This window comes from Cavia porcellus, unplaced genomic scaffold (genome assembly GCF_034190915.1).
Source record: "Cavia porcellus strain 051 isolate PalLab524CR breed Dunkin Hartley unplaced genomic scaffold, mCavPor4.1 scaffold_20, whole genome shotgun sequence".
Lineage (NCBI taxonomy): Eukaryota > Metazoa > Chordata > Mammalia > Rodentia > Caviidae > Cavia > Cavia porcellus.
Window position 1 is genome coordinate 64,673,049 of NW_026947503.1, and position 286,279 is coordinate 64,959,327.

The window sequence follows — 286,279 nt, forward strand, 5'->3', positions numbered from 1 at the left end:
CTAGGCAGGTGCTTATGCTGCTTAGCTTTATGCCTAAAACCTGCTTTTTTTTTTTTTTTTTTTTTTTTTTGGTCTTTTTGAGACAGGGTCTCACTATGCAGTCCAGACTGGCCTTGAGTTCACTTTAGCCCAGGCTGGTCTCGAACTCGCAACGTTCCTCTTGCTCAGCCTCGTGAGTGCTGGAATTATGGGTGTGCACCACCCGTGCCTGACTTTCAGAACTCTTTCTTTAGAGATGGTAAACATTTTGCTTCGTTGCCCCAGCAACCCACAGACGCTGGCTTGACCCCTGCTGTACTATTCCCAAAGTACTGTGGGCTCCTTTTACCATGGGTTAGCACCGCAGGCTCCTGGAGGTGCTGGGTTTCCGGGGAAGTGGTGTCCCAGATTGCAGGGCTCTTAGCTCTGACACCTATAAAGGTAACTCTCTCCTGCCAAGATGAATTCCCAAGGACACCTTAGTGTCATGGCAAGGACTTCCTGTGTCTGGATTTGGGGTGCTGTAGAGTAGATAATCTAACTTGATCTTTATTATAGCTTGACTTGCCCTGTGGTTGTTTTTCCACTTTTAACCTTTTTTTACTTGTTCGAATTCCCACTTCATGATGAGTAAAATCCCCACATGGGTAGGGCCTGTTCCTGGGGCTTGGAGTTTGAAAACAGCAGGGATTAGCTTTCTCTCATGGAAAGTGGCATCAGTTTCCCTTGTCCCCTAGGAAAGGGCTACAGCTGCCCCTTATGCAACATCTCACTTGGACTTTTCTCCTTATGTTTTGCCGTGACGCAGAATAATTGTTCTAAGTGTCTGCACTTTGCATTGCTCTCATCTGGAATGGAGTTTGCATTATGTCAAATGATCACCCAGCATCTACTAAAGTGAATGGATTCAACTGCAGATTCAAGCCCTGCAGATCAAAAATATTTTTTAACTTGTATCTGCACTGTGTACGCACAGACTTTTCTCTTTGCCCTTATTCCCTGCATGGTACAGTAGAATGAATAGCAGCTGACGTAGGGCTTACCTTGTATCCTAAGTCCTCTAGAGATGATGCAGAGTATTTTGAGGATGCAGGTAGTTTGTACGCAAATGAACGGCATTTTCTAGAAGGTCCTGAGTATTCAGACCTGTAGGGTCCAAGGAGTTCCAGGAGCCCCTTCCCCTGCAGATACTGGGGTGACCATGTGAACCCCAGCTTCTAATCGTCCTGCCTCAGGGCACAAGAGCCTACATGGGCAGCCTGGTTGGCCCTCTTTGTTTTCACCATGCGACTTTCCTGCTCCAGCAGGCGAGTGCTGCCTTGTTTACCCTGTTTCGTTTCGACCCCTGATGACTCTACGTCTCGGTGCCCCCACTTGGTTTGCAACCCTCCCATAATTTGAATGGACCTCTGGGTTCATTTAATTTGTACATATTTCTAATCTATGGTGACTCCATACTCCAGTTCCTCATGATCTTTTGTGCTGGTTTGTATCAAATATCTGAAATGTCAATGGGATTTCCAGCTCCAGCCAGAGTGCTCTTTCTTGGGTCCTGTGCCTTTGTCAGTCCTCTCTGTCGTCCTGGAGGTCCAGATCGAGTTCAAACACTTCATCTTTAGCAACCTTCTGGGCCGCCCTTCTCCGTCTACATCATTTCCCCATAGCACAGCATGTGTCACGGAACTCAGCTCTGAATACTAGGCTGTGAGCCTTTTAATAACATGCCATAAATGCGCTTCCCTTCTCCTCTTTGGAAGTAACTCAAGAGTAGGGATGAAAGCTCCAACTTCTGCCTCACAGTAATTTCTGTTTCACAGTGCTGCTCATCTGCAGAGGCAATGGACTGCAGGCCAGTGATGGCCGCCGAGCCGACACTCGCACTTCACAGCCTAAGAAATTCTCAGTCTGTAGGTTGTCGTATCCTGAACCTTGAGAGAAGTACTTGCTAAATCAGTTCAGCATCTCTGGATTCTCAGAAAAGTCCTCTCTTCCACAGTAAATGAAGCATGTCTTTGTGGGTGTTATGGTTTCTGTCTAGTTGTCCCACAAAGCCTCTGGCGGTCATAGTGCTTTTTCAGAGGTGGCTGAATCTACACTGTGTGTTTGATTCATAACACAATACTGGGATTATGAGTGCTGGGATTAAGGATAGGCTATGCAGGGTCAGTTCACTCACTGGATTGACATCACCCCTAACCCTGGGAGACTGGATACAATGTAAGACACAGAAAGAAGCTGTCTCTTTCTCTCTCTCTCACTCTCTCTCTCTCATGGCTTTTACCATTGTCTGCCTCCATGAACGGTTGCCCCTCTGCTATGTGCCACCCTGCCTTGGAGCCAGCTGATTATGGACTGAACTTCCACAAACTGTGAGCTAAATAAATCTTTCCTCCTTTAACTTTGGGCTTTGGGTATTTTGTCTCAGCAATGAAACAAAAGTAACTAAAACAGAAAACTTAAGGGAGCCACTGAAAAACGGTTCACATCTTTTGAAGAATTTTCATGCATGGGTGTGTCTATTACCATAACAAAATTTTTAGGTGAGAAGTGTAGAAGGAGAAAGGAGGATAGGATTATTCTGGCTCACAGTTTAGGAGGTCTGGGCCCTGGTGACTGGGTTGGCCATGTTGTTCTGGAGCCAGGGTATCACAGTGGAACGCAAGATAGGGCAGGCTGCTCACCTCAGGGCAATAGGAAACAAAGAAAATAGGAATCATTGGTGAGGGGTCCCAGTGCACCCTCCACGGACACAGCCCAACAAGATACATCTCCCTTGGGCCCCATGCTTAATCGTTCCACCAACTCCAGTAGCACCAAACTTCTAGTCTATGCCTGAGGGATCACACACAGGGTCTGGAGGTCATTTCAGATTGGGGCTATGACCTTGGGGAATCTTGATCCTCCAGCGTCAGCAGAGCTATGAAAAGTCCAGCTGAGCTGACCATGAGCAATGTGGCCCCAGCACTGTTTGTTTCTTCTTCCTCTCATTGCAGTATTTGCCTGTCCACGTATCATCACTGGCTATCTATTTATGCTGTTTAATCAGTTAAAGGAGCATCATCTCCTTTGAAGTAAAATAGGAATAAAGAGAACATGAGGCTCTAAATTTGAGACTCCCTTAATGCAATTTGTAGCACAGGGTAAAAGATATGTCATGAAGCAGGTGTTCAGTGATTGCTAAATCAATATGAGAATAAAAGAAACCACAGCAAGCACTAAAGGGGAAATGAACAGATTTAATATGTGAACAGCATATAAAAGATTCTTGATAGGATCATAGATTTCTTCATCACACCTATTCACAGACAAATCCCACATTAAAGTTGGTGGAATTTACCTGTAAAAATTTTGGTGTGATTTCTGTGTAAATTTTTTTTTAACTGGCATTCATCCAGAGTCACGCACAGAACTCTCCCCAGAAATGCTCGGCTGCTGATACAAGTGCAGAACGTTCAGTGCGTGGGCAGGATTCCATAGAGGAGACTTGAAAAATAATTAAGAGAGGGAACTAAATTAGGAAAGATTATTTTTGTTCATTGTTATCACTCAGCACTTTGTACTGAGGGACGATGGTAATGTTGATATAATTAAGACGATCTACATCAAGCTTAACAACTGATACACTTATCAGGTTATATATCAAGCAGTGTAATTTGTACAACTTAGCAAATGAATACCAAAAAATATTTAAGCACTGATGGATCCTGATGGAGCTCCCTTTGGAGAACCCTTGGTGAGCTGTCCAAGTCTAAACTGAATGCAGAAACAGAGGAAATCAACACAGGCCACCTGTGAAATTAAGAAACAGGTTTCTTATGAACAGAACCCATGCATGCTGTACTGGAAGTCAGACTGCATGCTGGTAACTCTGTGCTCGCCTCCTCTTGCTTGGCAGTCTATACTTGAGGCCATCTCGGACATCCCGGTCCACGCCAACGGCGCTTCAGAGTCCAGACAGACGGTTCCAAGCCCACTGAGTGGTGAGTGCAGTGCCATCAGCTTGAGACTGAGCTGTGTCCCCTGGGTGCTGTCCTGGGACCCAACATGGTGTCTTTTATATTGTGTATTTTAAGGTATTTTAAGCTGATGCACAAACACATCAACTTACACACATGCGTGTGGTACACGTGTGTGGGCACGACACCGGCAGACACTGTGTGATGCTCACATCAGCTTAGACCTCTCTGTCCTGTGTGTCACTGCTTCACGGCAAGGCCTGTCACACCTTTTCCCCACATCTGAATTATATTGTCCATTATCGTTGTCATGGAAACCCTGCTGTGCAGTAGGACCCCAGACTTGCTTCCTCCTGTCTAAATGGGATTTAGGACACCCAACCACCACCCGTGACCACCCTTCTGACTTCCAGGAGTCAGCTTCTAAAAGTTACCCATAAGTGTGTTTTTTTCCCCATCATGATGCTGTGGTGTCCAGCACTCATTTTTGTCATTCACGCGGACACCTGAGTGTGTCACACGAGAACGTTAATGAAGCCAGACTGAAAGGCGTCCCTGCCCTCCATCCCGGTCCTGCACAAGGGAGAAGCTGTCAGCTGCTGGCTCTGCTCCCAGCAGCTTACAAGGGACAGGCCAGCAAGGGCCAGCCCCTTGCTGGACAGGTGGAGGGCCCAGAAAGGGGTCTCACCTGCACTGTGAGAGAGAGAGAGATCCTGGAAGCCACACTTCTGTGTTTGGGCACTCACCTGTGCACCCATCTTCAATGTCCCTGCAGTCAGCACCTGCTTCAGACACCAGAGGTCAGGCCGGTGGAGAGTCCCTGAGCTCCATGATGGTCTCAGTGTCAGCCAGCTCAAGTCAACCAAAAGCACTGATTTGTATACTTCAGATTAAACAGTAAATAGCATAGTGTACGAATTGTATCTCAAAGGAGTTGCCACCAGGAAATAGGAAAGCAGAGAGGAGACTTGCCGGAAGTTATCCCCTGTCACGTACATGCTGCTCTAACGCGATGCGGCCCCAGTCGTGCCCTGTGCGCTGGCCCTGTGGTTTCGAGCCCAACCTGTGCAGTCTCTGGTCTACAAAGAAGGTCTCTAGGTCCCTTAGGCGTTAGACAGTGCTGCTTAGGAATGCCCGTTCATCTCTTAGGGCAGCTCTCTGTGCAACAAGAAGTACACCTCTGCTTTTGCCATTGTATGAATTCTTCCTTGTCCACTTACTGCATTTTCAGTTAGTTCAGACCTCTTAAATCTGTTGTCTTCTTAATTTGTTCACCCAACTTTTAATGTAAAATGAATTAAATCTTTTAATTTTTCTATTTGTTCCTTTTTTCCTATTTCCTCATATAGTTTTCATAGGAGGGGCAAAAGAGAAGGAGTTCTTTCTGTAATCAAATATGAAAAATTTTTAGGGTTTTTTGAGTAATACAGAAAAGGTGATGTATAAACACAATGGAGTACTGCTCAGCCATAAAGAAGGGTAAATCTGAGCCATTTATAGGAAAATGGAGGCACCTTGAGAACAGAATGTTAAGTGAAATAATCAGACACACAAACTTAAATACTGAATGGTTTCTCTAATATCAGAAACCTAACATATAAATAATGTAAAGAGGAAAATGAAAGCTAGATAATAAAAAATAAGGGGCTAGCACTTTTGCAAATGAGAAGAGGATCTCGAGATGGAGGAGGGAGAGGAGGGAGAGCAGACATAAAAGGAACTGAGAGTGCTCTGTACCTGCACAAGCTTCCTGCAGTACGTGTAATCATTGTGTGCTGCAAACGTGTACTAGTGAAACCTGAAAATAGGAGTAATTATTTATCCTGCATGAGCAGTTTTGCCCCACAGTAGAACAAAATACCAACCAAAGTCAGAAGCAGAGGATGGGGCTCCTTTGCTTTGGGTCAGAGGTGTCCTCTGCTGAGTTAACTTTTGGACTGGCTGGAGAGAAGCCCTGCTGGGGGCATGACGGGTCCTGCTCGCTTCTCCTGATGTGTATCCTGAGGAATATTTAGTTACAGCTCTTCCCACGGGCTCACCTGGAAAACTCAGAGGGGTGTCTAAGTCGAATTTATGGGATTTTGAGAGGCAAATATTCCATAGTTGTGGGGAAGAAACACAAGAGAATTAAAGCAGAGAGCAATGTTAGCGGGAACCTCCCCTCCCTTTCTCTTGGCCCCCAAGAGCAATGTCACCGAGTCTAATGGAGTTTAATTAATAATATAAGAATATATAGAAGACCTGGTTAGGGGCTTTGGCTCTAAACAGTTCTCAGCGGCAAACTTTCCAAGACATAAAAAGCTAACATTTAAAAACTCAGAGTGAATGGAAGATTGGTTTGGATAATGATAGATTGGAAATCCACGTCAAGTTGGATTTCACTGCGTCCTTCTTCACTGCATGCCTGGGGGAGCAGATGCTTTTATTTGATGTAAACATCTTTTGTGTTGGGGGTCACCTTGTGGTCTTCTGTGGCTGTTTTGTGATAAGTGGTGTTGGTTGAGTGGCATATTAGATACCCTGCATCTTTGTTTTTTGAGGCAATGACTGTCCAGAAAAGAACATTTCAACAGAGGCTGAAGAGCTGTCCTTTGAAGTGTCGTACTCAGAAATGGTTACAGAGGCTCCAAAAAGAAATAAATTGAAGAAATCAGAAATTAAGAAAGAAGACTATGCTTTAACTGTAAGTGAAACCCTTTGTGGTTATTCCAGTAACTTTCTGGAACTTCTCCATGGGCCAAACTGAGGACTTAAACACTCAAAAACAGAAACTGTCAGCACCAAAGGGGTAGGAGGCTGGGTGTGAGCACTGCCAGCTGCCATTGTGGGTGCTATAGGGTGGGTGCACCCACTTAGCTGAGATGGGTTCATGAACAACAATATAGGAATCCAAGCAGCCAAACTGATAAATTTGAAATTTATTGTCTGAGCTCAGGACCACTGGTTTACACACACACACACACACCTCCCAGTTCAGGGTCCAAACAAGTGGCCCCCAACTGGAAAGTTACAGAGTTTTTGAAAGAGAGAATCACAAAAGACATCCTGTTGGAAACAATTTAGCTAGGATCTTACATTAATTTTTGGTTGACACCTGTATACTGCTTCTTTTGTTGAGCAGGTTAATTTTTCTCCTGTGGATACAGCTCATTCTGCTTTTCTCATGGGACTTGCACCCTGTAATTCTCCATTTTCCTGAGTCAAATACAGGGCATTAGGTAAATGCAGGGCTCAGGATGGCATCAGTTATGCCAAGCCACAACAACAAGCTGTACCTAGCAGACCTGTGTTGAGAAGCTGTGAACTGAAATTATTGAATCTTCTTTCACAGACTGGATCTGTGAAAGTCAGTTTTCCATTGCTTTGGAAAACTCCTGAGATAAATCAGCCCAGTAAGAGGAAAGATGTATTTTGGCTCACACTTAGTGAGGTTGCAGCGTGGTCAGCTGACCTGCAATGTTTGGGCAGGAGCCTCTCATGGCAGAGCACATGTGGAACAAGCCGCTTGCTGCATGGTGGGCAGGGAGTGAAATGCGAAGCTGGAAAGGCCTGCATCCTAGCGTCTCCAGCAAGGTCACGCCCCCAGTTACCTCACTTCCTTTCACTAAGCATCACCTCCTAAAGGTCCCACCAGCTCTCCATAGCTCCACAGACTAGGGAGCAGCCTTCAAGACGTGGGCCATGTAGTTCCTCACCATAGCATAGAGGTGGGGTTTCAGCCTGTTGGTGAGTGTTCTTACACTCACTCGTGGGTCGGTGCAGGCACTGATTGTGTGTATCTCATAGTCCTAGAATCAAGCATTCAGAGAACAGATGTTAAAAACTCAGGAGAACCAAGAGCTGGTGTCACCAAAAGACAGGCACCCTGTTATCCTGAAAACCTCTTTCTGTTTGTCTGAATATTGTGTCCCAGAAGCCTGACCCAGGATGAGGTGACACCCATCCATTTGCTGCTCATTGAATAAACACATATTTGCAGAATTCCTGACCTGGAGATCTGTGCATTCTCTGCTGATCAGAGCTGCAGGCTGCATGCACAGGGCTCGGGTTATTTCAGAGCTAAAAGAGTGATTCCTCAGGAAAGGTCTATTGACAGCCCAGCCTATTCCCACTCAGCCACTCTGATATGGGGGAGAGAGAGAGAGATTAAGGAAGACTCATTGAGCATTGTGCTCCCACCTGATGTGGAACCAGAATCTCTAGCTGCAGGGGGACCCTGGTGATTACTCCCTTTTACAGATGAGAAAAACTGAGGACCTGAGAGGCTTAGTCATGTGTCTGGTCCCCAAGAAGCCCCCACATTGGATGGCAGAGTGGTGTTCTAGGACAGAGAGGGAAGCCCTAGAGACTGGTGTCAGGAGCAGCCCCTCTTATAGATCTCTTTAGAGAGCTGTGCAGGAAAGTTATCTCATCAAAGCTGCCTCCTCCTGAGGCCTGACCACAGGAGTGCTGGTCCACCTCGTGGAAAGGACTCAGCCAGGCTTAGCATGCAACACCTGCGCAATGGGTGAAACGGTTCTTACGGTCTCAGGAGCATTGGAAGGTAATGAAGAGCGTGGAATAGTACAAGCTGCACTGTGCTGTCTTCCTTTTAAGCCCTTGAGCTTCCAAGCATTGGCAGAAGGTGTGGGGTCCCCAGGTCATCTCCAACTTAGGGAACCCTCGTGGAGGATGTGTTTTAAAGCTATGAGTGTTTTCGATTGCTTCAGCATACCTTTCAATGTTCAGTTCTCTGAGAAGAAAAAGCCTTCTGGATGTTATGAGAATCATCTTTTACTGGCCCCTTAGATTATCCTCAATGCTTCTAGATTATTTTCATGAGTCTTTTAGTACATTTGATTTCTTTGTGTGGAAATGGAAGAAGATATTATAGTATTGTTGTCTTCAGAAGGTTAATAAGATTATTTGTGGTTTGAATATATTTTGCTTTTTTAAGAATTTGGAATCTAGTCTAGTTTTTAAGGTAGACTAAGTGCTGTCTCAGTGAGCATGGGTAATCCAGACCATGGGAGGTTACTAAAAGTCTTGTAAAGTATGTAGTTGTGGAATGTGCAAACCCTGATTTAAGGGGAGGAACCACCTTTACTAAGACCGCCCACAGCTCCTGTAGGCAAGACCTAGGCATGTCATCTCATAGGTGTGCCCGTGTGTCACCCAGATTGGGAACTTGTGCCAAATCCCCATGATGCTCAGCCCTTCTGCTCTTTGACGGGGCAGGATATCCCTTCTGAGAAAGCAGTTTCCACAACTGTGATGGTGAAGTCAGCAGGCAATTCCAAGGCACCAATAGTATCTCTGTGACCCAGCATGATTCTTGAGTGTTTTTGCAAATATCATGTTTTGCCATTGTCTTAGTTACTTTCTTCATTGTTGGGACAGTTTGCCTGACACTCACAAATTAAAAGAGGAGAGGTTTATTTTGACTCCCAGTTTGTAGATTCTAATCCATAATGAGCTGACCCAAAGGCAAGGCAGCTTGGCAGTGGAGAAACAGCCCCATGGCATGGAAGCAGGAAGCAGAGAGATCAAGGGAGGAGGTGACAGACCTTTCCAGGCCATTGCCCCAATGGCCTTCCTCCTCCCACCATGCTTCCCAGGGTCACAGTTAGCTGTAAACTCATCAGTCTACTAATCCATGGTGAGTGCCACACTCCTATGATCCGATTGCTTCCCAAAGCCCCACCTAAATGCACATGAGACTGGGGGAGCATCTAGACATAAACTGTAACAGTTCTGTAGATGTAAAATGTCCCGCTGGCACTGAATGAAGATACAACAATTTTCCTTGGCCATCAAACCCCAATATCTTCCTTTTGTGTTTTAGAAATTTATTGTCCAGAAGACCAGATTTGGGCTCACCGAAGCGGGAGACCTGTCCCCTGAGGACATGAAGAAGATCCGCCATCTCTCTCTGATCGAATTGACCGCCTTTTTTGATGCCTTTGGAATTCAGCTGAAAAGAAGCAAAACAGAGAAAGTCAAAGGACGAGGTAACTGAGAGGACTGATCGTTTCCCGCTTTGACCCTGGCACACTGGCATGAAAGAGTCACTTTTCTGATTCTTTTCTCTTTCTCCCTTGATTCTCCCAAATGAAGACACTGGGATCTTCGGAGTCCCGCTTACTGTGCTCCTGGACAACGACCATAAGAAAGACCCTGCAGTCAAAGTCCCCCTTGTGCTACAGAAAGTGAGTAGACCACAACAAATGGGGAGCCCCTAGCACCGCTGCGTGGACTCGGTACCTTGCGTGGACTCGGTACACAGATGAATTTGCCTTTCCATTTGAATGTGCTGTAGTCCCGTTCAGATCCAGGCCAAGGGTGAGTTTCAGCTTCACCCTCTGCATCTGCACAATAGTCACAAGTACTTAGGCCGCTTGGATTTCTTTTTAGTCTGCCTGGCATGACTGTAACAGAATCCCCGAAGCTGACTCTTTGTAAGAAAACAAATTTATTTCAATCACAATTTTGGAGGCTGAGTATCCAAAAAGCATGGCACTAGCTCTGACAGAGTCACTGAACTGGGTCACCCTGGGGCAGTGACAGGGCTCTGATGGGCATAAGTGCCACAGGAAGGAACCAAGTGACCAGACAGGAGTGACCAGACAGAAGAGGTGGAGGACCACTGGCTTCTTTGTTCTTCCAGTACTTTTTCAGACTCATCTGTGCTTGAGTGTTGTGTTTTTCCATGCGTTCACCATTGGTTTGGCTAAAGACAGACCTTAACTGTTAACGATGTATTTATGGATTGTGTATTTGTTGACTTATATCCTAGACTAAATTTTTTTAAAATGGCTATGTAATTATTTCCTGAGTTTTCCAGGCAAAGGTAAATAAAATCTAAAACTCTGCTTGTCCTGGTTATTTTTCGGTTATGACAGGCAGATAGAGGTTAGAGCTAGAACTTTGGTGGAACAGAGCTTTTCAGTGATGTGTCTGGAGTGTCCCTTATGATGGTCTCTGTGGCTTTGGGGGCTGGGCAGCTGGTTTCCTGTTAGGCTATGTTTTCATGACGCAGGCCCAGGAAGAAGAGAAAATGTGCTCTGGGCGCAGAGCAGGCCACCACAAAGACAAGACAGCGGCCAAAAGGTCAGTGGCCAGTGTGCTTTATGCCCTTCCTTTGTGACAGACCCCAAGGGTCCTGCACAGGGCTCCAAAGCTGTGCTGCATGTGCATCTGGCATGACTGACAGCTGTCTGAGATTGACAGGGCACACACAATTTCCCAGCCACGCTGCTTAACCTGATCTGTGCCTTATAACTGTGTGCACTTTCCAGTAGAGCCATCCCGGGGTGGCTCAAGTTAGCAACCCAAACGGATCTCACTAAAATCCAGCACGAGTTTTTACATGCTCTATAAAAATACAAATGGAGAAAACATACAGCAGCTTTACTCCCACCAACCCCTATTCTGTGTTCCTGTATTCTGCTGGCAGTAAACACCTCGAGCTAAGCTGTCCCTCAGATCTGGTGACGAGAGCAGCAGGGTGAAAACCAGACAGCCAGAGGATATGGTGGCAGCCCTGTAACCAGGGCCACCCTGGGCTTGCTGAACCACCCCCCCCACTGCCCTCTCACATGATAAATATCCCATCTCTTCAGCCAGGGCGCCCCAGGTCAGGGCCATCCCCTTCCTCCTTCTGAAGAGCCGGGGTAGGCAGAGGATGCTGGGCATGTGTCCAGGTCCTCAACCCACACAGCTCTGAGACTTTCTTCCCTTCTTTGGATTAAAACCAGAATTTTACCTTTGGTCCCCGTCATAAAGTCAATTTTGAGAAAATCTATGAAAATCTAAGGTTCAGTGCACAGAGGTAAGCTGCTTTGTAGGTGTAAGAATGCAACAGGGAACTCAGCCAGTGGAAGCAGACGGGGTGCTCGGAGAGCACTAAAGTAAATCTTCATGGATTCATGTCACGTCCCTCGCTCCGCCCGTGTGAGCTGTCATCACTGGCAATGGGAGTGCTCCTTAAGACCATAGCAATGTGGAAGTCACGCCAGTGTTTAGTCTTACTGTGCCTCAGTGTGCCCAGCAGTAGAGTGGGGATAATAACAGGACCTATTTATAGGGTTATTGCCAGGATGAAACGAGCTCATCGGTCACCACCATCCAGAGGGGGCGCAGCTCATGGTGGTAGATTCAGACTCCTCCCCGCTGGTCAGTCTGCACAGAGGTGTCGAGGTTGACAATTAACATGGTTACGAGGCAGCATGTTAACCTGGCACAGGGTGGATCTCGGGGAAGCTAAGTCTCTTGTGCTCATTTGCATGTGGGCGGATACTGCTGACCTTGTAGGGCATCCGTGAGCATTTAACAAGACATTCGAATCCTGGCAGGAAAGCAGGCTTGGGATTTTGCCTCGATGTTATTCCGGGCGTCTGTGATCGGGCAGAGGTACTTACTTTGTCCTTATTGCCTTGTTTTGCAGTTTTTTGAGAAAGTTGAAGAGTCTGGTCTGGAATCTGAAGGAATTTTTCGACTTTCCGGATGTACAGCCAAAGTCAAGGTATCCCGTGTTTTCTCTCCTCATCAGCGATCCAAGCTGTCTAGACTCAGCTCAAATGAGACCAGGAATCCAGGCTTTGTCGTTCATGTTATTTACGTATTTGATGCTGGCACTGATCTCTGCCTAGTAGTCTACATTTGTTCCATGAACTTTGTAAATTAAAACAATTCATAAGCAACCTACAACAAAACAAAGAGCCAATGCACTGTCTTCAGTCTCAAAGTGCCCGTCACTGCCTTGGGGGCTGAGTGTCTCAATTCTTCGTCTCAGAGAAGCCACTAAGCCCTTGTCTCATGACCCGCTGCTGTAAGCTCAGAAACACTCTGCGTCTCCCCTTTCACTAGACCGTGTATAAGGCTCGGTTCTGAAGCCCGGCTCCACTGAAGGTGTCACTGCTCTCCACACTGGAAACCTGTCCCTCCTCACGGCAGTGAAGGCCACAGCATGGTAGAGAAAAGGGGCACGGAACAGAAGAGCTTTCCTCCCCAGTCTCCAGTGAGAACTCTCCCTGTGTCACCTGGGGGCAGGGAGGTGGGCAAAGGAGACCGCTCAGCCCTGGCTGGTGGGTGCTAGATGGCAAAGCCTGAGGGGAGGGAAAGAAGGGAGGAAGCTGAGCTTGGTTGTCTTGAGAACTATTCAGAGGCCAGGCACCTCGGGGGAAGGCGCCGCTTCATCTGTCCGTCTCCGTCTCCTTATGTGCGCTGGGAAATGCTGTTTGTATCAGAAGTCTCAGGGCTTTTCTACAGAAGTGTGACTAGAGGTTTTTGAAGTGGAAATGGAGAATAAATAGGTCGTGTCTTTTCCTCCAGAGGCCTAACGCTGAGGCAGATTTGCTGCAGAAGAGAGCTCTGGGGACCAATGCCTTTGAAAGCTAAAAGGGGCCAAACGGGGAGGCCCATCATGCAGGCTGGCCCAATGCTCCCCCAGGGAGTCCTGCGCCCTGCTCAGCTCTGTTCTGCCTGGGCTTCCTTCAAAGGACATGGCCAAGGTGAACCCAGAGGGGAAACAGCTGCCCAGGCCAGGTCAGCAGCCTGCAGCTCTGCATGTGAATGGAGCAAGTTCTCTTTTGAAGGGAGAGCTGAGTGGGGACCCCGTGTGTCCCCAGTGAGCCCAGAAATCAGGGTGTGGAGGGAGATGTGGGCTCCCAGAGAGCAGAGCTGGATGATGCTAACTGTAGGCAACACTTCCCTTGAAAGGCAGCTCAGCTGAAGCAGGAGGATCACTGCGAGTTCAAGGCCGGCCTGGGCTACCATAAATGAGTTCAAGGCTAGCCTAAAATACACAGTGAGACTCCATCTCAAAAAAGAAAAAGAATGAAAAAAGGAAAGGCAACTCGGCTCTTGTTAAAGTTCACGCTTGCTACACTGAGCTGCTCTTTGCCCTGGTTCCTCAGGAGTTTGTTCCTTAGATACAATTAGGAGACTGAAAGCTACCGCTAGCTGTGGTCAGTTTCGCTATCAGCAGCATCAAAGACATGAAAGGAAGTCAAAGAAACCGATTTCCTAAAACAGCCCTCCACCCCGCCCTCTGTAGTATATTTACACAAATTCTCATGGGTTCCTGCATTTGTGTATGCGTGTGTGTGTGTGTGTGTGCACGTGTGTGTGTGAAAAGTATAGCAGATATGACCTAAGTCACCTTTTGCTAAATAATCAACTTGAAAACATGACAGGACATTTCCCATGGGCTCAGGTTCCCACACCAGCAGAGGTTACTTTTCTCAAGTGCCTCTTGGGCTGCGAAGCACTTGTCCGGGCTGGCAAGTCCGTGAACCGTGATGATGTCAAGGTCCCTCTTGTCAAGGGTTTTGTGTAGCATCAGCCTCTTCATTCCACCTCCCATTAGTCTGGAAACTTCCAATGTTCCTAGGCCTAGAGTTCCAAAAAGCCTATGTGCAAGAAATCTGGACTGCAGACCAGAGACAGGTGCGGGTGAGCCAAGGGGCCCGGTGTCTTTAAGGGACCCTCATGGCTTTCCTCTGTTCCAACCTGAACTTCTCTTTTTCTTTTTTAAAATCTCCTTGGCCGGACTACTTTGTGTCAGAATGTCCTTGCACAAAGGCAGTTTCTTTTCTGAACTCCATTAGGACTGTCCCTACATATGCCAAGTAAATGGCACCAGCTATTTGGGGCTCTGCTGGGGAGCAATCTGGTCTGGCTTTGTGCCAGAAACACGGCAAGACCCACAGAGAAGCAGCCCTGAGCGGAAGCTGCTAAGCTGGAGCCCAGCTGGGACCTGGCTGCGGAGCTGATCCCATACTGGCGGCCTCAGATCATTGGGAGCTAATTTGATCCTTTGGATGCTCCATGATTTTCTCTGCAAAACATGGCAGAAATGCCTGCACTGGGGGAGATGTTGCATGAAGATGGGACTGGCATAACTGTTCTCTGTGTTGCCTCTGTGCCTTCTTCAGGGATAGCTGTCAGTGCAGGACAGTGCGGGCGAGTGCAGGCCCTTGCTTTGAATGGTGGCCACAGGCTTAGCTGTCTCTAATCGGTTGATTAACGCTCAGAGGAGACTTCAGGAAGCAGCTTCCGCCCTGGCCTCTGCTCACACCGGCAGTGGGTGGAAAATCAGCTTCTTTGCTCTCCAGTGCTGCCCGTCCTGGCCAGGACCATTTACACCTGACCTGCGTGGCCTTGCATTTGGGGCCATGCTGAGAAACCAGCACTGCTCCTATGCTGTAGCTGCATTGGCCGGAACTGGAAGAGCCATTTTCTCTCTCTCAGTGCTGTCTTGTCCCAGCCTCCCTGACAGGAAGATGTGGCACTGCTCCCCAGCCGGCCACCTGGGCCCTGGCCTCAGGGGCAGAATCACAGGGATGGCCCCGCTGAGAGTTTTCATTTACATGATCCATTTTCATCTCAGCAAGGTCATTGTTTAAAAATGCATTTTTAATGGATACCTAAAATCACAGAAACTTTCTGTACTTGTGGGAGTTTCCGTCTGTGGGTGTGCTGCACAATGTTTAAATGGGGCTGCATGCCTGTCTGTGACACTTAGTGTATCTTTATGATGAAAACTTCAGACTCCTTTCTTCTAGTTGTCCAAAATGAACAAAACAGTGCCATTATGTGTAGTCACCCTACTGTGCAGTAATGCAGAAATTCATGGTCCTGAGGCACAGTTGTGGTCAGGTGAGCGTCACTAGGTGCCTGCCACAGCATTGTCCGCAGTTTTTGGTCACCAGTATTCCACTCTGCTTCCCTGAGGGCAGCTTTCCCCGATTCCACTTAGGAGTGGGGTCATGTGAAACTTGTCTTCCTCTGCCTGGTTTCCTTTACCTGCCACAGTGATCAAGTTCCATGTCCATTGTCATGAGCGCCAGGGTTTCGCCTGTCACGGCTGTGTAGCATTCCGTCCTGTGTGCATACCATGTGTCCTTCCTGAAGTTCCCAGCTGGTGGACACATCAGTCAGTTTTCTATTTCTTGGCTACTGTGAACAGAGCGTCTATCCATTTGAGAGTGTAGCTGTGTCTTTGAGGTGCTGATTTCATTTCCGTCAGATGTGCACCCACGAGGTGGGATTGCTGGATATACCAGAAGCATGCTTGCAATCTTTTGAGGATCCTCCATACTGTTTTCCACCATGGCTGTACTAATTTACATTCCTGCCAACAGCTGACAAGGGCTCCTTTTTTTCCACCCTTCATGTTCACCAGCGTTTCTTACCTTTGATCTTTTTGATCATCGTGTTTCTGAAGTAGTCATTATGGTTTGGATCTAAGATTTCCCTCAGAATTCTTTTGCGTTCACACATGGGACATTTGCAAGGCGCTTGGGTCATGAAAGCTGTGACTTCTGGTAGGTGAGTTCCATGGACTCACGATGGGATTATTGGGAGGTGACAGTCACTGAAGACATGGGCCCAAATAGAAAGGAGTGAATCGTGGTGGGTGTGACCGTGAGGACTGAATCTCATCTCTGGCTCTGCTTTTGTCTTCTTCTTTCTGCTTCCTGACTAAGGTAAGTAGCTCTCCTCTGCCCCCACGGTGCTTCTGCTTTGCAGGACAGACTCACCACTCACCCCTCCTGCGGCTTTAGCAACACCTCCCCAGGCCAAAAAGCACTGGGCCCAGTTGACCGTGCACTGAAACCTCAGAAACCATGTGCCAAAAGAAACCTTTCCTCCTTGAAGACCTTATCTTCAGGTATTTTGTCACAGTGACAGAAGGTTGACTGATGCAGAGGTGATGCTAAGCTGTGGTTTTGATTTGTATTTCCCTGATGATTAACATGGTGGTACTAGCCATCTGTGTAATCCTCTTTTGAAAAATGTCTGTTTAGGTCTATTTACCTACATTTTAATCAAGTCAGTTCTCGCTGCTGATTTCTCTTGTTATGAGTTTCTTAATATTTTGGATATTAACTATTGTCAGAAGTATAGTTTGCAAATACCTTCTCCCAGTATGTAAGTTATCTCTTCCCTCTGCTGATTTGTCTCCTTTGCTGAGCAGGAGATCTTTAATAGAATTCCCTTTGTCTATTTTTGCTTCTGTTTCCTGTGCTTTGGTGGACTTTGCCCCAAAATCCTTGTCCATTCCAATGTCTTCAAGCATTTCCCTTATGCTTTCTTTGAGTAGTTTCATGGTTTCAGGTCTCAAGTTGAGTCTTTAATCCATTTTGAATTGAATTTTTCTGCCGGTGAGAGACAGGGGTCCAACTTAAGTCCTCTGCATGTGGGTGCCCAGTTGTCCTGGTACTGTTCATTGAAAACACTGCCCTGTGAGCAGTCCCAGCTCCTTTGTGGAGTACCGCTTAGCTGTAGCTCTGTGGTTTACTCCAGGCTCTCTGTTCTGTTCCGCTGGTTTAGGTGTGGATTTTTAGCGGGTCCCAGGTGTTTTACCATTGTACCTTTGGAGGATGTTTAAAGTGAGTGTGATGTCTCCTGCTTTACTCTTTTTGCTCAAGATGGTTTTGGCTATCCAGGGTAGAACTGTTTCTAATATCCCTGTCGTACAAGGAGAACTGTGAGGCACAGGCCAGGCAGCCTGTGAGTTGTGGAGTCGGGATTGAAGCCTCCACACCCTGACTGTAGCACCAGCCCCTGGCCTGGCACCGTGCTGTCTCTTGGGTAACTGGACATCACTCCCAGTCATGGTTCACATGCTTCCTTTGGCCATGGCGCATGAGAAATAAGGTTAATTCTGCTTTTGCAGATGCTTCCTCTCTCCTTGAAGAACCATTTCTCCATAGCAGGAGGACCAGGGAATTGTGTGCATTGCTCACCCGTCCTCCTGTGTTTTCTGTTAGCCACCCCTCCACGTACCCATCCCAGCCAGGAAGTCATCCCGGACCCCGCTGTGGGTCTCACATTCAGCCCATGGTGGTCCTTAGGCATGGTGCCTCTTCGGCAATTCTTAGATCCCCCTCCTTTCCATTCTACAGCTGTGTACCCAGGTCAGTCCTTGGTTGTCCATCAGCAGACAAGGTGTCATTGCTGGTAACTGGGCTCCTGCCCTTCCCTGGCCCTGGCCCGCACCAAGCTCCACACTCACCCGGTCATCACCCAGCTGTCAGAGAGGATGACTAACCTGCCGGCCTCTCGCTTAGAAATGGTCCAAGTTTCCTCACTGCCTGCAGGACACATCCCTGTCCCCTTGGAGCTGGGAGCCTGATCATGCTGGACCTCGGTGCACTATGGTTCCTCTGTGCAGCTGCCCCTCCTGGCCAGGGTGCCTTCCCATGGCCTCTCCCTGCAAGCTCCTCAGCAGCCTTGGCCCCAGCAGCCAGCTTTCAGGGCTGCTCAATGGCCATGTGTGGCCTCTCCACAGCATTCACACCCTAGAGTTAGCGCCACTCCTAAAAGAGCCCTGTAGCTGGCCTGGAAGGCGCCTGCGGGCACAAACAGGTCCCACGTAGCCTCCTCTTCCCAGAGCCCCCGGGGCATGATCTCCAGGATGAGATTAACATGTGTGGAAGGCTTTATCAAATGCATCTCTGCAGAGCACTGTTGACTAGCTGTCCTATTCCTATTCGATTCCTGGACCAGAAGAAAAGTCCCAAATTCATCAGCAGAGGTAGACAGACAGTAGATCTAGATTGGAGGTGTCTCTGTAGAAACTGGTCTGCAGAGGATCGGTCCCCCTTCTGCAGGCTCTGGGAGCCAAGCGCTGTCATCAGGGAGCTCATCCAGGTAGAAATAGGTGTGATGAGTGAGCTGCCTGGCTGCACATGCTCGAGGCCAGAAGAATCTCAGGATTCTCATGAGAGCAAAGCAGAAGGTTACAAAACAGGGTGTCCAGGAGTCAAGGAGTCCAGGAGTCCCTACTTCCTAGCATCGCAGATGAACCTTGTAGGGAGCATGAAAAAAAAATATGAGTCTGATTTTGGAAAAGAAACATGGAGAAGGTTGGACCTGATAATGAAATGGATAATGTAAAATGTGCAAGACAGAGCCTAAGGAGTTATTTAAAAAATCAAAGAGCAATTGCCCAGTGCTGTCAGCCCTGCAAAGCCGAAACGTCCCAGGTGAAAGCCACGCGTTTGCAGTTGCCGCTCCAGGAAGGTGTCATTGGTCTGCCTGCTACAGCGAGGTCACTGTGGCTCTACTGAGACTTTCCTGGCTCTGTTTGTGGCCCCAGGAGAGCTGTGCCATCCTGGTCTAATTTAGAAATAGAAGCGAGGGTGGCAGAAGGGATTGTGCAAAAGAAGAGGGCAGGGACTTGGTCAGCAGCCAGCTGTGCATCCGCATGTGGAGGGTGGGGGAGCTTCCCAAAGCCGCACAAATGAAACGAGGATCTAAGTAAAGATCTTTAGGCTTGTGTGGATTTGGTAATTATTTCAAGATCAACATTAGTTTTAAAATATATTTGAGCCAGGAATGGTGATGCAGGTCTATAATCCCAGCACTCTCGAAGGCTGCGGAAGGAAAGTCACAAATTCAAGGCCAGCCTGAACAATTTAGTGACATGGCAAGACTGTCTCAAAATAAAGAATAAAAAAAGTGTTGAGAATGTAGCTCAGTGTTGAGGTCTTGAGTTTGAACCCTGATAGCACACAAAAAAATTATTTTTTTCAAAAACCTTGTTTAGAAATTCATTCACAAATACCTGTTTCGGTTCTCTAATCACACAGAAAAGCAGGCTCAGACACATTTGCATTACCAATGTCTTTGCAAAAGAAGCTTATTAACCACAGTTTGCAGAGGGACACGGGCGGCCCAGGGTAAGAACCCAGAGTGCTGACCGCCTTCCTTGGTTTGCAGCAATACCGTGAAGAGCTGGATGCCAAGTTCAATGCCGATAAATTTAAATGGGACAAGATGTGCCACAGAGAAGCTGCCGTGATGCTGAAAGCCTTTTTCCGAGAGCTGCCCACCTCCCTCTTCCCTGTGGAATACATCCCTGCCTTCGTCGCACTGATGGAAAGTAGGTGAACGCCGCCCCTTGGGCCTGGGCTCAGATACCAATAAGACCCAGCACGCAGCAGCGGGGTTGGGGGAGGTGCAGAGTGAAATGTGGTGCTGGTGGGGAGATTTGCGGTTTCCTGATCTGAGTGGGCAAAATGCTGAGCGTGACAGTCAGCATTCACCTGCCTACAACCTGGGGGGTAGACGGGGTGCAGGGGGTTATGCCTACTCCACGACACAGCTATGGAGGTGGGTTCCTGTGCAGTCAAGGTTCTTTTCTTTAACCGCTGCCCCTGTAATGACAGATAACCAGGACTCATCAGGGCTTTCATGGGTGCTGACTGAAGCCATCTAGAACAGTGGCTCAGTGTCACAGTCCACTGAAGACTGTGAAGTCCCTCCCGGCCCTCCCTCTGAGGTCCGGGGCTGGAGATGCCGGTTGCCACACACTCAGCATGTTCTATCCCGGAGAATCACAATGTCACATCATGTTTCTGAAAAGTCACCAGATCTGCCCACCAGCTTGGCCTTAGGTGACATCTTGGACAGCACAGTCGTGGGGACCTGTGCTGTACTGGACAGGGAAGAATCTGACTGCCATGCTTGGACCACAGAGGTTGAATAGTGTACAGAAGAAGAGCGGGGCTTTGGTGACAACCCAAGGAGCTCAGGGCTCCCAGGCTCGGTGCAGACAGGCGCATTAGCAGGTGGCAGTACTGTGTGGACAGAGAAGGACCGTGGCCAGCCTGACAGGGTGATCCTGGCCATGCACAGCTCTAGATGACAATCGGTTGCTGCGCAGGGCTGAGAGCCAAGTCCAGGCTTACGCTTGATTTTAAAACATAAGCCTCAATTCCACGTTTTGAACCCAGTGTGAGCTTAGCAAGTGACATCTGTGGCTGCCGGTTTGCCACCTTCTGTGGGAGGACAAGAACTGCAAACCCCTAGTGAAAGTAAAGGGTGATAGATCCGATCTGCGTGGCCAGATCTGACCTGAGGATGAAGTGCTCCCAGTCTTTACAAGTTTTCACTAAACCAGATCCACCAAATAATTTCTTCCCTTCAATAAGAGACCGTGACAGGGAAGGCAGCCTTTGTCTGAGCTTTTATTCCCATGCCACCAGGGACAGGCATCACTTTTCCTTGTAAGGTCTCATGCTTTTATTTTCTGAGAAAAAATTGCTGAGAAACAAAAGCTCACCCCCTTCTTTGATTTTAATTTTGGCTATTATATATTTTTTCAGCTCTAGAGTTTCCGGTTGATGCTGTACAGGTGTTTCTGTTTATCCGCTGCAGGGCCCTTCCTTTTTCATTCTGCATTTTTTATCCCTAAGCTTATTTTTTTTTCACACCCTCGAGGACAGTCTGATAACCAGCTTCAGAACCCTCGTCTGTAGCTGCAGTTCCAGAGTCCTCTCAGCGCTGTCCTCCTATGGCAGGGAGGTGTGACCTTATGTGAGCCTTGTTCACTGTCGCTGGTCCTCTGCTTGGCTGGCCTTGAGTTGTCTGCAGTCCTCAGGCCAGCAGCTGGGCGAGTGTCCCTGCTGTGATTTCATCCTTTGCTGCCCCCTCGTGGCACCCTTGAGGTTCTGCGAGAGAGTCCAGGGAAGCTCTTTCCAGAACTATCAGGGCTTTCCTCCTTCTAGCCTCTCCTTTCTGGCACTTTCCAGTGCTTGGGGCTGCCTTGAACTCTTGTATTCAGAGCAAGATTTAGGGTAATTTAGACCAGAACTTTTGGGTAATTTATTATTGAGCTTTGGCCATGCTGGGCAGTCCTGGCCATGGCAGCATCTCAAACCAAAGACCAGGAGAAAAGAGGATCTCAAGACCCTGTGCATCCCCATGTCCTGGGTGCTCAGAGCTATCCAGGACCCGCCTACCTCATTCACTCTCTTCTGTCCCTGGAAGTTATGGGGGACATTTTCCAGAGATGATTGGCACCTTCAGGATGGTTGATTTTGTAGGACCTTACTCAGCTACTCCAAGAGCCGATTCCTTACTTCTCAGAAAAAAAGAAAAAGGAACAGGATTTTCCATGGTGTTTGCCTTCTTGGAAAATAAGCTGCAAATTATGAGTTTCCCCTTGCTCTGTGGTTTGTGTGCTAAAAAATGCATTGAGGCAGACTGGTGCTGTAGAGGAATTTGGGTTGGTGTTATCCAAGGAGGACTCAGACTTCCCATGCCAGAGCTGCCAGGGTAACTGCATTAACAAAAGGCAAGTGACTCAGTGCATTTCCCTGGGGCCATCCCCCTCCCCGAGTGCCCAGGTGGCCAGCACACCTCCCTGCAGCGGGCAATATGACCTTCTCCAAGAAGGGTCACCAAAGAGCCTGCGTCCTCGTGGGACTTTCTAAGTGAAAAACACTAGATTGCAGGTGATTGATTTGATTTCTGCCAACCCTACAGAAAGCCCAGAGTTACAGCCTGTGACTCCCAGGAAGTAATGGGGCTTTTTCGTCACCCGAAGCAAGCTGTAGCCAAGCGGAGATATTCCTAAAGCAGAAGGGCACTGCAGACTGCAGGGGGAGCTGCTCTTGGGACACTCAGATCCCTTCCTCATTTGGTTAATTACTTTTGCTTTTCAATCTCAGCCTCCAAATTCGCTGCACCATTAATAAGCTAATAGTTCATGAATCAACCTCAGCTGCTTTCAGGAAAAAGTACAGTCACTCTCTGGGAAAACAACGGCTTCGCGATAAAGCAAGCTTTCTACCAGGATGCACTGAATATATTAATTACAGAAGAATTAACCACAAAGCCGTGTAGGGCCAGGTTTCCGAAGGAAAAGGGGGATGGGTTATTTGCCAAGTTAGATTTTAATTACACAGGCAGCGGCCCCCTTCTCTAAAGGCAGCAGATAGGGAGCTATGGGGCCTGCAGCTGCCCCTACTGGGTCTCCCCCTCCCTTGTGGTGTTTTGGGGTTGCACTGGGAGGTGAGGGACAGTGTGACCCCAAGTGCCCTGTCTTGAGACGCTCTCCTGACAGGTCCTGTTCCCAGGCAGGTGCACCTCACTGTGCAATCACTGCTTTCAGGGCCAGGTTTGTTTACACATTTGACACAGGCACTTACATCTCCCACAAGGATGGCACTAGTACAGCATGACAGGGTCCTGTAAACGCCTCCCACTTTTCTGGGTGCAGTGTCTGCAGACCCTGGCAGTTCCTCCCCACCACACAAATAACCCCAGTTCTCAGCCTGGCTGGGGACCGTGGTCCCGGAAGCAAAGGACTTGGCCAGTAACTGCCAGCCGTCTGGCGCCACCTTGTGTCACAAAGCAATGAAACGCTCAACAGTCACCATAGATCAAAGGACAGCCACCTGCTCTCGGTGACCCAGTAAGTTCCGGAATCAGCAGCTTGGTCCTAAAAACAAGAGCACACACGCGGAAGCATGACCAATGGGTGCTGGTTTGAATGCTGTTCCCGGTAACTCCTTGAGTCCCCAGCTCAGCCTGTGCAGTAGACATGGTCACTCCCATTTTACAGAGGAGTGGCAGGGCTCAGGGACCCGGCCAGGCTCACACAGGGACAGAGGGGACACACAGGATGCAAACCTGGTTCCTAGCAATTATGCATTGATGCCTGTGTATGTGAAAGCCAGGTTTCTCTCTTCTTGAATGGTGCAGTGACCTAGGTCAGTGCAGATGCCTTGACAAGGGAAATACCAGGCCAGTTCTGCGTTTTTCTGAGGCTGTCAGCATCTGTCATTGCAGGAGGGAAGGGGAGTTGACAGAGCAGGCGGGCTCCTGTCTGAACGGGCACGATTACCACATCAAGCACCAAACCCGAATCTGTGCCACTGGGACTGGTAGGAGCCCTCCTGTGCCATCGGGTGTCAGCGTGAGAGGCTGGCACAAGGTTTCCCATCACTGTGTGCAGCAGCTGTCTGTGTTTCCTTGTAGGAGGCTCTCACATCAGATTGCAGCTTCAGGCCTTGCACCTCATGGTCATGGCGCTGCCGGACGCCAACAGGGACACAGCCCAGGTAAGTCCCCGCAGCCCCTTCTGCCGTGGGTGCCTGCAGTGCCAACGGCGGGCTATGTGTGGAAAGGCAGACCGTGTGGCAGCTCACAGGGTGGTCCGTACGGCTGCACACCCCTGTCATGTGCTGAGCAAGGCAGCAGAGGCGCACATCTTCGGACGCTGATGTTTCTCATCTTCAGCTCATTCAGGAGATCCTCGGTGTCTAAGTGTGTGCCTGGCCCTAGCCCAAATGTCGGAAGTCGGGAGAGAAGGAAAAAACGGGGCATGGTGCTGCACACCGGTAATCCCCGCACCCTGAGAGGCTGAGACAGGAGAATCCCAAGATCAAGTCCCACCTTGGAAATTAACCAACTTAGAACTAATCACAAAATCTAAAAATTGAAAAAGGGCTTGATATGTGGTTCTGTCCAAAGGCCTGGGCTCAGTTCCTTACATCGTCTCTCCCCCTCCCCACAATGGGCAGCTTCAGTAGAACAATGTCAGAAGCAAATGGGACCAGGCTGTGATTTGAAAAATATAAGACTACAGTTGTGGACCCTGAGCTGATCACTGTAGTGGTTTTGAAATGCAGTAAGTAAAATTTTTGATTTTTAAAAATTTTTCATGTTGTATAAAGATAGCACAACTTAAGTAACACTAGAATTTGAGGCATCACCTGGTAGAATCTGGTCAGTTCACCCTGAAGAACAGAAGCTCCAGGAAATGATTTGCTAGTTAGTGTAGAACATCTGGTAGAGTCATCGCCATAGTGCTTCCTCCCAAATGTCTCCTCCTCTGTTTCAAGTTCATTTCTCTACTGCATATTAGTAAAGATTTCTCTTGCCATTCTATTTTTTTAAATTTATTTTTATTTTTTGGTACCAGGGATCGAACTTAAAACCTCATGCTTGCCAGGCAGGCGCTTACACCACCACTGAGCTAAATTCCCGGCCCCATCTCTTGCCGTTTAAATAACGATTCTCTGTAAATAGGAAATCTGTTTAAGTACAACAAATATTCAGAATCATAAAATGCAATTGAGATGAGGATGAGTGGGAAATAACTTAGTTATTTTTCTCACTGCTAAGACAAAGTACCCTACACTCAAAGTTAGAGGAGGGAAATTTATTTAGCTCGCAGTCTGTAGAGGATTCGGGTCATAGTTGACTGACTCCAGGGCAGGGTGACGTGGCAGGGGCATCACAGAAGAACAGTCCATGGCAGTAGAAGGCAGCAAAGCACCCAAGTGGCAAGCAGCACCCCCTTTCTGACCCTTATATTCTGCTACATGGTCTTGGTGCAGGAAGACCCAGGGCGGCCTCCTCATTTCCACTCCCCAAACCACGCCAAACCAAACAGCGGACCCCAGCCTCGCACCCTGCATGCAGCCACTTCTGACAAGCTCCATGCATGACCACATGGGGCTTTGGGAGGACATCTGGACACAGACTATTACAATAACCTATGGTTTTGAGCTTAATTTTGAGAGCAAGGTGATTGATTCATGGTGCTGCCCCTGATCGGACATCTCAGCATTGCAAGGATCTTTCCCCTCATAATGAAAATCTTTATATCACTTGTGTGTGCCATTTATATTAGATCTTCACCATAAAGGTGGGGATTGGCACAGCATTAAAACGTTTGCTTCTAATATAATTTGTTAATATTTTTTCAAAAGCTAGAGATTTATGAGCTTGAATCCTTCTGGTTTCATCAAAACAATACCAAGTTATTTTACTTTTTTAAAATCCACCTGGTATCAGTGGGTCAAAGTGTCATCTACTCTTCCAAATAACTGAGAGTGCAGCAGTTGTCAAATAATTTAGTACATTTCTTTAAAAACAAAAAAAGACCCCTCCAAAGGTACCAGGGGACTAGTGAAGATGTCAGATACGTGCACATGACACTCGCATAGGCACGCACAGCACACACACGCACAAATGTGATGTTAGCATCCACACCTGCCATGCATGGGACTGAGATCGGAGCAGGTGGGGTGCCCACAGCCAGAACAGCTGAGGGCCTTGTTCTTCTGGGTTCAGGTCCTGGCTCTGCCGATACTGGGCAGTGCTGCTCTGGTCTCTCTGCTTCTGTTTCCTTGTTGTAAAAGAGTGCAGTGGCAGTCCCCACCAGCCAGGATTTGAGAAGCGGGTGATAGGTGAAGATGCGTATCTCACCCAGAAGAATGTATGCCCTGTAGTAAACTGGAACCTTAACTGCTCTTACCGTGATGTGCTCTGCAATTTCCTACTGTGAATTCTGTGGTGGATTTCAGACTTCACAACTAAAGAGCACCTCCTTTAGGGATGTCTGTCCTGATGAATTTCCAAAGGTTCAGATAAATATCTATATTCTGGTGCTTCGGAAAACTTTTTAAGCCTTCTCAAGTCTTTCTTCTTTCTTTCTTTTATGTTTGGAACAGCTCCACATAAGCATGTGTCTAAGGCTAGTTGAAAATCTCAAAATTGAATAACAGAATAGAAAACTGGCTCCCCAAAGTCATCTTTAAAATGTTTTCAACTGCCTGTATTGTATATTTTGGGCTGAGGAATGAGAGACTCATGTTGTTTAAATGAGTTCTTTTTCTCAGAAATGGTAAACCATTTTCAGCAGTCGCACTATAAATTAAAGGTGTTTTTTTTTAAGATTATTTTGTTCCTTCATAACAGAACTTCATTTCATGTTTATTTGAGCAGCAGTGTTTTCTCTCTGGCTTATGCTTAATAGTTGCCAAACTTGCTTAGGCGAAGAGAAGAAATGTGAACCATTATTTACAGCAGCTCCATGATGATAAACTGCATAAAAGCAGAGTCAGTCTACTGTGCAGCAGAGCTACTCGTATGCTGCCTTTCTCCTCCGTGCTTTCTAAGCAGTTTGAGGGGGGCTCTGCGCCTGATGCTCCCCCCACGCAGGCAGTGGGGACGGCCACAGAGCCGCTGGTCTGGACCGCAGGGTGACCCCGTGCTGTCTCCTGTCAGGCCCTCATGACGTTCTTCAACAAAGTGATTGCCAACGAGTCCAAGAACCGCATGAGCGTGTGGAACATCTCCACCGTGATGGCGCCGAACCTCTTCTTCAGCAGAGGCAGGCACTCGGACCGCGAGCAGCTGCTGCTGGCCAACACCGCGGCCCACGTCCTCCGCCTGATGCTGAAGTACCAGAAGATCCTGTGGAAGGTGGGTGGCCGTGTGGCGGCTCTCGGGGTCCCCTGGAAGCCCACCAGCACCGGGAGCGTGAAGGAAGTTCTCTTAGCAGGTGGAAACCCGAGGCCAGGGCCCTGGTGGCCTGGGATCCAGGTGGCGCAGGTGCCTGTGATCTCCTCCTGTAGCAGCCTCCACTCAGCAGGTTCTTCTTCTCCAGTCAGCCAAGCACAGAGGAAAAAGGTCCTCAGAAGTATTTTGTCTGACATGAACACGTACAAGCCTCTTTCTCCACCGTTATTGTCTAATCAGTACAGCCTCACTGCTCCCTCAGCAGTCACACTGTAGTGGGCATAGTGGGTGCTGCAGTGGGCATTGTGGGTGCTGAGGTGGACATTGTAGGTACTGTGGTGGGCATTGTGGATGCTGAGGTGGACATTGTGGGTACTGCAGTGGGCATTGTGGGCACTAGGGTGGGTACTGTGGGTGCTGTGGTGGGTACTGTGGGTGCTGTGGTAGGTACTGTGGGTGCTACGGCAGGTATTGTGGGTACTGTGGTGGGTATTGTAGGTACTGCGGTGGGTATTGTGGATGCTGCAGTGGACATTGTGGGCACTGCGGTGGGTACTGTGGGCACTGCGGTGGATATTGTGGGTACTGCAGTGGGTACTATTGGTGCTGAGATGGGTACTGTGGGTGCTGCAGTGGGCATTGTGGGCACTGTTGTGGGTATTGTGGGTACTGCGGTGGGTATTGTGGATGCTGCAGTGGGTCCTGTGGATGCTGCAGTGGGTATTGTGAGTCACCAGGAAGGATTTGGAGTCCAGGCAGGATGTATGTGGCTCATGTCCAAACACTGCCATTTTGTTGTCAGGAACTTGGGCACCCTGTAAGCCAAGCCCACTTGGGTACCGTGACATGGTGGGACATTTGTTAGGAGCCCTTCTTTAACATGCTTTCCCCATTAAGCGGAAACCCGCACAGAGTTGTCCGAGCTTGATAACGATAAATCCCCCTACCTCAGGGCGCTGGGTGGCAGGAGAGGTGAGCGCACGGCAGACTCCACCTTCCAAGGAGGCCTCAGCGGGTTTTCCGTGCACTCAGGCTGCTTTTCTCCTCCAGGTTCCGTCTTTCCTGATCACCCAAGTCCGCAGGATGAATGAGGCCGCAATGTTGCTGAAGAAGCAGCTCCCGAGCGTAAAGAAGCTTCTCAGGAGGAAGACCATGGAGCGGGAGGTGAGTGCGGAGGCTGCCTAGCCTGCCTGGCTTCCTTCCTCTGGGGAGGCCACTCGAAGTTTAAAACCAAGTGAACTTGGTCCATCCTGCGCCCTTTAGCACCTTGAAAGGCGTGTCCATCACAGGGCTTCCTGTGTTGCTGAGTTCTGTGCCTTTGGGTTCCAGTGCTTAGGACAATGACCTCATGAAGGTTGTAGGAGTCTGAGAAGGACTCAGTGAGACAGCTAAGAGAGTTTCCACAAAAGCTAAAAGTCAGCACTTGAGTGCTTGCGAGCTAGGCTTTAGGGCAATCTAGTTCTAGGTGTGTCAAATGCATAGGGAGAGAATTCTTTACTCCTTTTGTGATAGAAGATAGTAACCCTGCCATTGGTGAAAATTCACTGCACTCCGAAGAACCTTTACTTTGGTGCGGGTATTCATATGCGGGTGGATGAAAGTGGGTTTTAGAAAAGCCAGATTTAGTACTTTCATACTCTGAACACCAAGCACTGACTATACCCAGTCTCAAGGACAGGGTGGATACGTACTTGAAGCTCATCTCCGTTTATGAGAACTGAAGGCTGACTTGGGGGACAGATGTGGCCGAGGTGCCACAGGCTGGGGGAGCACAGGGCAGCTGTGCAGATGCAGTTCGGGCCCCATCCTCCGGGGTCCTGGTGTGGAGAGCCGTGGGTTACTGCTTGGAAAAGTGACATTTGAGCTACACATCTTTTTTTTTTTTTTTTTTTTTTTTTTTTTTTTTTTTTTAATTTAAGGAGAAAAAGAAAAAAAAAACAGAAAAAGTGTACAAGTTATACAGAATTTCAGAAAAAAAAATAAACAGTAGAAAATCACTAGTTAATGGATTACATATTGTCATCTTAGAAATATTTGTTCAAGTTACAAATTAAAGCTTATATAGTGGACATTCAAACAGTGAGACCAAACAGTTCTGTTCAATGATCCAACAAAACTCCATAATATCATTGTCTATCTTATACACTTAAATATACATGCAGTTATATCATTTAGAGCACTTTCTTTTCCTCTCTTTTGTACAATGACTATTACACATTTTGGGTTTTATTGCTCCCACAGTTCTTATTACTTTTTTTGGAAGAGAGTAAAACCAAATGTGACATAACAGAACAGAGTCAGTCAAATCAAAAGGGTGGACATAATAGATAATGTAAAAACATAATACAAGGTGATCAACAATGGTTACCATAATGCCTCCCACTATCTCTAATAGAATTGCCTATATGATCAGTTATAATAAAATTGAACAAAACAGTAAAGAACGAAACCAATAAAACCGAAACATTGGAGACATTACAGGTCTTCAAAAGTAGATAATAGTCAACCAGAATGGGCGTCACAATGAATCCCACTATCTTCACAGCTGTTGCCTAAATTTTCGAACCTGGTACTATCAAGCAAAACAGAATAGAGGAACATCAGTCAAAACAAGATGGTGAGAGCAATACAGGGCTTCAAATCAAGTTAATAGTAAATCAAAGTGGGTTACTATAATATATCCTACTATTTTTTATTTATTTTTCCCTTAATTAAAAGGATAAAAATAAAAAAGTAAATATTAAAATGGAGATTGAAATAAAAGAGGGCATAACAACAAAACAGTGCAGACCAAAACATAACCGTTTAAGCAAAATAGTGTTTCACCACAAGATAATCCCGACATAAAAGTAGTTACCATATTGTCTCTTTCCTTGAAATATTTGAGTATAAATTCGTATACTGTAGCATCAAATATATCAAAACAATGTAAAACCATTCAAGAGAATGACAGTATTACAGGGTATTTAGAATCAACTAACAGAAAATGAACAATGGTTTCTGTATAATCTCCTTGTCTATAAAACTTTTTGTTTAAACTATCACATATAATAAATTCCAATAGGATACAACATGCTAAGACCAATGGAGACAGAAGAGCAAAAGCTTGATGAGACTTCATAACAAGATGATACTAAATCAGCATTACCTATTATGACGTCATTTTCTCCAAAATAGCTGTTCCTATCATCCAATCTTCTCTGCCTCATTTCTGTTGAGCTCTTTTTCTGTCATTAGTTATCAGTTTGTCTTCTTCATTTTGTTTTCTGCTCCATTCATTGTGGCCTCTCTGCCACTATTTCTGGATTCTTCTTATTTTTCTTTTTTCAAATATCCTGCAGTATTCTCTGTAGAGTTGAACTGGTAGTTGCATATTCCCCTAGTTCCTCTTTATCTTAGAAGCACCTTGTTTTTCCATCAATTTCCAGGGATAGCTGTGCAGGATATATCAATCTTGGCTGGATGTTATTATCTTTCAAAGCTTGAATTATTTCCCCCCACGCTTTTCATGATTTGATGGTTTGTGCCGAGAAGTCTGCTGTAATTTTGATGGGTGTTCCCTTGTAAGTGATCTGTTTCTTGTCTCTGACAGCTTTTAATATTCTGTTCTTATATTGGATTTCTGGAATTTTGATTATTATATGCCTGGGTGTAGCTCTGTTTGGGTTGTAGGTGGCTGGGGTCCTGAATGCTTCATACATCTGAGTATCTTTACCTTTTGCTAATTTAGGAAAATTCTCCTGGATTATTTCTTCAAGTAGCTTTTGTAGTTCATTTGTTTGTGTCCCTACCTCTTCTTTTATGTTCTTAATTCTTAAGTTATAGATCCTCATCATCTTCTAGTCTTTGTATTATTGCTGTTTGTTTCTTTGTTATTTTTAAGAAGTTTTTCATTTCATGCTCCCACATTACAAATCTGGCCTCCAGTTCAGATAATCTATCCTTAGTTTCTTTCAAGCTGTTATGCTAGCTTTCGATAGAGTTTTTAGTTTCCTGGTAATCTCTTTGAACCTGCTTCACGTATTCTATGCTTTCTCTATTTTCTCCATCAAACAATTCTCCCCTCTTTTTCTGTTCTTCCATTCCACCATCTGTTTTTTCTTGGGTGGTGCTTAGCATTTCTCTAACTATTCTGCTTATGCTAGCTTCAGGTCATTAATAACTTCATTCCTGAACTCATCTATGAGGCTCTGGAGATAGCGCTTTATGTCTATTGGTACGGTGTCTGCTATTGCCTGTTTCTCAGAATTGGGGGCTGAGGGGCCTTTCTTGTTGCTCCCTCTTCCCATATTCTTTATTCCTTATATATGCAAGCGTATATAGGAGGCCCAGCTTCCTTCCCTGTTGGCCACAGTCTGATTGAATTGCGCCGGCTAGGTGTTCCCACCCACTGCAGCGCACCAGGGAGTTAAGAACTGGGCAGCCTATGCGGGGCCCGCCCCTCCAGGTCACCTTCAGGCGCTGGGACCTGGGCTGTGCTAGCTACTGGGTCTCAGCCAGCAGCATCATGTAAGCTAGGCACTGCTCACCAATCCCACTTGAGAGGGGGATATGTGACCGAAGTCACTACAGCACTCTGTTCTGGCCAGTCTGCCCGGTCCCAGAATGTCCTCTGTTGGAGCCTCCTAGATTGTGGAAGAGTCCCAGTTTCTCTCACTCACCGCAGGTCGATGCACTGCTCCCCACCCATTCTGCTGTCAACTCCCTTCACCGATTCCCGTTCTCAGACCTTTCGCACTTCTCTCTCCCTGACAAGCCAATTCAGACACAGCCGCGGCGGCAGGAAACCCAAATCTTGGTTTCCAATGGCGTGGGCTCCAGCTTCCATGCTGAGGCTTTATCTGTTCCTGTTATAGCACCAGGATTGCATTCCCAGTTGGTTTCTCTCAACCCCAGTTCGTTCTTGGGTCAGCAGGGCATATCTCCTCTCTTGCTTAGGATTCCTCACTCCGCACCATTCCTGGATTCTAAGCTGCGTCTTTCAGAGAGCCTCCGTAGCTGCTGCTATCTGTCCGCCATGTTCTCCCAGAAGTCGAGCTACACATCTTTGTAGTGAGGGAGAAAGGAGGGGACCGTCATCCAGAGAAGGGGATGGTGACCGCCAAGGCAGAGGGGCAGAGGGCGTCTGCTACCTGACTTCTCATGGTCACCATCGGTAGCTGTGCCCTTTATTCATTATGCAAAGTGCTTCATACCAAGAACCAACACGTTCACTAGGAAAAAGGTATTCTAATTTAGAAAAGTTCTTCACAATATAAAAGTCACTAAGGTAAGCCATTAAAATGTATGCCTCCATGGTTTTGAGAGAGGCACCATGCAGTACCCTAAAATGGCTCATCTGATGGATGTTTAGGGTTCATGCTGTCTGGACTCGCTCAGTGACACTCTCCAAACTGGCCTCTAGTAGTTCCAGTGTGTCTGGTTATGTTTTCTTACCTTTTTGACAAATTAACTTTATGATGAAAAGCGGATGCTTTGCTTATTACAGTGGCCACCTGGAAATCAGGCTTCCCCTCTCTGGAGTGCTCTGCCACTGGTCACTGTACCTCACCCGTCAGCAGCTTCGGGGCTGAACCGCGTCAGTGGTGTCTGTATTCTTGGGTGTGACCACTGAGGTCTGCTCTGCCCGCTTACTGACAGGGCAAGTGACCACACAGCCCTGTCCCCCAGTGCCTGGAACCAGAGCCTCTGCCATCCTTGGGGATGAGCTCTGGGTGCGTGCTGGGCCCAGCGGCCCAGGGCTCTGCGCCTCCTGCTCGCCAGAGGCTGGAAGGCAGGCGGAAGCGTTAAGTTCTCGCTCTTTCAGGTCTTTTCTGTGCTCAACCGTGATTCTGGGAAACCCATCCCAAGCTTTTCAAAGCCTAGCACTCCGTGCCCCTCAGCCTCGGGCCTTGTCTCCCAGCTGCCCCAGCCAAGCCACCCCAGCAGGCAGTCGGGGCCCTGGGAGCAGAGGGGCTGGAAGCGGAGAGAAATGCAGCAAAGCCTCGCTGTCGCAGCGGGTTTCGCCAGGCCTCCCTTCCTCCCTCACTGAAGAAGCTGACAGTGACAGTTTTTGCCCTTGCTTTTGTGAAGGGACCGACTTTCACTTTCTCCCCCTCTACCATTTCCATCTGGGAAGCTGTAATGACACCGGTGGTGTGTGTGTGGCACAGACAGAGATCGGGTTGCCAGTCCTGGGAGCCGGGCAGGCTCGAGCATTCTCCGAGCCTCCGTGTTCTGCCTTACAAATGGAAAGAAAAGTCCCGACCCTAGTGTCGCCAAGCTGCTCTGGGTCAGGCTCACATAATGCAATGGGTGAGAGCATCTGCCTCTGTGATGTGCTGGCTGTAAATGGAGCCAAGATGGGACACAGAGGTTACGAGCGCCACTGGGAGCTGATGCATAATAATGGTCTTCCTGTGTCTTAATTCTTCATTTTGTATTTTATATACGAAGTCATAAATTTTAAAACCTGCAAAGACCACAGAATAGAAATTAGCCACCCTGGTTTCCACTCTTTGAAAGCAGGCGCATGTGACACAGGATGTGCAGAGGTGCCTCCCTCCGTGGAGGTCTGTGTGTGTAGGTCCCACTGTGGCTGAAAACTGTACACAGAAAAAAAGATTCCATCTGTACTGAACCTGTGCAAACGTTTTCTCCTGCCATCATTCCCTAAAATATACACTGCAATGTTCCAGTAGCATTCACGTTATAGTAAGGTTCATATATAATCTAGAAATGATGTACTGTTTTCCAGAGGATGTGCAAAGGTTATATGCAAATACGATGTCATTTTGCATGAGGGAACTGAGCCTCTGTGGGTTTGCTACCGGGGGAGCTTTGGAACACATCCCCGGTGTATCTCTAGGAACCACTGAGTGCATCCTTCCCCATTTTACACAGGAAGCACTGCCCTGTATCTCGCCTTCCTGAATGAAATCATAGCAGTGGTTCTTTATCAATCCACAAAACAGGCTCCTTTGTACTTTGGCAACATTTCTACAGGCACACAGTAATTGGTTTAATTAACTCCGGACTGCGGAACAGGTAGACGGTCTCCTGTTCTGCCACTACAGTATCTGCTTCAGCAAACAGACATATGTGTGTGTCACTTTTCACAGTGAAATCCATTTGTAGGATAAGCTTGTAGATGTGGGATTGTGGAGTCAAAGTGAATGCATACATCTTATAATTTATGTTCTGAAGATTTTTCATGAAGGCTTATGCAATTAGCTTTGCTTTCCCAACATGAACCCTAAACACAAAACATGCTTTCTTTAGGTTGCAAGCCCCAAGGCCTCAAAGGTACTGCAAAAGTCGCCTTCCGCAAGAAGAATGGTAAGCAAACCACTCCCTCTGCCGCTGAGCAGTGGCTCCTTGTTACATAGGGAGGGAGGGATTCACTAGCACACATTCAGAGTTAACTGAGCCACGGCACGCGGCCAGCGTCTGCCCTCCCAGCTTAGTACTGTAAGTCTTGACCACAGAGCAGTGTTCCAGGGCTTGGCTAACGCTTCTGAGTGCATGGTCAGGCATCCTGGAGACAGTGTGTCAGCCACCTGCAGGAGCAGGGGAGGTGGAATTGCCATCCTCCTAGCCCAGGAAGGTAAGGGTAAGGCTTATCTTACCGAGGCGTCCGGGGAGCCTTGAGGATGTGTTCCAGGAGTGCAGTCCAGGCTCTGCCCCCACCCACGTCCAAATCCCTCAGTCCACTCCCTCAATCCACTTCCTGGCTCGCCCTCTACATTCTTACTCGGAATGTTAGAGGAACACTGGAGAGCTGACCCTTTAAGCTGACATTAAAGATGTGTTGGTTTAATCTCCTAGAGCAGCCATAAAACGTTACCACAAGCAGGGTGGCTGAAGGCAGTAGGAATACCTGCCCTGCGTGGCTGGGTGTGTCCACGAACCCAGAACAGAGCTCGGGTGCCCACAAAGAGTCCCATGGGGGGCCATCCCATCGCCCACTGAAGAGTGGCAGTGTTCTGGCAGCTGTGTTTCCCCCTGATCCCTAAAGCTTTCTCTCTCTCTTTTTTTTTTTTTTTTTTTGTACTGTGGATTGAACTCACGACTGCGAGTTTGCAAGGCAGACACTAAGACCACTGAGCTAAATCCCCAGCCCCTGATCCCTAAAGCTTTCAAAAGATGTTCTTCTTAAAATTTATTTAAGCATTGTGATTAAAGCGGGCTTATTCATGGCATTGTTTCCTAAAGACGTAAACTGGGTGTGGGGCATGCCTGTAATCCCACGGCCTGAGAGGCTGAGGCAGGAGGAATGCTGGGAGTTCAAAGCCAGCCTGGGCTATAAAGTGAGCTCAAGGCCTAGCCTGAAAGGCATAGAGACCTTGACTCAAAGACAAAAATAAAATAAAATAAAATAAAATAAAATAAAATAAAATAAAGGCATTCGATTTTTATCCCAGCCCAGTTTTATAGCTCTCTGATTGAAAGCTTCCAGGGTAGTGCAGTAAACGCCCTGGGCTGACTTCAGTCACTGTCAGTCTCCTGGTGGGAAGGAAGGCAGTGCGCCGGGGGTTAAATGCCAGTGCTGTGGATGCCTTGTCCTGATTCCCGTGAGCTGACCTCATGCAGCCCACGCAGGCTCAGTGAGCTGCGATCACACTCGCCTGACCGCATGCCCTGATTTTTCCTCCCTGTTGTCCGCAGTCCGATGTGCCGGAGGGAGTCATACGGGTCCACGCCCCACTGTTCTCCAAGGTGTCCATGGCCATTCAGCTGAACAGTCACACCAGAGCCAGGGACATACTGGCCAAGTTCCAGGTCGAGAACAGGTGAGTGCAGGCAAGCGAAGGTCACTGCCCACAGAGGTACACTTCCATCAGCCAATCCCCACCCACGCTCTCCAAAGGCTGCCTCCTGATAAAATAGATTTGTTACTTTGGGGACCTGCCAGTAGCCGACAAGGCTGAAAGATAAATTAGACAACGGAACTGTCGGTAACAAAAGCTATTCTTTAAAGGACTGTCTGCAGATGGGCTTCCTCCTAGGTGTCAACTTGGTAGCTTCATTTACTCCATCATGAGTTTTACAATGAAAAATACGACCAGTTAGCTTTGTGGTTATCTTGGTAGGTTTTTTCAGGAGTAGTGTTAATTCAGGTTCCTTTGTGGATACTGTAGCTGTAATTTTCCTTAAAATATACTGTGAATAGTCCTTAGGATCAGAAGTGCAATTGTTTATGCACGCCTGCCTTAAATAACAATAAAAGACATACATCACAGTATATTTTTTTGACTAGAAATGCTTATCCAAGGATAAATATTTGCCCTGGGGATTTCAGTGTTGAAAAATGTTCATTAAACTTATCAGTCTGAAAGTAGGTAGAGTTTGAGGAAATTTAGTAAAACTCATGGATATCCTTAAAAAGCTTCCAGTCATTTTTTTAAAAAGTAACCTTATTGACCAAAAGGAGCCCAGCTACAAAGGGATGCATATGTATGCTTCCTTTATACAGTGCTCATATAACAGTTTTAAAATGACAGAAGTTTATGAATGGAGAAAAAGCGGTGTTTGCCAGAGGTTGAGAAGGAACAATGGAACGGTTGTAGGGGGAACCAGGCTTAGTTACAGAAGGGCAGGATGCAGGGTGTGCGTGGCACTGGAGCTGTGGACCCCTGGAATACCATGTAAACTTGGTGCCCACCCCACGGGGTAAAAGTCTGACTGGGAGACTGGGATGTGACGGGTCAGTCTGACCGGTGTCAACGACCTGACCTGACTTCATACTGTGGGTTTGCTGCCAGGTGCCATTGGTGAACCCTGGGCACAGAGCACAAAGAACCTTTCTGCACCATTAAGATGATTTCAGTAACAGTTTCAGGGTTTAAATGAATTGATTCATCATGTAAAACACTAGAAGCCAGAGTGAGGTTTTGGGTTAGTGAATTCCAGAAAGTTCTTTCTTTAGCTATGGGAATCAGCCACCTGGGGTACTCACTTTGCAAATTCCTGGGATCCTGTGTTTGAGATCTGTGTGCTTTGTGTATGTAAATGTATGCAGATGTATGTGAATATATTTGCATTTAAAGGGAAAGGAAGATTAGCCAGTGGCAACAGGAGCCCAAACCTGAGCAGCTACTCCTCTCTGCTACTGGCCACACTCAGTGAAATACTGCAGAGGTGCAGAGAGGCAGTCACTCAAGGGCTGGAAAACCATTCACGGGTCTGGGGGTCCAGTGCAGCCCTGACTTCATATATTACCAAGCTAAAGTAATCTCAAATAGGCCTTCTGTAGAAAGAAAAGACTTCTAATAAGAACCAATTAGAACCATTGACCACTTCCTCAAATCCTCTGAAGCAGCTTCTTCACGAGAACCTGCCGAGGGGTCCCTTCTCTGGTTAAACCGCTGGCTTGTCTCAGTTTAAACACTCACCTGACTTGACAGAGCCTGGTTTCTGACTGTCGACCCCTGGACCTTGGTCTAAGTCACAGAGGTGGGGAGAAACCCCTCCCTACCAGGTCCTGCCTCTTGGGCCTAACCCAGCACAAGCAGAGGAGAGCACTGGAGGCTGGAAAGAAGCCTCTGGAACAGGACCACAAGGTTTCAGAAGCTTCCTAGCTGCCTCCGAGCTTCGTATCCGGCACACATGAAAAGAGGCTCCAAGGAATGCCTGTGCCCCCGGAAAGGTCTAGCCTGGGCACAGAGAACCGGCACCTCGGCTCACACACGGAGAAAAGAGACTGCACACCACCTCAGTGTCACTGGGGCCCCCAAAAGATCCAGGAGAGGATCTACTCCCAGTCCTGGTGGCATCCCCAGGCAGCTGAGCCATGACACCCCCTAGCAGGCACCACACTGGAAAAGGCCCAGAGCAAGGTGCACAGGCAGGTGATGAGGGTGACCATAAAATACAGAGACTTTCACTTTTTAAAAATTCACTGCAGTAAAAGAGCACTGTGATTTACCCTCAAAACTACACCCCCTCCAACACACTCATCCTATTCTTTTTGGCGCCTTCTGAAGCAGTTCTGGAGCCCTCTCTGCTGAGCATCTTTAGTTCCGCTGTCTTTGCCGCCTTGATGTTTTGAATCAACTCCTGGGCTTCCTTTCCCTGGTCATTCTGACTTTGGGGAGGAGCCTCTAGTCACACAGGGCCAGATTCCGCAACCAAGTTTTGGCTTCACCTTTTCTTCATGGCCTCAGCAGCTGCATTTTCCTGAGTGTGAGCGGTAGTGACAATGTCTCTTCTCCTGTGATTGTTGTTTTCATCTTACTTAAATACCCACTTATGTTTCTTGTGCAGTCCTGGCTCTGCTCCCTCCCTCCGTGTCAGCAAGGGCCATGGGAAGCTGGGCGCCCAGCCCCACCCTATCCTCCAGGTGGACCGGGGCAGGTGGAAGCAAAGCTAATCAGCATCCAGTTCCAGTGGACCCCACTGTCACCCGCCAGGCCATGGGGAGTGGAGTCTTCACAGGCCCTGGTGGAGGACATGGCAGGCGTGGGAAAAGCTAGCACCCTGCTTGGGTTCCTTCCCTTCCGTGTCCCTGGGTTTGGTGAGAAGCTGAGCCAGCACCCTAGCAGTGTGACCGGGCCTCTGCTCCCCCTCACACATCCCTACAGAGCCTGACAGACAGTGACTGGTGCCCCCCACTGCATGTACCAAGGCAGTGCCATCCGGGGTGCAGCGAGCAGCTGAACATGCCTGCCACCTAGCTTTCTGCTACCTGAAAAATGGAGACTAAATAAGACCTGGAGTCTCATGGTGTCACACCGAGAATGTCCCCAGTACAACAGCAGATAATTCATCCCAGGCAGAGCATACAACATGCAGGAGAAAACACACCAACAGATGCCAGCATTGACTGGATTGTGTCATCATTGCCTGGCAAACCTTTACACCAGCTGTCGGAATTTAACACGCTAACATGCCATTAAGAGTTCTTTTGAAACAAAATGAAAAATAGAAAATGTACTCAGGTGTGGTGGTGCAACCTGTAATTCTAGCGCTCTGGAAGGCTGAGGCAGGAATGCTAAAAGCCCTAGTCTACTTGGGAAACTCAGCAAGACTGTTTCAAAATAAAGGAGGATTGGAGATTTTTAAATCATAAGGGCCTTGGATTTTTTTTTTTAAAGCAGAAAAATAAATGTTATAAAAGAGAATCACATGAAAATTATAGAACTGAAAAATACAATAACTGAAATTTTTTTAAACTTGCCTAATGGTCTCAATAGTACAGTGAAGCCAACAGGCAGGAATTAGCAATGCAGAGGCATCCAGAAAGTGCATTTGTTTTCAACAACACAGAGAGAAAAGTGTCTGGAGAAAAGACATGAGCACTGCCCCGGGCAGCAGGACTGTGATGAGAGAGTGAAGATTCCTCTCTCAGGCTCCCAGCGGGAGAGGACGGCGCAGGACTGAAAAGGAGTTGAGTAATAAGGCTTTGACTGGAAGTTTCTTCAGTTTAACAAAAGACATGCATCTACACATCCAAGGGGCTCCATGCACCGAAATGGGTGAACGAAGAAATCCATGGCAAAAAATACTGTTAAATCTGTAAAAATTAAAGGCAAAGCGTTAGACACCTTGAAAGCAGCCAGGGAGAAGGGATGTGTTTCTCACAGGGAGACGCCAAGGCGCATTGCAGTGAGTTTCTGTCTGGAAGCACAAAACCAGAACAATGCAACATAATGGTTTTCAAGGGCTGAAAGAAAAGAACCATCAGCCATGAATTCTGTGTTCAGCAAAGTGTCCTTCGAGAAATGAAGACCTTCTTGGTTGGAGGAAAACTTACCCCTACTTAATGGCCAAGGAGTTTTCTAAACATGAAAGGATTAGGGTGAAACAGGCTTGCAACATCAGAACAAAGAAAGACAGAGCCAAACAGCATAAAATACGCCACTTCTCGTGCATTTCTTAAACCGTCTTTGATGACAGAAGCAGACGTGCCCCTCCGTGCTCAGGGCATGTGGGAGATGAACTTAGCTATATCTTTATACAGTGGCGAGGGTCTCACCCCTTGAATGGTCCATGCAATGACCAAGGAGCACAATAGGTAAAAAGGAAAAAATAATTTTACAGTTGAAACACCTGACCTGTGCCAGGCAATCATACTAAGAGCCCTATGTATGGTGTCAGAGAGGCCCCTTGCAAAGATGGGGTGACACTGGCCCTATTTCTTCCTCCCGAGAACACGTAACTCCCCTCTAAATAGGAGGAAGACATCAGGCAAGTCTCAGGTGAGGAGTAAGCTACCAAATACCTGGACATTGCACCTGGAAACTGTCAAGGGTAGCTGTGAGAAACCCAGGTAAGAAACTGCGAAACTGTGTGAGCCAAGAGCAGGCCAGAGATGTGACCCTCCGTGTCCCGACCTGGAAGGTGCAGAGCAGCAGCGATGGCTCCTGTTCCGCAGCCCACACACTGGAGGCTGAACCTGAAGTCGGAACCGGGTGGAAGCACGGCTGTTCCTTCACCCAGAAGTTCTGAGGGTGACTCTCCTGCGACTCTCTCAAGTGGATCAGGATGCATCCTCTAACAGTCTTTAACTCATTGCATCTGCAGATACCGGATTGCCAAATAAAAAGGTTATAGGGGCCCTGGCCAAGATTCCCAACCGCCTGTATGAGGGGTAGGCACAAGGGTGAAATAGGGAACAGAGATAAATTTAGTAATGCATGAAGGGGCTGGGAGGTCAGGGCCCAGGGCTGCAGACAAAGCCCCTCTGGCAGCCACGCGTACGGGGCATACGGTGACAGGAGGGGCTGTAAAAGATTCAAGGCCACCAGAAGGCTCAGAGGTCAGTGATTCAGCGGGCGCCCCGTAACCCTGGGGTGGCTCAAGAGGGCCGAGATGATCTGATGCTAAGAAGGATCTGGCCTCTGAGTGCTTTTCACTCTGACTGGTTTTAGGTTGGTTTTAAGGTGAGAGAGGATGGCCCACCCCAAAGAGTTCATCTCAAAGGGGTTCATGAACCTGAGGGGGGTTCATGAACAACAGTGTAGGAATCCAAGCAGCCAAATTGATAAATTTGGAAATTATTATCTGAGCTCAGGCCCACTATATACAGACCCCCCTGGGTCAGGGTCCAAACAACAAGTGGCCCCAACTGGAAAGTTACAGAGTTTTTGAAAGAGAGAATCACAAAAAGATATCCTGTTGGAAACAGTTTAGCTAGAATCTTACACATTAATTTTGGCTGACACCTGTATCCTGCTTCTTTGTTGAGCAGGTTAATTTTTCTCCTGTGGATACAACTCTTTCTGCTTTTCTCATGGGACTTGTGCCCTGAGTGATTTTCCATTTTCCTGGGTCAAATGCAGGGTGCTAGTGAAATGCCAGGCTCAGGATGACGTCAGTTATGCCAAGCCACAACAATAGCAATGATCCCAAACCTCCATTTATTCCTCAGGGAAGTGTGCAAATTAACAGTGTCAATTTGTGGTCCCCAAGAGACTGTCCTGGACATCCTGGTGGGCAGGGGTTTGCAGGGAATGCCATTAACCCACCGCACTTATTAGAGTGGATCCATAGACTAGAAAGCAGATATCAGGGAAGAATGAAGATATGTGAATAAAATGTTGCCTTAATTAATACAAATGTGGAGGGCTGGCGATTTAGCTCAGTCGCATAAGCACCTGCGTGGCAAGCACGAAGTTTTAGATTTGATCTCTGATACCAAAAAAATAAATAAAAATAAATAAATAAATGAAAGATTAATACAATGTGGCCTGGAGTGGTGGCCCTGTAATTCCAGTCTGTTATTCCAGCACTTGGGAGGCTGAGGCAGGAGGATCACCCTGAGTTTGAGGCCAGTCTGGGCTACATAGTGAGACCATGTCTGAGAAAACAACAACAAAATTAATACAAATGCATTGGCACTGGTTTATGAATTGTGACAAATGTGTCATATTAATATTGAGTGTGGGTAACAGCACAAGCAGGATGTGGGCTGTACAGAAACTGCCTGTACTATATATTTCTGTAAATCTAAAATACTTCTAATATTAAAACTTCATTTAACTTTTCCCACTATCCTACCAATTTAAAACAAAAAAACCTAATTTTTAGTGGTAAAGTAACAATTCCAGAATAAACTAAATGAGTCTCTCTTATACTAAAAAGGCAAAATTACCTGTTTTTAACATGAAATCTTTGCATGGGTCAGCGTTCCTCCTCCATTTACTAATTCAAAGAACTAAGAGTAAATAAAATTGTCAGACCTGCTGGGTTAGCTACTGTTAAAAACAAAACAAAAACAAAACAGAAAATATCCAGTGTTGGTGAAGATGTGGAGAAATCAGAAGCCTGTGGGATATCAATGGGATTGGGAAACGGTGCTGCCACTGTGGAAAGTAGTACAGAGTCCCTTAGCAAATTCAACGAGGTAATTCTGCTTTGCACACTGAAGCAGGGTCTCACGTGGATGTTTGTGCCTCTAAGCCCATTATTTTCAATAACTAAAGCCAGGAGCAAGGTAAGGCTCCATCAGCTGATGAACGAATGAGGAAGGGTGCTCTCTATATATAACTGGGGGCAACGCAGCCTGGAGAGGGAGCAGGTTTTAACACGGGCTACAACATGGGTGACCCCTGAGGACAACAATCTAAGCTTCCTGAGCCAGTCACGGAAAGACAGTTACCGTGCACTCCCACTTTTCTGACAGAGGTCAACAGTGAAACAGACAGAGCTGTGGTGGCTTCCAAGTCACGGTGGAGGGGAAACTGGGAAGATCCTGTGCAGTGCTCCTGGGTCTCCAGTTTTGCAAGGTGTAATGTATCCTGGATCTGGAGGCTGGTGGGCATTACACGTAATGAATGTATTTAATACACTGAACTGTATGCTTAAAAATCATTAAGATACATTTTTATTATGTATATTTATTAAAATAAAAAATTATTTACAAAATACACAGAATTACATTTTAAAGTATTAACGTAAAGATAACTCACGGAAGTAAGGTTTCTGTACCTAATGCAGTGATGAAGCATCCATACCAGCAGACCGTGATACATGACGTATGAATATCATAAAACCCATCGAGACCACAGAGAAAGCCATGCAGAGAAACGTCTTCAGAAACACTCTGAATCAAGATAAAACCCCGAGGCAGGCTGTATCCTGGCTCAGCATACAAACCTCAAAAAAGCTGACATAACAGGAAGATAGCATAAAGATCTCCAAGCATTTAAAACTAAACCAAACACCTTTATGGCACAAAGAGAAAGGCTTAAAGGAACTTTTTTTAAATATACATAGAAGCAAAATAGAACTACAGCACACCAAGTTACATGCAATCAAGTAAAGTATGTGGACACAAACTGTCGCAGTAAGTGGTTATACTAGAAAAGAAAGACCTCGTTTAACTTTTAGAAAAAAATTAATAGCAAAATAAGCTCAAGGCAAGTAAAGAAAGGAATCAAGATAGCAGAAATCAGTGAAATCAGGGAGAGGATAATAATATAGAAGAGAAGTGGAACAAGAAGCTTATTTTTTAAAAAAGGACGATAAAATGCACTGATTTTTAAAATCCTGATAAACGTAAAACACTACCAATATCACAAAATAAAACATGATTACCACTTAGTGCTATCTTTAAAAGGGTAGTGAGGATGTACTATGAATAATTTTACACTCATAAATGAAAACACTTAAGACGAAATGAACCAACTCTCAAAAATAAATTACCAAGATACATCCAAGATGAGCCTGAGAGCCTGGGAGTCCTGTAGCAACTGGAGAAGCTGAATCTGTAATTTTAGGGTTTCTAAAAAATCAACTCACCGTGCCAATATGATTTCACTGTGGGATTCTAACACACGTTTAAGAAGTAGCAGTTACTGTCCCAGCTAATTTCGTGAAGTTAGTGTCATTGTCTTCTCACAAAGAAAATACAAAAAAAGTGAAATGCAATTAAAAACTTACAGACCCTGATATTCAATGTGAAATCCTCAATAAAAATAGCAAATCTAATCCAATGCACATTATTAAAAGAATTATGCAAAATGATGAATTGAGATTTATTTTAGGTGTGTAAGGCTGACTCAGTACAAAAAAATTATAATTCAGTAACAGGAAAAAAGATGACATATTCGTATTAATCAATACAGAAACAAAAGCCTTTAATAATATCCAGTGCGAACTCATGGGCCAAACTCCCAGTAAATTGGAAAAAAGAGGAGGCCTTCCTCCATTTGACAAAGATTGGCTGCCAGCACCCACAGTTAATATTATACTCAGCGATGAGAGATTGGGTGTTTTCCCCTGGAAGACCAAGAACAAGATAGCCACTTCCATCACTCTTGTTAAATGCACTACTGGAAAATTAAGCCACTGCAATACACCAAGAGTAAGAAATAAAAGATATAGAGCTTGTAAATGAAAAAGTGAAACACTATTTACAGATAGCTTGATTGACTACATAAAAATTTCATAAAGGAAAATAAAGATCTAGTTCAGCAGGTCATAATCTTACAATATTAGCACATGAAAATCAATCACATTGAACATTTGAAAACTGAATTTAAAACCAACAATAAACAATAATATTGTGTATGGCCAGTGTAAAATAAGTAGATACAAATTTAAATAAACAGGTAAAGGATCTGTATGCTAAAAATGACAAAATACTGATGAAAGAAATCAAAGAAGACCTAAAGAAATGGACAGATAAACCGTTTTCACAGAATGGAAGACAACAATTGAGTTATTGATTATACCAATTTGATCTGTAAGTTTAATAGAATTCCAATTAAAATCCTAGCAAGATCATTTGAAACATACACTGATTTATCCTAAAGCAATTTTCTGTGGAAAAGTACAGGCTATTGAGGAGCTAAAACACTCTGAAAAAGGAAGTAGGAGGAATCACTTTGTTATTGGAAAGCTAACTTTATCTTCTCTAGAAAAAGACAGTGTCATATTAGGGGAGCATGGACTTTAGAACAATGGAGCAGAGCAGAGAACCCAAACAGTAACCCACACCAGCACGCCCGAGTGTGCTTTTACAGAATTTGTATAGAACAGTGTACATACCATAAAGCCTTGGCCTTTTAAGGACAAGGCTCAGAGGTGCCAGGGACGTTGACACTGTTGTGTAGCAGCAACACCCTTCATCTCCAGAAGGTTTTTACCATCCTGTTCCCCGGGCCAGGACCGCTGGTTACTGCTCGTCTACACATTGTCTCTCTGAGTCTGTTCTAGGAACTTATCTTTGACAGAAGTACAGAAAGAATTCAGTGGAGGAAGGATGGCCTTTTCAACAAATGGTGCTATAGCAACTGGAATCCACAGGCCAAGAAGGGAAAAACAAAAAACTAAGAAATGAGCCTTAATGTAAAACTCGCACTTTATACAAAAGTGAACTCAAGCAGGGTCACAGATTTTTAAATGTGTAATGTAAAACTATGAAACTCGCCGGGGATTTAGCTCAGTGGCATAAGTGCCTGCCTGGAAGTGTGAGGTCATGAGTTGGATCCCTGGTACCGCAAAAAAAAAAAAAAAAAAAAACCAACTATGAAACTCTTTGGAGTAACCCTGGAGAACATCTTTATAGACTAGCACTGATGAAGAATTCTTAGATTTGACACCAAAAACATGATACAGGATAAATAAAACTTGTAAAGTAGATCTTGTCAAAATTGAAAATACATTCTCCAAAAGACCCTATGAGTAGGATGAACACACTGAGAAAAAGTACATATTCCATAATTACTTATATCTAGGATGTATAAATAAAACACTCAAACAGTAAAAAAGAAAACCCAATTTGAAAATTGACAAGAGACATGAACAGATGTTTTACAGAAAGATTCTGAGTCAGCTTCCTGTCACTGTAACAAACACCTGAGACAATCAGCTTATAAAGAGAAAAGGTTTCTTTTGGCACATAGTTTTGGAGGCTCCAGCCCCACATCATGATGGGCATGTGGCGGAACAGACTGCTCCCTGCTTAGCCCGGGAGTGAAAAGAAGAAAAGGAAGACGAGGTTGTCATCACCCCTTCAAGGGGTACCACACTGACCTGAAGCTTGCCCGCCAGGCATCATGTTTTAAGCATTCCACCACCTCGCAAAAGTGTCAAGAGCCAGACCCTAGCAGAAATGTGCGGGTGACATCTCACCAGAGACCTATGATGGCAGACACACATGAAGTGATACACAGCACCAGCCAAGAAGGAGGTGCAAATTAAGAGCTTGATGATGTGGCATCTCACACCTAGGAGGATGCTGATATAAAATACAGTGACAACACCGAGCACAGAGGTGACAAGGCCGAGCTACCCACCCACTGCTGGTGGGAATACAAAATAGTAACTCTGTAAAATGGTTCCACAGTTGCTTACAAAGCTAAACATCCAACTGCCGTGTAATTCAATGTTGCTACTCCAGAGCTCTTGTCCCACAGAAAGGAAGACTGTGCCCACGAAAAAGCCTTCACACAAACTCGCAGCAGCTTCATCAGACAATCAAAGTGGATGAAACCCGGTGTCCCGCAATGGGTAGATGACTAAACAAACTGATAAAAGCTGTGATCCAGGGCGTAGCTCTCAGCAGCGCAGACAACCTGGGGCGTCACTGAGGACAGGCTGAGTGAGCGGAGGAAGCCATGCAGAAGGTTCTACAGTGTGTGTGCATTCGCAGGCATCTATCGAAGACACACGTATAGAGATGCAGACTGGGGCCCTGGCTGCCCAAGGTCAGGGTGAGAGGTGAGGGAGGGAGGCCATGGGACGGTTCCTCAGTCCTTGTGGTGGGAATCTTCTGCATCTTCACTGAGTCTCGATTGGCGCTCTGGTCTTGGTCATTGCCCAACAGTTTTGCAAGCTTTTCTTATGGGGAGAAACTGGGTAAAAGGCTCACAGACCCTGTTTGTGTTATCTTACTACTACATGCAAATCTAGAAACAGCAAACAAGACAGAGCATGCATCCCACTGAGGCCCAACCAAAGACCAGGACTGTCTGTCCACCCAAGGCAGATGGAGACCATCCCTGGTCTCTCAGATCCTTCTACCCTGACATTCTAGTGTTGGATGGAAAAAAATGGACAGGAAAGTTACTTTCTATTGGTTGCTTTTTTTATTTTTTATTTTTCTTAGATAAAGCAGAGTTTTACAGAGATGTTACCTAGACAGCTTCAAAGCACTAGGCAGCCTTGAAAACCTGCAGGTTGGAAGCAAGGCTGCCATTCGACATTTGGCAAGTGCAGAAGTGAAGCCTGACTTCTCTTGAAGGTGAAGAACCGTGTCCAGGGGTGAGGCAGCCTGCTGGCACCCAAGTGCCCCTCCAGCCTGATGCATACAGCTGGAGCACCCAGCCTCCTTGGGTTCCAGCTTCTTGTCCAAGTCAAACAGGAAAAATAAAGGTTGCTAACTGCAGTCGTGCTGGGATCTCGTGGCATATATTTCTTTTTTTAAAATTAATTGGTACTGGGGATTGAACTCAGGGCTGCACACTTGCAAGGCAGATGCTTATGCCGCTGAGCTAAATCCCCAGCTCATGGCATATATTCCATCAGGACAGAATGAGTTACTTGCCGCGTAGTTTCCCTTTGGATCATGAAATGGGATTAAGATGATGCTGCCTTCTTGTCTTTCTAGTCATGGTTCATCGGAGCGTATTAAGATTCAGAACCAAAGGTTGTATGAAGTTGGAGGAAATATAGGTAAGCACTTATTCATCCACTTTACTTCTTCTTTTTTTTTTTGTCTTTTTCATTTTTTATCGGTACCAGGGATTGAACTCATGACCACACATTTGCAAGGCAGGCGCTTATGCTACTGAGCTAAATCCCCAGCCCTCATCTGCTCTATCTCTAAAGTTCCAGGTTAGTCTAAGAGAAATATGTCACTATTGTTGTAAAGGTATACTTTACAAGTTTCTTACATTAAAAGCCAGGAGGATATTTCTTTAATGTTCTTCTGTCAACCTTACTTTGCATTATTTGCTATTTGGGCACCTTTGGGCACGTCCGTGGCTGGCAGATGCCCAGGGTACATGTGGATAGCTGTCCTGCCGATAGGTGTCCCCATGGTCCTGCAGTATGAACGTTCCTAAAATGCTCTCGAGTCTGCTCCGGCCCTGCTCCAGTGACTGTCTGTAAAGCTGTTAGAGGACACATGTCAGCATATAAATCAGTTTATACCCAAAACAAACTTGGGTCATATTTCTCTATCTGATGTGCAGAGCTAAGGTGCAGTTGCAAGCAGAAACATCAGAACGGCACCCAAGATTTGAGGGCAGATTTATTTACGTTGACGGGCCCTGATTGGGATCATTCCCAGCACATTAGACCCTGATCTCTAGGGCTTATGTGAGATAAGCAAGCAGGAAGTGCAGAGGCAGAATGGCTTGTCAACTGGTGACTGGCTTATACGGTGTGCATCACAGTGACCAGCTGTGAATCACAGAGACCAGCTGTTTCTAGGAGAACAGGAGCAACCAGAACTGGAACAAGAACTGTTTCCTGGACAACCAAGAAACTGAAGAAAACAGGCTGGAGGGGCCATTTTCTGTTACAAGGGAATGATTGTCCTGTGATTGGTGTGACTTTTTTCCCACAAGTTCTTTCTCCCCCCCCCCCCCTCTCTCTCTCTCTCTCTCTCTCTCTCTCTCTCTCTTTCTTTCTTTCTTTCTTTCTTTCTATCAGACAGGGCCTCACTATGTCGTTTAGGCTGCTCCATGAGGCTCCTGAGTGCTGGGATTACAGGCATGCACCACCACATCTGACTGGCTTTTTTCCACAATTTCATGAGATTTATTTGAATTACTTTGCAGTAAGAAAGACAGAGGTTTTGTTAAGAAATTTTAAAATATATACACTTCCCTTTAGTGGGGAAACCTATTGGCCTCCCTGAACCTTCACACACATGAACCGTGCCTGGCGAGGTCTGGAGGACATTCTGTGATTCTTCTCTCTCTTTTAGGACAGCACTGCTTGGATCCAGATGCATACATATTGGATGTATATCGTGTAAATCCACATGCAGAATGGGTGATTAAGCCACAACCACACCCTTGAAGTACCCCCAAAGCGGCCGTCCTGCATATTGTAGCCCAAGAAGGTCCAACTCATGATGGGGAATGCTAGACTGCCTGGACACACCTGTCCCCATAGCTGTCTGGGTGTCCCTCGTCCCGAGGGGCGGTGTCTCCAGCTCTCTCCTTGTGAACTCTGCAGAAGGAGATGGTTCGGTACTTAAGCTGAACATTCTCCACGTTTCCCTGATGAAAGGAAGAAGACGGGACCCTTCCAGAAGGCAGGCACTGTGGAACTAACTCAGGGCTCAGTCCTGTCTGGTGTCTGATTCTGCAACAGACATGAGTGTGACCTCATACCTGGGGATGGGCAGCCCTTCCTTTCATAGCCAATGCTACCAACAAGTGGGAGAGACTTTTTTTATACTTATGTTATATGCATATATTGACTTTTTTTTAGCAAGAGTGTCAGAAATAGCCTTAATCTCTACCCTGCAAAATACTCCACATCTACTTTCCAAAGGGAATCGGTTTCTAAAGTGAAACAGACAATATTTATGTTCTCCGTGGCTCCTGGGTTGGAGGAGGAACTTCCGCCTAGAGAAAACCGTCGTGGCAGATGTGATGACCTTTGCTGTGTCACCGAGTACTAAAAATGATGTTTTGTCACCCATCGCCTTACATGTACACTGCCTGTGTGGAGGACATTGCGACACAGCTCTCAGCCTTCCAGACCCTGCGCTCTGCGCCCAGGAGTCTCTGTTCCCTTCACGGTCCTGCTCAGGAATACCCTTCCCTGTGCCACACAGATGTGCTTCTCTGATCACACGCATTGTTTCTGTACATTTACTGCTGTAGGTAGTGCTTGCTTTCTGCAGCCCCCACCTAAAGTTACAGAACTGCGTCTATCCCAAGAGTGCTGAAAGGTCCCCTTCCCTCCGGCTTTTACAAGCTGTGCACACAGACTTTCTTTTGTTCATGGCACATATGTGAGAATGGCTGAGGCCCGTGGAGGAGCATCGGGCCGCGGGATGAGATGCATGTCGGGAAGCCTCGGCAGCCACCTCACCGTCAAGCTTCTGCCCTGGGTCGCAGCGCCGACCAAATCTAAAACACGCTCTGTCCTCTCTCTTAGCATCGCAGATCCTGGCTCTCTAGGACCAAGCCAAGATGGCACAGCGCTCTCTTCCCCCTGGGCATAGACTTCAATGTGATTTTGATCAGTTTTAATAACGATTAAGGGCCTGGTGCCTCTCACTTGCAGTTCAGTGTGGAATCACAAACCCGGGAAACGTTTTTATTTTACCAAGTGCCAACATACTGTGATGATACCTGTAAGCGCGGTTAGAGAAGCAGGGCTGTGCACGCTGCCTCGCGCCTTGATGTCTGTACAAAGCACTATTTATGCTCCACATGCAGATAATTGTGTTTCTGGCCTTTGGGATTTTGTTATGCTTTTATAAGAAATGCAAAGATGCATTCATTTGTTTGAGAATCTTTCTTTTGCCAGGTGACCAGTGAGAAAGGAAGCAGGTTTATACTTCTGCACACATTTCATTGGTTTTCAAAGTGTGCTAATGTGAGTTTACACAGTGAATTTCCAGAGTATGGAAAAAAAAACTTCTACCGCCTTGGCGGCAGCAGTGAACCTGCTCATTCTGTGGCAGCCGAGTCCGGAACCCTTACGTGGCAGTGACCCAGGCCCATGCGTGGAAGGCAGCTTCCCAGGAGCGGCCTTACATTTCTGTCTGTGTCTAACTCTGGTGTTTGTCACTACATCTTACTGGATTCTCCTGCAATTATACATAAAATTCGTAACTGTATTCATTCATTATTTTTATTTCTGAGTTTCCATTTCTTTTGACTGACAACACATTAGAACCTGTTCTGAGTTCTGAAGATTTTCAGGTTTACCCCCTCTTGTCACCAACCCCCCAAATGGTAGGTAAAATACAATGAGTCTCTGGATTTCTTACCCATTTTGTGATTTTAGACATCAAAGACTTCACTTGGACCATTCCCCACACTAATTGCTGCATCCAAGCCATGTAGCAGCTTGTAAGTAGCTGTGCCCGTGTAGGGCTGAGTCAGAATCACAGAATCAGAGTCATTAATGTAACTTTTATTCTTGATAACAAAGTTATCTAGTTGGGTACTTGTATTACTAAAAAAGTTCTTTAGCCTAATGTTATTTTTTTCTCTTTCTTTCTTTCTTCTTTCTGTCTGTCTGTCTGTCTTTCTTTCTTTTTTTTTTGTACCAGGCATCAAACTCACAACCTTGCACTTGGCAGGCAGGTGCTTATGCCACAGAGCTAAATCCCCGGCTCCCCGCTAATGTTATTCTTCAAGAATATCCACTATGATTAAGCCCTAAACTGCCAGCCACCTAAGAATTGGGAGGATTAAAAAACAGCCACTTAGGGGCTGGAGGTTTAGCTCAGCGGCATAAGCACCTGCCTTGCAAGCAGGCGGTTGTGAGTTCGATCCCCAGTACCGATAAAAAATGAAAAAGACCAAAAAAAAAAAAAAATCTTAAAAAACAGCCACTTGTTGTTTTAAAAACTTCAGTACCAGAAAGCAAATGATATCTGTACAAACAAGAGGAAGGTCATATACACAGCTCATAAATAGTATCTTTTTGTTGTTGTTGTTGTTTGTGACAGGTCTCACTATGTAGTTCAGGCGGGCCTTGAACTCACTATGTAGTGCAAACTGACCACAAACTTGTGGTAATCCCCCTGCCTCGGCCTCCCCAGTGCTGGGATCATAGGTGTGCGCCACTACACCCAGCTATAAACTTTAATTCTTAACGGCTTCTCACTCTCACCCCATTTCAAGTTGCTGTTGGTACATATTTGGGAAAGTATCAGAGGACATTAACACTTTAAAACACTATTCAGGAAAGTTCCTGGACCTGGTTCCTTGTTTCCTGCATTCTGCCAAGGAGGCGGTGCCCTTGGGGACACTGCGTGTGCATTGGAGTCAGCGGCTTCTGAACAACTGGGGTGCAGGTCTTCACGACGCGCCGTAGTATAAGCTACCTCCCGTGCCTTTCTTGGAAAACAACCGAAGGACTATGACAGCGTCTGCAGCCAGCCCCGTGTCATATTGAAGCTGCCTCGGTTCACTTCCAGTGTACATTTGGTAATAGAATTCATGGTGTGAGATGTTTGTAAGCTTTATAGCTTTAAAGCCACAAAGGCCTCTGTCATGGAACCAGGGTGGCTGCCTGGTGCCTCGGCCGGTGGTAACGGTCTCAGCTTCCCGCTGTGTGCACAGGTGGTTTCCAAAGGTAGGAGCTACTGTTCCTCTCTCCCTTCGGGCCTCTTCTACTGCCGTCCATGCATTTCAGGACTGAAAAGTAACATGAAATTGAAATACAGAGGCCCAGCAAGCATATTTCACCTATTTTTCATATATGTGTTACTTGCCTAAAAAGATTGGGTAGGACGGGACTGAATAGTTCCTGACTCACATTTATCAACTGTTCCCATAAATATGTCACCTAATAAAAAATGATAGGACATGGGATTAAAATGCCCAAGTATTTCAACAGTTTTTACACACAGGCTGAATTTTGAAATAGCATCTTTTCTTTGTCCTTTTCAAGATTCCTTGATGCTCTTAATTTGTAAATCATGTGTCACTGGGAAATGCCTGCACTGTACATCTGCTTCCTCCGAAGTTGATGCTGACTCTTATCCTGTCAGCTTCCAAGGTTAAGGAGAATGTGTATGTTGCATTTTATCCATAAGAATAAAAAGCAAAAACTATGGTTGTAAGAATTGTTCTGTTGGACATGTTTGAGGAGACAGTGGCACAGGTGAGGGACCCGGAGCTCTGCGCCACTCGGTTTGTGTCTGAGCCCATCTCTGTCACTGGGGAGCCAGGTGGGGGCCAGGCCAAACCAATGGGCACCCTAATAGCAGCAGGAGGTGGAGATGGAGGAGGGGTTGAATTGAGTAAGCAATAGCTGTTTCCTACGGTAGGTAGTCAGAGTAACTGCTTTATCCAGGAGGATTCCTGGTATGTTGTACGCATATGTGTGCCCACCCTCTTTTCCATAGATACAGGAAAGGTGTTTGACAAAACAATATTCATGTACTTTTTAAAAAATTGAGCATTTTAATGTGTTTTCCAAATAATGGAAATAAAATGCATAAGAACTAAAAGAGAAGTAACATGATCTCAGCTGAGATTGGTGGTATGCTTTTGTAATCCCAGCCACTCAGAAGGCAACTCATTTTGCAGTATGCTTAAAAGCAAGATATAGCTGGGGATTTAGCTCAGCAGCATAAGTGCCTGCCTGGAAAACAGGAGGTTGTGAGTTTGATCCCGAGTACCAAAAAATATTTAAAAAATAAAAGCAAGATACTTGGATAACTGCACAGAAGGATAGGTAGGTCCAGACAGAAGATGATACAGAGATAGTTCGAGCCATCAATTAATAGATGACAGACACACAGACAAACAGATGGATATACACTTGGCTGAATCTACTCAGACATTTACGGTTCGTGCTGGTGGATATGCCAGTGTGTGATTTCCTATGCTTGAAGTTTTCTGTAATAGAATTTTGCCTTCCTAACTAGCAAGCACTTTTTGCACTTACTGTTTATGAACTTATAGCTGGCAGAAATTCATTCCAAGCCATCTCCCTGTCACCTGGCAACGTCTTCCAGCCTCCTGGAGCGCGAGGTCTGTCCGTGGATAACAGAGGCCTTTACTGTCATCGGTGAGCCTTTGGCCCTCTGTCCCTCCATGTCACCCAGGGCCTTCAGCCAGTCACAAAGCAGCATCTGTGTAAGTCCAAAGCCTGTGAGACTGCGCACTGTCAGCGGTGAAGCCGCCAATCTGGATGTCTGTCTACTGCCACACTGAAACAGGTGCTATTTTTCAGTTTTGTGACTCTTCTGGTGCTTTGTGTCAAAGGAGCAGCCTTACCAGCTCAAAAACAGATCTCGACGTCCTCATGGCTCGATTCAGTTCGCCCCAGTAGCTCAGGGATTCTGTTTTCAATTCTGTGTCAGTTACGTTGTCTCTGGTCCTGCAGCTCTTGATTCAGCAACAAAATAGAGCAAAAAGCGTGCTAATGAATATGCCATCACAGAAAACCAGCCTCCTGCCCATCTTTGGCGAGCTCACGTCCACCACAGACCATTGCATCCATGGCTGAAGGCAGAAGCTCCCGAACTTCTCGGCCTGCTCCCTCCACCTGAGCACAGGCTCCCTGCTCACAGGGTCACGGGCTGCGCTCTGCTCATTTTCAGACACCACATTGTCGAGAAGCACAGATGCCCGCCCAGCAGTGAGGTGGAGCTAAGGGGAGCTGTCAAGGCAGGGAGCGTAGACGAGATGGACCCCAGCAAGTCACCCTGAGGATGAGCTTGGGAAGGATCCACATTTCTCCTTCAATACCTGCTGGAGCCAGAAGCCTGCATCTGTGTGCCACACTGCCCACAGCGAGGGAGAGATTTTCTCTCCCAAGGATGCAAACATCATAGGTGATTTTACACCATCACCAGATCCACCAAGATGGTCTCCAGCCAAATGGGTCCCTAGGAGAAAGGAGCTGGAGCATTATCCCTGAGTCAGATTCCTACGCAGAGAAGGAAGGTTATGCTAATCCTTTGTTTCTGTCCTTCCGATGCTTGATGGATTTGCTTAACACACCAATATATACATGCAACATATACACCTGAACACAAAGATTTGACGTTTTCAGTGAGATAATAGTTTTCTTCCCTTTCATCTCTAGACCTACCCAGTTAAATGTGTCCAGTTCATCCTAATAATACTCCTTTTGTGTGTGGGTGTGAGAGATAGGGTCTCACTTTGCAATCCAGGCTGACCTTGAACTTGTTGATGTAGCCCAAGCTGGCCTTGAACTCACGGCAATCCTCCTGCCTCAGCCTCCCAAGTGCTGGGATTACAGGCATACGCTACCACACCCAGTTCATACTCCCATATTTTTATCCTGGGAATTATAGGCATATTTATATTAAGTCACAGTACATGACAATGTTTAACATCAAATCACAGTGTGACATAATTTTTATCCAGTTAGATAAAAGTGTCCGATTGTCAACATTATAAATTTAGCACACTGGAAAAAAGAAACCCAGTTATGATTAGCAACTTCCTCAAACTCAAAACCTGTTTTTTTCAGTGCTGAGGATTGAACCCAGGGCCTACACACTAAGCTACATCCTCATTGTTTTATTTTAAGATAGTGACTTATCCTCCTGCCTCAGCTTCCCAGAGTGCTGAGGTTACAAGTGTGTACCAGCATTCTCAAATCTCAAGCCTAAAGCCCTGGAACTCTTGCCCACTTCCCTCGCCCATTGGTAAGTCTCAGAACAGTCAAGATTGAAAGCACAGCTCAGCCATTCCCCAGAGGACGCTGACAGGCCCAGGTTCCCTGGCTCACACCTTTCTGGACTTCATTTTATTCTTGATTGACACATAATAAAGGTACATATTTATGGGCTGCAACTCCATGTTTCAATACATACAACCACTGGTGATGACCGAATCAGGGTGATTAGCACATCTGTCGCTTTGAATATCATTTCTCTTCAGTATTCCAAGTCTTCAAGCTATTTTGAAATATACAGTGCATAACTTTTAACTGTAATTGGCAAAAAAAAAAAAAACCTGACCCACCCGGGTGACCACGATCCTGCCCTCGAAGCCTCTCGGCCTTACTGTGAGTGAGCTCACACGCCCTCACAGTGCAGCCCCTGGCCTTTCTGCCTGAGCTTTAACACTCCACCTTTCAGGCCCATATGCGACTTTTCTGTTTTCCGGTGTTGGTCACTAGACTGCAGCCAAGGACTCTGATGTGGTGCCAGAGCCTGCAGAGGTCATCAGAGCCTCACAGGGCTGGCCATGGCTGTGTCCTGAGGCCTGGCTGTGTCTGGACTTCCCGTGGGGCTGCCACACAGCCCTGGTCTGCTCAGCCTCCAGGGTGCTGTGCGCTGTCAGTTCTCACCTCGTAGACTGCCCCACGAAGGACTCTGTGGCTTCTGGGCCACCTCTGTCCCCTATGGCCCCCAGGTCCTTCCGGGCCTCAGCAGAGCCCTAACCCAGTAGATGCGCCCTCTCATCCGCTGTCTTTCTGGGCATCCGTTGGAAAGGTGATGAAAGTCGTCCGGGTGATACAATTCCTGCCTGATACTTGGGTTTTCTTCCCGCTCTGGGAATTTGCCTCACCCAGGCCCAGTTCTCTGATGATTTCAGGCCATTTGAAGGCTAGCTGTCCCTGCGTTCTTGGCCAGGAACTGCAGCTTTCCCTTCTACTAGCCTGGGAGGTTCTAACTTTGAGCCTGGTGAAAGATTCTTCCGGAAGGTCAACTTGGGAACTGGTCTGCTGTCCTGATGCAGAGGACATTATCTGCATTCCAAAGATCCTTGGCAGCAAAGAAGCAGAACAGCCAGAATAAGATCTGGGGTTCTGGGGCCACTTGACCAAGCAAGTGACTTTTCATCAATAGATGACACCCTGACCTCTCTGAAGCTAGAAAGCGCTGGAACCAATTGATAGTAACAACCATTGGCATATTCCTATAGAGAATGCCATCGCGTTTACAAACTTTTCTGTTAAAAAAAAAAAAAAAAGCATGCTTAGCGGCTCTGTGCACCTCTCTGACATTTTTCTCACTGCAGAGCCACTGTTGGCTTTTACTCCTTAGCTGCAGGTCCTCGGATGATGGCTGATCGACAGTGTCACAATACCAGACAGCTGAGCCTCAGTTACTGAAGGGAGTCACTAATAAACTGCATCCATACCATTTAAAATATCTGCTCACCATGTGAGCTCTGCATGGAAAGACAAGCTACTCATTAGCAGAAAACAAATGTGTGCGGACATGTGTGCAACACAAAACAAGTAGAGAGCAGCTCACTAGGAAAGACAACTCCCCTTCCAGACACGTGGAAAAGGTTTCCACACTTCATAAAAATAGTCAGTGTGCACATCATCAGCCAACGGAAATGCTGATTCAACCAAAAGAATCCTCAAAATTAAAGAGACAGTACAAATACGAACCAGGATAGAAGAAACCGTCACCCTCCTCCAGAGCTGGTGGGACCCCGAAACACTGGCATCACTTTGGGAAACTGGTAAAACATCTTTTTTAAAAGCAGCATCTATGCTATCTAGAAATTGAACTCCTAAGTATTTACCCAAAAGAAAGTAAAGCTCACATGTCCACTCACTTGTTCATGGGTTCATTCATGATACACAAAACTTGGGAGAAGGGTCAGACACCCGTGGTTAGTCCTACCCAGCAGTAAGAAGGGACTGGTTTAAAGCATATGCAACAGTCTGCTTTTTTCTTTTTGGTACCAGGAATCGAACTCATGACCTCACGTTAGCCAGGCAGGCTCTGTGCTGCTGAGCTAAATCCCAGCCAGCATCTCGTTCCAGTGAACGTGCCTCCCCATGGTGCCCAGGGTAGCATTTACACGCTTGATCACAAGTACACACTCAGGAAAGGGAACTTTCAGAGCCGCTTCAGCAAGTGTCAAGAGCAACTTGATGTGAAGCAAGGAGGATGATTTTGAGGGGGCTAGTGCTGATGTGCCTTTTAGGGTCACGTACATTTAAACACACAAATTCACTGTAAATTTTGAAGGCCCATGGTCATGGAGCTTGATCCTTACTGTGGGGGAGGGCCTTCTTTGCAGTAGGCATCAGGACATTTGGGGCCTCTCAAGGGAGTGTTTCTCAGGCCAGCCCTTGATGGATCCCACATGAGAGTTGTCACACAGCCTGAGCCGGGCCCCATGCAGCTCTCTGGCTTCCCATTTGGGGAGGGGCTTGCTCCTGGACTGTGTCCCTAGCGTCCACATGCCCCACTGTTGCACAGCTAGGGGGGCCTTGGAGGAGCTGAGGCAGCAGGCACTGTACCCTGGAGCTCCTGAGCGATGTGCTTAGGGTATCACTTGGCTTCCTAAGTCACCTGCCTCAGGGGCTCCTTTACAGTGACAGCACTGCAACCAACATGCTTCCCATCCGTGTAGGGCAGGGGCCCTGTGCTCATATGACACCCCACCCCCTTCATCTCCAGCAGCACTGTCAAGGTGGGAGCACTTTGCACACACAGCTGTTATTCTCAGGGTGCCCCTCACATTTGTGCCAAGTCATGTGATAGCGTGAGTCTCCCCATGGGCTTCTGTGTTATCACCAGGGCTTTAGGATAAAAGCCCTGGCACCTGTACTCTCCAGAAATCAGGCTTGGGCACCTAAGAGGAGCAGTGGAGGAGGGTGGGAAAGGCGCTGTGCGTAGCCACAAGGAGAGGACAGAGGGTCCCAGAGCTGCAAGGGGCTGACGGGCTTCCTGGGATTTCACAGCAAAGGGGAACAAGGGCCGGGGTTGGGAGTGCGTGCAGCTGGCAGGGCAGGCGTGGGCTGGCTGGTGGTCTGGATTCTGGAGGCTCCGGGAAAGCCATTCTCTGAGAGGACATTCTGCTTTCCTCTGTGAGATGACCGAGTAGCAGTCCCTACCCTGGGGTAGCTGCTTTTGCTTGGGAATGCCCCATCTGGGGTGAGCTGTTCCCTGGGGCTCACAAGTGCCTGGGCAGCTTTGGTCCCTCATTACAGTACAGGAGACAAAGGGATCAGAGGGAGACAATACAGAGCCCATCAGTCAGTGACTATGACCCTCAGTGTTACACTTAAGCCTGTTTGGGATCTTAACGAGTGTGTGAAAATGCACACACACGAGCACGCACGCGCGTGCACACGCGCGCACACACACACACATACACGCGCCTCTTGGCTTATCTACTTTAATTCACCATTTTAACTTCAACATCCAATCCTGGTGCTAGGCTGGCACCCAAGTGACAAGTACTTGACAAATGGGTCTTCTACATGAAATCAAGTTTCATTCCTAATCCTCACCCACTGTGAGGTTTGGGACAGCTGTGTGGAGGATACGAAGCAGATAAGAGCACCCGATAAGAGCACCCCATAAGAGCACCCGAGTGTCAGTCCTCCTCCTCCAGGCTTGGCTTTGTCTTTCTGATCAGCTTTGCCCGGGGTGAGCCACACTTGGTTTCCCCATGCTAGGGCTCTGAGCCCATTCTAAGGGCTGGGAAAATGGCAAGTGAAGGCCACTTTTGCTTTGAAATGCAGCACGTCTCCCGACTAGCACCTTTTCTTTACCCAGAGCACATCTTCTGGCAGGAGGTCAGGAGCAAACAGCCTGCTTGCAATGCCAGGAGGAAATGAGAAAAATCAACCAATTTACAGTTACAGGTAAGTTGGAAGGAAACCTAGACAAAGGTTTAGAGAAAAAATGTAACACTGCGGAGAACCACAGTCTATGGGGTGGTCATACATTTTCATTTGTCTTTTGCGTAATTGCTGAATCAGCCATTGGAGGAGGATTTTCACATCTAGGTTCAGAAGGAAAGTCACTCAATAACTGTGTGACAGTCAAGGTCACACCACCCCAGTTCCTTGGCTGGGGTGCTTTTTGACTTTCGTCTGCTTTGGATCCAGTGTGTTAGGTAGTGAAAGCGGAAAGCGAAGAGACCCTTCGCCACAAGGCCGTTTCCTGGGGACAGGCAAGCTGGCGGCTGGCAGGGCGTGACAATAGCAGAAGGTACTTGCACACTCCGTGTGCAGTTTGCTGGAGGCCAATTACACCTCTACTGAGCTGCTTTTCAAAAGCCCGTGCGTGGCTTGTGCCTGAGCTCTGCCATACAGTGGCAGTGTCCTGGGTCCCCTGCTAACAGACCCTGAGGACACAACCAAGGGCACCGTTCATCTTAGGACCACAGAAAGGAAGTGGTTGGAAAAAACAGGAAGGTCTGTAACCTGCCACGGAGGACAGTCAAAAACACCAACCTCTAGAAGCATGCCTGGGGGGAGACTGACGCTCCCTGAACCTAGAGCTTCCCTCCCTGGAGACCTCACAGTTGTCTGCTTCTGTCCGAAAGGGAAGCTGGCTTCTGCCCCAGCTCTCCCACAGGGCAGCGTGACGACTGTCGGGTTACAAGTCCTAGATTACAATTCCACCAGACAGCAGAGACCAGGAAAATTATTACAGGGGGCTGGTGGGTCCCTAGGGCCTTGGACACACAATCCATCAGGATATTTGGGGGTGCGAAGAGGGCTTTACTTTAGCCATCTGTCCCCAGGATCCAGATTCCTAGTGTGGCCAATGTCCCTCTTGCGACCTCTGAGATCTGAAAATCACCCCTTCAAGGAGGAAGCAAGGAAGCCAGCAGTCTCAGCCATTTAAGGCGGGAATGAAACTTGAAGCAATAGGAGGTCCTTGTCTCCTCTACTCTGCAACTAGTGGCAAGCGGAAGGACAGGAAGTTCCTATCACATCGGCCAGCTAGGCAGAAGATCTGGACTATTGCTGCAAGTGTCATTCTCGAGAAGTTTCCAGGAAATACCCTTCCCTTTCCCCTCCTGTACAAGTCCTGCAGAGAAAGCACCATCGAGGTCCTTCCCATGCGTCGCAGAGCTCCACGCGGCTGCGCCCAAAGCGCCTGCGCACTGCCACAAGCACGCAGGTCAGGAAGTCAGGCTGGGCTGCACGGCCTCTCGGAATGCGCCTCCCAGAAACCTAAGTCTTGAAATTGCTTCCCTGGGGGAGAAATCACAAAAGAAATCAGTTTTTTTTTAAAGTCCCAACATTAGGTGTAAAGGAAGCATTTTCCAGCTTTGTGTTCTCCTACATCTCTGCTTGGGCAGTGTGGTTAGGAAGAGACTGTGGCCTTCGTGTGGCAAAGGACAACACTGCCCAGAGGACTCTGATGTCTGCAGGGGCCTGCAGGGACGCTCACCTGCGGCACAACACAGCCTGGGGCTGCACCGGCTCGCTCAGCCTCCAACTGGTGAGAGTCATAGAATTCTCCACGGAGGTAGACATGGTTGCTGCCTCCTCTCATGGAAGTTCTGTCCATCTCAGGAGAAAAACGATTTGAAAAAGTCAACAGAAGCAGACATACCAGGCACAAAGGCGCGAAGCTAAGCTCTCAGGAGCCCCACTGTAAGAGGCTCCTTCCTCACCAGAGTGTCCCACCCCTAACAGGGCCTTTCCACCAGCGCAAGAGCCAGGCTGGCTTCTCAGAGCCATGGTCTCCTCATGGGCGCAGCTAAGACCGCAGTGATGCAGTCTCAGGAGGAAGAACTGTGTGGGACTCAGTGCGCCTGCACACGGAAAGCCTCTTCTTCCCCCGGGAAGCGAGGAACCCCCAATTGCTACTTCTCACCCGGCTGCTGCCAAGAGCACTTTCCCTGGTGGGAATTCCAAACTTCTGTACTGCATAGTGACTACTGTTAATTTCCTATATCCTTTCTGCTGTTTTTATTTTGTTCTCTTTTAATCTCTTTAAAATAGAAAAACGACAAAGTACTGTACTGTGATGCTCAGTATTTGTTTGAAATTACAGTACATTAGTCATTTTGTTATGTTTTAAACTTCCCTATACATTTACAAATGATGATAAAAGTGTTTTTAATATTTGGAGAAAGCTTTTCAAGGTCATGGAACAATTACAGCTTTTCTCATAAATTATTAAAATCTCTGCACGGTCAAAAAAAATCCAACCTCCTCTACGATTTCTGAGATAGCAGGGGACGTCATCTGTATTAAGAAATAAAGGCATCAGGCTCAGAGAATTAAATGACCTACTTCCGAATCTGTGCTCTCTGCACCCGGCCTCCCCGGAGGACGGACGGCTGCTCAGCCCTGCAGCCCTGTGGCAGAGGGAGTGGGGCTCACCACCCCTCTGGTGACTGGGATCTTTTGCTCTGGTCAGGCCTTGGGACTCCCCTTGCCGGCACAGGCCTCTCACATGTCTGCCATACTCTGAAGCACAAGAAAGAAAGTGGGGTGATATCCTTAAACCCTGAAACCAGGAGTGTGCCAGGGCAACAACCCCAGCTGTGCCCCCACAACTACAAACGACCCAGAGAAGAGCCCAGACGTGATTCTCTTTCCTGCCCATATTTCCCAGTCTCAGAGCTGCTGCCCTGCAACTCCAGTCTTTCCCGAAGCTTCGCCCCCCTTTCCAGCTGGACCCCTCTTCCAGAGGCCCTGCCTAGTCCAGGATGGCCCCACCCAATCCAGTGTGGTCCCGCCCTTCCGTGCAGGGACCTTCTATGGGTTCCTCTCTGGGGATGGGCTTCCTCAGGGCTTCCCACCCCATCCAGGCTCTCCCCCTGCCCAGGGACCCACACACTTCATGGGTCTGGGCTCTCTCCAGAATCCCCTTCTCGAGGGGTCCCACCTCTTCAGGAGTCACCCGCTGTCGCTCCTGCCCCTTTTCAGGGTGCCCCTCTCCGGCCTCCCGTTCCTCTAGGGGTCCTTCCCTGCCCTCTCCCGGTCCCCGCCCCGCTGCACCACACATGCTGTGCTCCGGAGCTGAGTGGGCCGAGGGCCTCACCGGCGCCCTCTCCTGCTCCGCAGAGGCCGCTTCTCCCGCCTGGAAGAGCCCGAGGAGCTGCAGCTCACCAGGACGTGGACTGCTTTGTTCTCCTGATGCCGCCGCTGTGCCCTGCGCATCCCAGCTGCCAAGCGCGAGGCCACGCCTACTGTCCCCAACGGCCCAACCGCCCAACCTCCCAACGGCCCAACCGCCCAACCGCCGCAGGCCCCGCCCACCTCTGGGTCTCTCCGCCCCGCCCCCGGCCCTATCTAGGACCAGTTTTCTGCTGTTCCTACACTACATTCACCTCACTCTTAGCCACGCCCGCCTCCAAGCGGACCCTGCCCTTGCCAAGCCCTCTCCTGAATCGCAGGTCGACTCTGCCAACTCCACCAATCTTCAGGCCCTAGCCGCTAGGCCCCGCCCCTTCCATGGCCCTGCCCCTTCCGTGGCCCCGCCCGTTCCACAAGCCCACCCGGGTTTTGGGTACCAGGGCGCCTGCCTAGCCAAGGCACTGCTAACCTCTTGGTAGTGGGAAGTGAGGAGAAAGGGCTGGCAACCATATTGGGTCTCTGGGGTCACAACCCAAGGACCTACTCACTTCCACAAGGCCCTATCTCCTATTTCCATGACCTCCCAAGGATGCCTTCCAGTTATGATGTTATCCTTCCAATGAGTTGGGGCGCATTTCAAAGTCAAGCCACAATGGCAGTTATGTCTTGAGGTTCGGAATGAGGAAGTCTGCAATTTTTTTTTTTAAGAGAACAAAACCAAACAAATAGGGTAAAGCCAAAAAAAAAAAAAAAACCAGCGAAAGCAATACAGGACTTCAAAACAAGATCACAAGAAATCAGCAATGAGCGATGACTGCCATAATGTCTCTGTTATCTTCCAAATAGCTGCCCATACCATCAGACATAATAAATCAAGCCAAATAAAACAGTAGAAAACCTATCAAAACAAAACTGTGAAAGTGAAAGGGGAGGAAATGTCTAAAAAGGAACGGTGCCAGCCATTCTTAATTCTCTATTATTTTGTTTTAAAATCCTATATAATTTTATTGTTTTGTTTTGATTGGCCTTATTCTGTTTGGTTTGGTTTGGTTTTATTATATCTGATGGCATGAACAGCTATTTCAAAGATAACAAGATCTATAATAGTAGCCATTGTTGCTTTTTTATTGTTTTGAAGTCTTGTTTTGATTGGTTTTATTCTGTTCTATTTGATTTTATTAGGTTTGATGGAATGGGCAGCTATTTTGAAGATGCCTCCAATTTTGTTCTTGTTGTTCAAGACTGCTTTGACTCCTTGGGATGTTCTGTGCCTCCACATAGTTTTTAGGTTTTATTTTCTCCAGTTCTGTGAGGATTGTCATGGGCATTTTGATGGGCTTTGCATTGACTCTGTAAATTGCTTTGTATAGTATGGAATTTTAATAATACTATTCCTTACAATCCATGGTCATGGGAAATCTTTTCCATGCATGTACATGTATGTCTTCAATTTATTTCATCAGTGTTTTGTGATTTTCATTGTATTTCAGGTATTTTACTTCCATCATTGTATTTATTTCTCTGGGCTTTGTTTTTTGTAATACCAGAATGGCATTTTTTTTTTTTTTTTGGTACCAGGAATCAATTTTTCAGTAATTTTAATAGTGTATAAAATGCTACTAATTTTTGTATGTTGATTTTGCATTCTGCAACATTACTGAATTTTTCTATCATTATCTAACCCTTTTGGTCGAGTCCTTAAATGGTCTACATCTTAGACTCATACAATCGCTAAGCAGGGATAATTTGGCTTTACCTTCCGTTTCTATGCCTTGTCTTTCTTTCTCTTGCCTGACTGAATAAGGGTTAAGAGTGGATACCCCGGCCTTGCTCAGATGTATGAGTACATGCTTTCGGCTGTTTCTCGTTTTGGATGGCATCGGTTGTGGGTTTGTCAATGTAGCCTTGATTCCACTAAGTTACGGTCTTTCTACATCCCCATCTCAGTAGACTGGATAATTTTCCTCGGGTTTACTGACCCTTCATCTCCACTCTGCTACCGAATTCACCCGTGATTTTTTTCACTTTAATATATTTTCAGTTTACTAACTTTTGTTTGGCTCCTCAGTTTTTCATTCTTCTGTTGAAAACTTCTATCATTTCATTCACTCGACTATTTCAAGTGTTTCTCTCAATGTTACTATGCATAGATAAAACAGCTGCTTTAAGGACTTTAATAATTGCCTGTTGACACTGGCATTTGTTCATTTTTTTCTCCACCTTGGGAACTGCTCTCATTTCCCTAGCTGTCTGAATTGTATCCTGGACAATGTGAATATTATCTATTGTAGGCTCTGGTTCCTATAACAGCTGTCTGAAGACAGTTGGTATCTTCTGTTCTAGACAGGGAAATTGAAAATTTCCATAAGAATCAGTGGTGGGGGGCTGGGGATTTAGCTCAGCGGCATAAGCGCCTGCCTTGCAAGCAGGCAGTCATGAGTTCGATCCCTGGTACCGATAAAAAGGAAAAAGACCAAAAAAAAAAAAAAAACATGGGGGCTGGGGATTTAGCTCAGCAGCATAAGCGCCTGCCTTGCAAGCAGGCAGTCATGAGTTCGATCCCCGGTACCAATAAAAAGGAAAAAGACAAAAAAAAAAAAAAAAAAAGAAAACAACAACAAAAAAACCAGTGGTAATTCCCTGATTTATCAAGTCCTTTTATCAGTTTAGGAGTCATTTCCTTCTTTCCTTCCAGTGTAGCATGTAATAAAAGGAGGAAAGTCCTCCTTCAGCCTGGCCTGCTGGCACACACTTCTGAGAGTCCACACCTGACTAGTTTACATCAAGGCTCGCTCGTGTTCTCAGCTGAATTCCATGTTTATTTTAATCATTCCTCAAGGACCCACAGTGACGTTTCCATCCCCCGTGTGAATCACACTCACTGGCCCCCTCTCCCTGCCTGCCCTGCCACCTCTCCTCTGGGCAGCGAATTGCTGCTGGCCACTCTGAGCCTCCCGTCCACTCCTGCAACTGACGTCCTTTCCTTGATTGTTCTTTCTCATCACCTCACAGAGACACAATTTAGCTTTTTTCAAGTTTTATAAAAGTTTTAGTTTCTTTTTAAATAATAGAGGATATTTTGGTTTTTGAACACCTGTGAAAAGTTAAATTGTTGAGCCAGAGGTGGTGGTGTACACATGTAATCCCAGCACTTAGCAGGCTGAGGCAGAAGGATTGTTTCAAGTCTGAGACCACCCTCAGGGCCTGTCCAAACTGCTTAGTCAGACCCCATCTCAAAAAGATTTTTTAAAAAATTAAATTGTTGGCTGGATGTGCTGGCGCACACCTGGTAATCCCAGCATTTGTGAGGCTGAGGCAGAAGGATCGTTGCAAGTTTAAGACCAGCCTGAGCTACAAAGTGAGCTCAAGTCTAGCCTGGACTGCATAGTAAGACTCTGTCTCAAAAAAGAAAAAAAATTAAATTATTGATGAAATTATTGATGCTGTGCTTGATGCACACAGTGATTTAGAGTGAATCACTGTAAACTTTTCATGACCATGATCTTCTAATCTTGCAAACTGAGCCCACAGCTCTTCGGTATTCACACTGAAATTTGTGTCTTAATACTATGTAATTAAGCATTATGCATTACATATACAGTGAGAAAACGATATTTTAAAATTGTGTTACTCAGAAAAATGAAATTATGTTTTCATTTATGCTCCTGCTTCAGACAGCTGCTGTGGTCCATTGCTGGAGTTTGAGAGAAATGTGAGTTTACACCCTTGGCATCCTTTGAAAAAAATCCTGATCATAGTGAAATTTCAGAGAGTATTACTGAAGTTTTACTGCATAGTAAGAAAACTATTAGGCGTATAGAACTTCCTTCGGGAACATCTTGCAAAAGCAGCTTATTCTGCATTTGTTTTATGCTTATTAGATGACCCAGAGGGGTTATATTTTGAAGCAACTTGTGAAATTTATAAGCAAAGCTACATTGCTGAGGCATTTTTAGGAAAAGATGATAAACTAATAATATTCAACTGAACGATTACTAATTACCTCCCTGAGGTCCTCATTATGTTAGCTCTGGGAGAAATGCCAAAGAAATATTCAGTATGATGCAGACTTTCAAGGAGCCAGGAAAGAAACAGAGGATATTTAAGAACCAAGATGAGCCCAGAGCCATCGAGGACTGGGAAGGGTCCCTTGCAGAGCAGTCACAGTGGCATGCAGTGTCCAGGCAGGAAGGATATGTAATCACACTTAGCAAAACAGAGATACAAGCCAAATATACGGATAATTAATGAAGTGTTTCTGAGCACTCACCAATTAGATATGCTGCAGTTGGAATGTGGTTTTTCTCCTCTGAAACTTACATGGGGATTTGTGTGCTATGGTCAAGATTTTTGGTGGGGGCCCTTGAAAGGGGATTTATTAGACTAGTTTGTAGGACCAGACACTGGGTAATGCCACTGGCCATCTGCAGGCTGGGGGTCCAGAGGACCAAGTAGCTTCTAAGAATAAGAGGGTTCAAGGACACAGACCCAGTCCAAGGTTAAGGCCTGGAAACACCCTGGGGAGTCATTGGTGTGGGTCTGTCTCAAAAGAATGCTGGAGGTGAGTGTGCACAGCTACACTCCGAGCACTAGGAGGCTGAGGCAGGAAGACCATCCTTAAATGTGAGGGCAGCCCAGTCTACATAGTGAGTTCAAAGTCAGCCTAAATACACAGCAAGATCTTGTGTCAAAAATAAATAAATAAAACATTTTAAAAGGGAGCAAAAAGGAAGACATGAAACAAAAAAACTGGAGTTTGATGTCAAGAATCAAGTTTGCTAGTGCATACTGACTTCCTCCTCCTTTCACTTTTCATACCATTTGGGCTGCCTATTGGATAGCATCACCCATAGTCATGGCACCCCTTAATTGATTGGCGCACAAGCCAGTCATCTTTGGAAACGCCCCCACCAACACACACACAAGTCTGCTTTACCAATCTGCTAGGCCTCTCTCAGTCCAATCGAGATAACAGTCAGAATTAGCCATCACAGTAACAGATGTCATTTGCAGAATACAAAAGAAAGACGATGTCTATCAGTGTCTTTCAGGACCACGTGACCATGCAGTACCAAGAAAACAATGGGGCTCCCCTCTGCTCAGCGAGCTCTCCTGCCAGTTCGGCCTCAGCTGTAAGCACGTAAGGTCTCACTGTGTCCTCAGGGCCAGTGTGATCTGCTACCCCGTGGAGAGAGTCAGCAGTGCCCACGTCATCTGTTTCTCAGCTAGCAACGTGGCTGGTCTGACCGGTCCCCAGCTGCCACTAGGACATCACCTTCGCTATTCCCACCGCGATCTCAAAGGCAGCGCGTTCAAAGTGGAGCCCCTGCGCATCGCCACCATCACCATCACCGCGCGCTCTGCGCTCACAGCACTGTTTCCTGTGGTCCCTCCTCTTGGTCCCGGCTCCTAGCCACCACTTCCCCCAGTCTCGCTCAGCCAGCCCACTTGGGCCACGCTCTCCACGCGATGTATGACTCGGAACGCCTCATGCCATCCCAGCTCACCGCTGGAAATCCAGTCCCTTCCTTCCTATGCGCTCAGCTATGCTGCCCTCTCGGCCGCCAGGCTGCGCAAACTCTGCACGACTCTCTCTCCTCCCAACAGTACCCCGCTCTGAGCGGGCTGCGGGGACCCCGTCTTGCCCTGCCCATGGTGAGGCCCCTATGCAATCTGCGCTTCGGCCCACGGATGCCCGCTGCCCATCCTGCAGCCCCAAGCCGACGCTTTTAAGACTCTGTGGTGCCGCAGTTTGCTGGGCGCTGCTGCACTAGGGATTCTGACAAGAGTACGTTATCCACTATTTCCCAGTGTCTGAGTTAGGCCCTAAATCAGCATCTGATTCATGAGCCCGTGTTAGATAAATGTCCTCCACTCAGTCATGCATGTGTCCTCACTAAATACAACACACTATTTTGGAGATGACTTGGTAAACAAGACAGAAAGCAGAAAAATCAATTATATATATATATATATATATATATATATATATATATATCTGCAGATCAAGTCTCCTCCTGTCCTTTCCTCCTCCTAGTAAGCCCTGAAACGTATTTGCTCCCAGACTAAAACAGCATCGAGGGTCCATCATAATTTTAACTGTCATCTGCAGATCAAAAAAATAGCAGGACTTGATTTTTGTTTATTGTGCCTTTTAAAAACTGAAGCACAACATATAGTTCTGGTAACAAAAGGTCAGCGTGACGCATTGGCACTATTAAATAAGAGAATGGGTGAATCAGTATTCAGACGATATTTGCATGAGTATCAGAAAATGTGTGCATTCTCAAATTATATGCAAACTTAGGTGATTTATGCACTTTTCTAGGAAAAAGGGTTTTGAAGTCCCCCCCCCCACCAAGTGCTGAATCGAGGCCTAGGATAAGAATGGCTCCAGCCTGGCCTGGTCTCACTTGCTTGTGGAGTCTTTCCCCAGTCTTACTGAGACAATAATCGAGAAATAAAGACTGTGCACATTTAAGGTACACAGCATGATGGTTTGACACCTGTGCCCACCGTGAAGCATGCACCACAATCAAGCTAATTAGCATGTCCTCTGCCTCAATGATTACCTGCTGGGTGTGTGAGGAGTGTGTGTATAAGAATCTTAGCATTTGCCCGACAGCAAGTCTCAAACATGCAATGCACTACTAGCTCCAAAGTGACCATGCAGTCCATTATTGGCCCCCCACAACTGACCGCCCTGTAGAACTGCAGCAGTATGCCTGCACCTGCAGCCCCAGGTGCCCATCTCCAGCTTTTGGGAACCACTAGAACATCCTGGTTTCAGGGCCTTTGCCAGGTCATAAAATTACGATGGGCCCTCGATGGTATCTTGGTCTGGGAGCAGATGTTTCAGGGCTTACTAAGAGGAGGAAAGGACAGGAGGAGACTTGAAGCAAACTCTGGCTTGCTTCCACTGTTCCCTTCTGTGAATCCTGTATGACCATCAACCCATGGCCATTCTTTCCTCTCCGGGGACAAGTTTTATCACCAGTGAACTAAGCTGAAAGCACCCAGCCCACTGAGGAAAGTGAGAATATCAACCCAAGTTACAATGTCAGAGAAAAGGCAGGAACTGAAAAGACACACAAAGCACCACAAAAACTGACCCCATGCCTCGGAGCCAAAAATAACACCGGGGAAAGGCAACTGCGGGGTAGAAAGAAATATTTACAAAGCGTCTGTCCAATAAGGTATGAGTATTCAAAAATATGTGCAAACTCCTGCAGCGTAACAGCAATAAAAACAATCCAATCAGAACATGGGCGAAGATCTCATTTCTGTGAAGAAGACATACAAATGGCCAAGAAAAATACAAAAAGGTGCTCGACATCACTAATCATTAGAGAAATGCAAATGAAATCCTGGGAACGTCAGCTCATAGCTGCCAAGATGGTTATTACTGTAAAAAGCTAACAAGGGATGGGGAGGAGACAGAGAAATCAGAACTCTACACTGGGCAAAAATGGTTGGTGTCACCATTGGGGAAAACTGTATAAAGGTTCCTCAGCATTTAAAGATAAACCATTGAAAGATCCAGCAAGCCTCCTTGGGAATATTTGTACAAAATAATCGACATTAAGAACTTGAAGAGATGTCGGTACTCACATGCTCAGTGCAGCACTGGGCCACTCAGAATGGCCAAGATGAGTAGCAGCCAGACACAACCAAATGTCCACTCACATGAGAACAGATGAAGTGTGATATAAGCACTGAATGGAATATTATGCTGTCTTTAAGAAGGAGGAGGTCCTGCCATCTGTGACAACATGGGGAAGTGTGGGAGACACTGTGCTGTCAGTCAGCTGCAAAAGGACACACACCAGGCCACGAATTTGGCTCAGTGGCACAATGTGTGCCTGATAAGTATGAGGTTGTGAGTTCGATCCCTAACGCAAAAACCAAAACAAAGGGACACATACCCTGCAATCCCACTGATACACAGCATCTGAAATACCCATAGCAAGCAGATGGCTGCAGTGGGGTAAGTTGGAGAGTTACTGTTTAACTGTCATGAAGTTACAATTATGCAAGAGACATTATAGAGATCTGCTGGACAACAGCGGGTACAGTCTGCAAAATACTGTGCATTTTTAAAACCTGTGAAAGCAGACCTGCATGCAGTAGCTTGTGCCTAAGATTGCAGGTTCTCGGGAGACAGAGGCTTGAGAATTACCTGAGCATGGATCTGAGAACAGTGGCCAACAGGGAGACCTGTCTCTTGGAGAAAAATAAACAAACAAAATATTAAAGAGGACAAATCTCATGTTACGTGTTTTACTACAACAATCTACCACATTCACAGAATTTATGGGTTTGCAAATGCGGTTTTTTTTCCCCAGACTGAATTTATCAGTCTTTTACAAAAGATACTTACATTTAAGTCCATAAACTGTCTGATTGTTTTATATTTGTCTTGTTCTGTGTAAAGTTGACACCAGTTTGATGGAATGTGCTGATTAGTTTTCTTTCTGTTTATCAAAGCCCGCCCAAATCTACCTGGCTACAGGGCTTTTTGTGGTTACATGTAACTGAAGATTACATTTCACATAAAGCTGATGTTACTAGTTTTGTTCATGGGTTCCCCTTCTCTTTAAAGTTAAATACTGCTAGGCCAGGGATATAGCTCAGTGGCATGAACACCCGCCTGGCTAGCACAAGGTCCTGAGCTTAATTCCTGGTATCAGAAAAATACTGTTGGATGTGCTGTTTGGAAAGTGCCTCAAATGTTAGAAGCAGATTTCCTGTGTGATCCTGGGCACACATCGGAAGACCTGAGAGCAGAGACACCTATCAGACTTTTGCAGAGCAGCAGGAAGTGACCTGCCCAGCAGGGAGGGAACAGAAAGGAAAGTGCACCTGTGGGCCAGAAGTGCAGTGCAGATTTCAAGAGAAAAGAAAGTCCGAGGCCTGGGCAATGCAGAGGAACCACAAAACACACTGTGCCTTGGAGTTCTAGGAGGGAGACACGGTTTCAAACACCAGGGTTCAGGGCAGGTGGGGCAGGTGAACGTCCTTCTCACCAGCTGGAAGTCTCCTCACCGGGCCTCTGTCCGAGAGCACTGGAGGATTGAAACGGTTTTCAGCCGGGCCATGAACAGAACAGCGAACAGACCCACAGTAAGTTTAGGGACCACCAAACAGGACTATGAGAATCTGGGTCTATGGCCACTTAGGACATTCGGAAACTCTGTCAGATTACACTCGTCCTCTCAGAAAGAACATGTCCAGGCAAACTGTCACAGACTACTCTCTTTTTTCCTGTCCTGAGGAGAGACTTCGAGGTCAGACTCTGAGTCAGCAAGGACATGGCAGCAGGGCTTCAGATCCCTCAACAGAGAACCAGAAATTCTACTGGACCTAGCCATTCTCCCCAAAGTGTCTTGCTGAAGGGCTAAAAGACCATGTTATAGGGATCCGTGTGCATCCATGTTCACAGCAGCAGCTCATACCATGTACGTCTTCAACCAGCTACGTGTCCATCAGCAGAGGAATGGACAAGGAAGTGTAGTATTTATACACATGGAGTACTACTCTGCTATAAAGAAAGATAAGCTTGAGTTATTGTAGGAAATGAAAGCATCTCCTGACCATAATGTTAAATGAACTAATCAGATATCCAAGTTTAAATATCACATTTTCCGTGCTATGAGAAGTCCAAAATACAAATTAAAGAGTAAAATATGAGAAAGACAATGGGAAACAGAAAAATTCTTTTGTAAAGAAGAGGACCAAGAGATGGAGGACAGGTGAGGGACATAAAAGAATTAACATATGTGATGTCCACATGTGTGAACTCCTATAATGAATGTAATCATTACATACTACAAACATGCACCAATAAAAATATTTACAAATTCATAAAGAAATGAGAATGGCCGCAGTCTGTGCCAATCTTTTACAGTCAGGGGTAACATTTTATTTTTTTAAGAGCTCAGAATACAAAAACATAATACTGTAGAGTACTCAATGTTCACAAAAATTCATTTTAAAAACACTTTTAAAAAATGCCAATGAAGTCCATGTACATTTAAGAGGTATCTGTTGTAGACATGGTTTGAGTTTATCGTAGAGTAGACATGCTTCTGGAAACACTTGACCTGAGTTGGAAATGAGACAGGACCAGAAGAGATTGTAATCCACAGAAATAGTTCTCCACCTAGTAGCGCTGATTCCCACTGAGGCCAGGTCTGGGGTGTCAGGGCGCCGGCCTGGAGCCGGGGCAGGAGTTCGGGGAGACCCCGTGCAGCTCGAAGGCCTGGCTGAAGTCCAGGGCCTGCACATGGGGACCCCGGGTCAGGGTGAGCCCCCTCAAACACCCCCGGAACGGGACCCGGCTGGTCAGGCAGTTCTGCTTGACGTCCGCTGTGGGCAAGAGGAGAAGAGAACGTGTCAAGGGCTTGGAGGCGGGAAGCAAAACCACCCCAGGTGGCTTCTCCATCAGATCTGGGATCCCCACACAGTGGGGCGGGGGCCATAAAAACAGAGGCCAAGGCTGAGGTCCTGAAAAGGCACGGGGCAGGTGCCATAACGGTGACAGCTTCCCGGAACACCCGGAATGCACATTCTGGTCCAAAACCCAGGGGACGGCTCACATGTGTGCCCCTGTGTGAATCTTAGCTTGAGGGTCCCCCAGGGTGAGCGAGCAAGCTCCTCAACATCTCCCAGCTCACGGCACCAGGCCCAGAACCGCCCACACTTACCTCGAAGTTCCCTTCCCTTCCCCAGGAATTTTTAGGAGGGCTGCTCTGCCACGTGAAGGACTTGGCACCAAAGGACAACTTGGCCCCATTCCCACCCCTCAGGCCCCAGAGCTGAGCCCCCTGCTCTGTGACCCAGCCCACGCGTGGACAAGCCGAGCAGGGGTCCCCACGTACCCGGGAAGCCCCCCACATAGATGGGGTCGTTGGTGTCGGCTGAGGTGGACTGCCTGTGCGGACTCTCCGCGCTGACCGAGCGGCCGTCCACGCTGAGGACCAGGCGGTGTCGGCTCTTGCTGGCATGGAGCGTGTGCCACTTCCCATCACAGAGCCTGCTGCCGCCACCAGGCCGGAACGTGGCCGTTATCCTGCCTGCACCATTGTTGACATGGAACAGGACCTGGGCGAGCAGAGAGCGCAAGGAGGAGGGTGAGTCACAACTCGGAGGGAGCAGGGGACCCAGTGCCCTCCCCGTCCCTTCACCCAGGAAGGACACACAGTGCCCCTCACGGCAACGAGCTGGGCCACACTGGTTCTCCCAATGGGTCTCTCCTTTTTGGGACATCTGGGGAGGTAACGGACACCATGGCTGCAGGGACTATGGTTGGCGGGGGGGGGGGGGGACACACACACACACTCCTACATGGGAGTCTCCACAAACTTCTTCTGACAAACAGGAGCAGCTCTGCCACCACAGGCGGGAGCGGTGACAACCTGAGTTCTGCAGAGATCAAAGCGTCACAGGCTGAGGGCTGAGGACAACCTGCCGCCCTTCAGCAGGTGTGAAGCCCAGCAGGTGTGAAGCCCTCCCACTGTGTGGGAGGGGGCCCAAGTGGAGCTCAGGACCTGGGCCACGCTGAGCTCTGTTCTGCCCAAGCCACACCCCAGCCACCTCCAAACTGTGTACCCAGAGAGGGAATGTAAAAAATATTAAGCTGTGTCACACACAGGCACTGATGCCCCCAAGGAGTGTGATCAGCACGTACTGCATTGCGCACAATGATAAGAAAAACCAATGTACAAGAGACCCTTTTGTGGACTCCACTCTAGAGGGGCCAGTTTGAGTCTAGGAGCTGCTGCTGCGTTACACTGCTGCATCTGAATGAGGGGCCCAGTGGGGCCCACCCTCACCTGGCCACTGACGATTTCCAGGCCAATGGCATCCACCTTGGCACTGCTGATCCCCAGGAGGACGCCATTCTCTGAGGAAGTTCGGAATTCGAGCGTGATGTTTAGGTCCGATCCCACCCTGTAGCCTTCTCTGACTGAAAAGTAGCACAAAGGCTGAGTTGGGGGGGAGCCCTGCAGGCCAGGGGACACAGTATGGAGCGCTGAGGGCTGAGGGTGGCCTCAGGGCAGCCAGGGCTGCGGTGTGGACCACACTGTGCAGCCCTGCCCCTACAGCATGCCAAGCCCTGCCCCGCAGGGTTCTCTGAGTGGGGACTGCATGGAACACTTTTCTATTCAGGTGGCAGAGACACTGAGCTACCGGATGGGGTCTGAGCAGCAGCTGGTGTCTAGGGCTGAGGCCAGAGGCGGAGGTGGTGTCTCAGAGCACAGTAGCTGGGCTCCAGGGAGCTGAGGCCATGAAGGGTACCTGGTCCCCATCCCTGCTGTCTCTGACTACAGCCCGCTGCTCTAACATTCATACCACTGGCTGGTGGTACCGTCCAGCTCTGGATGTCCCCAAAGGCCTGGTGCTCGCAAGCTGGGCCTTACAGCTGACTCAAGGTAGGAGGCGGGGTCTGGCCAGAGGAGGTGGGGTCTGGGTGTGTCTACAAAGTCCCCCCACCTCTGTGCCGCTCTGAGCAGCCTCCACTGGGCCCTGGTACCATACTTTCCTCGCACCAAGCCCAAATAAACCGGACCTTTAAGCTCAGGTGTCCAGTATTTCGTCCCAGCAATGAGAACAAGACCAAGACACCAGATCAACTTGCCGGTAAAATGTCTTACACACGTGGGGAAAACACAGGTGAAGCCAGGGCCTCGTGTCCCCCTTCTGCCACGGTCACAGCAGCCCTGGCGTGAGAAGCCCTCCACTCAGGTCTCCTGGACAGCACAGGACCAGAAGGGGCTTTCATACCTCATGACCAGACTGGACATCGTGGACAAACCTGCGCCCAACTGGGCCCCATCTTCCCGCCCACTTCCTGGGTCCAGGTCACCTCAGAACCCCACAAGCCCGAAGGTTTCTCAGCGCTGGGCAGTACACACCAACAGCTGCATGGCCGCTTCCTTCAAAGAACGTCCCTTCCTCAGCCACCACGTGGCATCTACCCACTGCCACGGCAGAGGCCAGGTTGTCCATGTTCAGGGGCCGGTTGTTCACCATCACCTCCCTGATGCAGGCGGGAATGCTGTGTGTGATCTAAACCAAGCAGACAGAGGTCATGATGACTCGGCCCCACACGCCATCAAGTCTGTCCCAATGATGGGCATCGAAGCAGGGCCTTCAGGTTTTTAAAATGTGACTATCAGGGGCCTACCATGCGTGTCTGACTTGGGGAGGTTTTGCTGCGTAGCCAAGCAGTGACACTGTTTGCTATTATTTTGGTGAAATGTCAAACACACTCGCCAGGCTTTCAGGGGCAGCCCCAGCATGGGACTGCTGAACCTGCTTTGAAAAATCCGCCTCTGGCAGGTGGGTAGCAGAATCAGGACAGGTGAGGAACAATGTGCCCTGCCAGACAGAGGCAACCACAACCACGGCCACGGCCCACCCAGAGTCCCCGTCCCTGCTCACATTCCCAATGCTTCGGGGCCTGTAGTCTTGGGGGAGGCCCCCCAGGTACAGCTTTCCCTCCACATCCAGGGAGGTCCCTTCGCCCACAGCGGTCACTGCAGGGGCTTCCTGGCCGTCAACAGCCAGAGAGCCTTTTCTTTTAGAGTACTCGGCCTTTACCTAGAGAGAGAGAAAAACAGCTATCACACTTGTGGGGTGTGGTCCTGGGGTCTGACACCCAGGGCTCTGCACTGAGTCTCTATTTTATTCTTTGAAATGGGCTCCTACTGAGTCATCAAGTTGCCAGGCTGGGCCTGAATCCTTGATTCTCTTGCCTCAGCCTCCCCAAGTCCTGCAATGACAGAGGCGCCCACACCACTGGTTAAAACACATCCCTGACTTTCAAGGCAGGTAAGGAGCCCTCCGGAGATGGGGTTTGCAGTGCCTGTCCATACAGCTGGGGTGCCTGATGGGGAACCCCGTAGGATGCCCTGCTGCTTAGGATTGAGCGAGGAAGAGGCTGAGCTGGCGAAGAGGGAAACACAGTGTGGACGGCAATGTCCCCAACGCCCACGGGGAGACTTGCCACACACGTGGCTGGGGGCCAGGGCAGGCTTCCCTTCCGGGAGACAGGGAGTGAGGAGCTCAGCGGCACAGAGGTGGAGCAGGCCGACTCGGGGACATACCAAATGCCACCTGCCGTCATCAATCGGCGTGGGGTGGGAGACACGGGTGCGGCCCCTGCCGAGGTCGAAGGTGAAGACCAGGTGGCCGCCGTGGAGCTGCAGCACAGCGTGGTCCACCTGGTTCTGATGGGCCGCATAGAAGACGAGCCCACTGGAGGCAAAGGTCCGCATGCTGAGCTGGACCAGGAGCCTGGGGAGAACGAGAGCTTGGTACCACGGCGACAGGCTGCGCTCACCAGGTGTACCGTGACCACTCAGGTCAGGGCACACCATGTTCCCAGCAGGCCAGGAGGCCGAGGCAGGAGGATGGCAAGTTCAAACCCAGAATGGGAACATGATCTCTCAAAATAAGAACAGGACAAGAAGAGGGTGGCTATGGTGTCCCTGTCTGCAGGATCTGTTCTAGGATAAAGCCTGGGCTTACAAGGAGGAAGAAGAGGATCCCTGCCGCAAAGGTAACGCCAGGGAGATGGCAGAGTCACAGCGCAGGTGTGTGTGTGTGTGTGTGTGTGTGTGTGTGTGTGTGTGTGTGTGTGAGTGTGTGTGTCTCAGGCCACCAGGCAGATGCTCTGCCCCATTTCTGCTAAGCTGCAAAGGAGCCAGGCCTCGAACACCTAAGCAGGAAAAGCCTTTGCCTGCTTTGGGACAGGAGTGAGGAGCTTAAAATAAAGGGTCTGGCTTAAGGTTTAAGGCAGCCACCATGCAGGAGCCAGGAGACCGTGGGTGTGGCAAAAGCTGCATCTGACAGGCAACTCCAGGGAAGGTCAGCGTCCCCAACCCTCTCTGGCCTCTAGCTGACCATGCACACTCAGGGACTTGCAAGCAGCACCCACCTCTTCCTGACCTCCGACTGGTCAAAGGGCAGCACGAAGTGGCTGTTCTTGGAGAGCCCGAACTGGTGAGCGCCAGAAATAAACTGCAGAGATGTGTCCACTGCACATTGGCCCTGTGAAAGATCACACATGGGGGGACCCTCAGCCACTGCCCGGGACCCAAGGAGGGGACCTCGCAGCCCCATCCCTTGTCTGCCAGCCCTACAAGTCTGCCCGCCAGCAGCCTTGGTGTAGAGGATGTGCCTGCTGCTGATCCATTCTCTCTGAGCAGAGGCAGTGTCCTCCATCCCAGACCGTTGGAGGTCTCTGACTTGCTGAGGACACAGTGTCCCCTTTGTGAGTCTTCATTGGGCTGTCCTGCACCCGTGTTGGGCCCCTGGAGACAGAAGCATCCGCAGGTGACAGGTCTTGCTAGAACCCAGGGGGAGGGGAGAGAGTACAGCACGACCCCCAGGTGGCTCTGGCTATCTCATGGGCTCCACACCCTGAGATCTCAGGGTGCAGAGTGCAGCTGCCACCAAGAAAGCCGCTGGGATTTGAGACTAGCGCAGTGTGGAAGAGAGTTGCTTGTAGACAAGGGGCCTCCTGGCGGATCAAAGTGTCCACTTCCGGCCAGGACAATGGAACCAACTGGGAGGAAGCAAATCAGACAAGGCCTGGTTTCTCCAAAGGTGTCTGACCTTTCTGCTCAGGCAGCGATCACATGCTCAAGGGCTGATGCTTAAGTGCTTACCTTTGTGTTTCTCCAACTAAATCTAAAGCAAGAACGAGGCTCACATTACAGAGACGGGACAGGGCCCAGCCTGTCACCTACAGCTTGGCAGGCAAAGCTTTGCCCCCGTCCTGCTCCACACAGGTGGCCTCTCTGCCCCTTGGCTCTCCTGGGTCCCTGGGCTTGGCCCTCTGACTGGCTTCATGCTGGCTCCAGGCCCAGCTTCCCTGGTCCTCAGCCTACGCACGGTCACCTGCTGTGCCATACACTGTCCCTCTAAGTGTCCAGCTCAGAGCCCTGAGAAAGCCACACTCACCGGCCGTGGGACAGCCCGGGGCTGAGATGGCAGCTCGCTGCCATCCTCCCCCTTCTCCTCCTCCTCCTGCTCTTGAGGGGCCGGCTGGGGCCTTTCCGCCAGCTGGCAGCTGTCAAGGTCCACCTGCTCTGAAGCCACCGCGCTGGTAAAATCCAGAAGACTGCAAATAAACAAGGAAGCATCTTCAATGGAAGGACTCAGGGTTCTCACACCCGGATGTGCGTGGGCTCCGGGGCACAGACTGCCTGCTTTGTATGAAAAGGAAGATGAAAAAATACAAAATGTGTACAGAAGAAATGGCTCCATTCCTTGGCGTGACTTACAGGGAGACGAATCGGTATCTTTACGTGAGGATTCTGGGACGCTATGCAAGGTCCGATCCTAGGATTGTGAACTGGAGGGGAGAGGCAGCGGCACCTCTCCAGCTCACAAATTTAATTCTCCCCACAATTCTGGCTGCAAACTGAGTTGGATGAGAACTGAATTTGATTACTGAGCAATTTAATACCCATTAAAAGCCACTCTTGGAGTTCTGAGACTGGCCATCTTCCACAGTAACCAAGAGTCCGCCGGGCAGAGTCCCCACAGTGGTGGCCAGGCCATCCCTGAGCATTGCAAGCATGGACTCAACAGGGGCTGCAGGACACGGTCTGTGTTTGGCTGCCACAGCCTGCAAAGCAGCCCCACTGACTTCTGGTTAATAGGTTTCCCTGGCCAGGTCCTGGGTTACACCTGTCCCGGTCCCTTCCTGTCCCCCATCCTTCCTGCTGCAGCTCTAGCAGTGTGTCCTGAGCCCGCATTGATGCCCCTGGTGCTCCCCTGGGCCTGGATATGAGCAGCATAGCCTCATGGCCTTTGGAAGCAGAAAGAGCCCAGTGAAGGGTGGAACACGGGACCACATAGCCGGCAGGGTGAACCGACTCTGCTTGGAACTCACACCCAACTTGAGGCACCCACATTCTAACCAGGTTGGGGCCAATGGTATGGTCTATTCTTGCCAATTCTAGGGACTCCTAAAATTTCACAGAGAAAGACACTGTGACCATCACAGATCCAGGTCCTCAGTCAAGGTCCAAAACAGGTCAGCAGCCCCATCAGGTGGGAGCCCAGCTTCCTCCCCATGCACTGAACAAGGCAGAAGGAGGAGAGGAGCAAACACAGGGCACTGGACAATCCTCTCCCTCCCCATGGGCTCCCTGGAGGGGGGGTGCCAGTGCTTAGCTGTGCGGTGACTGCTTCTGTGGAACCCTGACACTGCCAGCAGCGCAGTCATAAAACTATCCTCCATGGAAACACTGAAGACAGTAAGAAAGCAGCCACCTGAAATCGCTGTTCTAAATCAGCGGTGGCGAACCTGCGGCACGCGCATGTGCAGGTGTGCAGAGCCCTCTCCGTTAGCACTCAAGCCGAGCTGCGCAGCAGATGGGCACTGGGCACCCGAGTTTAGCCACGGTGCCGGCGTTCTGCCATGAATAAGTAGGTCTGGGCTGCAGTTGTGCACTTGGGCTCTGAAGCGTTCACCATCACTGTCTTTTCCAAAATCTGTGCTAACCTCAACAACTTATTGACAAACCCATGCTGTTCAATGACTTAAACACACAGTGTGCTGACCAGATCTATCACTCTAATAAAGCCCCTTTGGTGGGCTTTCATGATGCAATGTGAAGGTCACTTGCTCTTCCTCTTCTGTTCAGGCAATCAGCCACAAGAGCCTGCAGATTCCTGCCGGCACACACTGGGAGAGAGTGTCACAGGCAGCTGAGTTAGAGGAAATATGATAGTCAGACAGGGCTGGGCGCTGGAGGGGCCAGTGCAGAAGGCCAGATACCTTGTGGTCTTGGAGGAGACCCAGGCACCTCCCGTTGTGGGTCAGCTCTCAAGGCAAAAGGCAAAGCAAGTACACCCAGACCCTAAGGATAAACATCAAGGCCTGATAGTCTAAATAGTTCTCTATCAGCCTGAAGAAGCCAGGAGTCACCATCCCAACTCTTACAGGAAGAGTCACTGCTCCGTAACCGCGCCTGCTTGCTGTGTGACTGGCTTCCCCACTTGTCCCTGATTTGGTCAATTTTACCTGAACAATTAGTCTCACTGGCTGACCATAGTTCTGTCCCACCTCATGCTCACTTTGTGAGTTCCCATGTTTTCCCCACCTCAGACCCACCTCACCTGGTGATTTTGCTCTATAAAAGTCCCTAAAAAAGACAGAGTCCTTGGCAACCTGCTCGGGACCCCTTCTACCTCTCTCTCAGACAGAGTTTCTTCCTCCCAATAAATGTATTCTGCTCTTCCTCTGCTTCCTCTAAATTATCTGCTCTGCTGTTTCTAAAATTCATTCTTTGATTTTAGAGAACACAAACTCGTACTGGACACCTTGCAGGCTGGGGTCTCCTTCCCCTATTTCAAGAGCAGCAAGGAGACTGCGCAGGAGCCGGGACACTCACTCCATGTTGAAGACGAGGTTCCTGATGCAGCCGTGGAATGGTCCCCTCATCCTGAGCATCGAGGTCCTCTCCCCCTCGGGGACACCCCCTACATACAGGGCGGATGTGTTGATGGTCCTGCCTTCTGCAGACGGGCCCAGCCTCATCTCCACAGGACTCCACTCGTCCAGCTGCACGGTGATAATTCTAGGAGGAGAACACAACTTTATCTCCTAAAGGTGATGAAACACCGGCCCCATTTTAATGCATAATTCCAGCAAGTTGGGGTGGGTGTGGTGGTGTACTCTTGTAATCCCAGCACTAGGGAGGCTGAGGCAGGAGGATCACCATGAGTTCAAGACCAGCCTGGGCTACAAAATGAGTTTCAAGGGCAGCCTGAACTGCATAACAACCCCCTCCTCTTTCTCCCCCCACAAAAAAAATCCAGCAAGTTTTTTAATCATTATTTTAAATTTTTTATTAATGCAGCTTCCCCCTTCTCTCTCTCCCCTCCCCCATCTCCCCATCCCCTGCCCTTTTGAACAAAATCTATCTCTTCACCCTCGACTATCCACCTTCAGTTTTCTCTATTTATATTTTAGGTTTCTCACTTAACATTTAAGTCCATGTGTCTGATTTATTTCATTTAGCATACACTTCAGTCATTCCTAGCGAGTTCTTAATAATACGTTTCTTTGATGGTAAGACTTAGCATCGAATGACATCGCATGATGTCAGCAAACTGACCCCAAGGATGTTTCTACAAGTGCTTTAGAAATGATAAAACTCAGGGGTCATCGCAATCACCAAAGGGCACGCTGTGCCTTATGGAGGGCCCTGCTCAAAACCTTCATCACATGCGTCTCACGGGCAACCGTACCTCTGAGTCCTCACCACGGAGACCGAATGCTCCTGGCCGTCGCCATAGGTGCCCGAGGGGGCATGCACCAGGGCCCTCCGCAGGCTGGTCCCGTCCCCAAAGCTGATGTGCACTTCCACGTGGCCATCGACCAGCAGGATGGCGAAGAAGGGCTGTGGGCGCAGAGAGAGTTCCCGCACAAACACATCACCAGGCAGCTTTCATTCTATTTGCTTGGGATTTTTTGAGCTAATGTCTCACTATGTAGCCCACGCTGGCCTTAAACTCAGGGCAATCCTCCTGCCTCAGCCTCCCAAGGCTGGGATTACAGGCATGTGCACCACCACACCCGGCTGACGTGACTGTTTCCACCTTCATCCACAGATCATGTAGGAAGAGGAACACAAAGGGAGCCGGCACACAAAGGGAGCCGGCACATCCTCTACACCAAGGCTGCTGGCGGGCAGACTTGTAGGGCTGGCAGACAAGGGATGGGGCTGCGAGGTCCCCTCCTTGGGTCCCGGGCAGTGGCTGAGGGTCCCCCCATGTACTTAAGAGTCTCACTAGTGATTTCCGAGTTTGCATCACTTTGCAATCCTTCTTCTCACTTATATGGTGCATGCATTCTTTATTCTGACCACATCACAGATTCCTATTTCCACCAAACCTCACCTCTTCTCTTTGTGCTAAGTGATGGGCCAGCAGGTGGAACTAATTTATCTTTTTATTAGTGACATTTAAATTGTTTCTCTTTTTATTACCACACAGTATAGCAGGACATTTACGTAAGTCTTACACTGGCCTGTGGAGTTTCTTCCCACATTTTTAAAAGTGGCGTTAAGAAACTGGCAGGCTTGAAAATGTCTGAAGGTCTTTAAAGTTTGGGCCTCATTGTGAAAAAGTGTAGCAGTATGTAAATCTAGAGGCAGAAATGGATGGCCACCTCCGACCCATGCCACTCCTCTCTGCTGCCTTGGTAAGCAACCCTGTGCAAGCAGCCCTATCAAGATTGGAGGCGGAAGCCAGGCCTGGTGCCTCATGCCTGGAATCTCAGGTGCTGAGGAAGACTGAGGCAGGAGGCTTGTTAAGTTTGAGGGCATCCTGGGAAACTTTCTGGGAGCCTGTTTCAAACTAAAAATAAAAGCCACTGAGGACACAGTACAGTGGTAGTCTCCGTGGGTTGAATCCCCACTAACACACACACACACACACACACACACACACACACACACACACACTCAGTCAAGGCTGGCAAAAGGGGTTTGGCAGTTCCAGTGGCTGGTTGATAACTATGGGCAACTTTTAACAACAAGCTGAACTCCGTCAGCCGTGCTGAGTGTGGATGGCCCAGTGAAGACTGCTGCCCTGATAAAAAGGGGAACTGGAGAGGAAAAATGAGGGTGTTATTGGTTCTCTTGGAGGAGCTTGTCGGGCGTCTTTCCTGATATGTACTCCACTGTTCTCATCCTCAGAGGAGCTCAGGATCTCATTGTCAGTAAGGATGGCTGTGGTACTTTTCCAGGGAGCCCTGGTTCTTAATTTGAGCCTCAATTCCCAGATCCAGGGCAGAACCCTCAGCCTGCTGGCACAGATCCTTCAACCCACTGGCCCAGGCTTTCTAGCTTCCACCACCTTTGGGCCTTCCCCTCGCAGATTCGTGAAACGGACTTGCAGGAGTCATTGCTGTGGGCTCTGAGCCTCCAGTCGAACTCATGAGAGGCATCATCATGGACTCTAGGTCTTCAGTTGGCCTCATGCAGGATATTGCCATGGGATCCAGGCCTCAGCTGGATTCTTTGGGTCTCAGTGTGTGGACAGATCTCCTATACTCTTTCTTTGTATTTGACACCATTATAAAATGCTGTATGTGTCCTGTGGCTAATTTGTGTTCCTTTTAAACCCTGCCTACGACAGTTCCCTTGAAGTTAAACCCAGAATTACCGAACAGCAGCAATTCTGCTCCTAGGAACTGGTCCTGAAGAACTGAGAAGAGAGACTCATCAAACGCTAGTAGCCATGGTGCTCATTGCAGCAGAAACAACCCGCCGGACACCTGAGGATTGCTGAGGAGCTAACGAGAACTGAGGAGCTAAAACAGGCGATGCTGGTCAGACTCTGGACACACGCCAAGTGTAACACAAGGAGGTCACGCGGATGCGGCCCAGTCCTCAGACTGTGTCCGGGATACGTTAAATCCAGCCACAGAACACAAGACTGCTAACTGTCTGAGGTAGGAGAGGAGGTGGCCGGTGAACCCTCACTTCCTGCGGTTCAGGCTGTGGATTTGGGTGGTGCAAACATGTGGAGCTAGGTGGCAAAAGTGGCTTCACAACATCACAAGTGCACCAAATGCTACGGAAATGCTCACTTTAAAACGGTTAACTTTAGAGCCAGGTGTGGTGGCGCAGTCTGTAATCCCAGCACTGGGGAGGCTGAGGCAAGAGAATCGCTGTGAGTTCAAGATCAGCTTGTCTCACACACACACACACACACACACACACACACACCACATGGATCCCGCCGCAGGTGGCGTCTCTGAGTGGTCCTTCCGCCTAGCTCTGACCCTAACAGCCGTGTGACCCCGGGCTCTCCAAATCCATCTCTTGCTCAGCAATAAAACAGAAGAGGCTGCGCCTGCCTCGCAGGCGGTGATAACCAAGCAGCAGGGTCTTCGCAGCTCTCGCAGCAGAGCACAGCACTGAATAACCTGCAGGTGCAGCGGCCGCTTTCAATAGGAGGACAAGGGACAATCCTGTGTCCCCTCCAGCGAGGAGGAAGAGGCTGCCTGCCACCGTGCCCCTCGTGGTTCAACTCCTGCCTGCCTCTTTCAAGCTGGACACAGAGACGCAACCATGACCCGAGCGGAACGGAAGGACTTGCTGTTTCAGCTTAGAGTGAGGAGTAACCACGACTCGTCACTCACAACACACAGCTCGCCTGCCGTAGCTTAACTCCAAGGAGGTGGCAGTGACCTTCTTCCCAGTTGCTAGACACGAAGGACTAATGAAGCAGCAGCACGAGGAATCACCGCCCCACAGCAGCCATCACTCCCGTCCGCCTCGGAGGCACTCACCACGTGCGTGGGTCGCCGGCCCTGCCTTTCTGTGTCTTGGCCGATGGCAGCCAGAATGATGCCACTGCTGTTCTTGGTGGCAAATGTGGCCAGAAGTTCTGATTCCAGCAACAGAGGCTTGGGCGGCAGCTCCACGAAGCCACCTCTCAGGAAGCTGACACTGCGGATGGGCTGGGACAGGTGGGGGAGGTGAGCCCGGCTGCAGGCGGGGGCCACCCGCTCCATCGGCCTCTTCCCCACCAGCCCCATAACCAGCTGACTTCCGGTCACCCCGGCACTGAGGAAAGCATCCACACCTCCAGGATGCAGCCCTTGCCCACGCCGTAGGAGTTCCGGAGCAAGTCGAAAGTGGACCTGGATATCTCCAGGTTCTTGATGCAGCCCACGTAGCTTTTGCTGGTCACTCCTTTCCTGCAGGGAAGGACGAGAGAACAGTGGCAGTGAAACCTGGAGTTTATAATGCTGCTTCTGGAGCACCAGTGGAAAACCTTGGCCCATGTGTCACGCTGCAGGAAGTATTGAGGACCTCGAGAGAATGACATGAGGGGAGACCGGCAAGTGGAACGATGGCCTCAGGACCAGGCTGCTTGATGACCACCCACACCAAAGAGGTCTATTAGCCAGGCACGATTGCACCTGCCTGTAATCCCTGCTGCGCAGGAGGCTGAAGCAGGAGGATCACACATTCGAGGCTAGTATAGGTGACACAGCAAGTCACTGTCTCAAAATAGGGTAAAGAAAAGGACTGGGCATGGATCTCAACCCCTGGGTTCAATCCTCAGTTAAATAAATGAAAAAATAAAAAGCATCTTTTAAGGTGAGCTTTTATGCTCTTAATGAGCACAGGCCAGGGACCCAGCTCAGGTCTGCGAGGCAGCAGCCAGCCCTGGCCCTGTGAGCACGCCAGATGCCATCTGGGACATTTCCTGCCGCCAGTCGCCAGTGCAGGCTGGGAAAAGCAGCAGCCAGCCCTGCACCAGCAATGGCCACCATTGGATACCTGTAGCCAGGACTGGGCAGGAGAACCAAACACGCATGCTTGGGAGAAATTGTAACCAATGCAGGAAGTGCCCATGACCCCACTACCCACTTGTCTGGAAGAACTCAGGAAAATGTCAAGACAAAGAAGCAAAAGGCGGTCCCTGGCCTCCAACCCAAGCAGAGCAAGTCCAGGAGATGTAAACACGGAAGAGATCGGGAGTCACACACCTGACCTTTCTGAAGTGATGGCAATGAGAGTAAAGAAACAGGAAATTAGGACAGAAATATTACTCAGGGAAAAGAAGTGAAAACCATAGTAAAGAATTGCTGAACAACTCTAAAGACACAGATAAAAAAATAGAGGAGCCCAGGAAGGAAAATGGGGGAAACCTTGAGTGAACAACGTAAGAAGCATTCAGAATGCATGACATAAGAAAGATAACCCGGAAATTAAAAACTCCACTGAAAGCTGGCAAAACCTCTTGAAAGAAACTTAAGATAGACTTTCGGACCTTGAAGACAGGTTTGCAGCTAATGATTGCAAAAGGAAAGATCTCTTAAAAATAACAAGGTAGGTAAATGGCTACGACCATGCTGACGGGTGAAATGGTTCAGTCACAGGGGTGAGCACCATGTTGGCCGCCTAGTATAAAAGACTGAAGGAGTCAGTGGGATCCAAAATGTAAAACTGGGAAACTGAAAGTGGAGGAAACGTCTAAACAGGGAAAGCAGTGGACACTGTTAATCTATTATCATGTTTTGAAACCCTGCATTGTTTTCATTGTTCTGTTTAGTTTGGTTTTATTCTGCTTGATTTTATTATAGCTGATGGCATAGGCAGCTATTTCAAAGATAGCAAAGAATATCATGGTAGCCATCAATGGTTTCCTATTATCTTGTTTCGAAGCCCTGTATTGCTTTCATTGTTTTGTTTAGATTGGTTTTATTATGTCCGAGGCCATGTGCAGCGATTCTGAAGACAACAAGAGGCATTATGGTAGCTATTGTGGATTCCTTTAATCTTGTTTTGGTCCTGTATCATATTCATGGTTTTGTTTTGACTGACTCTATTCTGTTTTACTTCACTTGGTTTTATCCTCTTCAAAATTAAAAAAAAAAAATTAAAACTAAGCACCGGCTGGTTATAAGAAAGGCGGTGCACTGCTGGGAGGCACCGGAAGCCAAGATGGCAATGTGGTGTCCACCTGGGGCAGAATGCACGTCCCTTGCAGGGCAGCAAGGGCGGGGCTACCTCCCAGCACAGAGCGGGGCAGCCCCTGGCTTCTGTTAGGGTGCAGGCTCATTCACAAAGTACCCTCCGCCTCCAATCAGTACCGGGTCCTTTTTATCAGAGGCTGCCGCTCCTGCAGGCGGCCAGGACTCACTTCCTACACACAGGGCCTTCATACTGTTATTGGGCCCCCAGCTACACCTCAGGTGTCAGCTGTCACAGGAGCAGCAGTCATGGGGTTCGGGAGTGGCCACCCTTTCAGTGTTTGCTGCACTGAGCAAGGAGTGGGGACCCTTTGGCAGCAGTGTGGTTCGGGGCCATCTGAGTCTTGTTCAGCCTGTTCCAGTGTGAGCAAAGAAGTCAGCCCCCCTTTACACCAGAGTCTACATTGCGTGCAGAAAACCTGCGACTCAGCTATGATTCCAGGAAAGCTCAGGGCAGGGAATGTACTGGAAATAGGCCCTGGGAGAGGGCTTCCGGCCCTAGCTCTGTCTTGGCAGTGAGGTCAGATGGCAAGTGACCGACTGGGCAGAGGCCTACACACATTCATTTCAAAGACCAGGCAGGAACCATGGTTGCGATCTATGTTTCTTGGCGAATGTAGGAATTTGGGGCCCAGCGGAAAGGAGTGGGAAGTAGACGACTTACCAGCTGCAACCAAGATGGTCACATTCCAATGCCACATATTAGGGTTCTGTGAAAAAGTGAGCCTAGGGATAGGTGGTGTGATTTGCATCCGAAATGCCCCCTCAAAAAGCCTGTAGCAACATCAGCAGGCCGTGGAACCTTTTGGAGGCGGGGCCTACTGCAGGAGGCGAGGTTATTGTAGGTGTGACCTTGCAGGGGATATGGGGACCCAGGCCAGTGAAACCCAAATCATTGAAGTCAGAAAGTGCTGCATGGCTCAGTGTCATAAAAGGGTCCACAATCTGCTGCTCTGTCATCTGTCATTCAGCTTCCTGGTGCTGGTCTTTTGGTTGTCACACACCCTGCCCACTAATTGCACAAAGGAAAATCCACAAAGTCTGCAGAAAGCATAATTTGATTTTGTTTTTGAACTTAAAGAGATTCTACTACTCTAAAAGGTCTACAGAGGGTGAAGTCGCAAAGAGAACAGGTAGGTGGAGCCTTTACACACAGTAAAATTTGTGTACGTTCTAAAGGCAATAAATACCAAATCTGCTCAAGTTGTGCTTTATTTCCCAGTTAATGTGGCATGTATACTCTGAATAAACACAGCTGTCATGGGTTCATCTGTGTTCCCCCAAAATGTTGCAGTCTTAGTTCTCAGTACCTAGGAACATGACCAAATTTCCAACAGGGTCTTTGCAGAAGATGAAGTCATTAGAGTGAACCCTAACTCCAGGTGACTGGTGTCCTTATCTACAGGGAACTGGACAGAGAGAGGCACAGAAGCAGAGAGCACAGGGCAGGCCACAGGGAGATGGCTTCGACCACCACCAGCACCCTTGAGAGTGGTGGAGATGCACTGTCACGGTCCTTCCAAGGAGGCCACCTGGTCCCCCTCAGTTGTGGCCCTGTAACCCCCAGGACTGCAGGAGAACACACTTTTGGTTGTTTGGGGGCTTTGTACGGCGCCTCTAGGAAACACCACCCTACCTGGGAATTCTCCACAGAGGCAGCCCGCCCACATATATTGGATCCTTGTCCAGCCGGTTGAGGTCGGAAGCAGCCCCTGGTGCTTCGCCTTGCTTGGTCTCTTTGTCACTGGTGTTGTAGACATCGATAACAGCCAGGAGCCCTGCGAGGAGCCAGAGAGGAAGACCCAAAGGAACAGTCGCTTTCTACACTGGAGCAAACCCAATTAGTTTCTGCTAATGAGGTTCACTTTACAAGGCCAGGTTATTTTAAAGTCTACATATCCGAGCAGCTAATGTTCTGAACTATTCCACAAAACTCAGTAAATTCAGAATGCATGTTGCTAAGTGGAGGGCAGCAGGCGTGTGGAAGAAAACAGAAAAGATGAACTCAGAGACAGAGCTGCAATATCCCTCTAGCGAGATGCAGTCCAAAGCCAACAGGGGCTTTTAATGGCTATGGCATTTGAGGGTCTCACTACTGTGTCCCGCGGTGAGGGGGATGGGCTAGACTATTGGGATCACCCGGAAGTGGGAACAGAACGAGACTGCTGATTTTGGAAAGATGTCTCACCTCACCAGGGCAACCAGCTTCGGGAATCCCCCGTGCCCCTACCTTGCTTCCTGTTTCTCTGGAAGGCGATTTTGTACCAGGTTCCATTGTTATATCGCCTGTCCGTGGTGAGAATGAGTGGTCCTGAGCCCAGGTCCACCATCACTCTAACTCTGCCATGGACCAGCTCGATGGATAAAAAGTCTTTCTGTAAAGAAGAGATTGGTTTCCATCTCCGTCTCCTCGCCCCAAGACTCCCTCACCCTTGCAGCCAGGGATGGCAGAAACCTGAGGTCAGACTGGGGTAACAGTGCCGAGCCCCATAGCTAAGGATCTATGCTACGATGCTAACAATGCCCACCACCGCTTTCTAGAGCACCTAGTAAACCTCTCACTGGCACCAAGCCCACGGGTCACTCAGACAACTAAACTCCTCTGTCCTGCTCAATTCGCCCGACACACAGGCAAATCCTGATAATGAGACTTCCAGATGGAAAGAGGAACAGCCCCAGTGCATGCGATGCAAAGGGAATGGGGGTTCCCGGGTATGGGGTCCCAGCATGGCACTGTGGTCCCTGTGAGTTCAGAGGAGGGAGGCCGTGTAGGCCAACTAAGAGTTCACAGCTCGGGCTTCCCTGCCACCATGCTGGAAGGTGTGGCTTTACTGCTATTTTTCTGCACCTCCCCAGAGGTCCTTCATGAATTCATTAGGAGAGGAGACGAAACCAGACGGCACACGACTGTTCACCACACTCATGGGCTCATGAAACTGCACAGCATCACATGCACACGGAGCACCAGCCAATCTCTCCCCTCAAACACGAGCCACTTTGTGGCCATCCAGACAGCCCTCGAGGAGGGCTCAGGGCCCCAGAAAGGCTCTTACAGTGCCGTTCGAAGCCAGATAGAGGAGCAGCCCATGAGGGGAGAAGGTGTTAAAGAGCATGATGATCTGCGTCACGGTGGCCCGCATGGTCTTCTCCACCACCGAGTACCCGCTCCCATCAAAACGGAAGGACGAGTCTTCATTCTGGGGGCTGCAAAGTGGAAGCAATGAAATCCTGTCCCCTCTTGGGGGGCCACGCGGCACAGGTGGATTGCTTAGTGACCAAGACACGAGGGCCATTATTGCCAGCATTTGACAGCAAGTGGAAACCACAGCAGAAGTTGAACAAACCTAATCTGAAACCTGCAACCCAAAACACTCTAAAATTTAAAATTTTTGAGCACTGACATGATGCCTCAAGTGGGAAATTCCACGCCATGACATTGTTTCTTACACAAAATTATGCAAGATAGTGTTGAAAATTACCGTCAGGCTGTATGGCAAGGCGGTACATGAATCATGAATGAATTCCACAGTTAGACTTGGACACCCTCCCTAATACACCTCATTACATATATGAAAACCTCCCACCTCTGCCCGACGAAATCCAAATCTGAACAGTCTAGCCCCAAGCATTTCAAACAAGGGATATTCAACTTGCGTCTGCAAATGTACTTATCATGAAACTCTGCAAGACCAGGGCCCAGCTGCTTCATAAAGAAAAGAAAGTGAACAGTGAACGTAGGCAGAGGTCACAGTGACAGAGGAAGCACCTCCCAGGAAGCCAGCCACTGTGGATACTCTGCCTCCCTTTGATGTACCTGTCCTATCTTGCTGCTAGTGCCCTTAGAACGACCTGCACATTGGCCTTCACCCCTTACAGCTGGCTTTAACTGTGTCACAGGAAAATGGGTTAGGAGGAGCTGGTGTGCCCATGGGCACAAAGGACCGCTGTCCCCTAACATACTAGAAACAATCCTCTGCTCCTATGATGTTTCAGCTCCGAGTCTGAACACCAAGCTGGAGCAGCAGCATGACTTCCCAAAGTCCCAGCATTTCTGACACCCACCCAGGACCAAAACTGGCTGTGCAACAGGACCTCAAAACCAGACAACAGGAAATAAACAATGGCCACCATGATGTCTCTTATTTTCATTGAAATAGCTGCCTATACCTTCACACACAATATAATCACACAAAACAGAACAAAACAAAGCCAATCAAAACAGAAGAATCAAAGCATCAGTCAACTGGGGATCTTCCTGCCTCAGCCTCCACAGTGCTGAGATTATAGGTATGTGCCACCATACCAGCAAGAATAAAAACCTTTACCTAGGCTCCATGTGGCTCTCTGAAACAGCCATTTGAGAAGTGAAGTTTCTGGATGCTAACATTAAAAATAACCTGGCTGCCATCAGCGTCAGGTCCCGTGCAGTAAGGTGACTGACACTATAAGCCCTGTCCCTCCTGCATGCAGGGGCAAATTCCTCCCGCAGTCCTCAGGGGCCAGCAGAACAACATGTGACGTGTGACCTCACAGGGACAGCTCACCTCCCGAAGCAGCCGCGGCACCGGCCCTCCCTCTCCACGTAGTTCCACAGGCCCACGGAGTGGCCGTTCAGGAAGGCCTCCCCCATGCAGCCTTTGAAGTATGTGACCTTCACGGCAGGAGATTTCTGCAGCAGACAAACAAACAGAACCTGAAATTCTCCACGTGCTCCTGGCTGCTCCTCCCTGGACGGCATCTCTCCTGGGTCTGTTTGGAGAGTTCTGAGCGGCTCCCTAAGTAAGCAATGACCCGAGAGGAAATCAGAGGCTGTCTCAGCTGCCAGGGTCAATGGACAGAGAGATCCACACGGGCAGAGCCAGGACCCTGGCGCAGGGTGAACCAAGTCCTTGTCCCTCAGCTTCATGGGTGAAGGATCAATGCTACCATGGAGGGAACCTGACAGGCCTCCACGCTCTCCAAGTGTCAGCCTAACACTAGTCAGGACGGGGACTCGAGATGCACGGAGACCAATACAGAGCCCTGAGCACTCCTTCGCTGGAGGAGAGGGCCAGAGAGGCCAGGAACCCTGGCCTTCCCGTTTGTGCCACGGACTAAGCAAGATCCTCCCGCCCCAGCACGGCCAGAGTCACACATGAGCTGCCACAGAGAAAAATGACGAGTGCCACCCAGCCTCGTGGGCACACGGCACACAGTCACACAGTGTCCCCAAATCCAGCGAACCCCGCCCATTGTGCTGCTCCCAAGGACTTTCCAAACCGTACCTTGATTTGTCCTCCGAGCCCCCCGACAAACATCAGAGTGGAGTTGTTCACGTCCAGCACCTTTGCCGTCCCAGGAGACTTGCTGGTTTTGGTCCGAGGCTCCTGAGTCGAGCTGGTTTCCTTTACGCTCAGAGAACCGGTGTTCCCAAACCTGAGAACATGGCAGAAGGACTTTCAGCCGCTCACACACACACACACACACACACACACACACACACACGTCCCCAGGCGAGCCCTTGAGGATCTGGCTTCCGGGGGGTGCCTGCCCACCTCCAGGTGACTCTCCCAGACCCTGCAGAGCAGTCCCCGGAAATACCCCTGCACCATGCCACTGCCCTGCTCACAGCAGTTTCGGGTGCCTGCAGTGATGCTTTAAGACAATCTGCTGCCTTAACCCTCCATCGCTTTTTGTAGATAACAAAGAAATAGTCCCGGTCACATACCACTACAGAACACTGCAGAACATGGGAAAGACAGAGGCACCTATAGTTGCTTTAAAGTGGGGTCCTCTGGAGAGCAGCTTTAAAAGGAAATGCTCTACTCTAGATCTGAATTCCCCCACCTCCTCTCCTGTTCTGCCTGCCTCTGCTGGCCGCACAAAATTTTTCTATATTTTTTTGAGGCAAACTCTCACTAAGTAGTCCAGGTTGGCCTTGAACTCAATGTGATCCTCCTGCTTCAGCCTATTTCTGAGATCACAGGTGCATCATCAAACCTGGAAAGACACCACTGCTACAGTTTGTTCATCTGAGGCAGGATCTCACTAGGTGTCTCGGGTTGGGCTTGAACTTGTGGTGATCCTCCTGCCTCAGCCTCCAGAGTGCTGGGACTGCAGGTGGGTGGCACACAGAACTCCTACCAGGTTTCAGAACACTTCCCTTCACCAGGGAGGACCAAACATGCCACCAGGCTTGGCCGCCTCCGGTTTAGACTTTCTAAAACTAACTTTTGCATCGTAAAGAGAATCTACACTTCTAATATTTTCCTTCTTTTGAATCACTGATTTTGGTAACAGTTTATTTTTTCTGCATGAGAAGAAAAGCCAAGCCCTCATGAGTTTAACAATCTAACCAAGTGCCCTTTGACTGTAACCCGCGCCTGGGAGTCCCCAAGCCTGCGTCCCCGGAGGTCATGAGACTCAGCTCAGTGCTACCTGTTGGCATGGACACTGTACCACCGGTCATCATCGATGCGCAAGTCTGGGAGCTCCAGCCGCGCAGCGCCGGACCCCAGGTCCCAGAGGAAGGCCACCTTCCCCCGCCGCGTCTCCACCGCCAGGAAGTCAGCCTGGGGATGGAGAGCAGGGCGAGTAAGCACTGGGGGCCGCCTGACCCTCAACACTCCCCCCACCATCCCTTCCTGAACCCAGGCCGTGAGCACTGAGCTACTTCCTCGGCTTGTATTTTTGAGATAGGGTCTCACTAAATTGCTAAACTGCCCAGGCTGGGCTCAAACTTTTCACTCCTCCTGCCTCAGCCTCCAGAGTTCTGGGTTACAGCTAGTTACAGCTATGTGACGTTATGCCTGCTTCCGGACACTTTATAGAACAAATTCATGTAGCATTTTCTCTGTCCATAAAAAAGGCCTAAGCCCAAAGGTTTTACCCCCACTTTCTGGCAGTGATGAGGTTCACCTCCAGGGCCTCATACAGGGTTACATCCTCAGCCCTAAGAGGCTCCTCTTTTGTCTGTAAATAGCCCTCCCTGGGGCTGGAGCACTGGTCAGAGTCCTGGGGTACTGGCCGCTTCCACATTAGCAACCTCATGGCCTAGGCCTTCCAGTGTCTCCCATTAAGTTCCCAGGAAAACTCAGCAGCAGCCAGGATGATGACAATGGTGGGAAATATGCGGAGGTTGAAGCTGCAGTGCCCAGTCCACAGCCAAGCATGGTCCTACTCCTGCTGCTGCAGCCAAGCATCATGGTCCTCCCCAGAAACCCTGGGATTCTGGGAACCCCGGGATCCTGTGGGCAGGAGCCTGGAGCCACTGACAACTCAATGCCTGTTGTGATCCTGGGGTCTCACAGGGTGATCACAGCAGAGCCCTAGGCACACGGCTTGGATTAGATGGTAGACTGGGATCCATACAGCCACCGTCCTCCTCATGGGTCTCTGTGTCTGTGAGGTTATTTTAAAGCTAATGCTACCACGGGAGCAAAACTTGGGCCCTGTGGGACAGCGAGGGACTTCAGGGAGACTCTACTTTCCTCTCCTCACTGCAAAAGCGTACCCTGTGGAGATGCATGCATCCCCAAGCCCTCTGCATGCCATCACTGACCCCGGCACTGCTACCCAGGTAGAAGAGGAGGTTGTCCGGCTCTCGGGTCTTCACATTCAGAGCCAGGGTGTTGTAGTTGGTGGAGGAGATCTGAGGCTGGTAGGCCCGGATGCAGTCTCGGTCTGCGGCCACAGCCACTTTAATCTGCAGAACGGAGAGCAAGGTGTCCTCTCCTATAGTGACACGTGGGGTGGCTCCCCGGCTGGCGGGTCCAAGGGGGTGCCACTCCCATCTCTACCGCCAGGCCAGTTTCCTCTTGAAACACAGAATGCTTTGGGGTTCATAAAGCAAGGAATGAGACCGCAATGGGGTAAGTTTACTGAGTGATGTGTTTAGAAGGAGGAAGTCGGTCTGGCAGCCTTGTGAGGGTATTTTATGCAGGAAATGGTCTTGCTAACATGAAACTGATCTGTGTCCCTAAAGACAAGGGACTTAGCACCCTGGAGCCCTGCCACCTATGGACAGATGGTGCCTGATGATGTCAGAGCACCCCCGTGACACAGGACACTGTCTAGCACACATTTTCTTAATGTAGAACTTCTCCAGGGGTCACTGCTTCCTGCATCTGGCAACGGGAACCTGGGCAGCACTGGCGAGGGTGCAAACCATTTCCTTAGACTCCCGCAGGCTAAGGCCCACACTGCTCTGCAGAGCGAGTGCTTATTAAAATTAAAGCAGGGGCAAGAAGTAAGGCCATCTCATGCAACAGTGAAACCCAGTGACCACAGTGACCCACAGACTCCCAGGCTGGCAACCACAGAGTCGGGAGAAATTAAGAATCTCTATAAAGACACAGAGAGCTCTGTGATGACAGCTGTAGGCACAGGTGGCATCAATGCAGAGGAGGCCACTGCTGGCTTGAAACTCCAGGACAGGCTGGAGGCGGCCAGGCTGCCTGAGCACGCTCTGCAGAGGGCCGGGCAGCCCCGTGGCGGAAAATGCTGGCTGGCTGCGTGTCACCGAGCCGAACCACTCACCGAGGCAGCCTGCTTCCGGGCCTGGCTGATCAGCAGTTTAATTTCTGACAAGTTTCTGCTCAGGTTTTCTTCTAACGTCCTCAGGGGCTTCAGCTGATCAAATAAGAGGTTGGCTTGTGTCTCCGCATCTCTAACCTTCCTTCTGGCCAGCAGAGCTAATGAATACGAGCAGCAAGGGGTGGCCAGAGAGTCAGGAGGAGGAGAAGAAGATAAATAAATTGGTTACGAACCACACACTGGATGGAAGAGAACAGCCTCAGAATCAAATCCTTGCAGTTTGGAAACTGCATAAAAAATGCACCGGCCATCCTGCAAGCCTTCCTTCACCCCTGTCAGTGCTAATCTGAGCGGCAGCGCATTCCTGTGCACCAGCCCCACGTGCACCGAGCATCCCTATCTACACCCTGAGACAGCTCGACATACTGGTCACGGTGGAGTCACGCAGCAGACCCTGTGTCTCCTGCAGTGTGGCATTCAGCCCAGCCAGATTGGCCGAAGTGTCCAGCAGCTTGTGGCTCAGCCCCTCCACCTTCTGTGCCGCCCTCGCCGTGCTCTGGCTGGCAGAGTCCGCCAGCTCTTTGCTTCTGGTCACCTGGTCTCTCACACCTAAAACAAACGTATGTGCAAGTATGCCCCCAGTTAGTGACAAAAGAAATAATGTGGATCGCAATGCTTTCCAAGTGATTTCAATGCACAAGGTAATCACAAACGCAAAGGCCCGCGTGCTCAGGCAGTTATAATACTAAACCGAGCTGCTTTGTCTGGGCCCTTTTCTAACACACTGTCCCATCTTGGTTCCCTTTTTCCTGCCTTTTGATTGACTCTGAGATCTCTATGTGGCTCTACATCCCCAGCCTGCCCTGACTTATTTTTTATTTGGAGCAGGGTCTTGCTTAGCTGTAAAGTTGCCCAGGCTGGCCTTGAAATGAAGCCGCTTCTCTTTCACCTCCCAGGGTGCAGGTATGCACCGCCATGCCCGACTTCCTCGCTGTGAGACCCTCCCCAGCCCCGCTGTTCCATGTCTGGACAAGAAGATGCTGAGCCTAAGCCCCTGCGGGGAGGGGAGTATCCCACACCACAATAAGAACAAGTGGCATCTGCGCCCAGCATGGACTGGACGCCAGAAGTAACAGCAGAATTGGGATTCAAGGGCCACAAAAGGCAAGATGGAATTCAGTTATGCAAGACACATCTGGGTGCGGTTTCCCCCCACCCAGTACTGAGAATTAAGTCCAAGGCCTTTACCCTGAGCTACACCCACCCCCACCCCTCAGTCCTTTTATTTTAAAACAGAGTCTCACGGAGTTGCACTCTCCTGCCTCAGCTTCTGCAGTTTCTTGGATCACAGATGTGGCAGGTTTGGCGAGGGCTTTTTCCCTGCTTTTACTGTTGTTTCTCCTTTAAACTGGGAGATGTCTGCATAATGATGACACTGCTCAGGGGGAGGTGGCGCACACGGCGACTCATCTTGGCTCTTTCTCAGCCTCTCCTTCCCCGTCCTCCTCCCCCATCTCTTGGTTCCCCTCCCTTTTGTAAGAGATATACCTCCCTATTTCCAATTATCTATTTCTTATTGTGCTCTCTATATTTTGGGTTTCTCACATAAGAGAAAATTTAAGTTTGTGTGTCTGATTTATCTTGCTTAACATTATGGCCTCACAGGACATCCGTCTTCCTACAAATGCCTCAAGTTTATCCTTTATGGCAGAGAAGTACTCCATTTTGGGTAAACACCACATTTTTGATCCATTCATCTGTTGATGGACATACAGGTAACTTCCAAGATGTAGCTATGCTTCGTTGTGCTGCTATAAACATAGGTACGCGTGGATCACTGTAATATGTCTTTAACTCTTGGTAAGATACCTAGAAGATTAGCTTGGATCAAATAGAATTTCTAGTTTTAGTTTTCTGAGGAATCGCCATATTGATTTCCATGGTACTTCAACTAGTTTATATTCCCACCGACAAAAGGGAGCTTTGTAAAAACAGTATTACTCATTGGAAAAAAAGGTTTACTCCCACAGGGGGCAAATCATTACCACTAAAGAAAAGCTGGATGGAGTGTGCAGGTGACCTTTCTTACTCTCTTGCAGTTTTTTTTAAGTTCAAAATTGTTTCCAAATCAAAATATACCTCACAGTGTAACTTTTGCAGAGAAAAATAAGACAAGTCAACAAACTTCCGGATCATAAAGTGCCCCCCTCGCACAGGAAGGAAGCCCGGGGCGCCCCAGGCACGGCTCCCCTGGGAACATCCTGCAGCTGACTCTGGGGAACCTGGGCTCTCAGGAGACTTAAACAGCAAGACAGAATGGGGGGGGGGGTGAAAGGAGAACCAAGATGTGTCCTGTCCCCCTCCAACCCCCCGCACTGAGCGTACGCATATGCACTGCACACATGGACTAAAGAAGCAAGAGAAGCCCGGGGGACGCAACAGCTCCCAGCAGCGCCAAGTCATCTGTGCCACACTTTAAAAACTGTCCTATTCACGGCTTCAATGCAGACTACTTTTCCAAACCCTCAATACTACAGTGTTGAAAAGGCTTTTCTGCACATGGCTTATTGCTTCCGCAAGGAAAGTTACCAAGCAAGAATTCACTAATTTTCCTGCTTTATAAAGACATGCACTTTCCCTGAAGACACATCTGGTTTTCCCTCTCTAGCTTAGAGCTCTTTGAATGACCCTTCTGGCATCTCAGCCCCAAACCCCTTTGGAAAGCAGGCAATTAAGAGCGTAGTGTGAATCTCCGAGGACTCTGTTTCTAAGAGGATGACTCTAATATTTCCATGAGATGTGCTGATGCTATTTTAAAAATGTCAGTGATCTTCACCTCCAAATCACATCTGTCTGCAAGTGAAACCTTGAACAATCTTGGTCTCATTTTCCAGCCAGGGCCCTAATGAGACGTTAATTAGATCGAGAGGCTCCTTTGAACTCACCTTTGGGGGTTGCGCTCAAGGTCAGGAGTGAGTTGTTGGTCTGCTGGGTAATTCTGCCCGCTCTCTCCTGAAATCTGTTTGCTGTATTTTTCAGTTCACTCAGCTTCAACGTAAGACCTGTTTCAAGAGAGAAAAAATGCTCCCTTTGAGGTTAACGTGCTAATACATTGCCTAGGCAACAGCTCCATCACTCCCAATCTGCCTGCAGAATCAATAGTTCCTGCAGACGCCCCAATCCCGAAAGGGTTTCCAGGAAGACAGCTCCGTTCATTGCAGAGATCACAGCGTATCTCTCGCTCCTTTGATTATTCTTGTACTTTGCTTGCTATCTTCCTACTGGAATTTCTTCTTAAATGTCACGTCTCAGATTACCAAGTGAAGTGCTGCTTGCAACACTCGGTGCCTGGTGGACACTGTCACTCCGTTCCCACCTGGTCAGAGCCGCTTCCTCCTCTGGGCTTTGAAACCCCCGTGGTGTGGGCTCCTCCTTGGCTGTCGGCCCTTCGTGTCACCCTCCTGCCCCTGGAGAACCCTCAGACCCACCCCCCCCATTCCCTTCCTGCCAAATCAGCGTGGTTTCATCACAGCTTCTGTCCCTAAACGCTCAGTCACATTTGAATCGTGAATTAAAATATGAATTTGAACCGTCACCCTGCTGCAGGAGCCCAGGCGCTCAGGAAGCAGTGGAGCACCTCGAGGCAGACAGCACCAAGCGTGGAGAGCCGTGTGTCCGCATGGCTGCACTCACCGAGTCATGCGGGCTGGCGACGTTCACCCAAGGTGAACAGCTGCTCCTTGAAACTTACACTGAACCACACTAGTGTTTTTGAAGTGGACAGAGGGATTAGGATGTAATCCCTACCAGGAGTCTCACTCATGGCTGTGAGAAGGGCAGCAGTGGTACTCAACACCACACACCCTTAAAGGAGTCAGAAATTAATTAGGGCCAACCAGAGAGGTGCCTTCGATCAGAGGTCACGCAACAAACACAGGAGGGGTTGAGGGAGGTCCTAGCTCAAGCAAGGAGAGGTGGACTTGCTCCCCAAAGAAGGGGTAGAAGCAGGGGCCAGTCAGCCCCCACTGCCCTGCTAAGCACTCACCTTGCTGCTTGCTGCTCAGGCTGCCGCTGTCACTCCGAATCCCGGAACTGCGCTGCACAGCCGCCTTCCCGCTGGACACCAGTGACTCTGAGGACTGAGAAAGAGAACAACTGACCACGGTGACCATGGGGATCCTGCGGGGATGCAGAGAAGCCAGAGGGAGCCACCGGCCGAGCCATACAGGGAGGAGCGAGCATGCACAGATCTGTGTGTATGAACAAAGAACGAGCCCCGAGAAAAGGATTTCTCCACAGGCAAGCACAGTATCTTGGGTAGAATTCAGACAGCACCCTCATTCTCATATGCAGAAATTGTGACACGTTCTCATATCTGTAATACTACCTGTTAGTCTGCATAAAGAGTATTCAAGACTAAAAAAAGAAAAAAAATTCAAGGGACAGGGCATGATAATGTGTGCCTGAAGTCCCAGCTGCTGGCAAGGCTGAGGCAGGAGGATCGAAGGGGCTGGGGTTTCAAGGCCCAGCCTGGGTGACCCCATGAGAACATACATTTTAAAACTAAAATTGAAATGTGTATCACATGCAGTTTTTCTGTAAGTTCATGACAGATGCCATAGGTGGAGTCCACTGGAACAGAACTTGGAGGAGGAGGAGTATACACTCAGGCTGGGAGTGTGGCCCCAGCCGCTCCTGGGGCACCTTCCTGTGGTGTAGGGGCAGGACGATGCGCCCCCTGGGGCCCGAGCTGCTTACCTGCCTCACCTCCCTCGAGGCCTTCCGTGCAGCTCTGGCCAGGCTCTTGGATTCTTCCACCAGACTCTGGATGTTGAAGTGGACATGCACGGCGCTGGTTGCATTCAGGGATGCATGCCGGGCACTTTCAAGACCACTGTCAAAGGAGCACATTTAGAGACACTCGGGTAAACTGCAGGGAATCTGCAGATTCACTCTGAGGCCCCACAAGCACCTGCCAGTGACACCCTCCTGGCTCAGCAGCAAAGAGTACCAAATTGTGGCTTTCCCTGCAAAGTCAAAAGCTGGGCTGGGGCTACAGCTCAGCAGCACAGTGCCTGCCTGGCAAGAGCAAGGTCCTGAGTTCAATTCCCAGTACCAGAAAAAAAAAAAAAAAAAAAAAAAACTGAAGTCAAAGGTCATCTTTGAGAAGCTGCAGGTGCAGCATCATGGGAATCAGAATCGCCCTTTAATTACAGCAGGAACAGGCCATCACCGTCTCCCTTTTCATCACCTTCCGAGCTTGCTGGCCACGTTCGCTGACCTGCCTAACCCTGCACAGGCCAGAGGATCTCGGTGCAACTACACCGGTTCCAAGTTCTGAGGCAGCCCACCTGCCGATCCCTAAAAAGCTTTGCTATGCTCACAGCAGGGCACTGGCTCTGTACCCACAGCTGGCGCAGCCCAAAGGATGAAGTTGATGAGAGACATGGCAGAAGTGATCAGCCCTGCACCAGCTGGACTTCCTTCTACCCCGTGGGTGAGTCCTGGGCTGTCAACTGATACCAGCAGGATATCAGCTCATCTTCCTTTTCTGCGGAATGAATCCTGACAATCGGCACGACCTCGCCTGCTTTGTAACGCACTCCGTTTTCTCTCCTCAGTTTTTGGTAGGACGATCCCAGAGCAGACACCTACTGTAACTACGTCTGTTACATTGACTGGCAAGATGTGTTGATTCGGCCATAACAGATAATAATCTTACCTAACTTCCCGGCCCAACTGCCCTCGTTGCCCTTACACTAAGGAACAGAGATTGTCTTCTATCTAGCAGTCTTAATCTTCTTGCCTTTTTGAGAAGTGATGAAGGTGATTAGAAAGAGAGAAGCTGGCTGTCCGAGTCCATCTGCTGCCCGGCTCCCTCCGTGGGCAGAGGGAACAGCACTGAATTCAGCACATGTTGTACCCAATGGGCCACCTTGTATCAATTCTAATTTCTTTTGTGGCAGCAGCTAATCTTGAATGGCAGCATTTCTTAAATGGGGAGATGCTTTTCCCCAGGGACAGAATACACCCCCCCCCCCCCACACACACACACACTTCAATTCCCAGTGTGTCTGGACTTTATGCACCCACTTTTTGGGCTATACTTTAAAGAACTAAATTTACCAACTAATTCCTCAGATCGTGGAAATCACTGATGACCCCTGAAACACTTCCTGTACTAAAATCACCTGGACGTCTTTTAAAAAGTGACAAAGCCCAGGCCACATCCCAGAGCACATAAGTCACAGCCTCGAGGGACAGAGGAAAAAGGAAGAAAGGATCAGTATTTCATAGAGTTCCTGGCCAGTCTCAAGAGCATAGGAGTTTGTCAGCCACTGCCCCGAAACCGAGGGACACATTTAGCAGATGTCTGAAGTCAGGAGTTAAAATATTTGTATTACCGTGGTAGACCTTTGGACTGGAGAGAATAATTTTGTGTGGGGGTAAGGAGTTACCTTTCAGGACTGGAAAAGAGACCAACACTTCTATATATAGACGGTGGGCAGCTGTCTTTCATTCAAGTCATCGGTGCTATGGTTGCCTGACCTGAACCCCACACCACTTAGCAAGCACCAGGCACTCTGGGCATTTCCTGAGGCACAGACAGCTTGGTATCATAACCTATGCTGTGTTTTAGGCCCTATCAGAGTCCGTTTGCATTTTCCACAGTATGTTTACACTGGTGGTAAGCTGGGCTAGCAGACCCAGGAGAAACTTGCTCGGTGTGTAAATAAAACAGGAGCCACTACCTATACCCAAGCGTGTGGCCTCACCTGTCCAGAGCGCCTGCTGACCTCTGGAGCCCAGCAGCGTGGTCCTCAGCTCTGTAGACCAGGTCGACCATTCTCCTCTCAGACATCTGCATGACCAGGTGGTCCACGTGGCTCCTGATCTTGGCTGCCCATAGGAGAAGCTCATCTCGGTACCGCTCCGCCTGCTGCAGAGGAGAGAACGCTGCAAACTCGTGCCCATCCTGCAGGTACGCATGTGTGCAGGGTCCCGAGGAACCCACCAGGGCGTCCCAGCTGGAACTTACCACCAGTGTGTCTTGCAAACGGTCCGCCTGGGCTGTGGCCGCATCCACCAGTCCCCTTCCTTCAGCCACGAGCTCTGAGGTTACATTCTGCTGTTCTTGAAGATGCAGCTTTTTATTCTGTAGGAAAAAAAATCCCTTTTGAAGGATGCTTTGCAAAAGCAAGTCAGCGAATCCGGCTGCCTGCCGAAGCTCGGACTTGGAGCTGACTCTGTGAGGAGCTGACTGACCCCATCCCCTCGGGAGGCTATGGAGCAGTTCTACCCGAGAAGGGCAGCCAGCAGGACTCACACTGAAATCTCGCAGGTTGGCCTCGCTGAGGAACAGCAGGCGGGCACTCTCCTCTGTCCTGGCCTTCGCCTCGCTCAGCAGCTCCTCTGCCGCCTGCAACTCAGCAGTGTGCTTTGAAAGGAGGTGCCCGGCTGCGTCCTTCAACCCCTGCAGCTCTTTCTGAGGCCGCTGGAAATCCTTCTGCACCGCAGACAACAGGTCTTCAGCAGCCCTGGCAAATGCAACACTGCACAGGTAAGTCAGGGCACAAAAGGCAGCAAAGCTTGCATCTCTGATGCAGGAAGGGAAGGGAATTTCTAAAAGACTCCACACTCTGTTTCCCCTTAAAATCCTGAGCCATACGGAACCTCACTTCTTAAAGACAAGGAGCAACAAACACAGCCGCAGGAACGGCAGGGTCACGCTGCATCTGTAAACCACCTTTGTTACAAGCTTATCCGGACTTAAACAGCTGGGACTGTTCTGCCTTAGTGAGGAGAATGGCAATCTTCTATTATAACATGACAAGAAACTGAAAAAAAAAAGCTACTTAGTGTTTTCTGGGAGTTTGCCAATTTCTTTACACAATATAAAGGGTTTTCTGTAGTTGGTTAAGAAACAGGCTTTATAAAAACTTTCAAGATCAAGTTGCTTAAATATTAGTGCTGCTGATAAATACAACCTTTAGTAAATCAAAAGATTTTTTCCTATTTCTTGATATAAATGTCATTAAATTTCTTTCTGAAATCATTTTGAATGTAGAGCTGCACAGAACAATGAAATTCATATCACAGATCCTCGCAGTGGTTAAATCTACCCCTTCGGTTCTCTGCTTCAGAGTCGGGAAACCTTTCCAAGAGCCCTGAAGAATGCCCCGTGAGACACCCCTGCTTCCAGAGGGGCCACTGAACAGCACAAAGACAGACTGCACCAACCGCGTCCAGGAGCAGCGGCCGAAGCCAGGTCCTGACGCCCTCTCACTGCTTGCCTCGAACACCTCCTTCCCCACCTCCGCCCGGAGATGGTGACTGTACTCAGAACTTACGCGAGCTCCCGGCTGGTGTTGTGGAGCAGGTCTGTGAACTGTCTTTTCCGAATCATTTCCAGCAAGGACGCGATGCTCTGCCTCATGTTCTGCAGAGTGGAATTGGGTAGCTGGAAGTTTTCATCTACAGTCTGATTTAAATTTGTGGCCTTTTCAAGGATCTCTATGGAGAAAATTCACCGATTTTTTAGTTAAGTTCCTACACAGGGCCAGTGCTCAGGATTCTCGCTGCTGAGGGCCATGTGTGCCAGCATCAGGCATTTCCTAACACAGCATCCATGAACTTAGGACTGCTGGTGGACTAAGCTCAGTACTCCCCAGCACACACAGGGCAGGGACATTTTCTGTATACAAAGCTCCTCGATAAATATTTCCTGCATGAGCAAGCTATTTTTAGTAAATATTTTGTCCTAGTGATTTCCTCCATTTTTGCCCTACAGAGTCTGATCTGCGCTGGATTCCGTACTCTACAAGCTCTAACACTGTAATCCCCAGGAAAGGTGAGGTTTTTGATAGCTAAGAAATGAGCAACAGCTCACTGGGAGCCAGAGAGAACCGCGTGAGGAGCGAAAGAATTACACACACTAGTGGGTGGGGGGTGCTTGGGCACCAAACTGAGCCCCAAATCCTGTGAGCTCCTACTTGGGGACAGGATGGGAGGTACCGATCAACTTTACCAAACAGGGCTGGAGAATTAGGTTAGAGAGGCCAGGCATGACAGATAAAACAGGAAAAGAACTGTGTACGGTTAAAAGAGAAAGCTCTCTGCTAAGAGGACACTAAGCCTGGACATCCCAAGTGCCCCAAATTCCAGGGAGCCCAGCAGCAGACGCACGCATCTATTCATGCATTTGATCAAGGGACTGTGACTTTTCCCACTGAACAAGCAGAGTCCCCACTGAGGCTCTCACACGCTACCTCTGATGTTCTCCTGCAGCCGCTCGATGAACACAGCCAGGTCTCGACTTCCCTGCAGAATCTTCTCTGAGGCCCGGCCTGCCTGCTGGCTTCGGGGCAGCACTCTGGTCAGCTGGCAGGAAAAGGTGTCGGGTTAGTCGGCCCACAAGTGACGGAGGCACAAGCTTCAGTGCTGCAGCCGTTTCGGGAGTATAATCAAGGCTGGTGGAGTAGTTCAGTGCCAGAGCCCGTGGCTCTGTGTCCGTTCCAGAACACAGGATAATGATATGCAATGGCATGCACACCAAGGCCAGTATGGGACAGAACCGAAGACATGGTACTTTCATAAGCGGCCTCATGGATCATCACAGCACAGAATCTCCCCAGGTCTACACCTCAGGACCTCAGAGTTGAGTACAATCACACCCCACTCAATCAGCAGGGAAGTATCCTGAGAACACATCACTGGGAGGGGCGCTTACAGCACTCTGGATGCTACAGGCCACTACGCACACCTGAGCTACGTGCACACATATGCATTATATACATGTGTGTGTACACCCAGGCCCACACGGATACACAGGGTGTCGCCTGTTGTTCTCAGGGACACAATGAACAAAATCCCTGGAGATTCAATCAAGCCCAGCAGAAAGTGCTGTGCTCCAGGTACTCAGAGGGCAAAAGTGGGAGAGGTGACGGCAGAGGAGGAGGACTGTGTACGTCAGTGGGGACAAGTGTGGCACAGTGAGTACACCAACAAGGCCAGAGCCATGTACCACTGTTTCCTAATAGCCCCTGGCAGTGGGGAGGGTTCTTCACACCAGCATCACCATGAACGCACAAGGGGAGCCCTGAGCTACAATGTCAGGACAGCGAGTACATCAGTGGGCAGCAGCAACCTTCTAGCTTCTTATAATTCTGTGGGATTACTGGTACATACGCTGTGCATCAATGACTAAGCAAAAACAAGCACCACATGACTGTACCGAACACGGCGTCCAACCTTGGTGGTCTGCATGGCTACGCAGACACTGCATGGCCTCGCAGTAATCTGCATGGCTACTGGGGCTAAGAACAGGGAGCCAGGCACCTGGCTGTGCACCTGGCTCCACCAGGCAATAGTACGGGAGTTACAGGTGGCAGGGGTTCCGGGGGAACACAGGGTCCTTAGGAATGTGACTGCCAGCAGCTGCCCACAAAGCCTGCAGCCCGGAGGCTGACACCCAGCTGCCCTCAGCTGGCATTTCCACGGGAATTTATAACTGGTACAGGGAACGGTTCTCTACCTTTCCGAAACTACACTAACTCAGACAGGGTCTAAAGATGTTTTCTGCTCAAGACCAAAGTAAATCTTCCTTCCTGCACATGGAGAACTTAATAAATCAGCTTCTCACTGAACATTCAGGGTTTACTGCAAAAGGTACAAAAAGCCCCACCTAAACCCTTAAATGCTTTGCAAGCCTTAATTCATTCTAAATGAACTGGAGCCAGCTGATCCTTGTCTCCAGGGTGCACAGCTGTGTACGTGTGCTGACAGACTTGTGACAACCATAAATCTCACAGCGGATGCCCCATCTGCACATGAGGAGACTGTCTGGGGATCACAAAAGCACTTCACCTGGCATGAGCCAAACAGAACAAACAATCCACCACTGTCAGGACTCCCTTCCCTGCCTTTGCAGCACTAAGACCAGAACCAAAGCGGCAGAGACCACGCACCCTGAGCTCCTGGGGTGCCGCCTGCCAGCCAAGGCTCTGGAGCATCACCAATGTCTCTGAAGCCGCCAGCTCCGGGGCTCAGAGAGGACCACGGAGTCAGGCCCCAAAACGACTGTCCCACTCTGTCCTCAGCAAAGACCCACACAGAACTCAATCTCAGGCTTTTCCTGCCAAACCTCAGAAAGCAGCAGGGTTAGCGGTCACTGGGTGACGAAGGGTCTGGCCCGGGGCAGGCGGGGAGCGGGCTCTTCACCTGCTTTTGTAGCTCATCCGTGAGCTTTGCAATGCCATCCAGCTGAATTTCTGCCGAATTCTTCTGAGAATTTTCTTTTAACAAAGATTCCTGAGAAGAACAAAGACCACATTACAATGTTCGAAGTAACACGTTCTTCTCCACAAAGGATGCCTGTGACTTCCTTTTTGGTCACAGAAAGAAATTCTACTTTCCTTGAAGCTGTCATTTAAAAATAAAGAAAACCACCTTGCCGAAGTTTCATTTACAGCTACCTGATTGCAGAGCACCGCCTTCTACACTGAATTAAACAGGCAGAAATCTAACACCTGTGATTCGGGCCCAGTCGGAGATGGCCAGAACCTTAGGTAAAAGTCTGGCTTTATTTCTTTTATCAAAGTCACACATTTTGATTAAGATTGCCAAATTTTTTTTTAAAAAATGCTTCTAAGCTAAAGCTTACGAACACATTCAATAAAAGGCACCCTTTATCATTATTAATAATTACAGTGCTTAATTAGTGTCCTCATTTTATTTACCTGTGTGACCTTACTTAAACCAGATTGGATGACAGTGAGAAATAACACTGGCCCTTTGCATAACGTCACCAGTCACATGAGGGACTTAGCCAAAGTCACTCAACATTCAGTTATCACTGAAATCAAGTATGATTTCACTGATAAATTTAAAACAGTTCTGTCCCTGGGGCCTGAATTAGTAGAAAACAGAACTCATTGTGTAGATAATGGTTAGAAAAGAAATTTAAATCTTTCTTTCTACTAGAATTCTAATGGAGGTAGAAGCCATTCCCTTTCAAACACATATTTTTCTATTTAAGGAAAAATAGTATAGAAATAGTTTTTAAGAGTTCTGTGTCCTAGATGTGCTTGGAGGTGCACATCTGTAATCCCACCATTTAGGAGGCTGAGACAGGAGGACTGCCACAAGTTTGAGGCCAGCCTGGGCTACATGGTAAGACCCTGTATCAAACAAACAAAAACAAAACAGCTCCCCCCCCAAACCCACACACATACACACAAAAACTTTTTACTTTATCCCTTTTTACTACTGTCATAGCGAAAGGACCATTGTAAAAGCAGTCCCATTTCAGTTGCCTACGGAAATAGTAAGTCTATAAGAACAGCTTGTATAAGACAGTGGTCACCCAGGACTGTGCTTCCTGCTAGTTTCCACTCAGCACAGAGCACAGACTACCTCAGATGCTAATGCAGGGGTAGAAAGCACAGAGGAAGAACTATAATTTTTCCCAGTTAGAATTAGAAGTGCCCAAAGAGGACAATGCCCACTCTTTCGCTCTCTGAGTCTTTCCATGCTTCTCACCAGACTTGCTAACGAAGCATAAAACTGGGCTTCCCGGAAGGCATTTTCTAATTTCCCAGAGAAGGAGCACTCAAGACCCTGGATCTCCAGGTAGGACTCGCACACCGAACAGGCAGTGGCTTCCTCTAACCGAGGGAAATGCTGCCTGTTGAGCCATGTCAGGGTCAGCACAGCTGCTTTTCCAGCATCCAATGTTTCATCCAGAGAGCAGCTAGCTCATGGGTGCATCTGGCCCTCGGGGTCCGAGGTGCTTGGAGGTCTCCACGGAGGGACTCTCCACCCACACAGCTATCCCTGACCATGAGGCTATTGTCACTGTCCTCTCAAGGCAATGCTGGGCAGTCCTGGCGGGCATGGCAGGACGTGGCGGATCCACCCTGAATGACCCACACCGCTCCCAGGGACTCCGCCTATCTAGTCCTGTACCTACCCGGAGAGATCTAGTTGCATTTTCCAGGTTTGACAGAACTCCATATGGGGCAGGGACAACGCTGGTGAGGTTCACAGAGAGAATGGCATCGCCAACACGGTCCAGGTCACCCAGGAGGATGCCCGTGCACTCGTCATCACAGGCTGGCGGGGAAGAAGAGAGCGTTAAAACTCCTGAGAAGTGACCCTGTGGCCCTTGGGCACGGGAGCCACATGCAGTGGTAACCTGGGTGCCGGGAGAATGTACCCATGCCCCAGACAGGATGAAGTCAGCCAGGGAACGCCAGCGACCAGTCAAGGGTACTCCCCGCTCTGTGTCCACTGAGCCTCAGCGCCACCAAAGCACAATAAACAGGGCCAGGGCTGAAACTCCCAGGCTGCTTTGAGTGCCGGAGAAGTAAGTGGCAGTGACCTAGGACCCCCTGCCTCGGCTTGCAAATGCACGCCTGAAGGTTTAATTACAGAGATGCTGCTACAATCCACGCTCCATTAACCAACTGAAGTGGAAAATAAAGCGGGACTCAGCTCTCCTGAGCAAGGGAAGCATTCCGGAGGGAACCCCACTTTAACCCCGAGGGGGAGAAATACCCACAAACACAGCTGCTGTCCACCAGCAGGTGCCTCGGCTGGCACTCGTCGCATTGGAGCCCCGTGGCCCCTGGCTTGCAAATGCACTGCCCGGACAGGGGGTCACAATTGCTGTGCACAGAGCCCTGAGGGCTACAGATGCACTTCTGGCAGCTGCCACCCAACATGCCAGGGTTCCCATAGTAGCCCACGGAGCACCTGCAGAGAGACATTAGACACCGACATCAGGGACGGCGGACAGGGGCGTCCATAGCAGTCCTGGCCCAGATTGTGTCCTTATCCCCGCAGGATGAAACCCAGAGCACACACTGGCTGCCACAACCTCCCTTTAGAGCACCCATGAGGGTCTGCGTCTGTTACACACGCACACATGGATAGAGTCCCAAATACGACTCAGATGCCACAAAAGGAGCGGTGTCCAGAGCGGCAACCCACAGCGTACCTTTCACAGTACCGGCCTTCGTACCCCACGGCACAGGCGCTGCACCGGAAGCCACCGTCAACCTCCGAGACACAAGTGGGACTGAAACTGGAAGAAAAGAGTTTTGTTCCTGAATTTTGAGACATACAACTTCAAAGCTTTCTTCAGATAATTACCCACAGCTGTTTGATGGTTCTAATGTTAAGCAATGACACAGGGCGATCAGACAAGCTTGTTAGAGCTAAGATCTGCTGGACAAAACCCATGGAAATTTACAGGTCATCAATATAAATCTGAGTACATTTGTATCCAAAAGATGCTCAAGTAGCTCTTTCTAGTGACAACCAGGGAGGTGCAAAGGAAAAGACCGATTTTGAGGATGATAACTAATTCGTCATCCAGAAAATCTCCCTCCGTAGGCAAAGATCTCCTTCTGAGATTTAGGGCAACAATCGGAGAAAGAAAAAAGCCAGGCAGAAATGAACGGGCCTCCGTGGGTGTCAAAGTGGGCAGCACAGTCCTCAACAGATAATGACCTCCACCCTCGGTGATGTCCTTCATGGACTCAGCCTTGCTGTGCTCCTTTGCTGTACCTTCTGCCTGCACGTGTGAAACTTCTCAGACACCAGAGCTGGAACCTGCAAACACCTGAACCAAACCAAAGCAAACCAGCACCGGCCCTTGCTGAGCAGTAAGATAAGAGTCCAGCAGGAGACACAAGTGTTAGAGTCAAACAACACATAGAAAGTTCCCACACTCACACTCTCTTACTAGTGTAACAATCTCTTCCTAATGGGTCATTTATAATGTGGACTTGGGGAATGGCTAACAGGTTTTTGAGGGAAGAAGTAAAATAGTGTTTTAACAGCACAGAAAGGTGCAAAACTGAAGCGTGCACCAGCCTTCCCAGCATTCCTCTGGACACACCCAGTCACGTGCCTACAGATACGGATATTTACGTGGAAATGAGTTTTTTCCAAAATGACCTCACACTGTGGCGCATTCAGTTGCAGACTCCCGGTGGCGGGGGCACCACATTCCTAGTGAGGATCACCGTAGGACTGTGGCAGCATCCCCATGAGCCGTGCCTTGGAGACAGGCCTACCAGCTGCCTCCCCACTGCTCGTGAGCACGGGCGACGTAACAGACACCCACTTCACACACGGACACAAGCATCTCTGTAGCACCGACACAGGAACTGAGCTTATGAGTCAAAATTTATATATGCACTTAACTTAAAAAATAAATAAATAAAAACTACAGCAAATTTTACGGTGCTTGGCAGCTTTACAAGGGAACTGTGCGTGGTTCCCCTTACTTGGGAATAATCAAAGCAACTTGCAGCAAATATTAAAAAGGAAGCTTCATTTCATTTTTTTACGACTGCCTGCTTGCAAGGCAGGTACTTATGCCGCTGAGCTAAATCCTCAGATCCAGAAGCTTCATTTTAGACCACTAAAATTTGGTGTTTGATCTGTGTTCCATGCCTTTGCCACACACTGAGTGATACCATTACTTATGGATAATGATCTTCATTCGAACAGGGAACCCGCTGATAATCTACTTCCTGCTACAAAGTTCTCCGGGCCTCTTTTGCATTCCTGTAATCTAGGCAAGCATCCTGTGGGGGAGGCAGAACCAGACTGTTTTGTTCCTAGGTGACCCTTCAACATTTTAGCAGACACCACTCTACATAAACTCAAACCGATCCCTTCAGTTAAACAGAAAGCAGATTCTTTTTTTTTTTTTTTTTTTTTTTTTTTTTTGCCTTTTTCCTTTTTATCAGTGCTGGGGATCGAACTCATGACTGCCTGCTTGCAAGGCAGGTGCTTATGCTGCTGAGCTAAATCTCCAGCCCCCGAAAGCAGATTCTTTTTGCATCACGATTTCCAAAGTTAGTAATAGTTCATCTCTACACAGACCAGATACATAGCTGGCGCTAAGGTGAATCTTTACTTCCTTCCATTCTAACAACTGAGAGCCTCACAGATGCTTCGCTTTTGAAAAGATTCCCTTCAAGTACTTCTGAGCGGGGAATGCTTTTTCCAGAAGCTTCTGGATCAGCCCAGGGGGGCACTGACCCTGAAGCCCCGGAGGGGACTGTGAAGGCCGGGCCGGGCTCTGGGAGCTTACCTGGCAGGGGGGCTGTGGGGGCAGGCACACGGGGAGCAGTGCAGGGTCGTGCCAGTCACCTTCCTGTAATAGCCGGGAGTGCACAGTTCGCAGTGGTCCCCGGCCGTGTTGTCCCTGCAGTTCTGTGGTTTGTGGAGTTTCCAAGGAGAGGGAAACAACGGAAGCGGTTAGAAGTCGAGCTCCCAGATGACAGCTCAGCAAGACAGGCTTCCTATCACCACACGCTGCGTCCTAGATCTTTGCTCTTTTTAGTGCTCAAGGCAGGAGGGAAGTTTTCTTTTTTACATTTTTAATTCCTGGAAACCATTCCAGCTCTGTGGCTTTCACCCTTCCTCAGACTGCACCCGTCCAAAACAGCCTGGACATGACCAGGGCGTTCTTTCCAATGAAAGCAGATGCAGGGCTCTCGGCAGATGGCAGACAGCAGATAGCTTCTGGAACCTTAAAGCATGGATCTAAAGTACACAGTGACCCAAGAAAGGATGCCAGGCGCCACCCAGGCTCCACCAACACAGGAAGGTGAAGAGGTGCGAGGAGAGGTGATTCAGGAAACAGACAGGGTGGGAAGAACATGCAGGGGCCTGGGGCGCTACCAGCTGTTCTGCAAAATCCAAGGAGATTCCAGGGAGGCCTGATGTCTCCAGCTGGACCTGGGGTCTTGCTATGAGGAAAAAACCAGCACAGTTTCTAAGCCATGGGATCCCGGGCTTGTCACCAATGCTGGTTCTCAATGCATCACAGTGTGTTTGACTGGCTGGGAGGGACAGAGGCCACAGCCTGGCCCAGCCCCGACTGCCTTCCTTTCCTCCTGTGCAGCAAGGATGATAGAGAGGGAAACCTTGGGAATGTTTAAAAAGCTATGTTTAAAGTCTCTTTTACATTAAAAACAAAAACCAAAACAGATCCAAGGAGTCCAGTCAGTATTTTTCATCTTCAACTTGTACTCCTATTTCAGTTGATGAAAAGTGATCTTATTGGGATCCAGCTGACCCCTCAAAGGGTCAAGCTTCAGAATTAACACGTGTGACCTTTTCCCTAAAAAACTGCAAGAGGCCTGTTTCACATCATCCGGGGAGGATGGAAGCAGAAACCCAGCTTTTCCATGGCTGGTGTCCTCTGTGCGTGGAAAACTCTCCCAGCACACGATGGATGGTGGCCTCCTGTTTCCCAGGTTCTACAGAACTGAGTACCAGCTGCCCCGATGAGTGGAGGAGAAACAAGGACTGAGGGAGGTGTGGGATGTGCTAGCTGCTGTGAGAAATGCATGCAGCATGCCTGCCAACATCTCTGCCACACAATGAGGTCAGCTAGGTCTCTCACAAGAGAATGGCAGGGAACGGGTAAGGCAGAAGGACTCCGGGATCACTTCCTGGTCCTCCATCTTTCCCTTCCAGATCATATCTAAGCCAATGGCTTTTAAAAATAATACCAAAGGCCCAGTGTCACAGCAAGGGGACTATTTTATATACTCGATGACAGAATCAGATCCCTAGACATCCTGGTGCCCACCCGATGACCAGGGTAGAGGGCGGCTTGGACAGCTGTTAAAGAGAAATAAACTGTCTCGCTAAACCACAAAAGGGATTTCTCAAGGAAAAGCCCAAGGAGAGAAGGGAAAGATCCATTTCAGAGGGCGAGGAAGTGGCTGAGGGGCCAGCCTGAGGGAGAATGTAAGGTTTCTGTGCTCAGGTGACACTCAGGCTGTGCTGCAGTGGAGACCTCGGGCTGATGGGCAGAAACACCACCAGAACAGTCTGCAATGGGTGAGCTAGCCTCTCCTGGCGCATACGAGAGACTGGAGCATGCAGCTTTGCAAGTTAAGACACTGCTGCTTTTTGTGACTAATCTCAGCTATGCTGTGTCTCAGTGGCTCCAAAGGATCAAACTGTAGCAAGAGGTACGAGATCCAAGGGACAAATGCAGACTGCAGATCTGTCAGGAGGAGGACAAGCATGGATTTGAAATGTGTCCTGCTCAGCACTGCGGGTCCAGAAGAGGGCAGTCTCAGGGTAGTGTCCATGTCCAGTCCTCTGACGGGAGGGGACCCTCATCAGGACCTCCACACTCTACTAACTAGCAGAGGTAGGGCTTCTGGTGGGTTCCTGGTAAAGTCCAGCAGCAGCTGGCTAACTACTTCCCCTAGACTTCTGCCTCTGTTTACCCCAGGGACTTCTAAGGAGACTGCTCATGCCTTGGGGTAAGCAGGCTGTGTTACTTCTAATCCACACATCGACAGATCTGGTAATTTCCTCCTGGTAGACCTGGGCCAGGAAAGGGAAGGCAATGATTCAGCATCCTAGGAAGAACTCATCTCGTTAGAAGCAGGAAGGAGCTGATAAACATCTGGGTCGGTGTGACTGCAGCCCAGCTAATTCCATCTTGCTTCTGCCTGGGTCTCTTGGTCATTCCCAGAGCATTCCCCAGGTCTCCAGGACCAAACTTGGTCTACGGCAGGGAACCAAGGAGAAATGTGTACTGTGACACAAATGATTCATTGTTTCAAAAATGCAAGGAGAAGACACTGCTTCTGCAGAGAAACACGGGGTCAACGCTGCACGAACTTATTTTACAATCTTTCTAGGAGTCTGCAGGACCTGCAGTTCTCATCAGCTTTGACTCATCTCCCTGCAGCAAGAAAAAACTAGGCGCAGTCAACAGATTCCCAGGCCATACCCAACAGCACATGCAGCTCAGAAGACAACGGGAAAAGCATTTTCCCTGACAACCTCAGACTTGTCTGCTGAGCCTTTCACGGAAAATACACAAAGCGATCAAGCTGCATGGGGAACATGAAAACTTCTAGAAGTTTGTTGTAGTCAAGATGTACTGCCACTGGTTCAATCCTCTCCCTGCACTGGAACACACTGACCTCACGTTTGCCACTCTCCGGAGCAGTTCTAGAAATCTTTCTTGTGTCTTTATGAGGTGTGACCAAGAATAAAGCAAAGCCCACTGTCGTGTGTCTTCCAACAGAAAGGCAGCTCCTACAAATGTGACACTGCGGCCTCATCTGCCTTAGTTGCCGGGTCTGGCGCCGTGCAGGCCCAGCTCCCCAAGTTCAAAACAATGGAGAAAGGGAACCATGAATGGACTCAAAGCATCCAGGCAGCAGAAGAACATAGCTGAAGGTGTTCGCGAAAGAGACTTGCAGAACTACAGCAGAAAGTCGCCAGAACCACGGCACAAGCATGGCATAACCATGCTCAAAGCAGGGAGGGGGTGTGGAGGGGGATTCAGGGCAGTGTGGCTCTGAGATAAGTTTCCTAACCCTGAAGTAGTCCCCACAGTGCTGGATCACATCTTCCAAGGTTCAGTTAGGTAAACTGTACCTCCTGCTGTGCCGAGGGCCCGGTGACTACAGAGCAGGAACTGAGGTGCTGGTGTCTACGCCAGCTCCAACCCCAGGCTGGCACCCCACGCTCACTTACTAGGCACTTCCCAGTTTCGGGGTCACAGGCAGCACTGTGGTTGTTGCAGGTGCAGGGCACGCAAGGAGCGAGCAGTAGCCGGGATTCTCTGCCACCACCTTCTGGAGGCTTCTGTCTGCGGAACCCAGGAGCACAGTCCTGCAGGATACAAAGGGGGAGCACACTGAGTCCTCGGCTAAAACCTGGGGGGCCCCACATCCATTCCTCCCAGGAAGACAGGAGAGTGGCAGCAGGCATACCCAGAGGCCACCAGCAAAGTCCAACACCCCGATCTCAAGGGCACGATAGCTTGGGCCACTGCTCGATGCTGCCCACACTCTTGGGGGCACCTGTTGTGCAGACAACAGGGAATGGCAAGCGCTGGCCAAGGACAGGAGAGCCAGAACGCTCAGCACCGCGGGCAAGATGCAAGTGGGGCAGCAGCTGCGGCAAACGACCTGGCATATGGCCTGGCAATTCCACATCAGGGTGCACATCAGGAAAATGGGAATGCAGGCACCTGAACCGCCTGACTCACAATAGCCCAACGAGGAAACCGGCCCATCCACACAGGAGTCGACAAACCAAATAAATATGTCCGTACAAGGGAATATTCAGCCTTCCAAAGGAAGGACTCTCAGTCACACGCTGTGACCAGGGCGGGCCGTGAGAACATCACACTGAGGAGAACAAGCCAGCCACAGGAGCGCCAATGCTGCAGGGCTCTGATCTCACAGGGAGCGGAATGCAGACAGATGCTGCTTTTGGGCAGGAGGAGGAGGGGAGCGGGCGAGGGGCACAGCCTCAGCTAAGCAAGGCAGAGGGTGTCCTGCAGCGGGCCGCAGCACCGCCGGCTCCATGCGGTAAAAGCCAACCAGAACGATAAACGTGCAGGAGGGAGATCCAACCAAAATTTTGAACTATTTTTGATTGAGAAAGAAAAGGAAGATGACGTAGAGGCCTGCACATGCTGTTCCTCACACAGAGCTGCTGGGGGCAGGCAGGGGTCAACCTGACACCAAGACAGAGGCCTCGGGGGTCCCCTACCTGACAGGAGAGGCCAGCCGTGCCGGGAGGACACACGCACTGCTCTATCAGCGCCGCCGCCTCCCCGGTGGGGTGCTGACCTCCCGCCTCCGTGCCGACCTCCATGGAGATGTTGGTGATTCTGGGCCACCACGGTGTGCAGAAGACAGCGGAAGGAAAGGGGACACTTAAAACACATGACAGACACATGGCAAGTAACCCTATAGCTGCACGTAGATTAACCCAGAGGTCCCCCCCAGCGGTGAGGGGCAGCCACTCCGGGTCACACAGCAGCCAGGTGGGTGGTGCACACCTGTGCTCCCAGCACTATGGGAGGCTGAGGCAGGAGAACTGCAAATTCTAAACCAGTCTGGGCAATGTGGTGACTTAGCTAGACTCTCACAAAATAAAAAACAGACGGAGGCTAGGGTGTGGCTCGGGCTGAGGGCCTGGGTTCAAGGCCCTCCGTGAGAAAGATTATAAACAAAATGAGTTAAATGAAGTGCATTAGTGATGTCACCATCTGAGAACTTAAACATGTTATACAGAGTGTACTCCAAATGTTATAGAGGGTACCCTAAAGACCGTGCCAGGTCTCTCACTGGCTTCACCAAGACTTAACAGCCGCTTTGTGGGGTTAGCAGGGATAGGTGCCGTGCTCCTTAGACAGCCTTACAGAGAAAGAGGCCTTGCAGCTCTCCAGTGAGGTAAACAGCGTTTTAAAACATTTATGTTCCTCTAAGATTCTGCCCTGGTGGGCTTACTCTATTCCTTAAAGATATTAATATTTAACCAGGTGCGATAGGGACTCTCAGTTCCAGGTACACGAGGAAAACCGAGTCCTCGTAGCATCGGTACCTGCTCTGCTGCAGGCCATGACCATAGGATGCCTTTATGAGGATGTATTCCACGCTGCTGAGAACAGACATGAAGTCCGCGCGCGTGACAGGCTCTTCAGACACGGAATTGAAGTATTTCCAGAAATTCTGCGGGTGAGAGACAGTCTGTTAAATTCAATCCACAAATTCTCACAGGCACAGGACCTGATGGAGAACATGTTTCTTTCATAATTTTCCCTAGAAATTGCCCATTTCTAGGCACCAGCGAAGGTAACTGACAAAGACCTGCCAGGGCCCCAGGATAGGCACAGCGCCAAGCTCAACCCTAAGAGATGCCATGGGCCGGGCTGGGCCGGCCACACAGTACCAGCGCTGGAGGAGACGGTGCTCTGATGCCAGGGAGCTGGAGGCTTCTGCACTACCATGTCTACGCAGGGCAAGGCCTTACACTGAGTGAGAGGATTTAAGACAGGAGAAAATCAACATGACCAACAGACCAGTAAACCAATGCAGGCCTCTGGCAGAAGCTGCCCCTCACACAGGGACCATCCCAAGAGTGTGGGGTGTGTCTGGACCCCCAGACGGGACCTCTTCCTGCTGTACATTCAGTGTTTCTTCCTGCACATGTCTGCCTGCCACAGAGCTGAGTTTATAAGCTGGTCACAATAAGACAGCCATTACAGCAATGTATCAACAACTGCCAGCACTGAACTCTTGGGCTTTGGACCATTATTAGGTAAAACAAGAGGAACCAGAATGCAAAGGTCGTGGCACCGTGATGGTACCAGGGAGCACACACAGGGAGCACATACAGTCCATGCACACCCAACAGAGGGATGAGTCCCCGGGCAGCATGACGTCTCCTCAAGCACCCCAAAACTTGTGAGATTTGGTTTCTGCTATTTTCCACTCATCTATGGGTCCCCAGCTGTTATCTGGGAATAACTGCAACCTAGAAATCAAGCTGTGTGTGAGGGAAGGCTACGGGGTTCAAACATTCCTGCAAATCCTGCTGGACCCCAGGGAGTGTACCCGAGATCTTCAGGTTCCTCATCCTGTTTCATGCTAAAGGACCCACAGCAAAGTGACACCAGAGGGCTGCACGCAACAGGACCCTGCTCACCTCCTTCATCCCCACCTCCTGGAGCTGCCACACCCCATTCTCTGGAGCTGGGGCGTCTGTGTAGATCACTTGCTTCCTGCCCCGACCTCCTTTGATGAGAACTTGGGGCTCCAAGTTGAAGGTTCCCGTGCCGTCGGAGGCATAGAAGGCCACGCTGTACCTCAGCCTGCCGCCGTAGGCCAGGAGCTGACAGATGAGAGAGACATGCTCACGTCCTGGGAGCACTTTGGCTTTAAACCAAACCATCACCACCATCTCGAAGACCTCTCAGGTCTTAAGGACACATCCACAGGTGAAATCTGTGCTCTGGGCATGCATCCTCTAACCACTCAGTTATGAATCATTAAAGGGACCCAAGCTGTAGTGCCTAATGATACTGACAGTGGTGAACTCCTCACTAAATCCATGTGGTCACAATTCGAATTGTTTTCAAAGCCTTGGAATTAAAGATTATCCATCTATAGGAGCACTGAAGGTACATTGCAAACCCTGATGGTCAGGTTGGATTCACATAGAGAGGGATACCACACACAGACAGAAATGTAAACTGCCCTTTCCACAGCTCTTCTACACCAGGGTTAGAACCTCCCACCCAGCCTGGCCAACACAAGTGCCGCTTCCTTGGGAAGGGCTTCTGGGAACCTCCCACATAGCCCTGTATCCAGTGCATATTAAAAAATGCAAAATATTTGAATGACTGCTTGAGAAAGGAAGAAAATTATACGATTTAAACTTTCAAAGACTTAAAATAATGAAAAAAAGTTTTACAGATCCATGCATTTGAGGGGAAGTTTTGTGTTAACCATCTCCCACTCCACCCAGGAGAGAGATCCCGTCGCCCTGCTGGCTAAGGCTCGGGCAACATGGCTCACCTAGGTTTTCTGAGCTAATGTCACAGTCCAGGGAAGGGCAGCCCCGTGCACCCTCACCTGGTCGCCCTGGAACTGCTCCGGGAGCCGCCAGTAGAATGGCTCTGTGTGGACATGCTGGCGGACGGTCGCAGCGTCCAGCAAGACGTCGGGGACCTGGTGATAGACGCCCTCAGTGGTGCCGGTCACATTGCTCTGGGAAACCACACGCAGGAGAGGCTGATGGGCACTCAGTGTCACCTGGTCGTGGGGAAGATGCACTTGAGACCCGGAGTGAAGAAGCACAAGGGACATGTTCACTGGATTCCAACAGCAGCTCCGAGACCAGCCCAGGGCTCACTGGGGCTTCTGCTTAAGAACTAAGCAGCCAGGTTAAAATGAACGGCAAGAGCTGGGCATGGCCGCGTGCAGGGTCAGGCCTTTGCTGTACCAGGCAAAGCTCAGAACAAAAAGGAGATGGCTGGGGTGCTGTGGCTTTAGCTCGTCTCCACCCAGCCTTGCGGACGGTCACATAGGGGCAGGGCTGGACACCGCCCGGTCCCCACGCATGGGTTTCTGCAGGGAGCAGAGGCCAGACTCTGCATCTCCCGTGACCCTCTGAGTCAGGCAGCCAGAGATGGACAGGGTGTGAGCTAAAACCACGGGACATTTACTTCCAAACTGGTAAAGTGCAAGACGCGTTCTCAGAAACCCTCTGGACCCCTCCCCATTGCCTTGGGCACCTGCGTCCCATCAGTCCTGCAGCTTCCTGCAGCAGCTCTGCAGCCTGCTTTCCTGAGGGTTTGCACTTGGGCTGTGCCGCCCATTTCAAGGTCCCTTTCCTGCTCGGTTTGACTTTGGGGAAGGGACGGAAGTCACAGGGTGCCAGATCCAGTGACTAAGGTGGATAAGGACACAGTGTGATGTTTTTATTTGACAGAAGCTTCCATAAACACTTGCCCAGTGATGTTTGGTGTTTAAATAAAAAATGTGCTACAATTAGAAAACAAACTGCCACTCGTCCCCATCAGAATGCCTTACTACTCAGAACACACTCACCCCACTGTTCCCAGCCATGTGCCTTTCACTGTAATAAGTTTTTTTTTTTTTTTTAATTTAAACATTAACCCTTGTCCCATCATCCCTTGCAAGTACTCGGTCACCTGCCCTTCCCAGCCCAGTTCCAGAGGTGTCAGGGTTCAACCCTGACCCTTGTGCACAGCTTACTGGGGTCCTCACGTAGCCCTCCAGCTCCACACAGATGTTCGACAGCCCAAAGCAGAAGCAGGGGGTGCAGCCCCGGGGGTCGTTGGCACGCAGGGCGTAGGTGCTGGTGCGACATTCGCTGCACTGGAGGCCGACAACGTTCTCCTGCAGGGGTGAAAAGTGGTTTATCAGGGCTGGGAAAACACTGAGGCAGTTTCTGCGTGCAGAGATGACCTGGAACACGACATCATCTGAGACCCATGCTCATCCATGGGTGAGGCCCCGGCCAGCCTCTGAGCAAATTCTGGCGAAGACTCGGAAACAGAGTTGCATCCCCAGCTTTTCTGTTTTTAATTTTATTTTATAACAGTATCTTGCTAAAGTTGCCCTGGATTGGCCTTCAACTTGCAGTCCTCCTGCCTCAGCCTCCAAGTAGCTGGGATGACAGGTGTGGACCAACGGACCTGGTTCTCAGGTGATTCTGACGGTCATTCAGAGGTGATTACTAAGGCAGGTCTCTGCTGCTTTGATCTTCCGTGATCACAACTGGTGTGCTGAGATGCAGCAAGATGAACATGGAATGGATGCCTGTGTCCTCCCAGCCAAGCGTCAACCCATAGCCCTCTCAGCACCCGGCACAAAGGCCCGGAGAAGCAGGCCGTGCCCCCTGGCACCAAAGTCCTGAGGGAAACCATCGATGCTGGTGAGATTAAGATGACTCCAGACTCTCACCTCCTGGAAAATCACTCAACTACTTCTCCTGCCAACAGGCGACAGTGTCGTTGCTTTCTCGCTCTGCAGGCCCCGTTCTCCTCCAGCCCTGTGCTCTGTATTTGTCAGACTGGCTCTGTGGTACCCAGGTGAGCACACAGCAGAGCCCAGCAGCAGAGCATGCACAGACTTAGGAGTGTGACGACGTTAGGTCAGAGAGGGCTCAACCCGGCTGGCTGCGCATCCAAGAGCAAAGGGCAGAGCCAGATGGGGGAGGATTGGGTACCTTGCAGGAGCAGGCGCCAGTGTCCTCTGCGCAGCTGCAGACACCCAGGTCCAGGTCGCAGGTGGTGGCCAGTGTCCCCCTCAGGTCACAGGCACAGGGGACACAGTCAGGAAAGTCTCGGTAGCCCAGGGAGCACTGGTCACAGAGCTGCCCGCCAAACTCAGCCTTGCAGGGGCACTGGCCAGACAGCAGGTTGCACTGAGAGCCTGTGGAGCCCTTGCTGCTGCAGCTGCAGGCCTGTTGGGGGGGCGGGGGGTTGGATGGAGAGGGAGGGAGAGGAAGAGAGAGGGAGGGAGAAGAAGAGAGAGGGAGGGAGAGAACAGGAGGGAAGGAGATGGAGGGAGAGGGAGAGAGGTTGCAGGCACTGCTGTGTACTCAGGAGTCGCTGTGGTGGGGCTGACAGGACCCAGCCTTCTCTGGGGCACCTGCTCTTCCAAGTCAGTTTGGGAGTGCAGGACCCAACCACACTGGGCCAAAGCCAGGAACCAAATGAAACCCAACTGAACAGTCCAGCAAAATTATCGCAGGGGCATGGAAATTTTCCATTGTTTCCAAACACAAACTATCCCCAATCCGGGGTAAGAAAGTCATCAACTTTTCCCAACTGGGAGTCCCCAATAGACAAGAACCTCCAGTGAAATGACAACTTCCCCTTGGGAGAATAGTCCCTGTGACAGATATAGTTAGAGGGCTGTGTTATGGTTTATATCTAGATGCCCCCCTAAAACCTCCGTGCTCAGACAGGACTTCTGGAAGGTGTTTGAGCCGCAGGGAGCAGAGCTGACTTGCTGTAGCAGGTAAGGTGTGGACAGAAGAGGTGGTCCCCCCAGGGCGTGGCCTGGAAGTGTGTGGCTGCCTCCTGGCTCCGCCCTCCTTGACCTCTCTGTTTCCTGTCCACAGTGCCTTGAGCACCTCCCATTCCCAGGCCTTCTCGCCTTGGGACAGGCTAACAAAGACCTGAAACCTCCACCAGACCATGAGCCGAAACACAAGGTAAACCTCTCCCCTTTGAAGTGGCAGGTACTGGGTATTTTGCTCCAGCAAAGAGAGAAGCTTTATTGACTGACTGATGGATGGATGGATTGATGATGGACAGAGATGAGGCCTCACGCACGATGTCACCCAGGTTGGTGGTGAACTCTGACCTCAGCCTCCCGAGTAGCTGGGTGTGCAACACTGTGCCCAGCTGTATGGCACTTGGAGCACCAGCTGCAAAACTGTCCCACAGGTCACACACAGGGACTGGATGGAGGGAGCTATGCCCATGGGAGCCCCGGGCAGAGGACACGGCACCCACCTGGCAGCCTTGCTCCGCGTCCCAGCCCCAGTGCCCGGCCTCGCAGTCCTCGCACTTCGGGCCCGTGGTATGAGGGGGGCAGATGCACTCTCCGGACTCAGGGTCACAGCTGTTCTGAGTGTGGGCGCAATCACAGGCTGGAACAGAGAGGCATCCTTACCGATGGGGTGCACAGCATTGCAGGGTGAGGTCTGAGCTCCTAGCAGCCTGCCGGGCTCTGACCCTCAGGGACATTCCATCACCCTGGGGGCCCTTCTGGAAAGGAGGGAACAGAGCCAGGGGCTAGGGGAACAGACCCAATGGGAGGGAGAATACCCCCAGAGTGAGCATTCACTGCATAACAGCCCAGGGGGGGTGATCATCAGCTTCCCATTTTGCAGATGAGGAGACTGAGTTAAATGAAGCGAAGCTCTGAATCCCAGCCCCCAGCAGCAGGCGGCACCAGGCCCCAGGAAAGTCTGGGATGAGCAGCTTACCTGTGCAGCCGCCCTCCCGGAACGAGAAGAAGCCATGTGCACAGCGGTCGCACCTCCTCCCAGTGACACCCGGCAGGCAGCGGCACTGGCCGAGGTCCGTGCAGTCACCCGAGGTGGAGCCGGTTGCACTGCAGTTGCAGGCCAGGCAGCCTGGTGCGGTGTCCAGCCCATAGTAGCCCGGCTGTGGCACAGAGGGGAGGTATCCCGTGTTCCGGGGGCAACCATGCGCACCAGGCCCTTTCCCCCATGCACTCGCAGGCACCCCCTAGACCCCGGGGTGTTTCCGGGTAGCTCCAGGCCTCTACACGTGGGGGAACCGGGACGCCTCTTTCCCACTGTCCCGAACCCAGTGACAGTAATGGAGGGGCATGCAGTGGCTATCGAGCTTCTTACCAGACACTGGTCACACCGCTGTCCAGTCACATGCGGTCTGCAGTCGCAGCGTCCACTCTCAGGATGACACACGCCAGAAAGGGACCCTTTCTCATGGCAGCCACATGCTGATGACGCACACAAAGGGCACATGCAGGGTCAGGGGGGCGGTGGGACAGCCAGTGTTTTGTGCCCCACAGCATCGCCACAAATATAGGGAGTGAAGGGCAGGGGGAGCTGGCAAAAAGTGCTCTCGCTCCAGGAAAAGGAAAAGAAGAATAGTGTGATGGTTTTCAATGGTGTTATCCTCATGTAGGGGACCCTAGAGGATGTTACATATTACAGAAAATCTACCACACAGCTGGTCCTCAGAAAAATTTGAAAATGCGTGAGCGGCCATCTCCGTGAGCAGCCCGAGGATGACTCACCATTGTAGGGCCCAAAGGGAACTTGTATCAACCTCATGCTGTCTCAAAAAATTTAATATTAAAATAATCATACAAGTTTTTCTTTTCCTGAAGTATAAAGTTTTTATGGCAGTGCCCCCTGCTGTCTGTTTGTCTCTCTGTAAACTAATTTGCAATGGCTAAAATTTTAGCTTTTTTCTGAAGGCTAAGCCAAAATAGGGCTGGCTCATGGAAGCAACCATCAGAGAAAAAAAATACAAGGTATTAAGATCGTAATAGATAGTAATATTGAAGCTATTAAGACAATCATTAGCAAACCAGTTTGACGAATTTCATGTCTGTCGTGAAGCTTTTAAGCGGAGCTGCTGAAGTGTATCAGTGCATTTTTATTGAAAACATCAAGGCGATTTCAAAATCAATTTAGTTACTCACTTGCATTTCAAACATGCATGTACGTTACCTTTCAAAACCGTTGCAGCAGAATCTAGATGATGCATGCACATTTTACTTCATAACTTAACGAAGAATATTTTTCAAGTCTAAGTCATGAATGACTTGTGGTCTCAAGCAAGACATTTCCGTTACAATACTAATATTTAAAGCACAAAGCTCTCTACTGTTTCAAAATGATGTAAATTATCTGGTCCATGAAATGTCAGATCGAAATTCAGAAAACTGCCCATTTGGCTTCTTATTTTTGATTTTCAGAATACCCAACACGTTCATTGAAAATATGTGCCAGTGAATGCTTAGACTCAGAAAATGTTCCTCAGTCCCTAGGACACAGGCTGAGCCTTCCTCTTCGGAAAGTCTGAGAGCTGCAGTGCTTTTGCAAACCTAACATTGCCTGGGCACTGACAGGACGGCACAGTGGGACACCTGAGACCATCACAGTCAAAATGGAGACATGCTAAAAATATTATAGCAGGTCACCGTCAGGCTGCCCGTAGAAGGAGGAGCACATGAAACCTCGAGGGTCTCATGGTAGACCTGGGTCCCCTTTTCCCAAGAGAGCTTGTGAGGTAAGTGCATATTCTTAAATCTGACAAACACCTTCTGAACACTTCCGGTCCCATGCACTTTGGAAAAAGGGTCTCAGTCCATGAGGCCTTATAGAGGAGGAGGTCTGCGCTGGAGAGAGGCTCGTTGGCCAGGAGAGGCACTGCAATCCAGCCTTCCGATTTGACCCCAGCTGAGCACCCGAGTCACAGGGCCTCACTCCCCTTCTGATCTGTGGGTGTAGGCATGTCAATGCCACACCTTCTGCAGCAGCTCCGAAATGCCCTGGCCCCTTCTCTCAGAGGCCCAGCATCCTGTAGCCTGGCTGGGTGCACCACTGCCAGCTCTCCGCTCACAGCTCTCAGCTGGCTGCCGCCAGACACAAGCCACACACATCGCTCAGCCCCTGCCACCTCCTCCCCCTTAGCATGGCCCCCTGCTCTTGGTCTGCATCCCCCTGGCCCCTGGCCTGCTGAACTCAGGGAGCAGGAGAGGTAGAGAGGGGAGCAGGGGAGGGAGGGGACACATTTTCCATCCTTAATGCCTGCATTGCAGATGCATTTCTGTATCCCTAGCATCCTCATGCGGCCTCATGTTGTAACGTCACTGGAAGACCAGCACTGACATCAAATACTCAAGAATTACAAGCTTGTTTCCCCCGAAAGTAACAGCCAGCAGGAAAATCCTCAGTCTCCCAAACTAGCAGCCCACCTGTCCTGCTTACCCACCTTCACTTCTGCTCTCGGGGTATCTGTAAGGAGGGGAAGGCCGGTGGGGGGCAGAAACTTTGATTTCTAGTTTCAAGCCTGATTATTTCCTGGCAGCTAGGTGTTATTTCTGGGCAAAGAAGGAATTCACATTTGTTTTTATTCACTGATTGTGAAAAAAATCTGAGGGCAGAATCTCCACGAGGGCTCGCCTGTCTCAGGTACAGGAAAATCTCTTTTCCCAGTGAGTGGTTCCACATAGAATTCAGCAAAGCGACTCAGGGTCATGGAACACACCACCAAGATGGGCCCACACCCCACTTCCATCATTTTGGGGTGATCTGCATCCTGAAACCCCACCTGCCTCCTGCATGTGAGCGCCAGTCCTGCAGTCACCCAGAGCAGAGCCTCGACTGCTGCTCTGGCCCAGGTCACAAATCCCCACGGTGAGCCCAGACAGAAGGAGGCCTTGAGTCTGCATTGACTCAGCAGAGCCTCATGGGATCGCAAGCTCCCTCTCCAGGCCCAGAGGGTGCATGGGATGAGGCCCTGACTGTGCCTCCTCCCTCAGGCCTGGGCACTCACCACGACAGTTTTTGGCGGTCACGGCATCTCCGTAGAACCCATCTGCACAGCGCTCACAGTGGGCACCGCCTGTGTTTCCCACACACTTCAGGCACTGCCCGGTGACTGAGTCACAGTGGCCAGGCTCAGAGGGGTCCACGTTGCCGCTGCAGTCACATGGAACACAGGATCCCCCGGGGACAGTGGGGTTTCCATAGTAACCATCTGCACATCTGCATTGGAGATGAGAAGTGGGCTGGCATCAATGCAGCTACCTAAGCCATCGGCCCGTGGGCAGGGACTCCCTGAGGGGCGAGTAGGTCAGGCTGGCTGGTTTCCATCAACATCACCAGGGAAAGCGTGCTTCCTGTAGGGTGCATAAACCCAGCAGATGGGCACCTCCTCTGCCCCGGTCACTCAGGATATCACGAGTCCTGCACCCACTGAGCCAGGGTCTGTCCCTGAGACCTACACCAGGGAAAAATACACTGCGTCCTGGCACCAGACGACTAATGCTAAGTGAAAGCCCTGTCACCTTTAGATAACCCAGAGCAACAGGACACTGAAATGCCTCTGGCACAAATCCTAAGTCCTATGACGCTCTGCTGCTCTCCTGAGCTGGCAGAATCCTGTTTCCCACATGGCCCAGCAACATTTACCTTTCGCTTTTTAATGGGAACCACGGCTTTCCTCTGTAATTCTACGAAATGCTAATTCCACTCCCAAACCCCAAGCACCACGGAACTAATTTAGAACTGATCGTGAACCTGCTGCCCTTGACAAGGACAGAAGAGGACACCCATTGCTGTGCCTCTGCACGATGACTATGTGCTGGATAAGGATTTTTAAACCGAAACACTCCAAATGCACAGTGAGTTTTAGGACAGTCGTACCTCTCACACCAGGTGCCCGCATAGCCTGGGGCACACTGGTCGCAGACGACGTCTTCCTCCTCATCCAGGTGGCAGGTCGGGCTGAAGCTGCAGAAATGAGTGAGAGCTTTGGGCAGGCTGTCCAGGTGCAAATGTAAACCTGCACTTTCTTTTGGCTTTGTACTGGGGATTGGACCCGAGGCCTTTGCGCTGAGCTGAGCTCCCTTTTTGAAACATTTTTCTTCTGACGCAGCATCCTGCTGAGTTACTTATTTGTCCAGGCTGTGCCTGAACTTACATCTTGCTGGACACTGGCACCGTGCCCTGGCCTCAGAGCAGTAGACTGATCAACACAGCTTTGTCACTTGTGCAGCCTCAGGGATTTCACTATCATGACCAAAGCAGACTAACACAGTACTGCTTTTACAGCTGCGAGCTGCAGACCAGGCCCCATGTGGGGGCCACGCTGGGCGCTTTCTAGCAGGAGAACCAGCTCTCTAGTCACTGCACAGGGGGTCACACAGATCCCCACTGATGCACATGGCTCTGCTCAGTGTGCCCCCATCTGCCTCCAGTGCTCTGCTCCAGGGCCACCGGCAAATTCTCAGACAGGAAGTGGACGTTTCACGGCCACACCAGGGCAGCCTCTGCTCCTAGCGCTTGTACCCCTCCTCCTTGGATTCGGGAAGCAGTCACTCTCATCCTCTCTCCACCCAGCTAGGTGGTACCACTCCCTAAACCCTGCAGGGTGGGGGACAGTCCAGCACAGTGGCGATCACATAAGGTCCCCAGGGCCAGCAGCCCGCGTTGAACGCCCCGCTTGTTACTCAGAGCAGCACCTGCAGCCTGGGATACCCTGCAGGCACTTGGTAAACACGCACTGAATCGGTGGACACATTCACACCTCTCCTTTGGCCTCCAATTATCCTACTCTGGTCATTAGAACAGAACACAGCACACCCAGGGACAATGTGTCACTCATCTCTGCCTCCTCTACCCCCAGCCTGCAGGTCAGGAACTGACCAACGGGCGAGATGGGAAATGAGGAACAGTATCAGGGCACAAGGACCAGCGTACCCGGATGCATGCACATGCAGGAGCCTTTCTCACACCATTCAACATGCAAACTTTCGAGTCCACTACCACCAGCTCAGTGCACCCACATCCAGACTCAGAGTGGTGGGAACCCTGGGCAGGCAGCCGGGCTCGCTGTGGAGGATGGGCTTACTTGTTGGAGGGCGTGGCGAGGGGGCAGGCGCATGGCTGGCAATCCCTGGGCGTCCCCCGGGAAGGCATCCCATAGAAGCCGGGCAGGCACTGCTCGCAGTGGTCCCCAGTGGTGTTGTGTGTGCAGCCCTAGGATACATCACGAGAGGAGTCACATCCAGCTTCTTTTATGGACTTCCAGGTTCATCGACCGACAACTTGGAAGCCAAGCTCAAACATACAAACCAATGCAAAATGCTAAAATAGTAGTCTAGCAATAAGTGACAGGAGGAGGGGGTTTATCCGTTTCCAGATAAACTTTTAAAACTATAATCTGGATAATAGAGGAAGCTAAGAATTTTTGCTCTGACCACGTTAGAGGCACGAGTACCAGATCTGCCACCCGTAGGAGACAATTGGAAAATGGAGTGAAGGGTATCAAATAAGTGGTTTTAGACAATGGCACAACAAACTAACACACCATCAGGAGAAAAACTGGCCCTCAGCAACAACCCTGAGGTGGCAGAGACGATGGAACGAACTGCCTTTCCAGGGCTCACTGGAGGACACTGGGAGGCCGGGTGCCACACAGCCTCAGCCGTCTGTGGGAGGGAAAAAAGTCACTCGGGAAGGAGTGGGAGGTGGCGGGTGGACACCAGGTACCAAAATCCAGCCAGACAGGAGGGATGAGTTGGGAGTGTGCGGTTACACCGTACTGAGGGTCTCTGGTGATCTCTGACACCTCACAAAGTCATCGCGGATCCAAAGGCTCCCGGAGCACGGAAACGAGAAATGTCGGAGTGATGGAAGAGCCACCACCCCGACTGGGTCACTCCCCCATTACATACGCGGAAGAAATGGCCACAGGAGCCTACGGTATCGAACCACTGAACCATTTCCAGCTATCATAAAGGGGCTGTGAGTGGAAAGAGACATGAACAGTAGCAGTGAGACGCGCTGTTCAGATGCGCTAAGTACGCACCCGTTGGTTAGGATCCACCGGGCGCGCCCCGCCTACACTGGGAGCACAGGCGGCACATATTTACATGCAGTATAGCTCCTAGGGATACACATTACGGAAGTGTGAGGAATGCACGTGAACACACTAGCTGTCACGGAGGCCACAGGGGGTGTGGCAGGACGTGCTGACCCCTGGGCGCCTGTGGGGGGGGCCTGAGAAGGTGACCCGACAGATGGAGCCGGCAGAGAAGGAAGTATAGGAAGCAGCAGCGCCCCCGGTGGCTAGTGAGAAATCATTCTGCACCCTGGGAAATCACCCCCCAAAAAAAGCTACTCAAAAAAAAGCAGGAAATATTTCAAGGTATGAGTTTAATCTCCCAATTCCTCTTGGAGTCTACAAAGTCCGGGCCATCCTGTGGAAGTAGCATTTTGTAAAAAGTCACTTTTGTGCAACCCGCAGCTCGGGTGTAAACTCACAGAGCAGATGCCGCGAGCGTCACACTCCCGAGCATGACCGTGGCATTCGCAGGGCTGACAGATCCCGCCGAAGAGAATCCCATCCACGCGGTAATAGCCGGGCTGGCAGGACTGGAAGACAGGAGCAACCGAGCTGGTGAGCGCTACTCTGCACATCATTTCCTGCCATGCTGACCACGAGCAGAGAAATACATCTCTGTTTTCTAGTTTTTAAGACATCTTCATCGGGATACCGCTTACATGCCATGAATGTCACCAGTACGCAATTCGGTGGGTTTTGGTAAATTCACCAAGCTACGAAACCAGCTGGGAAATGCAGTCCCTTGTTTCACGAGAAAGAGGGGAACAGCTACCCAAAAGCTTAGTGCCATGCCACAGGGCAGCAGGCACTGCGAAGTGTCCACTGAGCTGGCCCTGAGCTATGCCTGGGGCAGTGCCAGCCGGCATCTCCTCTAGAGGACTGCTTCCCTCCACATCATCTTCTGTCTTACGTTTGCCATTCAGTAAAGGCCACCACAACAAACCCATCCTGTGCAGGCCTGGGTCACTCTGTGCCACCGTAATGGACAAATGTCACAGGTCGGGCTACTCACTCCTCCCTTCTCATACTTGCTGGAGTCCAGCGGTCCTGCCCATCAGCCCCGGTTCTTCCAAAGCCCCGCCACCTTGGAGGCATCTAGTGGTGGCTGCTGCCTGCCACCCTTCCTGACCTAGCTTGCCTGGCTTCCATATCCAGGTTTCCTCTTCCCTCTGTGAGCCGGATATCCTGCAGGCTTGGCCCATTCACCAGTTACATGTTATGCACCAGTGCTTAGAACCTACAAATTTTGCCTGGCTTAAACACCCACGATCAAAACCTCAGAAGAGCTGCCGGTTCCAAACCACAAAGCACACAAATCAACAAACTCCAAAACATTTAAAATGGGATTATTCAGTTAAACACTACCCCCTGAGCTGTTAGGCCAACTTCTTTTTTACTAACTACAGATCTGATGACTGATAACGGCTCAGAGAAGCAAATTACAGATTAAATTATCTTACTTCATTAAAACAAAGGCCACACAATGATAGCAGTGACCAACGTTCATTATCACTGTCAATCAGGACCCCACGAGGCCCCGCAGCTGCATGAAGGTCAAGTTCTGAGAGGACCACTTTCTGCTGTGGCACCAGGGTCAAGGTCCTGACCCTCACCGTGCCTCAGTTTCCTAACTTTGGAAGTAGGAGCATCTGGACTGAGTGGCCACTACTGCCATCAGGACTGGAGTTGGGAACGCAGGCACGGAGCTTACAGGGCTGTCACACTAACAGGACATTCCAGTTAGGAGAGGGTGATGTCCAACACCTACGTCCACGCGTGAGGGGTCCCAGGACCCCGAGGGACATCGAAAGCCTTGTTTTTCAAGTACCTTATGTACAATTGGCCTAGTATTGGTATAGAACCTACGCAACTCTCCTGTATACCTTAAATCTTCACTACATGACTTATAATATCTAATACCACAGCAAGTGTCAAACTACACTATTAGACAACAATGAGAAGAGAAATGTCAGTAATTACATGGGTGCAGTGTTTGTTTTTCTGGAAGGTATCTGATCAGCAGCTGATTTAATCCATAGATGCAAAACCTATAGTTCCCATGTAAGGTAGAGCCCACACCCCCAAAAAGTAAAATAGCCAGGGGATACAAGCGCTCCAGATGGGCTTGGCTTGCCTAAAGCTATCTGGCCTGATACAAACGTTCAAATGGCCGAGTTTAATTCTGCTTAGAAATGCAGACCTGACATGAATATTGCAAACTTCCCGTCAGCTGAGGCAAGAGACCTCCATGAAATCAGGGCATCCTCCCGGGCCCAGCCCTCTCCTGGCACAAGAACCTAACTTCTTCAAACAACGTGAGTTCTGGTATCCTTCTAATCCAGTGAAGTCTGCAGCGAACACTGGGTTTATAAATACCCATCATTACATCAGGTTCAGTGCACTCTTTTCCTCCACAAAAGAACAAAGCAGGAAGACAGAGAAGCAGGTGGTACCTCGCAGGAGGTCCCCATGTAGCCCTGGGGACATTCACAGTGCTCCACATCAGTGGCGACTGTTAGGTCTATGGCGTTGGGGCTCGCTATATCCAGAGAGACAGAATCCAGCCTACAGAGAGACAAAGTTTGTGATTGCAAAGGACACCACTCACATCAATGCAGATGGCATCCAAAAGGGTTTAATTCAAACGAAATGATCATGCAATGTTTGTAAGTAACTGAAGATTTCCCCAACAAAAGCCCCCAGGCAGCCTGCAATCATGATTCCCTGGAAATGTCCATGGTCTGGGCGATTGAGAACTCTTCAAGCTTTCCTTGGAGACACGGGGGGTGTCTGACCGGAAGTCAAGCCTGCCTCCTCCTGGGCAGTGAAGAACCAGCCTCCCGTCTTCAATAGACCTACATGTGCCGAGCGCTTACTACAGCTGGTTCCTTCAACCGTGTCCTCAATACAATAGCCCTGATACACACTAAGGCTGCAACACACAGTCATGCTGCTGGCCCTTGCCTGGAGTTCCCTCCCTTTGAACGCGCACCTGTAAAGAGCTGTGTTTGCGGAATTGTAGTTGGCTCTGATGAGGAGATGGGTCAGGTTGGCCAGCACGGTCATCAGCTGGTCACGGTCAATCTCCCTCTTGGTGCCGTAATCCCGGAAGTTCTCAGGCACCAGCCTCACTGCGTTGTAGTACTCTTGGTAGGGTTGCAGAGAGAGTCCCTCTGCCTGTGTGCTTAATGTGAGACCGTTTCCCTGGCATTCAAAACAAGAAGGAAGGCATTTGCAGTCCCAGCGAATGATCAAAACAGTACCATCGAGTTGTGCGTCACGGGGCACAGTTTCCATCAGTGCCCAGGTTCTTGCACTTCACTGGTCTACAAAGTGCTGGGTCCGGAATGACTAGAGGAAAGCTGTGAACCCAGACCCTCACAGAGCTCTGAGAGTGAATCTGATGCTGGGCACTCAGCTGCCTTTGGAAGAGGCATCTACTTGCCCAGGTTTCATCAGCTGCCCGTCTGATACCCTTAATCTCCACTTTTTTTCTGGTATGGACGACTGAACCTAAAGTCTCTGCACTGAGCTATATCCTCAGCTCTTTTTAAACTTTTATTTTGAGACAAGGTTTCCCTAAATTGCTAAGTTGCCCAGGCTCGGCTCCAACTTGCTATTCTCCTGCCTCAGCTTCCTGGAAGGCTGCATTATAGACATGCACTACTACACCAGGCTTGACATCCTTAATCCTTACACAGTAAAAGTGCAAAAAACCAGTAATCATGCCTCCCACTTTTCCTGGAACCATTCTTAACAAATGTAGACATGGAGGTACTTAGGGTGAGAGGACACTAGAGGTAAGAAGACAAATATACTCTAAACCCATGCTGAGGCCGAGCTGGGGCTTCTCCCCACGAAAAGTGAGGATTGAGGGAACAGAAAGCAGAGACATCTGTCCTGTCCCCTCACTGTCGGTCTTTCTAATCCATCCATCAGGGAACCCCAATGGCAGGAGGCAAGAGAGGGACAGCAAAGGCCCAGGGGCAGTCCCCAGGTCAGAGCCTCTGAACTGCCATCTCTCCTCAGCCAACTCCAGACAGAGCCCAGGACAGATCCCAGCACCCACACGGTCCAGGTGGTGTCTGGATAAGAAGTCACTGCAGACTGGCCGCCTGGTCACTTCTGGCCAGCAGGCTGTCACCCCCACAAGCCCTCAGCTCCATAGTCTAAGAATGCAAGAGCAGTCACCTTGAGGATGACATCGGCGTGAGACATGAGGTCACCCTCCACTGCCTCCACTGGAATGTTGTAGGACACCGTGTACTTCAGGAGCCCACCGAAGGCAGTCAGCTGGAAAGATTGTGTGAATGTGAGAATGGGATGGGGGGTCAGTCCCGAAAGAGCAGAAGGGGCTGCTAGAGCCCGCCCGGAAATACCAGGCTGCCAGAAATGCACAGGGAAGGCCTTAAGGGCACACACTCCTTAGAAAATGTCATGTTAACTGGAAACTTACCAAGCTACACAATCACATCACACAAAAGCACATGGTCAACTTAAAACACAGCAGACCCCAAAGTGAGCAGGGAGTTATGGGTACTGGAGGGCTCCCCCAGATATATTTTCTGAGCAGTTAGAATTGGGAAGGGGCGTGGGAACCTGTCAGCAAAGAAAACAGCTTTTGTGTGGTAAGTCATCAATGGTCTTTTCTTTTTTGCATTTTGTTAGAATTGAAACAGTAGACATCCTGCCCTTCCTGTCTGCGAACTCTGCACAACCAAGGGCCTCTCCTGATGCTGAGAGCATCTCGGTCCCACGGAGGGACCTAGGCTGACTGTCTCCCCCCACGCAGAGTCTACTGCTAACTCCACCAAGTGAGCGTGGCACAGACACATCACAGAGGTCCACAAGATCCAGGGGCCCAGGGCAGGGAAGCAGAAGGGTCAGGGGTTCACACCTTAGATGCCTCGGGAGCTGGGCCCAGAGCCGCAGCCCCTGCTGGGGAGATACAATCAAACGCCAAATGAGGACTGATCAGTGACACTGTGACACCTCTGAGGGCAAGATAAGGCAACGGCTGAGGACATTTGGCTCTCACCCCAATTCTGGGGCAATAAACTGCCAACCTAAGGGACAAGATGGTTCTCCCAAAATAGCAAGATTACTGCCTTAGAACAAAGAATGTCTTTGTTCTAACTTCTCAAGGCCTTTCTCAGTTTCTTACCTTACCCTCAGCTATTCCCTTCATTGTTCTATACACCTCCTAAATTTGTTGAACACGCAATAAATACTGGCAGTCCAGAGAAGTCTTTGTCTTAGCTTCATGGATCTCAAAACCATATCACTTGTCTTTTTTGAGCTTCTACTGTACACTCCTAAAGAAGGTGCCCTATCAGGCTCCCAACAGCGTAGACCCCATGTGGCATATCTAAGTTAAAGACTGTGACATGCTCTGCCCTGATCAACAAGTTCAAATGCACAAGTAGGAATTCTTTCTGAATATTATGTGACTCTGTCATCAAGTCTCCCCCAACATGCACGTACCTTGTTTCCCAGGTAGGCCTCCGGGGCTGACCAGTAATACCTGGCGCCCAGCCTCTGCGTCACCTCCGCGTGGCTGATACTGATCTGAGGGCGCCCACCCACTGCCTCCTGCTGGGACTTGATCTTCCTGCCACTGACCAAGTCTGTGACCAGCCAACCATTCATGTCGTTCACCTTCAAGAGAATTCAGGAATTTTACGACATGAAATTGAGATCAGCTTGGGTTTCATTCAGTCTGGTGCAAATATCTTCATGATGAAAAGGCAGACTTGCTAAGCTTAGCTAGGGTTGAAGTTAAAACAATTATTGCTACCAAACCACACAACACATGATCCTTCCAAGAGAACCTGGACAAGTCACACATACCTCAAAGCCAAATCCGCTATACACAAAAAAGCAAAACCATAAAGCTTGTAGAAAATTATAAGTCTCCAAGTGTTCTGTTAAGGCTTGTATCTGGATGTCCCCTCAAAGCCTCATACAGTCATGGGGTCAAGCGAAGAGTCTGTGACTGATGCATGGTTCAGTGCTAGGGTAGTGAATATGAGAGCTTTATCTACCCTGGGGTGAGTATGGCCAATGTACAACCTGAGGGACAGAAAGAGTCTTCGCTCATGTTCCTGCCCTTCTGCTTTTGTTGCTGTTGCTGTCTTCTGCCACCTTGAGCTGTGGCCCTCTGCCACACCACCCTGCCTTGGAGCCAGCTGAGTATGGACTCCACAAACTGTGAGCTAAACAAACATTTCATCCCTCAATTTTGGGTATCAGGTATTTTGTCTCCGCAATGAGAAAAGTAACCAAGACATGTCCCCAAAATTTTTTGAGCACCAACAGAATACCTTAAATGGAAAATTCCACACCCGATCTTGTGTGATAAGTTTAAGTCAAAATACAGGTACACAGAGAATACTACATAAAATTACCTTCAGGTTATGTGCATAAGATGCATGTGGAAAGTCAGTGAATTTGGTATTTAGTCTTGGTTTCCATTTCTGAGACAAACTCATTATGCGTATGCAAATAGCCCAACATCTAAAACAAAAAATCTGAAGTCCAAACTACCTCCAGTCCACAGCATCCAAACTTATATATGTAGTGAATAAATATGTCTTTACAAACTCCAACTTCCACTTCCTCTGCTTTTTACCCAAATGCTGAGAAATGTGTAGCAACCCCAGACACTGTACTCTTAACTGCCCTTCCCCTGCTGCATGGCCGTCACAGCAGTCACCAGCGGGTCAGCCCTATGCCCAGTGTTTCTCCCCGTCCTCCAGCCGCTGTCACTCGATAGCTTGGTAACTTGGCCACTTCTGAACTGAGGTCCCCCCACTTCCTCCCCAAAGCAGCCTACCTACCCTGAAATCCTGCACCAATCTGCTGTCCATCCCTGCCCACCCCCAGCCTCGTGGATTCTCAGGTCCTGCATGTCTGCTGGCTGGAACCCTAAGGGGTAGGCGAGTGGGAGCCGAGCCCCCACCTGAAAGAAACAGGATGCGCCCAGCACGCCCACCTCCACCCCCACCCTTGGTGGGGAAAGGTGTGTGTAACCCACGTGCAACTCAGAGCGCTTAGCGAGACTTGCAGGGGTGGGCTGACTCTCCCACCCAGGCAGACGGGGTTCCACCCATGGCATTTCAGGGTCAAGCAGCCTCATGGCCTGGAATCAGCACAGAGGGCTCCGGAGAAGTACTGCCCCAGAGACCCCGCAGGCACAGGGCACCACCCACCTGCCCCAGCGGCCAAGAAAGGCTGTCGCAGACACCAGAGACTCCAAAACAGAAGCACTCAGAGCATCCCTGGGGGTTCTTCTCCTGCAGGTTGTAGAAGCCCGGCTTGCAGCGGTCACAGGCTTCCCCCTCCACATTGTCCTGCAAGTTACCAGAAAAGGTTATCGGGGAAGCCAGATGGAAGAATGGGATGTTCTCGTGACAGGAGCAAGAAGATGGGGGGGGGGGGGCGGTGGCAGGCCACACAGGCATAAATAAACACTGGGGGTACACTGTGCAGTCAAGAGTCCCAGCACACATAGTTTGAAAAAATTATTTCATTTTTATAGCCAAGAATAAGACCAAGAATCTTAGAGCTCGATCACTACATTTAAATGGAGTGTTTCCCTTTGCCTTAAATTTTCCATGTTTGGTAAGCATAGAAGCATTTAAAAACCTCCAGCGGGCTATGTAAGTGTGCTTCCTACTCCCAAATACACAAGATCCTTGTCAATTAGGTAAACATGGGCCTAGGGCTCCACGTGGGCGGGAATAAGCTCACAGGTACAGAGAGTGGTGCTGACCATTCCAGGGAAAGTGTGATTTATATCATCTGGCCAGACAGAGCCCTCCCTGGTGCCACAGGAATGCACCTCCTACTCCTGTTGCTCCATCCCTTCTTAACAGAGATCCCAGAGAGGGGACCTGCACTGAATTAGTGTTCCCGGAAGTCTGGGACTGCCCGGGTTCTGCTCCAGACACTGTGCTGGAGAAGAATGTCAGGGAAGAGAGAAACCAAGGACAAAGGCACAGAATGATGTGTTGGGTTTCACCTACAGAGTAACAGAAAAGCACCTGGAGCAGATGGCCACTGCCCAGAAATACCAAACTGTGAAGCCAAGTGGCCTCCAGCTCCAAGGACGCATCACTGGTCTAGCCAGCCGGGCTTGCTGGGGCCGGGCCTGCTGACCCTTTCTGCAAGGACAGATGTCCACAGCAGCGAGCTCGTTTCTGCTCTAGAGCCCACAAGACACTGACCTTGCACAGACACGGCTCGGCACATGGGTCGTCGTTCACACTGCCCGCTGGGCTGCAGTCACAGCGCACGCAGCTTGGGAAACCCTTGTAGCCAAACTGGCAGCGGTCGCACCTCTCACCTCCATAACCTTCCTTACAGGGACACTGCCCTGGCCAGACCCCTGGGGACAAAGACCCGACAGTAGGTGAACGAGGGTGAAAGCAAACTCGGGCCAGCTTCCCTGCAGTCACAGCTCGGCAATTCACAGAGGCAGGCGGAGTGTGGACCACAAGCACCAGGTCCTGGTTTAAAGATGAAACACAAAATGGAAGAGACCCTCATGGAGATCGGTGGTAATGAAACACGGTAAACAGCCTTGGCAAACAGGCCAGCACGTCTTCTAAACGGTATGTGAGGGGCCAGTCTGAACAATGTAGTGAGACCCTGCCCCTGAGAGAGAAAAACATTATGTGCCCAGTTGCCATGGGATATGAAGGTTTACTACCAAGTGAAGGCCCATAAAAATGAAAATACACGTCCACAAAAACTCATACACAAATGTTCATAGCAGGTCTACTCATGATAACCACGTATCCATCAACTGAGGGGCGGAGATCCGAGATGTGACACACGCTTCAGTAGAACAATTCTTCAGCTGTAGAGAGAGATGAGGCACTGGCATACCCTGCCACTCGGATAGCTTATTCACTGCCTGGGCTCCAGATGTGGGGCGTGAGGAGCAGGCAGCGAGGGTTGACTGCTCTTGGGCAGCAATCTCTTCCCGGGATGATGAACTACTGGACTGTGGTGATGAGGACCAAAATTGTGTACTTTAAATGGAAGAATGGGAGAAAATTATAAAACAAGAGGGGCACAGCAGCAGGCGCCTGTAATCTTAGCACTCAGGAAGGCTGAGGCAGGAGGATTGCACGCTGCAGCCTAGTCTGGCAACTCAGCAACTTAGCGAGGCCCTATCTCAACATAAAAACTAAAAAATAAAAAATTCAAATTAAAAAACAAAGAAAAGGGCTGTATCGTAAGCTGTAAAGCAATTGTTAAACAAAGCACTGAGGCAAATAAACTACGGTGATCGCCAGCACCATCTTTGCTTTGAAAGCCAGATCTGAACCTCAGCAGCCTTGCGACCAGCCCCTGCTTCCTCGTCGCTCTGAGCTGCAGCTGCCTTGCTCACGAGCTGGGTTTGGAAAAGCTTGGGTGTTGTGTGTGTGTGTGTGTTTTTTAAGTGAACCCAGCCCAAGGTCACTGTCAGCAGTGGCAGTGCGCAGGCGGGAGGGTCCATCCAGCTGGGTCCTCACCTTCCCTGCCTGGAGCCCAGAGCTGCACTCCCACCCCCGCCAGCCCACAGCCACTTCAGCTGCCACTGGCTGGGCTCCCAGCGGCCTCTGCATAGATGTGATCTACTCTGTCCGGGAGGCTGAGCACTGGCAGGTCCATTTCCTGGGCTGTGCAGCAGGAAGGACATGGGGTGTGCACAGCTAGCTGGAGATCTGCTTGCATGCTGGGGTGCTGTGCACTAAAGCCCTGCCAGGACCGCAGAGCCCCTGCTGTTTACTGCATTCCACCCACACCTGGCACTGAGCCCTTATTCGGACCCACCCAGATGCCTCCCCTTGACTCTCTAAAAAGAACAAGTATCTCTATCTTGGATAAACCTGGCCTTATCTCTGTGCACTGATATGCACAAAGCTGGCTGGGCTATTTCTTTGTCCCTCCACTTGGCTTTAAACAACGTAAACTGGGCTGGCTGAGGAGCTGATGGGTCATCTCTGAAGCAAGGTGTCAGGTCAGTCTTACCTCATCCAGCAACTCCCCAAGTATGTGCCTGAGCGGGGTGGGATGGAGAGCCATGCTCCATGCTGTCAGCTGGGACGGAGCCTGGAGAAAGAGGCTGTGACTTCCCAGGGCAAACAGCATTGTGCATCAGCGCTGAAGCAGTGACCCTAAGCCATTAGACACTGCCTCAGCTGTGCTCTGCAGACTGCTCTGGTCTCTCTGCATTTGTTGCCCTCTGCTTATCCCAGAGGTGATCTCAGGCCTCCTACCCAGCCCGGCTCACATATGTCCCTCCACTCTCACTGTCACTCATCCCCGAGCCAGTCCCCTCGTGCAGAATTAATAAAACACGGAGTGGGCTCTGGGTGAGGCCTTTGTCCTGGTGAGGACCATCTTGGCTGGACTTAGGACCCCTGGGCTCGCCACAGCTGTATCTATGTCTTGGTGTCTTTCTTCTCAACTTGGGTTGCACTGGAAGTGGTAGATTAGAATGGACTCACTAGAACTCCAGTAACTTCTCCATGGGATTTCAATGATAAACCTTCCTGGACCATGATGAGGAGGAGGGGAAAGGGTTCTCTATAAGCCCTGTGGTCTCTCACCTCAAATGCGTAGTGATTATCTCCTGCACAGGTCATCTGGTCACCCCAATACCGTCAGCTCCGCACCTACCTTCCTTTCATTGAGAGCTCTGATTCTGCTGTGCCGCAGCACAATGCCTCCCAGAATTACACTCTCACACCTGCTCCCTTCGTGCTGCCAGTGAACAAGATCTGACCATGCCCTGCAAATACACCTCCTGGGGGCCCAGGGGACACCCCGACACAGGCCAAGGCGCCCGCTAAAGTTTGCTGAACAAAGAATCGTACTGCCAAACTGCCGTGCAACGGTAATAATTCCAGCAGGTATAAACCTTCCACCAAGAAAAAGAAATTCCAAGTACTGAAACGAAGCAGGTGCATACCGTGGTGCAAGTTAGACTGCAGGTCGTCCTTCACACAGTCGGAGCTGAGGGACCCCACGGGGTCACAGTCACAGGGACGGCAAGGCTCGTCCTCGTAGGGAGACACCTGAGGAGAAGAAGTCGTGGATAGCTTTGAAACAGCGACACAGGCCACAATAGCGTCAGTGGTTCTGGGGTTTACTAAAGACACTGTCTCCATGATCCTGTGTAATGAGTGGGCTGGGTCTCAGGCAGGTGGAGGTCCCAAACATGTTTGGATGGTGACAGCAGTCAGCACCATGGGCACACTCCCGCCCTTCCCCAGGGCCCCTGACGCCTGGCTCCTGACTCCACCATCTCTCAAAGCCACTTTCAAGAGTCACCCACAACCAGGGAATCAGGGGACAGCCAGGAATGAAGTCAGTTGAGACCTCACTGAGGGCGTCCTACAGACCTCCACATCCACAGTGAGTGTCCCCTGAGGCTACATGCTGGTGGGCACCTAACCCAAGCCGGACGCTGCCTACTTGTCCTGCTCTGAGCAAGACCTAGGATGAACGGCAGCAGGGCAGCAGCAGCAGCATGAGAGCCCGAGGATCACCGTGAAGCGAACTCAGTGGTAAGCAAGGGCTGAGGGGAGAACGCTCACCCTGTGTGGCCGGTAGAAGCCAGGGACGCAGGTCTCGCAGTTGACCCCCGCCGTGTTCTGCTGGCAACCGATGCAGACCCCGCCTCCTTGGAACTGCCCCGAGGTGTCCAGGCTCTTCTTCTGCTTCGCGATGTTCTCGTCGTAGTAGCAGTCGCTGGCTTTGTTGTGACAGTTACATTCTGGAAGGGATTTCAGCATCTCGATGAGCACAAAGGGTGTCCTAGGGGAAGCGACCCTCATCTCCTTAAGGAAGTTCCTGCCACTATAAATTAAACTGGAAACTCCAGAGTAAAGATTTCCGCAATCGAGAGGCAATGCCAGAAAGACAATCATGAAAGCACTTCATCTTCTGGGCTTATGCTTGAAAGTCCAGGACAGTCAGCAGTGACCGCACTGAGCTAACAGCACTACCGGCCGGGTCAGCTATTGACTTGCCACCACCAAAATGCCCACCCGCATAGCTACTTAACTGCATTACGTCACATCATGGACTTCTGTGGAACTGCTTTTACAAATAGCATTTCAAATTGCTAGCATGGAAGGAATTTAAAGATACACTGTTGTGTCAGACATGGTGACAGACATCTATAATCAAGCACGGAGAGGCTGAGGCAGGAAAATTTCCAAGAATTTAAGGCTAGTCAGAATTGCATAGAAAACCTTGTCTCAAAAACCCAATATATATATATATATATTTTTTTTTTCAGTATTAAAAAGCAATGTGTGATCATATCACAGTGATATATGCACACCTGTATTTATACCGTAGTAGCACAACTCACAATAGCTAAGTCCTGGAAGTGACCTACATGTCCATCTACAGATGAACAGATAGAGAAAATGTGGAGTTCACAAAGAAGGGAGCAGCATTCTGCCATACAGAAGGATCAACATAAGCCATCTGTTGGAAATGGATGCACCATGAGATCATAAAGTGAAGTAAGTCAGATTCGCAAGCTTAAAAATTGCATGAGTTTCTATGAGAAATTCAACAGATAAAATTAAAGAGCAAAATAAAAGGCAGACAATAGGACACATGGAGATCTTTTGCAGTGGAGAAGGGGACCAGGTGATGAGGGGGATGAAAAAGCATTTAGATGTGGCACCATGTGTACCAATTCCGGGTAATGCATGCAGTCGTTACATGCTGCAAACATGTACTAATAAAAGTAAAATAGATAGAAAGAGTGGTGTGGGGGGCTAGGGTGCGCTCAGCAGTAGAGAGCATGCTTACCCTAGATGGGTCTCCTGAAGCAGCACTATGCTAATACAAGCCTCATTTGCATAGCATTAGGAAGCATGGGCCAGGAGATGAAAGAGGCTTCAAACTAAATGCAACTGAATAAAGATTAATAAATAGAGGGGAAGAGGACCTCAGCTGAAGAGCAAATCCACAAAGACCACTTAGCCCCCAGTACTTTAGAGTTCATTAAAGTCACTTAAAGCTCTGAGAATTTTTCAAAGTTCTAAGGAAACACAACCTGCTAAGATGAAGGCCTTTAGGGCCCTCCAGCCTTTACGACACAGAGAGAAAGAAACCACCTTTGCCCAGGTGTGCAGCACCCACCTTCGCAGGTGTTGCCCGAGGAGACGGTGCCCGGCCTCCAGGGCTGCTGGTGGTAGCCGGGGCAGCACCTGTCGCAGCTCTCCCCGCAGGTGTTGTGCTCACACTGGCATTGCAGGCGCTGGGGACAAGGGGTGCAGAAAGTTACCTTAGAACAGAACAGTCACCTCAGGTAAGGGCAAGGCTGCCCGAGGGAGGCCAGGGGGCTGCGGCAAGCACTTGCGTCTCAGCTCTGGAGAAGCATCTGTGCAGAGGACCTGGTCACAAACCCAGGCGAGGAGGCACCAAGCAAAGATAAAATATGGGCTAACCAACAAGAAGTGTTTAAAAGGATGCATTGACTGTAGCGGGTTGGAAGCTCTTATTAGTAATTTTTTAAACTATTAGATTTTCCCATTGCTTTCTCATGAGTAGTTTTCTGGGAAGCATTTATATTTTTTATTTTTAAGTAAAAACATAGGACAATTTGGTGCTGTAGCTCAGTGGTGAGTATTTTTCCTGCATGCACAAACCCTGGTTTCAATCCTTAGAAAAGAAAAAAAAAAAAGATAATCCTATTCCAGAGTACAAAACTACTAAGACTGGAAGGAAAAAGTAACCTTGTATGTTTTTAAAAGAGAAGTCATATATTATTTACTTAATATTATGCTAAAATACATAAACTTTATCTCGGTTTAGTATTACAAAAATGGAAAAAAGTAAACACAATGGGTAATTGTACCTGGTTTCTGCTTGACTCTTCTACAGAGAGAAGAGCTTCAAAATTCATTTATCAAACTGATAAATGGTTACGGGTGTCTGACCACCAAAAGTCACGGTAAGGACTTAACCACAAATATGTCCTCCAAACAAAGCAAAATGACAAAATGGTTTAAACTAAGAAGCCAGTTAAATCGTCTGCGAATCTTTCTCTTTCCTGTGGCATGGTTTAATGCCTACAACATCTGCCTTAAAGAAAAGGAGAGACATTTGAGGATCACAGCTACGGCTTCTGGGTGCAGTGCCCACGACTCACCCCACATGGGACTCACCTTCGTGGTGGCATCCCACGGACAGCTGCTGGCGTGGCCGTGGCAAATACACATCCCTCCGACAGAAATGTCCTTGATGGAATAGTAGTACTGCAGGGAAGAAGGTCAGAAAGGGAATCAAGGCTCTTTGTTTCAGTGAACAGAAAATGTTGGCTCTGCACCGCTATCTTGGGTGGTGTGTAGGTCGAGGGTAATCTAAAGCGGTATGTACGTTCTAAGCCATTACTTCACGTGCAAAGAGTCTTTGCCCTCAGTTAAAATCAACAGTGCTCAGAGCAGTCTATCAAGGAACTCAAAAGAATCTAGAACAGTTTTCCAACTTGGCTTCATCTTAAACCAAATTGTCTTCAAAATGCATGTTGTTGAAAGCCCTAAAGATTAAATTGAACACAGCCGTATTTAAAAAGGATAACAAGTGAGGTTTATCCTGGGACACAGTCTAACACACGAGTGGCAAACCGACTGCACATCTGTTGCTGTTTTTCTTTCAAGGTGAAAGATGTTAATGTGGAGTGGTTTTAAATATTCAGGTCTAATTGCAGTTGGGCATTTCATGGTAAGTGTGTGCGTTGCAGTTTGGTCCTAGATACCTAAAGGAGGCACTATCACTGGTCTAACCTAAAATTGAGTACTGTAAACTACTACAGAAACAGGGTACAGTGATTTCCTCCTAAGATGTGCTGTCACCACTTCTTTAATTCTTCCATATGTGCTAATATATTTCTTTTATATTCATTTGACTTTGCATGTTGCAACTGAACTTAACTTTGCCAAGTTCACTTATCTCTAGTGTGTTTTTGTAGATTTTCTATATACACAATCATATCATCACATTGGATTTCATCGGAACTAAAATCTTGGCTCATTAGAAGTCCAAGTTAGAAAATGAATAAGCAGATTCCAGACAGAGGGAAGATATTCATGATACCCACACGTTCGAAAAAGGGTGTGTGCTCAGATGAATGAAGATCTGTAACTCAGGAGAAAGGAGGCTGGTCGCCCAGTTTGAAACGGACAACAAATGTGATCAAATACTAGTAAGCAAAGGTTGAGAGAAATGCAGACAGATATCACTGGGACAGGCCACCGTGTGCGGTCACAGCCCTTGACCTGAGGACCACTCAGTGGGCTAGGAGCCTGCGAGCACCTGACATGACCAGAACTCTCGAACGTTGCTGGCCACACTGGGAAACGGTACGACTGCTTTTGAGGAAAGTGTGCCAGCTCCTTAAAACGCTTTTCCACACCCCAGGCATAAAGAGCTATGAAAACATCAATATACGTCCCTGAAACAAATCAAACTTCCCCCAGGGGTCAAGGCCCCAGACTCACCCGCCTCGTAACGATAGGGTCGATATCTCTGGGGTCCAGGTGGCTGAGAGTCATCAGGTCTGCGTTGAGCGTGCGGATGCGCTGCAGGCGGAGGCGGATGTAGCGCGCGGAGGTGAATTCCAGCAGCCTGGGGGATAGGTCATCCGCGCTGGGTCTGCCGTTGATGAGCGACGTGTGAATCTGAAGGCGAGGATGTGACAGAAATGTCTTCTATAAGCACGCAAGGATACAGCTCTGGCTGTTTAAATCTCGGACATATGCGCTGCAGATACCCAAAGTCAAAACCAAACGACTGGGCTCTTGTAGGAATGAGTCCACCCATGTGTGTCAACAGCTCAGGAGTCACCAGGCCCTCACCCGTAACGGATGGACACTGCCATCCAGTGTCTCAGCTCACTGGAATCTCCTCCAGAGCAAGGAGGACATCCCAGCATCTGTATCAAGCTAGGGCTTTCCAAAGGCCACAATTGTGCTAGAGAGAGGAGAAGGGGGCACAGCCTGTCTTAAAGATGCCCGCTTTCTTAATAAAAGTCTGCTCCTGAAAGAGTGCGGGCTTCCTGCAGAGGCCCTGCTGGGAGGAGCACTTTGGAGTGATTTGGTGTTGTGGTTTCACCTCACTGAACAGGTGTGCAAATGCAGGTGTGCAAATGCAGGCTGGGCATGCTGGGCCTGAGCTGAGTACTGTCTCGTCCTTGGTACTCTCCAAAGAGAAGGCTGACACGGGAAACGGGGTGCCACATCATTTAGAGGAAAGTTGGCTCCCCTTAATATTTCAGCAAATGCTCTTGACCTCAAATCCCAGAAAGATGCTCTGAAGGAGAAACTGGGAGGCTCGGGGATCACAGAAGTGCAGACTCGGGGACCTCCAGGAAGGGGAGAAATCGGGAAAGGAACACAAATCCATGGGGACACTGATCATCACAGAAGCCACGCCAGGCTGGAGCCACAGGAAAGATCCCGTGCTGAGAGCAACCAGCTCTGAGCAGCAATACTGGCTCCCGGGAGGCTAAGTCAGCACCGGGGCAGGACACTGACACATGGTCTCCCCTGTGTTACCTCTCCATGCTCCAGGGGCACGAGCCGGGAGTAATAGGAGGTGCAGATGACTTCATCATCAGCGCGGTAGGTGGGTGGCCCACGCCTCGGGGTTATGTTGTAGCGCGTCAAGCACTCAGAGTCACTGATGGCATAGAACTGCCAGGGGCTGAACGTGGCACCGTCTACGGAGCGCTCCAAAATCCAGTTTCCAGGTCTCGGGGCATTGGCCGCTTTGATGATGACATAGGCCACCTGAAAGACCTGAAGGAAAACACGGGGTGGCGGGGGAGGGGAATGGTGTGTGTGTGTCTCAGTCCCAATCAGGACCTCAGACACAGAGAAGTGAGCTCCGCATGGGTGGCATCGGGGAAGCTGGGAGTGGGTGCTGGCTTCCAGGAGCTGGGCAAGGGGCACGGTTCCAGTTGTGTGAGATGCGCCTTTGGGGCCTCGTGTAGCAGTGGGATGATAGGGACCACACTATAGGAGGATGGATCTTGAGTGAGATGGAGGAAGGGTAAGGATCAGAGGGAGGAAAGGGGACACAAAACAATCCCTGTGATGAGCACAACCTTTTCAAACCCCAACACACACGAAGGAAAATTTAAACAAGAAAAAGGAAAGCTGTATGTTGGAAACTTACTGTGAGGTTAGATCGTAAGTGTTCTTGCCACAGAAAGAGGGAAACTCTGGGAAGCGATGGATGTGTTACTGTTCATTATCTTGACAGTGTAGATTGTTCTAGTGTCTGTTTATATCAAACCATCAAGTTGTGTGCTTTACACATGTAAAATGTGAAAAAAAACTTAGAAGGACGGTGGCAACTACTCAGAATGTTTACTGAGTAAAACACTGTACAATGATCACCAGCGCATTTTTGCATATTTACATTTACATGAATCAATTAATTATGCACTCTAAGTAGGAATTTGTCTTATAAATATCCTCCAGTGGCACCTGTTTTTCAAATAAACTCAAAAAAAGTACAAATAATCTTGCATCATTATTAACAGTAACATTAGTAGGAGCATAGGAGCTGGTTGCACTGCTTCCAGACTGGTCTTCCTCTGGCTGGATTATGACTGACACATCACAGTAGCAGAGTTAAGTGTATTTGTCATGGAGAATTTGGGAGTCAAAACACCTGAGTATAAGAAAAGTCCGCTAACCATGTGGCTACTAGGAGAGCTAACATCCAAATCTGACAACACCAAGTGGTGACGAGGACGTGGACCAAGAGTCCCACACATTGCTAGAGGCAGAGCAGCTGGCACAGCCGGGCAGCTCCTTATAGAAACCTCTCCACCCCACGAGCCAGCATCTGGGCTCCTCTGTATTTACCCACACGAATAAAAACATCACAAAGATTTTTATAGCCACTTTCTTCATAAACATCCAAATGAGGAGCACCCAGAAGCCCCTCCACAGGTGAACAGGTGCGTGGGCCATATGGCCTCCAGGCAGAGACGCATCACCCAGTGATAAAGCAAACGAATCACCAAGCCACGCAAAGACAGGGCGTATCATTACACGAAAGAAGCTACACACTGCACAACCCCAACTGTGTGACATTCCTGAAAGGCAGAACTTTGAAGACGAAGGGGTCAGTGGTCGCTAGTGGATGGGGGAGGACAGAGGAACAGGGGCAGTGGGCCACTTCACAGGGTGAAGCTAGCAAGGTGGAGGACACTCATTTGTCAAAACCTGCAGAATGCACAGCATGAACCTTGCTGTCAACCACGGACCTGATTAGTAGTAACCATGACAGTGTATCAGCACAGGCTCATGCTCCAACACAAGGAGTTGCCAACAGGAGACACTCAAGGAGAGGAGGACGGTAACTGGCTGCGCTTTCCGCTGTTAACCTAAAACTGAAATCTAAGGGAAAAGTCAGAGTAGGGAGGAATGAGATGGAGGAAAAGGATGTACATGGCCAGCAACAGGATGAGGAAACCAGCTGGGCAAATCTGGATTGGAAGAGACCTCTGGCCAGCACTTAAGATGGATTTCGCAGCTCCAGCCCTTCCCCAGCAGGGCAGGAAGTACGTTTGCTCCAGATATAATCCTTTTGTTTCAGGACAAAGTTCCAAGAGGGGTTTTTTTGTTTGTTTTATTTTTGTGGATTGATTCAAGGTCTTTTGTAAGTTCTATACTCTGTAAATTTCTAGAAAGAACAGATGTCTGTCCCCACTTTGATGCAACTACCCTTCAAACACTAGAGCTTATCTGTCATATGTCTCCACCAGAACCCGAAGTCTTCTCTCCTTTTAGCTCCGACATCCTGGAGACATCCATTATTTCATGTGACATCACCTCCTTGTCACCATACTTCAAACAGCCATGTGTTAAAATGCAGTTTCCAGGAACTGAGCACAGAACTTTCACTGTTTCCTACACCAGAGGAAACCGTAAAAGTGTCCTGTCCTTTGTTTCGGTAACTTCGCCTTGGCAAGCATCCGCTCTTGGGAGCAAACTGAGATTTCTAACTCAGATTGGGGCTGCAACTAACAACCAAAAGCCCTCGTCCATGTGGGCTGTTTACTCAGGGTTTCCTCTCACCCAGATGGATCGCTTTTTAAAACCAAAGCTCAGTATGTTCTACTTCTTTAAACAGTCAGACCACTCTGCCTGTGGGCTCCGCATCCGAGGATTCAGCCAACTGCAGCTCAAAAACATTTTCTAAGACTGCCTCTGGACTGAATGCGTGGGTGTTTCCTCTTGTCTTTCTCTCTTATCAATACAGCACAGCAAGGGATGCTATCAAGGGATGGTTGTATCCACAGCACACACGGGTGTGTGACACACACACCTGCCAATGTGCATACGAACGGGCATGTGTGTGTGTGCAGACACACACCTGTGGGACGGAGCGCCTCTTTACTTACCCTGATCTCACCACTTCAGGGTTACTCCGGTTTCCGTTTTTCTGTGTTAGCTTATCTCCACTTTCGCACTGTCCAATTTCAGGGCACAGGAGCACCTTAAAATTAACTCACCACACACCAAGTGATTTTACATGCACCTCCTGGTGCCAGGGGGTGCGTAGGAACAGGCAGTCCTGTCTTTCTGTGTTACTCTGCACATCTGCAAGATGTTCTCATTGGAGCTGCACAGAGAGTTGACATGGTCACTCTCATGCTGTTGTCCTCTGGAAGGCCACCACTGCTTCTAAGGCATATTGGAAGCGAAATGATGCCTTCAGGTAAATGAGGACAACAGAGAACACCCTCCTATTTATGCACTGCTGTCCAGTTGTTTTTGCAAATAATCTTCACCAAAAAAGTAGAACCCTATGAGCATGAATGCATGCAGTGGCCGCTCTCTGCTGTGACCCTGTGCCCGTGTGAAACCGAACTTTACAAAGTACAGACAGCAGGCGAGGTAGGGCGGCTGCAGCCTGCTGGAGAGGAGAGAGGTGAGGTCATTTACAAAGGCTTCCAAACCAGGACCTAGCCACCTTCCACCCTCCAGTTTCCTGCAGGTAAATGAGAAGTGCCAACTGGCTCACCACATGTGGGTTAAGAGTTGTGCTCAACCACCTCATTTAATTTTACACAAAGCCATCATTGCTTCTGTGTGCCTTTGCATATTTGAAAACTGATACAAAGGAGATCAAAGAACAATCTGCTGAGCTGCAGGTTCCGATAAGAAACCAGGTGATCTTCCTTGGGTCATCTGTCCCATCTCCCGCCTGCCAGAGCTCAACCCTTTACCCCCGAGCTACACCCCAGCCCTGAACTGCAGCAGCGGCAGCAGCAGCACCAAAGCCTCTTGCTGTCACCTGGAAACAGGTTCCTATCTAAAGATGCAGGGTGACGGTGTCCCCATCAATCCTGTAGCTTCTGTCAGGACAGCTTAGGATGAGTGAGGAGAAAGGATGGACCCTGAGCAAGACACAGAAATTAATGACTGTTAGCTGAGTGATGGATGCTCCCTAATAAACAGTGGTTCATTTTGGTAATAAACTAAAATTTGAAATACAGAGCACTTGTTGTGGTATGCGACAGTGTAAATCTCTCCTAGATCATTAACACTTTGAAGATTTCCATTTAGATTCTCCTTAGGAAGTCAGTACTGCCATCTCCTGAGGACAGAAAGGGGAGATTCCTAGGTACTCAGCTATTCCCCCCAGAGCTTGAAGCCAGGCAGCCTGCACTTGTGACCACTCAGATGCACCATGTCTACAAGTTAACAAAAAAATCAGGGTGCAAGGACTTAGGCGACTGAGGAGATGACACCCAGAGCCCCTGACCTGTTACTTGTGCCAGGAGGGCTTAAGCTGCTTCCATGCCCCAGCGCCTTACCAAACCCTTGCTGGCTTCTGTCCCAAGAGTTTATGTGCTTGCACATGGAGAGAATGGCGAATGCAGACAGGCAGAGTGGGACATCTCTGGACAAGGCCCCCGAAGGAACTGGCGCCTCCTGTCTTGCTCAGTCTTCTGGGATGGGGCAGGTCACTGTTCTCAGTACCCCTCAGTCCTCCTCTAGGTCCCCAAAGCAGGGACCAGGAAACAAATTAAAAAGGGACTGTGACTGGTCAGTCTGATAAAGAGGAAAAGGATGCTACCAGGAGGCTAAAAACAACTCGCCTTTACTTCCCCCATTCCACATTAACCACCTCTATCCCCGGGATCTCAGAATGTGCCTGGGTCTAGAGATAAGGCCTTTAAAGACAGAAGCAAGAGATGACAAGCTGACCCAGTGTGACTGGTGTCCTTCCAAGAAGAGGACAGAGACACACACAGAGGGTCAAGCACAGGGAACTTAGAGAGATGATGACCTTGGACAAACCAAAGAAAAAGCCCACAGAAAAACTGGCTTCACCACCAGCCAGGTCAATCTACAACATCCCCGGCCTCTAGAAGTTACAGAAAGCAGCTCCTCGGTTTCAGCCACCTGGTCTGGGGTCTTTCCCAAGGCAGCCTGAACTGATTAACACGGCTCTAAATCACCTCTGTTGACATGCAGGTCTTCCGCAAAATGTAGAAAAAGCTAGGCATTCTCTGGCAGTGGATAGCAAATCCTAAACCTTTGTCTAAATAGAATCCACAGCATTTCTGTCACCCTTGTTTGCCTTGGCACGGCTGGCTGAAGTGACGGCCTGTTCTCTGGACAGAAGGCTGCTGAGCACAAACTGTCGAGGTGGGAGTTTTCACCAGGCCCAATGGGCACAGCCTGCCCACCCCGCAGCTGATGCAGCCGCTCTGAAATCCACTATCAGCGGTTTTCCACCCAATGGCCTTGTGAACCATCACTGGAATGCACATAAACCACGTCACATAAATAAAGGAGACACACATCAAACACCACCTCTACCGAGGAATCCAGACAGGAATTTTCACGGGGGCTTCGATCTCAACGCAAACACAGTAAACTCATCTCAGGCACAGATGGCCACATGACATGAGAGCCTGGGTTTCCAAGGTCAGAGGTCCACTTCCCAAGTGCAGGGGGCAGGGACAGAGGGAGGGCTCCCCTCTCCAGAGAACAAATGGTTCTCACAGAATCCACAGGCCCTGGGCCACGCCTGAGGCCTCCTGGGAATTGTTTCTGGGAATCCTGTCACCATGCCTCTGGGGAACATGAACAGTGCATCCTATCTTACCTGTGGGAAGAGAGTTTTGCACAGACAAAGAGATGGAGGTTAAGTGTGTATGATCCACACTACTGCTTGATTATCCCAGTGAAAGCAGTACATTGAACTTTGTTTTATTGCTCATGAAACTATTAAGAGAATGAAGTCCAAAATAAAATATTTGATGGGGAAAAAAACAAGTTCTATCATGTGCAGGTACAAACTCCCTACAATGCATGTGATCAGGATGAATATTCAAAATGCACCAATAAAATCTAATGTAAAAACAGATGAATGCTTGAAACCACATCACTGGGAAAGAAGGAAGTACCACCACGGTGATGCTTTGTACTAAAAGCTCCTAAATCATGAGCAAGAAGCCCTGGGTTCCATCCCCGGCACCACAAAAATAAAAAAGGTTATCCTCTTATCTGAGACCGACAGTCACACAAGGTCTGACTCAAACAGACAGTGTGCATTTGAATTTTTTAAAATGTCTTAAGAGTACAAGACACATTGCCCTCACTGCCCCTCATAATGCTCACTTCCAACGCACTTCTCCCATCAGTCCTGCCACTGTCTGCCGCAGTTCTGAAGCTCTGTTTCATGAGGGTCTCTAGTAGTACTGTCATGCAGCCTTGAAGTCCTGAAGCAATTCAGAACACTTACCTTTCGTGTTCATTTTGACCGTGAGGAAGTCACAGGGACCAGATCTGGTGAGTAAGGCTGCTGAGGACACAGCAACATGCTTTATGTCTCTGCCTCTCCGCCTGGTGACACTCAGCAGCAACATGCACGGATTTTTGATCCCACGTCATATAGACCTCACAAAAGAGGACTTCCAGAACTGCTTCATCAAGTGGCAAGAATGATGAAACAAATGTTCAAAGCAAGGGGAGGATTCAGACAGGGACTGATAGGAATGTGTCTTTCATTGAATAAGGTTTTAAAATCTGATTTCACCATGTATTTTGAACATCCTTTGTATATACTCAAGATTAAGAAAAATGACTCCATGAATAAGAAGAGCATTTCTGATGCCTTCCCAGAATTTGACTAGATTGCCTTTTTTTAATTTTGGTGCTGACACTAGACATGCAAAACAAACGTGTTACAGCCCAATAACTTTTCCCCCTACCTTCCTTTCCTTTCTTTTCGCTTTTTCTTTCTTCTAGGGAGAGAGAGGAGCTCTCTCTCCTGGTGGAGAGAGGCCACCAGATCAAATGAGTTTCTTTCTTTAAAAGTTTTAAGACTCATGTCTCAAAATATTAAGGAACACTTTCTTTTGATCCGTGCTCAGATACTAAAGTAGCCAGTAAGGAAAAGCCAAAGATGATTACCAGCAGAAGGCACCAAGATAAGAGGCTCATTTGCAAAGTAAATAGAAACTTGTAATCAGTAATCTGAAGATGGGAAAGGAATTTTTTAAAACCCTTGTCAGAATAGTTCTGTTTTCCGTCAACTGGAAGGCTTTTTCAGAAACAGCCCACCAGGAAACGAGCCCCTGGCCTGGGCACCACCCCTTCCAAATGAGGTTAACTGATTTCAAAAACAAAAACTCGAAACAACTTATTTTTAACTAAGAAGTTGAAACTGAAGAGTAAGAGGCTTGTTTCTGTTCTGGTTTAGATCTAAAATGTCTCTCTGAAGTGCCACATGTTCAGAGGTGGGGGTTTCTGGAAGGTGAGCAGCTCCCAGGCTGCTAAACTCACCAGCGGATAATTCACTGATGAGTAGTGGCCAAATGTGCTGTTGGGACCTGATGTCCAGTCCGAAGACTCAAGTCCCAGGAGGGAGGGGGATGCCTTGCAGGCTGTGTTCTAGGCCAGGCCAGTCAGGATCCCTCTCCCCTTGTGGCGGGAATGGGGTGAGCAGCTCTCCTCCACCTGCCCCTTTGCCACGCTGTGTCTGCCTTGGAGCCTGCATGGACTGAACCCCCTAAAACCATTAAGGAAGTAAACCTCTCCTCCTTTATGCTGCAAATGTTAGATATTTTGTTTCAGCAACAGGAAAGCTAATTCAGTTCCATTCCAGCACCCACATTTAGACCCCAGACACTGCCCATCTTCACCAAGTGTTCTGGAACCGCTTTGCTAAGTCTGAAGGAACTTAGCCTTAACTAGTCAAAAGCATAGCTAGGCAGGTCACCAGTTGCCCTCTGTGGGGCTCTTCACCCCTCTTTTCAGGCTCCATGCAGTAGTCCTGCTCCCCTGAGAATGAGATGAACCCAAGGCCCAATGCAAGCCATTCTCAGACCCAAGCCTGGAAAAGGTGCTTTCCCGTGGCCCAGGTCCTCACCTTCCCAGCCAGCATCTATGAATGTCTCAGCCTTTGCAATCATGGCTAAGCTTCTTTCCAAAATCCAACCATCCTTTGTTCACATGGAAGGGAGGGAGCAACAAATAACATCCTGTTCTTTCCCTCACAGTGTGGTTGAAGGCTCCAAAATTTGTCCTGGCTTTGGAAAAACAATGAAGCCAGCAATATTCAGGGAAAAGCTAAAGTGTGCGCTCGGGGCTTCAGAGTCTACAGGCACACTTCCTCCTCTCTGGCCAGTGGGGAGTTAGCGCAGCTCTGTCTTGGCAGCTGAGCTCAGTGGCCAGGATCTGTGGATTCTGAGCACAGCTTCTCAGGAAAAGCAGAGCTGGCAGGAGCCCCTGGTGGGGCAGAGGCACCCACATGGGAATGCAACACTTTGTGTCTGTCGGTTTCCCATTGTTGTGACAGATACCTGAGAGGAGCCAGTTCAGCACAGGAAGGGTTTACTTCTGCTCAGCTTTGGAGGATTCAGTCCAGGGTCACTGGGCCCTGTCACTTGGGGGCTGTAGCACTACAGTCCAGTATCTTAGGAATGCACACAAGAGGAGGCTGCTGGCCCAGAAGGTCATCCAGCATCCCCTCCGAGATCACGCCCCTAGGACCTCACCTCCTCCCACTAGGCCACACCTCCTAAAAGTTGCACCACCTCCCAGTCTAAGTTCCACGTCTTCAACACATGGGACTCTGAGAATCCAAATAGCAGACTGGAAACAGCAGAAGCCTCCTAATAAATTTTCATTCAAGCCTCATCCAAAAAGGTGTTAATTGAGCATTTGTTTTGTTATAGGGACCATGGCAGGAGCTACCTCACAGAAAGAAGAACACGGCCTGTAGTTGGGCAGATGTAGTACCTGAATGGGTCAAATGTGACCAAGTCACTAGGAGAGGAACCAAGGCCAGGAAAGTGTCTGCGTGTGGTGGGGGAGGTCAGTCTAGTCTGGAAAAGATCAGAGTGGTCAGGGAAGTTTCCTCCACAAGCATCTGTGAAGACAAAGGAGACTGAAGGCTCCAGGCAACAGGAACCAAGGGCACGGGAAGGGGCGGGATGCAGACAGCCGCTGCGGGAGTCGCCCAGGGACTACCACTGGCCAAGTGGGCAGGAGCACGGGAAGCCCCACAGCTCAGCACACTCCGTGTCAAAAGCCCTGGACAACTGAGGACCTTCAAAGGGCATTACAGGGTCCCAGAGATGAAAGAGTATGGACCCGTACATCAGAACTTGGAAATCACAGAGCCGGTGATAATGGCTTTGTGAAGGCCAAAAACCAGAACAGAGATAACAAAGCGGTCATAAAGATTTGTAAAAGGTCAAAATGTGAATGAGAAGGAAACCAAAGAAGCCAGCAGTGATTTCTGTGGCCAGATCCTTCTCTCCCATAGGGAGATGACGGGGGCCGGGGGTATCCTCCCTGCACCACACCACACTTCCCCGTGCGGTCCCTGTCCCAGAGATTTCCGGCTGGACACTCAAGCTCCTCTTACCTCTCTTCACACACTGACCCCTTTTCGCCCCAGCTGCTGCGGTGAGGGTGAGCAGCTGATGCCTTCCCATCCCTGGTCATGAGAAGTCGCTGGCATCAGATGCAGTGAAAGCAAAGGGGCTTAATCATTAAGCCCTGCAAATCTACCTAGGGGCAATGCCTAGAAATGCTGGGAAAATGCTCACCAAAGTCACCCCATTAAACATTACCCTAGCAGTCAGACATTCACTGCGCCCAGGAACAATAATCATATGTTTTCTTTCCTCTGATCACTAAGCGGGGCTCTGCAGTTTTTGTCCAAATTAGATTAGGAAGCACTTTTTGTGTGTGCGTGTGCAAGATTTCACTGCAGATGCGACGTTTTATCCTATGGAAGAGTCTCTCTCTTTTTTTTTTTTTTCGAAATACTGAGGTTCACTGAGCAGCTACCATTGGCCAGGCACTGCACCAACAAATACCCACATGCAAAGGTTAGCAAAGAAGGAGTATTCAGCTACGTAAGATGCATGACTCGTCAAAAGGGTTTGATTAAACAACAGCAACAACAACAAAAGACACAGTGGTTGGGGCTGGGCCAGGCTCTGGTTAGGTGGCAGAACCCAGAGCACACACTTAGCAAGTGCAATGTCCTGGATTCTGTCGCCAGTGCACACGTGTGCACACACACAGAGACACACACATGCAACACAGTGGTGAGGAAGTAAGATGGTGGAGCCATTGAACTGTCAAAATATTAGAGCTATCACATTCCTCACAAATTCACACAGGGATGGGGCATGGTGGTACACACCTGGCATCCCACACTCGGGAGGCCAAGGCAGGAACATCACCCTGATTTGAAGCCAGCCTGGGCTACATAGTGAGAGCCTGTCTCAAAAAAATAAAATAAACAATGACAAAAAATGATAAATTCAAACTATTGTATGATCCAGTAATTTTTGTTCTGAATATACACCCCCAACAAATAAAAGCAGAGACTCCAAACATTTATTTGTTTGTCTGTATTATTATTATTATTATTTGCAATGCTAGGGATCGAACTCAGGGCCTTGCAAATCCCTCTCCCATTCCATCTCCAGCCCTCGAACTGTTATTTATACATCAAAATTAGCAGCAGCATTATTTTTAAAAGCTAAAAGGTGAAAACAATTCAGATACACAAAATTTGAAACATATATACAAGAGAATATAAATCAGCCTCAGAAAGGGATGAAGCTCGGATTCATACCCCAGCTCGGACAAACCCCGCGGGCAGCTGACCTCTCAACGACAATGAAGACATGGGCAGACACACAGAGTGTCACCCTACTCTCGCGCTGTCTGGAGCAGTCGGATTCACGGCCAGGGAGGGGAGTGGAGGCTGCCAGGCAGGGCGAGCCCGAGTGTGGAGCCAGTGTTCAGCAGGCATGAAGTGTCCCTTGCGCAAGATGACTAAGTTTTAGAGATGGACACTGGAGCCCAAGTGCCACATCCAGATGCCCGTGGACTCAACACTTGAAACAGTTAGAATGGCATGCTTACGTGTCCTGTATTTGACAAGGAAAACTTAAGAACAGGGAGAAGGAAGGAGGAAAAGCAAACGGTATGGACAGACACCCAGGATGAAGGTCGGAATGTGGGCAGCAGGGACGAGCGGGGACGCAGCATTTTTGCGTGGGGCCAACTGGACAGGGCCAACGAGTTCCCAGCGGTCAAGCAAGAGCCAGAGGGAGGCTCAGAACTGTGCCTTCCCACCGCCCTGTGTCTCACTAGGAGCTGCCGAGGTGCAGCCATACTTCATCAAACACAAATCAGAGGCCAAAGTGGCCAGGGCTGCCCAGGGCAAGGAAGCCCCAGAGGGGACGCAGCCGCGGCACCACGGTTCAGCCCCCTTGGTGTGGTTCTGGGGCCTCTTCACCAGCTCACTCTGCGCACCAGTTTGCACAGCTGTGTCATCCTGCTAATTACCTGCAGGCTTTCATCTCATCTCATGGCTTCCCAGCTTCATTTCCGTACCTTATCAAGGACACAGGGCATGGGAGGTCGTGTGTCACTTAACATTGGGGTCACATTCAGAGATGTGTCTCCCTAAGCAGAACTCCTGCACGAACATCAGTGGGAACGCACGTGCACCTCGGTGACACAGCCCAACGCACACCTGGAAGCCCTCTTTCGTGTCTTTAGCTGCTCTGTTGTGGCCACCTCGAAGTCCTGAATCCATTCCCAACTTTTACCTTTCATGGCCACTTTGATTTTGAGGAACAGCCAGATGCCCCACAGTGCCAGGTCCAGGGAACACGCAGGATGAGGACACAGCCTCCTGCACTTGCAGCCCTGCCTTTCCACTGGTGACACTGGCAGCAGGAGTCACTGTGTTTCTTATCACACCTGACAGACATTCAGGAAAGAGGACTCCCAGAACTGTTCCAGAGAGAGGCAAGAAGGATGGGAGGAGTGTGCTCAAGGTGAGGGGAGGCATCGTGAAGGGAACTAACAATGCTGTGTCTTTCACTAAACATTTCTTTCTTTAACCTAACCAGGCACCAGTGCTAACAGGAAGCAAATGGGAAGGGAACCAAGAGATGGGGGGCGGGGGAAACAGGGATGGGGAAGAAGTCACAAGAATGAAAATGTGTTAGGTCCAAGCCCCGACTCCCCACGAGGAGTGCAGTCACTGTGTACAGCAAACATGCACGGATTACGATTTTAAAATGTAAAACCAGAACAAACATCACACATCCTGATCCCGCTTTGTGGCTCAGCAGACATGGGACACAGGTACAGGAACTCCTCGGCTGCATTCTAGCCCCATGGGGCGCCCACCCCACACGGGGTCCACCCCAGACTGCAGCACCTTATTGTATGCCAGGGCCTGGGCACAGCCTATAAAGCTCCCACAGGGCCGGGGAGACGTGCGGCATGGACACAGCTGTCCCCACCACGAAGCAGTGTCCTTCTATCATGACTCCAGACACTCAGTACTCTTCCAAAACTACTGCTGACAGCATCAGACTGCCCCCATCACCCTCGATGCATCTCCAAGGGCAAAGAGTGTCAGGGGGTAAGTAGTATCTTACAATTCAGGGAATTACAGAACTACCCTGAATGTCATCTGGGTTTCCTTCTTAACACGGTAAATCTAGGGAACTACCCTGAATGTCATCTGGGTTTCCTTCTTAACACGGTAAATCTAGGGGACGCTTTTCTCTGCATCCCAGCGCATTATCCCCGGGAATACTGTGAGCATGATTTTCATGTGGGTCCATAAGAAATAAGGACGGCGAGGGGCTTCAACAAACACATCATGCAGGGGAAAGATCTGAGTTTTAATCTTTCCCCAAGTTCTGGAGTTATTTCTCAAAATGATGACATTTCACGTTAACTCAAGCTTTTCTTGAGTGTGCATACCTGTAATCCCAGCACTCAGGAGGCTGAGGCAGGATAATTGCCACAAGCTCGGGGCTACCCTGAACTACACAGCGAGACCCTGTCTCAAAAAAAATAAATAAATAAAAATAAAAACACAAGGGGCTGGGGATTTAGCTCAGCAGTGTAAGCCAGCTCCTGCCTGGCAAGCTCTAGGTCACGAGTTTAATCCCCAGTACAAAAAAACCCAAAAAAACAAAAAACTTGAGTATGACTAGAAAATTCTGTGCAACCACTGACACTAATATTTAAATATCTAAAAATGTCAGCACCATGCTACAAAGCAATCTGAACGACTCTACCAAGAACAATAATCGTGACACAGTTCACATGAGCACAGATAATAAATGAGACCAAACACTGCCGGAGCATTCAAGTCACCCGGGGCTCCCAGCTGCATGCCCAAAACATAATGTGAAAGCTTGTTATTAATCAATTAACACTCTGCTCTTCAATTAGCAGAGAACACAAACAGAAAGGAAGGTCAGGAGGAGACAGAGAATGGAGGGGAGGGAAGGAGGAAGGAAGGAAAGAAAAGAAAATGTTAATCTTCACGCTGCCCAACAGTTGCGAGAAGCACCTGCGCTGAACAGCGGGCGGGCAATAAAGATCACATTGATAAATGTGGAAGGTTTTCAACCCAATCGTCCCATTTCTTAGAATGCTTGCTTTAAAAAAAAAAATCAGCATGGCCACAAACTAAATATTTCTTGTGGCACCGTCTGCAATGATCCCAAACCGGAAACACATTTTAAATGCTTAGGGGTGGAGCAGGTTAAAAATCTGTATATCTAGATAACGAAATATTATTCCTACCAATAAAATAATCACAGGAACTTAGCTACGGACCATGAAGACGCCGGCACCGCCTGTTCCCACCATGGCAAACAGCTAGGAAGTGGATGAGGTCCAAGAAGGGTTATTTTCAAGCCCTGGACGGCTGGCACCCCTGCCAGCTCTTGGGGGCCATCGTAGGACTGAGCTGCAGTCTGCCGTCAGCTGTTTTTGGCTCTGCGGTTTGTCAGCATCTATGAAGTTAAATACACGCAGATCCTCTGGCCGGGTCCACACTTAGAGAAACAAAAGCAGAGCCCAGAGAAAGGCTTTTAGAACAATGTTCAGAGCGACCTCTTCACAATAGACAAAAGCTGGAAACAGCCCAGCAGGAGAACGAATAAACAAATTTCAGGACATTTATGAACCACTGCTCAAGAATAGAGGAACAAAACAAAACAAAACTCCGACAGCAGACACAGCTCATGGACACAGTGACCCGAGAAAGGGGCAAGCAAGGCCCAAGGTCGAATTCCATTTGTAGGAACTCAAGAGAACAGGCAAAACTCAGGGAAAAGTGTAAAACTCCAGAATCGGGTCTCCTCCGGCTGGCACGACGGAGGAGCCCAGGTAGAGGACAGATAGGCTGACAAGGACAGAGGGGGCATTCCAGGCCAATGGTGATGCTCTAGAGCCAGGAGGGTGAACTGTTTAGAGACTCCATGCCCAAACTGCAATGCAGGCTCCACAATTAAACGTGAACGCCGGATGCTTGGCTGTTGGGGCACCTCAGTCTGCTGTGCCCCCAGAGAGGGCTCTGCATGCCCGCTGCATGCTACAGGCTTGTCACCACTGCATCTGGGGCGTGAGGAGGGAGTGGCCCGTGCATGCAACTGGAGCTGTCACAGCGTGCCCACTGACCACCCAAGAGTGGGGCACTTCCTTCCCCATGCTGTCCACATCCCAGGAAGCACTGTGTTGACCCCGCATCCAGGGTGACCAGCAGGGTCACCCCGGTGCTCTACCACCACGCTGACCCCAACACTGCTGGTGAGCACAGCTGTCCCACGTCAGATGGTGATCAGTGGTGAGTCTAACCGACCAGCTACTGACTTTCCTGTCATCACCCCGAAACTCCACAAGGCCGACAACTACAGCCCCAGCACAGCCACCCGACAGGGTGCCAGAAGTCACCTCAGGTGATCAGGAGCACACGGAAGAGGGGTGCGCATGGTTTGTACGCAAACACTACACCTCGTGAGAATCCTGAGCCCCAGTGGACTCTGGCCCCTGCATCCTGCCTGAGGTCACCCCAGAATCAGTATCAAGGGACAGCTGCACATCAAGATACAGAGAAAAATTAAAACATGCGCATCCTTTAGGTCTCAGAGTAGGACTCGGCTCCACATACCGACACAGCTGTGTCTTCCGCAGCCCTGAGGTCCCTCCTCACGCCGCCTGGCCACTTCCCGCCCCTTTCTTCCACCACCTTCTTTGGGGGTGTCTCTGGAAAGCCCTCTCCTGCCACTTCCACGTGTCCTCTGCAGTCCCCAGGCCCCCACAGAGCCACATGGCCATGCTGTCCATTACCCCGGCCAAGGCTCCGACACACTCTGCAGAGCTGTCTGTGTGTCCTTCTTCCTCGGCAACTCCAGAGAGCCAGCCACACTGGGCAGAGACCCCAAGACTCACTCGATGGAAAAAGTCTTTCTCAGACGCGATGGGGAGAAGCCGAAGGCGGCCAATCCCTTCTTGTCACAGCCACAGGTGACTTTTTCTCAACTTGAGGTTTTGTTGGTAGGAATCTGCAGTTCACACCAATCACACCCACTGTGAGGAGGCAGCATGTGGGCATCACGCGTGTCCTTCTTTCTCTATCCCCTTCCTCTCTCCTCTCTCTTTCGGCCCGCTTTCCACTTGCTAACCATCTATCTGTTTCCTCTGTTTTGTTTTTAAAAAAACAAACACACACTTTTTCCTTACACTTTTCTGTATGTCTAAATTTGCCACTATCATGTTACCTGTACGTCAGAATAAAGAAAGCTCTGTGGGGACGAAAGGCCCACTGCAGAGGGTATTCCTCAGCCACTTTATTTATGATTATTATTAGTATTTGTCTTTTTTTTTTTTTTTTTTTTTTGGTTCGGGGAATCAAACTCACGACCTCACGTTTGCCAGATAGATGCTTATGCCACTGAGCTATATCCCCAGCCCTGTTTCTGTCTCACTGTGCAGTTCAGGCTGGCCTTGAGCTCACCTCATAGCCCAGGCTGGCTCTGAACTTACAACGATCCTGCTTCAGCCTCCCGATTGCTGGGGTTACAGGCATGTGCTACCGTGCCGGGCTCCTAAGCTGCTTTAAAAAAACGTGTTACAGTCATCTTTTCAAAGAGGGAGACGCTGTACTCTGAGTAGAAGCTAAGCCGATGCATAAAGTGATTAAACACAAAAAGCTAGAACGGATTCCAAATCACATCACAGGTCTCAAAGAAACGTTTCCTCAAAAACGAAAAGCTCTCTCTTTTTTTTAGTCTCAATATAACAGGAAGAAATAATGACTTCAGAATGGACTTCCCTTTATTGCCTTAAATACACGAGAGGCTTTATTTTGACACGAAAGCCGGGGAGGAGATGAAAAGCAGCTTGTGACAGATTCGCTGCACACTGTCCTGGCTCGCCCTACCACACTCCTGTGCGCAGAGTGGGATGCTGTGGGACAGGATGCCCAGGCCTCTGCCACTCACGGCCAGAGAGCCACGGGAGAGGTGGCCGTGGCAAAATCAGCATATGGCAAAATCATTATCCTTGACTGCTTGGCGGATCACCTCTGCTACCATGCAGATGAGAAAGTTTAAAAATAAATCATGTCAAGAAATGAGACTGCCCGTGGTTCCTGAAGCCTGGCCTCGGCGACTTCACTCACACGGTTCTCTCCCTGCTTGCCTGGAACAGCTGGGGACCTCCTGTGACCCCTGCAAAGGTCCAGGGCTCCAAAGAGGAGACTGTGGAGCCAGGAGAAAGGGCCAGGAGGCCTCAGCAGAAAGAGGCAGCCCTCCCTCCCTGCATCCATCCGTCCAGCCTGCAGGAGTCTCTGCCTGCTCCTGCGGGGTGGCACAGGGCAGGGCTTAGATGCCACTCCTGCCTCTCCTCCTGGGACAGTGGCTGAGGCTCTGAACTAAAGCTGCCTGGGGCCACTGTGCTGGGAGGAAACACTGGTCAGCCACAGAGAGTTGTCAAGAGGACAGACAGATGGCTGCTGGCCCTGGGCCCCAGTGCCACCACTCTTACCCACTCCTCCTCCCACACCTGCCCTCCTGGGACCTTCCCCCTCAGGCCCAGCCTCAGCTTCCAGAGATTCTGCACCCTGGGGCCACAGAACCAGCAAGGACAGGCAAAGACTATGCTTCTGTCCACCAGGAGGAGAGGCAGTAATGTCTTACACAGCAATCCATGATTGGGAGAGAAGCAGTGCATGAAAAATAAAATGAGAAAACAGAACTGTGAAAGCCAGGTGTGGTGGTGCACCTCTGTAATCCCAGCCCTCGGGAGGCGGAGGCAGGGATTGCTGTGAGTTCGAGACCAGCCTGGGCTACAAGTGAGCTGAAGGCCAGCCTGAACTGCATAGTGAGACTCTGTCCCAAAAAGATAAAAAATAAATAAGTAAATAAAAGTGTGAAAACCAAAGGTGCGAGTCCGGGACTAGCAGTGTCCCAGAGAAGGTGACATGACAAAAAAGGTCTAAGAGGCAGGGACAGTGTGTGACTTTCTTCCAAATCACGAGGAAGCATCACCTATGATATCTAACCACCAGCCCACGATGCCAAAGAAAATTCCAGGAAAGTTTTTAAAACTCAACTCTTGAAACTGGTCGGGGCCCGTCTGAAGTAATAAAAACCTGAACCAGAGCCATCTGCCCAAAGGCGAGTCCACAGATGGGGACACTGACTTCTCCCTGCCTGCCTTGCAGGGACCGGCCAGGCTCCAGGATGCAATCTGCAAGCCGTCCTTGTCCTGAAAGTCTCCCAACTTCCCCGCCCGCTCCATACTGACCTTGTCAGACCCTGGGCTTGGACAGCACTCATAAACTTCACCTAGTTCTGGTCAATTTTTCAGAAATCTGGGGCAGGGGGAACACACAACAGAGATCCACATTAATGAGGTTTCCGCAAAAGCGGCCGACAGGCAGCTCTTGTCTGAAGTCTGCACACAACAAAGGCCTTCTGTGACTGTGTCCCCAGCCCAGGGCGGCTTCCTAATTAAACCCACGGAGCGCGAGCGGGTGGGCTCTGAAAGGCAGCCTTATTGTCCACGCTGTAGGAAACATTTCCGTTTTTGTCTGACAGATTTCTATCTTCTAAAGGCTCTGATCCTCCTAGTAAAATTTTTGCCCAAGTTAAGGTTTTTTTCTTAAAGGAAATACAAAAATGTTGATTCATCTTCCTGCTTCTGGGCCAAAAAACACATGGCAGGTGGCACCCAATGCCAGGGGACAAGGACCCATCACACCTCAATGTAGACGAAGGAGACAAGGGAAAGGGCTGAACAGAACCCTCCAGAACCAGCGGGAAATGGCCAGGGCTCCAGCCAGTCTCCCCAAAGGTCAGAGCGCTAGCACACAGCAAACAGTGACTGGAGCCCAGGGACCCCAGTGTCCTCCTTGGCTCAGTGTTTGAAGAACCAGTAATGCTGGTTCTAATCCTCGTTTTAGCAAAGGTGCCCATCGCTCTGAGCTCCTATTTCCCTTCCTAAAAGAAGGTATTGCCCACGGACCCAGTACAGGCTGAGCAGATACAGTGACACAGCCCAGGGAGGAGATGCTGCCGGGTCAAAGCCTACGCCTGTGAATTCCTACTGGCACCCGACAAGGAACCGTCCTTTTCAGAGGGCCCCTCAAAAACAAAACTAAGCAGAAATCTGCACTATGAAACTCACACAAAGATTTCCATTCACGGAATTGCTTCCTTGAAGTTCGCTTGTTCACTGAAAGCTCAAGTTATGCAACCCTCCCTGCAAAGCCACCCAAAGGGCAGGTCGGGGTTTGTTATGCAAATGATAGATACGCCATACAAAAGCGGCTTTAAAAATTAATAATGCATCTTTCTTCCACTGGGAAATGTTTATGCTAAAGTATGAAATAAAACATCAGGACACAAATGTGTGCATCACATCACCTCTGCCGGAGGGACCTGGGGTGCTGGGATCACAGCTCAGGCTCCTGAAGGTCAGGAGGCCTAACCTTGAACCAACCACTTCAGTTCTCTGAGGCTCGGCTTTGCCATCTGTCAGAGGAGACACTGACAGGTCCAGGCTCACAGGACCGACTGCAAGTAGGTATTAAATCACAGGGCTGCTGCGGTGTTGTTAAATACACTAAAAATAAACCCGACACAATAGAATCATTGGATGCTCAGATAAAGGGACTGTGTGCTGTTCTGCCTCTTTACAGGTTTCTGTGTCTTTTGATGCTCTACAATTATCCTGTATGATTTCCCTCATAAGAAAAAAATGGAGTCTATTTTCTAAAAATGGACATAATGACACTTTTCAGTGAATCCTATTAGCTCTGATTAGATTTTGTTGAGCATTTCTCCTGGTGACATCTGAAGACCTGAGGAACCTGTGGATTAGAAACAGGACAGCCCAGCAGGTGAGAAAGCTCAGGTTATGGGGCGAGCAGAACCTACATTGCCCCTAACACTGCCCTGACCACTCTGTGATGTGCACTAAAGCCCAACGCGATGCCACCACAACCGGAAACCAAGTGGATCACGACGTCCCCACGTAACAGCACTGCTTCCGGCGTCCGGGTCCACTCCCCAGCTTCTCAGTTCCGTTTTATGGCACCAAGGTGGTTCCCTAGGCCCGTCCATAATTTTGCCTGAATTTTGACTTGGCATTTTCATTCCACAGTTCATCAAAAACATTTAGTAGGAACATATTAAGGACGGGGTTGGCCTCAGTGGTGACAAAACATCAATGTCGGTGCCCACTGTTCTGTGTTCAAGCCCTGGTGCCGTGGTGAATGCATGTGTGTGACAGTTGCTAAGCAACTGCCAGCCCACCTTTCTGGATCCTGCTTCCTACACCTGCAAAGTGCACCAATGCTCTCCGGTGGTGACGGTAGCAGGACCTCCTGGGAGGCTGCAGGGGGAGGTGGGACCGAATCCTCCCCATCAGCATTCATCAGCAGCTGCCCTGCACTTCCCAGAGGAGTGCTGCATCCTCTCCAAGGCCCCAGGCACTGCCTACCCACAGTAAGCCCCTGGGTCCTCCTGGAGCTCCTGCCAGCCCCCTGCCCAGCGTCCTGACAGTGCCTCCCCCATTCATCAGCCCGGGGGGCCCTGGTGTGTCCCTGGTGTGTCCTGCCTGGGTCTGATCCTGAGCACTATGGTGCACTTCACAGGGCACTGGTGTCGATGGTGCAAATGTGAGACACACATAAACATGACCGTGCTCAGCATTTTTAAGGGCACAGTTCGGGGACAGTATGTGCTTTGGTCCTGGGGCAGAACAATCGCCACCATCTGTCTAGACAACCATTCCACCATCTCAGACTGAAAGTCTGTGTCCATTAAACACCAGCCCCCTGTCCTCACATTCCCAAGCCCCAGTGTGTACAGACTACGCTATGTCCACCCCAGCCATCGGCCGACGGACTTGCAGGTTGCTTCTACCTTCTCGCTGCTATGGAACCAGCGTACAAGCATTTGTTTGAGTCCTTGTATTCTCTTCCCTCCAAGTGGACCTGCTGACTCAAGTAACAATTCTCTGCTTGATTTCTTTATTTTAGTTTCTCTTGGGGGATACCAGAAATCCGGCTCAGAACCATGCGCTTGCCAGGCAGCGCTGCACCAATAAGCTAGACCCCTGACCCCTTTGCCTGAGTTCTGAGGCGCTACCATACTGTTCCCACTGTGCCGGGCCTCTTCACATCGGACCACGGTGCAGAGCCCCGCAGACTTCCCATGTCCCTGCCCACACTTCTCAGTCTTTTTCATCACAGTCAATCTAATAGATACAAAGTTGTATTTTATTGTGACTTTTCACTTTTATTTCCCTTATGACTAATGACCTTGAGCAATGTTTCCTCTGTCCAGTGCATTCAGCTTTCATATGTTCCTCAAACTGGAATGAGTACTTTATTCTTTATTGATTCAGTTTTGTTTTTGTTTTTTTTCCCTTCAGGACAGGGTCTCACGCTGGCCTTGAACTCATGACAGTCCTCCTGCCTCAGCCTCGCATGAGCTGAGATTACAGGCATGGCCATCATGGGCAGTTTATTTTATTTTATTTTATGTCACATTGGGGACTGAGCCTAGGATATTGCTCTTGCTAGGCAAGGGCTCTACCACTGAGCTCCCAGACCTCAAACCAAAAATCCTTATTCTACTGAGATACATTGTCATAGAGAGCACTTAGAGGGGCCTAAAAGGATTTTGAAAATCATGAAATCCAGGACCCATGAATCCGTGTTCTCTCTCAGAATGATGCCTTTTCAATTTTAGTCATCAGCACACATCACTGAGCACTGTGGTTCGGTGGCAGTGCTCATGAGCAAGCCCTGCATCACAGGATGGTGACCAGCATTCCACCAATGCTGGCCACACCTTGAACTGCTGGCGGGCACATGGGTCCACCAGGCAGCTCATACCTCGGGGTGGGACTGTCCCACGCCTCCCAAGCACAGGGGTTCCCCAGTGATCCACAGCCCCCGACAGTGAGACATACAGATGATGGCCCCACCATGAACACATTAATGTCAGCTTCACATCTGTAAAAGCTGCTCAAGTTGAGTCGGCTTCATTTTTATTAACACACGCATCCAATTCCCATGGACTTGTTTGAAAAAATAAGATATTTCCAAGTGCAACATCTAAAGTGTAAATCACTGAAAATGAACAGCAGGTCTTACTTATACGAAGCAGAGAAATAAATCTAATCATTCTTCTTGTCTTACGTTACTAAGACAAACACTGTAGTAACCTGTATTGCAAACCACACAACATTTATAAACTTTCTGACAGCACAACTCTGAATCTTTAATTTATCTTGCAGAAAACCAAACATACATACAGGTTAAAAATACTGATTTCAATAGCTGTGATCGACTAGAGAAATAGGAACAGGATCAATGTCCTTGGCACTGCCACGAGGAACAGAGCCAAGCTGGTCACGGAAACTCAGGAGCCGGGGTATTTATGGAACCATGGAAGTTGTTTACAGTAAGTTTTCCTGCTGCGTTTGATGACGTTAAGGTCTGTCTATCGTCTTCCTCCAGAAACCTGGTCTTTAGAGGTCACATTTTTACAGGACTGAAGCAAGGCCATCAGGAGCCTGTTGGCTTCACTTCTGATCAGGAGTGAAGCATAAGGGAAAAAACCCCACCGGGCCACACACCAGCCCGTGCCCAAACCGTCAGTATCTGAGTGTGCGAAAGGCAGGAAGACAACCTCCAACGTTAACAGGGAAGGAAAACGGAAAGAAAAGAACAGGAGGAAGACAGCCGAGGCCCTGCTCTCCAGAAACATAGACTGAAATATGCTGTGAATGTTTCAACTAAAAAAAGTTCCACAGGCACTGCCATCCGCCCCCTTGCTCTGGCCCTTTCTAGAGCAGTTCTGGAACCCTCTTCTGTGAAAATCCACGAAACGTGATAAAAAATACGGTGAGGGCTGCTGAGGGCGCTGACCAGAAAAGCAGCCTCGTCCAAACCTGACAGTGCGTCCTCCTCCACTGCAGTCCCAGGACCCTCGCAGTGCCCCTCCCATGGTCAGCATGGCCAGGAAAGGGAAAAGTTCGGCATCTATTCTGGACACGCATGCGACCACAAGGGCACAGCTGAGACGCTCACCAGAGAGCACTCTGGAATGGCTTCGGACAGTAGAAGGAGCCACGGGACAAGTGTGTTTGGTGGGGAGGACGAGGATTTTGTGGGGAATTCGTGGCAGTGTCTTTTACTGTCTTGAATTTTTAAAGAAAAAATGATGTGTATTCCTCAGTCATGCCACCTGTAATCTGGAAATAAACATGCTGAGTGTCAGCTGGCTTTGTCAGGGAGACGCAGATTTTAGCAGCCAAAAAAGCGTCCTAGGCAAGTAGCTGTGCTCCAGATCTGTGCACTAGCGAGGCCACAGGGAGCAATGTGCAAGTGACCAGGGGACAACTTTAGCAGGAAAAGAGCTGGCCATCTGCAGGCCAGGCCGGCAGGGTTCGGAGTTAGCATCGCTGCTCATGGGGATCGGCATGGCCACCCGAGGAGGGGAGGCAGCGCCAAGCTCCCCCAGTGGGGTGCTCTCGCTAGAACCATCTAATGGCAGTTCATCAGGAGCCTGAGCCTGAATTTAGCTGACAAGAAACCAAGGGCAGCAAGGAGCACCTTACATAAAACCAGTGAGCATATCTACTCCGCGCCATGTCCCACAATACAAAATGGCCTTGTTGACTCAAAAATTCAATACTGTTTACAAAAAAGTAGAGGCCAGTTCAGGTAAGAAGAGAGCTGAGAATGATAACAACCGAATGTAAGACCCCTCAAGGGTGGCTGGTCAGAAAGGAAAAAAGCTACAGAAGACATTAATGGAAAAATTGGCAAAATCGGATGGTGAAAGTTATTAGGAAGTGACTATTAACTTTGTGATGGGGGTTAATGGCATGGTATCTATTCAAAACAAATGTCTTCATCTTTTAAACACACAAACTGAGATGCTGGTGAAATGTCCTGGTGATTGCAACTCATTCAAAACAAATGGAGCAAAAAGCTTAAAATTCCCTGCACCTCAAGGGCAGGGTCTACGTGTGTTCACTGTAATGTGCTTTCTACACATTAAAAAGTCTCATAATTAAAAGGCTCAATAAATAAATAAGCTTCAGAAAGGCTTGCCAAGGTATAAACAGTTTAATTTTCTTTACAAAAATCAGCACAGAAGGATTTTTGTACTGTGCAAGAGGTAAAGAACCTCTGAGTGGTGACTGTTTTAATTATCTTCTTTTTAAAAGTTTACCTCAAAATACCAGAGCTTACTTAGAAAGAACGATAACCATGCTTGTTTTTTAAATATGGCTCAGAGATCTAAAACTGATGCTCCTTTCTGGAGTTCCTCACATGGCTTCTCCCAGGAGAAACCTCAGCCAGACCTATGTCGACACAAAGGACAGTCTTGAAAGTTCTGAGGTCTAGATGGGAAATGATCAGTTTTTAATTTGGCCAAACTCACTGCCTGGCCCAGATTTCTAACACTGAGATACGAAGGAAAGCTTTGTCTTGGCTCATGATTTCAAAGGCTTCAGTCCATGGCCAGTTTACCTGTCAGGGCCCGGGATGAGGCCTTACACCATGGCAGGAGGGCGTGGAGGGGAAGCGGCTCACCTCAGGGAGCCCCAGAAGTGAGAGCGAGACCGGAAAGGGTCAAGGCCCCACATCCCCCTCAAAGGCACATGGCCAGTGACCAGCTTCCTCCTTCCAGGCCGCACCTCCTAAAGGTGCCATTTCTTCCCAATGATGCCACCATGACAGTGACACCTTTGGAGGACACCTCGCCATACCATCGCACACGTGAGCTTCCCGCTTTACTCCATCATTCACTATAGTTCCCGGAGATCAAACATTTCTCATACCTAACTGCACACACCATCCTTTTGCCTTCTGCTTAAAACCCTGTGCACTTTTAAAACTATCACCTACTCAAGGAATTCTGATTGTCACAAATCTCCAAAATTCCTGTTTCAATCTTACAATGTTCACCTCAACTGTTTACTTCTTTCAACTCATCTAAATAATTTATGCAAAATCTGTGAGTTCCAACTCATGGGAATTCAGATGGAAATAAGAACATCAGGCAACGGCTTTTACAAAGAACTCCAATCCAAAACTTTGACAGCAGCTACAAAATATCTCCCTTCTCTTTTTTGTACTGGAGATCGAACTCACAACCACACGCTTGCAAGGCAGGCGCTTATGCCGCTGAGCTGAATCCCCAGCCCTTCCCTGTCTCTTTTTCACCTCTTCTGTTCAGACTTCTTTCCCTTCATCTTTTCTAAAAATACAAGGCAACAATAGCTCATATCTTTTTCCATTCTCCCCCATGGCCTTGAAGTCAGGGTAGAAGACACCAGATCACAGTGGACTTGGCCTTCCCCCAACACACTTATGGTGCTGTCCGAATGGTCCCACGCAGCTCCCACCTGCGCCAGGCCCTGACAGATGCATCTGGCCTGGGTGAGGCACAGCCGAGAGGTTTAACACCTCCCGCTCTTGTGCTGAGCCCTGGCGTGCTAACTCTGCATAATGATGACAGTAGGACCGTCAGCCTGAATGGGAGCAGTGTGTGCGTTTGGCCCTGTACCTTCCCCTTCCCAGGTTGTCCTGTGCACTGCCTGGCTTAACATCCTGAACCGTGAGTATCTCCCACTATGGAGGTGCAAAGGACACTGGCCACAGGGAGGCAATTTCACCCGTCTCCACAGGTGACAAGAAATGCTGTCAACGAACTACTCCTGTGACCACAGCAAGGGGATCAGAGTGTATACAAGGTGAGAAACGAGGGAGATGCTGCTGGCAGCCGCTGCCAACCCACCTTCTGCAGCTGATCCCCTCCAGCAGCTCCGGCCTGACCTACCTGTCTTAAGTCCAGGGTGATGGTGACCCAGTGATACTCTCGACCATTCTGGATACTGGGGCTCTGCCACCAGTTATTGGTGCCATCAATTGCATTTGATATTGGATGGTGCTCTGTTAAAAAAGAAAATAAAAACATGCATTCTCCTCAGCTCTTGCCTCAAATCCTCAAACTTAGAAACTCATCATGGAAACAAACAGCCCTGACAGCGAATGCCACATTCACGGCCACTAGCGAAAGCCTCAGTTAGCCCCCCAGAAAGCCACCAGGGTGGGCGCCGGCTCCATGAGCAGGTGTGAGGCCAGGGTGCACTGAAAAACGTTGATCTAAAACAATGAAATGCAATAACTGAGCACAGCATGGCCTAACATAAAATAAACATAAAACAACAAAATGAGCTGGGAAAGAGCCTTGCTTACCTTTGGGGTTAGTGCTGCTGGCATCACAGAGCTGGCACTGGGCATTGCGTGTACGCCTGCCAGGCACGTGCTCCACGAGTTTGCAGGACATCTCAGGGCCCTTCTCGCCACAGGTGGCGTTGGCACTGATCTCGGCATTGGTGGCCAGGTTGAGAATGGCGGGGAACAGGCCTGCAAGGCAAAAAGAAACCTGGTCATCCGAACAGCCCAACTCAGGACAGCTGAACCACGTCAGACTGCAGACCCATGCACTGAGCGGAGCAAGCCGGACTCAAAGCAGGACACACGGGACGTGAACTCTGGGACAAGCCAACTGCTCTCTGAGAAGAGTGTGAACACCAGCCTCAGGACCAGGGACTGACCCCTCAAACCAGGGGTGCAGGCAGACTCCTCGGGAGAAGGGAGGCGTACGTTCTGAATCTTAGGACAGGCAGACGCAGCTGTGGGAAAGAATCAGAACGAGTACATCTACAATTCGGGCAGACCTGTGAAGACCTTAGTGCACACAAATCTTATCTCAATAAAAAGGATCACAAACTTATACTGATGTATGCACTAAAATGCTTAGAAATTTAGTATTTATGCCCCCTACTCATTTTGGTGGATGAGCAGAGAGATGGATACATGGATGGACAGTCAATAAAGAAAACCGAGAAAAATGTTCACTGTAGAATGCAGGTGGAGGCTGGGCCTTCACTGCACCACGCTTTCTACTCTTAGGATGCAGATTTTCATAATAAAATGTTGGGAAGATAGATTTTTAAATCAAAATTCAAATGCACATTTGGAGCACAGAAATCGCATACCCTCCCTTTAGATAAGGGGCGTCATCGCCTCTGGGTACCCCATGACCAGTTATTTCCATAATTATCTAAGATGCTTTTCTCCCTTCACTTTCATTACTGACTGTTTTCTCTGGTGAATAAAACTTTAGAACACAAAGACCCAGTTTTCAAATTTCTCTTCATCTCTGCACTTATAGAGTCCCTTTGTCCCCATGGATTTTATCTTTAAGCAGCTGGGATTGGTACCGGGTCCAAACTCCTCAGAAAATTATTTTTGCATGACCATGGGAAAAATATCTGCATTAGGTTCCCTAGGACTGCCTTAGCTTTAGCTTGGTAAAAGGAGATAATAGCTGGGAAGATTTTAGCAATCTAGAAACTTCTACAGAAAGAATACCACAGACAACATGGAGAGGGTGTTAGAGCCGTGGGGTTGCTCTCGTTTACTAGAACTTGACCTGCAAAGGTCACAGAATATAAACTTGTCTTTGTAAAGGGCGTATGGTCAATACTATGTCTGAAATGTTTGTTTTCCAGTGAAATTTGAAAACTAGCACAGTACAAATGTAGTTCGGTAAAAGGCTTTATTTATATCTTCAATTTTTACATTTTTAGGTAGTGTCTAGTATACTTGGTGATATTTCATCTTAAAATATTTCAATCATTTAAATTATTTTTAAAATAATTATTTAAATTATTTTTAAAATAATTATTTTAAAAATCATTTTTGTAAGAGGTGCTGTGTAAGAAAAAACAGAACATGTTCTTATTTTTAAAATTTTATTAGGTGGTCTCTAAAAAACTTTTCACATAAAACAGAGTTACTCATTGGCAGTTCTAACATGATACAAGGATTCTATCCAAGTCAATGAACTTGACTTTATGCCTCTCAATAGAAAAGTTAAAAGTCTAGAGCATTTTCTTAATATTGAAGCATAACACAGATTTACAACAAATATTATTTAATGTGGTTTTTTTCCTTGTTATGGAGTTCAGGCTGGCCTTGAACTCACTTTGTAGCCCAGGCTGACCTCAAACTCATGGCAATCCTCCTGCCTCAGTCTCCGAGTGCTGGGATTACAGGTGTGCACCACCATCCCTGGCTATATTCATTTTTAATTTTAAATTGGTTATTTTAATCATATTCCTTTACAGGGACTTTTTTTAAAATTAAAAAGCATTCAAAAAAAATGAGGAAACCAAATGAATCACTGTTTAATTGTGCCATTTCTCTCAAATAATTATTTTTGTAAACAGTCACACAATTTTGTTTTGGCTTTTTGCATTTGTTTGTTTGTTTGTTTTTTGAGATGTGGTCTCACTAGGTTTCCTAGGCTGGTTCTAAACCCTTGGGTTCCAGTGACCCTCCTGCCTCAGCTTCTCCTCTATCTAGTTGGGGTTACAACACACCTTGTTGACACATATTTTATGCAACAGTACAGTTGCTAAAGTGACAGGTAAATACTTGAGCATGGTGCCTGCCGGGTAGCAGCAGATGATACTTATTGTCTAATAATGAGATAAATACTCTGCAGGACCAAAAAGCTCAAGTAATCTGGTTCGAGTTCTACTTGAGCTAATAACTTAAAAGCAGAACATGCTTTCAACTGTGGTGCTTTGTCCATGCAGCAAAGGTCACGCCCTGTGTCCTGCATTCCACACATACATAAGATCTGCGGCACTATTAACCCATTCCCTGTCCCGGATGGGTCAAGTGAGGGGAGACACCAAGGCTACAGGGACTGAACTAAGGGTGCCTTTCTCTACCAACAGCAGGCCCTCAAGTCTTTTTCTACATTCACCTCACGGGCTGCCGGACACTCCGCTTCCTATGCAGAGCACCCTTTAGTTCCCTGGATGGGGTAGGAGGCGAGGGGTCCCATTCTCTTACGCTGCAGTTTTTGTCCTGAGAGAAAGCAGCTCGGACGTCAGGGGCACAAACCAAACATCAGCTTGCGGGCAGTTTGTCATTGTCAGGCTCAGCACCTGGAAGCTCTTTGTGCTGGGCAGGTTTTGAAACACTCCATTTGGGCTAGCAGTGAGGCTCAGGGCTTGAGCGCTTGCCTGGCAAGCACCGGGCCCTGCACTCAAGCCTCAGTCGCAGCCCAGCAAGAGAGGAGGGGGAGAAGGAGGCAGAGAAGGAGCGGAGGGGAGCAGAGGGAAGGAGGAGGAAACCATGGCTTTGTCAGCACTGGCTGTGTAGAAAAACCTTTAGATGATTAATTTCACTTTAAAAACCAAGGTTGTCTTTCACTAAAATTGAACGTCAGAGGAGCTAGTTCAGAGCAGGATTCGGGGTGGGGGTGCTCCCTAAAAACGATGCCGCAAATGCGTACTACGCCCTAATTCCTTGCTGCCCGCATCTGTGAGATGAAAGCGAGCTGCAGCGAGGTGCCAGAGGAAACGTGTGGTGACACGGATTTTGGGAGGAGTCCCCCAGGTTGCGGAATCAGTCCAAAGAGGACTGAAATATTTCCATGCGGAGCAAGTACAGGGCAGCAGGCAGGAGGCAGCGCCAGAAATCCAAAGTCCGGAAGGGCGTAAGGAGCAAGAGCCCACCAACGGGAAAGTTTGGTCTCACCCTGACAACCGGGCCCAGGGAGTGGCCCAGCCCGTGTGAGACCCGGCGCCCCTCTCAGCAGGTGAGAGTCACAGCGCGCACCCTAGGCTCTGCGGTCCCTGGGGCTCCCATGCACATTTACACCCTTCCTCCCGTTAAGACACACAGTGGTCACTCCCCTGGTCATGCACTGCAGCAGCAGCGAGACCTCAGGACACCAAACTCCACAGAGCATGAAATGAATTCCTCCTCACGCACCTCTCAGGACCAGTCAGCCTTCTGGAAAGTTCCATGCTGCCCAAGTTCACAGCTAGCCATGCTAAGGTAGACCCTTCTGGCTGCGTTAATAATTCCTCTCTAGGAACTCCACAGAGCCTCTTTCATTTACTTAGGTGTGAGAGAACTGTGAGTTTTTCTCCATTTTAGAAAAAAAAAAAAAAAAAGATTTCTGAATTCCACTGCATTTGCCTAATCCATACTCCAGAGCAATGCACTCCTCTACAAAGAAAATATTTGCTAATTTTACCTAAGGAATCCAGGTCAGTATTTTCAGATCATGTTCCCCCCTTCCCAGAATAAAACAACAGATTATAAACATTTTGCATGGCTAAATAATCAAAGTGTCCTCTGGTATCAGCAGGTTTTTATTTGATAAAACATATCTAATTCAATCTGATGAGCAAATAGAGAAGTAGGAATTTAAGCTTCTAGATTGAAGTTGGAGATTTATTTTTTTAAGCATTCAAATCTATTTTGTTCTCCAGGTACCCAACACTCACTTCCTTAATCTCACCCGCTTTCCCAGGAAATGTCTATCAACTGTCAGCAGAAGTTGGATCTAAGAAACCAACAACTGGCTTTTCAGCAATTCCTGGGAAACAGCCCTCAACTGACCAAACAATGAAATCGGCACCTCTCACAGTGGCAGCTGCCCTGACGAACATCCCAGGATGAGGATATGGAGGCGTTCTAATGGAATAGTGGTCCAGGTTCAAGATAGTAAGATATCCTAACCACAAGTTTCAGGGGAATGAGTGCATTTGCACTGAATAATGGGTCTGTGGACCCCACAGATGGGTAGAAATGCTTGATTCAGCCCAGTACACTCTTCATGAGTGCCTCATGTGATGGCACTATGCCGCCCCTCACAGGGACACTAACGGGAGTGACCACGCGCGTTCTGACCCCAAGGCGCCAGTCACTGGGGTAAGAACACCCACACAGACTCTGCTGCATATAAGGTCTGAAAGGCAGAGGTATTTACAGAGATTAGAGGAGAGATTCTCCAGCAAGAAAACCAGGTAGGTGTCACCTAATGATGGGGACAAATTCCAAGAAGAGGATTACTGGGTAATTGGTGGTTGTGGGAGCCTCACAGTGTGTTTACATAGATCTGGACAACATTACTTTCCTGGGGCCAGGTCTTGAAATCACGGGAAGCCGCAGCAGGAGCCAGCATACTGCTTCACAGCCACCCGTTTCTAAAACCAAGCAGGCTAGGAGCATACTTCGGAGCAGTAATAGAAGCACACTGAATAGGTCAAACAGTCGTCTATTATCAACTATCTGTAAGTAACTCTGCTTGTCTCAGCCCCTTTCCTTGTGGCTGGGATGAAATGCCAACACCTACAACTTAAAGGAGGTTTATTGTGGCTCACGGTTTCAGTCCATATTGCTGCTCCAAGGCAGGACGGTTTGGCACAAGGGCCTGGAGGAGGACAGCTGCTCGCCTCACGGTGGACAGGAAGCAGAGAAAGAAGGGAGGAGCTACAGAGGGAGATGAACTGTTCCAGGCCATGCTCCCAGTGACCCCCGCCCTTCCCACTAGGCCCCAGCCAGCTCCCATTACCCAGTCACCTTCTCACCTACGAGTGTATGAGGTTCTTGGGGTACATCGCTGTACTTTTATCTTACTGACAGCACAGTGGGCTTGTTTAGACAGCATTATCACCAGCCCGAAGGGGCTGGGCTGAAACACAGGGACAGCTACAATGCCACTCTAGGATGGGAATTTTTTGGCCTGTTAATAACCATCACCAACTGAAATGTCATGTGGGGCCTGTCTAGAAGGGTCTGTGCTCAGTCCAGAATCCCTCTCCCCGCCTCTTATTGGGTTCACACTGATCCCAATTTCCTACTCCTTTGCCTTTTCCTACTCCTTCTTGTATCCTCCCAGGCCCCGACTCATCCCTCACACCAAGCTCAGAACTTTCTAGAACACTAGGCTAAAGTGAATGTCCCTTTTTACTTACCTTGGGTCAACCCCACCACCATACTTACATTTCTACAGATCATTAATTTACTGACTAATCACCCCATTTCTTCTCCTCCACTATCCACTCCCCCCAAATCAAAACAACTTTTGACCAAACTGTGAGCCTCATTAGGGTAGGCAACCTGTTATGCTCTGGGCCTATGAGAACACCTAGCAGTGCCTGACTGGGAGAAAGAAGAAATCATTGAAGGCACGTTCCCATATTTGTGGGTCATGGATAACGCAGTGGGCCCAGGGCTTAAAATCTAGGGCTTCTCTTGGCTCTGCGCTAACGGATTCTGTTTCTGGGCAAACCAACCCCTCAGAGCATCTACTTCCTCCCAGCTCAGTGAGTATCCCTGAGTCCCTAAGACTCTGTGAGTCTAGAATTCTGCCTTACCAGATTACCAGGCAAGGTTGCCCACCACGGCCTCTCTCACCACTTGGAAAATGAGAAAATAAAAGCTTTTCTTCGTTCTTTGAGCAGAACAGTAAAGAGAGATAAACTGCTCATTCCGCGACTTCTCGGACAAAAGAACCGAATGAAATATCTTAGTCTTTGCTTCTAAACACTTCCCCTTGAACTTGACCCTTTCTTTAAGGAAACAAAATGCCCATCCAAGGCAGCTCAGAAGGGTGAAGAAGCTGCCTTCATGAGCAGCAGAATTGATGGGAATCCCGAGTCCTGGCTGAGGGAGCTGGAGTCAAACACAAGTCCTCAAGACTCTAAATCCAACCCTTGTAATAAGTCGATCTTCCAATTTGTAGGAATCCAATCGCATCGCTGTCTTCTCTCATGGAAATGGATGAAAGGGGCTTGGAGTGTGCACAAGAAAGTTGCATGGTTCAGACAGGCATGATGGTGCATGCCTGTCATCCTAGCAGTCAAGAGACTGATGGAGGAGGATTATTATGCGTTCCAGACCAGCCTGGGCTACAATGTGAGCCCAAGGCCAGCCTGAGCTGCATAGCAAGACCCTGTCTCAAAAAGACAAAACAAAGAAAAAAAAAGAAAGAAAGAAAGAAAGAAAGAAAGAAAGAGAAACAAACAGCTCAGTGTGAAAGTCTTGTGTTCAACTGAGGGCACAGCAAACAATCGAACAAAGGCTTTCCACTTGCATCACACAGGCCCAGAACTCTGCTTTTTCTGAACAGTGGTGAACAAGCAGTGAACGAGGAGGAAGTCAGGAGGTGAGCAGGGAGTAAAAGCACCTCATAAAAAAGCAAGCTGCTACCCAGCGCAGGCAGGTATTGGCACAGCGGTTACAGCACACTGCACTCCCAGGGGACGAGCCCCCCAATGCCAAGATGCAGTGTCCATGCAGGGCAGGCGCTGGGCTTCAGACGCGGAGGGCTCGGCTCTGGGAGGCACTGCAGCGCCTGCCGCCAGGACACTACTCACTGTGCCAGTTCATCTGAACCCACCCCGCACCACCCCAAAAGCAGCAAAACACCGCGGCACGGAGCAAAGGAGGTAAAGCCATCATTTCGGTAGCCCGTGATAGCATGGAAAAGCTTGACAGACTTTTTCATAAAACCGTATGATCCACATAAAATAAAACCCCAGAGGATCAAACTCCACCTCATTTCACTGTCGGGGGACAGAAGACACTGGGAGAATAACCGGGGTACCCACCGGACTGGGCTCCTGTCTCTCTAGCCTTTTGCTTCCTTTGAGCTGGACGCCTGCAGAGTATACGGTAAGTAGGGAAGCGTATAGGTCATATTCCCCTTTGATTTCTCCTGGAAGCTCATGCAGGCCACGTGGAGGAATGTGCTGCTATGTACACACACACACACACACACACACACACACACACACACAGTTCCTTATGTGCTTGGTCACACTGAGAAAGCAGATGAAATTTTGGAAAATAAATATACAGATACCGACATGGTATTTATTTCTTGACTATTTTTAGAGAAAAAAAATGACGGTTTTTAGAGAAAAAAAAAATGAAGAACGATTTGGAAAGGAATTTTTTGTCATGACAAGATAAGGGAAAAAAAAATTAAGCATCAGCAAAACCGTGTTTCCTCACCATAAGGTGCACACATCAGAGAGGTCACATCATCTCTGACTGCCCAGCACTGACCTCCCACTCCTCTGCCTTCAGGGGACACTAGTGACCACACGGGTCCTCACAGCAGGAGGACAGCAGTCAGAGGAACTCAGCGTCAGCCCTGCCATCAACATCCTACCACAGCTCCCACAGTGGCCCCTAAGATCACAGCGAAGCTGCAAAGTGGCCACTGTCCAGTGACTCCACAGACCCTGATGTCAAAGCGCTGAGGGCCACCTGTGCAAGATGACGCTCCTGTAAATAAACTTACTGCACCGACACCTGTATGAAATGCAGCACATGCAATTCTGTGCGGTGAATAATTCTCGCAGTCATCACAAACACTGCATGCCCACAGTGTTACATAAGGGTGGTCAAAATCCATGTTTCCATCTCATACATTTATTCCAGTAAAAGACGCACTGCCATCAGTCGCCCTGCAGAGACTCCCCTGAGAGGCACCCACTCATACCCTCAATCTTGCCAATTTCCAAGGCAAGTCTGGAGTCCTCTTCCCCGTGTGCCTTTATGGGGGTGACATCAAAAACACAGCAACCCTCGCTGCCACCCAGCAGAAAGGTAAAAACACAACAGTGTGTCCTGGCCAGTCTTACTCACTGGACCTGGCACCATGTGACTTGTGGCTCCTCCCACAGTAACAACGACCATGAAAGGGAAACCCTTTGGGTCCATCCAGGACACCAAGGCAACTGCCCAGCGCAGCTCAAGACACTCACAAAAGAGGACATGCAGAACTGCTTTGGAAAGAGGCATAGACAAGGAGAGAAGCATATTCAAAAGGAGCAGGAGCCATGCGTAATAGAAATGTTTAAATTCAAGCATTCATGGCACTTTCCCATCACCTTCTATCATCATTTGTGCACTTACTAGAAAATAAATCAAAGAGCTTCCTGTGCCAAGAGTCTGCTGGAGTGGCAGCAGCCTGGTCCAGTCCATCTCTCCAGCCTCACCTGGAGGCCAATGGAGGGGTGAGTGCACCCGGGGTGCACGGGGCAAATCGCCTAGCTCACAGGTCCCGGGCAGCCAGAGGCTGTCCTTGCTGGTGGGGCGAGTGACTGTCATAGTTAAAACTGACCTTTAATCTCTTCCAAAGAATCTCTCATATCAAAGGCCAATATTCCAATGCAGCTAAATCCTAAAACATCAAAGTTACGCTTTAAATATGTGATACACAGAAAAGTTGTCCTTGTTTAACATGAAACGGGCTTTTATTTAGAAATTGTTCCAAAAGCAGTTGTTATTACTTGGATGGAGAAGTAGCTAACACTCATTGTTTTGTTTTGTGGATTAGTGAAGTGACTGACGGGAGTCACTTCTTGGTGTGCTCTACTCCCTCGCCTCCCCCAAAACAAATACTCGGTTTGGGACTGAACCTATTTAATCACTGATGGCTGCTGGTGAAAGAAAAGCTCTAGGGTACTCCAGAGATTCCAGGGTAGGCACCAGGGCCCTTTCCAGGGTAGAACAAAAGGTGGGGGCACAGAGGGGAGAGAGAGAAGCAAAGGGTAAAAAGAGCAAGCAAGAAAGAGTGGGAACAAAGAGAAAGCAGGAGAGGCAGAGAGAATCAGAGAGCTTGAGACCCTGCACACACAGCGCAGGGAAAATCAGCCCCCAACCGGGCAGGCAACATGGCTCACCTCCCTCCTGCCCCTGGAATGAGGAACAGAAGTTAAAACTCAGAGCACACAGGCCGGCCAGCGTCCACCTCCGCAGCCCTGGACTCCAGGTGTCCTCCACAAGATGGGCCTTGCTTATGGGCCAGCCAAGTCCACAGGGCAGTCAGACTGCTGGCTCCTCCTGCAGCTGTCCTGGGTGACAGCGGCCACCTGCTGGCAGACAGGTTTAGATGAAGAGAAAAGAAGCAGAAATCATCACCAGATGCGCTTCTCTTCGGTCTCCAAGGACAAGAACTTTAATATTCTACCAGATCCCAATCAGGACTACACCAGGGCGAACACAAATGCACCACGATGCCCATGCTAACCTCGTGTCCCTCTTTCCATCCTGGTCATTACAGCAATGGAGCTGAACTACAGGAAGGTCAGACAGCAAGGGCACCCTCTGGGCTGAATACCGACAGGCTGGCCTTGAATTCACGGCGATCCTCCTGCCTCAGCCTCCCAAGTGTGAGAATGACAGGCATGCATCAGCATGCCCAGTCCCTCTGTGTGAATTTGTGAGGAATGTGACAGCTCTTATATTTTGACAATTCAATGGTTGTACCATCTTACTTTCTCACCACTAGAGTGTGTGTGTGTGTGTGTGTGTGTGTGTGTGTGTGTGTGTGTGTGTGACCCTGCAGAAGGAAACCTGGCAAGTCTGAGGTTTGGGGACTGCTGAGGGCCAGCCCTTCCAAACTGCCGGCCTCTGGGTCCTGGGCAGCCCACAGGACACTTGGAATCTTACATTTATGTTCTCTCAGGAACCAAATTTCCCAAGTTCTTTACTTGATCGACCTGGCAGTGATTCAGATTGAGGCTAGAAACTGGGGCTAACTTAAGATGAAACTGATTTAAGCATAAATGGTAACTAGGACAGCTCCAAAGTTCACCTGAAGACACTTCAGCATGAAGCCGGTGTTACACACAGCTGGAGCTAAAATCAGCTGGGCCTCCGCTCAGGCGTCTGTCACCTGTCTCCTCGGAGGCCAGCACGTCACCAGGGGCACAGAGGCCATCAGCAGAGGGCATTTGCCAAGTGAGCGGGTTGTGAAAGGTGTGAGGAAAGACAGCGGGGGGCTCTCCAAGGAGAATGCCATGGCCTTACAGCGCTGAGAGCGACTAGAATGTCTTAGAGGAGCTGTGTCTACGGCAGGGAAGAGTGGGAAAACCCCCTCAAGGCCAACCATGCGTGTGCCCAATGCTTTCAAAAGGACCATCTTAGGACCCTGGAAATCAAGTGAAAACAAACCTCAACTTGGGGAAGTTTTCCACACAAAACCTAGTTAGAGCTTTGGGTAAGACCGGGTTCCTCAGCACCGGGAGACACACACGCCCATCAGGCAGCAAAAGCACCCGCCCAGGGAAGCCCTCAGTCAGTGTCATCAGCTCTGCAGAAAATGACCCAGGACACCTCTGTGCTGGGCGGGGCAAGCGCTCTGGTCTCAGCTGGTGGAAGCCGCAGACACTGGCTCTTCTGCAGTTATAACAGGGAACCCTGCAAACACCTCGCCCCAGGAGGGCTGGGCCAACCCTCCAGCCACACCCCACATTTTCCTAGGAATTCTGTTTGGGAGAAATCCCAGAGGAACTGAGGAGATGCCTCTTATTCAGAGACAGGAGGAGAGGATTCTCTGCAAACTGATCCGTGCTAATCCAAAGGTTGTGGAGATCTCAGCTGACTATTTTTTTTTTTTTTTTGCAGAAATTGACAATCATTTGTCAATTCTGTTAGTATTCATATACTAACAGAAATGGATGGGACCTCAAACAGTCAAAGTGATTTAGAAACAGTATCCGGGGTTAAGTGAGTTACATCAAGTCTTTCAACACCCATTATAAAGCCCAGAAGCCAAACAGGGTGGCATCAGCCTAAGGCCATGCACACGGGTCAGTGGGATGAAATGGGGTTTGCAAAGACTCACGTTTAAGGTCAGTGACCTGGGGCAAAGGTAGTCAGGCAATCTCGCCTTTTCAGTACAGACTGCTGGGACCACGGGAGCGCCAATGCAAAAAATAAACGTGGAGTCGGTTTCTCTACATGGCACAAAAGTTAACTCAAAGTGGATCACAGTCCAAATATAAAAGCTAAACCATAAAACTTACAGGAAAAACACAGGAGAAAAATCTCTATGACCTTGGGTTAGGCAAACATTTCTTAGCTATGATACAAAAAGAATAATCAAGAAAATAAAAGGTACATTGAGCTTAATTTAAAAACAAAAACAAAAATCGAGGGTACTTCAATATATCATAAGAAAATTAAAAGACAAACTACAGATACACAGAAAATACTATCAAATCCCGTTTCTAATCCATAAAATACAAAAACACAAGTTAATACTAAGAATACAAAGAATGCAATTGAAAGTTGGTCAACATACTGGAATAGACATCTTATTAAAGACAGATGAATGAGGAATGTCCACGAAAAGATACCAATCATTGATACCAGTCATTAATCATCAAGGAAATGCAAATTAATACGATGAGAATCCACAGACCCAATAAAATGTCCATCACTACAAAAACAGGGCACACTCTTAGTAAGGAGGTAGAGAAACTGGGACACTCACCCACTGCTGGTGGGAACTTAAAATAGAACATCTAGTCTAAGAATTTCCCTAAAAAATTCAAAGTAAGCTTATCTCATGACCTACAGGCTACTTCTAAGAATTTCACAGAAGAGAAATAAAACTCGGATGTGCATATTTACAGCATGACTCTGAAAAGTACGAACAGGGAACACTCAGAAGTCCCCCAACCAAAAGCTGCATCCACAGTCCATGGTACCCACGGTTCAAAAACGGAAGGTAATACACTACTGACATCCGTGTCCTGCAGCGCGTGGAGGCCGGGAAAGGGAACATGAAGTGACAACGCGGGACACAGAGACTTCACGTTACAGAACGGCGTGCACAGGGCCTTCCGAAGAAGGACAGCCCAGCAAGACAGACAGAAGAATGCCCTTGGGGCAAGGGATCGAGCACCCAGGAGCAGGCCAACACCGTGAAGTCCTAGAAATGCCCTGCGCCAGCTCACGGATATGACCTGTCACCACTCGAAATGCACCCCAAAAGCACTGAACTGCACAGCTAAGCTGGTGGGAGTCTGCACGTTACACACGTGACTCTGCGATCCATCTGTGAGAGCTAAGATTCTCCTCGCCCAGGTAAGGACAGGACATGATGTGGCTGGAAGTCTGTGTCACACAGGAGGGCTACAGCACTGGAGGCTTGATCCCCCCAAAATGCCCTGTGCCCAGCCACAAATGCCAACGCTGCCTGGTGCAGACTGGAGAGAATCAACCAGAGGCCCCCTGATAGTGGGAAGCAGGGTTACTATCAATTTAAAGACTCAGCTGATGGCTTATTTCAGACCTGTCTAGTAACAAAAGGATGTCACCAACTTGTGTCATGCAAACCACTGTTTGAAAACAAGCCATGTTTTCATGATTATTAACAGTCAAACTGCAGGGAAGCAGTCGATCTAAAGCCTAACCCCAACTCCTTCTGGGGTTACTATTAACCACTCAAAGAGCCTAAAAACAGTACCAAGAAACAGGCTTAAGTTAGCCAAGGCCAGGCGGCAGAGAGTAGTGTATTTCCTCCCGAGCTGATTCCTTCAAATATTGTTTTAACAAGGAATCCAAAATGAATTCATGTGTAGAAAACCACCATAAGCACAAATGTTCAGGGCAAGTTTGACCACATGAAGTGAAGCCCATTCTAAGGCAGCCCGTTTATAAGAATTAAAACTACACCAGTGAGGTTAAAGACATGGGCAATATTACGCTCATGTTTCTGCAGAGAAATAGACCATTCTTTCATTCAGTTAAAAGTGATTTTTATCAACACGGATCCATCTGTGTCATAAACTCTGTACACCTTTGTTCTGATCCCAGGAACGGGAGGGCGTCTCCTCGCGAACGCCTGGAGGTGTGCAGCTGCTCCCACACCTACATAAGCTCCTTTAAAGCCAGGCAGGTAGAGACCCCTTAGAGAGCTCTACTTTATACCAAAATAGGACAGCACAGTGAAAGCCAGCAAATGGCCAACAGATGCCAAGTGTGGAGTCCCTGCTAAAGTCACCTCCTATCAGCTCACTGGCAAGCCCCTGCCTTGGAAATGGAGAATCCTGTCTGAGGGACACCACAGGAAGATTAGCACAGCTTCTGCACACGGAGGCCAGGAGCGCTCATGCAGGGTTCCACACCGTCAGCCTGACACCCATTCAGGTGACACAGCCCTGAACTCTGCAAACCCCATAATGCCAGCATCCTAAGAGCCCACATGTGTGGGGGCTTCTCTGTCCTCCTCTGGGTCACTTCACTGTTGATGGCAGAGACAGATACTCCTTGCGGTGTCATCACAGCAGTGGAAAGAGGCTCCTGGAGCTGGCTCTCACTAAGTCTGCCCAAAGGCGAATAAACGAACATCACCCATCACCGCCACCCTGCAGGCATCCAGGCAGAAGGACCTTGGGCCGTGCATCTCCTTTGCCACTGAAGTGCGGGAATGAAAGGCAAGTGGGCAATGCCCACACACCCCAACGCCTTCAGAAGGACAAGGACGGGCCAGTGTTGTTTTACGGAGGGCTTCTTGTGTGTCTGGCAGTTTCAAGCTGCTAGTTTTTATACTCTTTGTCTTCTGTTTTTTGTCTTTGTTTCCGTTTTTTGTTTTTTGGAACCAGGGACTGAACTCATAATCTTGCACTTGCCAGGCAGGCCCTTATGCCACTGAGATAAATCTCCAACCCTATACTCAGTACTTTTTGTGGAAACAACTGGACCAAAAATCTGCCACAAAATTTTGAGACCCATTTAAACAAAGTTTAATGAGACAAAAAAATCCCCCTCTGAACAACAATCCTACTTTACAGCAACAGTGGAACTAAACTGGGCTTGAACACAGCAGAAACTGCTCTCTAGTCCCACTGAAAGCTCGTGGGAGATGCTCAGACATCGCTCACACCTGGTTGCAAGCACCGGGTGCTTCGAGGGCCACCCACACAGGGCCAGGGTGCAGCACATCCTAGAAACACAGCTGGCGCTTCCTGAGGTGCCTGGAGTCAGCGGCTCCAAACCCTGGGCTGCTAAGCGGTGTCTGATTTACGTTCTGGTCTAGAGTGTGAGCTGAAGCCTCAGTGCTGAAATGCTGGTCACCCTCTGGCCTAGATGGTTTCCTGGACTGCTCTTTATTCCCTGTCTCCAAATCTTGACTGGGTGAACTGAGATCCCCCGGGCCTCCTGCACTGGCCCCTAGCCCTCTCCCAGATTATCCCTCTGCTTCCACATCCATGCCTCCATAGTACCGAATGCCCATCTGTCCAGGTCTCTGCATCATGCCTGTGAGCCCCACTCTGGCCCCTGCACCCCGTCTGGGCCTGGCACTCATCTGTGCCACGGACCACTGCAGCATCAGCCCTGCACAGTGCTAGGTCCTGGAAACTCAAGGAGAGACCACGCTCAAGGAGAGACCAGCAGGTTAGCAAGTTGCCCATCAATGTGCTAAGAAGCAATAAGAACAGCAGATAGGTAAGGGCTTCCGGTGTGCTGGTACAGGGTGTCCTGGGTCACAGCATTCCAGAATAGCCGAGATGCTAACAGTGGAGAAAACCGGAGCCCATTCTGGTCCCCAAGGTCCCCGCAGGTCCCGCTGAACAGATGAGATGCCTGAGCCTGGGAGGATGACACGATCAGTGGCAGTCTCCAGGCTTCTGGCAGCTTAGGGCGCCAAGAGCATCTTGGGTTCTTGGAAGCTGTCAGATGTCAGTGGGCCCTGCACCCCTCCCCCAGGACCACCCCGCCCTGGCAGAGATGCCCAGCTGCAGACCTCGCTGTGCCCAGTCCAGGGCAGTCAGCGTGATGCCTCCCCAAGTACCTGTGCCAGGCAGGGCAGCACAGTACGCGTGTGCAGTGTGTCAGGCTGCTGGGGGCCACGGCTGGTCCTGTGTTGGGAAGCCCTAAAGGACAATGCCAAAAATTGCAAAACCGGGGGCTGGGGATTTAGCTCAGTGGCATAAGCGCCTGCCTTGCAAGCAGGCAGTCATGAGTTCGATCCCTGGTACCGATAAAAAGATTTTTTAAAAAAATTGCAAAACCATCTAAAGGAAGCCAGGAAGGCCAGTGCAGAACAGACTCCTGCCTGAGGACAAGTGGGAGAAGACAAGGAGCCCACAGTGACCTAGGAGTCACCCAGCTCAGCAGGCACCGGGACACCAGCTGACAGGCTGGCATAGGAGAGGTGACCCCAGAGAAAGGCAGCAGCTCTGGTGGCTTCTGTGGTCCGTTTGAAGGCCCCAGGAAAGGAGGGACATAGCATGAGAAGACTAAAAGGGGCAGACAAAGGACACCACAGTGGGAAAGAATGCCGGCCCGCCCCAGGACACAGCAACAGAGTGGAAAGCAAGCCAGTGGCAGACACTATTCCAGAAACAAGTATGTCAACTGGAACCCCTGAAGGGTCAGTTTAAAGTCCACCTGTACAAGCCCTGTGGCTTCCAGGTGCCAAATGGAGTAAGGTTTGGATCCCACACGACCTACTACACTGGAATCTCCTCGAGGTGAGAGGCCATCTAGAAGCTGGAGGACCCGGCCCCCCCAGAAGCTGGGGTGCAGGCCTGAGTCTGCCACCTAGGATTTAATGTTTATGTTGCCTAGCAACCCAGTCATCCCGGGAGACTTTAAAAGGATCCCAATGCTTACCCAGTTTCGGTGTAAGGTATACTGGCCCTGGAGCTTGTGTTCCCTCTTCATTCTGATGTTTTATTTAACATCTTATTGGGACCCTCCCCACCCATGTGTGACCACGGAGTGAGACCCTCTCTTACCCCAGAATATACGACAAACCTTGTGGATCCCCAGACGGGAGTTACTGACCTCAACCACTGGATAGCTAAACGCACAGCAAGGCAAGAGTTTGGCCCAACAGCTTGACAGGCACTGTGAGAGCTCTGGCTATAGTGGGGTGGCCCTGTTATCCATCAGCCAGCATCCAAGGCCCTTGGTGCCATCACCATCTGTGCAGAGGCCAAGCCAGCATCTCTGAGAGTCAGGCCCACGAGACACCTTTCAGACTGGACTGACAGAGGGCCACCTCGTCCTGGCTGCGCAGCTGGACTCCAGGGTTCAGAGCTCCCGGTCAGCACAGCATCTGCCCTGGAGGTTTGTTCTTCCTCTTCTGCTCCTTCAGCACTGTCACGCCGAGAATCATTTCATATACCATGTGGTTCGTGAAATCATATCTCTTTTCTCCAGCCAGGCAACTGTGGGCATTACCAGCCTCCCTCCACCAATGACTCAGGTCCCAGAGACACAACTTATGTCCCATGTTATCTGTGTCATACGAAACCCTGGCTGCTCAACTCTAATCCCCACTATTGGAAGGCTGAGGCAGGAGGACTGCAACTTGAGGTCAGCCAGGTGACTAAGCTCTGTCTCAAACAAACAATTTTTTTAAAGGGAGCTGGAGGTGGAGGGCTCATCACACAGGTGCAATGCCCCTCAAAATGCTGAGAATTGGAGATCTGACCTTAAGTGTCCCTTCTTTTCGACCCTAACTGATGGCATTCTGGGCAAGCCAGAAAGAAGACTCCAGGAAACTCTGACCAGCCGGAGTTCCCAATTCATCACAAAACACAGTGCAGATTCAACAACCAGAAGTGAGACAGCTACAAAAGCAAGGCGTTCCCGGAGCAGTGAGCTTCGGACTGAGCTCGCTAGGGCAGGGAGGATTTTAGGGGCTGGGGTACCTTTGGGATGAGAAAGCTACGCAGGGAACCCAGGGCTGGGAGGAGACCTTGGCAAGGGAATGGGAACCTCGCCTGGGGGAGGGTGGGCAAGGGCTGGCACCTCCTGATGACGGTGTGTGTCGACGACCCAGAGTCAGCACTGTACCCCGTGGAGAGCTGGGTCCCCACCAGGTCTGAGTCTGGAACGGCAACAAGGGCCATAGCAGGTGGCAGGGCTGGCCCTCTGAGGTGCAGGGACATGGGATGAGAGAAGGTCCTGGCAGCATGGGTCTCACCGGGGCACAGGGCCACGTGGAGGGAAAGACTCAAGCTACCCAGAAGCTCTAAGCGTTGGGTGTGGGGCGGCGACAGCTGGGGGCCGTTTGCAGAGGTGACAGAAATGAAAGCAAAAAACCAGGAATTTAAAAAAAGAGAAAGAAAAGTTCAGAGAGAAGTTGGATAAGAGGCATTAAAAAAAAAAAAAAAGAAAGAAAAGGAAGCCAGAGCCGCAGTTAGGGGGCACACTCACACCCAGACAGAAGTCGGGGCAGGGCACCCGCAGCACGCAGACTTTATCTTGGGCTTGAGAGAAAAGGGAAGTGTGTTTCACAGATGACACTGTCAGCCTGGGAGACAGACAACCAGCACAGCCTACTGTGACCAAGGCGACCTGCCAACTTCAAGCTTCTTCAACCTCACTATTGTAGAGGATTTCTTCAGATTCTGATGGAAAATCAAGGAGTCACTGGAAGAAGGTTCAGGAACGTCTCAGGAATGAGAAGAGGTGGTATTTTCCATAAACACCCGTGGATTCGCACCCGGCCTTTCCACCGGCCATCAGGACGCTCCACACGGGTCCCTAAGTGCCACTGCTGGGGGCACAGATCAGACTTTAAGAGGACTTCTCAAGTGTCATGACTCAAACTGCAAGTCGCTGCTTTAAAAAGTGCAACTGGCTGGGTGTGGTGGCACACACCTGCAATCCTAGCACTCAGGAGGCTGAGGCAGGAGGATTGCCATGAGTTCAAGGCCATTCTGGGCTACATAGTGAACTCCGTCTCAAAACAAACAACAACAATAAAAACTGCCCCTGCGCCCAGCAGTCACCTCCAGAGGTCACTGCAGAGTCTCCCCATCACCACCTCAGAATTAACACCTGAGGATACCTGCTTACCTGGACAAGAATGCTATCCGACCAGCTGGGCTCTGCCTACACCGCCTGCAGCCTCCCCCAAACCAGACTGGGGCCAAGTTAACCAGGAAAAAGGGCTCCTGGCCCAGCCTGGGGGAAACAAAGGGGCAGCTAGGTACATTCTGGGCTCCCAGGGACCAGTGGTTTCTCCCTAACAGACTATTACCCTCAAGATAACAAACAGGACAATGAGGTGACCCTGGCAACGGGGGGGGGGGGGGCTTTCTGCCCAAGCAAAGCCCGACAGGACAGGCGAGTACCAACAGGACCAGAGTTCATGACCTCAGCCGGCCCTCTGCTGCGAGCCCCCCCCCCCAACTCTGCCACATGTGGATCTCACCAGTCCCCCACTGCCCATGGACCTCATTAGTATCAGAGGAGTCAGGCAGGAAAAGGAGTTGTCCACAGTCAGAGAGGAGCTTCCACATCCTTCTCGGCCTGTAGGGTTCACAGACACGTTCCTGAGGAATGTGACCAAGCCTTGAGTCAGGGTCTAAGTTCCATGCTTCTCGCAGGCTGCTTCCAGTTAATTTTTGGACCCAAAGCGCTGGCTGCACTTTATGCCTTAGGTTAGGTTTTTTTCTTATAAGTTAAGTTTTCTGGGTCAGCTACAGCATCCAGTCACAGATCGCATTTGTTAGTAAACTTGTTAACACACTGTTCTGAATCTCGAACAGACTTTTTCTTAAATTCAGTATCTCTGTACCATTCACTTCATATTTTTCTACTGTACAGCTGATCAGAGAGACAGGTCTGGGCAAAGGAGCCCAAGACTGATTTCAAGTCCAGACTCCAAATTCCCAAAGGATTATGCAACCTGGAAGCACAGTTTGGGATAAAGCCTCCCCAGTGGGGTTCTGTCTAAAATCTAAAGACGTTCACAGACAGCCAGTCCTGCTCTCAAATGCTTTCTGGAATTGATTTCGCCGTGAGCGTTCCGTCAAGGTATGTGCAATCAGCTTTCCCATTTTACAGACAGAGAAATTAAAGCAGAGAGGCCCAGACGCTTGCCCTATCTACCGTAGCCCACAAAGCCAGGGAATTAAAAGTACCGTCTGCCAATGACCTATAAAAATTGACTGACATTATAAAGGGGCTTTATGGACAAATTATTATTAAATAGGAGGATGTTTTGAGGATGATTACTTTAAAATAAGCATCGAGTGGAGCATTTTATGATACTCACTGATAAAGCTGTACAACTCTGAGCATGGGAACAAGACACCAAAGGACAGTCTGGGTGCTGAGGCCATGTGCTGGTTACAGTTGAATTCGGAGCACACAAGGTTAACTGTAGATGTCAGACTTTTCATGCAACATCCAGAAAGGAGGGAAGAAAAGGTGAGTGTGTGGAGGAGGTGGGCAGCGTTTGTGACCCGTGACCTGCCTCCAGCCTCCGGCAGCTCCTGTCATTCGCTATTAAAATTTCCTTGGAGAATACAGAAACCCACACTTTGCAAGATATACACATCTACTCGCTAAACCCCAAAGCATGTCTCTTAGGAGAAGGGAGTAAATACTCTCAGACTCTTTTCTGTACTTGGAAAAAGAAAAAAGAGAGAGAGAGAGAGAGAGAGAGAAAACATAAAACAGAGATGCTTTGAGAGAAAGAGCTGATAAGAGGCAAGCGGTGAAGAGGCTGTGGTTCTGTGTTACTGCCAGCTGCAAATCCGTCTCAGTATTTTCAGAATGCAACACTTAATAATCACTCGCTTTAAATCGGTTTCATTGCAACCCTGGGGCCCTAGCTGTCTGCTGTAATGTAACCAGTGAGGCTACAGGGAATTTATAATAAGTTACTAGAGGCAGAGGGACTTCAAAAGTGCCTGGTGCAAGAGGGGGGGTGTCTCAGCTACAGACACTGGGAGGCTGAAGCAGAAGGACAGTTTGAGCACAGAAGTTCTGGGCCAATCTAAGCAAAACAACCAGACCCAGGATGGCTTTAATACACACACGCACCTGCACACACGCACACACGGTAAGCTCTATAAGTACAGGGAATATTTAAACTTAAAATTTTAGAACAGTAAAAACCAGACTAGCCCTAATTCAGCAGAAGCATTCACGGCATTTTCTTACTCACATTTTTTAGAAAGACACTCAGGAAAGAGATCTTCCAGACCTGCTCCGGAAAGTTGCAAGCACCACGGGCGAAGGGCTGAGTGTCTGAAGCCACAGGGAGGATTGGGGGGAGGGGGGCCTTCACAGCGCTGCGCCTTGCAGGTCACCAACTGTTCTAAGCACCCATTGCAGCTTTCAATCGCGCCACCCACAATCCACCTCCACCCCGCGGCCTAATCGGACAATCTGCGGGTCAGCACTATTTCATGAAGTCCAAATCCTCCATGCTCTACACAGGGGAGAAAAACTCTCCTGAAAACTCAAAACAGCCTCAAGGACACACAGGAGGCCTGGTGGCGAGGTGGGATGCTGACTGCCAAGGACCGAAAGGCTCCTGCCCTGCAGGTTTCCGCGGCTTCGCAAGGCAGGAAAGGCCCCCCGGGGCCTCACTTTCTCCAAACACCATTCATAGGCGCGCAGGCCAAGTGCGTGCAGAGCTAGGGGCGCGGAAAGCATTCAGGCACCTCCTGAGTCTAAGACTTTCGACTTCTTGGAACAATAAACCGAAGCCCGCGGCCCCCTCTCCACCCTGTGGGAAACCGGGGCACCTTCACTTGCAGCGATCTGATAGACAGAGGCTGGGCTCCCGGAGTCCCAGCCCACCCCTTTCTTCCCCGGAGAGCTATGTAAATCCCCCTCGCAGGCTATTCAGAAAGCAGCCGGGCCGCCGGCCCCTACAGGCCTGAATGAATGGGATGACCCTCGCAGCACGCCGCACAAGGTCCTACACGCATCTTTCCCACGAGAGCACTTCCAATTCCGCCCACGCCTTCCGAGCCGGGCTTTTGCAAAATGAAATTCCCAGTGGTGGGAAGCTGCCCCTTGGCAGGTGTTGTCTGGCTCGAGGTTTTTCGGCAAAGATCTGACCACCTCTCTTGCTCTCTTAACGTGGACAGAAACCCAGCACCAATGTGCGGTCCCGGGCCCCGCGCGCGCGCTTCCTTCCCCACCCGCGCCCGAGGTCCACGCCGAGCGGGGTTGCAGCCGGTTTGTGGCCTCGGGGTGGCACCGCCTGCTAGGTCTGGGGAGGCACGTGGGCGTCTGGTGCTCCGGCTGCGCGACGGCGGGCGAGGGGAGCGCGCCTGGCCTCTCGGTCGCTGTCTCCGGCCTCGCGGGCCCCTAGTGGCCCTCCGGAGCCAGCCTTCCTTGGCCGCAACGCCTGGACAATGCGGCGACTCCAGAGAACCCCGACCCCATTCATTCCCTGCACGGCCCGCAGGTTCCCTGGCCACCCTGCGCCTCCCCTCCCTCGCCGCTAGCGCCCCCTGCACCCCAGGATGGCCGCGACGTGGGAGACTCCGGGGCGCGAGGACCCTGAGCCCAGCGCCCGGGGTAACAGGACCCGGTCCCGCGGAGCCCACGTGCCTGAGATGCTCCGGATCGCCGCCCGCTTTGTCCCGGTCCCCACGCCCGCCCGGCGGGGCACGGCTCCGCACTCACCTCTCGGCTGCCCGCGCGCTGCCACCCAGAGCAGCGCCAGCAGGAGCACGCGAGCCATGTCGCCGGCTCCAACCGCGAGCCCCGAGTACCCGCAGGAGCCGCCGCCGCCTTTCCAACAGCCCCGACCCCGCCCAGCCAGGCCGCACCGCCCAGACCCCGCCCCCGTCGCCGCCCGCCCGGCCCCCCCTCGCGGGATCTGCGGAGCGCGCCCCTGACCCGACTGCCCTCGGCCGCTGGCCTGGGGACCGGGAGAGCCAGGCGCAGGCGGCTGCTGCGGGAGCTGCAGAGCGCACGTCTGGTACTGTAATGCACGTTATTTCATGTGGTGATCCCAACTCTATCCCTTGTGTGCCTTTCGAAGTGCCTGGCTCAGGCAAGGAAGGTAAGGAGGACATCACTATTACAGTCATCCTCACGGCCAGAGGACGAGGACTGCAGCTTTCCAACGCTTTGGGCTTTTATTTTTCTCCCCTTTTTTCAAATTATGTCCCGTTTCTGGTTTTTAAAAAAAGTTCTTAAATTTCCTGGTGTTTCCTATGAAAATTTTGGCAACATTTAGCCCAACTGACGTTGGGTTCACAAAAGAATCATCCAAGATAATAAGTTCCTTAATACAGTAAGTCTTATCCTCCACACTCTCATTTTGGCTTTTTTTATTTAATGGGAGATGATTTTATATGAGCTGCCTGCGGATCCCAGGTTTTCTAAGCACGGGTCCTTGAACGAGGAGTGAAATCTAATTACAACGCTTGGCGATTGTTTTTGACACCGTGGAAGGACAGAAGAAAACGGTGGAGCCTGGCGCTTTGAAACCAATGCCAGGCAGCTGAGTGAGCTGGTGTCACTGCTAGTTTTAAATTCAGACATTCCCCACTATGAAAACACAAGGTACAAGTCACCGTGAAGGGTGGTGTGGTAAATGAAGCAGTGTGTGAGGTAGCCCTGTTGTTTAGCTATTGTCTACAGAACTGTTTCTGCACAGAAGTAACTGTGCTTGGGCGCTCATTTATGTCAGGTACCCCCCCGTTTTTTAAAGTGTCTTATACAGATTGTCTCTTGTGTGGTCGCAAATCTGCAAAGTGGGCACATGGTGACCTTTGTGTGGGCAGGAAAAAGTGATTTCATAGGGTAAAGTCCCCACATTAGCAGGCGGACCAGCACCCATTGGTTGTAGCCCAGCATCCGGCAGTATCCTCGGGAAATCGTGGAGGACTGGCCCTGAGTGGAAAGACTCCCTAGAACCTGAATTCCTAGAAATCGGACCTGAGTGTCAGCTGGACCTTGTGTTTAAGCTCCAGGCAGGCAGCTCACCTTTGTGATTTCAAGGACAGCTAGGACTCAGCACCTTGGGGAGTAAGAAACATCAGAAGTTATAGTATGATTTATCATGGCTCAAAGTTAAGCAGAAAGACTTCTAGAAAGAATTCCAGACAGAAGCCCTTGGATAAAATGGAGCGGTAAAAATGTCAGAACATTGCCCTCCATAACCATTCAGCTCAGATTTGCCCATTTTTTAAGCACACTTGGAAAGTACCTAAATTACCCCAATGCCAAGAAAGCCAGGCAGTGTGTTCAGAGCAAGCGGCTGAGGGCAGTGGGCTTGCAGGATGGACGCTGGCCTGTGTCCTCTACCATGCGTCTGTCGGTTTCTGGCTCCCAGGGCTTCTGAACTTCTGAACTTCTGAACCTCGCTTCTCTGCTTCTCTGTAGAGCAGAGATGTGAGGAGTGCCCCTTGCCTGACCCGGTGGGGCTCCTCTCCAGGGTTCTTCCTGGCTTTGCCTTGGATAGCATTCCTCCGAGTGTGCTCCTGGGGAAACCCTCAGCTCTCCAGCTCAGGAGATACCTGTGGGGCGCTCTCCCTGCAGCCGTGTGCTCTCTGCATTATCTTTCCAGGGCTCTGTGGTCACCAGAAAAACCTGGTATAAGACCTCACCCCTCTGTCCACTGCCCCCACCACCCGCTGGCACCTGGCCAGTCCTTGCCTGAGACCTGGTTTGAGGCAGGGACAGCTGAGATTTAGCACCATCCTGAGTTTCCAAGCCTTCCTTCCATGCACAGGCTGTGAAGCCTTCCTGTTCCTTTAAGTACTTCAAGTGGGGTTTATGTCCCTTGAAATTGAGTCCCAGTGTAGCTATTCAACACACTAATACGGTTCCTTTTGCTTCACAGCCCAGCCTAACGCTTTAATGTCAGAAAGCATCTGTGCATCTGCTTTCTAATGTTTACTGATTGTGTAAGGGCCTTGAGTCCTTTACATTTAGGCATCTGAGTTTCTAGGGTATATTTAGCGAACATTTCACACAAGAAAAAGCAGTGGTAACGGCAGGCCTCTTCCCATACCCTTTCCTCCCCATCCCTCCGTCTCTTGATTCCCTCCCCATTTGAAAAGACTTCCCACTTCTTATGACCCTCTTTATTTTGATCTTTAGCTATAAGGCTGGGTTTCCCATATAAGTATAATCACCACACACTGCAATGTGCTAATAAAATTTTTTTCTCTTAGTGCAGGGATCACACCAATAGCAGCTCCCACACTTACTCGACTGGCGAATCTTTGGAAAATTATTTAACTTTCTCTGCTGAGTTTCCTCATCTATAACAGAGGGACAATATAAGACCTACATCAAGAAGTGGGAAGCAAGTGACATGGCGGCCTTGAACACTGCAGAACCAGGCAGGCACTCAGAAATTAGCTGCTTCTGCTGTGGTCGGTGGTTAGGAAGCAGTAACTCAGCTCCGCTGGGACTGTGATTTGGGGCTCGTGGGGGGCCCTGGTGTCCAGGGGCAGATGTGGCCACACAGTGTGGCAAGACAGCTGGATGCAGGAAGAGACAGACTGCCTCTGCCTCCTGTTTACCAAGGAAGAAGGTGGGTGTTCAGGGGAGGGCGGATATTGGGAAAGAGCATCTCTCTGAAAGCCAAGTAGCAAGCGGAGGACCACAAAATCCTCGTCAGCTATATCAAAACTAAAGGGATTAACTTTTTTCTTTTTGGCAGGGGATTGGTCTTTGGGGAACATGGTGAGTTGTTTTTCTTTTATAGAGGAAGAGGAAGCCAAATTGCAGGGGGCTAGAAGACAGCTGCTGGTGGGGACATGTAAACAACATTTGTCCCCTGGACGCTGCAGGACACCCCTGCCTGCTGGGTATCTGGAACCATAAAATCCTGCCATGGGAAAGTTAGGCAGGGAAATCAAAGCTTGCAGTAGGATCAGGGAATCTACCTGAGAGCCTGGAGGAGGGGTTTGGGAGACCACTTGTTACCAGATGTCATGGTATCCTTCTCATCTGCTATGTGAGGGGAGGAGATGCTTGTCAGCCTGTTCCTGGGGCTTCCTGTACTGTCTGTTAACAACTCCAGTTTGTCCCCAGTGAAGGCAAATATCCTTGAGTATTCATTACTTTTGTTTCTCTGAGAGCTGCTTTTCTCTACATTTGATCAAAAAGCTAATTTAGAATCAGATATTATAAACTGGGTTTGATCTAGTGGCGAGGACAACGTTTGAATGTTGAAAAGAAGACATTAGTACTAAGAATTTGGGTTCACAGCCCAGGCGGCCTTCTCCTAGCAGGAGAGATGTCAGCGGGACAGGGGATGCACGTGCAGTACCGCAAGGTCACGTTGCGGTCCTACAGGTGTTAGCTCCTTGGCTTTTACACTCTGTCACATGTGAAAAAGAAATCTGCTTCCAGGAGCAGCAGCTACTGTACCGTCTCCAGCGCGTGATGGTAATAAAGTGACTTCGGTCTGAGTCTTCACGCAGTGCTTCGCAGCCTTTGTCTGGCTTATTCTGAGTAAGTCTGTAACTCCTCCACTCCTCCCTAAGTATCTTGGTGGCTGCAAGTCCACGGTGACACTTCAGGGCCCCTGCTGCTCAGGGGCATGACAAGGACAGTAGAATTGCCTGGGTCCAGTGCCACACTGCTTGCCTCCCTCAGAGCAAGCCTGTCGGACCTCAGGGGCATCACCCTCTGCCATGGTGCCCAGCTTCCTCCCTCCTCCTGGGAGTCCCCACTGTCTGTCCAGAGCGTCTCCCCCCAGGTCCCCTTCCCCTTCCTCCAGGGAGTCAGGAAACACTTTGTGCCACCGATGTGCTTTGTCCTACGATCTCTGCTGCAGCATCTGATTGATTTTATTAACATGCTTTTCCTGTTACACAGAGAACTTGTGCTCCTTCTCACTCACTTGGCCCTGACACCTGCCCCCGTGTCTGAAGCCGGATGAGCACTTATGGACGGGGACCATGTGCTGCTGGGTGCAGGTGTGTGTTTTCCGTCTCTGGCTATGCCAAGCATGAAACATCTCCAAGTGCTCTCCTATTTCTGGGGTGACAGAAAGTAATGTGACCTACAAAGTATAAACAAACAATTCCGAGTTACAAATGACAAAAGCTGACTCTGGCCTCTTCTACAAAGGCAAGTGAGTTGGAAAGATAACAGAGTGACAGGGAACAAAGGGTCCACCGAATCCACAGGGCCCTGGAAGACAGAGCTTGGAAAATACACAGGCACAAGAGAGCCACAGATGTTAGGCAGCAGACTCCTCGGCCAAGGTCACCTGCCGGGGCAGACAGCGCGGTGGGAGCTGCCTGACCTTCGGAGGCTCCTGCATCTTTGTTCACTAGCACAGGGTTCAAAGCCTGGGAATCAGACACTGCCAGCTGGCTGATATTGGGAGACCAAAGCATGTACCCCTTCTTGTTGATAAGAAGAATTGGGAGCAAGAAAGAAGTGGAGTCTCCCGCAATGGGGAGTCCTCCCCAGAGAGAGAAGCACACGAGGAGGAGGAGGAGGACACATCCGCAGGAGGCAGCCAGGGACTGAGACTCTCACAGTCATGGAGGACGAGCAGAGTTGGTCCTCGCTCTGTGCACTTCTCAGCTCAGACTCAAGTCCCCAAGGGTGGCAAGTGCCACCTCGCTGAGGACATGGCCATGTAGTTAGGCCGTCAAGAGTTGCATCGGTGCTGAACTATGCAGATCATGCTCCTTGTTTTAGTCCCCAAACGCTGCACGGCAAAGGTGCCCCTGGCATTTACAATGTATTCAATAGCATAAGTAACCTTTAGGCAGGTGGAAGTGTACAGGAGGATGGATATAGGTTATATGCGAATGCCACACCAGCTTATGGGACAGACTCAGGTTTGGGTCCACAGGTGACATTAGAGGTCCTGGAGCCAGTCCCCCATGGGTACTGAGACACTGCTATGATTGGGAAAGGAAGAACAAAATGCAGAAGGCTGTGGCAAACAGGTGAGGTGGGGAAAGAGACTCACCGGAAGTTAGGATGGAGGACAGCCACGGTCATGCTGTCTGGAACATGAATCAAGCTGGCGTCGCCTATCAGCCCCAGCCTGAAAGCTAAGGAGTTTCTCCCCTTCCCTGCAGCCTGCACTTGGGGCAAGCCAGGCACCTCAGGCAGCAACCATAAGAGACAGGTGATGGAGCCCAGAGGTGGCGAGCACTTTACTTCCTGTGGGTTGACCTTTGGTTTATGAGAATGCAAAGGTGGGGAGGTCGGCCCGGGAAACCCCATTCTCCATAGCATGTGCTGCCCACAGACCCTGGCAGCCCCTGGAGCAGCCTCAATTAGGGAGTATCTGGGGGCATCTTCCCAGCTCCATCGGGCTTCCCCAGTGCCAACCGTAGTCATGCCAGTGCAGCAGTGGGGCTCTGGCTGCCTCCTGCCTCTCTCCCTCTCCTCCCCATCTTCTTCATTGCCATGGATTTGCAATTCTCAGATAAAGCACCCACATGTTAATGGTCACGCTGGAATCTGTTTCTGGAGACTCTTGGCTAAGGAGTGGGGAGTGGGGACCAGGCTTGGAGACCCGGGTGAGGCTCCCGCTGTGCAGACTGAAGACACCAAGGTGAGGAGCTTGGACTCAAAGCAGAAGCAGTGGGAAATTATGGAAAAGGATCTCTTTTTTTCCATAGGAAAAATCTCCCAGCAGTGAGCAGAGTGGAATCAAAGGCAGGAGTCTTTTTTAATAATGTGGGTTGAGGAGAGGAAGGAGGCCTGAACAGGACAGGGTCGTGGGAATGGAGGATGGAGAATAAAGAGACTGCAGAGAAGAGACTCCCTCCGCTCACAAATTGGATACAGATGAGAGCGGAGAGTGGGGGTTTGACCGTTTCTTCCTGAGAATGAAAACACTGAGCTAGGAAGGTGCACAGGCGGAGAGGACGCCGAGCGTGGCTTTGATGATACCCGAGTCACTGACCGTGGAGCAGCAGCAGTGGCAAATTCAACACAGACTGCAACTGAAGACCCAGCCAAGAAGAGCTCAGGCTCCTCTGTGTGATTGCACACGGAGGCCGAGGGGCTGCAGGACACCAAGGTAAGGCAGGGGCTCCTGGGCAGAGGGAGGCGTCTGTGCAAGGGCGTCCGGGGTGGGGCCGGGGCAGGCAGAGCTGGAAGGCAAAGGACAGAGGCGGAAAGGTGGCCAGAAAGTTACCGAACGTGCGAGCAATGCTCTACAGCACGATGCACGGCACCACACCAGCTGCTCGGTGCTCACCTCCAGGTGAAAAAACAAGGGAGGCTTGGAGACACAGACTGTCCTGAGACAGGTCGCACAGCTGGAAAGCGTCTCAGTCCATATGCTGCGGTTATAACGCAGCCCAGGTTCTATTGCTGTATCCCAGCTGTCCTTTACCAAAGCAGAAGTTCCCTTTTGGGCATGCTTCTGGAGGCTGCAAGTTCAGGGGCAAGGCTGGCGAGGCTCAGGCCATGTCTACTCCCAGCAGAGAGTGGAGGGGTGAGCAGGTGCCCGAGGAGGGCACCAAACACTCCGTGCCCTTTCTTGGTGACCACCCACACCTCCTATGGGATGAGCATCTGCAGCATCCTCACCACTTTCAAGCTCTGCCAGCAAAACACAGTCAGATTTCTCCGTGAGTTTCGGGAGGGAAAATCCACCGTGGAACCACAGCCCCAGCTGTCCGCTTCTGCAGTGTCACAGAGCACCCCCAGATTCAGAGTCACATTGTTTATTTTCACCCAAATGATGCTGTGGGTTGGCAGTGGGGCGGCCTTCTGGGGGTGCTTTCATGTCAACTCCGGGCTAAGGAGCCGGTGATATTGGGGCCACAGCTGCAATGCAGGCCCCTGACACACAGGCACCCACCACAGGCAGAGAGAGCTGAGGGACCGAGAAGAAATTCATCATTAGAATTAGGACAAAATATTCCAAATAACAGGAATGAGGCAAACACACTGAGCAGGGTAGAAGGCTCCTAATAATGACAGCAACTGTCAGAGCTACAGCTACCAGAGCTTGCCACAGGCCAGACATGACATGAGGGCCTCCGGGCCTTCTCCCTGACTCCCAGGGCACCTGGATGAGATAGCTATGCTTGCTGGTGGGAGCTATCAACCAGGAAGCAGGCACAGTCCCTAAACTACAGTGAAACCAGGTAGAGGGGAACCGAGTTTGGAATTTAGAACAAAGGCTTGTGGTCCTGTTTTCATTAATAGAAAGACCAAAAAAATAATGTGCAAGTAAAGAGGGCAAGAATTGTGAGCTACAGAATAGAAAAGGAAATCAAAGCAGGTCCCAAAGGAGCTAGTGAAACATCAGTATGAGGATTACACAATCATCTGTGAAATGGGAGAATCAAAGCCACGCACGTGCCAGGGTGCATGGTCAGGCTAATGCCAGCTCGCATGGCAGACACGCAGGGCTGGAAACCTCCCAGACGCCTCTGTCAAGCCCTGCGGGGCGGAGGCAGGCTGTGTTCACCGATGCTGCCAGACACCTACCTGGCTGTTAGTCAGCTCTGGTGGTCGCGATCCTGAGGCAGGACAGGAAGGAGCCTGAAGTCGTTTACACTGCATCCAGTTAGCTGGACATTGTTAAGAAAGCGCCAGAGCGTGTGCCTGTGGTGGAGGAGAACCAGGGACGGTGAGAGGATCACAACTCTGCTGTAGGTCAGGCTGCGACGTGGATGGGAGACTAAAGAGCAGGCACCCAGCTTCGGGATTCCCCACGGAGCAGAGTGAGGAGGAGAGGGAAAGAAGGGAGGCAGGGAAGGGAGGATCAGGCACCCTAGGCAATCAGGACATCCCCACATCTGGCACCCACCCACTGAGAGGCAGTAGAGAGCAAGGTACAGAGGTGCAGTCCTGTGACCCCAGCACTCTGGGGAGGCGGAGGCAGGGGGACTGCAGGTCCTAGGTCAGCCACTACATCGTAGAGACTTAAGACCCCATCTGGGGGGCTTTTTAAAAATGGAAGAGGAGTGCAGCTCAGTGTGAATTCCCTGAGTTAAGGGCCCAGTACTGGGGGGAGGGGAGAAAGCTGCAAACAGGAGTGCCAATTATTAACACAGTGTGGGGTTCCTCGAGGGCCTAGTCAGGAGACTGTCCCTTCCTTCTGACCTGTGCCATCTCCATCCTGTGCCTCCCACTTGAGGATGGGATGAGAGCTTCTCAAAGGGCAGAAAGACCATCAGAAGGAGGTGAGTCATGCGACCTCTGTGTTTTGCCTAGCGCACAGAGAGGCCACTTCCAAAAGCAAGCATTTCTGCCATCAAGGCACACAGACTAGGCTCATCTTCGCAATAATTCCGCGGTGGGTCTGGCTGTCAGGGCTTCCTACAACTAAGACTAAACCGAAAAGTGCTATGGGCTACATAGTTTTCATTTCTTCTGAAAGAAAGCATGTGTGTGCAGAGAACAATACTGAGGTATAAATAAATTCAAAAGTGAATTTATCATCTTCCATGTGTTACCAGCACGGCAGACAGTACCTTTCATTACAGGGCAGAGCGGTTGTGTGTTTATTAACTTAGCTTCCCTGAATGAAAGAGGCTGAGATAAGGAAGACAGCATGTTTGTTTTTGATTACCCACATTCCTAAGGTGCTCAGGGCCTGCAGACCCTGAGAATGCACTGATTACTGTTGTATCAGATTATCTGTTTTAAGGCAGATAGCAGGTCTCAACTCACTGATGCCCAGATTCTTCACCAAGGACTAGGACTGCACGGCACAGCTGTTGGTCCACCAGGCAAACTGATGACCCAGCAATCCAGCCGTGGCCCACTTTCAAGAGAGCCACTGGTTGAAGGCAGACCTCTTCAATTTCAGAGCTTCTTCCTTTGGAGAAGGAAGCAGAACCCCGGAAGGAGCGGGGAAAGGCGTTTCAGACACAGAGCAGGGTGTGCGCTGCCTCCCTGAGAACGGGGTCATAAGCCAGAAGGCCAGCAGCCGAGGACTGAAAATAAAATCGCCCGAATGGAGGGCAGGGTCAGGCAGTTTAATCGAGGTCACACGCCACATGTGCTGGTCACAGTGTCATAACTTGATCTCTTCCCTGGGTTTGCTGCTCACTGAGCTGGGAGAGTTTGCTTAGTATGTGGGTTTTCAGTCAAGAGCTGTTCTGCGTTCACATTATGATGAACAGGGCAGTCTAATTACTAATTACGAGAGATTATATATGATTTATTTTATTTTACTTTATTTTTTTGGAACCAGGAATCAAACCAGGACCTTGTGCTAAGCAGGCAGACGATATGCCACTGAGCTTCTTCCCTGGCCTGATTAATTTTGGTAAGAGCAGCTTTTCTCTCTAAAGTTTGCATAGGGAGGGCCCCAGGCAGAAGGCACTGGTGGCTGGAGCCCTGCTTTCTTCTTGCTAACAAAGCCTGCCTTTAATCTAGGTTTCAGGGAGGCATGCCGATCTGCACATCAGGCAGTTTCTCCCTCGGGGGTGAACATGCTCTCTGCAGAGGGCTGGCTTAGTTAAAGGCTTCTGGCCCAATTTTTGCCTGAATCTGTACCTCTGAAGTGTTTCTGATACACTAGAGCTGATTTTTTAAAAATATGGTGCATGTTTAAATTTTTTAAAAAATTCTATTACAGCCTGCTGTGGTGGTACACACCTGTAATCATAGCACTTGGGAAGCTGAGACAGGAGGATCATGGTGAGTTTGAGGCCAGCCTGGGCTCCATAGCAAGACCTATCTCAAAAAAGAAAAACAAAAAACCAAAAAACCCAATTACAGTAAGAAGCACGTTGCCATCTGTCCTCCTCGTGTGGAGCACCCTTATCCCACCCTCTTTGCCACTTGCAGAAGTGGTGTGGGAGGTCTTCCTTCTTGCATCTTAGTTGTTCTGTTGTTGCTGTCTTGATGTCCTGAATCGATTCAGAAACACTTGCCGCAACTTTTCTCTCTCTCTCTCTCTTTTTTTTTTCTTTTTCCTTTTTTTTATCGGTACCGGGGATTGAACTCACGACTGCCTGCTTACAAGGCAGGCGCTTATGCCGCTGAGCTAAATCCCCAGCCCAACTTTTGTTAATAAAACGTCGCCGTGTGTCCTCATCCACCTTGTCCACCAGGCCTGGCGCCCAGCTGTTCTGGGTCTTCCCCCAGATCAAGATGGCCGTGAAAGGGGAACCTTCTGAGTGGATTCAGGACATCAGGGCAGCCACCACTGCACGACACAGGACCTTCGGGAAACAGGAGGTCTGGAAGCACTTCAGAAGGTGACAGGAATGATGGGCTAGGTGTGTTCTAAAGAAGGGGGGCTGGTGTGATCTAAGGAAGGGGGGCTGGTGTGTTCACAGGAAGAGGGGCTGGTGTGTTCACAGGAGGGGGGCTGGTGTGTTCTAAGGAAAGGGGGGCTGGTGTGTCCAGAGACAATTTGCAGTGTACACGAGGCACTGAACATCTGTGGTGCTGGTGTCCTGTGAGTCCTGGAACCATCATCGCCTGCATTGTCCCTGGTTCTACTGAGGCCACCACGTGGCTTTTCTTCTAGAAGCCTCCCAGTGTGTTAAACTGACCTTGTATTTCTTGGATAAACTCCATTTAGCCATATCGCAGTCTGCATTTGATGCGTTACTGCACTCACCCTGTGGCAGTTTGTTAAGGAATTTTGTGTCTCTCTGGAGGAGCTGCTTCTGTTCTGTTGCTGTAATGCTTCTCGTGGTGATATTAAGATGTTCCTGCCTTATTAACTTCGTTCTGCCTCTTTTGCTATCTGGAGGACTTTGCACAGAAAAGATGGTGGTATTTCTGAGTTAAATGTTTGGTTTAATTCACCAGCAAAGTCATAGGAGCAAACATTCTTGAGAATGTTTTAAACTTTAAATTTCATTATTAATAGAAGATGATTGAAGTTACGTATTTTTGCTTGAATAGTTTATGCCCTTTAAGACAAAATGGAAAGATAAAGAAGATCCGAAATGCATAATAAATATTGTGAGAAGAAAGAGAAAGAAACTGCTCAAAAGGAAAGAACATCTGAGACAGGGAAAAGGGAAAGGGAAGAAGGGAAAAGATTGCACGCACACAGGTGGACAGATGTGTGTGTGTGTGTGTGTACATACACAGGGCAGACAACTATACTGCTAATCCGTTAGTTCATCAAAAAGACCAGTTTGTGCTTTCAATGTTTGCTTGTTTGATCATTTTTATGCCTAAATCTTATAATCTGAACTGCTTTGAAGATAGCAATATGCAATATATTAACTAGCATTAATTTCCTATTACTTTGTTTTGAAATTCTGTATCATTTTTATCTTTTTTTCTGTTTTTTTTTTTTTTTTTCAAAAGAAAAAAGTAAAGAACAAAAAAGAAATTTGTCTATTTCCTTAAAGCTGCAATTTGGGGGCATAAAATTATTCACATTAATTCCATTGTCTTTGTTTTACTGCTGATAGATTTTGTAGGTATACACCTCTCTCATCTGTGATGCCACTCATTCGTTTTCTCTCTGTAAAAAATCAGTCAGCTTAGAGTTTTTCCTGTTCACTTATCTTTTCAAAGAATCATCTTTCAGTTTCCTTGATTTTTTTCTATCACTTTACTTCCTTCTCTGGGACTCATTTTATTCTTTATTTTCCTATCCTTCTGCTTATTTTGCTTTAAATTCTTCTTCTTTTCATGATTCACTTAGGTGGGGAGTTGGGTTATTGATTCAAGACCTCCCGTGTTCTGTCACAAGCATTTAGCTGTAAACGTGGACCCCAGCACTGTTCCAGGGCAGCTCACGTTGTTCTGTTTTGAGTTCATCTCTTTGCCTTTGGGCTATTTGGAAGCACATTGTTTAATTTCTAAATATTTGAGTATTTTCCAGATATCTCTTTGTTGTTGGTTTCTAGTTTATTTCAACATAGTTTGCTCTCTCCTGGTTTCTGTGGCTGCACTTTTTCATAGTTATGGAGGCTGTTTTGTGGGCCATTTTGGAAATGCTGTGTGCGCGCTAGGGGGTGGGCTGACCCCTGCCAGTTAGCATGACAGGCACCAGTGCTGGCTGTACTTGCCGGTCTTGACTCACTGTTGGCTCGTTCTGTTAATTATTGGAGAGAAAGCATTGACATGCCCAGCTAGAGCGTGGAATTACCAGGCTTCCCTCCTCTCTGTTGAAAGCCTTGGGTTAGGAGTGCAGAGACGCGTGGCTCTTACTTCCTCTGAGAGACCTGCCTGCCTCGGCATGGTGAACTGCCCACTCGGTGCCCACTCAGATCTCCTGAGAGCTCTGCATTGGCTGAGATTAGCATGAAGTATATCGTTTGGCTTGTGGGGAGCTCATCCATGTGCCTAACATCTTGTTTTGCTGATCTGCTGGTGGGGCATTTTCTCAGCCTGGATTTGTTTGAATAATTTGTTTCATTTTCCTTGTTTAAACATAATTTCCTTGGGAATAGAATTCCAGGTTGACAGCTGTTTTATTTCAGAACTTTAAAGGCTTTGCCGTCTTCTCCCTTAAAAATGTTCCAATGAGGATCTGCTATAACTCTTGTCTTTGTTCTTCTGTATGTAATGTATCCTGATTTCCCCCCTTGCATTCACAATTTTGTCTTTATTGCTGGCTTTCTGCAGCTTCTGACTATGATGTATCTTTTTTTTAAATGTGGTTATTCTGTTTGGGGTTCATTGAGATTCCTAAATGTTTTGTGGATAATTCCATCAAAGTGGGACAATTTGGACCACTTTTTCTTCAAGTATTTTAATATTCTCCCTGTTTTTGTTCTTTTTCTAGGACTCAGACGGCATGCATGTTATCAGTATGACATTGCCCTCCAGGGCACGGATTCTTTGTGACTATTTTAGTTTCTTCTTTCCTTACCTTTGTATAGTTTCTGTTGGCCTATGTGTTTGCTGGCCCTTCTGCTGGTAATCTGCTGTCTAATCTGCTGGTAATCCCATTTGGATAACGTATTTTTCATGTCTAGGAATTCCACTTGGATCTTTTCATGACACCCATCTCTCTTTATCAGTTCATCTCCCCTGTATTCCTCTGAGCACACTAAGCATTTGGGCACAATCTCCTACCTTGCCGTTTCTCTACCTGTTTCTATTATGTTTTCCTTTTTTGAATTATAGGTCATATCTTCCTTGTTCTTTGTATACCTGGTAAATTTTAAATGGAGTTATTGTGTGGTTTGCTCTGTTTTGTGTCAGATTTTGTTAGGTTGCTTCAAATTATGTGCTGGTTTTGTTTGACATAAGCCCCTTAGGATGGGCTGAACCTTGTCAAGATTTGCTTTCAAGCTCTTCAGGGCACCCCAGAGCAGCCTACAGTGCACACGGGGCATTGATCTTGGTTCATAAGAGGAACTGATCTGGTTTTCCTTACTCTCTGAAAAAGAACGGAAGGAAGCAGGCTCACAGTCCCAGCCTTCACACACTGCTGTGGACAGGACGCCGAAAGTGTGTAGCCACCTGTGACCTCCACACGCAGGTTGGCACCTGACACATGTGGTGTGGAGTCAGCTAGATCAGACGCTGCACCTGGGGCAAAGCTGCTGTGTTAGACGACCTGCAATCAGCTCCTTCTGGGCTTCTTCTATGGGATATGCACTTTTAAAATGGTTTAAACAAATCTTAGCCCTATTTTCTGTTATTTGCTGCCAAACCATCTTGACACCTACTTCCTAACCTGATCAATCATCAGGTTTTTGCCAGTTTTTGGTTCTGCTAGGTTGTTTGACCAATGTGATTTCTCGAAAGTTGAGCTGAATAAAATCATTTGAGTGAGACACTTGGGAAGATTATAGATCCAGGCACGTTACCTGGCTCCTACCTGGAACGCGTTCTTGTGGGAGAAAACCAAGGGTCAGAGCTAACAACTAAAGGAACAGGAGAATGCATGCATAAAAGACGAAAAATAAAGGAGGCGGTTAATCAGTAACCGAGTGAACCCTGTTTAATCTTTGCATCGGTGGACTCACTGGGTGACACTGAATGAGGTGACTGCAAACGAAACTCCACTGCATTACCTGGGTCAGTCAGTTTCAAATGTGCATATTTTTAAATCAAGTGAGTGAGCAAAATGACAGAAAAATGCATAACCCTCCCCCTATAAGTTTAGTCAAAATAATAATTTATTTTTACTGCAAATATGTATTGGCATGATCATGCAACTAAATGTTTATGTAGATAAAGGTACACATAGCTGGGTAACCCATCTGGACACAGCCAGGCTCAAGTGTGTTTCCTTTAGCTACTCCTGTTTTTATTTCCATTAGTGGGAAAATGCTAAGGAAATAAAAGATAAAAATTTTGTTTCAGAACTCATTACTCATAGTGTTTTCTAAATTAGGTCATAGGCAAGTATATAATTCATTTTCAGAAACTGTGATCCTTTTCAGGAAAAAAAATTCTGCTAGCAGAAACCCCGAGAGTTGGTCTTCGCTTGTCTGAAGAATCTAACCTAACAATGCCCCTTCTTTTCCTGTGTGCATAACTGGTTGAGACATGTCTGGGAATGGGATTTAGACACCATGAAAGCATGACAAAGGATCCCCAGAGCCATGAGCACAGTGAAACAATTTCCCAACACCTGAGGACCAAAGAGAGTTATGCACACCGCTGTGACATCCCGGAAGGCCTGGACAGGGGGACAGAGTCCGTCGGTGCTGGCAGGAAAGGGTTAGCAGGACACAAGGAGACAGGCCTTGAAGTGGTCACCTCTGACAAGCATGGGTGAAATGCAGGGGGCCACTCTTGCCCTCCAGCAATTTTAGGGGGAAGACAAAACACTGGAGAACAATTCGCTTCCCAGAGGCACGCTAACCCTCTGACTTGAGCTATGTTCTCTAACATCCAGAAGAGCTCTTTGCTTTTGAGAACAGGAGAGAGAGAGATGGGCAGGGTCAGCCTGGTCCTGTCCATGTAGACTCACTGGTGAGGTCAGCAGTTCTCACAGAGTCCTCAGCTATGGCTCCCACCTTGCCCCACTTTTAATTGGGAAAAATGCAGATCCAGGCCAGCTGGGCCCAGTACAAGAGCATGCGGGGCCAGGCCGTGCTGGGCAGCAAAAGTTCTCCACCATGCTTCATGGTCCTTGGTGGTCTGCAGTCTTTCCCCACTCCCTGCCTCCTGCGGAACCAGCTGAGTGCCCGGGACCAGCATCCCTGGTTCACAGATGAAAAAGCTGAGGTCCAGTGGGTCCCCAGCAGCCGAGCTCTTTGCAGAGTAAAGTCCTCCTATGGGATTTCATGACTGTGCAGCACCTGACTGCAAATCTAGCAGCTGATGGTAACTCTCATTGCGGAGGCCAGGGCTCTGGGTCTGAGGTCTGGGTGGTCTGTTTCGTGTGCTCTGGGAACGGTGGGGAGCAGCTCTCCAGCTCTTTGGCTGCACTCAGCTCCTCACTGCTGGGGCAAAGGTTCCCACCTCCAGGCAGTACCAGTACTGTGCTGGCCAAGGGGGCTGTCAGGTCCTAGAAGCCACACCCTGGTCCTGCTCCTGGAGGACAGACTTGGTCCCTTTTGACACCAAGACCGCAGCAGGGTGCCTTTCTCAGCTTCACCCTGACTGCCCTTCCTCCCAGCACCCCAGGAAAGGCGCTGGGTCTAAAGTTTAGGATGAGAGTTAGGCCGTCTCAGTTAGTTGCTCTGTGGCTTTAGATAGCTTCGTTACGTCTCATATTCCATCTCCACCACAAGAGCAAAGGCTCCCAAGCACCATTCTTTTCTAAATTATACTTCTTAATTTTTAAATGAATGTGATCATTGTACCTCTTTATGGGCTACGCAGTGCTAACTCGATACCTTTCTGCAGTGTGTTTGGATCAAGTCAGGGCAGTGAGCACTTCCCGCTCCTTATCATCTCTGTATGCTCAGAGAGCTCAAGGCCTCCTCTCCTGGTTTTTCAGATAGCATACAGTAGGCGGTGAGTCACAGCCATCCGCTGTGCCTCGGAAGGTTACGATCTGCCCCTCCTCTCACTCTGGGTTCCGGCAGCTGTTTTCTGACCTCCTTCTACCGTTTCCCCTCTCTCCCTCCTGGCCCGTGGCAGTCACTATTCTCTTCTACATTGAGATCCACTTTTCCAGCTCCTGCATATGAGAGGGACATGCAGTGTTTGTCATTTGTGTCTGGCTTATTGCACTTGACATTCTGTCCTCTAGTTCCAGCTAGGATTAGTCTGAGCATTCCACAGTGATGAGCAGGGTCATACTGGAGGCCGGATGTGGGGTGGGGAGAGACAGACAGATAGATAAATAGATAGATAGAAAGAGAGAGAGAGAGAGAGAGAGAGAGAGAGAGAGACAGGGACAGAGACAGAGAGCACCAGGCTCCAGCGACATCCATGCTTGGGTTGCTGATGGAGGTCAGTGTGTGGAGAATTATCACAAGGCAAAGACAAAAAAAGAGAGAGAAGGAGAGAAGGAGGAGCTCAGGCTTCCCTTGGAAGGGCAGCAGGGCTGGAGACTTGGAGTACAAGACCTTCGGTGCCCAGCTCCTTGTACGCCACCGATGGGACCTAGGAGCTCTGTGATCACCACATTCTGTCTGGGAAGAGCCGGATGGAGGATTAATTCTCCCTTTCCTTACTGGGAACCAAGGCTTTCTGAGCCACGCTGCTCTTCTGCCTTTCCCACCTGGAAAGCATCTTTTACGTTCAGCCTCTGCTCTTTGCATTTCTGCAAAACTCACCTCCTTGCTGCTCTTACCAGTGGACTGTACATGGCTCCCCAAGCTTGGCTCTCAGGGAGCCCTTTAGCACACAGGTTCACAAACCTCTCCAGACACAGACTATTTCGTGGCATTTTCATGAAAGTGCTAATGGGAAGCACGTTTTATTATTTTAACATTTCTTGTTACATATCACTACTAAATCTCCACTGCTTATTAAAAATAATAACTAACAGATGCCAGAGTGACTGGGTTAAATGACAAATGACACTGCGCTTGGAATAAGGCCAGACTTCACCCCCTAGACTGTCCTCTTTGCAGATGCTCAGTACAGTCCAGGGACCTTTGCCAAGGCCCTCCTGTTCTGAACAGGGCACTACAAACGCGGGGCTCCATGTGGGTCCGGTGGGTTTGGTAATTCACCGGAACAGCTCAGAGAACTCAGCAGAGCTGTGGGGGCAGGGCTGCGGCTTTTGTATAACAACAGGACCCCAGTCGGAAGCAGCCTGAGGAGCAGACCAGAGGTGAGGGCTGGGTCTCTCAGGGACTGTCCCTGCTCTCCGCTCCCACTGCGCTCCCGTACAAAGGACAGATGTCACGCGAAAGTAGCGTGAGCTGACAACACACAGAATCTGCCTGCCCTACTCGAGCTCAGCAGCACAGCCCGGTCTTCGTTTCCCTTGTGATCGCGTGGCTGTCCCTGCCCTGCACCCTAAGAAACCTGGACCACAGACCATGAGCTGGAGAAAGAGCGAAATTCATAATTAAAGTCCAGTTTCTCCTGAATGTGTGTCATTCTGACACCACCACAAGGCCAAACACTGCGAGCTGGGCCTCCATGTTGGACGCCATCTGTGACCCTGGCTGGGGACGCTGAGCCAAGTGCCAGTGGTGGCAGAGCTCTGGTGGTGTGCTGTGTGTGTCAGATGGGGTCACTGTCCGCACCCCTGCCCCAGCCTCCCGCCCTTCCCGGAGGCCATGGGTCCAGGGCCACACCTCCAGTCTGGGCTTTCTGGTGTGGCAGTCACCTGGTTGGTGGGAATTAAGAGGTCCCGCTGTGACTCAGCTTGGAGGCAAAAGTGCTCTTCTGCATCCGTTGTGCTCCTGTGGCCACCCGGGAACAGCAAAAGACACCCTGTCACCCAGGAAATGTCACAGAGGTGCCACCTAGGCACAGAGACCAAGGTCAGCCAGATTCTCTTCCACACTTAGGGTAAAACGTAAGATGCCCCAAACGTCACACTCTGAGGACAAATCCGGCACATGGCTGTCCAGTGCTCCTTTCAGCTCCGATGACTCTATTAGTCCCAGCAACCTCTGAGACACACGGACACTTGGCTGACACTTGCTGGACCTCACAAATGTCTGCCTGAGAAGGTAATGCTAGGCTGATCATCTTCAGGAAGTCATTCAAGACTTTTGCTGTGTGTTTCTTGTCTAAAATGTATTGAGCTTTCTGTATGCATACATATATATACAAATACACATATCTATGCATATATGTATATGTACATATATATAATGCTATGTATATACTTACCAACAGAGAAGTACCAATGCTTGTAAAGATTGCATAGTAAAATGTTAACCATGGAAAAGCATCACACATGCTTTTCTTTCCTTAGAAAGACTTGTCAGGAAGGAGAGTCTTGTGTTAGAAAGTCCACATATGTTTCATGAAGCAGTCACTGAGGGGTGGCAGTTACTTAAAAAGTAAACATAAGATTATAAATGATCTAGTCATTCCAAGTAACAGGTAGATACAAAAGGAATCAGAAGCAGGTAACCCTAAGTGCATCTGAATATCCAAGTTCATAGCACTATTCACAGTGGTAAAGAGGGAAACAGCACCAGTGCCCCTGGATGAGCAGAGAGGGAAATGCTTTGCAGTATGTGAACGAGTGTGATCCATCTCAAGGCCGCAGATGGACTCTAGGACAGGACACAGAGAATCGGGAGGGTATAGAAGGATAGCACTGAGTTCTTCGGATCATTGGAGCCTCCTAGACCCGCCCGGTCCACCCACGCAGACGGTAGGAAGGCGGACACCAGCCCATGCTGAGGGGGCTGGGGAATGGGTTGATGGGCACAGGGTGTGAGGTGCAGAGAAATTTCTGGACACAGAAAACAGTGACAGTCACACAGCAACATGAATGTGCTTCATGGTGCTTGGCGCACATGAAAGGCAGTTAAAATGTTAAATTTTATGTTACTTTATGTGTACATTAAATTTCATGGTTTGTTTTTTTTTTTTTTTTTTTTTTTTTTTTGGCTTTTTGAGACAGGGTCTCACTATGCAGTTCAGCTGGCCTTGAGCTCACTTTGTGGCCCAGGCTGGTCTCAAATTTGCAATGATCCACTTGCCTCAGCCTCCCAAGGGCTGGTATTACAGATGTGCGCCACCATGCCCAGCTATTTCATGTATATTTTGCCACAGTAAAAGAGTATAGGTGGGCATAGTGGCACACACGTATAATCCCAGTACTCGGGAGGCTGAGGCAGGAGGATTGCCATGAGCTTGAGGCCATAGGGAGTTCAAGGCCAGCCTGAATTACATAGTGAGAGCCTGCCTCAAAAAAAAAATATATTCATATGTTTACAGTTGGATGTACATTGACAAATGCCTCTCCAGGGCCTGGAGACAGAGCTCAGTGGTAAAGAGTGTGTTTAGCATGTGGAAAGTCCTGGGCTCAGTCCCCAGGACACACACACACACACACACACACACACACGTGCTTGTGCAGAGTTATACTGTTTTACTACCTTTCTAGGTTTCCTATAAAACCAAGTGTGAGCAAGTATTAAATGTGGATACTAGCTGGGTATAGAGTTGGATGCCTGTAATCTCAGGCCTCTGGGAGGCTGAGGCAGGGAGATCCCAAGTTTGAGTCCAGCCTGGGCAACTTAGCAACTTAGACCCTGACTCAAAATAAAAAATGTAAAAAGAGCTGGGGATGTAACTCAGTGTCTTGGTTACTTTTCTCTTGTTGCTGAGATAAAATATCTGACACCTAAACTGAAGAGGGAAAGGTTTATTTAGCTCACGGTTTGTGGAGATTTCAGCCTGCAATCTGCTGGCTCCGCGGCAGGGTGGCCTGGCACAGGGGCAACAGTTGGAGTTGGCAGAAGACAGCAAAGCAGCCAGAGCAAGAGCAGGAACGAGCCTCTTTTCCTCCCTCATGTGGTACGCAGGCTAAAGGCCCTTGGGTGGGTGCAGTGCCCACAGCATCTCCCTGCCCTCCTCTTCCACAGGCTCAAGATGTCTACAAATGGGGGACCCTGGCCCCCTGCTTAAATTTGTAAATTTCGCAACACAATGAACAACATCTTAGAGCAGTACGGGTGTGTCCTCTATGCCCCAGGATGGAGAGCTGCTGAGTTACTGACAAGCTTCTAGGCTTCTCAAGTTGATGCAGTCTATCAACCATGTCACTCGGCGTGAACACCCTAAATTTGATTTCCAGTAGGAACCCCCCCCCCGCAAAAGGGTGAATGCTGCATTAGGGGTGGGGTGCTGTCCCAGAGGAGCAAGAAATCTATATGAAAGGAAAAGAGAGGCGGGGGAGGGGCAGACTGGGGACTGCGGTATCCGGCTGGTCATCGTGCATGAAGAACCCCTGCTTTGTGTTGAGGACGCTTCTGACTGGTCACACAGGGCCCTCGTGCCTCGGGACTGTCTGTCGGAAGGAAAAGGAGACAGACACTACAAGCTGCTCCTCTCATTGGCCTAAGTATTCCAGTGGGTTCCCTCACTCTCATCCTCTCAATAGAGGGCAAGCAGGGGCCATACCCCAGGAGCATCTCCTGTGTCCAGAAGTGACCGGAAGACCCGCTCATTCCAGCTGGCCCTCGCCCCAGGGGCGGCCGAGATGACCTGCTCTGCCCGGAGATCAGGCCGCTCCCGTAGCATCCCAGCGTTGTGAGGAGAAGACCAAGACCTGCAAGGCTTTGGGGACAAACAAAACAATACAGTGCCCTGCCCACCTGACGGGAGGAGTCCCCTCTCTCTCCTTCCCGCCAGCACTGAGTAGCTGTCTCTCTATCTTGGCCAACCTAGGAAAGGGCATGGAATTCCATTTCTGTGTTTTTCATTGCACAGTGTTAACACATGTTAAATTATGGCCTGTATGTATGTCTTTTTTGAATCACTTCCTTAGCTATTTTTCTGTTAAGATATTCACTGTTTACCAGTGGGCAAAGCTTCACTATATGAGAGACACTTGTGCTGTGTCCTTTATGCATCAGGAGGACGAGGTCGCCTCAGGTGTCCCGAAAGCCAGGACTTGGCAGTGGAAACAATATGTTCTCCTGAGGCTTTGCACTCAGCAGAGTGGCTATGTGTCCAAGGGCATGGTCCCGCTCCTGGAAAAAGAAAACCATGACTGGGAGGCTTCAGCCAATACCTTCCATCACTGAGATGGAGGCTGGGGTCCCTGCCCCTTTGGCTTGGGAAACCACCCTGCAAGCCCTGGGACCCTGCTGAGCTTTCCCAGAGAGGGTCTCCAGTGAATGAGGGAAGAAACTGCAGTTCCCTGCTAACAAGACTGTCTTCTACAGCTTTTGTTTGACAGGGTCTCGCTATGCAGTTCAGGCTGGCCTTGAGCTCACCTTGTAACCCAGGCTGGTCTTGAATTTGCAATAATCCTCCTGCCTCAGTCTCCTGGGGTTACAGGCATGTGCCACCAGGCCCAGCTCTTCTAAAGTAATAATAATACAAAAGTGAAGTCTTAGGGGCTGGGGATTTAGCTCAGAGGCATAAGCATAAGCGTATGCCTTGCAAGTGTGCAGTCGTGAGTTCGATCCCTGGTACCGATAAAAACGAAAAAGACAAAAAAAAAAAAAAAAGTGAAGTCTTCCCCCACCCAAAGGCCAGGAAGACAAAGTTTGGAGGTATGTGAGATCATGAGGAAGAGATTGGAGAGAGGCGGGAAGGAGAAGGTCATCCTGGGGAGGGGGGTCTCAGCAGAAAGGCAGCATTGGGGCTGAAAGGGAAGGGTGGGTTCCTTCCATTCTGTCTTAAAGGAACAAAGGATTTCAAAAGGAGGAAGGATAGGAGGATACCGAGGGGGCAGTCCTCCTCGGAAATGTTAAGAGCACTTCTTCATTGTCTTCTGACTTCAACCGGCACTGATGGCCTTGCCCTTGGAGTGGCAGACACGTACTTCTCTGGTCCTGTGTCCTGTGTCATTTACTCGGTCACGTAAGCTCCAACTGCCTATGACTGGGCCACACACATGAGGCAAGCAAGGGGTTCTTTCCTCTTCCAGAAGAATTCAGAGGCAGCCAGTCAAGAGCTGGCGTGGAAGCTCTGGAAAGTCTTTGGGATCTCGGGCTGTCTGTGTCTTTCCTCACCTGAGGCTTCCTTCTCGAAGGACACCTCGGGCCCTGTACCATGGCTGGCGCTCCAACACATGTTCTGAGTTTCTGGCTAAAGTAAGTTGCAGAAAAACAGAAAAGCCCAGCTGTAGGTCGGCCCCTTGGTAAGTAGCTTTCCTAAAGGTCTCTTATGTGTACATCAAGGTCCAGGGGAGACCATGCCTGGCACAAAGGGAGTCTTTTGGTGGGGACATTTCCACTCTAAGCAAGATCAACACAAGACACATTCGAGTATCTGACATCCACCTTCTCGGTCCCTTCTCAAGGCCCCATCTTCAGGATTTCTGAAGGGCCTTCCACCTAAGGTTGGGTATCAGCAGTGACCTCTTTGACACCTTGCACGGGGCATCTGCGACTCACTGCCGGATGCATTTCACTGGATACCCCACTCCTGTCCACCCGCTAAGGCCCAATCCAGGGGTCCAGCACTGCAGCTCCATGGTGAGGCCTGACCTGACCGAAGCACGGTTTCCCAGTGCCTCTCTGTACCCACCCAGTGAACTGGGTCTTGGGTTTGTCCCTGGCGTATTTTTCCTCTCTACCTATTTTTCGTTGCGTGCATATGAACTCATTTCCCGCTACTCTAACAAAATCTTGCAAGCTGGATCATTGGTAGGAAGAGAGTTACTTAGCCTACAGTTTTGGAGGTCCAGGAGCACAGCACTGACATCTGCTGGTCCTCTTGGCTGTGTCACAGGAGGGCAGATGGTGCCATGGCAGGAGCGCGGTGACAGGGTGGGAGCAGATGAGACAGGAAACCAGAGGCCAGGAAGAGCAGCCTCTCCTAGGGCAGCAAACCCAAGATACTAGGGGAGTGACTACCCTCTCCAAAGACAGCGCCCACTGACCTATGAACCCCAGCAGAATTCAGAATTCACTGCTTAATGTTTCACCACCCCCCCGGGCCTGACCACAGCCCTGGGGAAGGACCAACCCCTTCCTTCCCTCTGCCGGGAGCCGTAGTAGGAACGTGGCACGAGTGAGCCACTCCGTGCAGGTCATGGTTTCTGGAACAGACCCATGGGGGCTGGGCTGGGCATTGCCAACCTTAACCTGTTCCTGTGCCTGGCAGAGGGAACCAGGCCCTGCCTGTTTCCCACACTGAGGAGCGAATGTCAGGTGTGCGTGTGGGTAGAGGGCAGAGGGTGTCGCCTGGAGCATGGCTCTCTGACCCAGCAGTCTGCCGTAAGAAGGCTGTTGTAGTTACCCAGCCCAGGACCTCCAGACCTCGTCTCCAGAGCGTGCTGGGGAAGCAACTCGGTTCTGCCATCAGGGCTGGAGAGAGAGAAGTGGGGAGGTGATACTGGGGTGTGACTGAGTCACGCTGTGCATGCTCTGCTCCAGAACCGGTGCAGGGCTGGGACGTCTGTCTGTCCTGACCAGACAGCATCAGCAAAGACGACTCCTCAGCCTCCTCTGCAGTGGCCTGGCCTTATCTTTTGATAAAAGCCACTGCAAAGCAGAGCAAACTCACCTTCTGATAAGGAGCCAGACAGCTGTTGCAACACCACAGCCAGGGCCTGGCCAGCTCTGGCTCCAGGAAGAGAAGGAGGAGGTGGGGAGGGAGAGGAGGCTCTGAGAGGCCCCTCGGGGCCCTGGAAGCTGAGTCCCCAACTCCTTCTCACAGTGCCTCAGCCCTTTGCTCACCACCGCTGTCTCTGAGATGTTTTGTCACTCAAAGATCAGTAGTCAGCTGAGCGCCATGGTTTAGGCTCCTAATCCTAAGATCTCAAATCAAGCCCAGAATGGGCAACTGTGCAACTCAAGAGAGACCTGCTCTCAAAATAAAAAATATAAAGGTGGTTGGGATGCAGCTCGGTGTAAAAGCCCTGGGTTCAATTCCCAGATCTGCTCCCAGTCCCAAATCAAGTCATGTAGCTATGGCCTCTGATCCCTGGGAGGGTGAGCATGTCAGAGCATTTGGCCTGGCAGTTGCCAGAGTCCCCGGAATCTCTCCTAGCTGAGGAGCTTGAGCTACTGGGGGTCACATCTAACCCTGCCACTTCCTATTACAAGAGGCTAAGTGAGTTCCTGTCTCTGACCTGCATTTCCGTATCTGTGAAAGGGACTCGTAATGCCTACACTGAACGTTGTCATCAATGTATAAGAGTCGGAAAGTTATTTTTACTATCATTTCAATATTAGGGTAGCTGTAGCTGCGTCTGTAATTCTCTGCGGCAGTACCTGTATCTACAGATGTAATGGCGGACAGACCGTGTCAGCTCGAGAAGGTTAGAAGTCTAACTAAAGCTCGGCAGTTCTGCACCCCAGGGTGCAGCCCCACAGCTCATTGCCTGGACACTGGAAAGGGAAGGTGAGGAAGGGCGGGCTGCTTCTGTTGTTCGGAGCAGCTCCAGGCCTCGACTGCAGCTTGGACGTGCTCTCCTGGCCTCCAGCGCTGCTTCTCTGGCTGCTGGTGCAGATCTTTCAGCCACCCAGGGCAGAATCTTTACCTTCTGTCCTAGACCCATGGCCTCCTGATGCGGACTTGCACGGACACTGCGGTGAGCCCCAGGCCTCGGCATGCAGACCCCCTCGGCAGACCTCCTCTGACTCTGTCTGACCACACACTGTAAGCCACTCTTGTGATTTCTTATGCATTGTATATGTTGGGTCATATTATTTCCCTAGTAAAACAGGGACTGATATAACAGCTCCACCCACATGAATCTACCTATGGAAAACTTGGGGCCACAGAGAACTGCTCTGTTGTTTTCCTTCAAACAATTCCCCTGCTTGGGCGATCCTAATCCTCTACCTGTGTACCCAGCTTGGGCTGGAATGTGACTTTTTTGCCTCAGCGATGCACTGTTTGCAGGTCTTTTCTCTCCCTAGGCCTGAGAGTCTTGATCTAGATGTGAGCACGACAGTCATGCCTGCTTCATTAGTCTGCGGTCCTAGCACACAGGAAGCATTTAGGGCTATGCGGAGCTCTGTGGGAATCAGTGCTGATATAATGACGGCGATGCACCTTCCCCCTGCTTCTGAGAACCCAGGACTAGGCACTCGAGGAAGATGCTGCTCCCAGCTGAGACACTGAACCCCACTGTCTCCTCAGAGTTGTCACTTTCGGTTCCCATACAAACCCCCATTCATCCACATAGCCACACACCGCCGGGGGGCTGAGTCAGCATCACAGTGCCTAGGACACGATGTTTGTCAGCTTTCTGTGACTGTAACAGATGCATGAGATACTTTACAGAGAGGAAAAGTCCATCTCAACTCGCAGCTGTGTAGGGTCCAATTCACAGCCTATTGGCTCCACTGCCTTGGGACTCTGGAGGAAGACAGCACAGCACATGGCAGAGGAAAGCTCCTTATGTCACCGGGATGGAAGTGAAATGGAGGAAAGACCCTATCTCTGGTCACAAAGGCCACTCCCCCGAGACCTGGGGACCTTCTGCGAGGTCTCAGCCCTTACAGGTTTCACCACCTTCTACCACCTGGGAGTAAGCCTTTAGTACCCAGTATATGGGGAACATTCCAGATCTAAGCCAGGGAAGACTGTGAAAGGGTCTCCTCTGTATCTATCACCCTGCTCACTTTCAGGCTGTGAGCTCTGGCTTGGGAGCCCCAGTATCCCACATCCTGGAAAAGGCCTCCTAACCCTGTGACACGTACTTACTGATGCTTGATAGGGATGAGCTCAGTAGGGATGAGCACAGTCTCTTTCTGCTCAGTAGCTCTTCAGCTGCGGTGCAAACCCGAGAAGCCACATGTTTGTCCTCTGGCTGATTCACTCTTTAGCAATGTGAGTGGAAATTGGAGGAAAGGTCACCTCGGCTGGGCCCCAGCAAACTAGGACACCACGTTACAAAAGAATGTGGCTCCTCAGCCATCTACTTTGCTCCAAGAGTTTGCACAGGATCCAGGTAAGGTGAGAGGGGAAGGAAGAGCCAAGTTGATGCTGGAAGCTGTCGAGGCTGGGCTCTTCTGAGGTGCCTAGAGCTCCTCACTACAGCGTAGGCCTGCAGGCCAAGTGACCAGCTGAATGTGCAGGGCGGAGGGCAGGAGGAGAGCTGTGAAGTCACATGGTTATTTCCTCACCCACTTCCCTGCACAGTGGGGCACCAGCTCGCCCACAGCCTCCTTCAGCCTGCTGCTGTGCTAAGGGCTGCTCCCCATTTCTCTTTCATCATGAACCATGGCCAGGTTAGACCTGGACACACAGCAACCTCCGCCGACCAGACCCAGAAGGAAGAATTTGTGTTATTGCTGGGGAGTTGAGAGGTTGTGTGAGAGTCTGTGGAACATCCATCATCCCAGGGCCCCGGTGGTGAGTGAAAGCTTTACTGGGTGACATTGCTGGGGCTGAAGACCACTTGTTTCTGCCACCTAAGAAGCTCGCCCTGCAGGATTTCCCATCCAGGTTCACCTCTTCCACACAGACCGAGTTACCCTGGTCTCTTATGGATTAAAAATTGGTGGTCAACTTAATGCCAGCTGAGTTAAATCAGCGTGGTGCTGAACAGAGATGTTCCACCTGAGGAAAGTTGCCAGCATAAATAGAGACATGGAGAAGAGTAAGGCATTGTGGGTTCTCCTAAGTGTTGCTGTTTGAGCTGTTGGTTCTCCTGGAGGAGGTTGTCATAACTAGCTTCCCCAGTGTGAGTTCGACCATCGTCATTAGAGGAGTCTGGGACCTTGTTGGCGAAGGTGGCAGTGATTCACTTTGGGGGAGCTCTGGTCCTTACTCTGAGCATCATTTCCTGGCTCCAGAGGGGAAGGTGTGTGCTGTTTAATCTCCAGGACAAACTCACCATGGTGGCTTCCTGGCATGTACTCGACTGTTTTTATTATCAGAGGAGCTTGGGACCTCTGTGTCACTGAGAATGGCCATGGTGCTTTTCAGGGCAGCCCTGGACCTTATTATGTGTGTGACTTCTCGGCTCCAGTGTAGAACCCTCAACCTACCAGCACAACTCCTTCACCCCACTGGCATGGACTTTCCAGCTTCCACCGCTGACCTTTGGGCCTTCCCAGTGCATATCTGTAAAACAGACTGATGTGAGTCCTTCAGTGGGTTCTGACCCTCTAGCTGGACTCGTGGGAGGCACTGTCATGGGCTCTAGGTCTTCATCTGGACTCATGCAGGACAGTGCTGTGGGATCCAGGCCCTTGGCTGAATATTCTGGGTCTTTAGTGTTGTGCACAGATTTACTGCACTTCCTGTGTTTAGCTCTGGGTGACTATCATAAAATAATGTTATAAATTCTGTGTCCTGATTCTTACTGTTCTCACAGCCCCTGACTGCAACAGTCTCCTTTGGCTCACAGCAGCCTCTGCAGTTTTAGGTCAGCAGAACCGGAACTTTCACCCAAGCCCACTAGATGGCGCTGCGGGCCCACACAGCCTGAGAACCAGGTCTTGCAGCACAATTTCCCTCCAGGCCTGTCCTGTCCTGTCCTGTCCTGTGCATATGCGAATTCCCATTGGGATCAGAAAGCCAAATTCTCTGTGCACCCCCGGAGCACCCAGCCTCCACAGCTGAGAAAGGCTATGTTCTTTGGTCTCGAACCCACATGACATGGCCACTTCAGGCTGGACAACCCTGCTTCCCCGACCTCCAATGGACCTGCTACTTCTACTAGACGGGACAGTCTGGGTTTAGGGGACAGGCTGAGAACACAGCCACCCTCTGGGACAGCCCTGTCATCTGAGGAGTCCCAGCCCCAAGGCACAGTTGAAAAGGGCCCCATGATCTTAGCAGCTTTGCACTGAGGTGGGGTGGGACAGGTCCCTGTCCCTGCAGGGGTGCAGGGGGCGATTGCAGAGCTGGGTTCCAAGGGCTGGGAGGTGTGCGGGAGATAAAGGAGACCTCAGAGGCCCGTGGCTGGGGGAAGCCTTGCAGCTGGTGCTGGGCTGATAGGAGACTGACCACTGAGAGCCGGAAAGGGGGCCAGGGCGGCCCTGAGACCCTGCTGTCCTCAGAGGCTGAGATGGGACACAAAGCGAGGAGGAGTTGGCAAAGGCACTCCAGGTCACACACGCAGTGTCCTTCCCCAGGGTACGAGGTCCCGGCCAGGCCTCGGTGTGGGTCCTCACAAATAGGGTCCTTGCAGACTTTAAGGACCACGAGGTCATTGAGGTATGGCTGGGCCTCCAGTCCAGTGTGACACGGGTACCTATGGGAGAAGACTAGAGGCAGGGGGAGATCAAATAGGTCAGAGGGGAGCTTAGGAGTGAGCACAGGTGCACCCAGCAGTGCCAAGGGCCATGGCGAACACCAGAAGCGGGAGAAGTGAGCGCAGCGCCTGCTGTGGGGCCCAGCGGAGGGGGCCCTGAGCAAGCCCCCAGGACTCTGGCCCCCAGAGCAGTGGGTGATCAGCTGCTGCTTCGGTTTGTCCTGGGTGCTGGGGATGGAACCCAGGTCCTCCTTCTTGAGGCCCATCTCTGCCCCCTTGCAGCAACCCAGCTGCTCCACTCACTTTGACTGGGGTACCAGGCTGCCACACCGGGGGCCTTGGACCATGCCAAGGCTGGGAGCTGTGTTTAACATCAAGCCCTCTCTGGCCTCTATCACTGACATTTACTAAGTTAGCTTATTCACTTATCCCAAGCTCCTACAGTTTGGATATGGCTTGAGTGCGTCCCCCAAAGGAGCGTGTGCTGCAAGCCTGGCCCCCAGTTTGGTGGTGTGGACGGGTGGTTGGTCCTAAGAGGCAGGGCCCAGTGCTGGGTGTTCAGATCACTGAGTCTGCTGTTTTGGGACCCAGCTCAAGGACCCTCCGTGGAGGCTGAATCCATGGAGCCTAGACTTTCAGCCTCCAAATCTAGGTGCTAAATAAACCCGTTTTCTTTATAAAGTACTCAGCCTTCCTGTTATGTTAGAACAGCAGAAAGCTAGCTAATATACAGGGATTTAGAAGAAGTAGAAGGGACAGCGACCTCAAGCACTAGCATAAGGGATATTTTTATAGTAATTAAATCAGAGGGTGTGTGATTTGGGTAACTCCAGCTCCCCCAGTTAGAGGCTGGGTAACCCTGAGCAAGTTACATGGTGGCTGTGACTCTGTCCTCAGCTGCAGGATGCTGTCTGTCACCCTGGGTTGTGAGAAGTGACACCCACAGGAGATCAGGTGTCAAAGAGGAGCCTGGCAGAGAATAGGGCTTAGTATCAGGCCGTGGTCATAGGCAGTGAGAGTTTTATCTTTATTTCCCTGTGTTTGCTGTGGCCAGTGATGTCAGAGGGAAAGGAGTTTGCATTCTGCAACTTTTCTGTGTGAAGAATTTCCCCCAGATCATAATAAAGCATGAGTTTCATGAATTCCTTAGTGTGCATCCTATTGTCTGGGAAGTCCAAGTGAGGCATAAACACTATGAAGAGTGGATGATCTCAACCCGAGTCCCAGAGAGGGGCCCGTAGCCCCCAGCAGACCTCGCAGAGTGTGGCCCAGAAACGGCTCTGTGATGCTTGCCTGCTGTTCACTCCACCTCCTTTTGGACAGGAAAGACAGGAAGCAAAGGGGGGTGAAGACGGTTTTCTAGGCAGTCAGGGCGGGGGGTCGTCCTAAGAGACTGGGTCCCCCAGCCGGGTGTCTCCCGAGGGACGAAGCACCTAGGTCTGAGCCCAGAGGAGAGAGCAGAGTGACAGGAAGGGCTTCCAGGGAGCGGCAGAGCCCCGCCCCAGTCCCTCCTCACAGGACGCCTGCCGCAGGGGGGACAGTCACTCCAGATGCTGACTCTGTGTTTCTGCACATCTTGCCTGTCCCCGAGAGGCCAGATGGGGCCTGCCATGTGCCAACCTGGGCCAGGCCGGGGCTGCAGGAAGTTGTGAGCTAGAGGGCCTGGAACAGAGACCCTGTGGCCCTCCAAAGCCACCTCCCAGGGCTGGGGACAGAGATCACTGGGACAGCCTGGCATGGGCGGAGGACTTTTCCTGTCCCTAACAAGGTCAGTTCATCCAACCAGCTCAGCTGTGCATTTTCTCCCCGCTAACTTTATCATCTCCATTTTTTTTTTTTTTTTTTTTTTTTGAGAGCTGGTGTTTTAAACGACCCTAATGACACAGAATCCATCTTAATTATTACCTTTCCTCTCAGGGCACAGAATTGTCTATGACAGAATTTTCTAAATTTCTTAATTAACCTGCAATGACTTTATTTTGCCAAAGGATGTGCTCGGAAACCACTATAAGAAATTCTTTGTCTGCCACTGCAGAGTGGTTAAAAATTAAAATTACGAAAAGCACAGAAAACTCTCCGTTATAAAGCAGGAAACCCTGGGAGAGGAAGAGATCTGACTAGGAAAGGTCAGAAAGCCGGAGGGCACAGGCAGCACTGCAGGCAGCAGGAAAGTTGGGGCGCTGAGGCCCCCTGCATCCTTCCCCCACCGCTTCCACAGGAGGGGTGCTGGGTACATCGCACTTCCCGAGTCCGCCTCGGAGCTAATTTCTGATGATGAGATTTCATAAACAAGTTCTGATTCACACACATGCAGCCCTTTACAATCCACTTCATCTTCCTAAGACTGCGGTTCCTCCTTCCTCCAGGCGGGGATCACATCTGGGGTTAATAAACAGAATGAAGCAACTGGGAGGAAGGCACACGGCCCCTCCAACTCGGGCGGGGAAACTGAGGCACCTGTAGGCGCTCTTATTTGGGTCTCTTCTGAGGCCTTCGAGGGTGCGGGCCACATACTCTGGGGCTCAGTCTGTTTCTACCAGGTTGGCACGGCCAAGGCCCCTGTCTGCAGGGACTGGGGCTTCCTCTCTGTACTTGTGCTCTGCTACCCACGGTGGGGGGGGGCTTTCTGGGGGCTCCCCCAAGGAAGTGCACTGAGGCAGTGGGTGGAGCACCTCAGCTGCCCTCAGGGTGCCCTCTCTAGGGAGGGACCTGGGGGTGGAGGCTCGCTGGGCTGGGGATGGAGTTGGGATGACCTGAACTCTTCAGTCAACCTCTACATACCCCACACCAGGCCTGGGCCTCTTTCTGCCCGCAAGGCCCCAACATGACATCTCCCATCTCCCTCCTGGGCCTGACAGTCCTGGGTTCCTGCGTGGGAAGCCACCACCGTCATGGCAAGGGGGACCTGGATACCACTCAGGCTTTCTGGAGCTGTTCCCCGAGGGCGTAGGGTGGCTGCAGGGTCCCACCCTTCCCTCTCTCTGTCACCTCTGTCTGGAGTGTCCTGGCAAAGGCAGTGCGGAGCTCCCTTCCATCTGCTTCTCTCTGGATATCTCTGCTGTCTCCCTGCGGACCAGCGTACACCTCTTCCTGCCCTGTCACCATGGTGATAGACAAGGAGACCAGGACACAAGGACTCCTGTGACCAGGGTTACACACTCAGGGAGCCCATATGTACAGACAGGGGTGTGGCTGGGCTTTGGGGTCACAAAGAGGCATCAGCTCTGGTTCTCCGGGGCACAGGGAGTATGGAGGAGGGTAAGAGTCCAAGAGGCTCCCGGATGGGCGCCCGGATTGTTTGGAACCCATGAGTGGTCCAGGGCTGATGGACACAAGGGGCAGCCGGGTGCCGGGTACTTTGGTGTCTGGTTGCAATGGCCGGGAGAGCATCTTAGAGGTCAATACCTCCAGCTGTGAAGGAGAGGGCAGCTCAGGAGTGTGGCCCGGGTGAACCCCCAGACAGCTCCACGTTGTCACCTTACCTCCTAGTCCAGCCGATGGTGATGTGCGCCTGTGTGTGTGTGTGTGTGCTTGTGTGAGACAGCTGAGCTTCTGCCACTGAAGATCCACTCTTGGAGACTGACATGGGGACGGAGAGGCAGCAGCTTGGGCAGGAGCCCTCGGGGTATTCACGGGGTCCCTACCACTCCACAGCAAGACAGCCATGGCTTTGGGAAGTGGGGACAGTGACCACTCACCAGAATCCAGTCCCTGGGCGTTTCTGGACTGGACAGGTTGAGGCTCCAAGAGGGGGTGAGAAGTGAACTGGGAAGGAGGCTGGAGAGACCCACAGCTGCAGGGCCCCAGCTGGTCTTACTTGTTTAGATAAGGTGGCCTTTTATGCTTATGAAAACAGGATTAGAGCAGACAGATCAGCAGAGATAAGAAAACAGGGTGGAGCTGTCTGGCTATGACAGAGACAGTGGGGACAGCACCTCTGCCCAGCAAGCCCTGCAGTCACAGAGGGCCACAGCCACTGGGCGGCGCTGACACCGCATTGTGCGGCTGCTAAACTAGCTCAGGGGTCAATGTGTTTTGACTTAAGGACATTTTCAATTTAACGTGCTTTGTTGAGTTATAATCCCATTGAAAGTCAAGGAGTGTCTGTTAACTGTGTCTTCCCAGAATCTTTCTGGCGTCCACACCCAGACCCCCCTGTGCTGCCCACTGTGCCCAACCCTCCCACACCCTTGCATCACTGATCCTAATCAGGACCCCAATTAGCAGGCCTGATGGAACCCCACACTTAAATCTCTGGCAGGGCCTTGCTCTGCCAGCGCCCTGCTGGCAGTAAGAGCGATCCCTCTCTGTCATCTTATCAACAGGCTCCAGGGCTGACTGTAGGGAGTTAGCATTCCCTAACACACAGAGAAAAGAGGAAAGTAAGCCCCAGGGACAGGGGAGACATGTTGCAGCACGTCCCGGGAGTGACACCCCAGGCATGGTGGCTGCCGTACAAGGGCACATCTGCAGGTTCACAGCAGGGGAAGCGGAAGCCCAGGAAGCTGCTGTGGCCCTGACAGTGGAGCGCGTCCAGAAAGGGTGCACACACGGCCTACCTCCCTCAGTCACATCCGTGAGGTCCCTGCTCTGGCTTTCCTGAGTCCTGTTTCACAGCCACAGGTGGCACCCAGGAGAGGAGCTTCCTGCGCTCCAGCGAGGAGCCCCCCCAGCTCATGTAGGGTCCCTCAGCAGCAGTGACAGCCGGTCACAGCGCCCTCTGCTGCTGCATCCCTCTCTGGTCAGTTGTCCTCCAAGGAAAGCTGGAACTGAGACCTACCCACCCCAGGGGCCTGTCTTTTTGTACTTTTGCTTCTCTAACGCTGGGAGTTTTTGGCAAAACAACACAGACACAGGGATTTCCAGGACACAGCTGAGCCCCTAACAGGCCCTCCTCTGCTGTCCCATAATGTCCGCAAACCCGGCTCAGCAGGGAAGACATGGGATGCTTCCCACTGCCACACCCGAGGCAGAGGCAGAGGGCAGCCCGGGGGAGCGGAGTGAAGGAGAGGAGGTGGGTGGGGACAGAGCTTGGCAGGGCACTGGAGGCAGGGGTGCCCCCAGAAGTGTGCGGTCAGCTCGCCAGGCTGGTGGGGCACTGTGGGGACCACTGCTTTCCGTTACTACCATCTGGAGGACACTGCATCACTGCCTGAACACCAGGGAATGGCAGACTCCCAGGGAGGGAGCCCTCACCCCTCCCTGAGCAGAGCCCGGGTTCTCCAGGACCACCAGGGGGTCACCGAGCTGACACTCATACTCCCAGGGTCAGCGCTCCCCAGGTGCACACAGCCGGCCAGTCCTGGGCAGAAGCGGGTTCTCTGGCTTTAATGGGAACAGAAAGGGTTATTTGGAAAACACTTGGTTAATCAGCAGCATTTCCACAGCCGCTGGTTCTCTAATAAACTTTCCAGGCTTATTTTACTGGTCTCTGCCTTTCATCTTAAATGTGCCTCTCTTAGGGGATTTTATAGTTCTGCTTTCTCCGTGGTTGTTTGTATTTGGAAATGAGCCTTCCGGCAGCTGAACATTCTTCAGAAGTTTTTGAGGTCTTTGAGGGCGTTTATTGGTTTGTTTTTACCGGCTTCCTCGCTGCCTCTGGGTGATTACAGAGTTCTGCTTAGCGCGCGGTGATAAGAGCAGCTCCTAGCAGAAAGGCATTCTTACCCGGGAGCCAAACCGGGGCTGGTGCCGGAGACGCGAGGGTCCGGCTGCGCCTCTTGGTGGCCAAATAGCGTTACTGCTCATCCTGCTGCGAAGCAAACCCCCGCGGATTCAGGTTTCAATCCCATTTTTTTTTTTTTTTTTCAGATTTCCACAAGCAGAATCAAACATTGTAAGCGAAAATTCTGACTTAACAGTATCATACATGTTCTAATGTAGTTTTAAAGGTCCGAAAAACGAAGCACACAGGTCGAAGAGAGTTTAATGTTCTCAGGTTAATCACACAACTTACAAAACAGAAGTATTTAAAAGGATTTAGCTGCTATTGATGGAAGACTGAAAAGACCAAAATATTTTGACTGGGTTTTCATGAGGAATTAATAAGTGTGGATAATTAACTGCTATTAGAATATTTTAGGAGAATGATCAAATGCTAAGAAGCCAGGTTTTCTGTTTAAAACTTCCTCCAAATCTGAACCAACTGTGCTTCAAAGAAACCTGTAGCGTTCATTACTGCCTTTCCTGCTTGTTTCATTTATCTGAGTGGAAAATTGTCCTGCGTACTTCTGAGTGAATGTAAGACAGGAGAGAAGCAGGTACCCGGAGACTGGGAACTATACTTAAAGATACTCAAAGACCAAAATTACATGGAACACCAAATTGCATAGAGGAATTAAATTAATAAAGATCTGATGATGTATGGAAAACATGGGATTCACATTTTCAGATCCTATCAGTAGTTCGATAAGTATACATGCTAATGGGGCCATTCACAATCTAATTATATCCATCTAACATGTCTAGAAAGCTACAGTAGTAAAATTAAAAACCTAAACCACAGAGAGGTGGTTAACAGCACCAACCCACCCTCTCCTCCACCCTGCATTCAACAAAAGTATCAGAGAGAAAGATCAGCTTGAACCAGAAAGCAAGGATTTCAAAATTGCTGGAATTTCCAAGCAGAAACACAAATCCAATAAACCAAGGTTGGCTATAGTGTTTCTGATACAAAAATCTAGAAAAATGAGTTTCAAAGCAATGTTTTCCTTAACAGAACCCTATGGCTCCAAAAAATACATCTCAATGTGTGCGATTTTTAGAACTAGATCCGAATTTGGAGTTCTGATGAGAGGCCACAATGGCGATAGGACGATCTCTGTCCTGACTCAGCCTCTTAAAACATGCTCACCCTGGCCAGAAAAGTGCATGGGAGAAACCTCCCACTTCTGGCCGAAGAATTAATTCAGAACATCTCTCATTTACTTCTTACCCTTTTGAGATTCCTGAATGGCTTTTGTTCTTTGATTTGGGGTTTTTTCTCTTTCTAGATACGCTAAGAAAAACTAAACTGTGGGAACACGAAAAGGAAGCAGATTTTGCAAAAGCAACATTTTTTCAATGTGAGTGAGCCCATATGGATAGATGACAGATTTTTAAGGTAAAGACATTAAAGGACTTAGGAGTCAACAGTCCGGACTAGATGCCCTGGCCAATTTTTCTATTTATACATGCTAAGTGTGCTGTATTACAAAATATTATAGTGTATCGATAAACCTTGTTAGGAAGTCATACACAGGGCCCAGAAGCTCAGTGAAAGTAGACCCTGAATAGAAAGTGGGCTGGAGGCAGGGGAGCCCTGAGGCCGTTTGCTGCACCTGTGCTCCGTCTTTGGTTTCCCAGGCTGATCCAAGGAGAACGTACTGGGGGGCCGTAACTAAGCTGGACCTCAAGGGTGCTCGCTTGAAATCCAGGCAGAGCTGGGATATGGTCCCCTGCTCCTGGGAGCGGTAACTGCTGGCCTCACATCACTGGGATGGAGCAGGCAAACGCTGTTGCTCCTGTAGGAATCCCTCTGGGGCCCTGCAGGTTTGCCCCTGAATCCATACAACCTTCTGTAAACCCTACTGTAGTGCATAGCAGCCCTGAGTTAATAGTTAAGCCCTCAACAAACCTCCCCAAATTGTATTCCAAGAGACAGTAACTCAGGGTAGAAAATCATGAAACACACAAGGAAAGCCAGCAAAAACAGACAGCAGAATTGTACTCACCAACATGGCCAGGGTTGGAACTGTCAGACACAGAGTATAAAATAGAGGAATACTGGAGACCGTTGAGGCTGAATACATGTCAGGGGTGTGGTGTGGCCCAGGCATGGCTGAACTGAGAAACGAGGAGACACCTCAGGAGGAAGACAGGCCACAGCTGAGGCCACCTGGGGACTTTCTGGATAGTTCTCCTTAATTAGCACCGTCTATTGCTCTGAGGGTCCTTGAACCCTTCCCAAGATCCTGCTCAGGTTTGCTCCATTGTTCACTCAGCTCCTTGCTTGTTCTGATTAAATACGGGCTGCCCACTGTCCGCCAGCTGCACAGTTACGAGCTCTGCTGAGGATCTCACTCCTCCTGCAGTCCTGAAGACCACACTGTGTCTTTGAATATAATCACCGTGCATGTATTTGCGGGGTTGGGGATCTAGGCACAGACCCCAACAGAAAAATAAAAGGGACAGCTTAAAGTTATCGAACAATACAGGTTTAACATCAAAATGAAATTTATATACGAGGATTGTGTAATGGTTGCTACAGTAAAATAGGTGAAAGGTTAGCAGCAGCTGACACCTAACTGAAGAGAGACCAGCAAAATGAAAATTGGTGGTGAAGACATTCTCAGGTCAGATGCAGGCGGGGAATAAGGTCGGGGATTTCTGTCCTGGTGCAGACCCTGGAGGGCAGAAGTTGACTACCGAAGATGACATCTGAAGGACAGACAATAGCTATGCGTAAAACACCTCAATTCACAGACTAATTAAATCCAACAACCCACAAAAACAATCACAAGAAAAAGAAATACGCATTTGTTTAGACTATAGTGAGACAAAGGTAGAGATCTTTCATAAAGCTGGTGAGACAGCACCGTGGAGACAACGTTCAGGTTTCCAGGGCAGGGCTCTGTGTCCTCCTCAGGGTCTGGGGAGAAGAGATGCTAACCCAGAGTGCATTCTTGTCAAAAGCATCTCTCCAAAATGAATGTAAAATGCAATAGCCTTCACATCAGTAAGAACAGAGTTTTCCAGTCCCAAACTTACAGGAATTCTGCTGCATGTATTTCACGTAGACAAAAGTGCCTTCGAAATGTGAAACCGAGAGGCAAGAATGAAGGGCGAGAAGGGAAATCACAGCTCTGACTGTGATACTGATGAGTCCTGCAAGAAGGTGGAGCCGTAATACAGAAGGAGAAATAACGGGGTGTGTATTCCAAATTCCTGGGACATGTAGGAAACCTGCAAAGATATTAGTTTCCTACCACTGTAACAAAATGCCAGAGAGAGTTAACTCAAGAAGAGAAAAGGTTTATTTTGGCTCACGGTTTGCAATTTTTCCAGTCCAGAATTGAGTGGTCCCAGGGCACTGACTGGCCAAACCTTTGTGTCATGAACGAGGAAGCAAAGAAGAAAGGAAGAGGCTGCGTTCACACAGCCCCTGAGAGGGCTCCCCCGAATGAGGACCTCTCACATGGCCACCTCTTAAGGGTTCCACCCCTCCCGCTGAGCTTCCTGGTGACCCAGCCTTTAGCACACAGGCTTTGGGACACACTGTCCCTGTTCAAACCATAGCACATGTCCACGAACCTTACATCTGGTTGGGTTAAACACTCCTGTTGAGGTTTCTGGGGTGCCAGAGACTCCAAGGTTTCAAACTTCAGTCTAGACCACTGTCCTGAACTCCAGACTCACGTACTGAACTAGTCACTTTACATCACTTGTGGTGTCAGCTGGGCAATTCCAAACTGCCGCGTCCTTGGCAGGGGCAGCAGCGCAGCGGCAGACCACTTGCCTAGAATGCACAAGGCCCTGGCTGTCATTCCCACTAGGGAGAAAAGGAAAAAGATTACCACCTCCTAAACTTAACTCACCTTTCTCCTCGCCCCCAAAAAGAATAACAAATAAAAGGAACTGGGGTGTAGCCCAGGGTTAGAGCAGGTTTGGTTCCCAATATTAAAAGCCCCTCAAAACAAGAACCCCTCTCCCAAGAAACAAATGACAAGTGAAACAAACTGCAAACTCACTCCATTGTGCTCCACGCCCGTCACTGACAGAATTCTCGAGAGCATGGACCTAGCGGAGGAAAGGTGTCCGCGGTCTCGGGCCGTGGCCGGCTAGTGCCACTGCTGTGGGCTGAGGTGAGGCAGACACATCGTGGTGAAAGGGTGCAGTGGGTGGCACTGCTCACCTGTGCGCCTGGGAAGGAGAGAGACAGAGAGCGCAGGAGGGGCCAGGGTTCTAATACCCATCTCAAGGCAAGGCCCCCAGTGACCTCCTTCCTCCTGTGACGGAGGCCACCTCCACTCTGGCACCACAGGCTCCCCGTGGTCACACAGGGGCCCATGGGAGACCCTACTGACAGCAGCTTCCCAGACCTTCTCCCTGCCGCCTGCCCCTCCTTCCCCCTGAGCTGCAGTCTCTTCCATCCTGGACCCTGCGGCTGACTTCTCACCATCTCATGTTTCCCGTCAGCCCCCTCCCCACCGTGTCTGTTTTGCTTGTGGCTTCCTGAGTGACCCTCCTAAAATTTTTATTTTAAATGACATGTATATTTGTAACTATTTCTGGGGTATGGTTTAATGTTTTGATAGGCGTGTGTAACACGTGTAAGACTTAAATCAGGATAATTAGCATTTTCATCTCCTTAAAAATGTATTGTTTCCATGTGCCGGGAAAGGCCAGACTCTTCTGTTTTGAAATATATGATAAATTGCTGTGATTGTAGCTACCTACTGTGTTACTGAGCACTTACAGGAACTCCCCTCATCCAACTGTGTTTGGGTATGGATATCCCTCACTAACGAACTACCTGCTTATGACTGCTTGGACTCAGGACCAAGGTGTGCTGTTTGGAACTGCGGCCCGTCTTTTATTTGGATAACTCTATGCACCTCATTTATCCACCTCGGTTTCTGTCTTGTGCAGGCTGGGTACTGTAACTTTGCTGACTGCCCTGTACAATACAGCGCTGTAGTTTGATGTTCTGTTATACATCACAGTGCTGCCTGTAAGAGTTTTGCAAATAAAAAAGCACAGTCAACAGCTGGAGTTTCCTTTGGCCATCTCTTGGTTCTGACTGTCATCACGTATGTGTTACATATCACAGAACGAACCTATGGCCAGGCACTGTTTTTCTTTAAAACACAAGATATTAATGTACGAATTGTATTTTCTGAACTAAAACCTCAGTGTTCAGGTTTACTGGCAGCACTGGCACTTTCTGGTAAATAAGTGGGTTTGGGGGTGCAGTTTGGGCCCTGGTCTCTAACAGGTTTGCACCTCTGTTATATGGGGCCAACTCATTTACCTGCCTAGCCACAGGAACAGAATCGGTTCTTCAGTGAGGAACCCATGGGTGTCCACCCTCTCTCTCTGCCCCACACCACCTGCCTTCCTCGTCTCTAGTGACCACAATTCTGCTCTCTTCTTTCCTGAGACCAAGTTTTCAGCCCCCACAAGTGGGTGGGAGATGCACAGCCCTGTCTTTCTCCACCTGGCTTATTTCGCTTAGCGATGTCCCCTGCTTCCATTTGCATTGCTACCAATGAGGGGGTTTCAGTCCTTAATGCGCGAGAATCATGGTCCCTATCACGAGAATACATCGCGTTGTCTTTCAGAATGGAAAGTCAGGCCGCATCATCTCCTGCCCAAACCCAGAACAGCTCCCGCCTCGCCCAGAGTTGGTGCTACGGTCTCTGCAGCGGACCTTGTCCAGTAGTCCTCCTGATCCTGGCCCACACGACCTCCTGCCCGCCCCGCTTGCATCTTCAGGCTGTGGTGTGCAGCGGCTGGCCTTTTGCCTTTTCCCCTTATGCCCTCATCAGATGGTGAATGTGGCAGCCCACACGATGGTGAAAAACACACTTCTCCCTCTTATAGACAACTCTGTCTGTGACACCAAGCTGCAGCCTTGTAAGACAGTGAGTTAAACATCCGAATGTCGGGGAAGGCAGAGGGCAGAGTGCTGACCTGGTCAGGGAAGAGTCAGGAGCAAAAATTATAAAACAGAACTGGATGCAGAATGAGGAGGATGAGAGCAGGGGGAAGAAGTGGTGAGAAGGTTCATGAAGGTGAGGTGGAGCCGGAGCTGGAAGGAAGGGTGCACCGCAGGGCTCTGGTGGGCTGGAGGATGCCGTGCGATGCCCTGGGCACCAGGACCGAGGCTGGAGGTCAGGAAAGGGAAACAGAGGCAGGTGAACATGCATCTTCCTGGAGAGAGAAAACAGTCTCGCATGGAGGAGCCGTCTGGAAGCTCACCGGAAAGACTGAGTGTTTTATCTCGCTCAGGAGTTTTGAGACTAACAGTTGAGAGTGGAAAATCAAAGTTCCACAGAGCAATGGCCCCAGTGACTATCTGTACATATTTGTTAGAAAAACTTGGATTGGACAACCAGTCGTCCCCCAGAACTGTCCCAAGGGCTCCTTAGACATAACGTGAAGACGTATGTGAAGGTCTGGTCCAAGACCCCTGGCTAGCAGGGCTGGCAGGGGCCATGGATGGATGGATGGATGGATGGATGGATGGATGGATGGTGTGTGTGTGTGTGTGTGTGTGTGTGTGTGGCAGTGCAGAACTTGGAGCCATCCATGCACAGGCTGTTTGGTGTATTATAGATGTTATACTAAGATGCTAAAAATTAAAATAATTGATTAAAAGATAATTAACAAAAATAGTTACTTAAAAAGATAGTTATTAGTAATATTGTCATTCTGTACTGAGCTCATTACCCTAGTAACCAAGTACCAACCACATAGTTATAAATTAACTAACCGAGTCGTTCTGCTGTTCTGTAATGCATCACCCCCCTACCTTAATGACCTGTGTGCAATGTCAACTTTTGTTCCCCTTGTAAGAGACAAATGATGCTATGTCAACCATTGTTCCTTTTATGAGAGACAAATGTTCCTGGAATTGGCAGACCAAAGACTATGAATTGGCTAACCACCCACTGTGAAATGCCTCTGACCTCAAGCAAAGGGGAACAAAGGCCCACCTTGTTTCTGTTTCTCATCACTATGTATTTAATGATCAATGAGCGAGTCATAAATGAACTATAAAAATCAGTCAAAACTCTCAGTTGTACAGCTTTGCAAATTCCATCTGCACTGTGTCGCTGGGCCAGCTAAAATAAAAGTGCTTCTTTTAAAAAAGACGTCTTGCCCCGTTTGTCATCTTGGGGTCTTGCCCCATTTTTCACCATGGGGTCTTGTTTTTTGAGTAGAGTACAACAATAGATGATGGGAAACTCAAAGGAATGGTGGGAATTGTATCCTTAGGGACAGCAGGATCATGGCCAGGCGCCCAGGGATCCCACAGAGAGCTCAGGACACCAAGAAGCTTCTTTTCTCGGATTCTTTCTCTCAGTGGACTCAGGAGCGCGCCTTCCCTCGTGCTCCACTCCTGAGTTCCGGGGATGGACAGTGATTTCCCAGCAGGATCAGTGGGATTTCCCTTGGCCAGTCGCTCATGTAGGGCTGCAGTGGATGCACTTTGGATTTTGGGACTGAGAGTTCCCTCAGAGCCTCACCTTTGTCTCTGGTTTTATTCCAGATCTAGAAACGTGTTAAAGTGCTGTGTTCCTGAAGCTCTCTGGGCAAGCGGGGGCTGATGGCAGCGAAGTGTCCAACACCCAATTCCAGGGCTTCCCCAGAGACCTGTGGCTAAATGGGAGCGGCTACTGAGACTGTTCCAGCTGTCGGGAGACCGGATCCAGGCTTCACCTGCCACTCCTGGGCCACATGGACTGAGCCAGCTCCCTCTCCGGATGGATATCTTTCCCTCCACCTGGACCCAGTTCGGAGTCCACCGCATTGCTGTACAGATCAGAACATGAAAGCGGTACTTACTAGAAATCTTAGCGGTTTCATTTTTAAGAAGCATTAAAAAAATGAGACAATTTAGCAGAGGACTATACTTCCTGCAAAACTCTATTTAGATATAGCCACCATCCAACTCTGTATGCGCTTAGAGCAGGCTATTTGCTGGGATTTGACACCTGTGTGTGCATGGTCCACAAAGTGAACGCTCCCTAAGTACCCACCAGCGTCTCCCAAAGTCTTTAGCTTGTCACACTCTCCCTGATGACCACAATAGTGTCTCCAGGAGACCAACAATCTGCTTTCTGTCACTAATGATTTGCTTGAGCAGTCAAGCATCCTGCAGAAATGGGATAGGGAAGCGTGAGCTGTCCTCTGGGTGTGGCCAGGCCCCTTCCAGTTAGCATGCTGATTCTGAGGTCTAGCCAACTGCTTTGGGTTTTAGAAGTTGCTGTTTATTGCTGAGCAGTGTGACACTGTGTGGACATGTCATTATTCCTTGACCCTTACCCTGCCTGTGGACATTGGCTTCTTTCCAGTTTGGGTAGCTACAGATAAATAGGCCATGGGTTTACCTTGGGGTGAGCTGGGTGTTTCGCGTTACTGTAATCTTTCTGAGCTGTGTCTGGAATGCCATTTGATCACTTGGAAACCATGTGATCCTTCTGCAGCTGGCCTTTAAGCTTTGCTGGCTGAGCTGAGCAGAGTTCACTGTAAATCATTCCTGTCATCCAAAGAATGCCATGCAAGGTCTCTACCTGGCATAGCAGGAACCATGTGATCATCCACTCTGGGTCAGAAGCCGTCACTGGGCCAGGGTGTGTGTCCACAGGGATCTCTAGGCTCAGCCTGTGCTGCCTGTGAATGGGCTGACCCTGGGAGCACCCCGGCAGTGCTTGTGGCTGGTGGGTGGCCCCTTTGCAGAGCTCCACAGAGCTCTCATCTCAACGAGAGTGGCCCCTCCAGCCCCTCCACTTCCAGTGCTCCCAGAAGCCCTGAAAGGTCAATGTGCTCGCTCAGGGACACAGCCCTGCCTTCTCCAGGCAGCAATCAGCAGTGGTAGGTAGGGCTCGCCTGTCAGAGTCCCAGTCACCTCAAGAGTCTGGTCCTGTGCTGTCCCGGGTCTGAAAACTTCCCTTACAAGTGCTTTATCCGGCTTTTCAGCACTACCTCCTGTAGCTTGTGTTTTGTGTGTCTTGTCTTCGCTGGCCTGTCCACTTCTTACTCAGGCATCAGGATTTCAATAATCAAAGCCACTTTCAACAGGAATCAAGGGTTGGAAGGAGAGAAGGGAGAGAGTCTTAGTAAAGCTAAAGATAAGCATAAGTGCACACGCTTCTGGGAGTCCCCTCTGTGCCTGTGCAGGGCCCAGGCACCTGCCACTCATTTGCATATGCCACAGCTCCCAGGGGACTTCAGCCAGTGCACTGTGGAAAATGGCTTTGAAAGAGAACATACTAGAGACTGGCTCCCACCTTTTCCTTCTTTCCCTTTCCCCTGCCTCCTTCCCTCCCTCCCTCTCTTCCTTTCCCTTCCCTATTCACTCTGTGCCTCTCTTTGTTCCCTTTGTAAGTGACCTCCCCAGCAAGGCAACCCACCATGGCTTCGAGGAGGCCCCATGGGCCAGCGGACCTTGGCTCCCTGCAGCACGTTGCCAGCACTGCCCAAAGAACCCTCCAGCTCTGCCCCAAAGGGACGAGGTAGCCTGCCAGCTGTGCGTCCTCCTGGAGAGGACCTCACACATCCAACCCTGGCTCTGGGCTGCTCCCATTTCCCAGAATCTGCTGATGCTCTGTGCGGGGTGCCCAGGCTGCACTGCTGCAGGAGTGCCCCAATCCTGTTGCATTTGTGCTGCAGTCTGCTCACAGTACATAGCAGAAGCAGGGAGGTACCACCCCAGAAGTAACAAGCTCTGCGTCTGTTTGTCCTTGCCAACTCACTGTCCCCAGAGAAGTTTCAGGACGAGGGCTCCAGCTTTTCCTGGGCTGTGACAACCCCTGCAAAGCTCCTCCTGATCAGAAGCCTGGACCAGCCAGGACCATCCTGGACCATGCAGATGCACAGCCCCGTGGGAGGTGACCAGGCTGGGGCAGTGCAGAGGTGGGAGGACCCACCTGACACAGAGAAGAGGACCGTCCTCTTCCTCATTCCGCTGCTGCAGCAGAACCATGCCGTGGCCTCCTGTGTCTGCTCCCTGTCCCCTTTGGGGACCAACTGGGGCTGAGACTTGGTAGATGCAGCTTTAGGTGAGTAGACGGGTCAGAGGAGTAGCTCTGTATGCACACAGGTACATACATGCTCACATGCATGGACACACACATGCAAACATAAGTACTCATGCACACTCACAAACAAAAATATGCATATATACATGTATGTTCATACATGCGTGTTCATACATGCGTCATGTACATACATGCATAAGAGCATAGATACACATGAACACATAATGCACATGTACATGAACAAGAACACACGTACACACACACATACAAACATAAATACACAGACACATGCATGCACATGCACAGTGTCACTGACAGTGACTGGGTGATGTCTGTTGTCCTCCAGCATCTGTCTGTGGGTGTCGTCTCTGTCCCTCAGCAGGAGGAACACCGTCTGCTCCAGGGATTGCTTTGAGGGGACATGCAGGATAGAGGAGGGGGTCACAACCTCTGCACCTCAGTGAGCCCTGGGACATCCTCCCTGGGCAGTGGTGGTCCCCAAAGTCACCTCCTAGCTGCAGAGCCGGCTGAGCCTACCACTTGTCTCCCTGCCAGCACCTCTGGTCTCCCCCTCACTGCAGGCCTTCTTTCCAGAGGCGCTACCATCCTCTTCCTGCATTGCACCAGCAACTGCTCCCCACTCCTGTACCCCGAGACCTAGGCAGAGATGGGTGTCTCCAGAATGGCATAACTTCCACTCAGGGAGCTGCTATCCTGCCCCTCTGAGGTCACTCTGAATTTAAGATTCCCAAAGCGTTCACTCTGGTCACGTACTGTGACTTTCCCAAAGGGAACATTGCAGACTCAAAGAGCCCGGGCAGCTCACTAAAAAGACAGAATGGGATGGTGGCTTTTGATTTCTGACCTCTGTTTCACACCCCAAAACCCCTAACTGATTTTTTAAAAACCCAACAAAGAATATTGAAAATAACCCTATAAAGCCTGATGTCTTTTCATCTGAACCCAGAATGATTAGAGTGGGTGATTTCCAAAGTATATCTAGCTTTCTCTTGGCTGCTTGGGGCTCCAAAAAGATTACAAAGTCAGAGAAACCCAACAAGGACTCAAAGGTCTGTATGTGCAGGGAGACCAGAGAGGGACTCAAGCAGAGGACAGTGCAGAGGAAGGTTGTCCAGCGCGAGCACGGAGAGGCAAGCTCACCGGAGACCAGAAGTCTGGCGGGGAGTAAGGGAGCAGAGAGCACCAGCCCAGGTGGCCAGGGCCTGGGGGGACCTCAGGCAAGGACTGGAGGACATCTGAGCCGCAGCTGCAAACTCACATTTGAGGCCAGCGTCACACATGCCCTCGCACGGCCCCTGCCTGCCCAGGGAGAGGCCAGTATCTTCTCCGCAGGGAGCAGAATCACTTACAAGCAAGTACACCTATGCATATCACCCGCTTCCTTGGAAACGGACAGAGCATTGGACTGGTTAAGGCTTCTCCGACACACCATGCCTACCTTGGCAGCCAATATCCAGACCCTGAGCAGAGACTGCACACCCCACTTTCCTGTCTCTCTCCCTGCCAGGCTGCACTCACTCCCAGTAAATCACTGGATAATGCTTCATCGGAAAATGCTGCCCCCATGACCAATTTAAGAAATAAGGACAGCTTTCCACTGAAGTTAAAATCACCCAGTAATAAATCTCTGAGCTGAAGACCATACACAGTTAACTGCTAAGAGTACAGCGTAATTATAGTCCTGATTGTGCTTGCTGGAGTCTCCCATTCCACAGTGTGGGTCCATGAACCTCACAGAGTGGGGTTCATGGGCCAACTCTGAGGGGCAGTGAGACCGAGCATCCTGATGGGGGAAGTAGACATGGGGAGGTTTGGGTTCCAGCAGTGCGACAGCCCATAGCCAGGAGCAGCGAGGGCACCTTGGCGAGGTGTCTGGGAGGCCTTCGGTCCAGGACAGGGTTTGGTATGGCTTCCTAACCTGGTCAGGGAAGCAACTACCTAAAATGCCCTTCCTCTGGCCTTAATTCAGCCTCAGGGCAGCCACGACCCCGCCACTCTCGAGGGGTGAAGGACGGAGAGAGGATGGGGAAATGAAAAAAAGAGGCAGAGAGGGGTCAGGTGGAGCCTTACTCTCCTGATGGGAGAGAAGGACCTGCTCACCCACGCAGCACCTGCTTTACACACTCCACACACTCCAAAGAGTGTCAGCGTCAACCCGATGCCTACAACCTGTTTGCCTGGCTGGCCGGGGCCCTGCCTCCTGGGAGCTGGAGCAGCTTGTTCCGGGCTCTGTGTTCAGCCTGGCTTTAGCCCCACACGTGTGATCCATCTCCAGCTTCGGCGGCTCCCTACATAGGACCAAGTAATGACTGTCGGTTCTGTGGACACAGCCTCTTTGATTAGCAGAGTTAGTAAGCGGTGTCAAGGCCAAAGTCTTCTCTGTGACTGTCCCCCACTCACCTGGTCCTGAGCCATTCAAGAGCGTGACTGCTGAGCAGCAAGAAGCGGAGGAGTGATTGAGTATGATCACCTAAGTCTGCAGAGCGAATCGTGGTCTCCGTGACCCCTGAGGGGCAGTGGTGCAGGCTGCTGAGCTGACTCGGGGAACTGTCCCCTGCAGAACAAGTCCTCTGCCCAGTGGCGCAGCGGGACACATTCCCAGGGCCAACTCCATTTCTGCAAGGAGAGTGACGGTTGAAAGTTGCCTCCAGGCTGGACTGAATGGTGCATGCCTGTAATCCTGACCCCTCTGGGAGGCTGAGGCAGGAGGATTGCAATTTTGACTCTTGTCTGGCCAATTTAACAATTTAGCAAGAACTTTTTGCAAAACAAAACAAACAGAAAAGCTGGGGATGTAGCTCAGTGTAAAGTCCCTGGGTTTAGTCCCCAGTGTTGCCCAAAGCAGAGTTGCCATCCGGACCTCCAGCTTTCCATGAGCTGCCCCAGCCCCAAAGCCAGGCCCAGCCAATTTCAGTGAGGTTAAAGGGAGATCACGTCCACCATGAAACCATTCCTCGCTCCGGTGGAAGCCTGCACATCAACCACGTAAAGGTCCCTTTCAACTTAAGACCCAGTTCTGCTGGAAGCAGGGTGTCCTCAGGTGAGAAGAGGGGTCTCAATTGTTTTCAACAAAGATATGGGGGGGTCATCAAGGGTCAGACGTGGGATGTGGGGTTCACTCTGGGGTCCTACTCAGCAGCACTGGCTCTCAGCTCAGTGACATTTAAACCAGAGATCCAAGGCTCCTTCAGCTTCTGAGGCCAGGGTTTTGTGAAGTTGCAAAGGTTTGCGCTGGTGTTTAGAGATCTGCACTGCTTGGAGTCTCAAGATCGGAACCAAGAGGGGAAGAACAGGGACCTCTGCTTGGGAGCCCTCAGAGCTGCTTCAGCAGCCGTGTGACAGGCAGTCGGCCAGGCTCTGCCAGGGCAGCTGGAAGGCTTCTGGCACAGGACGCCTGGGCCCATGGGAGAACGTGACCCAGCTTCTGAAGGAGGTGGTGCAAGGCCAGCTCGATTCTGTGTGCTGTGTGTCCCCACATGGCTTTCAAAGTCAGCCACCTCCCCTGACCTCTCCCAGCTCCTGCGCGGTACCCAGCAGCCCCTAAGTTCTTTTCTTTCTTCCCTTCTTCCACCCTCCCTCCCCATTCCTTCCCTCATTTCCTCTTCTTTCTTCCTCTTTCCTGTCTGCCTTCTTTTTCCATCCTTTCCTTCTCTCTTTACCTCTGTCTCCCTTTTTCTCTTGCTCTATCAGCCAGCTTTCTGTGACTGTGACAAAATACCTGAGATAAATAGCATAAAAGAAGGAAAGGTTTGCTTTGGCTCAGGGTTTCAGTCCGTGGTCCTCTTGCCTCCTGGCCTGTGGTAAAGCAGCCCATCCTGCGGCAGCATGTGGTGGAAGAAACTGCTCCTGGCAGCCGGGAAACAAAGGCTGGACTCCCCACACCCCTTCAGCCTGCATTTCTGGTCCCCTGATTTCTGCCATTAGGCCTCATCTCCCAGGGGCACCGTCAGTGCAGGAGGCTTCGGAGACAGTTAGGTTCCAGACCGTGACACCCGCCTTTTACTTCCTGTTCCATTCCCTTTGGCTGCCAGTTCTCCTCCTTGGGAAAGTGCCCAGGGCTCCATGTCCACACACGTCCAGTACACAGAGGAGCTGTCTTGTGTCTCTGGGTCTAACCCAGCTGGTTTGGAGAACTGCTGTAACCGTTCAACCTGCAAAATGCCATTTCTGGGATTATGCTAAGTCTTGCAATTAGTTAATAAAAATCACCACACTGCAAAAAATAAATAAATAAATAAAAAACAAAAAACCTCTATTCAGCTCTCTTAAGTCCATCCTCTACCTTCAGTGTCTACCTCCCCCGCCCCATTCAGCTGCTTTGGGGTTCCAGCCTGTACTGGGGCTTCCGCCATAACAGTCGCTGGCATGATGATGACTCCCAGAAGGTGTATGTTGGGAAAGAGGCAGACAGATGGAGACACCAGGCCATGGGTGTCACACACAGACACGGATCCACAAGGGGAGAGCAGGGGAGGGAGCAGATTGAAGTCGTTCAGTGCTGACCCTCTGATTTCCCATTCCACTCCCTGACTTCCACTGTGCCTACCCTGATTTTGCTTCATTAGATATAAGTTGATAAAGCACTCTGCATGTCTGTGTGCAAGGAGAGAAGTAAGAGACCGAAATGGCAGCAAAGTTCCTTCTGCAGCTTTCCTGGTGGGCTAGATCCCACGCCCAGGGTCTGCACTTCCCCAGCCCTGGAGAGAGAAGCGAGGCTCCAGCACACAGGCCCTGCCGGGCCTTCACCAGGAGGCTGCTTCTCTCCACCAGGGGAAAGAAGCCAGACCTTTGAATTAGGAGTCACCTGGAGGGAAGTGATTCTGGAGCGGTAGGAATAGGAGCTCGTGTTTGGGTGCCAAAACAGCAGGCTCTTTACCAACGAGGAGGAGGAGGAACAACACGGGATGCCTGATGCTCTCCAGACAAACCTCTTCCTGTCTCCAAGCAGGAAACTCCTCCCGGCTGTCCAGCTCCCTCCCCTCACAGAAAGTCAGAGAGCTCCGCTGGGGACCATGTTGCCAGAGGGGGCCCAGTAGCCAAGAAGGTGACACACTGTCCGTGAGAGGCGTGGAGCCCACCTGGGGACGAGACAAGTGAGTCACAAAGATGCACCTGGCCCAGTGTGCGAAATGCACCCATGTCTAAGCCTGAGGGACAGCCTTTCCTCCAGGACCTTCTCCACTCCAGGGTGTCACCAGTGAAGGCTGCTGCTTACTGATAGGGTCCTCTCTGAGCAGATGGAGCTCCCCAGTGAGCCAGGAGAAGCGCAGCCTGTGCTGAAGGAGCAGGAAACATTTTCTTTTCCCCATCTTTCCTTTTTCCTTCCATCTCCCTTCACCCTCCCTCCTTCCTCCCCTTTCCCTCTCTGTCTTCCTCTTTTCCTTCCTTTGTTCTTTCTTATCTTTCTCCCACTCTATGGAGTCACTCTCAAGTCTTTTCTCGGATTTTCTTATTGTTCCTTTTAAAAATCGTGGCCTTGTATTTAAAAGTAAAAACGCTGTGTTGTTGGGAGCAGAAGCTGCCATGTGTAGCAGCCCTGTCCAGAGTGGACGCGGATGGACGTACACTGCCTTGGAAGGGCGGCCCAGGCGCGGGTCAGCAGGAGGGCGCTGTGGTTCCTGGGGACCCCTGCGCTGTCCCCCCACGGCCCCTGAGCCCTCACCCAGGGAAGGGCAGGGGAGGAGAAGGCGCAGAGCAGGCATCTTGGGTGTGCTCCCGACCTGGCTTCCCTCCAGGGGCAGCGTGGCCTCAACTGTGCCCTTCATTTCTGTACCCCCAGAGCCTGGCTGTGACTCAGGTCCTGCCCTCTCCACAGCTCCACTCTGGTTTGAGCTCAGAAAGCGAAGGAAACACAAGTGTTTTCTCGCCAAAGTTTTATGCAGCAAATAAAATGAAAGGAATCACAGGAATTATAGGAATGATAACGTTTTACCGCATGTGTCTGGATCTTCTGTTTTACATGTATATATGTAGTACATATTACATGTGTAATTTGACACTAATGCACTTGTTTTTAATCACTTGAGAGTACACTGTAGATGGAGTGCTCCTTCCACCTTGAACAGTTCAATATCTCCTTAAAAAATAAATTTTTACATAACCATTGTACCGTTTTCAAAGGGTTGAATTAACATTGAGGCATAATTATTGTGTAACCCACAGACATCCAAGTTTCAGGGTTATTTCAGTAATGTCAGTAAGAAATGATATTTTTTTCTGGCTCAAGAACAAATCAACAGTCACACTTTCCATTTCATTGTAATTAAAAATCTGAAGCATTTCTGAGTGTCTCCTGAGATCTACGCCATGCTGGAACTTAGGACTCTGGGAAGCCAAGCAAGCACCTCTCCTCCCTGGTAAGGGGAGACCGGGTGGCAGACTGCAGCCCTTCCAGGGGGAGACCCAGCAGTGTCTCCTGAGATCCACGCCATGTTGGAACTGAGGACGCTGTGAAAACAAATGACCACTTAGGTTTTCTGAGATAGGGTCTCACTGCTTAGCAATAGTGAACCTACTGCTACATGGCCTAGAGTCAAATATCCCTCTCCCCTGACTCCCCCCCACCCCCGCCCATTAGCAAATGGGAACCAGAAATCTGGGCATCTCCTGGGAGGTTGACCATAGCAAATAAGGGGGACTTCCTTCTATCATCTCTTTGAAGGCAAATATTTTTATTACTGTTTCACTCTTTTCTGATTAATGGTACTGCTATATTCAATATTCTGTTTTGATAAGTTCTATAGTGTTCTATATTCCATCTTATTTTGATATACGTGATTGAAAGAACAGCTATTATAAAGATAACAAAATATACTGTGATACCTATTACTGTTATCCCGGTAACCTGCTGTGAAGTTCTGTACCAATTTCACTGTATGATCTTAGTTGGCTTTATTCTGATTTGTTCTGTTGTATACTTTCAAAATTAGAAAAAAAAAAAAGAAAAAAATTGAAAAAAAATCTGAAGCATTTCTGCTAGTTTTTTTTTTCTTTTATTTTAATTAATCTTGAGAGTTTTGAAGCATATGGGCCATGTATGTTGTGGAAGAGTGCTCATTTGGGGCTTTTTATTTTATCTTAAACCTTTAAAACACTTCTTACATTTTGTTTTTTGGACAGGGCCTTAGTGGCTAAGCTGCCTCGGCTGGGTTCAAACTTGTGGTCCTCCTGCATCAGCCTCCCTTACAGTTGTGCACCCCGTGTCTGTTCACTTACAAAAAGTTGCACATCCTCTGCATTCTTGGGTAAATGGAGTTAAGGATGACTAAGAGGGTCCTCTGCCTTTGCACCCAACGCAGGTCTGAAACATCTAAAACATCCTTCCAAGCTGCATTTTAGAAGGCATACTTACATTTGAAGCCCTCCCTGTGAGTCGGCGCCATGCATGGGCTGCTGGGGGGAGAACCAGATGCCAGCCCCTTCCTTGCACAAGCAGAGCAAAGCCCCGCCCCACCCCCACCGTAAGTGACTGATCCAGAGGAACACAGGCTGTGATGATTGCTATTGAGGTAAAATACAGTTTAATGCTTGTAGTGTTCAGTGTTTCCCTGACTCTGCAGGCCTAAAGTCAGTGGTCTGATCATCCATTTAGAGAATAACAATATGCAATGTAGCATCTATGGGGGATCTCCTTGTGAAGGTGGTGGCCATTGTTAATTCCATGTTATCTTGTTTTGAACTCCTGTATCATTTTCATTGTTTTGTCAGGATGGGTTTTATTCTGTTCTGTCTTGTATAATTTTGTTATATCCAATGGCATGGGCAGCTATTTAAAAAATAACAAGATATATTATGGCAGCCATTTTGTATTTATTATTATCTTATTTTTAAGTCCTTTATTGCATTCATTGTTTTGTTTTTATTGGTTCTATTTTGTTCTATTTTGTGTGATTTTTACTAAGTCTGAGGGTATGGGCAGCTATTTTGAAGACAAGAAACATTATGGTAACCATTACTGATTTCCTGTCACTTATACTGTTTTGTTTTCATTGGCTTTGTTCTGTTTTATTTTGCTTGGTTTTATTATCTTTAAAATAAGAATTATCAAAAACAGAGATGTACTAACATTTTATTAGTTACATCATTTCCATGGAAAAAAGGAGGGAAGGGAAAGAAAAAAAAGAGGGATGGAGAAAAAGAGGGAAGGAGGAAGGAAAGAAAGAGGAAAAGAAAAATGTACCATGCCTTCCTAGCCTCAAATGCTGCCTAGTTCATTCTTGATGGAAGAAAACTTTCTTGGACCATATAGGGGTGAGAACCAGGCCTACTGCTTACAAATTTACATGCATGTGTCAGTTATCACCTGCTGTATAACAAATCATCCCCAAATTCAGTGGCCGTAAGCAGCAGTTCTTTGGTTTGCTCTTGACTGTGAACCAGTAGACTGGGCTGCAGTGCAGAGTAGTTCTGCTCTCACCTGTGATCACTTCCAAAGCTGCAGCCATGTGGGTGCTCTGCTGGGGTTGGGTGGGCTGAGATGCCTTCTCTCATGCATCTGGTAGCTGCAGCTGGCTCCCCATTGGGCATCTTTTCTCCCATGGACTCCCATCCCTAAGAACTCTCTGGCCTCTTCATATGATGAAGTGAAATCAGAAGCTTCCTGGCCTCAAAAGTCTGGATCTAGACAAATAACTCAACTAGAGGAAGTTGAACATATCACTTTACAACTTGTGGTCCAGCTAAACTCCACGCCTACCCTAGATTGGTGGTGTTGTGGGTTGGTAACTGGTGGTCAACTTAAATACCAGTCAAGGTGAATCAGCATGGTGCTGAGTGTGGATGCCCACCTGAGCATTGTTGCTGTTATACTAAGATGCTGAAAGATTAAAATAGTTGATTGAAAGATAGTTATGAACAAAAATAGTTAATTAAAAGGATAGTTATTAGCAGTATTGTCATTCTGTGCTGAGCTCATTACCCTAGTAACCAAGCACCAACCACACAGTTATAGATTAGCTGACCACCTCATGCTGTTCTGTATGCGTCCTTCCCCCCACCCCCACCCCAGTAACCTGTTTGCTGTGTCAATCTTTGTTCCTTTTATGAGAGACAAATGTTCCTGGAATTGGCAGACCAAGGGCTATGAATTGGCTAACCCCGCACTGTGAAATAAATGCCTCTTACCTCAAGCAAAGGGGAACAAAGGCCCACCTTGTTTCTGTTTCTCATCGCTATGTACTTAATAATTGATGAGCTAATCATAAATGAACTATAAAAATCAGTCAAAATTCTAACTCAGTTGCACAGCTTTGCAAATTCCATCTGCACTGTGTCGCTGGGCCAGCTAAAATAAAAGTGTTTCTTTTAAAAAGATGTCATCTTGCCCCATTTTTCATCTCGAGAGGCTTTTTTTGGGGGAGTACAACAGTTGCCAGCATAAAAAGGAGAACTGGAAAGGAAGAATAGCACTGTGGGTTCTCCTAAATGTCGCTGTTTTGACCCATTGGTTCTCCAGGAGAAGCTTGTCACACTGGCTTCCTGATAGGAACCTGGTTGTTCTCATCACCAGAGGAGTTTGGGACCTCTTTGTTGCTGAGGATGGCTGTGTTACCTTTTGGGGGGGAGCCCTGGTCCTTATTTTGAGTGTTGCTTTTGGCTCCAGTGCAGACTCCTCAACTCCCTGGCATAGACTTTCTAGCTTTTACCGCTGACCTTCGGCTTCCAGGCACAGATCCATGAATCAGACCTGCATGAGTCACTGCTGTGGGCTCTAGACCTCCAGTTGATCTCATGGAAGGCATTGTCATGGCTCCAGGTCTTCAGCTGAACTCATACAGGATATCGTCATGGGATCCAGGCCCTCAACTAGATTCTCTAGGTCTTTGGTGTGTAGACAGATTTCCTGTACTTTGTACTTCTTGTATTTGACTAGCATAAAGCACTACTAGCAGAAAGTACTACTATAAATTATGTGTCCTGTGTGTAATCCCCTGGCTATAACAAGAGGTGTGGTGAAGTACCCTCATCGGAGAAGGGCAGCAAGGGCACACTGCAAAAGCAGCATTGTGCAGGGTGGGTGTAGTTCCTGCAGCCAACTGTGTAACCAAGGCACCATCACGGCTGATAACTGGAAGAGTTTTCCACAATTTACTCCTGGTACCCAGAGCCATAGGGCACTTCTTGTGTCTTGGCCTGGCCTCTGGCTCTATCACCCTGTCACGGCACCAGGTGAGATACACAGTGAGTAGCACGAATTGTCCTGGAATCTCTCTGGGCCCCAGGTGGCTAGGCATAATAGAAGCGACAGTCACATGCTTATGTCTGCTAAACTCTGGCAAGTTCTTCTCATCTAGAGTCCCAAGAGCGCTTAACCAATCTTGTTATGCTAGAATGGAGAGATGTGGAAAATGCTGCGGTTCGGGGTTCATCCCCCCAAGTTTCATGTTCCAGAAACTTGTCCTCTAGTGTGACAGTGTGAGAAGTGGTGGGATCTTTGAGAGGCAGAGCCTGATGAGAGATAAGGAGGTTACTGGGGGACTCCAGTTAGTTGTCTCAAGGGAGTGTACCATGAAGGAGAGAACCTGACGTTCCCAGGACTCAGGCTTCATGTCTCACCCAGAGACCCCTCTCAAACACGTTCCTGCCATGTGTCCATCCACCATATTGCCATGGAGCCAAGAGAGCCCTCATGGGAGGCCAAAGAGATGGCACTGGCCCATCTTGGACTTTTTGCTTCCAAAATTGTGAGCTAATAAATTTCATTTCTTTATGTACAATCTAGCCTCAGATGTCTGGTTTCAGTAAAAGATAGCGGACAATTAGAGAGGAGTCCAAGTAGATTGTTACTAAAATTCCTTACTTTTGGACATTTTAATTGAAAACATTTACAACATGAACACAAGACACCAGGGTCTCACCCCATGTCTTGGAAACATCAAAGGCAAGTGAGGAGCTCTGGAGCATAAGCCCTGATGGCTAAATAGCAAACTCACCTCTGCCTGAATGGAAGTTAATGAGACTGGACTTTTCTTTGACTGAAAGTCTGTGTACGTGGATGCTTCTTCCTAGAGTTTGAATCTTGAATGTTTCCTGAAGGCCCAAGCCTTGGTATCCACCCTTAGTCACTACTGGGAGGTAATGGACTCTTCAGAAGGTGGGCGTTATTGGGGTATGATTTGGAAGATGATATTTGAGACCCCGCCCCTCCCCTCTGCCTCTTTGCTTGTTGCTGCCATGAGGTAAGCAGCCTCCTTTACCAGAGCTCTGGCTGGATGTGCTGTGTTGCTGTTGGCTCAGAGCAACAGGGCTCAGAGACGTGAATGAAGTCCTGTGAAACCGTGAGCCAAAATAAACCTCTTCTCGTTTCAAGTAGGGTTAGCATTTTGTCACAGTGATGAGTGGCTAACACATCTATGCTCAGGTATTTCATATGGTTACACACCATTAGAAAAGATTTTAGAGGCATAAGTTATGTTCCAGACTTCCTTTTGTGGGACTCCTTTGCTTCTTTAAAGAGGAGTTCCACTTACTAGGATGTGAACAGAATCAGAGCTGACACAAGCTATTCCAGTTTACTGAAAGGTAGAACAAATTGAGTCCAAATACAAAAACATTTGTAGAGCCATGAATCAGAGCAATAGCTGAGTATCCTTCCCTTGCCCAAAACAAAACAAAACAAAACAAAACAAAACCCCCTACAATGTTTTCATTAGTTTTGCTTTTAAATTTTAAAGAACTTCTATAAATATAGCAATGCACGATTTTCAGACATACAAAGCAAAGCAAAAATAAAAGTATCTTATTTTTATTTTTATTTATTTATTTATTTATTTAATCAGTACCAGGGATCAAACTCACGACTGCCTGCTTGCAAGGCAGGCGCTATGTCACTGAGCTAAATCCCCAGTCCCTTGTTTTTATTTTTAACAAAAACTGAAATCTACCTCAAGCTCTTATAGTCACCTGATAAGTAAACATTTATATAAACCATTTATACATAGATAGTTCAACCTAGCGATTTTGCTGTCATGTTTGCTTTGAAATCAACCAAAATCAGAAATTGTTACCTTCCCACCCTTTGGGAGCTCTGTTGGATTTTCCATCCCATAGGACAGGTGGGGAGGAAATTGGGCAGAAAAGCTGGTCACCATCAGCTTTCAAACTGGTTGGTAGAACTTCCCTCAACCTCAGGGACCCTACTGGTCCTACACTCGGGGACTTAGCAGGGCCAGCAGGCAGTGCTGGACATCTTGGAGACTTAAAGACAAGTGCTCCAGGCAGTGGTGCTCATCCTGGTGTGCTCAAGGAAAAGACCACTGTGCATGGGTAGAGCTGGCCAGGTGCGAGCTTATGAGATGCAAGAGAGGAGGCTATGAGACCATCGAGCACCCCTTCCTGTATGAGTAGTGTTTACCTCACTGGAGAGAATGTGCACCTGCAAACATTTTGAAGCATTTCCAGTATTTAATCATGGTTTCTTCTTATTCCTTTTTAAACGTTTTAAAGGAGATCATTTAAATCCACTGCAGTATTAATTCATTAAATCTTGCAGACATCTAAAATACCTCAACCACTGAACCACAGGGCAGTGGTGGCCAACAGCGCTATTTTCTGGCGGTGTGAAGCTGGCACAGTGGGTCCTCCTTGGGCTTGAGTGGAGTCAAGTCGAATTATTCGTTGACCGAAGTGAAGGCGGCCATCAGAGAGGGTCTGTCCGAGAGCAGAGAGCCTGAGGATGTGTTGCCCATGCCTTTTCTACCATACTTCAAGGCTCACCTTCCTGCGCTCTCTGCTACTTTACCCTCCACACAGTTAGTGCTTTCCAAATGCGTGCTGAGTGAATAGACAGAGGCAGGAAACGCAGACAGGCTCAGTGTGCTCCTGGTGGCATGGGCCAAGTTAAAGGTTCCATATCATTTTATATCTGGTTCCACGCCCCTTCCCTGCATCTCCCAGAACATTTCATTGCTTAATTTGCTCATGGAAACTATTATAACTGGTGGCAGAGCTGACTTGAATTATCCTTCATCACAGTTACTTTTCTCATTGCTGAGACAAAATAGCCAGCACCAAAAGTTAAGGGAGGAAAGGTTTCTGTCGGCTCACAGTTTAGAAGTTTTAGTTCATAGTGGGCTGGTTCCAAGACAGACCCACAGAGAGGCATCCCAAAGGAGGAGCAGTCCACGGCAAAGCAGAAGGAAGGTAGCCAGCAGGGGAATAGTGAGCCAGCAGCAGCAGCCCACTACAGCAGCCCTCTTCCCATCCTTTGTGTCTCACCCAGGCTACCCGCCCACAGGGGGAGAGCACTCTCACCCAGGGAGAGGCTTCCCATGACCCACGCTCAGAGCTAAGCTAAGCCAAGCAGTGGTGATCACACACACTTGATCACAACATCACACACGTGGATCCAGCCACCTCTGCACAGCCCCATCTGAGACCACATGAGAGTGTGGGGGGCGTCTAGACACAAACTCTAACGCCCTTTACCGTTACAGATAATTATTCATTGAAAATCGCAGGTAGATGGATGGGATTCGTGATGCTTTTGATAATTTTTAAAAACTGAAGCGTTGCCATATTTGCAGTGGTAATCTTAGAACAACAAAGAAAAGTTTAAAACTCCATCCAGGCTCTGCACACCCAAACAAATCAGCTTTCATTGTTCCGTCCCATTTAGTCCCCGCCATGTGCACATTTCATCTCTGTATGATTGCAATCATTTCTGTAGCTAGGCTAAGTAACCAGCCGCCTTTACTGCCTTTCTGCCAGCTAAAGTGCAATCACTTCATTCTCAATTAGCACCGAGACAATGATGTCCGTGATAGTGCTGACAATGACCCTCACTGGTAGACCTCCGACTGTGGACCAGTGTTGCACAGACTGTGTTTCTGACTCCACAAACAGCAGTGACTCAGGCAGAGCTCTCACCTGAAGTCATGAAGCGAGCAGGCTAGGAACACCAGCAGAACAATTCCATTGGCTCTCAGCCAGTGCTTTACTACCTACACTGAGCACTTTACCTGTTCGCCTCAGCCTTAGCAACCGAGCTCAATTTATGCCCACAAGGAGCTCGAAGCCAGAGAGGCTGGGGAGGCAGAACTGAGACTGATCCTAAGCTCCTGACTGCACAGCCAGCTATGGGCCCAGGATTTGGGGCTGGATTGAGAACGCCTCTGACTCTGTAGGGCCGTGGTCTCTCTCACTGCTTGAACAGAGAGGGAAATTTCTTTCTGCTAACACTGTTCAGATCAATCTGGAAGGAAAAAACAGTAGTAGGTGGTTTGGAGACATTAAAGCAACACAATAACATAATTTATCAAATGTGCACGTAAAATACACAGTATGTACATTGGAAACTTCCTAGCAGAGAGGCCTGATTCTCGGGTGGGGACTGTTCACTGCAGTCACCAAACTTGATCTCTCTGCTTTTTTTTCTTTTTTAAAGCAATGGCTCATCAAGTTATTATTTCACATGCCACAATAATCTTAAAAGGAGGCCAGGGATATAGCTCAGCAGCACAGTGCCTGCCTGGCACGCGCAAAGTTCTCAGTTTGATTCTTGTTAGCCTCCACCCCAAATTCAAGATCTTAAAAGACCTGATCTTAACAGAGCCCCGAACTTTGGTCTGAGGGTGTACAGAATCTCATTGCTCACAAGATCGTGACCCCGCTATCTGATGTAAATGTGCAGAGCGCTGATTGGTGTTTGATTAATCCCTAACCTTGTAATCAAGGCACCTCCAATCCTGCCTCTCCTTCACTGCCCTTGAGTGTGAAGCATGCTCCGATGGCCCTGCCCTCGGGGCTCAGGGTGGAGCTCCACCTGCTGTCTTTGGGATCTGCTCTGGAAGGTCAGTGGGCACACTTCTGGGTGGGTCATGGAGCTGCAGCCTTGGGCAGGGTACGTGGCCCTTGCCCTCCCTTTGGCTGTGTCAGCCATAGTTCCCTGCTACTCTTGGAGCCAGGCCGGGCTGCATCAGGAGCCAGTCTCCTGTGGAGGTGTGGAGGGAGAGCTCCCCGTGGGTGAGAGGGACTTGGCTTGTCCTGACTGGAGAGCTCTGCTAGGGAGGTAGATCAGGACTTGGTAACACCTGAGCAAGGGACGTCCCTCCCAAGGGACCCTAGATGACAGATAGTGTGTACAATGACAGGGATGCAATAGCATACAGAAGTGCCACACCCACTTCCTTCTGCCTTGTTCTTTTCTCCCATCAAAACTCTATCAGGGCTCAAAGTTTGGATCATTTCAGTGAGCACTGACTGTCCTCAAGGTGGCTCCAGGGCTCTGGAGGTGACACGAAGGAGGAAGAACTGAGGAGGGGAGGTGACTGCAGAGAGTGGCCCTCCAGCTGGCGGCCCAGTCTGTGAGCCTCCTTCCTTCCTAAGCAGCTGGCCTTGGGTATCTCCTTATGGCCATGAAAAGTAGGCTAAGGTACCCCAGCCTCCAAAGTTTGAGGCAAAAGCTTCTGGGGCAAGGCTGCCTGAGGGGCACAGCCCAGGTGAGCAAAGGCCAGGAGAGTGGGACCTGCAGGGAGCGAACAGTCCTGCTTGCTAAGCAGCCCCAGCCACCTTCTGCAAAGACCTGTGTCTCAGAACAACCTGTGGCTAAGCACCTGTAAAATACATGCGACGTTAAAACCAGAGGTATACTGCAAAACTCCCCGGCTGTTAATGGCTGTTAGTCTGACTTGTATTTTATTCTTGTTCATGCCCTTGACACTTCCTCCAAAATCAGTCAAACCCATGGCTCCTGTGGTGTCCCTCCCGACTTTTCCTGTGCATTGCACGGGTGCTGGCTGGCAGCTGTGGGACACACTTTCTCATGCTGCGTCTGACCTCCTGGGACTTGTAAGGTCGCTGCTATGAGCCTCCTTAGCACAAGGAGGCTGGCTTCCACAGGATTGAGTGACTACAAGTTACAAAGCCATGTAGAATCCGCACAAGATGGATGCCAGGTCTCCTGGTTCTGACTCCGTTTCTGCTTCTGCCAGGAGGACACTTGTTTTCTGCCGGTTTCTTTCTTTTTAAATGTATAGATTAGTGAAGGGGCTGATTATTTTTCTCGTGACCACGTGCTACAACCTCCCCGCAGAAGGGACAGCCTGGCCTGCCAGGCAGTGTCACAGCCCTGGTTGCTGACCGCTGGGCTGTAGCTTCTGGACCCTCTACCTGAATGCTGTACGACCTCAGGCAAGCTGCCAGTCCTGCCTGCACTCTGATTCCTCATACACAGCACCCTGACAATCACAGACCCTGTGCAGTAAAGCTGCCTGGGAGACGCATCTGGCACGGGGACATCTGAGGGAGACGCTCAATTCCAGGGCTCTGGGACTGAGGGGTTTGCCAGCCAGCGGGGTCCCCTCAGCCACACCTCACCCCAGTTACACCATTAGCGGGTTAGCAGGTGACAGTGGTGGCACTGTGTGCAGCAGCAGTGACCACCTCGAGAGGCAGAAACACAAGCTGAGTGCCCCTGGGCTTCGGCTGCCTGAGAGCTGCCAAGGGGTCCAGAGAGACTCCAGTGGTGTCCCTAAGACAACATCCCCCGTGACCCTGGGACCCAGCCAGGCCACACCTCCTGCTATGTCCACTTGGGACCATGCTAACACTTGGACCCTGGGGGACACATCACGGCCAGATACAGCACTGCACTAAGACAGATGTCAAAACTTTTTCCTTTTCCTTTTCTTTTAGTGAAAGAAACAGTTTGAAATAGACGTAGAAATAGGAAAAATATTTAGATTGATATATGCAAAATAGTGATTCTTCCTCTTCAAGTTTTTCTATATTTTCTATCTTTAAAAGTTTTGTTTTTTTGGTACCGGGGATCGAACACACAACCTCACACTTGCCAGGCATGCACTTATGCAACTGAGCTAAATCCCCAACCCTATTTAAAAGTTTTAATTGGTAAGATTATTTTAATAACTGTTTAGACATACACATTTCTTGCTTCTGAACTCCACAGACGCTGTGCAGGTATAAGGTGAAAAGTCATAATGAAATCGGAAGAACGGTCCCCGCGAGACGTTCCAGGTCATAAATGTGGGAGTAGCTGTAGAGGCTTTTGGGAGCTACTGTTTTGTATTCTCATCATCTCATTTTTATTTTCCTGAGGATTAAAGCCATAGAGGACTTGGATTTTCCTGTGCTGGAGCAGTCATCAATGGTCACACACAGAAATGCAGTGAACGCGGTGGGCATATTCAGCGCACTGCAAGCTCCCTAGGCTGAATGACCATCACGTTGCTTACCACGGTCTGGAATTCTAAGAACTCTCCCAACAATGCTTCATTCTGAGGCGTGGGCCAGACGGGAACCTGTTCAGAGAGACTTGAAAAGTCTTTTGGCAGAAGCCGAATATGTGGGTGACGCAGAGGCCTGAAGCCAGCATGTTCATCCCCAGACACAGGGTCACCTGCAGAGGACCGTCCCAAGGTTGCCCACTCTCACTAGACAAACGTCAAAGGTGGTTTTCCTGTCCCCAAGAGTTGTGCTGAGAATCAGATGAGGAAACAGAGTCCCAGTGACAAACATCCTCCTGTGAACTTTCTGACTGGATCGCACCGGCTGACTGAGTGGGCGCAATGCATATTTTAAACAGTTAGCAAAAGCCAAGTCACCCAGTCTCTTGGCTCAGGGAGCATCTAGTCGGTACAGGGGCACCCACTACAGAAGATCTGAACTAGTTCTGGAAGAGATCGAGCCCTATAACATGTTCTGGGATGATCATTTAACTTCTGCCCTTCTAACTGCTTTGGCAGTGGAATGAGTGGTGTTGATGGCTAATTACACTGTTACTCACATAGATACAATTCACAGTCATTCCTTTATTCGTGTTTCCAGGCAGCTCTTAAAACAAGGAACCTTGTCATGGTTATTTCATGTCTGCAAGGCTAGGCCCAGAGTTGCCTCAGGTTTCCAGCCTGGGCTATGGACCTAGACTAACTGGGTTTGAGTCCTGGTTCTGCCCCAGAGTTGATTTTGGCGTCAGTGGCTTGACCTCTCTGTCTCTGCTTTTCATCTGTGAAGTGGAGAGGACTGACACTTCCATCTTACACATGCAGGACTTAGTATAAAAACACTCACATAGTGAACTTTTGATAAATACTGACCAGCAACTCATACTCAAAAATACGTGTTGGAAAAGCATTAAGAGGAAGGAGGCGATTGCTCCTAGGAAGCACGCTGTTGGTCCTTTCCCTAGCCCTCCCCGCTCCTCATATCTGCAGTGTCTTCCAGCATGACATTGCAGGGAAGAACCAGAGACATGGCACCACATCTATGTTGTTCCCTGAGCTCTACGGGAGTAAGGCACAGTCTGCAGCTGAAACTCAGCTTCTAAACTTAGCCACACCACCGTCTCCCTGAGGAACACCTGAAGAACTCAAGCTCCCTACAAAAAGAATTTGTAAGTGTCCACCTGCACAAGGACCCACGGCTGACCTGGTCCACAGCAGTTTGATTTTTCAAGCAGCGGTGGGGACGGGAAGGGTGTCCAGCTGCTCTTAGAGCCCTAGAGGCTTCTCCTGCCCTGACAGTGGGCTGGGCGTTCCTGCAAGGCCCTGTGCTGTCCCTCTGCAGGGCCCAGCTGGGGCCCGGGACATTACCCAGGCCCTCAAGGTCACAGTCACAGCCCCACAGGGTTTCTGCCAGCCACGCCCACAGCTTCAGGGCCAAGCCAGCCCTCACCCCAGGCTGCCAGCCATTTTCCCAGAGTTCTGGCTGACAGTGCCATCCCTCTCTCTTTAATCACCACCTATTTTTAGGAGTTTTCACCCCACACACAAGCCCGTGCCCTCCCTTCTGGCCATGCTCATTTGCCAAGGTTGTCATGACAAAGTCCCAAACCCAATGGCTCAACTACAGAAACGAACTTTCCTCTCGGCAAAGACACTAGACGTCTGCGATTGGGCGCTGCCTCCCTCTGAGACCTCTGTCCCTGACTTGTGGGAGGTCATCTCCTCTGGCAGCTTCCCCCAGCCCTGTCACCAACACAGTCACTTTCGGAGACCGTGGCTGTTAGAGTTTCACCATGTGAAAATTGGGGTGAAGGGGTGCAGTTCTTCCCATAATGCCTATAATTGACTCTGCATTCTTAGGATGGGGGAGTAGATTTTTTCAAGAAAGAAATAGAGGAGATGGCTGAGGAAGAAGTTGAGAGTCCTTCTGGGACAGCAGGTCTCCACACTGACCTTACTAAGGTGGCCACTTCTGTGGCTGTTGAAGCATTTAAAGTCACCCTGGAAAACTCAGAAACCCACTGAGCTCCTCTGGTTGGCACTGGGGTGCAGGGCCCTGACCCCCGTCACTCCCTGGTCAGTGGTCCCTCCTGACAAGTGCAGTGTAGAATCTGCTTCCTAGAGGATCCAGGAGTCCGGGCTGCATTGAGGACTTTCCTATAGATGCACAATTCACTGGCATGAGTGACAGGACAAAGACCACCAAAAGCTCTGTGGCTGCGGACAGCTGACTCTGACTGTCACCCGGCCGGGCCCACACCAAGTGTCTGGAATGAGATCCCGCAGTGTGCCACATCTCTCCACTGTGTTGCTTTTTCGAGATGGGCTTGCTAATCACTCTGCTCAGCTGTGACACCCAAGAAAAGCTGAGCGGGTAAAGTTATATGTGGCCACCCTGTGACCTGCGTGCACATAGCAGGTCAATAAAACTCGGGCAGAATGACAGTGACAGCTGCCTTGTGGCATTCAGAGGGAATTGAGCAGTTAGCTCTGTTTGGGAGCCTCAGGGACCCGTATATCATTACAAACTGGCTGCACAGAGAAAAGCCACGTAAGACACACTCGGGCCAGCACGATGTGCTTGAACTGTGCGGAGACCCTCTAAGGACACCTCAAGGCCCAGCAGAGCCTCTACCACCAGCCTTCTTCATGCTGTGACCTCCTAGCCACAACTCTGCTGTCTCCTCTGCTGGCCCTGGCTGCAACAGCCTGGCTTTAGCTGCTGGGGCAGGACGAGCTCCCAACCTTGAAGGAAGCAGAGAAGGACGACAGGACAGGCAGACGCGATGGGGGCTGGGAAGTCCAGGGCCAGCACCAAGGACAAGGACCCAAAGAGGATGCTGCTGTCGAAGAGGAAGAAGTTTTCCTCCTGGGATGACACCCTGCTCTCGGGCAAGGACCCGCGGTCCCTGCTGAAGCGAGGCATGTGCCACGTCAGCTTCAGCCTGGTCACCAAAGGGATGACGGATGTCCCCGACTTCCTGTGGGGCTTGGCTGAGGTCCAGAAACTCAACCTGTCCCACAACCAGCTGCGGGTCCTCCCTGCCGAGGTGGGGAGGCTGACCCAGATTGTGGTCCTGAACCTGTGCGGGAACCGACTCAAGAGTCTGCCCCGGGAGATCAGCCGCCTGCAGAGCCTCAAGGTGCTGTTCGCCAACATGAACTGCCTGGCGGAGGTGCCCGCCGAGCTCAGCCTCTGCAGGAGCCTGGAGGTGCTGAGTCTGTCTCACAACTGCCTATCCCAGCTGCCTGCCAGCCTGGCTGATCTCTCCAGGCTCCGGAAGCTGAACCTCAGCCACAACAACTTCATGCACATCCCCATCTGCGTGTTCTCCTTGAAGGAGCTGGATTTCCTGCACGTGGGCTCCAACCGCCTGGAGAACGTGGCGGAGAGCATCCAGTGCCTGGCCAGCCTGCAGATCTTTATCGCGGAGAACAACAACATCCACTCCTTCCCCAGGTCACTGTGCCTCGTCTCCAGCCTGGAACTGCTGAACCTGAACAACAACGACATCCAGACCCTGCCCAGCGAGCTCTACCTGCTGCACAGGCTGGGGAGGATCGCGTGGAACCCCATGGACAAGGGGCTCCACATTTCCCGAAACCCACTCTCCAAGCCACTGCCCGAGCTGGTGGAGGGTGGCCTGGAGATGCTCTTCAGCTACTTGAAGGAGAAAAAGCACAACTGATGCGGACACGTGGGCCCTGGACAGGAGCTGGCTCCTCCCCACACCCCCGAACCCTGGGGCTGGGCTGGTCTCCTCTAAGCTGGTGCGCAGGCTCCCAGCGTGAGTCAGGGTTTTGTTTCCGTTGGCTAAATCATCGTTGCTCGTGGGTCTGTGGAAGGCGCTTGCTTTTAACTCTGTGTGTCCTCAGTGATCTTAAGGCTAGCATGTTTGTCTCATTCTAAACAGACGCCGAAGCAGGCTTTTGGCTTTTGCCAAAGAGAACGAGTTGCTCTAACTCTTGTGAGGAGCAGTGGTCGGGTGAGGCATCTGAATTCAATGTTATTTGAGAGTCAGATATTTAATAAGTGTGTATTGTGTGCCCAGGATGGTGTGAAGCATAGGAAGCACCTACCCTTGAATTGGAGGTAACCTATAGACAGCTGGCAATGCAGGGCAAGTTCTATCCCAGTCGCTATGGAGGATCCTTGGGACCAGAGGGCAAGATGGAGCCAAGGATGGAGCCTCTTGCCAAGGACCAAAGGAGGAAGAGCTTTTTTCTTGGGGTTCTGGGGGAACAGCAATAGGAGTTTTTCTTTTTAAAATGCCCACAGGATAAGGATCAGGCTGCTCACTGTGAGTCTGGCGGTCTCAGGAGTGGCATGGTGGTTTCAGATAATAAAGACACACTGACGTTAGCGTGTAGCTTTCACCTTCTTTTCCAGTCGTCTCCTGCCAGGAGTGCCCTCAGTGCACATTTGCTGCAAATACAGCCCATAGCCCAATCTCTGCAGTCTAAATAGACTGCCCAGATTTGCCCTCTTGGAGAAAGCCAATCACAGAGCAGGTACAAAGAGGTAAGGCACAGACAAGCCACACATAGGAAGGGACTCCCCTGACCAGAAACAGCAATCTAGAGAAGGGGGTCTTTGTTGCTTGGCTTTCACATGGGGCATTTTATCAAATGAGTTGAGTGACATTTGAAAGCTCTTTATACAAAAGTCTTTGTTTTGCTTAAGTCTGTTTTGCTTTTGATTTTAAGGGTACGTGGCTGTTAGTTAGAGACCTCAGGCAAGTGGTGGTGGCTCTCATGCACCAAGGTCACTGTTGCAGGGTTAAAGAGCCAGAACATGAAGGCATCAGGAAGGAGGCACAGGACACTGGGCTGGGAACCTGAGAGGAGAAACCAAGGTCCCATTCTTTCCACCAAGCCGCTCAGGGTTTGCTGGAGAAGATAGACCCACAAGCTTTCTACCATGTACAGTAAGTCAGAAGCCTTGCTAACCAGAGAGCAAAGCAAGAACAACACCCTGCGTGGTGTGTGCCAGCCTGTGTGCCAGCCTCAGGAAGGAAAGAACAAGCAAAGCCCGCAGTGCGATGAATCAGCCAAACCCTTCACTCCTGCAGCCAGGGGACCCTCATACCGGCCAGGCCCTGTTTGGAGAGGGGAGCAGTGGGTGGGGGTGACGCTCAGCTCCTCCGAAGAGTCTGGGATTAGGCAGTCGTAGTGTGCAGCTGCCTTCTTATTTTGTTTAAAGCTGCTCCCAGAGGTCCAGGAGTAAGTGATTTTTCCCAACAGATCCCAAAGTCAGTTCTCCCACCCTAAACAGGAGGAGGCTAAATCCTGCCGTCATCATCTGATTCCATGGTTCCATTTGCACATTTGCATGTGGGCTTCTCTGGTGAGCCACTGCACAGGGACCTTCCCAATGCAGCAAGAAGGCCACTAAAGAAGTCACTTCTAAAACCTGCTCCAGCAGCAACTGGAGAGCTGTGTGTCCCCGCCAGGCCCACAAGGCAGCACCCAAATCCTCCCTGGCCCGAGTTAGCTCACCAAGCCCAGACTACTTAAAGCTCGAGGTGGAATCCTCTGGCGACCCTCGACTCAGTGGGATGAGCAGAACCAGACTGGCACGCACGGAGGCTTTGGCAGACGCACACGCAGCTGTCAGACACACACTGCATGTGCCAGGATTGTGCCGGCACACGCCTGCTGCGGCAGCACCCCGGGCTTTCTGTGTGCCCACCACCTGGCTGCGGGCAGAGATGCGGGCGAGGACGGCAGCTCCGTGCCCTTCCTGCTGAGTGATCATTTCATCCTCTCTCCCGGCCACTGGATCCCTCAGTAACTCTACTCCAGGGACCACACTTTGAAGGTGACCCTGGAGCTTATTATACTTTTCAAAAGAAAAAAGCCAGTACCAGCCCAACTGCCAGCTTCCACGGGTGCTTTTCAAAGCAGAACAGCGAGGCTTCCTTTGGGAACACTCAGCATGGCCAAGTCACAGTGGGGTAGTGGCTGGTTGTGGTGCTTCAGGTGTTGGTTCTCTGTGGCCTGTGAATGTTGCTTTTTAATGATAAAGGAAAGTGCTGAGCAACATCCTATTAAACTGCTTAGTTATTCAAAGCGCTGATATGGAAGGAATTTGATGCCACCTTCAGTGTCTCTGCTGTCAGGTTCTCCAGTTTGCTGACAGTCTGGAAAGACCACTTGCTTATCTTCCATCCTTTGGATGCCGCCACATGCAAGTGATTTCCAGGTATCCCAGAGCTCCTGGAATCAAAGCTCAGTGGATGGCTAGCTTGGCCCTGGAGTGTATTTAGTCAAAGAATCCGAGCTAATTGGGTGCTTGAATTGTGGGGGTCTGTGATGAGATTGTGGTTTTCCTGTTGCTCAGCACTCCATGCAGAGCGATGTTGGTAGGAGTTCAGAAATACCTTTTGAAGCAGTTGTGGCTCATAAACACATAAGCAAAAAAAAAAAAATTCCTATGTTGCTAAGAAGAGTAAAAAGACACATCTGTTCAAGGAATAATACTGCTAAGGGCATCACACTGCTGCATGCTAGAAAGAGAAATGCGGTTCTTACCAAGCTTGTTGGCTTGACACACGGTTAACAGGAGAATAGTCTCCCTTTTTGGGTGCAGGGTAGTGGACCGCCTTTCTGGCAGCCTAAGACAGAGTGACTTCACTCTCAGTGCCTGGAAGTCACAGTGAAGTCAGACAAGAGATGACAGAGGGCAGCAGCACTGTTAACAGGAATACACTGAAGGGAACGCTCCTCTTTGGGTTACTGCATTTTGGAAGTCTACCTGCCAGCCCCCAGGCTCCTAGCCAATGTGCATTTTGATGGCCAAGCTGGGGGGCCAGGGGAGACTAGTGGCTGTGGGCCAAGGCACTGGACGCACGTTCAGGTATCAGCAGTCTGAGATTCTGGGGTCGGGTGAGGCATGGGCTGGGCTAGGTGGTCTCTTCTGTCACATGCACAGGCTTGGGGGGCTGGTCCCTGGTCTGCATGGAGCCACTGACGTTCTGTTTGAACACAAATTTGGAAAATAACCTGAAAGAGAAACAGGCATGGCAGCAAAAATTCAAGCTGCTAGCTTAAGCAGATATGGAGACAATAAATATGGAATTATTCCTTTTGAGAATGCACTTTGCCTTTTATTATCACAATATCTATTGTACACTTTGGATCTTTAATTTACTCTTTCTGGTTTTCATTTTTACACTAGGGAGACAATATGATATTTACAGCTGTGAGTTTGACTTATTTCACTGTGAGTATGGTTTCAAGTTGCCTCCATTTACCTATAAAAGCCTCAAGATTGTCCTTCTTTAGAGCTGAGTAATATTCCATTGCATAAAAAAAAGAAAAAAGAAAAGATCTGTACTAATATTGTTTGGACAAGATCTTGTATCTTTTACTCTGAATAACTAGTAAGAAGAAAATAATATGCAACATATTATTATAACTATCCTAATAAACTCTTTTTAAACTCTGAAAAAATGCAGAATTCTGCTATCTATACCTACTACATCCATGTCCAAGTGCCCTCTAATTTCTGATTCCAGGAATTATTTTCAGCATTTTATAACATATGTTTGAGAAACATGAAATCCTCAGCCTAGATTTAACATGCAAATACGTCACAGTATCTCTGATATAACTTTTTAATTGTGATTAATCCAGGAACACCAAAACTCAATTCTTTTATACAGTTTAAGAAAACAAAATAGATTCTGAAGCACACAAAAGCTGTTACAAGTAATAATGGGAACGGCTGTGACCTTATAAAGATAAAGCATTTTACAAGTGTTCTTTTTAAATCATGTGTCAAGTTACATGTTGCACCCACCGCGTTACTAATGACAAAACGCATTTGGAAGGGAAAGGAGGGAGGCACAGCGGTAACCGGGGAGGCGGCTCCATCAGCAAGTGTAACTGAGCATGATTAGCATGAAGCTTGGGTGCAGATTTTCAGCCCTGTCACAGGAAACAACTTGAAAGGAGCGAGCTTGTTTCCTATTGCTTCTCTGCTGGCCTTTTATTTTAGCACAGAACAGAAAACAAAAGGCCAACTGGGGTGGTATCAGAGTAACTCCTGGGACTCGTGAGAGACGCGTGTGTTACCAGCAGAACAGGAGCCCCTGCTTTGACCTCGGGAGCCCTGCTCTGTGGTCCCAGGGACTCAAGCTCCCAGAAGTCAGAGCGCTGGGCATGCCACAGTGGGGAGATCCTTGTTCCCGCTGGTCTCCTGATGCCCTCCCACACCCATGCATGCCCAAAGGAAGAGTTTCTACAGGGCGCTGGGGAAAGCTCTAACCTGAGCAGAGCACATGGACTGCTCAGCCCTTGCTGACATCTGTGTGCGCTGGCCTGGGGACACAGGGATGGGACACACACACACTGCTGTTCCCAGGTGCTCCCAGGTCCATGGCAAAGAAGGCAAACAGGAGACAGCTGCCTTGAGAGACAGTAAATAGCATGGATACACTTGGGTGTGAGTACAGAATGGCAGGGAATGCGCCGCTTTATTAGGGCACATTGTTACCATTGTGCTATTTTATGATCAGTTGTTAATTCTTTACAGTGTCTAATTTATAAATAAGTTTTATAATAGATAAGTCTATATAGGAAACTGTAGCACAGCTAGGATTCATTTCTGCCCATGATTTGGAGCATCTACTGGGAGTCCTGGAAGGTGCAACTACTGTAGATCAGGAAAAGGGGGGAAATAAAACAAAAAGAAAGAAGTATTTGCTCTAGAACATTCAGGAGAGGAGCCGAGAAGGCGATGCTTGGACAGAGACCTGCAGCAGAGAGGGTTCAGCCAGGTATCTCAGGAAGAAACATCCCAGGCAGAAGGGTAAGGGTGGGCCTGGCGTGTCTGTGTAGCCCTAAGGGGGCCACGGTGTGAACAGAGCGGGTGGGTTGGGGGGCAGTCAGGAGGCCACGTGGATGCCGTGAGGCTTTGGGTTCTGGGTGAGGAGTGAAGAGGAAGCCACAGAGGTTGGCAGTGGAGAAGAAGCCGCCATCCTAAGCCTTTGGGGACAAGAGCAGCAGCAGAGGGACTGGAGAGCAGTGCACGGCAGCATCCCGGGCAGCTGGTGACGGCCAGACCCAGGGACACATGCTGGGTGGGGCCCCGGGAGCAGCGGCAGGATTCTCAGAGGAGTCTACCCAGAGGCTGAGTCTGAGGTCCAGGAGGGAGCTCCAGATCAGAGGTGAGATTTCAAAAACCATGCAGGGACAGCTCAGAACTAATTATGCCCATTTTGTAGGGTTTGAATAAACATGGTGATTTTTTTCGTGTATGATAGTCGAGTATCATTTAAAATTTTCCCATAATGCTCTGTGAGATATTACTGTGTCTGGATCCCACACCGGTAGTTGTGAAAATCCTTGGAATTGTTGGTATGGAAGAAAGGTGTTCCCTAATGGCACAGAAGTTTGCGCTGCAATGACATGAATTCCCCATCCGCCTCCCACTGCTGACCTAGCCCCACCCTCTGGCAGCTATTTTAATCGATTTTCACCCACAAACCCGTGCTGGTGTCACCCAAGAGCCTCAATTTGTCAGACTGGTCTCAGTTCATCTCCCTCCCTCTCTTTCTCCATCTCTAAGTGGTTTCTGTCCCAGGGATTGTCCCTGGGGTTTCAAGCTTCACGTTTAAATTAGAGGGAAGGACAGCAAAACCAAGGATCCCATCCTGGCTCCCCTTAGAATTCTCAGTAGGAAAAGTTTCCTTCCATCCCTCCTTCTACCAAACGCAGGGCAGAGTGGGAAGGTGGGCAAACACTGTTCAGGAGCTGGCGCCGTACTCTCTCCTGTCTGTGCCCATATTCAGGCCCTCTGCACCCCCATGGCCCACGGGGACCCCTTTTTTCCTGTTCTCTGTGTTTTTCTGCGTTTCTCCTCTGAATGACTCATGTCTCTAGTTGACACTGAAGTGAAGAGCGCCTTCTTTTGGAACTCTTCACGGTACCCTCTTTTGTTTTGACCTGGCTTTGCAGAGTATCCCAGACAGGAGACCGCAAGAGGTGCTCAGAGAGGCGGGGAGTGGACCTGGAGGGCGAGGGAGCCTGCTCTGACTGCCGTCTGCTCCCCACCCACCAGGACAGGGATCCTTCCTCATCCAAGGATGGACACGAGCCGTTGCTTCTTTCCTTTCTTGTCCTGTTTTTACACAGGATATGTGAAGGAAAATAGCACAAAATGATGAGCAATTTTCAAAATAAAAGAGGAAGTTCTCCGGGCACGCAGGAATTCACTTTCTTCACATCTTGGTCAAGTATTCTGATTGCTGTTTATACCTTGCTAATACGGGGTCCTCTGATCAAATTCAGCTGTCCTGGCTGAGACAGCGGAGGCAGAGGCAGCGTGGGATTGTGCTTCTCCCCAGGAATCACTCCCTCCGCCTGTGCAGATGATGACAGCTTTTTCTCGCAGTTCCATCTCCTTGGGGGACAGAAATATGAAGAATAATTTCTGATTTGATCATTGCTGTTCTGCTCACGTATCTCTGCAGTTTAGGAACTCCACAAACTCACTGCTTTTGAAACTATGGGAAAAAGAGAGGCCAAAGGGGAGAGAAGAAGTTTAAAATAAAACATTTTCAGATCTATGGGGATCATTTGAAAGATGACTCACCCATTCAGATGGGCATGTGGCACTGTGTGAAGCTATGTTTTGGGGGTCAGATGATTTCTGAGCTAAAACCCTGTAACTGTGGCCAGTATCACTGTAAGAGAACATCTACCTCACAGAAAGCAAAATTTATCACAGTTCACCTCTAATTCTAGAAAAGAATGGTGAGTATTTCTGCTCACTAATTAAAATGGCACAGCCATAGTAAAGTAGCAGAAAGATAATTCAAAATTCCTAGTGTTTATCAGCTTTGAAAGTGCATTTCTGTGATATTCAAACTTAGAAGATTGATGTGACTTTAAGTTTTGTGTCATGAAGAGGTTTATTGTGTTATCATATCACTTCTGTCTTTAAAACTTGAATTTTCCTATGATGAAGAGAATTACCCATTGTTTTGATACTGAAGGTAATAAAAATTGTTCATTGTATCCAATTTCATAGCTTAAGGGGTAGTCAAACATTTATGATTTTTCTGTTCCTAATACAGCCAGGCTGACATCTATCCATTGGTTTTGTGCTCTAGAGAAAGCACAGTATACCCGAAGTTCTGCCCAGTCCTGTTTCCTTCCCATGTGCTTTTTAAACATGAAGCACATGGAATCACGGGATCCTGGGTACACCTAGTTTGATCCAGTCCTCTAATTTCTCCATCTTTCTCCTTTACACAGGATCCTCCTTTCATGTGCTCTATCATAGCAGGAAGCACCCCCCCCCCAAAAGGGCAATCAGTGTCCCTCCTGCCAGGGCCTCTCCTGCCACCCCCACTGTCACCCAAGTCCACCCCAAGCCCTACCCACCGAATATCCTGGTCCTTCTGTCCAGCTGCCTCCTCCCCATTCCAGTGAGGACCTCAGCACCCCCACATAGGACCTTCAGACTCACTGCCCCATCCCTGGAATGATCCCTGGCTGAAGCCTCTGCCCTTCAGGGCCCAGCTGGACATTCTCTCTACTGTCCCCTCCTAGTACTTAGCATGGCTGAAGTCACATGCTCAGTGTGTCTACAGGCATGGGTATGTCATTAAATTAATTGAATCACACACACATATAATTAAATGTAAATAACAATATATGTATGGTTAATGTAGTTGCATTACATGTACATATTTATATGTATGGTTAAATGTAATTAAATTCCATGCATGTATGTATTTATGTGGGTATATAATTAAATGTAATTAAGTTGAATGTCTATATAGTCATGCCTTAGTACTTGATTGCTCCGAAACTCTTTGAATTTGGTACTCGACACCTTGTTTTAGTGCACATTTGCAATATATGATGGTTATATTCACAGTGGGGACTCAGTACGTGTACATAACACATCTTAATTCTTTGTAAATTCCACCCCATCTCTTGATCCCCTTCCCATTTGCAAAAGATCAATCTTCCTGTTTCTTATTACCTGTCTTTTATTTTGCTCTTTATTTATATTTTGGCTTTCTATTTTGCTTGTTTCGTTTTGCTTGTTGAGACAGGATCTTGCTATGTAGCCCATGTTGGCTTCAAACACAGTCACCCTCCTGCCTCAGCTGGCAGGAAACCAGAGCCCCGACTATGTTTTATATACAATGTAAGAGAAATCATGAGATAGTTAAGCTTGTTGTGTCTGGTTTATTTCACTTAGAATTATGGTTTCAAATTGCACCCTATTCTTTACAAATCATGCAAGGAGACCTAGAATAGCAACAACAATTCTAGGCAACAAAAACAAAGCAGAATTTCTCACAGTCCTAGATTTTAAGTTCTACTTCAAAGCTACAGTGTTAAGATCAGCATGGTACTGGCATGAAAATAAAAAAAAAACATGTGGCTCAGTGAAACAGAATAGAGGACACAGAAACAACCACAGCCATCTGATCTTTGAGCAGAGAGCCAGAAACATGCTGGAGGAAAGATAGCAAACGGCTCTGCACATGCAGAAGAGGGACCGGTATCTCTCACCACGGACTCTGTGCGTTTTGATTCAAAGACTCTGTCCCTGTGTGTGTGTGTGTTGTGTGTGTATGTGTGTGTATGTGTGTCTGTCTGTGGTGTTTGACGTGAAACTAGAACATATGGATACCTATTGCCTTACTAACCTTCCCAGCAAACAGTCCGTGTGGTGATGTTTTGGTACTCACTGCATCTCCTGGGACCAGTTAGTGACAGGTATGAAGATGGCACCACATGTGTGCCCCATGTATGTTCGGTGGAATTCAGTGCTGCCTGAACGCAAGGAGATGTGACCATTTCTCGTGCCAGGTCTGCCTCCCACCCCATGCCCTCACATCACCCAGCCCCCTTCCCAGCGCACGCTAAGTACTTAATGCGCTATAGTTAGAGCATTCATAGCCAACTGTTAGAAATCACTAATTTGTAAATTGTGCCTCAGCTGAAATTTGTTTTCCCCTCGCCTGCCATGGTTAGGGATGAATGCCTTTCCATGTGAAATGCAGTTGCCTTTCACTTACAAGTTCTAGCCTGGAGAACCGAAGAACAAACCCACAAAGCGCTCATGACTTATTTAGGTTAACTTTAACGTGAACAGCACATGCATAATTGAACTTGCAGCCCTGAGTTAAATAAATAAATGATTAGCTTGGGGCCAGAACGGCCACCATAGCAGCAGCATCTCCTTCACTGTCTGGGAGAGGGCATTACCCAGTTGTCGCATTTTAGCTACACATGTTTCCTGCTGGAGGTGTGTGAAATAAACAAAAATCATAATGACAATAATGCAAGTACTGCCCATGAGTCAGGTGCGCTTAAATCTCACCGGGTCTCTATCACGTGGTTACCTTCATTATCCCATTTTATAAGCTTGGGCTCTCAGATGCAGCCAGCTGAAATCACTTGTCCCTTTCTCTCTAAGTAGTGCACAAGAGCCCTGACGCAGAGCTTCATGGGAAGAGATGGCATGAGAGAGCTGTATGCCACCAAAAGTCCCATCCAGTTGGTCACCACCTGCACGCTTGGCACAGGGCTGCTGGCAGCCAGTCCTGCCAGGGCCTCCTGTGGGTCCTCCTCTGGAAAGCAGCAGGGCCAGCAGGGAGGGGCCACATCAGTCAATTTGAGGTGCTTTATGTTTCCTCCTCTTCATGGACATTGCTGGTTCTCCTCACCATCACAAGAGAGTGGGACAAGAATGAGCACATGGTCACCTGTCGGGCAAAGGGTCCCCCAGACAGCTCTGGACCCATTTGTCGGGTGTGCACCTCCATCGGGAAAGAGGCCTGGGGAGAGTCATGAGTCAGCGCAGCTCCAAGCTGGAGGAGCGGAGGGACAGGAGGCAGGGAGGGGTGGGTGAGCCCGCACACTGGGGCATCGAGGTAGGCAGCAGGGCCATCCTGCCCCACCCGCTAGACCAGGACTCTCAGGTCCACAGCTGGCTCTGGGAGTGCCTGTGTCTCACTACCCTGCTCTGCTCCATCCCTTCTCTTCTGTGGGGTCCCTTCGGCCATGGGGAGAATGGTTTCATCCTGAAGCCAAAGGAGCAACAGGGTCAGTCTTGTACGGCATCTGGATGGCCTGAAGTTAAGTCCTCCAAGCCAGGACTCTGCGCTTCCACTGTGAAGCAGGCAGCCCTGACCCCTTTTGGCCCCTGTGGCTGTTTGAGGTCCAAACACAACACACAGAGCGCCCCTCCCTCTGGACTTGGGGGCTAGGGTACTGCTCTGGACTCAAGAGTGCCACCTTTCTTGGCCTGGACTGGGAAAGAAGTTCCCTTTGGGAGTCATGCTGGAGCAGGAGCCCCACCCTGGCCCCACATTCTGTGCTTTTCCTTCACTGACCCTTAGGCTGAGGCTGGGAACCATGTCCCCATGCAGACCTGTGCATGGCCTACCACTGTGCCACCATCCCCACTGGGCCGCATGACACTGCACGGAGCATCTGCATCTTTCTCAGTGTTAGACCTGCCCACATCCCCAAAGAGATCTGTCACCTTGGATTCAAACAAAGCTTCAGCTTCGGTAGTAATGTTTCACTGATTGCTGTTCCTGATGAACAAATACAAACATTTTTACACGGATTTCAGCTGTGGCGATGGTTACAACGGCCAGCTGTGAAAATCAAAGAGCGCTGAGGGCCCGCTGTAGACATCCACTGGGCCCTTCCATGGTGTGTACGATGCTTCTAGAAGTGACAGCAAATCAAGGATGCAATGAAACAGTAAACAGAGCTTTCATGCTGGTGGCAGCTCTGGCATCTCAAGCTGCAGACACCATGGTGGATTGAGAGGCCAGGAGTGATGGATGACGCTGGCCAGTCCCAGCGGAGCAGTCGGGCTGCTGACACAGCATGCGCTGTTTAGTATTTAAAGTGAACGACAAAACATACATTAGGTAAGTGCAGTGCAAAGCGGAAGTTGGCCCCCGTGCCTCTGTGCTCCGGGAATCCTTGAGGCAGAGCTACTGGCTCTGGCTTTGGCCTGGGTGCCCTGGGTGCCCAACAGGCTTCCCTCCCCTGGCAGAGCTGTGCTATGCTGGTGTCCCTGCTCCGAGGGCTGTTGGATGTCAATGTCACTCACCTCATCCCCTCACCATGCCTCTAAATTAGACAGCCACAGGGTGGGGCCCCTGTTTGTCTCCCTGTGCTCATTCATACATCAGATAGGCTGAGCTCGGGCTGCACCGGCCTCACCCAGGAGCCTCCATCGCATCTCTGCCCAGGTCCACAGTGGGATGCGCCTCTGTGAGGGACGCCTGTCAAATGATAGTCCCCAGTGGAGGGGCCAGAGACCCCATGATTTCTGGCACTTTGTAGCATTGTGGATGCCACACAGAGGTTCATGCATTGCTGACCCAGCACTACAGCCCAAAATAACTCCTGACATGTCGCTGGTCTACCAGCTGTCTCCACATGGGGTGAGGGTGGAGAGGATTTTCTGTGTCTGTTCGAAAGCTGGAGTTAATATTGTTAGATGAGAGCAAGCCTTTCTTGTGGTGTTCTTTTTCAACTCAGTCAGGCCAATAAACCTTGCTTGCTGCCTGTTCCTAAGTAAAACTTTTATGATTTTTTGTTTGTGTGAATAAAATTTTACTGCAACAGTCACAGTCACCTGCTTATGTGCTGCGGTTCATTACACGTTTCACATTACAGAAGAGTTGAGTAATTGTAACAGAGACGAAAGTGCCTGGAACACCTGAAATATTTGCCATCTGGCTCTTTTCCGGAAGTTCACCAGCTTCTGGGCAGTGTCACTGGCTCTGAGGTCTGTTCTCTTCTGCCCACAGCTGTCGTCGTCTGCTATCGGTTGCCGCATATAGAAAGGCTGGGATGTATAAAGGAGGGGGGTTTCCTTTGCTTCCCAGTTCCAGCAACCTGAAATCAGGGGGCTGGTTCTGATGATGTGCTGCTTCCTACATGATGGAAAAACAGAAGGGAAAGAGAGGGGAGTAAGAAGAAAAGGGAGGAGGAGACCCTGAAGCCTATAAACAGCTTATTCCCAGAACAGAGCCCCGAGTTAGGGGCACAGAGCTGTGGTGACCCAGGCACGTCCCAGAGGCCCCACCCACAACTCTGCCACTTTGGGAATTGAGTTTCAGCATGAGCCTTGGTGGGGCCAAGCCACCCCAACAGAGGGGTGTTGCGGAGGAGCCCTGAAGAAGAGTTCTGTGCTTCAGGATAGCTTTGAGGGGCGGAGGGATTGCAGAGAGTGCTGGTCTACCGTAAGGAGACAGGTGCATTCCATGTGCACACCCACGTGCTGTGCCTTTCCCTAACTGTGCTTGTGTGTGAGCAAGTTTAATTTGGAGAGTAAGATCAACAATCATTGATAATAACAGGACAGTTGTAACAGCACACTCTAATCACTCCCTCTGTCTCTCATTCCCTCTTTCTCCTTCTCTTTCAATTACCAGGGGGCAGCTGGTGCCACAGGGACATAACTCACGTTGTAGACGGATGGAGAGAGTTGATGTGAGAGCTCCTCACACTCCTCAGAGTGGGCATTGTAGAGCACGTGAATTGTGTTTATTTCTAGAACTTCCCACTACCATATTTGCACTGGGCCAATCTTAAGTGACAGAGACAAAAACTGCAGACTGGAGGGGACTGCTGTACCCCCTTCCCCACTTACCGCACGGCTTGCTCATACTTTGTATTTTAATTCTCTACTTTTTAAAAAGATAAACATGTTTTATGATTTCCTTGTAGTCTGTTCAGTATTTACCAATCTATGTAGTCCACTCTTTTCTTATAATTTTTATTTTTGTCCTTTTGAAACAGGGTCTCGCTATGCAGTCCAGGCTGGCCTTGAGCTCACTTTGTAGCCCAGGCTGGTTTTGAACTCACAACAATCCTCCTGCCTCAGCCTCCTGAGTTCTGGGATTACAGGCGTGTGCCACCACGCCCGGCTTGCAGTCCACACTTATGTTACTGTTCTGTTTTCTGACTCAGGCTTCCTATTGGGAAATCCCACTCCTTCTTAACTCCTGTGCATCATTGTGATTTTGAAGTTTTGGTCAGAGCATAGTAGTGATTATTGAAAAGTACCTTCAGTTTTTATTTACTTCAGAGTATGTTTATACATTTCATGGGATGATTTTCGCGGGGGGTGGGATGCTAGGCATCAAACTCTGGGCCTCACACAGATAGGCAAGTGCTCTACCCCTGAGCTGCACCCCGCCCTGAGTGACACATTCAGCAAATTCCTGAGTCCAGGTTGGCAGTGTCTTCGGCGCATTGTGACTTTTCCCATCATGCACTGTCTTTCATGGTTGTTTTTGAAAAGTCAAATGTCAATCTAATTGCTAATTCAGCCTACACAATGGTTTTAATCTGTGACTGGCTTCATGATTTTCGCCCTCTGCCTTTGTTCTTCACTCTCATTGTGATGTTTTCTTAGCATTTTATTTTTATTTATAAGGATTTATTAGCTTCTTGGATATCTGGGTTGGTATTTTCATCAGTTCTGGAAGATTATCAGCAGTTACATGATTGCTTCTATTTTAACTAACCTTTCTACAACTCCACATAACATTTCTTAAACCTTTCTCACTGTATTTTACATCGTGACCTCTTTTTCCTCTGTTTCTTTCTTTTTTTTTTTAACTGTACATTGAAATTTTAACTGTACATTGAAATCTGGAAATTTTCTATGGGTCCATTTCCAGTTCATCAATTTCTTTTCATCAAAGTCTTTGCAGTTAAACAATTTGCATTGAATTTTTGTTTTAATTGTATTTTTAATTTCTAAAATTCTTATTGGTTCTTATTCCAAACTGATAGATTCCTCCGCTAATCTTTCCCTTCATAATATTTTCAATTCCTTTCTATTTCATTTATCATATTAAAACTCCTTAATTTATGCCTGCTCTGGTTTTAATGTGGTTTGTTCCCCAAAGGTTTATGTATAGGCAACTTGGTTCTCAGAATGACAGCGGAGGCAGGGAAACCATTAAGATGTGAGGCCTGGTGGAAGGTGGATAAGTCACTGGGGACAATGTCCTCAGGAGAACAGGCCTCCAAGGGCCAGAACGCATGGGCAGCAGTTGTCAGACAACCCACCTGGCCCCTCCCATTCTCTGCTGTCCTGTGATCACTAACTGTCATACAGCCACCTTTGTGGTACCGCCCACCACAAGGTCCTTACCAGAGCCAAGCAGGCACCAGCAGCATGCCTTCAGAAGTTCAGAACTGTTAGTAAATATCTTTTAGTTATGTATTAACCAGGTCAAGCATCTCGTAGTAACAGAACACAGACTAAAGCAATGTTCATTGTCTGACAACTCAAATATTGAACCTTTTATTCCAGGTGCACTGATTTTTGTTCTGTTGCCTCCTGTTCATAAACCTTATTCCCTGACAAATTGTATGAATTTTACTGTGGAGCTTTAGCTGGGAGAACACATTGAAACCTTGGTTACAGGAGAGAGGGGCAAAGTATTCCTCTACGGAGGGCCTGTATTTATTTCTGCTGGTCCTTGGGGGGTGTGCTGTGAATGGAGACTTTCTGGGAATGTTGTTTTACATCCGTAGCTTTTATGTGACCTCCGTGTGTGTAGCATGAAAACAGTTTAAATGTCAGAATATTTTGCTAACATTTCATAACTTAAGATTGAACAAAATGTCTATGGTGGTTGCTCTGCTTATACTGTTTGCTGTTCATTAAAGACATTAAATGAAACAGAGAAGCCTCAAGAGTAAAGTTAGCATCTCCTCTAAATGCATCATCCAGCATTAACCACAATTTGTATCTTGATTTATCAACTTCTGTCCAATTTGGGGTTTTTAAGTAGTCAAGAAAGCATTGTTCCAGTTACATTTATTTACTCAGGAGGTGATCATTCTTCTTTTGAGCTGTGAGTCTCAGGGTAACATTTTCCCCCCTTCCTTTCTGTTCTGAGGCCATAGAAGATCAGTTAACTACTTGTAAGATGTACTACATTCTTCAGGGTAATCTATCCTGGTGGATCTAATCAAAAGAGTCCACTCAGAAAGCTACAAGGGCAACATAATTGAAGGAACAGTGCCTCTCAGTGAAGGCTGGAGAGGTGTCCAGCTGTGAAGGATGAAGGCCTCACAGCAATGACAGGGCCATCACTCAGTACCATGGCAGGCTGTATCTGAGCTACAGCTAACAGAAAGTCAAAGCTAGAGCTGGGAAGGGACCATCACTGAGTTTTACACACGGAACTCTTTAGTAAGCTTCACACAGGAGCTCCCATGGGCCCAAGTTCCCCTCTGCATGCTCCTAGACCCCAGGGAAAGGCCTGGGCTGGCCATCTTGACCCTTGCAGAAGGACCATGGTATACAGCAGATTTTGATCCAAGTTACTAAGGTCCCTGAAACAGGATGAAAATCACATATCGATGTGGAGTGGTTTGGTCCACCACAGCCTGAAGGAAAGGCCTTTGGGGCCAGCACCAGTGCAGTTTCCAGGCAGGTGGTACTGGAAGGGATACTGGACTCTGTGGGGAAGAATTCAGTGAAAGAGCCCAAGGCCACAGACCCCAGCAATGTCAAGGAAACTTAGAAGTCTGTGTTCCACCCTACTAAGCAGAAAGATGCTGTTTGATTTATTTTTTTAACTACTGTATGCTGCCATTGACTTCACAGGGTCACGGTGCTGCACACTGCTATGTTTGAATTGGATTCTTCTTAAGACAAACAGGGCAGGCGGGGTGCCTATGAGGTGTACCCCGAAGTACTGGACCCGCAATTTCCTAGATGGATGAACTAACAGACGGTGCTTGAGGTCTCCTCTGCACCATGGTGATTACAATGCCTCTCATTTCAGGATCACAGCAAGGTAGCAAGTGGTATCTGCAGGGACCCAATACACAGGAAATGGCAGTTCTGTCACTGGACTGTCACTCTTGAAGTTCTGGGACCAACCTTGGTCCTCGATGCCTTAGAAATACTGAGAATTCAGTAATTTTTTTGTGACTATTTACCCAACGAAAGGACACTGGGCCTAGGTAGTAAATGGATCCGTATCTGGGCGGACTGGGGCAAGGCTGCTCCACAGAGCTGTCCTTGCTGATGACCCCTGATGGGGCGTCCAGCTGCTCCGAGGTGGAGTCGCTGAGTGCTTTTTGAGTCCCAGGCTTCTGGGTCTGCACATCATGCCTTCCTTCTAAGTTGATTGCTTATGCAGGGGTGAGGGAGATTTCTCCTCTACCCTTCACAGGTTTGCACAAACTGATAATAAACAGACCAGCAGGAGGAAAAGGAACCATTAGTGAGCCTCAGGAATTCACACCTCTGCTTCTCAGCAGAGTGCAGGCAACATGAGCAACAATACCTGGTTTTTACACTATGTACAAACCTAGAAGACAGACGATAGCCTGGGACAAAGTTCCTCTGTGCTCTGGAGGAACTAAGGGGAGGTGAAGGCTGGAAACTCACCCAGAACCATGGTGCTGCATGATGCAGGGAGAGGCTTCCAGGCAGCCTCTCTGCCCTGCCCAGGGAAGGACAGAGGGACACTGTCTGACTGAGTCTCTCTCCTCCCAGGCAGTTCCTCTTTCCAGGTTATTTGATAAGATTCCTAGAGAGGGCGGGTGCATTTGCTTTGGGAGAACTCCAGAGAGCTCTTCTTCCCTGCCTCACAGAAGAGAGATGAGATGGCTGGAAAGTCCTTGGTCAGGAGGTAGCTTCTAAGATTTTCCCACTTCCTGTTCATTCAGAAGTGCTCATCACATCAGAGCACTGTACTTTGAGGTGTCATTTTCTGAACCCCAAGATCGGAACCTTGACTCTAACTCCAGACTGACCAGATGGACCAAAATTTCCACCAACACTAGCTCTACTAATCTTCATCTCCCTTTACCTGTTCTCTCTGTTTGCCTCTTATATTGGGCAGCTTCTCATTATTGTAATGAATTCCCTGAGACAATTACATGTAAAAAGAAAAGGTTGATCTCGTCTCATGATTCTGCAAGTTCCAGTCTATGAGCCAGCGGCCCACTCTGCAGCCCTCGAGCAAGGGTAGCTTGCCAGGCCAGGAGGAGATGGCTGAGCAGTCCACTAACCTCATGAGCTGAGGAGCAGAAGCAAGAGAGGGGCTGGGGCCCCACGGTGCCCTGTGCAAGCACATACCTGAAGGCCTCCCAGCAGCCTGTCCATGGTGCCACCCTGGGGACCAAGCCCTTAAGGCATGGAGTTTTAGGGGACACCTCTAGAGCCGTGTACCTCACCAGTAGGACCAAGGACCACAAGGCCTCCCATGGCCACATGTGGGAGATGGAGAAAAACACGTCTTCAGAGATGGAAGGGGAGGACCCTGAAAAGTGAGTCCCCTGTGAGAAAGTTCCAAATCATTTTTCTGGGAGGCCACTTTCATAAACTACGGCCGTGAGCCAGTCAGGTGAAGTCAGATAAATGAAATATTTAATCCAGTGTCAGGGTCCCTCCAGTCCTGTTAGTGTGTTCAGGAAAGCGCTCCTGAAGCAGCCAGCCAAGTGGCTGAGTGTCAGGAGGCTGCTCTGTGAATCACAGTCTCCCCTCCGGTCCTCAGGATGGAGGATTCACTCTCTTATTTTCCTCTAATTAGCAAAGGACCCCAGAAGCTATCAATCAGTCTCTATCTCTGTCTCTCTGTCTCTCTGCTCATCTCCTACCTTGTAAATTGGTGTTCCTCAGCAAACTGAGGAGCTGTACTATAGACATTTCCTGGCCTGGTGTTTAGTCTGCTTGTTCACAAAACTGGGATCCATGGAGACTGTCAACTTTCAGGCTTCATAAAAGAAAAAAGGGAATAGAAAGCCTTTATTCAGAATTTCCTGGCTCAAAGATAGAGCTGTTAATTCAAGGCCAAACTGCTTAAATTATCAACTCATGGTGTGATTATTAATTTGCACATTAACCGATTAGTGTCTGCATTTGTTTTATTTTCATCCTAAAATTGCACAACACCACCTCCCAGGGAAACAAAACTGCTGGGCCCCCCTCTGTGCACTTGAAACTTCCCCCCAAACCCAGGAATGCCCTATGATGTGCAAGGAGTGACTCCCGTCACCTGCTGGTCACGGCCGGCTCCTCTTTGCATAGCCCCTGCCCTGAGAAACGTTCCTCCCAGGTACAGGGCAAAGCCAGAAGCCAGCGGGAGGCAGAGAGCTGGCTCACAGCCTAACCAGTCACAGCTCAATTCCTCCAAGCTTGGGATGAATTTGCAACTCATCAGTCAATGCATTCAGGCTATGAAAGTCATCTAATCAGCCAACCTCAGGTTTTACCCTGGCCGGTGGTTCCAGAGCTTGGGCTGCTGTTTTGAGTTGCTAAACATAGAGGAGACCAGTTACAGTTTGGGGCAGTGGCCAAGTATCTGTCAGGGGCTGGAGGGTCTTCAGTTCGGTTATTAGCAAGGAAAGCAGAGGATGTCCTGGCTTCCAGAGGTCAAACGCTACTGAGTTTTCACTGACATGACTGAGATGTTTTTATTTAGACCAGGAGCTGGCAGGCCCTCCTTCCCCCTATTCAGCAGAAGTGCTTGAAGCAGCTGTTTAAAACAGATGACTCTGTGACTCCTGGGACTCGTCCACACCAGCCGGACAGCTGTGGGCCACACCCCACACACCTGGCTTTCAACTTGTCTGTTTGTTCTTTTCTTGCAAGATCCCCGGGTGGAATCAAGGTTTCTTGGTAACATGTGTGGCAGTAGAGTTCTGATGTTACATGTGGACTTTTGGAGCATTTATTTTTGGAGTTCAACTTTTCCCCTGGTTCAACCACCCACCCCTGAGGCTGCGCTGGATGAGCAGGTGGGGCTTAGGGTGCAGGATCCACCAGTACTCCCTCTGTGGCACTCCTGTCCCTCCCAGTGTCCCGCTGCAAGCTCTCCCTGTGGGCTCCCGCTGCAGCCCTATCCCTCTGTGTACCTAGAAGACGTATTTTCTCCTGTCCATCCTTGAATGGCTTCCCCTTTCCATCCCATCCAGTATTTGATCTCTTGTCAATCATGTCATAAAAATAAGTAGAAACTTAGCAAGAAGAATTGTCGGGGGAAAACGAGAAGACTGATGTAGACCGGGCCCTTTGTGTCCAGGGGTTCAGTATCTGCCGATGCAGTCAGTTGTGCACTGAAAGTGTTTCAGGGAAAATTGTGTGTGAGTGACCAGGGGACAGAGCTTTTTCCTGGTCATGGCTCCCTGAACAACACAGTGTGACACCAGCTTACATTGTATCAGGAATCACTCGTGAGGTAGAGATGACTTTGTTAGAGTATTCTGGTGCCATAGAGAAGCAAAAGTACAAAATGAATGGATTTATTGAGTTGAGGATGTAGAAAGGAGCACACAGTCCATGGCGGCTGGGCTGTCTGCTTCCACTGGAATGTGGGATATGGGGCAATATATAACTTTTGAGGGGTGACGCTTAGAGCGGGCATTGATGATGTGCGAGGAGCTGATTGGAATTTTCTTCATGTGCACTAGGAAAGGAAAAAGGAAGTTGTAACAGGGGAAGAAGGACGTGACCTCAGGGTAAACATCCCCGATTTGGCCTTCCGCCACCATAATGTCCTGTAGTTTATTCTAGGGCAAAACCCTTTCAGACGTACGGTTCACAGTAGGGAGTGAGTGGGTACAGGAAGTGCTGCGCTGCTTATGCAAGGGACTCGAGCACCCAGCGGTTTTGGTGTTTTCAGGGAGTCCTGAAGGGAGCCCTCTGCGTACACCAAGGGAAATGTATTTCTGTACAGCGAGTCATCCGCAGGGTCCAGCTGAAGCAAAAGGCCAATAAACACTTTCATCTCTCAGGGTCCCAGCAGATGGAGTGCTTGATGTCTGAGAGGACACTGTCTTGCTATAGGTACAGCACCAGACAGAAGGGCTGTGACGGACAGTCCCAAGAGGTGCAGGCCTGGCCCAGGCCATGGAGCTGAAGGTCCCCAAGCTGCTGACTTGACAAGGTGACCCCCTGAGTCCTCTTGCTGGCAGTGGCTCATCACTGCCTCTGGCTGTCCAGGTGGCAGACAGGTTTTGTGATTGTCATTCTCATTGGAATAGTTTGTTTAGCTCATAACCAACAGTTATGAGCACTTCCTGCTGCTCCCTGCGACCCTCACCTGCTAACCAGGTGTCCCACCTGGGGACTGAGGGCTTCTCGGGTGCATTGCTTTGACACCTGCACCTGCCAGGCCAGTGTGGTGTCCGGCTGGGACTCCAGGGGCAGCTTCCTAGGGGCCTGGGCCAGGGCTGGACTCAGGCACTCTCATGCTGATGGGTGTGTGGTAGGTATCCTCATGAATCAGATGTAAGGAACAAGAGAAGACTGCTGTGGGCATCACAGATCTGCTCCACACAGCAGGTGTGCTGAATGTGGCTGGGCCAGAATTAAATAGTCTTGGAGTTAGACAGTGTCACGGTACTATACTGCATAGCTAAGGCAGCGACCGTAAAGAGAGAAAATGTGTACTTGGTTTTGTACTTTTGGAAGTTCCAGGCCATGACTGGTTGGCCAGGTTGCTTCTGGGCTCATGGCAGCATACCATGGAGGGGTCACGTGGCAGAGAAACTCCTTAGTGAGTGTCCAGGAAGTGAAACCGAGAGAGGAGGGAAGTCATAGTCCTGGGTCCCCTTCCAGGGCTGCCCAATGGCTAAAGGCCCGCTGCTAGGCCCCACTTTAAAGAGTTTACTGCCTCCTGGTGTCACCACCCTAAGGGACCACATGGACATTGTTATGGTTTGATAACTAGTGGTCAACTTAACGCCAGCTGGATTACATCAGCATGCATTGAGAGAAGATGCTCCACCTGAGAAGGGTTGCCAGGATAAATAGGTGGAGAAGAAGAGAGGTGTGGAGAGGGATGGAGGCGTTATGGAGGCACTGTTGGTTCTCCTACGAGTTACTGTCTGAGCTGTTGGTTCTCCTGGAGAAGCTTTGGTCTTCACATCGAGCATTGCTTCCTGGCTCCGGAGGGGAAGACATGTGCTGCCTGGTCTCCAGGGTGAACTCGTCACGCTGCTTCCTGGCAGGTACCCGACTGTGCTTGTCGCCGGAGGAGCTCGGGGCCTCCGTGTCGCTGAGGACAGCTGTGGTTCCTTTCAGGACAGCCCCGCTCTTTGTTGTGAGTGTGACTTCTCAGCTCCAGTGTAGAACCCTGTCATCCCACTAGCACAGCTGCTTCATCCTGCTGGCATAGACTTTCTGGCTTCCACCGCTGACCCTTGGGTCTTCCCGGCACGAATCCGTAAAAGAGACTGGCGTGAGTCCTTGTGGGCCCTGGACTTCCAGTTGGACTCGTGGAGGCATTGTCCTGAGCCCTGGGTTTTTATCTGGACTCATGTGGGACATTGCCATGGGGTTTAGACTCTTGACTAAATAATCTATGTCGTTGGTGTTGCGGATATATTTCCTGCATTCTCCTGTGTTAACTTTCGGTGACCATTATAAAAATATTATAAACTCCATGTCCTGATCTGAATTGTTCTCTGTGTATAACCCCGGACTACAACAGACATTTAGGGGGCATTCAAGGTCAGCACCCTAGGGTTCTTCCGATGCAGGAGGCCCCTGTGTGATATCACTGCTGTCCCCTTTTATCTGCCTGTAGATTAGATAGCTTCCCACACTGAGTCCTTCAGGAGCTGGCCAGCCACTCAGAGTCACTTTCTGTTGGGATGGGAAGGCAGAGTGTTGTCACTTAAAAGACCATCAGCCCACAGATTTGACTGAGGCCTCCAAACTCCTTGAAAGTAGCACCCATTTATAAAGAAGAATATATTCAAGATGCCCCAAGCTAGGACGGGCAGTTAGCCCTTTGCCTGAATTGGAGCAAGTGTCCACCTTAGGTAGCACTGATGCAGTCCACTGGGAAATGTGGCAGCTGCCCCATCCTGCGGTGGGGCTGGGGGCTTCATGAGTAGGGTGAGCCTGATGCCATCCCTGGTAATAGTCGGATTTCTGTCATGGTGGTGGAGTGCCTGAGGCACTTAACCCATACAGAAAAAAGGCTCAATGAACTCTAGCTCTGGAGGTTCCAGCCAAAGCTTGCATAGACCCCCAGCTTTGGGCCTTTGGTGAGGCAGTGCTTCGTGGGTAGAGCACAGGATAGAGAAGTATGGGGCACATCACACCCCAGGAGCCAAGAGGAAGAGAGCAAGGTCTCTTAGTCCCCCTCAGTGACCTAAGCAGGAACCTTTTCCTAAAGATCCCAATGCATGCCTGGGGAACAAGCCTTCCCACATGGACCTCTGGGGTCACATAGCACCCAGACTTAAGTACCTCTCCTCCACCCATGTTTGAAGTCTTGCATTTATCACAGCCAAGCCCTTCAAGTGCCCCCTTGTGTACACCCAGGTTTTGTTTTCCTCCTCTGCTTAGAAACACATCTGTTATTGGGTCTTGTCAGATAGCTCTGGGGTATCGGGAGAACTCTGCATTTAGGGACAGAGTGCAGAAGAGCTGGGAAGGGGAAGACTTTTCAGGTCCCCAAGCTTCCAAGGGATCAGAAGGCCTGACAGTGATGGTGGGAAAGGCTCCCTTCATAGTTCAGCAATGACACACTAGGACCAATCTTGATAGACACGGGAAAGTGAGGAAAGGACTCTGATTCCCTTGGGTGGCCACATGGGCAGGGTGAGGATGGGGACCCACAGTCTGTCTGGGCAGAGGGAGGATAGGGAAAACTTTAGAAAAAAATCTTGCATCTCAGATGAAACAAACTTCATGCTAACATTTCACTGGAAGTGATATTTTTCTTTCGAAAACACTAACTTGTTTTAGAAAAAAGTTATCCTCAGTGGGACAGAAAATGCCAATATTTTATTGACATGGGAAGAAGATGTCAAATGGTGGGAGGGCTAATGTGGAAAACAAGGACAGTGAGAGGCAGGGATGGAGCAAAGCAAGGAGGTGTTAATGAAGATGAGACGCATTGCTGAGCTGACCGACATGGAGCGGGCAGAGATGAGCAGTGACACCTTGGGAAGCCACCTGTATGAAGAGGACAAATCTGAGACCCTTTCCTAGAACGGAGGAAAAAAGAAATGACAGGAGAAAGCTGGGGCCAGCGGAGAATGGACAGAGAAGGAGGATAATATGGTGTGGGGTGCCAGCTCTGAGTTTTAGGGTCCCACCATAGACTTGAGGCTCAGCCCCAGGACCCATCACTGTGTGTGTGAACTTGTTAGGGGTGGGGGTGGGGTCTTCTGAAAAGCAGGGATGCTGTCACCTCTGAGCACCATGGAGGGGGACAGCAAGGAATTACGCATGAGAACTAACCACATCGTCTGCATGCAGTGACCACTCACCATGGCCAAGGGGAGGGGAGACAGAAGTAGGGGCTGCCCCTGGGAAGGAGGACAGGCCAGTGGGCTTGTGGTCATGTCTGGAGCAATCATTGATGTACTGGCGGGGGAATTTCCCTGGTCTATATGAAGGTAGAAAGCAGTCACCTGGTGGAGCCTTGATGTGTCTTGATGTTTTTGAATTTGTATGAGCAAACGGGAAAAGAAACCCAGCAAACAGGTCACTTGCACTGCAGGGTAAATTGAGGATTGTGAGTTTAGATTTTGATGAGAGTCAGGTTTAAATGTTCTGATCACAAAAATGTTGAATATGTGAGGTGATTAATATATAAATTAGATCTATTTAATAATCTCAAAGCTGGCAACACTATTTTGTACCCTATAAATACATGCAGCTAAAGTTTGTTATTAAGAAAAGATTAATGATCAGCAACAAAATCTACTAAATATGGAATAAAAGCTATGTTTCTTATAAAATTAGTTCAATAATGTACTGACAAATTCCAATTTTAAAATAGAATTATATTTGATAGAAAACCAGTAATTTAACATGAGGAAATCGATTTAAAGCACTGATTTTTATTAATGAAGTCTGTGACATGGGAGATGAGGTTGAATTAAAGCAGAGCTAAATATTCCCTCTGATGTGGAGTTCACAGTGGTGACCACATCATGGGTTTACTCTTGGAATGAGAGAAATATACATGAAGTATTTTACTTACGACTTGAAAGTAGGCTCATTGGATTTATAGTAGGCTATAATTTCTCAGTCTTTGTAACATAATCAGGCAAAACCAAGTGCACTAGCAAAATTTTTAAAACACAGACCTAGCAAATAACCATAAAAAGTAAGAAATGTTAAAGACGAGGGAGTCTACACAATTTGATGTGTGTGATCTGATGCTGATTTTAACTTGAATGTGTGCACACGTGTGTGTATCGATGCTAGAGAAAGAAGGGAAAGGAATCGGGCCAAGATGTGTTGGTCTCTGTGAGAACTGGAGCCTCTTTAGATGCTGACAAAGCAAACAAGAGAACAAAAGAGTAAGTGGGAGGAAGAGGAAGAAAAGAGGAAGCAAGAAGATAATGAGGAGGAAGAAGATGAGGAAGAGGAAGACGAAGAAGGAGAGGAGGAGAGACATAGGGGTGAGGAGGAGCGGAATCAGCATAGACAGACACCCGTGATATTGCTGCCCTAGGCAAATCCTAGGATGTTGGGAGCCACTGAAATTGGAAATTGAACACACGTACAGGACTGCGGCATGGCTGGGGCACGGCCATCCCCAGAACAAGGAGACACAAGGCCACAGCTGAGGACACCTGGCCCCAAGTCCAGTTAACTAAATAGAGACTGTAGCTGCAGGCATCTCACTCCTGTAGTGAAAGGCAGCATGGAGATCTTCTCCTAAGATCCTTCTCCTGAATTAACATAAGATAGTGTTCCTGAAGTAAACATAACCTGTCACTTGGAAAAGTCCTTGAAACACTCCCAAGGTCTGTTCAGTTTCCTGCATTTTCCAATCTAAACCATTCCTTGTTTGAAACTAAATACATACGGGCCACCCAGAGACATTCCTTCCCTTAGACCCCAGAGTCTCGAACTCTGCAGAGGGTGTTGAGCCTCCTGGAGCCCTAAAACCATACCACTCATTTATTTAAGAGTTTTCACCGTACACTCGTTTGGGAGACGGAGGATCTAGGCCAGGTCCCCAATACTAGAACACAGTGGGAGGCAGGTGGGCTGAGGTGTTTTCCCCAACAGCGTACTGCTCAGGGCTCCCTGGGCTCGGCCTCTGGGCCCTGCACAGCCTCGTGCAGCAGAGAGCATCGGCACTGCCCAAGCTTAATCTCGTAAATCCAGCTGACTCGAGTGGATGCCTCCAGCCAGTGGGCGTGTGGTGTGATGATCAGCTGTCTGGAGCGGGGACAGGCCAGGCCACACTCCCTCCATGTGCAGGGCACTCTGCCCAGCCAGGGCCAGGCCTGGCTCTCCTGGAGACACAGCGGGCCCAGGGTCAGGGCCCACGAACATGTCTAACTTATGATTCTTTTAAAGTCAGAATATAAAATCGCAGATATTTAAAATGAGCCCAGTCTTGTTACAGTTGTCTTTGTGCCAGCACAAGCACACAAGGAACGTGGAATCAGGGATGCCTTGGGCTTCACCAAAGTCACCCTGTGGGCCTGGCGTGGACTGAGAGCCGCTGGAGTTTGGCCTCTGAACTCATTGTATCCTCACGTGCAGAGCACGGCTCAGCTCGCATAGCTTTGGGCTCACAGCCCCCCAAACTCATGGCACCCTAACTTGGCGTCTGTGGTCTCATTGTGTCTCTGCTGTGACAGCACCTGGAAGTCATTGCTCCACCGTCCTAATGACACTCAAACCCACAGCACCCAAAGCCAGAGCCCTGGTGGCATTATACCCCGATGTCATAGACCCCTAAACCCATGTCATCCCACTCTACCTGTTGATATTTAAATATCTAGCCCATGGTAGAAAGTGTCGTGTTTACTGGTAAAAAGGCTTTGCTGATCCATGAAAGCAACACTGCATGTGCTGTTTTATATGAGAAAAGATCCTTTTATTGTGCACTGATTTGTCCAGTTGAAAACCTACACATGTAGAATGTGGAAAGTCCCTGGATTTGAAAGTTGAAAGTGTTTTCACTTTTAGACTTCCAGGCTAGATTGGGCTAAGTTCAGGCTTCTTCTCTGCAGCATAAGATAACATTTAGTTTTAGTTTCCACACAGTTAAACATATGCAGAGGGCTGGCACTCGCAGGCACAGAACTTACAAATGGCTGCACGGTAATCACTTAACAGACCTGGCCAGGACCTGACCTGTTACAAGTTAAGGAGTTCTGGAGTTTATATATCTCCATGTGAAAAGGCCACGCACGATGACTGGAAAGGAAGAGACAGTTGCCTAAGGGATGTGCTTAATAACTGAGACCTGTAATTTGGTAGGAAGTGAATGAAGTAGGAAGATATACATGGCTTACAAAACGTTTCATCTTTGTAAATGGATCATGCATAGTAATTAAGGCACCTTCTAAATTTCAGTGATCATTTTGCATAAGTCAGAGCCACCTATATTTCTTTAAAATGGAAAAGTACCACAGTCTATAAAGCCAAAGTGTATATTGGCATGAACTGATTCAATCATTATTCCTAGGTCAACGAATAATTATTAGACATTTTCCCTATGCTGAAGATTCAGTAGAGAACAAGCCAGTCTCTTCACTCACAGACCTTATGAGAGAAAGCAACCAAGGAAGAAAACAGGACAGCGGTGTGTTTGTGAGTATTTGTTATATTATTTTGCTCTACAAACTTCACATATTGGTGTAGTCTGTAGGTGGCATGAGGCATGGGGGATGGTAGGGGAAGGCAGCCTTTTCTTTTGATTTTTTAAAAAAAAATCAGTTATTTAACTGAGGAAATAATTTTTGGCAGGATATTTACAGAAACCATGGCCACTGCTGTTTCTTCCCCATGGTTCTGAGATTGAAATCTAAGGTCTCGTAGACTCCCCATATAATTTTTCTAAGTCAATGTAATCAATGTCATGAAAATAGCCATCATCACTGACAAGTCTTGACGACTCTTTAATGATTTACCTTAAGGTCTGTTTCTCTTACCCAAAAAAGCCTTCAGCTGTTACCGAAATGAGATGTTATGTCAGCATGGAACCTAATTTGACTCCATCCGCCTCCGCCATGCATGGTGTGCCAGTGTACGTGGAAGAGGAATTCTGGCCACCCGAGGTGCTGGGTGACAGTGGACACCATGCACCACATTCAGCAACATGGACATTCAGCTTTAGGAAACTGAGATGCAAGACATTACCTTGGACACTAAAATTTCACTGCACATAACCCTGTCGCTGGCGGTTCAGGGTTGTCTTTCTTGCTACAAATATTGCTTGATTCCCCCACGTGGCAGTAAATAGGGAGTCACGTGCCCGTTAACGGGGCTTTTATGGTAGATGGAATTGGCATGAATGCCTACGGGCCGTGATGGGGAATTTTATTGGCGGCAGGGCAGGAGATAAATCACCCACCTGCCACACAGTTGTAAAGCATGTTCCACGTGAAATAAAAACGAAGCCGTAAAAAGTTGAAAAAAGAAAGCATCGTAGAAAAAGACCCTAATACCCTACTGGAGGCCACAGGACCGCGCCATCCTGAGCTTTGTGCATTGCTGGCTTTATGGGCAGATTACAGCCATCCTGTGCCCCTCTCTCCTCTTTCCCAAGAAAGAGGGAAGTGGACATTCTGGCAGGAAACTGAGGTGTACCCCATCCCGTGGCATCTGTCTGAGATCAACCATGTGAGCCCACGGTTTGGGGTGGGCTCTGCCTCATGGTTCCTTTGATCTCTTGAATTGATTCTCAGCCCCAGTTTCTTTCTGGTCTTTACCTCTGAATTTTTCCATGCTAGGAACACCTGCATTCAAACAACCCCCTTAATATTTGTTTCAGGAGACTACATAGTTGGAAGTCCTTTACTCTTTGGAGGAACACATGTGAGTCTGTCTTTTCAATGGTACTTTCATTTTTATTCCTGGCCTCTAATTTTGCCTAGAACAGCTTTGTCTTTTTTAGAAGATTTTAGAAACTGATTAGGAAAGGTGGCACCATCCCCTCCAGGATCAGATTAACAAATGAGATCTCTTCCCCTCATCACTGTGATCACCATCACCATTGTTGTCACCATCACCAACACCATCATCAGTATCACCATGGTTACCACCACGTAGGATCACCATAATCACCACTATAAGCTTCATCCTCAGCATCGTCTTCACCGTCAACATCATCATTACTACCGCGGTTATCATCATCACTGTCATCGTACCTTATTCACCATC

General features: G+C 49.3%; 3 protein-coding genes and 4 long non-coding RNA genes across 11 annotated transcripts in view; 4 read left to right on the top strand and 3 right to left on the bottom strand.

The window, feature by feature from the left end:
- Arhgap28 (Rho GTPase activating protein 28) overlaps nucleotides 1-52,665 on the top strand; it is a 167,957-nt gene extending 115,292 nt beyond the window's left edge. For all 3 annotated transcript variants that reach the window (XM_003464441.4, XM_013146688.3, XM_013146689.3), the window contains 13 exons: nucleotides 3,875-3,959; nucleotides 6,476-6,618; nucleotides 9,760-9,925; nucleotides 10,032-10,123; nucleotides 12,361-12,438; nucleotides 19,647-19,809; nucleotides 23,694-23,776; nucleotides 26,733-26,930; nucleotides 28,017-28,130; nucleotides 34,227-34,283; nucleotides 35,613-35,737; nucleotides 47,503-47,567; nucleotides 48,829-52,665. In XM_003464441.4, coding sequence (XP_003464489.1) covers nucleotides 3,875-3,959; nucleotides 6,476-6,618; nucleotides 9,760-9,925; nucleotides 10,032-10,123; nucleotides 12,361-12,438; nucleotides 19,647-19,809; nucleotides 23,694-23,776; nucleotides 26,733-26,930; nucleotides 28,017-28,130; nucleotides 34,227-34,283; nucleotides 35,613-35,737; nucleotides 47,503-47,567; nucleotides 48,829-48,923 — 1,464 coding nt within the window. In that variant the 3' untranslated portion in view covers nucleotides 48,924-52,665. The remainder of the gene's footprint in view (nucleotides 1-3,874; nucleotides 3,960-6,475; nucleotides 6,619-9,759; nucleotides 9,926-10,031; nucleotides 10,124-12,360; nucleotides 12,439-19,646; nucleotides 19,810-23,693; nucleotides 23,777-26,732; nucleotides 26,931-28,016; nucleotides 28,131-34,226; nucleotides 34,284-35,612; nucleotides 35,738-47,502; nucleotides 47,568-48,828) is intronic.
- A 5,996-nt stretch (nucleotides 52,666-58,661) lies between these two features.
- On the bottom strand, nucleotides 58,662-62,473 carry LOC101787721 (uncharacterized). The gene is made up of 4 exons (XR_216183.4): nucleotides 62,296-62,473; nucleotides 61,542-61,718; nucleotides 60,691-60,810; nucleotides 58,662-60,491 (listed from the first exon to the last, which is right to left on the bottom strand). It is a non-coding gene; the product is annotated as an uncharacterized LOC101787721 (long non-coding RNA).
- Nucleotides 62,474-72,227: 9,754 nt separating this feature from the next.
- Nucleotides 72,228-192,928, bottom strand: Lama1 (laminin subunit alpha 1). Of its 3 annotated transcripts, XM_063231957.1 has the most exons (64): nucleotides 192,812-192,922; nucleotides 180,307-180,495; nucleotides 170,987-171,157; nucleotides 170,568-170,680; nucleotides 145,420-145,662; nucleotides 144,364-144,543; nucleotides 143,032-143,121; nucleotides 142,004-142,121; nucleotides 140,437-140,615; nucleotides 139,809-139,914; nucleotides 137,071-137,231; nucleotides 136,054-136,194; nucleotides 134,327-134,500; nucleotides 133,034-133,135; nucleotides 131,835-132,046; nucleotides 131,296-131,407; nucleotides 129,262-129,372; nucleotides 127,847-127,974; nucleotides 126,640-126,726; nucleotides 125,768-125,979; nucleotides 123,091-123,197; nucleotides 122,698-122,878; nucleotides 122,222-122,358; nucleotides 120,925-121,161; nucleotides 119,949-120,092; nucleotides 118,803-118,982; nucleotides 117,874-118,059; nucleotides 116,770-116,897; nucleotides 115,933-116,053; nucleotides 114,907-115,044; nucleotides 111,479-111,600; nucleotides 109,367-109,453; nucleotides 108,929-109,122; nucleotides 108,338-108,480; nucleotides 106,588-106,677; nucleotides 104,637-104,748; nucleotides 103,719-103,881; nucleotides 102,695-102,905; nucleotides 102,407-102,523; nucleotides 102,144-102,307; nucleotides 100,126-100,261; nucleotides 99,413-99,506; nucleotides 98,313-98,429; nucleotides 95,794-95,976; nucleotides 95,371-95,525; nucleotides 94,394-94,537; nucleotides 93,271-93,404; nucleotides 92,118-92,268; nucleotides 91,398-91,522; nucleotides 89,907-90,057; nucleotides 89,084-89,228; nucleotides 88,490-88,631; nucleotides 84,954-85,068; nucleotides 84,658-84,828; nucleotides 81,606-81,757; nucleotides 80,747-80,932; nucleotides 78,303-78,462; nucleotides 77,275-77,387; nucleotides 76,442-76,631; nucleotides 75,777-75,935; nucleotides 75,248-75,401; nucleotides 74,165-74,298; nucleotides 73,211-73,433; nucleotides 72,228-72,698 (listed from the first exon to the last, which is right to left on the bottom strand). In XM_063231957.1, exons 3-64 carry the CDS (start codon nucleotides 171,075-171,077, stop codon nucleotides 72,532-72,534), a joined length of 9,123 nt encoding a protein of 3,040 aa, XP_063088027.1. In that variant the 5' UTR covers nucleotides 171,078-171,157; nucleotides 180,307-180,495; nucleotides 192,812-192,922; the 3' UTR covers nucleotides 72,228-72,531. The 3 variants fall into 3 exon arrangements, with proteins under 3 accessions (XP_063088027.1, XP_063088026.1, XP_063088028.1); XM_063231956.1 differs by lacking the exon at nucleotides 180,307-180,495 and having other exon boundaries at nucleotides 192,812-192,928; XM_063231958.1 differs by lacking the exons at nucleotides 180,307-180,495; nucleotides 192,812-192,922 and adding an exon at nucleotides 191,334-192,740.
- Nucleotides 192,929-198,609: 5,681 nt separating this feature from the next.
- LOC111755353 (uncharacterized) lies at nucleotides 198,610-203,347 on the top strand. The gene is made up of 4 exons (XR_010041535.1): nucleotides 198,610-199,151; nucleotides 202,290-202,364; nucleotides 202,677-202,738; nucleotides 203,155-203,347. It is a non-coding gene; the product is annotated as an uncharacterized LOC111755353 (long non-coding RNA).
- An 8,851-nt stretch (nucleotides 203,348-212,198) lies between these two features.
- LOC134471839 (uncharacterized) lies at nucleotides 212,199-219,048 on the bottom strand. Its single transcript, XR_010041537.1, has 4 exons — nucleotides 218,683-219,048; nucleotides 214,294-214,382; nucleotides 213,476-213,631; nucleotides 212,199-213,362 (listed from the first exon to the last, which is right to left on the bottom strand). It is a non-coding gene; the product is annotated as an uncharacterized LOC134471839 (long non-coding RNA).
- Nucleotides 216,636-220,273, top strand: LOC134471838 (uncharacterized). Its single transcript, XR_010041536.1, has 2 exons — nucleotides 216,636-217,633; nucleotides 217,897-220,273. It is a non-coding gene; the product is annotated as an uncharacterized LOC134471838 (long non-coding RNA).
- Nucleotides 220,274-256,547: 36,274 nt separating this feature from the next.
- On the top strand, nucleotides 256,548-258,495 carry Lrrc30 (leucine rich repeat containing 30). The gene has a single exon (XM_013146687.3). The coding sequence runs from the start codon at nucleotides 256,920-256,922 to the stop codon at nucleotides 257,820-257,822; it is 903 nt and encodes a 300-aa protein (XP_013002141.2). The 5' UTR covers nucleotides 256,548-256,919; the 3' UTR covers nucleotides 257,823-258,495.
- Nucleotides 258,496-286,279: the final 27,784 nt, after the last annotated feature.

Bases quoted from the DNA above. Each gene is read 5' to 3' on its own strand.
- Lama1 (XM_063231956.1), bottom strand. From the start codon at position 192,869: ATGGCTCGCGTGCTCCTGCTGGCGCTGCTCTGGGTGGCAGCGCGCGGG. The intron at 92,269-93,270 runs GTAGCACTGAGC...CCATGTTCTCAG, and splicing joins TACAGTGTCCATGCCAACAG to GTTTGGGAACACCGGTTCTC. The intron at 85,069-88,489 runs GTAGGGTGGTGT...CCTTCCCTGCAG, and splicing joins CCTCTGTGGAGAATTCCCAG to GAAAGGAGTGACCAGCAAAA.
- Lrrc30 (XM_013146687.3), top strand. From the start codon at position 256,920: ATGGGGGCTGGGAAGTCCAGGGCCAGCACCAAGGACAAGGACCCAAAG.